Source organism: Sabethes cyaneus, chromosome 3, assembly GCF_943734655.1.
Source record: "Sabethes cyaneus chromosome 3, idSabCyanKW18_F2, whole genome shotgun sequence".
Classification (NCBI taxonomy): domain Eukaryota; kingdom Metazoa; phylum Arthropoda; class Insecta; order Diptera; family Culicidae; genus Sabethes; species Sabethes cyaneus.
This window is the reverse complement of record NC_071355.1, coordinates 104436287-104668544: the sequence shown is the minus strand read 5'-3', so window position 1 is coordinate 104668544 and position 232258 is coordinate 104436287. Positions and strand designations below refer to the sequence as shown.

The 232258-nt window shown below is 39.9% G+C and overlaps 3 protein-coding genes across 4 annotated transcripts; 1 reads left to right on the top strand and 2 right to left on the bottom strand.

The window, feature by feature from the left end:
- Nucleotides 1-2919: 2919 nt before the first annotated feature.
- On the bottom strand, nt 2920-3549 carry LOC128739971 (uncharacterized). The gene has a single exon (XM_053835478.1). It carries the CDS (start codon nt 3547-3549, stop codon nt 2920-2922), a length of 630 nt encoding a protein of 209 aa, XP_053691453.1.
- Nucleotides 3550-13510: 9961 nt separating this feature from the next.
- Nucleotides 13511-119331, bottom strand: LOC128739137 (putative fatty acyl-CoA reductase CG5065). Its single transcript, XM_053834533.1, has 11 exons — nt 119184-119331; nt 103492-103683; nt 69835-69951; nt 69668-69772; nt 69471-69614; nt 64459-64593; nt 32698-32818; nt 14312-14614; nt 14125-14257; nt 13787-14044; nt 13511-13732 (listed from the first exon to the last, which is right to left on the bottom strand). Exons 2-11 carry the CDS (start codon nt 103621-103623, stop codon nt 13585-13587), a joined length of 1596 nt encoding a protein of 531 aa, XP_053690508.1. The 5' UTR covers nt 103624-103683; nt 119184-119331; the 3' UTR covers nt 13511-13584.
- Nucleotides 119332-123384: 4053 nt separating this feature from the next.
- LOC128744557 (alpha-1,2-mannosyltransferase ALG9-like) lies at nt 123385-225577 on the top strand. Of its 2 annotated transcripts, XM_053841643.1 has the most exons (6): nt 123385-123628; nt 170897-171077; nt 184747-184848; nt 210796-210893; nt 222531-222966; nt 224768-225577. In XM_053841643.1, exons 1-6 carry the CDS (start codon nt 123493-123495, stop codon nt 225423-225425), a joined length of 1611 nt encoding a protein of 536 aa, XP_053697618.1. In that variant the 5' UTR covers nt 123385-123492; the 3' UTR covers nt 225426-225577. The 2 variants fall into 2 exon arrangements, with proteins under 2 accessions (XP_053697618.1, XP_053697619.1); XM_053841644.1 differs by lacking the exons at nt 170897-171077; nt 184747-184848; nt 210796-210893; nt 222531-222966; nt 224768-225577 and adding exons at nt 151923-153547; nt 153632-153856 and having other exon boundaries at nt 123521-123628.
- Nucleotides 225578-232258: the final 6681 nt, after the last annotated feature.

Sequence of the window (232258 nt, the reverse complement as noted above, 5' to 3'; positions counted from 1 at the left end):
CCAAACTACAATTCTCCAACAGTGAGCGAACTAGGGCGCAATACAGTGATTTTAGGTAATGGGGATCCTCAAAATTTCGTCCAATCTTAAAAATGAATTCAAGCTGCCTGTTATGGACTGATAACATAAAATCACTAAAATCAACATTTATTTCTAATTAATATGTACAAAGTATACAATCTAATGGTCAGGAACGAAAAGAGGCCGAGCGCATCAGCGCTGTGACTTATATAAGTAATGTATAAGTTGGTACCACAGATTTAGTGACAGTACAGGAAGTAGTTTAACGCAACAGTACGTGAACCCTGACATACACTACATAACACTCTCCGGGCTTTGAAAGAAACTTCGAATTGATAATGGCTTTTACAACTAGTTTCCAAATATTCTATAAAACGTTATAATTACAAGAAATATTCCTTTTGTATAATCAAAACACCGACTGACATTATTCCCTGTCGTCATGAAAACTGATTTTAAACCATTGAGGTTAACGAATTCGTCGACTTGTGTTGTGACTTCTCTTCTTTCTTAATTGCTTGTTTAATTTTTCACTATGCAACTCTGACTTAGATTTAAAAATTATTGTTGACTTGACTCTGACTTGTCTACTGACCTTGATTTTAGTTTGGCTTGACTTGATTTCACTCTGTTGGAATTAAGTTTGACTTGATTTGTCTCGACTCTGACTTCAACGTGTCTTTGACTTGACTTTGATTGGACTTCGACTTAATTTTGACTTTCACATGATATAGGCATGACTTTAGTTTGACTTTGAATTTTATGAAAGTATGAAAGGGACTCAGACTACAAACTTTACCTAAGTATGCTAATAGATGAAAATTTCAAACCCATTGAATTCCTCCATTTTGGTATAACACGTGGTGGTAGAATTTGTTTATTTGTTTATTCTATAAAAAATCATCTGATAGCATATGGTCTTAATGATCTAAAGTAACGTAATATATCACATGCTTTTAAAAATTCGCTGACGGAAGGTCTTTGTAGACACGTTAAAATCGAATAAATGATAAGCCTCTTGTAATCGTCCGCTCACACTCAACATTGGGTCATTATTGCCATATACAGTATTTCTAGAAGGTTGTCGTAGCCACTGTCTGGGCCTTAGAATGCGCTATGGTGCGTAGATGTGAAGTTGACCAAGCAGGGCGGCACTATCAATTTCACCTTGTAAAATTTTTGCACCAAAAACAGCTTGGTTGGCATTTCGTCGATCTTTCAATGTTTCGATGCCAATCAATGCACACCGGTCTTTATAAGGAGGCAGGTCTTGCGGATTCGTCCATGGAAGGTTACGTAGCGCGTATCGAACAAACCTATGCTGCACAGATTCGATTCGGGAAATCCATATCTCTTTATATGGCGACCATACAATTGACCCGAATTCGAGTATAGATCTAACTAAAGAACAGTACAATGCGCGTAGACACAGTGGATCAGTGAAATCAGCAGCAACTTTCGAAACAAAACCAATGTTGGCGATTAGCCTTGTCCACAGTAGCAGAGTAGTGCGCTTTGAAGGACAGTTGGTAATCTAACAGAACGCCTAAATCCTTAATTTGATCGACACGATTCAAAACAGTTCCGTCGATGGAGTAGTTGAACAGAATGGGATTCTTCAGACGCCGATAGGAAATCACACAGCATTTTGCTATACTAATCACGAGATGATTCAGCCGGCACCACCTGGTAAAGCTGTCAAGTATATCCTGTAGACGGAAACAATCATATAGCTTGCGGACGACGAGATAAATTTTCAAATCCGCGTAGATCAACACACAACTGTTCGGTTTAATCGAAGAGACATCATTGAAGAAAAGAGCGAATAGAAGTGGTCCTAAGCTACTTCCTTGAGGAACCCCGCACTGCGGACTGAATATTGTTGATTCAGCCGCAGGGATGGTTCCTCCTCAGAAGAAAAAAAGAGAAGAGAAAAATTCAAACTGTGCTCAGTCTTCAACACGATTTATTCTGCTCCGTTTCATTTTAACTTTTCTCTTTCTTGCTGAACACAGTTGTATGAGCAACCGCACACTGTGCTACTCATTGAGGAGAATGTTAATACACTTTGAATACGTTGATGCGATGCGCTGACGTATGACAACTACGGGTAGTTTTAACATGGGTAATGCGTTGAGAAAAAACGACGATTGTCAGTAGCGGTCATTGCCATCAAAAAAATATTAATCCATCAATGCAGTTGAATTATGATTCTTACATTTAGTATATTCAGTTGAATTTGGCTGCCCGTGAACGCAACTGCATCATATGGTTAGGCATGTCACAACGGCAACGGAATTCCCATGCATTTGCTTCTTGACGCGCACCTACAGGAAGTCCCATTATAAACAAAAGTAATTCTCCGCTAAGATTCAAAATTTAACATTTGATTGTCTTGACGCCTCTGAGTCTATAGTTGCTGTACGCGCACCGGTTGTTTTGTTTTCACGTTTACTGCTGTAGCTACCGAGAGGACCCGGAGCAAAACCGAAAGTTGCTCATTTAAAGAGCGCATTAAGAAGTTTTTCTGCGCGTCAGTTTTTCTCATTATGTTTAGTCTGTTTCTCATTGTGTGGATTTATTTCTCATTTCTGAAAGCAGTTCTGCTCATTGTGTTGAACAAAAAAAGTTGCACTTTTTGCACAATGAGTGAGGAAATAACAAGCCTGCATCAGACCAATCCATTTGGCAGAGCAATCCATTGAGGGCGTCAAAATTAGTTTTACGGAAGTTGTATTCGGATGCATCAACGTCATTGGTATGAGCAACAGCGGGCAGACCCTTGATGGTTAACAAAAGAGCAGGATGATCAGGATCCAGTCGCACAACAGGTTCGGGAGCTTCTTCGGCAGTACTACTACTAGTGATAGAGTCAGAATGAAAAGGATCCATTTGTCCTTATTCTTCGACGACTTTTGACATGAGATTCAATCTCCAGTCGTTCACAGCTTCTGACATTTCAGCAACGCGGCTTTGACTATTTGTAGACTCCTGGTAACTCTCCGATGACTTACACATAGTAGAAATATGGCCGGACTTTCCACATACATAGTATGTCCACTGCTTGGCTGGACACGTTTCCGGATTGTGACACGGTTTTTGATGCGATTGTTCTCCCAAAGTAGCTATTTTTGATGTTCCTTTCATCACTTTCGACTCCTGTTCGGCAGGTTCGTGACTGCAGGCCACAGTGCAGGCTTTCTCAAAGGTGAGATCAAATTCTCCAAAGAGCTTAGTCCGCAACTTGACGTCTCCGACTCCGGCGACAAATTGATCCCGTAAGGCTTCGGGCAGAAACGCGGCTAAATTACAACGATGAGACTCAGCTTTTAACTGAATGATGAATTCCGAAATAGACTGAGAACCGGACTGCTCGCATTGCCTAAATTTGTAGCGTTCGGCTACAACATTAACCGTTGGTTCTAAATACTTTTTCAGCAATACAATCAGGTCTTCATAAGATTTTATGCACGGATCCTCCGGTGAATATACTTTGGACGCAACGGAATAGAGGCTAGGACCAGCCATAGTCACCAATGTTGCGATTTTCTTATCCTCCGGCACGATATTGTCTAGGAAAAATTGCTCTAAACGACTGACATACTCTTGAAATTCTTCTCCGACAACTCCGAAAAAACTTTTTTTTCACTGATTTATTTTAAACCCAAATGTTATAATTTTCATGCTACATGATGGTTCCAACTGGACAAGCATTGATTAACCTCCCTAAAGCCACAAAATTCCTTTCTTATATCCCTTTTATCGGCGAAAAAAACAAAAACAAATCCTGCGTTGATTAAATCAATTTTTTTACTTAAAAATCATCATCACCATCATCATTATCATCATCATCGTATTCATCAGTAAAAAAAATTGTAAAAAAGGAATTTTATGACTTTAGGGGAGATTGATCAATAATAAAAAAACATTTATAATACCTAAATATTGAAAAACATAACATACAAAAAATTATATTGTACCAAAAAAAATCAGTGGAAAAAATCATAAGAAAGGATTTTTATGACTTTTGGGAAGATAGATCAATAATAAATAAAACATTTCTGATACCTAAAAGTCAAAAAACTTGATATACCAAAAAAATTTGTACCAAAAATGATGATTCGATTATCCGGGTGATTCGATTATCCGGGTTGAAAATAAAAATGAGCACCCGGATAATCAAGTCCGGGCTGTATATAGAATGCCAGTGTCGCTGCAGTGCGCGTAGTAAACATCACACATGTTCAGATAATGTATTTACATTATATATGCATATGTATGTGTGCCTGAGATTCATCAAAAGGGGAATCTCGTGACAGAAGGGGGACCTAACTGGAAAGGATCCGAAATGTAGACGGACAAGGAACGTAAGTATGAATGTATGTTCCGTCATAGCTCCGGAGCTTCTGGACTGTCCATCATCAAACGTCGTTTGTCACACACAAACACATAAAAATCAGCACCTGGGTTGATAAAAGAGGGAGACGGTCTCTTTCACGGGGAGAGAAAGGTTTAATGGGTAGAGGAGTGCGTTTCTCTTGCATTTGGAACGATAGTAGTTAATATTTTTTGAAACGATGGTTCTACAATTGATGGAGGACCGGTAGGGGAAAGTAATAATTTTTTGGGAAAGAATGGAAAGGAAGGGAGAGTGGGGTAATAGGTAGCTACGCTAAACAAGTTGTCGTGACTCCTACCTGGACAAACTACTACTACTACTACTACTACTACTACTACTACTACTACTACTACTACTACTACTACTACTACTACTACTACTACTACTACTACTACTACTACTACTACTACTACTACTACTACTACTACTACTACTACTACTACTACTACTACTACTACTACTACTACTACTACTACTACTACTACTACTACTACTACTACTACTACTACTACTACTACTACTACTACTACTACTACTACTACTACTACTACTACTACTACTACTACTACTACTACTACTACTACTACTACTACTACTACTACTACTACTACTACTACTACTACTACTACTACTACTACTACTACTACTACTACTACTACTACTACTACTACTACTACTACTACTACTACTACTACTACTACTACTACTACTACTACTACTACTACTACTACTACTACTACTACTACTACTACTACTACTACTACTACTACTACTACTACTACTACTACTACTACTACTACTACTACTACTACTACTACTACTACTACTACTACTACTACTACTACTACTACTACTACTACTACTACTACTACTACTACTACTACTACTACTACTACTACTACTACTACTACTACTACTACTACTACTACTACTACTACTACTACTACTACTACTACTACTACTACTACTACTACTACTACTACTACTACTACTACTACTACTACTACTACTACTACTACTACTACTACTACTACTACTACTACTACTACTACTACTACTACTACTACTACTACTACTACTACTACTACTACTACTACTACTACTACTACTACTACTACTACTACTACTACTACTACTACTACTACTACTACTACTACTACTACTACTACTACTACTACTACTACTACTACTACTACTACTACTACTACTACTACTACTACTACTACTACTACTACTACTACTACTACTACTACTACTACTACTACTACTACTACTACTACTACTACTACTACTACTACTACTACTACTACTACTACTACTACTACTACTACTACTACTACTACTACTACTACTACTACTACTACTACTACTACTACTACTACTACTACTACTACTACTACTACTACTACTACTACTACTACTACTACTACTACTACTACTACTACTACTACCACCACCACCACCACCACCACCACCACCACCACCACCACCACTACCACCACCACTACCACCACCACCACCACCACCACCACCACCACCACCACCACCACCACCACCACCACCACCACCACCACCACCACCACCACCACCACCACCACCACCACCACCACCACCACCACCACCACCACCACCACCACCACCACCACCACCACCACCACCACCACCACCACCACCACCACCACCACCACCACCACCACCACCACCACCACCACCACCACCACCACCACCACCACCACCACCACCACCACCACCACCACCACCAAAATTTCCGACTTGTACCTGGAAGGTATCAAACTAGATATTTCTCCAAAAGTCAAATATTTAGGAGTAACTCTTGATAGCAAACTAAATTGGAATTTACATTTAGATGAAGTAATAAATAAGGCTATGAATGCTTTATGGATAAGCAGGAAAACGTTTGGAAATAAATGGGGATTGAAACCTAAAATGATTCATTGGATCTATACGGCAATAGTAAGACCCAGAATAACATACGCAGCCTTAGTATGGTGGCCAAAAACTAAAATTAAACATGCACAGAAGAGACTGGAGAAGTTGCAAAGATTTGCTACAATCTCCATTTCTGGAGCAACCGGTAGTACACCATCAAAAGCACTAGATGCTATTTTAAGTTTACTGCCACTACACCTATTCGTGCAATTGGAAGCTGAGAAAAATGCACTAAGGCTAAGAAGAACAAAGTTTCTTGATGGAGACCTTAGGGGCCACCTCAGTATTTTAAGAGATTTCAAAATTAATCCTATATTAACCCAGGAAGACTGGATGGATAGGCAATATAACTTTGAACGACTATTCCAAGTGACCGAAACAAGTCGCACGGAGTGGGAATCAGGTGGGCCTAATATTCAACCAGGATTCATCATCTTCTACACTGACGGTTCTAAATTAAACAACAGAGTCGGAGCAGGGGTAACGGGTCCCGGAGTCAACATATCAATATCTATTGGTCAATGGCCGACTGTATTTCAGGCAGAAATACAGGCAATAATTGAATGTGCTACAGTTTGTCTGCGACGAAATGTCTATACATGCAAATATATGTATATTTTCTGACAGCCAGGCTGCATTAAAAGCACTAAAGTCAGTATCGTGTTCATCGAAGCTGGTTTGGGAATGCATTCAATTGCTACAGCAGGTGGCTAAAAAAAGTACAGTAAGTCTTTTTTGGGTACCTGGGCACTGTGGAATTGAAGGCAATGAAAAAGCGGATCAATTGGCAAAAGCTGGATCGACTAAACCTTTCATTGGACCAGAACCATTCTGTGGGGCCTCAACGTGAACCCTCAGAATGGAATTGAGTAACTGGGAAAAATCAATGATAAATGACATATGGAAAAATAATTTAACAGCTCGCCAATCAAAGCGATTTATATCACCTGACAAAACAGTAACTCAGAGACTTCTTAGTCTTAGTCAGCTCAAGTAACTATCACTTAAAACAGCTAGGCAAATTGGAAGATGACTCTTGTCGTTTTTGTAACTTAGATAGCGAAGATGCGGAACATCTGCTTTGTAACTGCGTAGCACTTTATCATAGAAGGAGCAAATTCTTTGGGGAGGGTTTCATACAACCCTCAGTTGTGTGGACAAGTTCTCCCAATAAGGCAATTAACTTTATTCGTGGTATTATACCTTATTGGGACAATGCCATTAGTCAACAAGTGGAAACCACTCCTATTAATAGTGATACGACACCTTGACGTGGCTTACAGTAAATAGGGGCCCGCCCACAATAGATCAAATTACTGGTCGCAGTGGAGAATGTACCCAAAAAAAAAAAAGTTAGAAAAATATTGCTTTGAATACGCTAAACATCTACCGTTTAATCTAGATTACCTATGTGACATAAGTGTGCATAAAATAACAACGATTGAGAAAAGAAAGCTTGAGCTGCTAAATAGGCTATTATATACACGTTGCGGAAAAGTGCAAAATGTGCATTGATTGACTTGAACATGCAACTACAATGGGTTTTCACTATTTTAAATAATTTTGCTGAAACCTACCAATTTTAACCATCCTGTTTAAGAACGCGACAATCTTTGCCCCATTGATTGGCACACTTTGCCCCAGAGTTTTTCTACTACCAGAAAAAGGGTCTTTTTTAAAGCTCTTGGAAAAATACATAATTATCTATCTTCAAAAAAAATTTTAACAATTTTTGAGATTCTGTGCACAGATTTCTGTGTCATTCTGTGCAAGCAAAGGTATCAAAATGGAGTTTACGGTGCTAATAGTCCCGAATAGAATGGGTTCTATTTTTGTCCATATATCTTCATATAATGTATATTCATATAACACATATTTTATTACATTGCCCTATACCATCATTATCGTAAAGGGGAAGGAGCATCAGGGTATCGAATGAATTGAAGACTGGATGAGGAATGTGGTAACCAGCCCAAGTCATACAAGGTCAGAGAGGACTTTGACGCGCCCTTCTAGCACACAAATCATCACGCAAGATAAGTTTGCACGGCGAAGTTATGTATCTAGAAACCGAAAGACTATGCTGGAAGGAGTGTCTTATATTCCCGCGGAATGATATAAGCGACATTGCTTATAGATCCACCCAACCCCTTTTGGTCCTTCACGAACAGCATGGAATGAAAGTTGCTAGGTAGATAAATTCGATTCAGCAGTAATTCTACTTGCATATAATGGAAAACCCTTGAGGTGATGGTGGCTGGGGGTAGCCACATACATGCACATACACATATAGTCCCGGACAGAATAGGATTTGTGAACGTATGAACAGAACTCTTGATGAAGCGATACAAACTGCAGCGTTTTTGTTCTTGATTCGAATGTGATGCCGTGTAAAGTGTGGGAAGGTAGAAAACCTGATGTTTCCAAGCTACGTGTCTTTGGAGCACTTGCTTATTGCCACATCCCAAAACAACAGCGAAAGAAACTTGATGAGAAGACATGGAAGGGAATGTTGGATGGATATTGTGTGAATGGGTATCGCGTGTGGAACCCCCGGGCGCGGCAAATCGTTGCTGTGCGCGACATCATTGTCGACGAGAATGCGAGATTTTCCGATGTGATTGCGGACAAAGAAAAGGTTCCTGAATTGAGCGTCTGGGATAAATTTCTGTCTGTCTGTCTGTCTGTCTGTCTGTCTGTCTGTCTGTCTGTCTGTCTGTCTGTCTGTCTGTCTGTCTGTCTGTCCTGTGTTCCTTATAGAATCAAAAACTACTGAACCAATCGGCGTGAAAATTTGCATGTAGAGGTTTTTGGGGCCAGGAAAGGTTTTAGTGATGGTTAGAGACCCCTCCCCCCACTAAGAGGGGGGGCTCCCATACAAATGAAACACAAATTTCTGCATAACTCGAGAACTAATCAAGCAAATAAAACCAAATTTGGCATGTGGGTGTTTTCGGTGACAAGAATTTATTCTAGGGTAATTTGAGACCCCTCCCCTCTTTATAAGGGGAATTATAACTCCTCTCCCCTTTAAGAGGGGGGGTTTCCATACAAATTTCCTCATAACTCGAGAACTAATCAAGCAAATGGAACCAAATTTGGCATGTGTGTGTTTTTGGAGACAAAATTTTTTTCTATGATGAATTGGGACCCCTCCCCACTTTAAGTGGGGGGCGGGGGCTCCTATACAAACGAAATACAAATTTCCTTATAACTCGAGAGCTAATCCAGCAAATGGAACCAAATTTGGCATGTAGGTGTTTTTGGAGGCAAAGAATTTTTTCTATGATGAATAAGAACCTCTCCCCACTTTAGGAGGGGGGGCTCCTATACAAATGAAATACAAATTTCCTCATAACTCGAGAACTAATCAAGCAAATAGAACAACATTTGGCATGTGGGTGTTTTTTTGGTGACAAGAATTTATTCTATGGTGAATTGAGACCCCTCCCCTCTTTATAAGAGGAATTATAACTCCTCTCCCCTTTAAGAGGGGGGGCTTCCATACAAATTTCTTCATAACTCGAGAACTAATCAAGCAAATGCAACCAAATTTGGCATGTGAAGGTTTTCGAGAGCAAGAAAATTTTCTATGGTGAATTAGGACCCCTCCCCACTTTAAGAGGAGGGGCTCCTGTACAAATGAAATACAAATTTCCTCATAACTCGAGAACTAATCAAGCGAATTGAACCAAATTTGGCATATGTGTGTTTTTGGAGACAATTTTTTTTCAATGATGAATTGGGACCCCTCCCCACTTTAGGAGGGGGGGTCCTATACAAACGAAATACAAATTTCCTTATAACTCGAGAACTAATCCAGCAAATGGAACCAAATTTGGCGTGTAGGTGTTTTTGGAGGCAAGAATTTTTTCTGTGATGAATTAGGACCTCTTCCCACATAAGGAGGGGGGGCTCCAATACAAATGAAATACAAATTTCCTCATAATTCGAGAACTAATCAAGCAAATGGAACCATATTTGGCATGTGGGTGTTTTTGGAGGCAACCATTTTTCCCATTATGAATTAGGACTTCTTACCTTTTTAGGAGGGGGGGGGGCTCCCATTCAAACGAAATACAAATTTGCTCATAACTTTAGAACTAATCAAGCAAATGGAACCAAATTTGGCATGTGAGAGTTTTAGATGGCAGAATTTTTTTTCTGTGGTGTATTACGACCCCTTTCCCTTTTAAGAGGGTGGGCTCCCATACAAATGAAATACAAATTTCCTTATAATTTGAGTACTAATCAAGCAAATGGAACCAAATTTAGCATGTAGGAGATTTTTGAGTCTTGAATTTATTTTATGATAGTTAGAGACCTCTCACCCCTGTGGTAGGGGGATATGGACTCTCATACAAATAAAACAGAAATTTTTGCGAAACTCAAAAACTAATCCAACTCGAGAAATTCGAGACTCATCCATAAAACATTAATCAATAACAAGACCACAAAAACTATCTATAGTAACACTAGATCATTCAGGACGAGCCGGTCGCGAGTGTTGCCGGTGACCTGCCGTCGGAAGCGCCGCCCACTGGGGGGCTTGCAAAACGAGATTCATGATTTATGTACAACACAGGTTAATTTGTGGCAATACGAAGTTTGTCGGGTCAGCTAGTCAATATATATAGAATGCCAGTGTCGCTGCAGTACGCGTGGCAAACATCACACATTTTCAGATAATGTATTTACATTATACTTGCATATGTGTGTGTGCCTGAGATTCAGCAAAAGGGGAATCTCATTGTCAAACTTTGACAACCAGTTTAAAATTTCGAATATGGCTGCCAAGTAATGTAATTGTAAACTTCGCTTGCTTCAAATTTCTGAAAAAATCGGTGCAAAAAGACTCAGTTGAGGGATTCAATTCATCCGGAAGAAAGAAAATGAGCGTTTAAAAACATTTCACTGGCATGAAAACACAGCGATGAGCGCACTGATGACAGCACCAACCAGCGCACAGATAAAGAACAGATAAATAACAATAAGCAACTTTGACAATGAAGTTCCCGATTCACAGACTTGATACAGATTGTTAGCATCATGTTTACCACAATGCGTCCTGCAGAAAACCACGCGCACTACAGCGACACTGGCATTCTATATATATATATTGATTAAACTGTTTTGCCACAGGTGATGACAGTGTTGCTGAAGAAAATTTAGCAGTGCAAAGTGATATTGCAGTACGTCCTTCCCAGGATAGGAGACCTCCGGCATGGCATGCAGATTATGACATGACCTTTGCCGGAGTTGCCCTCGGTGCGATGAATTACGTGAATAATTAATTGAAAAAACGAGTTGACTGGCCGAATTGGAGGTTGGCCATACAGGAAGAGCTGGATTCGTTGCAGAAAAATTGTACGTAAACTTTATGCAAACTTCCGGAGGGGCGGCAGGCGATAACATGCAAGTGGATTTTCCGTATCAAACCTGGCGAAGATTGACAGCCGGACCGCTTCAAAGCAAGGCTAGTAACCAGGGGATTTTACCAGAAGAAAGGGTTTGATTTTACGGAGACATATTCACCCGTCGCTAAATTGGATACCTTGCGCGTCATGCTACCGGTAGCAAATCAGGAGCGAATGCCGGTCCTCCAAATGGATGTGCGGACAGCGTTCCTAAATGATGAAATTTTCGAGGACATATTTATGACTCAACCGGAGGGTATGCGCCAAGAGCCCGGTTTAGTCGACAAGTTAAATAAGTCTCTATATGGCCACAAACAGGCATCCAAAGCATGGAACGATAAGTTTCACGACTTTGTGACGAAATTGGGATCGAATAGCGATCAATGCTTATATCTATGTGGCACTGTCAAGAAGAAGACATTTTTACTGCTTTACGTAGATGACATTCTTGTTATTGGGCATGATTTGAGCGAAATAGAAGCGGTTAAGAGGTGTCTTGAGAGCGGTTTTGACATGACAGACGGAGGAGAAATTTCAAGTTTCCTTGGGATAAAAATCGAACGGGATCTGCAACATCGAACGATGAGGATTAGTCAACGAAGGTACCTCGAAGCTTTACTTGATCGTTTCAACATGGCTGATTGCAAGGCAAGCTCTATACCGATGGAGTGTCGCCTTCGTTTGGAGAAGGGTGTCGAGGAAAATCGTACGGGTAAGCCCTACAGAGAACTAATAGAGTTGGCATTAAGGGTACACTGGATCTAGGTCTCCAGTACACGGGACGAGATGATTCACAGTTGATGACTGCCTTCTGTGACGCTGACTGGGCGAACGATATCAACGACATACGATCGATTACTGGATATCTTCTCAAGTTGTTTGATTGTACAGTGATTTGGACAACCCGAAAGCAGCGTGCAGTATCTCTATCTTCTACGGAAGCCGAACTGTGTGCTTTCTGTGAGGCTACCTGTGACGGAGTATGGGTAATGCGTTTACTGGTGGATATTGGCTACAAGATCAAGACACCGACACCGTATCATGAGGACAATCAGTCCACAATAAAGATTATCGAAGGACTTCGTGATCGAAGCCAACTCAAATATATCGATATCAAGGATTGCTTCATCAGGAGTTTGATTCAACAAGGGAGCATTGTGGTGAAGTACATATCAACAGAAAAACAGGAGGCCGACATCCTTACTAAAGGGTTGGCGGTTGGCTAATTCAAACGACTTCGGGCTGTTATAGGGTTGCGGGATTCCGCTAATTAAGGAGGGGTATTAAGGTATAATTTGCGTAACACCTTATAACAGTGTAGCTATCTCTCCAATGAGTTCTTTCCGAGCCTCTCACGCATTCCATGTTGTTTCATTATCATTATACATTATACTATATATCAGAACTTCGGATAGTAACAACGCGTTTATTATAACTATCGAGTTATTCGTCTTAATCCGAAACGTCCGGGTGTCCCTTGGTTGCCTCAAAAGATATATTCAGTAACTGTCTAGAACGTCCTTCGAAAATTTCTGCGTTGTTAGTGAAGCAGATAAATTGACTGGATTTAATGAGGATCTTGCCCCGAATAATCAAGTCCGTGCCTTTTAGCGCGATGTTGAGCACGAATCAGGAAATACCATCGCCTTGTCGAAGTCCCTGAGAAATCGAGAGTCGGACACAGTGATATCTTAAAAAGATAAATCTGCACTTGTTTGTTAGATTGGATTTATCCATGTGCTTTTAATAAATGGATTGTAGGGGCGCTGTAACTTTTACAAATAAATAAATATGTTATCAGAAAAAGGCTATAATTTTCATAATTCCTACTAGACTATTAAGAATTTTTTGCCAGACACTTCTCAGCCTGTACGATTTTTTTAAAAGGAAGCGCCAAATACATCCAATCAAAACTAGTTTCGTGAACTGATGAAGTAGATACATTCTAAAAAATGGATGGTTATTGTTAACATTATGAAAACATATCTACGGTACTTACTTATACATGTTGTTTCTGCATTTCTCTAGTGTTGAGGGACTCTGCTTAAACAGAAACTCACGAAAGCCAAGTACATATCTTTGGATATAATCTGTCCAGTCGATAGTTGCAACATCGAATTGAAAAATGTGTTTGTCTTCCGTGCTTAGAAAAGTTAGTAAATTTCGCACATTATCATTGCGAAAACGCCATTGTGCATTCGTAAAATACTGGAGGCATGTCGCAGCTTTTCCAAGCTTTGATTGAACGATTTTCATGCTACAAATTGAAAAGTTCAGTAGATATGTTTTATTGGAATATCGTTGCAGTTTTCTTTCTTTCAATAAGCGTTTACTTACATTGGTTTCCTTCCCATAACAATGGAAATGATGTCCAGGAATACTGCTGGAATAAAATGTGTCAGTAACCCATGAATGAAGTTTAATGCAAAATTTGTCCTCAAATTTCCAGTGGGATACCACAAAACTCCCTCTAAAAAAGAAATATGATTATTTTCTAATACATAAAACCTACTCAGCTACCAACCGACAGGATGTTCTCTCATGTTTTTAATACACATGTGTACGAATTTTCCCCAAGTAATAGGATTGTCGTTGCCACTAGTGCAATTATACACCGTAATATTGCTTACATTTCTTCTAGAAGCAGTATGCCAGGCAGCAACAATCATAAGGTTTATTACTAAATCCACTGGTATTAAATCAGCTACGTATGATTCCTCACATAAAATTGTTCTAAATAATCCTTTGCTAACTGCAGATACAATACCTGTTGGGCCATTGAAGTTATCAACCCAACCACTAATTGGTTCCTTAAAGCTCGATAAAACTAGAATAAAAGAAAACGTAATTAATAAAGTCATTAGGTTTTATATCAACTATATTTACATTTTTAAAGTAAATTTTTATTTTGTGCTCTCGCCTTTCTTAAGCCTACCATTATTTTTTTCACGCGAGCAATGCACAGTGGTATAAAATGCGAAAAACGCGAACATTAGCATTTTCAAATGTAAAACGTTAAAAAGCTACAAGTTCATAAGTAGGGGAAACAAGGGAGACTTGATCCCTATTTTGTTTTATGTATATTTCTCAAAAGTCCACTAGAAAAAAAACATGGGTTTTCAATTTTTCGGCAGTTTACAATACAGCTTACTACCTACAATTTACAATTATATTTTCCTAGCAATGTAAAAATTTGTTACATTTTTGTTTTGCAATTTTGTTAGTTGAATGAAATGTACAACTTTATTTTTTTCTGCATAAAAAACATTGTATTTACTGAGAAACAATGAATGGATCAAGTGTCGCAAGGGATCAAGCCTACCTGGTCTCCCCTGCAACGCTACAATCATTGAGTCATAGAGATTTCTTTGGGGACATAAACGACTGAAATTTTTGAAAATTCCCTTAGTTTTTTATTCCAGATTTTGATTCTGTGGTCTTTTTGGCCTTTTTTGATACTAATTTGTAATGATCCGATCACGGGAAGTGGCCGAAAAACGATCATACACATAAGCGTTCCAGTGCGGCGTGGAACAACCTCGATGGAATAAAACGTTACTCCTGAAAAACCACGATTTTTAAACTTTATGTACATTTTTCTCAGAAACTACACAGCGTATTGAAATAAACGTTTTTTTTTTGTTTTGTTGGTAATAGCTTGACAAAGATTTTTATTTCTTTTGAGTTTTGTAAACAAAACACAACCAGAGAAAAATAAAAAAGAAGACAAAATTTTATTTTTTTGGTCATCTTTTTTTCTTCTTTTTCGTTTTTCTCAAGTTGTATTTCGTTTTCAAACCTCAAAGGTTATAAGAATCTTAGCCAAGCCCCTACCATCAAAATAAAAAAAAGCTTTTATAAATAGATTTTTTGAAATGTATTTACATTCAAAACGTGTTTAACCTTCCTAATGCATTAGAAAAAAGTTACATATTATGCATTGGGGTCGAAAACGACCCAAGTTTTGAAATTGCTCTCATTCATCCATTTTCAATCCGAATTTCGTTTTCTTTACCACGTTTGAAAGCTATGGCCAAAACCTCGCACCTAAGGTATATTAGAGAATATTTGTTGACTAATGGCCACTTCTGTGTCGGTTCCGGAACACCCACTACCAGGTCCGGGAGACATTTTTATACTTTGAGATAATCCATTTTGCGGCACATCAAATCACATTGACTTGATAAAATAAGATTAATGGAAGTACAATGGAGACATTTTGGACCCATACGGCCATTTCCCCATTGGTTCCGGAACATGCTGTACCCGGTTTTTGAGGACAATTTTGAATTTTAGGATGATTTATCTTGCTACACGTCAAATTACATCAGCTTGATAACATAAGACTATTGAAAGTACAATAAAGGCATTTTAAAGGCAAATGGCCACATCAGCTTTGGTCTCGGAACATCCAGTACCCGGTTTTTGGGGCCATTTTTGTATTTTAGGATAACTCATCTTGCGACACATCAAATCACATCGGTTTGATTAAATAAGACTAATGGAAGTAAAATAAGGTCATTTAACAGCCAATGGTCACTTTACCATCGGTTCCGGAACATCCGGTACCTGGTTCCGCGGGACATTTTTGGATTTTAAAATAATTCATTTTGCGGCACAACGCTTTGATCATATAAGACAGTTACAAGAGGTTTGAGGACAATTTGAAAACAAATGGCCATTTCATCATCGGTTCCGGACTATCCGGTACCCGGTTTTGGGGATTGCAGGGTGATTCATCTGCCCCGAGTTATCCCGTTTTGCGGTTCATTATAAATACCGGGTACCGGATTATATGCGACTGATACCCCATTATACTTCCATTATTATTGTTATTTTATCAACGCGATGTGATTTGAGGTGCCGCATGGTGAATTATCTTAAAATCCAAAAATGTCCCCCGAAACTGGCACCGGATGTTCCAGAACCGATGCACATAGGAGTATTTGGCCCAAAAAGTTGGCCATAAGTCCGAAATATGAAATGCATGATTTTTATTTATATGTAGTATCTGTAATCTCAGCATAGTCTACTAGTCACGTTAGTATGATTTTGAACTGAATTTATGCTTTTCTTCGCTCAGCAAGCTGCCTATTTAGAACGCCATTCGGCAGTAAATTTTTTCGCTTTTAAAATGCGTTCTTCCGCTCGTTGGTGCAAAAACCTAAAAATCCGAGTGAAATAGTGTCTATTCACCATGGGTAAGTATTTATCAGCAAAGAAGGATGTTATTCAATAGTTTTCATGTATAATTGCATAAAATTAATGAATGTCTTCGATACGACTAGTGATTACGAAAATTACCCCAAAAATAGTGGTAAGATCTTAATACTTTAATCAATGTTTTGGTAACCTTCCGAGCATGTCCCGGCAAAATTTCAATCACCATCAGATAGGTCAAACATCACAGAATATAGTGGAATCGAAAAATCTTCCGCATGGTTCCGCTTTGTCGTTTTTTAGACATTTAATTATTTTAAGGTAGGAGTCGTGCGGGTAAGACCGGCACAGGGGATAAGACAAGCACGCATAGAGTTTTACTAGAATGCATTAATCAATTGTTTTATTAAAGACTCAACATATTTGTATTTATTATTTCAGATGTTTTAAAACAGATCGAGCTTACTATAAATCGTAAAATATCAAAATAATAAACAAAATAAACGCGAGTGTCGCTGATGCGCAGCCCGTTGTAACTTTTCGCGGAAGAAGTTTCAAACTAAATTTTAAGATTTTATATATTCTAGCTAGCATTGTTTTTCATAAGTGAGATTTAAGTAGAAATATGATTAATAAATGTATAAAAATCGTCTTCTTAAAAAACGTGCCTTGGGAGTAAGACCGGCACCTTTCGAACGGGGTAAGAAAGGCATATTTGCAGGTCGCCGGCAACAGTCACAGTCTGCGTTTGTCTCGCCCTGAATCATTTCACACACTCGTTCAAAGTCATTTATAGAGAAAAAGATGTTATTCAATGTTACGGAGAACCCTCATTATGGTTACCGTACATGTACCGTATTAATGACTATCGTCCGATGGTCAGTAAACTGACCACTTTCGCGGAGGTTAACGGAAGTTATTCGGCTCTGGTCATTAAGGTATATGATTTGACTTCTATTGGGTTTGCCATCGACTTCTAGAGTGATTCGAAAAAGTACATGATGGGCTTAGTTAATTTTAAATTCCTTTTATTCTCATAGTATGTATGTTTAAATTATTCTTAATAAAAAACAATATACTGTATTAAATAAAACTTTGGTAGGAAATTTTCAAGAATACAATGCAACAGAGATGTTTTGAATAGACTTCTGCTTAATTCGGATCCATTGCTTAGTAGCTCAAGGCCGATACCAAGAAAAAAAGCAAACCTTTTTCGACCGAAACGTTGAAGATGTTGGAGGCAAATCAATATCAAACTGAAGAATATGAGAAATGCAGCGACTATGAAACAGAAGACTAGAATGTGATGCTTCTATACGTATACGTACACACCTACAAATTTACATACATACATACACTTTTACATCACACATACACCTGTACTAGCTCACATAAATACTGACACACATACATACACACATCCCAACACCTAATAAATGGTTATGTTCTTAATCGGTTTTTTATAAATATAAGAGAAAGATACGAATTGAACTTTACAGGGGATTAGTTGGCAATTTCTTTAACTTCATATGCAGAGTTGGGAAATATTTAATTTCTGATCATGTTTTATCAATATCGACTGGAAAGAAGCAATTTAGAATTTTGGCCAGCTTTTTGGGGCAAATACTCCTATGTGCGATGGTAAAGTTGCCATTTGGCTTCTAAATGACACTGTTTTATTTCGATCTGTACTATTTTATTAAGTCAATGTGATTTGATAGGTCGCATTATGAGTTATCCTAAGGGGCCGTGCACTAATTACGTAAGGCATTATGGGGGGGAGGGGGGTTTCCGCGAAATCCTACAAAATCTTATTTGGGGGGGAGGGGGGCTTAATCATTTCTTACGTAAGATTTTCACACACGAAAAAATTATGAAAAAGTCACATTTTTAATAGCAACTTATGTTATTTGTTACAAAAATTTTTAAATTGATGAGGTAAGTTGTGAAGTGTCGAAATCTTTCATGCTGCAAGGAAATGCATAGCAACCTGCTGAGTATTTTAGCCTTGTCCACTCAAGGAAACAGCAGTTGGCCTACTTGTTCCAGAGTCTCTGATGTCATCGGTTTATGCTATTATTTATAATTTATAATTTATTCGTATAATTCATAGGACAATTTGGGTCTAAATGAATACTTAAAAGTTACTTAATTATCAGTATTTACATTGTCAAGTGCACGAATTCGTTAGCGGTAAATGCGTGATGGTTCGTCAAAAATAAAAAGGTCAGCAAAGCAGTTGAATTGTCTGATGATGGAAGCGATGGGAGAGTTGGCAGCATATTGCGTTGAATAGGAGTCTTCCTGTAGAATCATTCTGGGTCGTAAGACTCTTGAAGGTGCGTAGAGTCCGATTTGCGAAAGGATGTCCGGTGCATCATATTCGCCAGTTAAAAGCTTGCAGCCAAACAACGATTGCGAAACCTCTCTACGTCGACTTAGCGTGCTTAAACCCAACAGACGACAGCGGTCTTCGTACGGTGTTAAGTTGTGCTGATCCCTCCACGGAAGGCGACGAAGTGCATGTCGAACAAATTTTCGCTGTACGTTTTCCAGTCTGGCGGACCAGACAAACTCGTGCGGGTTCCAAACGATGCTCGCAAATTCCAGCGTTGACCGTACAATAGAGCAATAGAGAGCTTTGAAGCAGATCGGGTCATTGAATTCACCAGCAATCTTAAATATGAACCCAAGACTACGATTGGACTTGTCAACGATGGCAGAAATGTGGGACTTCATGGTGAGTTTCTCGTCAAGTAATACTCCAAGGTCCTTCACCTGTTCTAGCCTATTCAATTTTGACCCGGAAATTTCGTAATCGAACTCTATTGCGCTTCTAGTGCGATGGAAACTGATGACGCAACATTTCTCCACACTCAGTAACAATTGATTCCTTACGCATCAGTCACTCAACAAATCCAGAAGCTTCTGCAACATTCTGCAGTCCTCGATTCTTCTGACTTCAAGATAGATTTTCAGATCATCAACGAAGAAAAGCCTTCCATCTTCATTGAGTAGTAACGCTGCATCATTTATGTAGATACAGAATAGCAATGGTCCCAAATTGCTACCCTGTGGCACACCAGAACCATTTGTAAACGCGGCAGGCCGGCAGTTGCCAAGTTGTACGAAGAGTTGCCTATCCGTAAGGTAAGTTTCCAACCATCTGCACAATCTTGTGGTACACCCAAGTTTCTCCAACTTGCTTAAAAGAATAGTATGATTAACGGTATCAAAAGCGGCCTTCAAATCAGTATAAACTGTATCCACTTGCGCTTTGGCGCTCATACTATTTATGCAGAACGATGTAAAATTCACCAAATTCGTTTCTACAGATTGCCCGGGATCATTCCAACATATTTCGTTGCAATTTCCTATCTCAATCCCGCAAGGCAGCCGCAATCCCTTCCCAAGTAACAATTCAAAAGCAAATTGGTCTTATTCATTTCTTATAGTAGTTTTATCAGAGCATTGCTAAGTGTATCAGATTTTATAATGTTTTTCCCCAAGTGAATTTTATCTTATTTGATTAATATTTCTGAAGTATGACTGAAGGAGACTTGAAGAAACACTCATAAAACTGTATTATCAATAAGTGTAATTTACCTTATAAGCAGTTTTAAGGGATACTTGATTTATGCTTAAAAACGATGCTCCTTAAAGTTTAGCAATAGATTTGACAAAAATTTATAACATTCTTCTGCAAGATTGGTTTATCTCAACAATACTGCCATAAAACTCTCTTAGAACCGTGTATTCTTGAAAGAGAAATCATACTCTTAAGAAAGAACATTCTAGCGTAAACAACTGATCTGTCAAAACGGATGTCTAAACCTGGAGAAAATTGAAAAAATATGGATCTTTCAAACGGAAATTAAGCAAAAATATTTTGAAAACTCTTTCATATAAACAATCAGCGGAGTCACAAAATGAATGACGAGAACAACAGAGCTGGGGAATGACGGTGATGATTTATCAGTGGTAGATTTGTATGCAATGAGATAAATTTGGTTCAATTGTGTTTTGCCGGAGACAAAGTGTATTTTTTAAACTGAATGACCTCTATATCACTAGTTAGTATCTTTGTTTGGAAAATGATTGAAGGGATCAAAGCAATTGAAGCGTATTTTGTAGAAGCGATGGTAACGATAAAGTTTATAAAAAATTCTGTCGAATAAATTTTCCGCATGGAACTGTCGTGCAGTACTTTTTTAATTTTGAAAATCAATTTATATTGACAATCAACATGTCTGCTGTACTTTAAATTATCGCGCTAAGAGGGTGCGTTAAGCACAATAGTCCCTCCCTGAAGTAATAACGATAAGGTGGTGCCAGGATTCAGGCTGGAGACTAGAGTAGGGTTTTAGTGGGCCTGGATCCTCACACCCCGGGATACCAAACCCCACGTATGACCCACGGTCATACGCACTTGCTATAGGTTTCGTTCTCGAACCAGAGTATACAAAACAACGTTAAATATAAATTCGTATAGAACCGCTGTACTGTGGAAAATATTGGGACAAAACACACAAAATGGAGTTTAAGTTTTTGATGAAGTATTATTTTTCTGTGAAAGTAGACAGACTAAATAACTATACACTCAAGTCTTTTTTTACACGGTTTGTTTTTTTCGATTACTCGAAAACGGTGCAGCTAAGCAACTATTTACAATCTACGTGAGGAATGTCTTTTTTTTTTTTTTTTTAACGAGTGGGGAAATCTGCTATCAGACCTGAAAAGATGAAAAGACAGCTCAGGGAGTGGGGTTTGGTATCCCGTGCAGATCGTGAAGATCCAGACCCACTAAAACCCTACTCGAGTCTCCAGCCTCAATTCCCCCTGGAACCACCTTATCGGTATTACTTCAGGGAGGGGCTATTGTGCTTAACGCACGCTCTTAGATAACTACTGGACTATGGTAGCTAGGCTGTTTATTCGCCGTTGATCGGCTTTCCAGCGGCTTTGTAGCTTAAGTACGATCTGGGTAGCAGCCGCATTGACCGCACCCCAGACGTCCGAGCTAGAACACATCCTTTGGACTAAGTTATCCGGAGTAGTGTCCTGTCCGCTAACTGCCATCATGTTGCTTCTCACGCCCTCGAAACGAGGGCATATGAAGAAAGCATGTTCTGCAGTTTCCTCAACGTCCGCGCATTCGGGACACTCGGGGGACTCCGCATGCCCAAATTTGTGCAGATACTGTCTAAAACAACCATGCCCTGACAGAATCTGTGTCAGGTGGAAGTTGACTTCGCCATGACGCCTGTTGACCCATCCGGATAGTTCCGGGATAAGTCTATGTGTCCACCGGCCTTTTGTGGAATCAGACCATGCCCGCTGCCATGTGATCATCGAGGCCGATCTTGTGGTACTCCGTATGCCTCTAGTTCCACGTTGGTTGAAGCACTCTACGTCCTCGCTGATGATGATACCAATAGGCATCATACCCGCTAAGACGCAGATTGCGTCATGTGAAACTGTGCGATACGCACTCGCCACTCTTAAGCACATGAGACGATAGGTGCTTTCCAGCTTGGCTAGATAGCTTTTGGTACCTAACGCCGATGACCACACCGGCCCGCCATACCTGAGTATGGACTGGACCACGTTGGCTAAAAGCCTTCGCTTGCTGCCATATACCGCAGAGCTATTAGACATCATACGAGACAATGCCGAAATAGCTGTGGAAGCCTTCTTGCAGGCATAGTCGACGTGGCTCCCGAACTTGAGCTTGTCATCGACCATGACTCCAAGGAGTTTTAAGAACCGCATTGACGAAATAGTGCAGTCCCCGACACTGATACTTGCTTGCTGCACCGACTTGCGGTTGTTAACCACGATAACCTCCGTTTTATGATGCGCTAGGTCCAGTTTCCTAGATCGCATCCAATCTTCAACAATGCTTATAGAGTGGGCAGCCGTCAACTCAACCTCTCTGATAGATTCACCGTAGACTTCCAAGGTGATATCGTCAACACCTCGTCATACATGACGTTCCACAACACCGGGCCCAGTATGGAACCTTGCGGAACCCCTGAGGTGATTGGAACGCATTTCTGACCCTCCTCCGTGTTGTAGCATAGCACACGATTCTGGAAATAATTTTCCAGAATTCTGTACAGCGACACCGGCACTTGGACGTTCCGAAGCGAGCTGGCTATGGAGTCCCAGCTAGCGCTATTAAACGCATTTCTCACGTCGAGCGTGACAACTGCGCAATAACGAATACCTGTCCTCTTGGGCTGGATGGCCACCTCGGCTGTCTTAGTGACAGACAAGATGGCATCCACCGTAGATTTGCCTTTTCGGAAGCCGAATTGGTTCCTTGACAGACCGTTTGTACCCTCCGTGTACTGTACGAGTCTGTTAAGGATAACCCTCTCCAGCACCTTGCCGGCAGTATCGAGTAGACATATCGGCCTATATGACGAGGGGACACCCGGAGGTTTTCCCGGCTTCGGCAATAGGACCAGGTTCTGTCGCTTCCATCTGTCCGGGAAGTGGCCAGCTTCCAGGCAGCTATTCATTACTGCCCCGAATAATTCGGGAGCCTCTAAAATAGCCGCTTTAATGGCCATATTCGGGATACCGTCTGGCCCCGGTGCCTTGCTCACCTTTAGGGATTTAGCGATATCGATGAGTTCCTCGTTCGTAACCGTCACTTCGTCCCCGACCTCCAAACCGCCGTCGCCCACGTTACTTTGGATGTTCGGCTGGGAGGCCGACCATCCTACGCTATGGTCTGAGATACTGGAACGTCGGCCGTGGGACGACTCAGCGGCCTGGGGCCAGGGCCTTGGCTCGTGGCGCGGAAAGAGGCCCTCGATGATCCGCTCCAGCATCTCTGGCGATTGCTCAGCGGGCGCCATCACACCCTTGGTCTTTGCCATTACGACTCTGTAGGCATCACCCCACGGGTTCGCATTGGCACTAGCACATAACCTTTCAAAGCAGGCTCGTTTACTAGCTTTTATCCCGCTCTTAAGCGCTGCGCGTGCAGCAACAAGTGCTACTCGACATTCAGCCCTGCTTTCATCCGAACGAGCTCTTTGCATAATTCTCCTCGCACGAAAGCACGCTCCGCGGAGTTCCGCAATTTCATCTGTCCACCAGTAAGCCGGTGACCTGCCATACCTAGGACGACCTTTCCTAGGCATGGTAGCGTCACATGCTCGCGACAGTACCTCAACCAAATGATCAGCGTTCGGATCGGGCATACCGCGATCACCGCACTCTCTCCGGATCGCTTCCACAAATACTTCGGGATCGAAGTATGATGTCTTCCATCCACGGGTGGTTGGAGTGTTGGCCCTACTCGCCGCCTGCCGCCTCGTTATCTGACCGACACCATAGCGGACCGCCTGGTGGTCACTGTGAGTGTAGCCATTATCTACCCGCCAGTCTCCTATCAGACCAGGACTGCCGAAAGTCACGTCGATGATAGACTCCGCACCGTTCCTACTGAAGGTACGTGTGTTGCCGACGTTGGCCAGATCTACGTTGAGCTTTGCCAGAGCTTCAAGCAGAATCCGACCCCTATGGTTCGTGCGACGACTTCCCCACTCTACCGCCCAAGCGTTAAAGTCGCCCGCCACAACCACCGGCCTTAAACCAGTCAGCACAACTGATACTCGGTCTACCATCCGCGTAAACTGCTCGATAGACCAACTCGGCGGAGCATAACAACTGCAGTAGAACACTCCACCCACTTTGGCAACCGCAAATCCCTCGTCTGCAGTTGACACAACCTCCTGAACCGGGAACCTGCTTGTTGTCCATATAGCCGCCGTCGCAGACCTATCCGAGACCCAGTTGCCGTTTCCGGCAGGGACGCGATATGGATCCGAGACTATGGCAATGTCCATTGCTGACTCAGAAACTGCTTGGTGTAACAGCTGCTGAGCTGTGCTGCAGTGGTTCAGGTTGAGTTGTGTCACTTGCACTATGAACGTGGCTTAGTCGCCGGCACACCGGCCGGGCACCTTGGACCTCCTGTTACGTGCTTTGCGTCCCGTTTACCGGTACAGATCAGGCACTTAGGAGGCTCCGCGCAGTCCTTTGCTTTATGGCCAGCACTGCCACATCTCCTGCACAACTGGCTCCTATCTGGCCCCTTGCAGTTCCAGGCTTTATGTCCGTGCTCGAAACACCGGAAGCAAGCTTCCGACTGCTTGGACACGCTCAGTGGGCATACCGACCACCCCACTTTTAGCCTAGCAGCTTTCAGGGCTTTGTTTCCGTCAATCAGCGGAAGTCGTATGGTGGCTACCTGGGTCCCGGCCGGACCCTTGCGTAGACGAACCGCCTCGGTTGCCACCACCACTCCACTTTGCTCTTTGAGAGCTTGTACGACCTCACGCACTTCGGTGATCTCGTCCAGGTTCTTAAGCTGGAGAGTCACTTCTGGTGTGAGAGCACGTACCTTCACTCCGTCCCCGAGCACTCCTTCCGCTATGGGCTTGTATGCGGAACTCTTCTTTGTGGCGTCCTTCTTTAACTCGAGGATCATATCGCCCGTGCGTGAGCGGCGGATGCTCCGTACGTCCGCGCCCAGATCCTTGAGTAGGGCGTCTCCTCTCATGGCCTTCAGAACCTCCGAGTATTTCGACCCGTCGGTTTTCAGGATAAGAGCGTCGCCCTTCTTCGCTCGCTTTCTTGCCGGTTTAGGTGGAGTAGTTTTTTTACTGGAGCCTCCTCCGCCTTTTCTCTTGGCCCTAACCTCGGTCCACAGGCCACCTGTCTTGGAGCTTCCCGCTGGTTCATCGGTTAGCTCTGCCAACCCGCTAGCCTGAGGGCTTTTACCGATCAGGCGTTTTTTCGGTCCGCCAGGGGTGCTATCCCCCGGGGACTGTCTCGGGCGCTTGGCGGATGCCTTACCGCTGCTGGTAGCGCTTTCCGTAGCCTCCTGGGCCGCGTTACGACACTCCGTCAACGGGCAAGCGTCCGTTTGTACTGCCTTCGACGCCTTCACGGTCACCTTCTTAGCCTCTCCTGCACGCGCCACGAGGTCGTTGTGCGTTTTGGTCGCTGCATTCAAGGTTCTCCGAAGCATGAGCAAGCTCTGCTTCAGGTCCTTGGAGAAATTGCCGCGACCTGACGTAAACTCGATTATTACCTCGAGCTGCTGTGACGCTGCTACCACTTTAGGTACAGCGTCTCTATTTTTCTCCATCGCCCTGATAAGCGCTGGGCCGTTCATCGCTGTGTCCGGCGTGGTAGGCATACCGCTGCCTTTGCCACCCACACTAGCGCTCCTAGTTGCATCCTTCTCCACCCTTGGTGGAGAACGCTGGATGCCTCCTCTAGCGAACGGGTTTTCCACCGTATCCACACTTGTTGTATTTTTGATTTTGTCTTCCATAAGAATCCCACGAGTTGAGGGGAAAGAAAAGTCCGCCACATCAGAGCCCCTCATGATGCGGTAAGGGCTGATTACTGTGGAGGGCGCTCTGGTACTCCACAGGCTCCGTTTGAGGCTGAGTATTTATAGAACCCCCCCCCACCATTCATCCCTCGGCACGGGTCGCATGACACCTTGGATTAGGGGTTTATCCATTCATGTTTTTACTTTTAGCCATGGATAATAGCTATTAAAACCATCCTCCTTTGGGGGCTTTGGACCCTCTGCTCAGGTTCTCGGTATTTTCAGGTTCATCGAACATGCTTCTACCGAGATCCGTCATTTGCAGGCGGAGAGTTTACACTCAGCCTTCGCATGAGTGCCCCCTTCTCTGTCCGCATACGACCCTAGTTTCCACCGGTTGTCCGATTTCCACTAAGGAGCGTATCCCGGATGGTACCACGAGGAGGTAGAGATAGGAGTTGCTAAATAAGAGGCTGTGGAACTTCGTGATAGTTCTGGAGCGCATTATTCAACCATTTACCATCCCGAATGTCTAGCTACTCCCAAGTGTATTGAGAAATAAATGAAAGGTCTCTAAGTTACCCTGTTCTTAATACTCAAAAAACTAAACCATGTAAAAAAAGTACTTGAGTGTATTCCAAAATTTCAGAGCACTGAGAATGATACAGCCTTTTGGAGAATTTTTTGAATCTGAGGTTTATGTGACAACTTCCAATATTTTCCATTCAACGGAGATTTCGAAAAACTGTTTTTAATTGTATCCTGTCAGGTATTTGCATACAAAGAAAACGTGATTTGGTGTTGAAATGGTTATAGATTAGCACCTCATTTTTCAGACTGACGAAAATCAAGTACACTCTAAAATATATTTACTTCAAATCTGAAAATAGTGACGCATGTGTGACTTCGCATTTTCAAAGTTGAGCATCTTTTTTGGGAACGGAAGGTAACCGTCATTTTTACATATTTTATGTAGAATTTAGCCTACTGTTCAAAAATCATTACCACATTTTGCGCAAAGACTCAAAATATTGAATTTTATTGAACCATGAGTTTTAAGGCAATTTCGCTTTGTAACTACTTCTATCAATACTATTATAGATATATTTTCAAGTAAATCCTTGAGCATTTAGCAGCTAAACGTACGTACCAGATCAGTAGAAACGCAGTGATTTTAAAATTTTAGTGAATAAACATGATTATTCGCTGGGGAAAGTGCTTTTTTCTAAATTTCAAATTTATTTTTACATATGGCTCAACAGTATGGATTGCTGAGTGTTACAAGGTCAGTACTACTTCTAATTATCCCAATGTAAAAAAAAAAACACAAAATAAAATCAATAGTTCAAGTAGTTATAAAACTTTTCAAAGAAAATTATTTTAGAGACACCCCAATTATTGTTTTTTTTTTAATATTTGTAAACTTTTAGTTTTAGTAGTCGATATGGTTCGCAGTTATAAATAAAATATGTAAGTTCCACGCTACTTTACTAACTTTATTAGTTTTGTCTCAGTTTTGTTCTGACTGGCGCCACTGTGCGCTGTCCCGGTAGTCTGTCTCTTTTCGGCATAAAGAATTTATTGTAAAATTATTAAAACATCGACTATAAACATCAACATTTAATCAAGTATAAAAGAAACCCATTTGGCAATAAAGACAAGGATTCACGTTTTGACAACCAACTAACGACTATTCAATCGCGACCTCCTAGATCTTCTGACTCAAGGGCTGTCGCTAATTGAAATATCCTTGCCAAAGATCCCCTAAGTCTTTCGACCGATGGGTTATCTATGAGATAAGATTCAGTCTTGTTGGTTTCTACCTATCAACCAAGTATTCCAAGTATTTTTTGTGAACTATTCCAAAAGTGCGTATTGCGGAAAGTGAGATATTCCAAATGGCTACCGTGAAGGTTTCGATCCTAGTGCAATAATCCAAAGATCCACGAACAATTCATAGTGATAGTGAAATAAATCGAACAATTGAATCGAAGCGATGCCCCAGGTAACAGAAACCAAAAATGTTACTCGCTATGTGCAATCAAAAACAAACTAGGGTATGTTGCTGCTTCGTCGTAATTGCCTATGTCCGTCCTATCCAACAATTATTAAAAAATATCAGCGATTTTTATGACACATAATGCAAAATTAGTTACTCCCTAATATTTTAGTTTGTTGACTGTCATACACGATCAATTAAAGTGAGCTGAGATCTATTTGAATGATTTTTTTCATTTAAGAATTCCTAGCAGCCAAATTTCCTACGTTTTTTTCGTGCGACGAAGAAGCAAATGTCAACTAATTGTTTCAATTTCCGTCATTCATATAATGAAAATAACCCACGCAACGCATTGTCGTTATTCAGCAGAAATTTTGCAGAATAGCATTTGTCCTGCTGTCCTACACAAATACATGCGCGCTAGCTTCGTAAACATTATTGTGATTTTTAGTTCGGGCGATGAAAAATGTTGATGGACGGATTTCAAAACGGTACGACGAATTTAAGATATAAAGTCAGTTGCGTAATTTCAATAAAATGCTTTAATAATCGCTTTTTAGTGAATTCAAAGGGCACGGATCGGAAGGTAAATGTGTTTCAGTCAAATCAGCAGCAGAACTTTGGGAGTATTCTTTAAATCCACCTAATAAATGATGAAAATTAGAGTGACTTTCCTTACTACGACGGGAATTATAAATAAACCCTACCTACTTTACTGTGTGACGAATGAAGCTCTTAGCAGCACCTGCTCGCCGGTGCGACCCACTGCATTCAGGCTCGGTGTGTTTTATTAAGGGGTTATATACAGTTAGGAGGCTTGAAAAAGTGTATTTTTCCAGAATGTTTCTGGAGAAAACCCTTTAACTGATTAAAATGAAAATTTGTATACATCTTACAGTAGGTTTCGGCTGTATTTTAACTTATTTTTTTTAGAAAAAAGTTATTTGAATAGCTGATATATTACATCTCTCGGAACTCTTCTAAAATAAGGCTTATTGCGGTGGGCACGATATCTATGGACTGAATCATCGAAAATCGGAAAACCAACAATAAATCGGTGATAAAATATATTATCTATAGATTGATCGAAGGATTTAGCAATATAATAATTTTTGACGAAATGGCGGCTTGGTAAACATAAAAAATCGATTTTTGGCATAAATTTTGCTCTTAAATTGTCGATAAAATAAGAAATATAAATCGGTGGGGAAAAACCTTCGATTAATCTGTAGAATATATTATTAGAACACTTGTGTCGAAACTTGAAGTGATTCGGTTCAGCCGTTTTCGAGAAATCTTGCTCACCGACTTTGAAAACACAGTTTTGAGAAACACGCGTTCAAAGTTTCGCGTTCCTTCTTCAATCGCTCTGACCCGTCGTTACAAATATGCGTATAACTTCGTTGATCTCTAACGAATTGGCATGAAATTTTCTGTGTGCATACTTAAATATATGTACACTACGATTATGAAATAAACGGAAAATCGATTTTTCGAAAATTCTAACTGTATATAACCGCTTAAACACTTTATAGAGTAGGGTATCGGGAGGGTATTTCCAGCACGCTACTAAATTCGGCATACATTACCTTTTTTTGCTGCGCTTTCCCAAATAAAAACTACAAGGTATACAGCCCTAAGGGTTGCACGAAAGGATGACGTAGGACTTTGACAGATCATTACATCAAAGACTAATGTGAACTGCATTTCTGGTTTATAAGAATTCGTGAGTTCCATTGTTGAAGTGAATGCTTGAAAGAGAAGAGCGAAATATTGAGATTCAATTCGTCATTGAATGCAATGGTGGCTTTGAAAATACGTGGACGGGGGTTCATAATGTCCTCCTCTTTTGATATAAATGGCATAAATGTCCTTCTCTTTTGACCTAAACGGCAACAGGCACGTAAGTAAGCAGCGTCGATTCACTGTCTTTTGCTCCGAGAAGATTTTATTAGTTTATTTCACAGCTTACCGCTTGTTACATAGCAGAAACTATGGCACATACGCAAAAATTTGTATGATTGTTTTATTTGTATGAGAGGCCTTATCCACCTACCACAGGGGTGGGGGTCTCAAACCATCATAAAATAAATTCATGCCCCCTAAAACTCCCACATGCCAAATTTGGTTCCATTTGCTTGATTAGTTCTTGAGTTATGAGAAAATTTGTATTTCATTTGTATGGGAGCCTCCCCCCTCCCCTCCCTCTTAGAAGGGGAGGGGGTTTCAGTGCAACATAGAAAAAAATCTTACTTCCAAAACCGCCCACATGCCAAATTTGGTTCCTTTTGCTTGATTAGTTCTCGAGTTATGAAGAAATTTGCATATTATTTGTATGGGAGCGCCCCCCCTCCTGAAGAAGGGTGGGGCTCAATTCAAAAAATATTCTTGCCTTCTAAAACCCACACATGCCAAGTTTGGTTCCATTTGCTTGATTAGTTATGAGGAAATTTATGCTTCATTTGTATGGGAGCCCCCCTTTTATAAGGGAAAGGGGTCTCAGTGCACCATAGAAAAAAATCCAGCCTTCTGAAACCCCCACATACCAAATTTGGTTCCATTTGCTTGATTAGTTCCTGAGTTTTGAGGAAATTTGTGTTTCATTTGTATAGGGGCCCCCCCTCTTACGCTCACCTTAAAATTGCTCTTTTAGCCCTCCATAAAATTGCTGGTCATTTTATCTATCCATCGACATATAAATTGTTCAGTTTCGTTCAGTAGTTTAGTAGTTTTTAGCATTTGAAATCTTTCATGCAAACGTTACATTTCTATTTTCGTTTTCACAAAGTGCTACCCAGTCCCAGTATAGTAAACAAAGACGTAGTCCTACGTCAAAACTTTGCCGCTATATGACAATACGGAAACGAATGTAGCACTCATAAGCTTTAATGTGTTATAACTATTTTCATAAAAATGTAAGTAATTTGCTAAATTTTATTCAATAAACATCAAAACCACTGTTTTTCCACTGGCACGTAACCAGGCTGAAAAAACCAGCAGGAATCGCTTACGCGTATCCGCTCTTGATGATGGTTTGGAAAACACACAATAAGGATCACGTTCACTTATTCTAGCAACTAAGCAGCTGTGAATATGATGTCACAGAACAATTCTACTTCTTTTCATCACGGAAGAACACAAAAATTTCCCTCTGATATGAAAATATAAATCAATTTTCATTCACTAGCAATCTGCAGCATTTTGCTTTTAATTTCAGCACATGGTGCTTTATTTACACTACTACCAAGATGTGATGCAGTTGCGTCTGAAACTCTCGTGTTGACATAGCTAGTAGCTGTTGTCACTGCAAAACTAGTTATTTTTAATGAGCCGGTATCTAGGCAATACCGACCGATAGATAACGTATCGGTCTCTTTTTTGATCTGTTTTTGAAAAGCATCTAATCCCTGTGCAGGCTATTTCGGTCGGTCGGATTTAAAAAACACAGACACCACTATAGAAAATGGGCCCAATTCAGCCGCAGCGACTTCATTTCTCGTGATTATAACTCAAATTCAGTAGCGTTTCATTAAGACCAAAATACACGCCGATATTCAGTAAATATTATTCTAACAACTGGTATTAAAATCTTGTCTTCAATGAATATAGTTTCAACGAATTCCTGAATATTGTTTAGGCTACCGCTTAATGGGCTGAAAATACCCTCCCGTATCCTATGTATAAGAATACGCACGGTGAACGGTAGAGCATGAAGAATGCTAAGTGTCAGCAGAAGTGAACATCCACGAGCTGAATGGAAAAATGTGCCCTGCGCGTAAAACTGTAAAATGCGACGTAGGACTACGTGTCTTGCTGTCAAAAAATGCAAAGAACAATGTTGGCATATAGTGAAGTGCGAAAATTTTTCCAAAGAACAATTAACGAACCCAATAGTAAAAGTACAAGAACAAAGTGCAAAAATAATTACAACGGAAGAAAAGTGCAACACCAAACCAATGCTAAGACGGATTAATCTAGTCGGAGTTTCGGTCTGATATTTGGTTTCGGATAAACGAAGCAGTGAGATACGTACAACACCGCAGATGAGCCGTGATGTAACAACCAGCATCAATCTAGACAGAACTAGCAAAAACACGAAATACTTATCGACGATAAAACCGACCAACCCGAGCGAACATCAATTCACGTGAAGAAATCAACCACCAAAGCCGACTGATAAACTATATATCAGGTGAAACGAACCGAAGAGACAAAAAGCATGTTAAACAAATTTTACGTACAGATATAAGCCAGCAATAACAAGTATGATGTCAAAAGCGACTTGAGTGGTAATACATTATTGAATTGCTTTTTGTATGTATTTTACCTTTTTTTATCATAAGCTAATCATATACTAAAATATATTTCACAATGGCCTTATACATACCTATCGATGGTCTAACTATAGACACTGGCAGGCCCCTTGCTTCTTTCAATAGCATGTGTTCCGCCATAGCTTTCGTGAAAGTATAGTTATTTGGTCTGTTTCCAATTAGCGAGAAAGTGAGCTGGAAATTGAAGATAAAATTAACAAATAGATTCAATAATTCTTATTGCACCAAACTAGTAAAAAGATTGAATGCTTGTGAAAGTACTCAAACATACGCAAACAAATTGTCGCTTCTAAAATGTCCTCTCTGACTCTATACAAGCCCCAGGTGTTCCTAAGGATTGCTACCTAGGGCCATTTGTTTTCATTTTACACGTAAATGACATTTCCTTCATAATTCAGCACGCAAAAATACTTGTATAACGTATGCATTAAAAAAATTGACTTTTTTCGGATGGTGAAAAAAAACTAAGACAGCTAATTGGGTTTGATTAATTTCCCATGGAAGCTAATTATATTAGCTTACTTACAAAAGAATTCTGCAGCTCTATCAGTTGAAGTCTAACCGTGATGGCGAAAAGAACGGTACCATTGGACAACAATCAGAGCATCGAAAGAAATCCCGGTTCCGGACGACCGACCCTGAGCGCCAAGAAGCTCCAAAGGATGCTGAAAAGGAACACCGAGCGAAACGTAGCTACATCGCTGCGTGCGCTTGGCCGGGAGGTCGGGGGAACCGGCCAATCAATAAAAAAGTACCTGGCAAACATGGACATGGCAGTCCCGTCCATTGGTCTCGGAGCTGCAAGCAATGACGCAGCAGCAGCAACTGAATAAGCGACGGTGGTGATGGACGACGAGACCTATCTCGCCCTGGATGGCAACGACTGGCAGGGCACTTGGTATTTTACTTCTCCCACGAAGGAAGTGAGCTCCGAGGTGAAATCCATTTCACACACCAAGTTCCCCAAGAAAGCGCTACTGTGGCTGACAATCAGCGAGAAAAGGATGTCAAAGCCACTCGTCTTTCGCTCCGGACTGGCCGTGAACGGGGAAATTTATAGTACGAAGAGCCTGCCGGAAGTTGTTTCGTTCATCAAGAAATATCATAAGGATCTGGCGTCGGCCCACTGGTCGAAGCGATCGTTGCAGTAGATGGCGCGGCTGAATATCGAAGTCGGCAAACCCGCCCAACGGCCCCCAGCTGCGTCTCATCGAGAATTTCTAGGCAAACCTGAAGCGTAAGATCTCCCCAACTACTTTGTCGCGAAAACTGAAGAAGAATTGATAAATAAAACGAAGAAAGAACTCAAAAACATGCCTATACGCATGTTTCCGTCCGTCATGGCAAATGTTCCGGTTAACTGCCGGAAGGCCGCTCGCAAGGGCGTAGAATTTTTTTGCAAGTAAGCTAATATAATTACCTGCCAATTTGTTATACTACCTGTGTTATACTATAACAAAGGTTAAAAAATTGGTCAAAAAACACGAAATTGATCCGAGGCCCGGCACATATACCAATCGATAGGGTTCGACGATTTGAGCAATGTCTGTGTGTGTGTGTGTGTGTGTGTGTGTGTGTGTGTGTGTGTGTGTGTGTGTGTGTGTGTGTGTGTGTGTGTGTGTGTGTGTGTGTGTGTGTGTGTGTGTGCGTGTGTGTGTGCGTGTGTGTGTGTGTGTGTGCGTGTGTGTGTGCGTGCGTGTGTGTGTGTGTGTGCGTGCGTGTGTGTGTGCGTTATGAATTATGAGCAATCGTATAGAACACATTAAAATTTCCAATAATTTATAATTATCTTGGATGACAATTTATATAACTTAAATTATTTTAGCATCAAATTAGAGATTTTAACCCATTATGTCCTAGCGTATGAGATATCATACCCCGTCTTCAAAACCTGTTTACTGCTAAATTTCAATAGTTAGCATTGTTAAAATATTACTACAACAGAGATAAAACATCACTCTGATGTGTGTGAGATAATCTGTCAGTTTTTGTCATTGCATCAGTATTTGCAACAGTGCAAAGTTGTTATAAATGGCAGAAAAAAGTTGAAAAAATGACGAAAAAACTGTGTGTCCAAACGCATTAAAAAGTCTACATTTTGTGATGAAACATTACCTGAAATGTAAAATAATATTTATATGTAAAGTCCATCACAATCGATAAGAAATATGTAAACAACTTTGTAATTTGTTTGAAACTGAGCTTATGAAATATAAAACCTGCGATATGTTGGCCTTGAAACCATTCCAAATGACGTATTTGGGTTTTTCGACACATTCGAGCCATAATATAATGGATTACACAGTTTCTCTTCATTTGGTCCAAATTTAGGAATACCTGGGTCATAATGGGTTAATACTGTAAATATATCTGCAAAATTTCACAAGAATTGGTTTTGCCGGTCAAGAAATATTAACCCTCAAACACTCACTTAACTTTTGTTACGCGTTTACTCGCGCGCACAATTGTCCAAAGCCAAAAAAACGTGCGCATTATAGTTTTGACTGGAAAACTGAGTTTTAGATCTAAGCTCTACCGTCTGGTGGAATTTAAATTTTGATTACTACCCCTAAAAGTTAAATAAAAAAAATTTTTTTTTCAGTTTCAATAGGGTAGAGGATCCATATTTCGCCAGGAGCCATATTTCGCCAGTTTGATGAATCCAAATCTTTTTTTGTATATTTTTGGTCGACTTAAAAAATTATTTGACGAATTGGTAAAATTAAGGGCATATACTACCACAAATAATTATTGCCTTTCGCTTGTTATTAACTTATCATGTATTAATTACAATTTGAAAATACCATCTCATACTAAGTGTATATTTTTTTACAAAATCAAAACGAGAGGCGAAAATACTATTGGGGAAAAATGTACTCAAACTGTTTCATTATTCAATTATTCTTGACTAATATGATTCTATGTACAATATTTCAGCTAATTTTATACCGGTTTCACTTTAAACTTTGGATAATTTTGAAAAATTCACCAAAATTAAAGTGGCGAAATATGGTATCCATTTTTAGCCATGGATCCAAATTTCGCCACTTGATTTTTTTTAAAACCGTTTTCGTTGAATGGTCTCTAGTTATGTCATTTCTTTTATAAAATTGCAGAAATTAGAACAAAATCAATGAAAAAAAAGTTAGTTAACTAAATATCGAACATTTATATTGAATATTACAGTTTCCTTAACGGTACACCGTTTTAAAAGTGGATTAAGAGCAAGTGGATTTCGTGGATTGACTCCACGAAATTCCTTGCTATTCAATGCCAAAGGGACGACAAGTGAATTATTGTTGTGGAATCTTCGGGAATACAAAACACATTTTTAAAATTAAACGAAGTGTTTCAAAGGGAAATCGTGTTTCAATAAAGTGTAATTAAAGTCAGCGAAGTTTGTAACAGAAAATTTAATGGCGATTTTGTGTGATTAAAAAAGGAAGTGCTATTTGAGATTTTACAGAGTTTGCCGATCCCCGAAATTTGTAGTTTAATTGGAAATAACAAAAAGCAGAAGCTGTAATTTTGTGCGTATGCCATTCTTAACCAGAATCACTTGACACACTTTATGCTTCCCGCAAAATATAAAATAAAAACAAATTAATATTACCATTTAGTTAACATTTTTTCGAAGGATAATTAGGGGGAAGTCGGCCACTGGCAATTTCTCAAAAACAAGGAATGATAAAAATATTTGAAAAGAATGGAACAATAGTACTTAAACGGTAGTATTTTCCTATTCCTTTCAAATATTTTTATCATTCCTTGTTTTTGAGAAATCGCTTGTGTCCGGGTATAGAGGCCTGTCCGGCCATACAGGACTTCCCCTTAATACAATTTGACAATTTGACAGAAAATATTAGGAGAAAGTTATGCTTAAGTAGATTCAAGGTGCTTTGATTCTTGATATTTTTTAATTTATGAATTGTCTTAACCCCATAAGGTCTACATCATTTTTAGCATCGCAATATTCACTAAAATGGTACTTTTAAAAACTTTTATATCTTTCAATATTTTTTCACCAAATTTGGGGGATTTCCTGAAAATCTTTTCTATTTTCATAATATCTATAGATAATGGCCATATGTCCGGAATTATTCCGGATTCCGTGTTTTTTTTTTGTATGCCAGAAGGGCATTGGGTTAAAAGGCCACTGCGACAGTTTGACCTTAGAGGGGTTAATGCAAAAGAAAATATTTGTAATTCTTTTTAATTGTTTGAATAAAATGCAGTCGCTTTACTTAGAGTTTCCTAAGGCCTATATGATACAATTGCTATCTGACTAGAATTTCGATTCGCATATATTTACCGGAGACAGAGAAAATTAAGTTACTTTATGAGTGAATTTTAGTCAATATGTAAAAATATTTCTACTATTTTGGTGCTTTTCATTAGTTTATTTGTGGTTTTATTGGTATTTTATTGGTTTTCAAAAACGTTTCATGAACAATCACTTGAAAACGAAGCAAAATCTATTTACCAACTAGATTTATTAAGAATATAGAGTATTCATTTATACATTTGCAGCTATTTGAATCGGGTTTTTCTGAAGTGGCGAAATTTGGGTCCAGAGGCTGGCGAAATTTGGCAACCGGGTGGCGAGATTTGGGCTCAGAATACACATTTAAATAATCAATATAACGAGAAAAATACACAATTTAGTATGAATATGATGATTGAATCAGCAAAAGAAATGTCAGAAGTATAATTTTTTCATGTTATGAAATATCTGAGCTTATAGAACCTTGTTCTGTTTCGTTTCATGTAAATTTTTTGGATAAAGGTTGCGAAATATGGATCCGTCACCCTATAACACATTGATGTGTTCTGCGTGTCCTGTGTTCTAAGTTTTAGAGCATTATTATATTATTACAAGAAATTTTGCTGAAGACAGTAACCTTCTATCTCTGCAGCGAAGATAGAAAAATCTTATTTATTGTATAGGGTAAACGCACCATTAGTGGTGGTAGTACCAGTAGTGGTGGAAACTCGAATTATTCCATTATTTTTGCAGATTTTGGTACAAGTTTGATATTTATCAAATAATACTGTTACTGGTGGTTCGATACTTATCAAACTTGTACCAAAATCTGCAAAAACAAAGGAATAATTCAAGTTTCCACCACTACTGGTATCAAGTATTAGGTATCAGCATCTTTGGCTCGAGCAGCACGTTCCTCACAATCATGTGGAAGATTTGTGCCTTGCCCATCTTGCCCGTGTCATCATTTACCTGATGAGGACGGGAAGGAAAACAGGAGGAATAGGAAGGGGTGGATGAGGAAAACCACTACTGGTACTACCACCACTAATGGTGCGTCTACCCTATGAATTTGTAAAATCAGGTTTTCTATTTTTGCTCTTTTTGTAATTGTTATATGACTTTTTCATGTACTACAAAATTGTACAAATAGTAAAAATACACAACTTTGCTGAATATAGTATACCTCTATGGTTGCTTGTTTAGGAACTGTAGAACTTTGATCATAAAAATACCCTAATTTTGACTCTGAATTACTCGACTACCAGCAGACGGATACATTTTAAACACTTTACATTTGCTGATAGTTTTGCTGCATGCAGACACCATTTTTTCATATGAAGAAACAAGAGAAAATTCCAGTTGGGGCCAAATTCTGGTACACCTCACATAGATAGAATTACGCATGCCCCAGGTATTCAAAACCCCATATCTCCCTAACTACAAGTATTGTTTTTTCTAGTTGAGTGATTCTTATGTAGAATTTCTTGGCGAACATTTTAAGCATATTCAATTGAAAATAAAATTGGGGGTGTTTTGGGATATTCGCATTTTTCGTTTTAACTTGCAAAAAAATGTATGATGGTGACAAATTAAATAAAAACTGGTAACATCATTCGGTTGCGCGGCCATAAACCCATAGAAAAAGTATATTGGCATGTCTTCACATCAAACTGTTTCAGAGATATTTAAATCAGAAAATCTGTAAAAAAGGAAGTAGCGCCACTGCTATGGGGATAGATCAATCGGCATAAAACTTTGGGAAATTGGTTGTGGGGTCGGAATGAACAATTATGCCAACTTTGGTTAAAATCGATGATGTACGGAGTATCCGCCGCTCTCGGACAAGCGACATGGTCCTTGAACTCAAAAAGAATGCCACTGAAAAGGGTTCTGCTTAAAAAGTGCTGGCAGAAAAGGTCCTTGGCGATAGCGAACAGATCCGCACACTAACGTCCGAGATGATTCTCCAGCTTAAAAACTTGGACGAAATCACTCAAGTGGGCGAACTAGCACGAGCTCTCAAGGAGAAATGTAACGTTGTGGTGACTACCGAGGCAGTTCGTCTGCGCAAGGGACCGGCGGGAACCCAGATAGCAACTATAAGACTGGTAGACGAAAATGCAGCCCTGAACGTGCCTAAGCTGAAGGTGGGATGGTCAGTATGCCCATGAGTGTGTTCCAGCAGCCGGAGGCCTGCTTCCGGTGCTTTGAGAGAGTGCACAGGTCCTGGAGCTGTAAGGGGCCAGACCGAAGTCACTTTTGTAGAAGATGTGGCGATACGGGCCAAATAGCGAGGGACTGTACTGTGCCACCCAAGTGCCTGATATGTACCGGCCAACGGGACGCTAAGCACACAACAGGAGGCCCGGAGTGCCCGGCAGGCACGTCGTCGACTAAAACACGGGCGTAGTGCAGGAAACGCAACTAAACTTGAATCACTGCTATGCGGCCCAGCGGCCTTTGTACCAAGCAGTTACTTACTTACTTACTTACTTCCTTAGGTGGCTTGCCGTCCTAAGACAAAGCCTGTTGAACAAAATTTCTCCATGTAACTCGGATGAGGGCTAACGCTCTCCAATTCCTCGGACACCGAGTATTCTCCGCCAGATCTCGCTCCACCTGGTCTAACCATCTTGCTCGCTGCGCATCTTGCCTGGTCGTCTTGTTCCTACCGGATTTGAGGCGAACACCATCTTTGCAGGGTAGTTGTCCGGCATTCTTGCAACATGCCCTGCCCATCGCATCCGTCCAGCTTTAGCTACCTTCTGGATACTGGGTTCGCCATAGAGCTGTGCGAGTTCATGGTTCATCCTCCGCCTCCATACTCCGTTCTCCTGTACGCCGCCGAAGATCGTTCTTAGCACTCGTCGTTCGAAAACTCCGAGCACTCGCAGGTCCTCCTCGAGCATTGTCCATGTTTCATGCCCGTAGAGAACAACCGGTCTAATAAGCGTTTTGTACAGGGTGCACTTTGTACGGGGACTTAGTCTGCTCGACCGCAATTGCTTGTGGAGCCCATAGTAAGCACGACTTCCGCTGATAATACGCCTCCGAATCTCACGGCTGGTATCATTGTCCGCCGTTACCAGTGAGCCAAGGTAGACAAATTCATCGACTACCTCAAACTCATCGCCGTCGATCAATTACTACTGCCCAAGCGGTGTCGTTCGGTCTCGGTTCCGCAGGCCAGCATGTACTTTGTTTTAGACGTATTTACCTTTAACGCAATCTTTTCTGCTTCGCGCTTTAGTCTGGTGTACTGTTCAGCCACCGCCACAGATGTTCTGCCGATAATATCCATGTCATCGGCAAAGCAGACGAATTGACTAGATTTGTTGAATATCGTGCCCCGCGTGTTGATATCCGCTCGGTTCATAACACCTTGTAGCGCTATGTTGAACAGCAGGCATGAAAGACCATCACCTTGACGAAGCCCTCTGTGTGATTCGAATGAACTTGACAATCCACCCGAAATCCGAACACAGCACTGTGTACCATCCATCGTAGATTTAATCAGTTTGATGAGCTTCCTGGGGAAGCTGTTCTCGTCCATGATTTTCCATAGCTCTTTCCGGTCGATGGTATCATATGCGGCTTTGAAGTCAACGAATAAATGATGCGTGGGAACTCTGTATTCACGGCCCTTTTGGAGGATTTGCCGCAGTGTAAATATTTGATCCGTTGTAGACCGACCTTCGACGAAGCCGGCTTGATACGTTCCCACAAATCTATTCGCAATTGGTGATAGACGGCGGAAAATGATTTGGGACAGCACTTTATAAGCGGCATTGAGAACGGTGATCGCTCGATAGTTCTCACAGTCCAACTTGTCGCCCTTTTTGTAGATCGGGCAGATAACCCCATCTTTCCACTCCTCCGGTAGCTGTTCGGATCCCAAATTCTAACAATTAGTGGGTGCAGACAAACGGCCAGCTTTTCTGGTCCCATTTTAATAAGCTCCGCTCCGTGCCATCTTTTCCAGCTAACTTGTTCTTTAGCTGCATGATGGCCTCCTTAACTTCGCCTATCGTTGGGGCTGGCACCTCTTCCAAGCAGTTACTGAGTCGTTTACGGACATTGCAATCATCTCGGACCCATACCGCATTCCTGCCGGAAACGGTAACTGGGTGTCGGATAGGTCCGGGACGGCGGCTATATGGACGACAAGCAGGTTCCCGGTTCAAGAGGTTGTGTCAACTGCAGACGAGGGATTTGTGGTTGCCAAAGTGGGTGGAGTGTTTTACTGCAGCTGTTAAGCTACGCGTCTACGGATGGTAGACCGAGTATCAGTTGTGCTGACTGGTTTAAGGGCGTTGGTTGTAGTGGGCGACTTTAACGCTTGGGCGGTAGAGTGAGGAAGTCGTCGCACGAACCATTCTGCTTGAAGCTCTGGCAAAGCTCAACGTAGATCTGGCCAACGTCGGCACCACAAGTACCTTCAGTAGGAACGGTGCGGAGTCTATAATCGACGTGACATTCGGCAGTCCTGGTCTGATAGGAGACTGGAGGGTAGACAATGGCTACACTCACAGTGACCATTAGGCGGTCCGCTATGGTGCCGGTCAGATAACGAGGCGGCAGGCGGCGGGTAGAGCCAGCACTCCAACCACCCGTGGATGGAAGACATCATACTTCGATTCCGAAGTATTTGTAGAAGCGATCCGAAGAGAGTGCGGTGATCGCGATATGCCCGATCCGAACGCTGATCATTTGGTTGAGGTACTGTCGCGAGCGTGTGACGCCACCATGCCTAGGAAAAGCCGACCTAGGTATGGTAGGTAACCAGTTTACTGGTGGACAGAAGAAATTGCAAAACTCCGCGGAGCCCGCTTTCGTGCAAGGAGAAAAGAGCTCGTTCGGACGAGGGCAGGGCAGAATGTCGAGTAGCACTAGTTGCAGCACTTAAGCGCTTAAGAGTGGGATAAAAGCTAGTAAGCGAGCCTGCTTTGAAAGGTTATGTGCTAGAGGCCAATGCGAACCCGTGGGGTGATGCCTACAGGGTCGTAATGGCAGAGACCAAGGGCGTGATGGCGCCCGCAGAGCGATCGGCAAAGACGCTGGAGCGGATCATCGAGGGCCTCTTTCCGCGCCACGAGCCAACGCTCTGGCCTCAGGCCGATGAGTCGTGCCACGGCCGATGTTCCAGTATCTCAGATCATAGCGTAGGTCGGCCTCCATGCCGAACATCCAATGTAACGTAGGCGACGGCGGCTCACAGGTCGGGGAGAATGCGACGGTTACGAACGAGGAACTCATTGAGATCGCTAAATCCCTAAAGGTGAGCAAGGCATCGGGGCCAGACGGAATCCTGAATATGGCCATCAAGGCGGCTATTCTAGAGGCTCCCGAATTATTCGGGGCAGTAATGAGTAAATGCCAGGAAGCTGGTCACTTTCCGGACAGATGGAAGCGACAGAACCTGGTCCTATTGCTGAAGCAGGGAAAACGTCCGAGTGTCCCCTCGTCATATAGGCCGATCTGTCTGCTCGATACTGCCGGCAAGGTGCTGGAGAGGGTTATCCTTAACAGACTCGTACAGTACACTGAGGGTGCAAACGGTCTGTCAAGGAACCAATTCGGCTTCCGAAAAGGCAAATCTACGGTGGATGCTATCTTGTCTGTCACTAAGACAGCCGAGGTGGCGATCCAGCGCAAGAGGACAGGTATCCGCTATTGCACATTTGTTACGCTCGACGTGAGAAATGCGTTTAATAGCGCTAGCTGGGACTCCATAGCCAACTCACTTTGGAACGTCCAAGTGCCGGTGCCGCTGTACAGGATTCTGGAAAATTATTTCCTGAATCGTGTGCTATGCTACAACACGGAGGAGGGTCAAAAGTGCTGTTCAATCACCGCAGGGGTTCCGCAAGGTTCCATACTGGGCCCGGTGTTGTGGAACGTCATGTATGACGAGGTGTTGAGCCTAATCTAGCCAAGTTGGAAAGTACCTATCGTCTCATGTGCTTCAGAGAGGGGAGAGCGTATCGCACAGTTTCACATGACGCAATCTGCGTCTTAGCGGGTATGATGCCTGTTGGCATCATCATCAGCGAGGACGTAGAGTGCTTCAACCAACGTGGAACTAGAGGCATACGGAGTATCACAAGATCGGCCTCGATGACCACTTGGCAGCGGGCATCGTCTAATTCCAGAAAAGGCCGGTGGAAACATCGACTTATTTTTTGTTTTTACTGGTACTGACTTTATCGCGGTCAAACGCAAAACTTCTTTTTTGATATTCGCCATCATTACGAACCATTTTGCGGAACACCAATTCTCGGTTGTCCATAACGCGGAATATAGAGTTTCGCAGAACACCATATCGCAAAAAAACCTTACGCGGGATGTACCATTTCACGGAAAATCTTTCCGTAGAAAGTACCATTTCGCAGGGGTGACCCAACTGAAGGAAAGTAATAGAGGTCAGTAGATCTAGGAAAATAAATAAACCTAGATAGAGGTGATCTCTACGGGGGACTGCCCCCCGCAGTGGACGGCGCTGCCGACGGCAGGTCGCCGGCAACACTCGCGGCCTATGGCCGTCTCGCGCTGAACTATCTAATGTTACTATTGATAGTTTTTGGTGGTCTTGTTATTGATTAATGTTTTATGAGTCTAAAATTTCTCGAGTTTGAGTAGTTTTTGAGTTACGCAAAACTTTCTGTTTTATTTGTATGAGTCCTTATCCCCCTACCACAGGTGTAAGGGGTCTTAAACCATCATCTCAACCCCTTACCTTACTCCTAAAAAGGTAAGGGGTCCTAATTCATTATAGAAAAAATTCATGCCTCCAAAAACATCCACATGCCAAATATGGTTCCATTTGATTAATTAGTTCTCGAGTTATGAGGAAATTTGTATTTCATTTGTATAGGAGCCCCCCCCCCGCCTCCTAAAGTAGAGAGAGGGTTCAAATAATTCTTTTCTACAAAAACACCCACAGGTCAAACTTGGTTCCATTTGCTTGCTGCTGCTTGCTGTTCTCAAGTTATGAGGAAATTTGTATTTCACTTGTGTGGAAGCTCCCCCTCTTAAAAGGGAGAGGGGTCATAATTCCTCTCCTATAGAGTAGAAAGATCTCAATTCACCATAGAAAAAAAATTGCCTGCAAAAGCTAAATTTGGTTCCATTCGCTTGATTAGTTCTGGAGTTATGAGGAAATTTATTTTTCTTTTGTATTTGACATGTGAGTGTTTTTGGAGACAAGAATTTTTTCTATAGTGAATTGAAACCTCTCCCCACTTTAGGAAGGGGGGGGGCGCCTATACAAATGAAATACAAATTTCCTCATAACTCGAGAACTAAATAATCAAATGGAATCAAATTTGGCATGTGGGTGTTTTTGGAGGTATGAATTTTTTCTATGATGAATTAGGACCCCTTAACTTTTTAGGAAGGGGCCTCCCATACAAATGAAATATAAATTTCCTCATAACTCCAGAACTAATCAAGCAAATGGAACCAAATTTAGCATGTGGGTGTTTTTGTAGGCAATTTTTTTCTACGGTGAATTGAGACCCCTCCCCTCTTTAGGAGGAGAATAATGACCCCTCTCCCTTTTCAGAGGGGGGGGGGGGGCTTTCATACAAATAAAATAAAAATTTCTTCATAACTCGAGAACTACCGTCAAACGCGGTAACTTGCAACAGTTCTCAACCATGTGTGCAAGTGAAAATTTGTCTGTAGCACATTTGACGACATTTAATTAATACAAAGTTATTAGGTCTAGCATAGAACAATTTCACATATTGAGAAAAAATATGCGATCAATATTGGCTGTCGTAAAATTTTTCAACTAATAACCCCTTAAATGGGGTAACTTGCAACAAGCAATATTTTTTAGAAATTGAACGAATTTAAAGTTTTGTTTGAGTTTCTTTTGACTTGAATATGCAAATGATAATCCGACTTGCGATTTTTAATGCTTTTGCTATGAATATACGCATAAATGTCCTATGTCACGTTGGTATGATGAGCCCCGTAATGGAAATTACAGAAACAACTTTTTATATTATTCATGCAGTTGATCTTCCTTGTCTGGATCCGATAGAGCTTTAAGGACCATTCACATATTACGTAACGCACTTAGGGAAGCGGGAGTTGTGTAACAACGCATTACACGTCGTATATCCACTATGCAAAATCGCGGCATGGAGTGGAGCGGGAGTTAAAAAACATCGATATCTTGGTTACATAATATATGAATGTTCATTACGTTACGAGTGATCGTAATTAGACACTGTCATATTGCTGGTTGATTCTCTCAGTGAGGTTATTTTCTTTTTGGCCTCTTCTATGGCTATTTCCAGTATATCCAGAGAAAAACTGGCATATTTCCGAGTTACCGAAAGTATCTTACCCTCTTCAGGTGTGCTTTAGTATTGTTTAAGGGGGCATAGTACTTTTTACACCATATTTTTTGCCTTATTTCAAATATTTTTTTCTCGATAACGCGAAAAGCGAATCGATTCGGGTTTTTTGCATTCTAAACATTACATTTTATACTAATATTTACAATTTTGTTTGCATATGTGAACGTCTTTCCCTCTCCCCTACGGCTCCTTGAACATGATCATTCGAAAAAAACATGATTTGCGGTACCATGGATTGGCGTTGGGGGGCTTATCCGAATTGAAAAATTCCAAAACGACATGAAAGTATATTAAATTATCTGGTGTTTGACCCATCCTTTTTTTAAAATTCGAACGCATAACAAAATGGCGGACATTCAAACATAAAAGTAAGGATTTTAGTAGAAACAATTGACTTTAAACATTTCTAAAAAATACAAAAATTGCAATATCGAAAAAAGGATGGGTCAAACACTAGATAATTTTGTTGGCTTTGAAACAAAAAAAGAATCATGAGTATTGCTTGAGCCGTTCTTGAGATATTTATGGTACCGACTTTCAAAACCTGGTTTCGAGAAAAACGACGTTGAAGTTTTTATTCGCTGTGTAGTCGCTCCAGCCATGCGCGGTACAAATAGCTGTAACTTTGTCAATTTTTGGAATTCATCGAAATGACTTGAAACACATATGGTCAAAATGCCAATCTTTCGAAATAATCAATAAAAAAAATTTCGATTTTTTTAAGTTGAAAAAGTTGCCCCCTTAATGCAAAATTTAATGATAACTTGCTTCTTGAAGCTAACGGATCACAGCTTTTTATGTCTACCAGCTGTTGCAAGTTACCCCGTTTAAGCACTTGTTTCACGAATAATGTGGTAACAAGCAAGATAAACAAAACTGATCATCATAAATCAATTATTTTGTTTCCTTATTGTTCATTTTACTATAAAAAATGCATGTTAGGCTTCTTTTATTTGGAGTGCCTGTAGGCGACACAAACGTTTTACTGACGAAAAATTGACGATGAATTTGACACCATCTCGTGGGATTTTTTAAAAATCACCAAACAGCAGAAAATCAACATAACAGTATCTAAGGCTACTTTGAACTGCTAACAACAAGATTCAGTGACTGATATAGATTAAAAATTGAAGTACTGTTACTTATCAAAAAGTACAGTAAATGGGATCGATATAGCGTTGTTGCATGTTACCCCACTGTTGCAAGTGACCCCGTTTGACGGTAATCAAGCAAATGGAACCAAATTTGATATGTGGATCTTTTCGGAGACAAGAATGTTTTCTATGGTGAATTAAAACCTCTGCCCGCTTCAGGAGGGGGGGGGGGGGCACCTACACAAATGAAGAAATACAAATTTCCTCATAACTCGAGAACTAATTAATCAAATGGAAGCATATTTGGCATGTGGGTATTTTTGGAGGCATGAATTTTTTCTATGATGAATTAGGACCCCTCTCCCTTTTTAGGAGGGGGCTCCCATACAAATGAAATACAAATTTCCTCATAACTCGAGAAATAATCAAGCAAATGGAACCAAATTTGGCATGTGGGGGGTTTTGGAGGCAGGAATTCTTTAATGATGGTTTGACTCTCATACAAATAAAACAGAAATTTTTGCGTAACTCAAAAACTAATCGAACTCGAGAAATTTTAGACTCTTTCATAAAACATTAATCAATAACAAGACCAACAAAAACTATCAATAGTAATATTAGATAGTTCAGTGCGAGACGGCCGGCGCCGGCCACTGCGGGGGGCAGCCCGCATATATATATATATATATATATATATATATATATATATATATATATATATATATGTGCTATAAAGTTTCACGTTAGCATAAAAAAAATTTATTCACTATACTTTTAACACTTGATCGTTCCTAACTACACACAAGACTGAATTGAAAATTAATTCTATAAGGCTTATATCTACTGAATCTGCTGATGCGTCGTTTCCTCGGGTGGTTCGATTCTGATTCAACCTTTGTCCGCGTGGTTCGATCGGGTCTTGCAGTCGTCATCGGTTGTTGATCGATGGTTGCGTTGATGGTTTGGTTCCTCGGTTTGTTGCTATGGGTCCCGGCTGGGTTTTCGCTGACGTCTTGACTTCGGGTGAGCTTTGGTCGGGTAGTTGTGGTGTAACGCCTCCCCTCTTAGATTGTCGTCCGTCCTCGGGCGATTTACCGAAAAGGATGAGACTTGGTAATGGTGTCGGTTTAATTTGCTTGATAGGGTCTTTAGGTTCCGTGGTGGTTCCAGCATGGTTATGGATTTCTAGAAAGGATTCTTCCTTTGATTTGATTTTTCTGTTGATAATATAAATAGTAAGAGAGCAGATAATGATTAGTATGAGGAGGATTCCTCCTCCAATGGTTGTTCTTCTTTTAGAACGATGCAAATCCAGTTTTACGTCCTGGAGGCTGTTCAAATTTTCCAATTTGAGATGAGAGAACTCGTTTTGTTCTTCCGTGTAGTTTAGTTGTATCATCTTGCTTCCAAACACTGGAAGGAGGTATTCTTCGTTATTTTCCAGAGAGACTTGGCTATTGTATGTAATGTTCATCACTTTTATTGTGCAATTGTTTGCTTCTATGATTGTCGGAGTGTTGATCAATCTAGAGCTGTTGCATGAATCGGAAATCAGTACTTTTTCGTTTGTGTCAATAAGTATGATTCCTTTCTTGATTTCTTCTACACGGGTAGTTTGTCTTACGGGTTTTATGTCGCATTTTGGTGTGCGGTGATTTAAGAGGTTATAGATGCATTCGTCCTCGAGAAGAGTTGTCTTTTCACATATGTCGCAATGTTCAGTCTGTTTGTAAATGGAGTCTCCATGCTTTGCCACCAGCTTTATGTTTGTGTGGATTCGTGTGTTATTTATGTTGAGCGGTTGAATGTTGATCAGATCGAACTCGTTGTCGTCCAGAATGGGTATTTTCACCAGTATTAGAATTTCGCCTCGGCCTACAATTACGCTTCCTGAGCTATACTGAAATATTTGGTCTAAGTAATCTAATTTTAGTTTCTGTGCATTTAGTCTGTTAAAAATATATTTTTTCTCTTCGAATGAGAATAAATTCCTGTTTAAAACGCTAAATTTGGCAAATTCTATTTGTTCTTCTATATTACTAAGAATTTGGATTATTAGGTCAAGGTTTATGATCAGGTTGATGTATTCCAAATCGGCCCTAACAGTTAACGAACTGTTCCTTTGCTCTACGATGTGTTTGTTAATCTTTTTGAGAATATCCGTAATATTATTGATTTTGTTTTGTATTTTTTCATTGATGATTATTTGTCTTGATAGAGATTTCGAGATTGAATTTTCCTGTTTTGCTAGGGTACCTAAACTCTGATTTATGATTTCTAGATCGTCATTGTCTGGATTGCCTGCTAACAATTTTATCACTGATCCTAATGCATTGACTAGTGCTCTTCTGGTTCTGTGGGAATACAAACTCATCAATTTTCCTCTAGCATATTGGATTTTGAAATCTAGTGTGTTACGTAAATGGTCAATGATTTTCAGGTTTTCAGCTGTTCTTTCGATATAGTCTATGTTATTCTCGATAGATTGGATGTTAATTTTATGTATAATCCTCTCAAATCCTAACCTTATCCTGACTTGTTTTAGCCTTATGGCTATTATGCCATTGTTATGGGATACATCTTTAAATTTGGTACTGTTTATTAAGGCGATGAATGGTAAACTGTAACGAGAATTAAATGATTGGTTTATTGGTTAGTTTTTTATTCTGTTTTTATGTATTTTGATGTCGTTGACATCTTCAAATGTTAGTTCATTGTTGGTTTTAACGGTTGTAGTTTTAAATGGGTCTTTATCTTTTGTTAGGCGTTGTGAGTTTTTAATATACTTAATGTCGCCAGGGTAAAGATTTGTGGGTTTTTTGTTAGTTTCGTGCTGTTGTTCATATTCGTTTTTTCGCCTATTTAGTTCGATTTTTACCGCTGACTGTAATTTTTTTGCTGTTTCCGATATCTCTTCCATATTTGTTGTTCCTGAGTTATTGAATATTAAGTTTCGCGGTTGGTTTTTGATGGCTGAATGGAAGCTATTGTTGTAGATGTCTATTACGATGTTTATTTGTTCGTTTATCGTCAGATTGCTAAACTTCGCCTTATTCGTGCCGAAAATTTCTATTAGTGTCGGGTGGAACCGTTCCACTATACCGTTCGAGTTCGATCCACTCGCGAAGTGTATTTCGATTCCGAGATCGTTAAGGAATCCTACGAAGTCTATAGACCTAAAAGATGGCTCTTGGTCACATACTATAGTCTTCGGTCTTCCGAACTGTCGAATGTGCTCGGTAATCGCGGTTTTTATGTCAATGATAGTTCTAGTGGTTAATGGGATGATGTTTGCGAATTTGGAAAAGGAGTCGACTATAGTGAGCCATTTTTGCCCTTTTAAAAAGAAAATGTCTATATGAACTCGATCGAAAGGTTTTTCTCCAAATATACTCTTTCTTATTAGTTTCGGTGGTTTTCTGTCATATTTAGCTTTTTTGCAAATATCACATGAATTGATAAAAATTTTGAGTTTTCGGTCGAGTTGTGGGAAAAAATGGGTTTGCATTATTTGGTTCTTATTTTCCTTTATGCCACGATGCCCATAGTGGTGTATGTTTCTTATGGTTTCATCCTGCTCTTCTTCCATTCTTATGTCATCCAGTAAGGTTTCTGAAATGAAAACTTTGTATATATTATTACTTGAGAAGTGTTTTTTGTAAGTTTCTTGGACCAATTGTGCTAGTGACACGGGGACTTTTAAGCAATTTACACCCTTCGGGTTGAGGGTTCGTTTTAATATTTCTACCACGTTTTCTTCGGTGTATTCTTTTCTGACAATTGTGTGTCTATGGAATTTTGGAAAGACTTGCTCGTACGCTGATAACTCTATATTACCAATTTTAAATAAAACTTGCGTTCTGAAAACATTGATTGGCTTTTCGGTATATCTGATAAAATAATCGTCGCTTGTGTCTGCCGAGTGTACCGTCATTATGTCGCTTTCATCATCCGAATCTTCTGCTGCTCGCTCAGACGGTTCAACGTTTAAAGATAGCGATGATTGCGAATGCATGTTTAAATGGTTTTTCAAATCTACGCGAGACAATGCGTCGGCGACTACGTTTTGTTTGTCTGGTTTATAGATAAGTTCATAATCAAATTCTTCTAAAGCCAATTTTCCTCTAATAATTCTATGGTTTGCGTTACTAAGTGAGAAAGTTAGTGGTTGGTGGTCTGTGAACATTTTAAACTTCCTTCCATAAAGATAAGGTCTGAAGTGTTTCACTGCCCATACAATTGCCAGGAATTCTTTCTCTGTCGTTGAGTAGCGCTCTTCTGTTTGGTTTAATGTCCTTGAAGCATATGCGATAGGTCTGTCACGCCCTATCGGTCCTTGTGACAACACAGCGCCTATGGCATAGTCGCTTGCGTCTGTTGTCAGTAAAAATTCTTTATTGAAATCTGGGTAAGCTAATACCGGGTCAAGCATTAAAAGTTCTTTACATTTTTCAAAACACCTTTTTATTTCGGGTGTAATTTCAAATTCAGTTTCTTTCCTGAGGAGTGCTGTTAGTGGTTTAACGATTTTTGCGAAAACCTTGATAAATCGCCTGTAGTAACCGAGCATTCCTAAAAATTGCCTTATTTCTTTTTCACTTGAAGGTAGTGGCCATTGTTTAATAGCTTCTATTTTGTCGCTATTTGGTCGTACTCCGTCTTCAGAGACTGTATGACCTAAAAACTGAGTTTCTTTTCTAAAAAACTCGCATTTGTCAAGTTGAATTTTTAATCTCGCGTCCTTTAATTTTTCAAGCACTTGAGATAGATTTTTTGCGTGTTCTTGAAGGGAGCTGGAGAAGACAATTATATCGTCCATGTAGACGAAGCAGCATACTCCGATTAAGTCTCTTAGAATGCAGTCCATGACTCTTTGAAACGTCGCTGGGGCGTTCTTTAATCCGAATGGCATACGAGTGAATTCGTATTTGCCACCGTTTACCGAAAAAGCGGTTTTTTCTGTATCTTCCTTTGCCAACTGAATTTGGTGGAAGCCAGAAACCAAATCGATCGTTGAGAAGTATTTTGCTTTACCTAATTTATACAGAATATCCGTGATTTCTGGTATGGGATATTTATCATTGATTGTTTTTTCATTAAGTTTTCTATAATCAATGACTAAACGAAATTTCTTTTTGCCAGACGCATCAGGTTTCTTTGGGACTACCCATACAGGAGAGGTGTATGGTGATATAGATTCCTTGATTATTCCGTCCGCAAGCATTTTCTTTATTTGGTCTTGTACCTCACTTTCGTATACGTAAGGGTATTTGTACGATTTGGAGTGTACTGGCACATTGTCGACCGTTCTGACGTTGTGCTTTATTTTGTGGGTGAACGACAGTTTATCTGTCTCCACGTAAAGAACGTCTCTATAGTTGTTGATCACTTTCTTGAGGGCATGCTTCTCTTCATCATTCATATGATCGTCTCTAAATGTGTATTTCGCAGGGTCGACCGTTTTTGGTAAATCCGTCAGGTCGAACGGGTCATTTTCAATTTCTTTATCTAAGTCATTAGAAAGTTTGAGTTCGTTTGCGTTAATTTCGATCGATGTTTCTGAGTGATTTTGCACTGCTATAAAAGCTACGTTGTTTGTGCTTCTGTAGAGGCCTGGTAATATTGAAAAATTGTCGAAAGGTTTTTCTTCTTTTACGAGAAAATCTCCATCATTTTTTGTTCTGATTTTTACAAATTGAAATTTTTGTTTTGTTAAGTTTATTTTATGTTTTTCGGGGAATCTCTTTTTCATATGGAAGGTCTTTCTACCAATTTTCAAAATGTTTTTGCTAACATCGATTTTCGCATTAAGATCTCGTAGTGACTCGTATCCAATGAGTCCATCAAAAAATTTATGAAATTCGAAAATGAAAAATTTTAATTTTTTGTTAATTTGAAATGGGTCAAATGATGCCGATTTATCTATGATGTGTGTGCCTTTTATATTGGTCACTTTTGATGTTGGCTCTATCTTACAGTTTTCAATATTTACGTGTGCTGGCGATATGTAATTTTTGTTCGCTCCTGTGTCGATCAAAAATTTCATTTCACCTTTTGAAGTTTGGATAGTTATGTACGGAACGAAATTGTTGTCATTTTTTGTTATTTTTTTCTTTGTGGTGCTTCTTCCACGTGAAAATTTAATTCCTCGTCGACAAAGTAATCGTCGTCGTCCGAGTTAAGCACGTTTTCGTCTTGTTGCTGTGAGGTGTCAAATTCGTCCTCGCAGTTTTTGCGTTCGGTTTCATGGTTGTTAACCTCTGTATGAGACCTTGCCGTTCTCATCGAAACGTCGTCGTCCGGTGGGGCGGCTCTTGTTTTAAATTTTCCGGACCCATAAGATTTTGTATGTGGGTTATTGAAATTTGAGGTGGACGGTTTTGCGATGAATTGGTTACTATTGTTATTAAAATTTGTAGGCGGTTTTGAAATATTAACGAGAGGTACATTTGGATTATTAAAGTTAGAATTTGTTTGTCTAGCGTTTTTGTTGATATGGTCGGATGGCGGTCTTTTATTAAATTTTTGTCTGTATGCAGCATTCGCGTATTGGGTTGTGATGGCATAAGCCTCCTCCAGGCTTTTTGGCCTGTAGCTTCTGACATGCATTGGTAAATCATCCGTCAGTCCGTCTATAAATCTGGTGAGCGTTATTAAGCTCACTAGGCTATTTATTGCTTTTGTTGAGTTAACGTAGTCCTCCATCATTGCTGCTGTTGATTTGATAGCAGTATCGATGGTCTTTATTTTGTTATAATATTCAGTTAACGTCTTTTTTCCTTGGGTAATGTAGAACAAGGATTGAATATGCGACGTTAGATCGCGTCTGTCTCCGTAGGAGTTTAAAATTACTTCCTTGATTTCTGCCCAACCGTTCGGGTTACCAGCAGCAATCAAAATTTCTTTTGCTTCTCCCGTAATTTTATTTTTCACTGCCCTGACCAGTTGACTATACACCGGTTCGTCTTGATAGCTTTTAAAAAGATCAAGAGTATTTTCGGCGTCCTCTAGCCAAGCGTGGGTCTCTTTTTTATTACCCGCAAATGTTGCTAAGTTTTTAATGGGGTCTGGGGTCCTAAATTGTAAGAAGGGATCCTCAGCTTTTGCTTTCAAGTGTCTAATTTGACCGATTAGTTCGTTTTGGTTGTTGGTTAGACTCTTAATGTGCTGGAGCAAACTTTCAACTGTAATTTGTGGAATCGGAACTGGTTGAACATCGTCCAGTTCCGTATCCGAAAGGTCTGATTTAAATTCAGCCATGCTTGAGTACGAGTACGATATTCACTTTATTCACTTACACTGCGCTTTCGCGATTAGTGGTTAGTTAGTTTTATTTTTCTTTTGTGATATTTCAGGTGTCTGCTTACCGCTGGTGGGGGCTCGCACCTCTGAATTAGTATGGTTTTTGATTAAAAGTCGTGGATTACTTACAGGTAGATTATTCTCATCTCCTGGAGCCTGGGTAGATAGTGTCGGGTTCCAAGTGGCGGGATCAATCCTCCTTTGTAGACTTGGTGATTGTGCTACTAGATGTTCGCTCTGTTAACACTGTTCACTTCGTTTAACCACTTGCCTTAAGACTGCGCCAATTATGCTATAAAGTTTCACGTTAGCATAAAAAAATTTATTCACTATACTTTTAACACTTGATCGTTCCTAACTACACACAAGACTGAATTGAAAATTAATTCTATAAGGCTTATATCTACTGAATCTGCTGATGCGTCGTTTCCTCGGGTGGTTCGATTCTGATTCAACCTTTGTCCGCGTGGGTCGATCGGGTCTTGCAGTCGTCATCGGTTGTTGATCGATGGTTGCGTTGATGGTTTGGTTCCTCGGTTTGTTGCTATGGGTCCCGGCTGGGTTTTCGCTGACGTCTTGACTTCGGGTGCGCTTTGGTCGGGTAGTTGTGGTGTAACGTGTATATATATATATATATATATATATATATATATATAGAGTACGGAGGGGTAAAAGTGCGATGCGGGTAAAAGTGCGATTCCATGATTTATCGGTGTAGATTCCGAGTAAATTTTCTACATTGGCATGGATGGGTACCTACTTTGACAGTTTGAATCTAACGTAAACTTTGGTTGCTTACGAAGCATAGTTGCTGAGTTATGTGCAAATGTTATTTTACGAGAAAATTACTTGTTGAAAATTTGTAGCAGCGTTTTACATCACTCACATATCTGTTTTGAAAATACGGCGAAAATAATTCACAAAATATATTTCGCTTTTCCGTAATTTAATCTAACCCCGTCAAGCGCCTAGCGGGGTAAAAGTTCGATTCACGGACGGGGCAAAAGTGCGATTCATGGACGAGGCAAAAATGTATAGCTAATTATATACAGCTTTAGGCACTATATTACAGATACTAGAAATGAAAGATCTGCAGAAAACTGTGTACTCTACAGATGTTGGCCGAAGAAAAACAATGTGTTTCCGCTGATGAAACAAAAAACAAACGTTTGGAAAAGTTTCGATCTAACGGAGGCTGCAATACACCAGCGCAAAATAGAAAAGATGAAAATTGAGAATATTCCTTACCGAAACATAACGCAGATTGAAGATAACATTGTTTTGTTAGCTACTGCTGTGCTAATTTCGTGGATTTTAGTTTCGAACTTTTGCCCCGCGGTATTCGCACTTTTGCCCCGCTAGTGGGGTAAAAGAACGAATCTGCACTTGATCAGAAGAAAGAAGAATTTATTTTTCAAAACACTATTACCGCGGATGATTTATAGTTGAATGTGAAGACATTGAGTTACTGCATCACTATAAAATATATTAGGTTGTTGTTCTTCTTTATATCTCACGAAAATTGATGACAACTTAAAACATCGCACTTATGCCCCGCCCTACTCTATATATATATTTTTTTTTTACGAGTTGGGAAATCTGCTGAGCACCTTAGAAGATACGGTACTATCAGACACCTGAGAAGATAACTCAGGGAGTGGGGTTTAGGTATCCCGACCCCCCTAATGGGGCGTGAGGATCCCGACCCACTAAAACCCTACTCGAGTCTCCAGCCTCAATCCCCCCTGGCACCACCTTATCGGTATTACTTCAGGGAGGGGCTATTGTGCTTAATGCACTCGCTTAGATAACTACTGGACTATGGTAGTTAGGCTGTTTATTCGCCGTTGATCGGCTCTCCAGTGGTTTTGTAGCTCGAGTACAATCTGGGTAGCAGCCGCATTGACCGCTCCCCAGATGTCCGAGCTGGAACACATCTTTTGGACTAAGTTATCCGGAGTAGTGTCCTGTCCGCTCACTGCCATCATGCTGCTTCTCGCGCCCGCGAAACGAGGGCATATGAAGAAAGCATGTTCTGCCGTTTCCTCAACATCCACGCATTCGGGACACACGGGGGACTCCGCATGCCCAAACTTATGCAGATACTGTCTGAAGCAACCATGCCCTGACAGAATCTGTGTCAGGTGGAAGTTGACTTCGCCGTGGCGCCTGTTGACCCACCCAGATAGTTCCGGGATAAGTCGATGTGTCCACCGACCTTTTGTGGAATTAGACCATGCCCGCTGCCATGTGGTCATCGAGGCCGATCTTGTGGTACTCCGTATGCCTCTAGTTCCACGTTGGTTGAAGCACTCTACGTCTTCGCTGATGATAATGCCAATAGGCATCATACCTGCTAAGACGCAGATTGCGTCATGTGAAACTGTGCGATACGCACTCGCCACTCTCAAGCACATGAGACGATAGGTGCTTTCCAGCTTGGCTAGATAGCTTTTGGTACCTAACGCCGATGACCACACCGGTCCGCCATACCTAAGTATAGACTGGACCACGTTGGCTAATAGCCTTCGCTTGCTGCTATATACCGCAGAGCTATTAGACATCATACGGGACAATGCCGAAATAGCTGTGGAAGCCTTCTTGCAGGCATAGTCGACGTGGCTCCCGAACTTGAGCTTGTCGTCGACCATGACTCCCAGAAGTTTTAAGGACCGCGTTGACGAAATAGTGCAGTCCCCGACGCTGATCTTTGCTTGCTGTACCGACTTGCGGTTGTTCACCACGTTAACCTCCGTTTTATGATGCGCTAGCTCCAGTTTCCTAGATCGCATCCAATCTTCAACAATGCTTATAGAGTGGGCAGCCGTCAACTCAACCTCTCTGATAGATTCACCATAGACTTCCAGGGTGATATCATCCGCAAAGCCGACAATCACCACCCCTACCGGGAACTTTAGCTTCAACACCTCGTCATACATGACGTTCCACAACACCGGGCCCAGTATGGAACCTTGCGGAACCCCTGCGGTGATTGGAACGCACTTCTGACCCTCCTCCGTGTTGTAGCATAGCACACGATTCTGGAAATAATTTTCCAGGATCCTGTACAGCGACACCGGCATTTGGACGTTCCGAAGCGAGTTGGCTATGGAGTCCCAGCTAGCGCTATTAAACGCATTTCTCACGTCAAGCGTGACAACTGCGCAATAGCGGATACCTGTCCTCTTGCGCTGGATTGCCACCTCGGCTGTCTTAGTGACAGACAAGATTGCATCCACCGTAGATTTGCCTTTTCGGAAGCCGAATTGATTCCTTGACAGACCGTTTGTACCCTCCGTGTACTGTACGAGTCTGTTAAGGATAACCTTCTCCAGCACCTTACCGGCAGTATCGAGCAGACAGATCGGCCTATATGACGAGGGAACACCCGGAGGTTTTCCCGGCTTCGGCAACAGCACGAGGTTCTGTCGCTTCCATCTGTCCGGGAAGTGGCCAGCTTCCAGGCATCTCCTCATTACTGCTCCGAATAACTCGGGAGCCTCTAACATAGCCGCTTTAATGGCCATATTCGGGATTCCGTCTGGCCCCGGTGCCTTGCTCACCTTTAGGGATTTAGCGTTCTCAATGAGCTCCTCATTCGTAACCGTCACTTCGTCCCCGACCGCCAAACCGCCGTCGCCCACGTTATTTTGGATGTTCGGCTGGGAGGCCGACCATCCTACGCTATGGTCTGAGATACTGGAACGTCGGCCGTGGGACGACTCAGCGGCCTGGCGCCAGGGCCTTGGCTCGTGGCGCGGAAAGAGGTCCTCGATGATCCGCTCCAGCATCTCTGGCGATTGCTCTGAGGGCGCCATCACTCCCTTGGTCTTTGCCATTACGACCCTGTAGGCATCACCCGACGGGTTCGCATTGGCACTAGCACATAACCTTTCAAAGCAGGCTCGTTTACTAGCTTTTATCCCACTCTTAAGCGCTGCGCGTGCAGCAGCAAGTGCTACTCGACATTCAGCCCTGCCTTCGTCCGAACGAGCTCTTTGCATAATTCTCCTTGCACGAAAGCACGCTCCGCGGAGTTCCGCAATTTCATCTGTCCACCAGTAAGCCGGTGACCTGCCATACCTATGTCGACCTTTCCTAGGCATGGTAGCGTCACATGCTCGCGACAGTACCTCAACCAAATGATCAGCGTTCGGATCGGGCATACCACGATCACCGCACTCTCTTCGGATTGCTTCCACAAATACTTCGGGATCGAAGTATGAAGTCTTCCATCCACGGGTGGTTGGAGTGTCGGCTCTACTCGCCGCCTGCCGTCTCGTTATCTGACCGACACCATAGCGGACCGCCTGATGGTCGCTGTGAGTGTAGCCATTGTCTACCCTCCAGTCTCCTATCAGACCAGGACTGCCGAATGTCACGTCGATGATAGACTCCGCACCGCTCCTACTGAAGGTACTTGTGGTGCCGACGTTGACCAGATCTACGTTGAGCTTTGCCAGAGCTTCAAGCAGAATCCGGTCCCTGTGGTTCGTGCGACGACTTCCCCACTCTACCGCCCAAGCGTTAAAGTCGCCCGCCACAACCAACGGCCTTAGACTAGTCAGCACAACTGATACTCGGTCTACCATCCGCGTGAAATATATATACCTATAAAAAAGGATTTCTGTCTGACTGTCTGTCCGTATGTTCCTTATCTCTTTAAGTCCGAGCCCACACAATTGTGTAGGTGAGACATGACTACTTTTAAAAAATGTTCCTTTCCTTTCTAAACGTCGTACTTTTACATATATGGCACCAATCTCTTGTGTAAACATCGTAACTCGTAGAAAAAATAGAAAATAGCTGAAAAGAAGTTTTCTTTTGTGCTTGGATTAATTATTATCTAGTCTTCAAAATCTTGTGAAAACAGCAAAAAGTTTTATCTGTCGTATTTTCTTATTGCATCCGTATTTCGAAATTGCTTAGATAAAAAATTATTAGTAAGAAGTATTTCTAATTAATGTAATTAAAAATTTACGGGAAACAACTTTTACAACTTACTTATGCACATTGTTTCCCATACCTACACAATTGTGTAGGTTCAGCCTTATTGCATACCTACTTTAACCTTTACGTTCTCGCCGGGACTTCAAAAATTAGTGTACTTGCCGTTACACTTTTGGCTCTATCTTTACTATTTTTTGATCGATTTTTATACAACTTGTCTTCAAAGAACCACAGATTGACCTTCACTGAAAAAATATATTAGGAAATTTTGGATCCATTTTCCCGGAAATATTCCAGATCGCAGTGGGATTATTTTTTCACGTCATAAGTAACAGATGAAATAAAACGAAATCTGCTGCTGCCATCTCATTTTGAGTTAGTAGGAATGAATACATTATACTGTAGAGCATTCGTTCATGCTCCACACTACGGAACTTCAGTTTAGAGTATTACCAGAACCTAAAACTGGTCATTTTTAAATTGTAAAATAAAAAAGAAGTGTGCCAAATGATGTATTCAACTACGGGATTTTCTAAGACAAATTCTTGAATCAACATGTAAATGTTTTTAACCCAATCTGGACGTTCCGGTATATCTGTTGTATTAAGGTTAGTAAAAACTCAACTTGCAAAAAGTTGCGTGTATTTTCATAGCTACGCAACGACCGTTCCGCTGCTTCAGAAGCTGATGTTTATGAGCCTCGAAGCGATGATCTCGCTCTAAACTAAACGGGGTTAACGCTATTCAATTCTGTGGACTTCTTTACACAAAATAATTAGGTTTTCTTGTTTTGTTTTTTCAAAGCCTGGCTTGGTATAGTGCAAAAATGGTTAAAAATGTTAAAAATAGGGCAAAATGAGCAAAATGGGGCACTTCCCGATAACAAACAGGAAAGTGGTGGGCGCCATGCGATTCTCCGGAAATTTTTACATAAGATCACCTACATTTTATTAGGCTGCAGGCCATATCTTAATTGCGTCCGTTTTTTCGGCTCATTTTTGTCCATAGTGCAATGGTTAAGATAAGGCCGAACCCACACAATTGTGTAGGTTGCTAAATTTAGCAAACATTTATTGCAATGTATAGAAGACACCGGTTTTGGTATCTCGAGAGATAAAAAAAATTTATATTGATCCAAAAACCAAAAATATCGTAACTAAAACCCTCCGTGCTTAAAGGGTTATAGAATCGAAAACTACAGAACCGATCGGCGTGAAAATTTGCATATAGAGGTTTTTGGGGCCAGGAAAGGTTTTAGTGATGGTTAGATACCCCTCCCCCACTAAGAGGGGGGGCTCCCATACAAATGAAACACAAATTTCTCCATAACTCGAGAACTAATCAAGCAAATAGAACAAAATTATGCATGTGGGTGTTTTCGGTGACAAGAATTTATTCTATGATAAATTGAGACCCCTCCCCTCTTTATAAGGGGAATTATAACTCCTCTCCCCTTTAAGAGGGGGGCTTCCATACAAATTTCTTCATAACTCGAGAACTAATCAAGCAAATGGAACCAAATTGGGCATGTGAAGGTTTTCGAGGGCAAGAAAATTTTCTATGGTGAATTAGGACCCCTCTCCACTTTAAGAGGGTGGCTCCTGTACAAATGACATACAAATTTCATCATACTCGAGAACTAATAAAGCAAATAGAACCAAATTTGGCATGTGGAGGTTTTTGGAGGCAAAAATATTTTTATGGTGAATTAGGACCCCTCCCCACTTTAAGAGGGGGGGCTTCTACACAAATGAAATACAAATTTCCTCATAATTCGAGAACTAATCAAATGGAACCATATTTGGCATGTGGGTGTTTTTGGAGGCAACCATTTTTTCCATGATGAATTAGGACTTCTTACCTTTTTAGGAGGGGGGAGGCTCCTATACAAATGAAAAACAAATTTCCTCATAACTCGAGAACTAAACAAGCAAATGGAACCAAATTTGACATGTAAGTGGTTTTGGAGGCAAGTTTTTTTCTATGGTGAATTGAAGCCCCTCTCCTCTTTAGAAAGCGAGTTATGACCCATCTCCTCTTTAACCCATTATGACCCAGCGTATGATATATCATACCTCGTCTCCAAAACCTGTTTACTGCTGAATTTCAATAGTTAGCATTGTTAATATATCACTACAAGAGAGATAAGACATCAATCTGATGTGTGTGTGATATAATTTGTCAGTTTTTGTCATTTCATCTGAATTTTCAACAGTGCAAAGTTGTGACAAATGGCGGAAAAAAAGTTGAGAAAATGGCGAAAAAATTTTTGTCTCCAAAACGCATGAAAAAGTCTACATTTAGTGACGAAACATTACCTGACATGTAAATTAGTATTTATATGTAAAGTCTATCACAAAATTCGATAAGAAATCTGTAAAAAACTTTGTAATTTGTTTGTTTGAAACTGAGCCTATAAAATATTTAACCTGCGATATTTTGGCCTTGAAAGCATTCCAAATGACGATTTTGCGTTTCCCGACACATTCGAGCCATAATATAATAGATTACAGAGTTTCACTTCATTTGGTCCAAATTTAGGAATATCCGGGTCATAATGGGTTAGGAGGGTGGGCTTCCATACAAATGAAATGCAAATTTCCTAGAACTAATCAAGCAAATGGAACCAAATTTGGCAAGTGGGAGTTTTAGATGGCAGAATTTTTTTCTATGGTGAATTACGAACCCTTCCCCTTTTAAGAGGCGGGGGGGGGGGCTCCCATACAAATGAAATACAAATTTCCTTATAAGGCCATTGTAAATCATTTTCAAAGTTTTTGTCCCCCCCCCCTTGGAAATTGGCTTGAAAAATCGGGGGGCAAAAAAATAATTTGTAGGATTTGAGTTAAATTTTTTTATAAAACCAATTGTCTGTGGGCTCTACAGCCTGAAAAACTCGAAAAATGAGTGTACGAGTTGAATTAACGCTTCTAGCACGAAATAGAAATGGAAGTTCAAACAGTGGAATTTCCGAAACTCGACCAAAAAAATTTTCCTTCGTTTTTGTCTTTTTGTTCGTACACTCAAAAAAATCGACACGTCGCATCCACGTGAAAAATCATGTAAACTTCTGTACAGCAACTTACATGAACTTCATGTACTAGTTAATGGGAAAGTTAATAAATTTTACCGGGATCGCACGTAAACTAGTTAGTATGAGTGCGAGTTACCAATAATTCACGTGAATGTTACATGAAAAGTGTGATGGATGAGAATTGCGTATGTTTTTACGTAAACATGACGTGCCGATTTTTTTGAGTGTAGAGTTTTGCATAAAAAATAACAATGTATATATTAAAAGCAAGAATAGATTTGGTTTTCACGTTTAAAATTTAAGTAAAAATGCCTAAAATCCATATTTTTTTGCTCGATTAAAAAATTCTCTTTTTTTTCAAACCCCCCCCCCCCCCCACTCCCTTCAGTGGCCCAACACCGGAGGGACAAAAACTTTTCTAAATATTTGTAGTGGCCTAATTTGAGTACTAATCAAGCCAATGAAACCAAATTTGGCATGTGGGAGTTTTAGATGGCAGATTTTTTTCTGTGGTGTATTACGACCCCTTCGCCTTTTAAGAGGGGGGCTCCCATACAAATGAAATACAAATTTCCTAATCTAGTCCTAAAATACAAATTTCCTAATCTTATCAAGCCAATGGAACCAAATTTAGCATGTAGGAGATTTTTGAGTCTTGAATTTATTTTATGATAGTTAGAGACCTCTCACCCCTGTGGTAGGAGGATATGGACTCTCATACAAATAAAACAGAAATTTTTGCGAAACTCCAAAACTAATCGAACTCGAGAAATTCGAGACTCTTCCATAAAACATTAATCAATAACAAGACCACAAAAACTATCTATAGTAACACTATATCAGTCAGGACGAAACGGCCGCGAGTGTTGCCGGCGACCCGCCGTCGGAAGCGCCGCCCACGGGGGGAGTCAACTCCCAGCAGAAATCACTACTGTCTAGGTTTATTTGTTTTCCTAGGTCTACCTGGGTTTCCTGGAACGAGCGACAGCTAGTAAGGAGAGGATCGCAAAATGGTACTTTCCACGAAAAAGTTTTCCGTGAAATGGTACATTCCGCTTAAGGTTTTTCGCAAAACGATATTCGGCAAAATGTTGTACAATCATGGCGAATATTGCTATCCGCTTTCTGGCTATGCAATGAGGGGACAGGGGAGATGTTTTCTACTTTACTGTGAGGAAAATTGCAAATTTGTATATTAAATTACCCATTCCAGGTAACTGATAAGCCTTAACGTAAGCAGCAAATCAGCGTATCTGGCATTTTATACTGCACGGTATTTTATGTTAGCTTTTTGACTGCATAGGTATTGTAAATTGGCATCCAAAATTGTATTCAAATTCTTCGTGTCGGTAATTAGCTGTAAATTAGCATTGTCAGCACTATAAGAAGGTTATTAATAATTTAGCTGTATTCTCAGTTTTCCAAAGCTGGCCTTAAAATTAAAATCGGTTGGCGAACGAGGGGTCCACTATTTCGAGGTATTAAAAGTGTAATTCATATTTTTTAATCATTTTCAACCAATTAAGCGCAAAAGTTCCAATATTTGAAGATCTCGTGTCAGAAGTGGCCCCGTTTCAGCGAGAATTACTCACTATCAATAGTAAGAACTAGGGACTGAATAGGAAGAACTGATTTAAAAACTAATTGTAGTAATTTAAAAGGTTTACCTTACTCTGCAACAATTAAAGATAATAAATATATAAATAAATGGGAAATTTTATGACGAAGAAATTTTATAAGAACGTACCCAGTAAACATTTTCGTGCGTATATCGAAGTGAAAAATGAGATATATGTACCGATATATATCTTGAAAAATCGCACTAGATGCACGAATCCAACATATGCGTACTATTCTGGAGGCGATATACGCACTGCAGATTATTCGTAAACAATTCACATTCATGACTATTTGTATACGATGAGATCCGACTCAACATGATTAGTTCCATAATGCACTACAATTCTGTGATGAAAATCGTATGTAAATCAGTCGTCATCATTTTGTACGATTAGCATAAGCATAAGCATAAGCATAAGCATAGGATACCAGTCGTCATCATTTTGTACGATTGAATATAAACTGGGGTGCGATTTAATAAGCTTTGTGTACGATTTCGATTTTGTTTAGAGACATTTAAGATTATTTTCATATATTGATATACGGTTTGTGGTTTACTGGGTATGTTCAAATTTTACATATGTTCAAACTTATGTTCAAATATACGATTTTATGAAGGTGGAACACATTTCTGTAATTTTCAAATTCAACAGTTTTATGTGAAAGAGGTAAATGGCAACACTAGCAATATTGCAGATTTCAAGAAAATTGCTCACATTTATTTTTCAATACAAACACGCTACAAAACTGATATTTTGTCGTGCCACAAACATGCCACAAATTTTAATTTTGCGGTTGTATCGCGGTTATCTCCTGAGCGCGTTACCACCGCCGCAGCAGGAGGATTTATTAGAAGCGCATTTTAAATAGATATATAGATATAGAATGTAGTTTAACTGGAGATCAAGATTCAGTTTAACATTTTCTGCATGTTGATGTGCAGAAGAGGTTTTTGAAACTCATCCTCAATATTCTGCTTTGTCCTTTCGACTGCGGATCCTCAAGTTCCTTGCAATCTGGCCAATTCGCAGTTACTGTTCCTAATGACTCATACGGATGGAATGCGGTTAGCAACACTATAAGTCAGTTTACAAAGGACTTTGCTTGTTTTTAAATCAAACTTGTATGCATAATTTTTGAATATTCCTAATCCTAATTAAATCTATGTTACGTACCTTCTCCAGGATATCTTCCGGAAACCACCTAACCAATTGTATTATATCTTCAGGATTGTATGGAGGGGGATATATAATTTCACAAACGTCTTTTTTATCGCAATTGCAATATGCTGTGGATACATGCACCAGAGCCTACAAAAATGTTTATTGGTATTTATATCACTTTACTACTTATTAAATTCAAATTATCTCCGTAACGTGTTTCACGTTTGTGTCATCTACTTCTCTTCTACCTATAGTCGACGCTCTGCCAAAATGAACCAGCCGCCAATTTTTAAAAATTGGAGTTTTTTACCTATGTCACTATATGCAAAAAATGGTAATTATCGACCATTAAATGACCGTATTGTATTCTTTTTTTTCAGCGAGTTGAAGGACTGTAGCGTATTGCTGATTGGGTCTCGGTCCGGCTCGCGAGCAAGCTGAGGCCGGCCGGACTGACACATTTCGGTCGATTGAGCGCCGTTCCTCGGACCAAGAGGACCAATATCCCAGGACCCAGGATTGCTCAGTGAGGTCTTTTTGTCACAGTTCGTCATGTGTTGTGCTGTATTATATTCGTCTTTCATTTTCATTTTTCATTTTAGCGCATAAGGGGGTCCAGGAGACCAGGTCGCCAGTAGGAAATATCTGTAGCAAATGTAAATTAAAAACTTAATAAATCGTAGGCAAAAGGCAAACAGGTTTTCAAAGAACACGAAAGTGCAGATGTCAAGATAATTTGGAAAATTATTTGAATATATGCAACCAGCTTAAGCTGATTATAAATACCGCAATTAGGGAGTACAATCTTAAGATGGAAAAAGAAATCAAAGCTCGCCAATAAGAAATGTCTATATCCTCCATGCTACGCCAAGGCAGATAGAGAGAGATCCGGCATCTGAGAACAATCATCGTGTCGATTACCCGACTCCTGGTTCTCTGCTTTATCGTTATTAAGTAAACGATAAGCTTATATATTTTTTTTTATGCGTGCTTATGTATTGAGGGTTTTACCCATGCTTCGATGCATGTCCTACTATACCAAACCTGTTTCACCTCATTATAGTTAGCACTGGTGAGTCCTCCTGAGGTTCAAAACCATTACCTCATTAGGTCCTCATACCAGTATACTAACCATAAGAAGCGTCTTCGGGATAATGTAGAACTCAGCATGAAGGAAGGGTGATGAGGGGCCAGAGAATAAACCCCTGCTAAAGTCACTTTGACATCGAATGGCCTGATTCTACTAAGATTCGAACCCACGACCATTCGCTTGTCAAAGCAGACTCGGTAACCTTGCGGCTACAGAGCCCCCCTATTTTTAGTTAAACGGAAGTCCAAATCCAAATGGCCACAAAATTTCTTGTACGAAATGCAATATGATATTCAACCTCTGATGAAATACATACGTACTGCCTGTAAATCATAAATTCTACATGAAACCTGAGATGAGACGTGCCAACTGGCCTCTTTGTCTACTTTTCAGCATACTTTCGATATTTTTCACACATTGCTTTTCGTGTTTTTATTTTTTATTTGTCCTTTTTGTGTCTTTTCGTGCGTGCAAAGCAGTCCAATTCGGCCTATCAGCGGTTGGTCTAAAATGGTCTAAAAATCTGCTACGAGTTTACGTCTCGTCTTAGCAGGAAACCAGTCCCCGATTAGAGTGACTATATACATCTATATATAGTCACTCTTTCCCCGATGATCATACTATTTTTGATATTGATTACGACTTGATCAACGAGGAGGAATCATCAGTTTTTCTTAACCTGTTTAATGTTATTTTTGTAATAATGGCTTCAACTATAAATACATTCAACCATATTTATTGAACCATATAATTGAACTGAAAACTATATTCTTTGACTTTCATGTAACCGAAATGAAAGGGGGGCTCCGTAGCCGCAAGGTTACCGAGTCTGCTTTGACAAGCGAGTGGTCGTGGGTTCGAATCTTAATAGAATCAAACCATTCGATGTTCAGTGACTTTAGCATGGGTTTATTCTCAGGCCCCTACCTCATTTACTTTACCTTCATGCTGAATTCAAAATTTACCCACTCTTGACAGTGCAAAAATCCCTCCTATAGTTAAGTGTACTGGTCAGAGGAACGAATGAGTCCTCGGACGGCTATAATATGGGATAGTACTGGCAGTGAGGAATAAATGGGTAAAGTAGATCAAGCTTTGAAGGAAGGGTAAACCCCACAATACACACAAGCACGCATAAAATTTTATACGCATATCGCTCATTCAGTAGCGATTATAGCAAAAAGAAATGCAGTGCAGGTCATACAGCAAACACCCGGGCGATATCACAATAGATCAACCATACTGGTCGCAGTGAAGAGTCCACACAGGAAAAAAAAACGAAATGAACTGAGTACATAATAAAACTAAAAGCTGGTTATTTCTGTAATCTGTAATCTGTGGGGGATTGACTATCTGGACGCTGATGAGCGCATTACTTCTACACTAGGCCCGAGTGATCTTATATACCGAGGCCAAGAGTCGTTTCTGCCTGTCGAGACAGCTTACGATTGCCAATAAAACGCAGTTATGAATTGACTCTGGAGGTTCCAAGTTCAGACAACGTCAAGTTATGGTCATATAGTCATGTATCAGTCTAGTTATCAATGTTATATAAAATGGTGGACGTTTGAAGCTAAGAGATAAAGATATGCGTTTTTCATATCTGTTGTTCGGGTGCTCATACTCCGTTTCTCTTGCCCTTTTATGATGAATTTTACCTCAATTCAACAGAAGTTCCCATTCCCATTAGAGCCGTCATTGCCTCGTCTCCATCCAGTGATACCCATCTTTGCTTTGCTTTAGTGGTGGTTTCCCGAGCGAAGTCAGATCCTCTAGTAACACCTTGGTCCAGTGTAGGTAGTGTCCTGAGCTATTCAGCTGCAACTATCCTCGTTTGGGTGGTGGTCCTAGTTTCTCTCCCTGGCGTGCATGGTAGAGATGGTCGGGTAGCGGAAAATTTGCCCGATACCCGCACCCGTACCCGTACCCGCCGGATTCGGGTCGGATTCGGGTATTGAAAAAAAATAATTTGCGGGTTCGCGTCGGGTACGGGTTCTTAATTTTTGTTTTTGAAACCGGGTACGGGTCGAGTCGGGTATCTCTATTGACCACATTTAACACTAAAGATGGTCGGATACCCGGGCCCGTCCCGTACCCCACGGGTTGCGGTCAGGTTCGGGTATCAAAAATAATAAACTTGCGGGTTCGGGTCGGGTACGGGTTTTTAATTTTTTTCTTAATCGGGTACGGGTCGGGTTCGGGTATTCAAATTTTCATACCCGACCATCTCTAGTGCAAGGCATTGGATGGCGTGTATGTTCCGTGTAATTCTCACGTTATTTCTATTTTCGGGAGCTCATCTTCATCCGAAATTCTATCCTCTGTAATAACATGTAATACCATCGTTGCCTCTCAGACACATTAATGCATTGTGGAAGACGAGGTTGAGAAGAGAAAATAAGAAGAAATGGGATTTTTAGTCAGTGGTAATAAAAGGGTGGTCTGGTTGGCATGCGAGACAGAGTTCTCCAAAGCTAGAACCCAAGATTCACTAAAGTCATCTTGAGTGGATATAGAATTGTAAAAACTCCGCCCACATAAGAGACTAAATAAGAAGCAGGGTGGCTTTGACTCTTTTTAGACCCCACTCCCATCCACGAACCGGGAGTACGCCCCCAAAGGCTGACCGCCAAGCCCAGGGTATTCCATTACTTCCATTTTGTATTTTAATGGTATTTTTAGGTTGCTTACTGATTCCGATTGACCTTAACTAATAGAAGTTCGTAGATTGTTTAATTATGTAATTAGTTTATAAATAGTTTACCACAGAGTGATGCCATTGCAAATAATTTTTAAAGTTTTTCTCCCCCCCCCCCTTGAAAATTGGCTTGAAAAATCGGGGAGCAAAAAAATAATTTGCCGGATAAAGGTTAATTATTTTTCATAAAATCAAGTATCTGTGGGCTCTACAGCCTGAAAAAGTCGAAAAATGAGTGTACGAGTTGAGTTAACGTTTCTAGCACGAAACAGAAAAGGAAATTTGAACCAGGGAATTTCCGAAAAACGACCGAAAATTTTTGCTTTCGTTTTTGTAGATTTTTGCATGGAAAATAATAACGTACCTATATATTAAAAGCAAGAATAGATTTAAACTTTAGGTAAAAACGCCTAAAATCAATATTTTTTTGCTCGATTAAAAAAATCTCTTTTTTTTCGCCCCCCTTTCAGTGGCCCAGAAGGACAACAACTTTATAAAATATTTGTAATGGCCTGAAGAAAAAAAAAATCGTGGGAAGGAACCTACAGTATAAGTTAGTGGTACAGGTCTGTCATACTAAAAAGTATGTAGAAGAGCGAGAAAAAAAGGAATCCCCCGGGAGAGAACTTACTTGGCCCTCCCGGTGCCTTCAACCTCTGAATGGAGCTGATTTTAAATCGAATTCATTCAGTTCCGCGACACATACTACACCTAGAGCTAAATTATGCAACACTACATACTACACAGGAACTAAATCAAATTAAGCTAGATATCATTCTACACACCGACTAAGAACTAAGCGGCTGTTGTAGGACTCGACGAACCACCTACCCAAGGGGAAAACTAAAAGCTGGTTATTTCGATAATAAATATGGTTTTTAACGAATATTCATAGTCTCAGGGCATTGAAAGCATCCTGTTCATGATATGTGAGTGTTAAAATGATTTATTAAGTCAGCTGTAATCAGCTGGTGGGACGATAAAGTTTCAGTTTAAATTACACAAAATAATGTTTTTGGCGGTTGGTTCTTTTTGGCAATAACCCGAACATATGAGGTCGAATATCATTTCTCAAGTCTTCAAGTTTATAATTTTAATTTTTTTTAATGAAATGCTGCTTATTGCATAACAAGCCCATGTCCTATGGAATTTCTTATGGGATTGTTATGATATGAGCGGCAGTGATATTCTGATCTACTTAGATAAAATCAAGCTTTTCACACTACATGTACTTACGTCTAAGCAGAGCATCCTATGACATAACTCCATCAATTGTTTAGTTCCTATCATGTTTATCGTGACAGATTCTTTAATTTTTTCATCAAATTTGACAGTGGCTGCTGAGTGAAATACTATGGACACTTCTTGGCAAATTGTACTCTACAATAATATTTTACAATTAACATTTTTGCGAAAAACAGTACAATCTTTACCTGATCAATTTCAGAAATTCCTAGCTCATTTAAAGTTATATCTCCATTAATTGGAACAATTTTCTTCAGGTTAGCTGGATTTTCTTGACGAATTCTTTCGAAAAGCTAAAAATAAACATTAAAATTTATTATTTAAAATTTGTCGATACTAAGTTCCCGTTACTTACTGGGCTGCTAATCATCTCTAGCAATCGTTCCGATACATCTTGTCCTCGCTTGGGCCGAATTAGGATAAAGATATTTTTGATTCCTGGACATGAACGTAGCAGTTTTTCTATCAGAACCTGTAATAAACAAGGTATATTATAGAGAAAACACCATACATGACGCGGTTTAGAAATGTTTGAGAAATCGTCTGCGTAAGCACATGGTAAACACAATTTTACTGCTTCACACTTACATTTTACTGCTTGCTTAACATGTAACAATCTTTTTGCATTGGCTTTTTATGATTGTTTCAAACGGTAACTTTTACAATAGACGAAGGGTATAGTAGAGGGTCCACACTCTTAAATGATTCTACCTGGAATTAGGTCGGATTTAGTTAAAGCTAGGTTGAAACTACTCAAAATGCCCTTAAAGTGTACAAACTCAAACTTTGGGTAAAAATTTCAACCAATTTTGGCTACTTGGTACCGATAATTGAATTATTCTCTATGACAAATAACGCAATTTTAAGTTCCTACTACCAATTTTTTGGTTGAAAAACTACTCAAAATCTGAGTTTGTACACTTTAAGGGCATTTTGAGTAGGTTCAACCTAACTTTAACTAAATCCGGCCAATTTACGGGTAGATTAAGAGTGCAGCCTAGTGGCGCATGCTTAACGTAGGACTACGAATGTAAAGCACTTCATCTCCGTTTAGTATTTTTTGTTTGAAACATTAGAGTAAATGCAATATTTAAGCAACGTCATGAGTTAGACCTACGTAGTCACTAAACTATTTTCCGCCTGTTTTGTTTTAATTACGTGACCTTTAGAGAAATGTTCATTTAGCACGGTAAACAGAGTAAACGGCAATTGAAAAATTATCCAGGAAGTAAGTAAAGGAAATTTTCATCTCTTCATAAATTAATTCGTTCGTTCTTAAAAGCAAATAGCAATTTCTCAACTCATGCTTGCAAATATTCAGATACCGTGGACCCCCGTTCGTTTGACCGTTTTTAATCTGAACACTTTTTAATTTGAACCCCGTTGGTTTGCACGACGTGCAAATTAAAAATGGTTCAAACGTCATACTCAATATGACATCATTTGCTTATGCAGACAATGCACATAAACACGATTTATTTGTGCTGATCTCGCGTGTTTAATCTGTTTCAAATTGCGTTTTCCCAACGATAATGGTAGAAATCTGATCGGAGAATGAATATTCGCTGCTTGCAACTGCCAACTGAATCAAATCACCAAAACAATAACAAAGAGCAGGGCAGCCAGTTTACACAAGTTCCAGCATATTTAGGGTAGCCAGTTGTTCAAATTAAAAACTAACCCCGTTAGTTTGCATGAGGAATCGTTCAAACGAACGGGGGTCCACTGTATATCTGGCAGCACCGAATAGCTCATCCACCTTTTCGCGCGCTTAATGGCAGCTAGTGAGGCTGTGAACCATTTCGCGAAAGTTTTAACTTTTTGGTTAAAATTTGGCAGTATGATGGTTTTTCGAAAATAACCATGTTTTCGCCGCCAACATCTCGTGTGTGCGAAAATGAGATAGCATGTCAGCACTGCGTTTCACTGTACTGCCAGCAGTCTGATTTGGGCCCGCTGTCAAATTTTGAGCCCAGGACATGCTGTCGCTGACGTTCACTGCAGCTCGATGGGGTGATTTTAACCAAGTTCTGAGAGCCAATGAGATATGCCACAGGTGAGGAAAGAGCTTCGATGTGTTTCACTGATTTTTTCTGGAATTTTTTTCCACCAATGCACAGTGGTCCAGAAACGAAAGTTAAGTGGAAACTTACTTTTGCGGCTAAGCGTTTTATAATAGCTCCCTACAATGTTCAGCAAAGTTGTTCAACTCTAAAAGACAATTAATGCGAAATCAACGACAAAGTTTCAGTTTGGCTTGTAAACACATAATCCATAATAACTTTTTATAAGAAAGAGATAGAAGGATAATTTCTTCGACAAAGTTGTAGCTAAAGATTATATAAGTAACTTTGCCAAAGACATAGTAGGCGTATTTTTAGGCGTTTCTAACTTACAGGGTGTTTTATAAAAAGACCTCTCAAAAATCACTTTTTCGCTGATTTCTTCAAATGCAGTGGTTTTATTGCATCATAATGTTTTACAAAGTTGGTTATCTTATCAAAAGACATATTTTTGTAGAACATTGTATGTTAAAAACTCATTCGTATAACGAGTTCTAACGTTTTTCCTGTGTTTTTTAAGTCTTTTTTGGAATAGAATATCTCAAAAAGGGGCAAACGAAAAAAATCAAACTTGGCCGTTTCTGAAAGCTTGGAGTTTTATCTCAAGCATATGTGAAAATAAAAAACTGGTTTTTTCTCTAACTCGAGTAATTTCAATTTAATTATTTCATGTTTGACCATTTTCTACTATGCAGTATTTTCCAATATCTTCTTGAAGACGATTAAAGTCAACATGTCAATAGTAAAAAAGAAATTTGTCGTATCTTGACACGATTTCTTCTTATTGTCACGTAAAATAGTCTTCGAACTCCAGATATGACATCAGTTTTCTATCAGCGCCAGCTGTTTTTGATAAATATCTATCTTTCAATTTTCATTATTTTGCAAATATGCTCAATCTACCATCAATAATGTTTTAAAATTAATTTTCAATAAAAAAACAAAAAATATTAGGTATTTCATACGTAATATTGTTAACTGTTATTTTAGTTTTATGTCATTTTTGAATCGCAGGTAAGTATAGCAAAACAGGCAAAGAGGTAAAAGAGAAAAAAACCTATAGATCCTTTTCGAACTTCAACCACCTTATATCAGTAGGTATATCGTTGATTTGGAAAACAAAACGGGTAGTCATTTATTTGAGAGATTCAATAAATGTTTTGTTTTCGAAATATTTTATTATTGTTAGCAATATAATAATTTATTATATTAGTAATTGGTTTGCGCTTGGTGGAAGCTCCAGAGTACGTGTACAATACGAACAATTTTGTATTGCAATGACTGGATCGGACGACAGCAGGAGGCGTTTGAACACATCCTCCAAATTGGCGATCCGGTTAAATTTTCTGGCGTGAAATTCGCTGAACTTACAAATACATTTATTTCGCGTTTCCTGTACCTCTTCGCTTAATAACCCTATGGGTTGTACCGTGGCCTTAATAATATCTGCGCCGTGTACTAGCATTTTATTAACGGTTGGCGATATAGCTAATATGGAATTGAATGGGAAATAATCTTCTAAACTATCGAGTTACTTTCACGAACATTTTAGATACTAATTTAAAATAACAGTAACGGTACCCTCAAATCTGTTGACAAAAAACTCCAGGACTCTAATAGGATTTGCTTGAAAATGTTCCTCCGTTTTTACTACGATCATAGTCTTGTTCATGTTCCTGAATACGTATAAGACATCAATTTTGAAGACTTCTCAGCTTTCTGACACTAAAGTAATTTAAAAGATTACTTTAGACTAGAATCAGAAATATCAATATAAAATTTAATTTAATGTGCATATATCCATGTGAAGATTTCCATGACTATTTGTAAAATAATGAAAATTGTAAGATAGATATTTATCAAAAACAGCTGGTACTGGGCTCCATTTGCAGAGAGGACGATACGACAGTGATTATTTGAAATCCAGGATAACTGCTAACCAGAGTACAGTAGTTCTGTGGAGACCAAGGACCTTCACTCTAAACCACCGTCGAACTAACTACGCGCGCAATGAACCAGCCTGCCGCTGTATACAGCTAATGAACAATTTTAGAAACATACTAAACTTAAACATGTCGACTGATACTATTAAGAAAAAACTTTCTGACCATTTCTGAGAGGTCAATTACATGTACACTAATACCACTGCATTTTATATTATTTTGTATTTGGTATTATAATTTATATTTATACGTATAGATTGGATGACGGGCGAAGTCCATATATCTTGACAATAAACAATTGTAAAAACTACCGTTAAAAAAACTTATTTGATGAATATTTCAGCAGTGGTTCGAAAACTAGCACAAGGTCAAAAAACTAGATCTCTTAACTTATCCGGAGTTCGAAACTATTTTACGTGGCAATCAGAAGAAATTGTATCATGGTACGACAAATTTCGTTTTTACTATTTACATGTTGACTTTAATCGTCTTCAAGAAGACATTAGAAAATACTGCATAGTAGAAAATGGTCAAACATGAAATAATTAAATTGAAATTACTCGAATTAGGGAAAAAACCAGTTTTTTATTTTCACATATGTTTGAGATAAAACTCCAAGCTTTCAAAAACGGCCAGGTTAGATTTTTTTCGTTTGCCCCTTTTTGAGATATTCTATTCCAAAAAAGACTAAAAAACACAGGAAAAACGTTAGAACTCGTTATACGTATGAGTTTTCAACATATAATGTTCTACAAAAATATGTCTTTTGATAAGATAACCAACTTTGTAAGACATTATGATGCAATAAAACCATTGCATTTGAAGAAATCCGCGAAGAAGTGATTTTTGAGAGGTCTTTTTATAAAACACCATGTAAGTTAGAAACGCCTAAAAATACGCCTACTATGTCTTTGGCAAAGTTACTTATATAGTCTTTAGCTACAACTTTGTCTAAGAAGTTATCCTTCTATCTCTTTCTTATAAAAAGTTATTATGGATTATGTGTTCACAAGCCAAACTGGAACTTAGTCGTTGATTTCGCATTAATTGTCTTTTAGAGTTGTACAACTTTGCTGAACATTGTGGGGAGCTATTTTGAACCACAAAAAACTTTCCACTTAATTTTCGCTGTTGGACCACTATGCAATGTATGGATGTTTAACATATAACAAATTTGTTTATCCAACTCGAAATGAAATGAGATAAATTTTATCTATCAAATAGGAGCAAATGAACACCAAAAATTCATCCAATTCCAACCTGGACTGAATAAATAAATTCGCTGTTATAGAAACATATCTTCATCCTCACCTTATATATGCTCTCATTCAGTAAAACAACTATCAATCTGTCAAATATGAAATGGTTCGCATTCTGAACTGATTTTAACCACTCGAGGAGAAATAGCCATCGAGCTGTCAAATTTTAACTAAAAAGTTAAAAATTTCGCGAAATGGTTCACAGCCACTCAGCCAGTACACTTTTCGAACATGTTTTTTAGCTTTTGGCAACTCCGCTGACGTACGCTTGATATTGATAGTTCTACAACAACAATCAAGGGTGGAAATGTTAGCTTGACGTGAATAAAGTTACCAAAGGCATGCTAATATTTTTTGAAGCTTGTACCCACTAGCCGCCATTACGCACACGAAAAGGTGGATAGAGATGACTGACATTTATCTTACGCACACTTTGTCACGTTTACGTACATGCGATTTGTATTCATCGGGATTTTTTCCATAGCGAAATCGTTTTCCGATGCCAACAAACTACTAATACCATGACGTATCAGCAATTCTTATCCACCTTTTCGCGCGCTTGATGGCGGCTAGTGGTTATGGGTACACTTTTCGACAATGTTTATTTGCTTTTGGGAACTCCGCTTACGTGCGCTTGAAAGTTCTACAACAACAATCAATGCTACAAATATCAACTTGACGTGAATAAAGCTGCCAAAGGCATGCTAACCTTTTCCGAAAGTTGTACCCACTAGCCGCCATTATGCACGCGCAAAGGTGTACGATGTAAACAAACAGTGTTGAGTAAAAGGAAAGGACAGTGTACTATATAAAGAAAGCTTGGGAAAGTGATAAGCTACCGCCATCCGGGGTGAGATTGTGCCACGGGGGTGAGATTGTGCCAAAAACCAAAAATGTTAATTTGTGAAAATTTATTATATCTATAAAAACTGGTGACCTAAATTCAAAATGATGATGAACATAACATATTTATTCATAACTTAGAGTGGAACACATATAATATTAGCACACTATTTAGCCTAAACAGGGTTTCAAAGTTCGCGATCAAAAATACTCGGAAATAACGCTTGTAAACAATGTTCCGCATAAACCAACCCAAACAAGAAATCTCATCAACTTGCTATTTTAAAGGTATATAAACTAATCATTTACAATGTATTGAATGGTTATTATGCGTTGGATAAGTTTTGATTACGAAAATAATATTTTTCGAAACTTTGTACTTTTCGAGCTTCACGGGGGTGAGATTGTGCCAAGCCATAATGATCGATCCAATTTGTGAATTTCACATACACAACAAAAATACGTCAGTATACACCTGTACACTCACATTCTTTACTACTGAGCACAATATTTTGACAGATTAGATTGCATCATCCATTTTGGAGCAAATAGCATCATAGGTCTGCTAAGTAATTTAAACTAATTTTTGCTTCTGCTTTGGAATTTCAGATGCTTTGAATAAACACTCTAATATAAGACGAATATATTATACCGTGTATAAACTGCCAGTTTTAAGGAGGGGGGAGGGGGTGTCATAGGCCACATGTTCTGCGGCCGCGGGTTCTCGAACGAAGTAGTGGTTACTTTTGTTAAATGATCAAATGGATATGCCCCCTTACGATACACCCCTTCATATATCTCCCCCTTGTTAACCCTAGAAACGCTACTGGCTATATAAATGCTGTCCATAGAGTACGGACTCATTTTTAGTTATTTCAGACCTCCCCGGGTTATTTTCGTTCATACTTTTTGTATGATGCGTTGTTTTTGGACAACCCCCGGCCCCTAATAATCCACTTAGTTCATGGACGGCCCCATATGAACTACTTTATACTGATATTTATGTGTATTGTTTATAAACATGCTAATGTTCACTGTTTAGGTTTTTAGCTTAACTTTATGTTTTTGGCACAATGTCACCCCCTAGAAGGGCCAAAGTTCATGCACTTCTAGTAAAATTAGGTTTCATTGTAACTAAACCATCTCTACGGTAGTTTTTTTTTGAAACGATGGTTCTACAATTGATGAAGGGACGGTAGGGGAAAGAAATGGAAAATTTTTTGGTGAAGGAGGAGGGGGAAGAGCGGAAAGGAAAGGGGGGGGGGGGTATTGGTAGCTATGCTTGACAAGTAGTCATTTTGACTCCTACCTAGAACCTACCTACCTACCTAGAACCATCGTTTCAAAAAAAAATATTAATATATGTATGACCTCATTCCAAGGTCAAGACTAAAAACTTGAGATTAGTCTATGGTAGTTGTTAATTGAACAATTTAGTATATATTGATTGGTTTGAAATCAACTTAGTTCCTAAATTGCGTGTATACTGAGCTAAAGAACAAAAACATGTGCTTTTTTGGCACAATCTCGCCCCGGATGACGGTATCCTTCACATCTCTCGAAAGGCATACAAGTGCCGTTCCATTACCGCTGAACGGAACAGGGTCAAAAAAGTGGAAGCTCATATTGTGACGCTTTTGGTGGACGGATTTGGAAGTTCTTAGAGCCCACGTGTCGGAAATTTTGTTAGCTTCACCTATATATTTTTGACATTCCGCAAAACGACTGTATTTGTAACCACACAACATGGAAGCCGAAAGAAGGGAAAAAATTGTGCATAGTTATTTGAAAAATCTATTGTTATCTGCATCTAGACTATCTAAACAGCTGAAATCTAAACAGCGACACATATTGTGCCTCTTCCTACATCAATTGCAGATTACTACCGAGCGAGAAGCTTAAATCTAACTGGTTTTTACAGGCAGGACGACGACACTATGCCGGCCCTTACGACTTGCAAGGTACTGCACGTGACGTTGTTCGTCTGTCAGCGTGTATTAGCCGCGTTTCTCGGCGCGGGTTTTCTAGGGAAGGCCCCGTTCCTATGAAATAGACTAATCTCAAGTTTTTAGTCTTGACCTTGAAATGCGGTCATACATATATATTAATATTTTTTGAAACGATGGTTCTACAATTGATGAAGGGAGGATAGTTATAGCTTGGTTCGACTCATGCACCTTCCAGCATTGGACAAAAGGTAGGAGTCAAAATGACTATTTGTTAAGCGTAGCTACCAATATCCCCCCCCCCTTTCCTTTCCGCTCTTCCCCACCTTCACCAAAAAATTTTCATTTCTTTTCCCTACCGTCCCTTCATCAATTATAAAACAATCGTTTCAAAAAATATTAATATATATGTATGACCGCATTTCAAGGTCAAGACTAAAAACTTGAGATTAGTCTATGTTATATTTTAGGCTAAGAAAAACAATAATGTATACTAAAATAACAAACTATAAACTAAATTTGGTAAATTAGCAAAGACCTTCTTATTTTGTTGTTATGTCCAACTTTTAAAAACGTGACCAAAAGGACTAGACCTACAATAGAGTTATACAATACTTTGCGTGAAAAACCACAACGACGCGATGCTTCCATAGGGTATAACTTAAAAATTTGCCTTTTTACAATCGAAAGTAATATAAGTAGTGAAACAGGATCAAGAGAATGATAAAAATTTATATTCAATCAACTTTTATTTCGCCAAACTTCAAACAAAACAGGGTATACGAGCATGTAACATTATTGTAATAATCTGTAGTTTTATAGAGTTCTTACAGAAGAGAATGACTTTCCAGGAGAAATAAACGAAAGTTTGAAAATATTTTCTATTGACATAAATCTTACTCATTGGATTCTTCGTAATGCTACTGCTATATAAACCTCTTCAAAAAACTTGAAGTATTGTAAACATTATTTATTTTGCTAAAGAATTTTTGTAAAATTGCCTCTTTTCGATCTACTCAAAAGTATTTATAATTTCTACACCAAACTCTAAAATATTTGCTGTAAACTTTGAAATTAGAACGCCGCGTTCTTTTGAATTATCCTAAAATAGACAAAAAATTCAATGTTTCGCGTTTACATAATAACCTTTTGTTAATTTTAAAATCAAACGATAGGTTAATTTCTATACTCATTTTAAATAAATTAAAAATTAAGTTGATTCTATTATTTGAAGAAGTTTTTTCAACAAGTTGCCGGCTTAGTTTAAATTTCGAACTTTTGTTAAACAATCAATCTGATCGACGTAAATGACGTATTTATACATTTGAATATATGATTGAACTAGGTTTTTACACTTGGATGAAAAATTATGTAAAAATCTCTATATATGCGCTATATATATATATACTAAGGAGAGGTTGTTAGAGTCAATAGGATCGTAGCACTGACCCCGCACTGTCCTGTATTCTAACAGCTGGTTGCGAAGTCTGTCGTATAAAAACAGAAGGTCAAATTTCGATAACGGAATTAGCACCCAGGCTTTGGTTATATATATATACTATGCTAATGAAAACGAAAAGCATCCCAAGTATGTGCTAGTTACTTGATGCAAATGAAAATAAAAAGCCGAAAAAGTTAAAAAAATAAAACATTCCTAATTCTATGAAAACTGAATGGCAAGATGAACCTGAAAAATAATTGATCACATGTGATAACCTAATGACTAGTTTAAGAACTACCATCAGTTGCATCAGTTAAAATATATTCAAAATGAAAAACTTGTCCAATAATATTGAATCGAGTATTAAAATGAAAAGGAAATATGGGATATTTCTTGCAATCAAGGTTTTTACTTATATACTGGATAATTCTAGCCTCCTTCATAACTCAGAATTATACCGCTGACCGCTGTAATAATCAACTTATTTTTAAATTATTAATTATCACTTATAAAATTTTAAACCTATCAATTATTGGACCTGAACACATACTTTTTATGTTACTTAAAACATAAATTTTATATGCTTAAATATAAATATCAAATGAAATTTCTTATTTATTATAAGGCAGCCCATAAAAGGTATATGGCTTAGAAATTATATTTATGTGTGAGCTGCCATAAAAATAATGTTACATATATTCTATAGTCGAAAATTATGTGTTCTTGTACATACTTTTAATGGGCCATAAATGTTATTCATGGCGATACAAATGATTTTTATGTGCCTCACACATATATGTTATTTTTGTTGGGATTTGTCACCGTGAAATTCTATATGTTACTCTTGTTGACTTTTTCGGTGAGAAATAAGAACTAAAATGTTTTCAGCGGACGTTTCGACTTACTATGCTTTAGTCATTTACTACGCCTAAAACATGATCACGATTCACTATTGAAAAGAAGAAACGATAGCTTGGTTAGTAATAGTTATAAAGAACGAGGCAGTGAGAATAGATGTTCAATATTTACAATAGTAAATTGTGTAAATATTTAAATAAATGTGATCATGTTTTACCTTTGTTATACTATAACAAAGGTTTAAAAATTGGTCGAAAAACACGAAATTGATCCGAGGCCCGGAGGGCCAAGTCACATATACCAATTGATGGAGTTCGATGATTTGAGCAATGTGTGTGTGTGTGTGTGTGTGTGTGTGTGTGTGTGTGTGTGTGTGTGTGTGTGTGTGTGTGTGTGTGTGTGTGTGTGTGTGTGTGTGTGTGTGTGTGTGTGTGTGTGTGTGTGTGTGTGTGTGTGTGTGTGTGCGTGTGTGTGTGTGTGTGCGTGTGTGTGTGTGGGTGTGTGTGTGTGTATGTGTGTGTGTGGGTGTGTGTGTGTGTATGTGTGTGTGTGTATGTATGTAATGATTTTTTCTATCGCCTGTTTCTCAGAGATGGCTGAACCGAATCGTTCGCTATTACTTTTGTTTGAAAGGTATTATTGTCTGGTAGATCACTATTGAGTTGTTTCTTGATACGACGTTTCGTTTAAAAGTTATAAGCAAAAATGTTAAAACTACGTGACATGAGTTTCTCCGGAACTACGTGACCGATTTCAACGATCTTAGTGTCAAATGAAAGCTCTTATTAAATCTAAATTGTTCGGGAATTTTTTATTGAAAACAAAGAAGTAGTTTAAAAGTTATGCTTAAAAAATCTGTTTTGACAAGGTAATAATTATCACCTGTTTCTCAGAAATGGCCGAACCGATTTATGCGCTATTAGTCTCATTTGAAAGGTAATATATCCTAATAGATCACTATTGAATGATTTATTGATTGGACGTATAATTTGAAAGTTATGAGCAACCGCATACACTCCACCAAAACTAACAATAATTTATAACGGGTTTAACTACGATAATTTACCTAATTTCAATTATTTTAATATCAAATGAGAGGTTTTGACACTACAAATATATATGCAAAATTTCATAAGAATTGGTTTTACTGGTCAAAAGATATTACCCCTCGAATACTCGCGCCAACTTTTGTAGCACAGTTACACGCGCGCACAATAACCCCAAACCAAAGAAAACGTGCGCACTAGAGTTTTGATTGAGAAAACTTGGCTTTAGGTTTATCGAACCTTTGGAAGAGTTTCTTAAAATTGAAAGCTCTATCGTCTGGGGGGATTTAAATTTTGATTAATCCCCCTAAACGTGAAATAATTTTTTTTTCTTCAGTGTCAATATAACACATTGATGTGTTCTGCAAAGTTATAGAGCATATTATTACAAGAAATTTTGCTAAAGACACCTTCTATCTTTGCAGCGAAGATAGAAAAATCTATTTTATTGTACATGAATTTGTAAAATCAATTTTTCTATTTTTGCTCTTTTTGTAATTGTTGTATGACTTTTTCATGTACTACAAAATTGTACAAATAGTAAAAATACACAACTTTGCTGAATATAGTATACCTCTATGTTTGCTTGTTTAGGAACTGTGGAACTTTGATTATAAAAAATACCCTAATTTTGACTCCGAATTACCGTGAAAGCACCTAATTCCGATCACCTAAGGCATGATTCATCTTTGAGTCCCTACTGAAAAATAAAGGTTACACATTTATTTACATAGTATGTGTCTTTAGCAAGTATTTTCAATTATGTTTCATAGAAAAATGTTAAAAAGCCTAAATTATGAACCGAAAGTTACAAAAAATGCATCCAAGTATGCTGTATCAGTGCACCTAATTCCGATCATCAATTTTAAGGGGTGATTCTAATTCCGATCACAGGTGTATCTAATTCCGATCACGCCATGATTAGCTGCTAAAGTATAAAACTATTGTCGATTTGTACCAAATGGGTTCGAAAGTGAAAGTGGATCTGAAATGTTTTGCGTTTATAGAGTCTGATAATAATTCCCCTACCAGTCATCTTCTGCTTGCGTTAATGGTCATTATTATCATTAGAGTACGACAAGCGGATTATGGCAACCTTGCCTGTAACGCTTAAGTAACTGTTTTTGAGCTCCGGTTATTCATTCAATTTTCGTTGAATTCCCGTATTCTTTTTTCGCGTATGTTACTTTATCAGTTTATCGATTTCTACGTCGTCGTGAATTTGGTGAAGTTTTAGTGCACTCGACATCAATTGGCTGAATAATTGCCATTGTGATTTTGGTTGTATTCTACATCTATAACTATCATCACCGCTACGCTCATTTTTTTCAACTGAAGCGCCATCTGTGAACAACGAGTCTAAGTTCGTCATCTATTCGCTCAAATCGCCACCTGTGTTCAACCGTATCAAAGTGGTTTGATCTTGCATCAAAGCTTTGTTGCAACGATGGATAAAACATGCTGTGAATGCTCTCAACCCAATCCGAACCTAAACCTAGTAAAATGCTATTTATGTGAGCGTGTCGCGCATATGAATTGCTTAGGTTGGGTAAGATCAAGTTTGGATTTCTTTAATGAGCAAACGAATTTGCTATGGTTCTGCACTGAATGTATGAAATCGGTTGAAAATCTGAAGGCGCAAAACTCATCCAACTCTGCTGTTGATGCTTCAACAACGATCGCTGAATCAGTCAACAATTGTATGAAGGAAGTAAAAAACGAAATTGGCCAAATTGCAACAGTAATCGGATCGATTTCGGACAAACTAAATAATCCTGCTTCTGCAGTTGAGACTGCCACTCGTAGAACCAAGCGCCCCAGAATCATCTCGCCTAATGACACTCCCGTTAAACCTACTGAATTTCCAAGCTTAATTAGCGGAACAAGATCAATTGAAAATTTCCCTAAATTGGTCGATACTGTTCCGAAACCTGCCGCAAAATTCTGGTTTTACCTCTCGCGTATCGCCCCTCATGTGTCTGAGGATGAAATTTCAGCACTAGTGCAACAATGCGTTGCTGGCTCTCAACCGGTCGTTAAAAAACTAGTAAAAAGAGATGCTGATCTAAAGTCTTTAGCATTCATCTCATTTAAAATCGGAATTGATGCGCAGCTGAAAGATATCGCTTTGGATGCTGCTAACTGACCGGAAGGAATTTACTTTCGGCAGTTTGAAGAACGAAACAAATCTGCAAATTTTTGGGAACCGCTAGCAGCAAAATTTCAACGATCCGCTCTTTCGATTCCATCGCAGTCTTTGACGACCCCTTCCAACTAGTTGCCCGACCACCGTTGGATTCTGGGGGTCAACCGACCCCCAGTTCAGTTAAGTCATTGCAAGTTTCAAAATTTCAAAAAATTCATGCAGATTCCGTTCCCCATAGCCGTACCACCAGCTGCTGCGAAAGTATCACCCACCGCAACCAACTACTACCCGTTTCTTCGTCCGAGTCGGCGCTACCACATCTCACATTCTACTATCAGAACACACACGGATTGCGCAGCAAGATTTCAGATTTTGCACTGGAGGTTTGTGACTCGCCATACGACTGCATTGTTTTAACCGAGTCATGGCTTGACTCGCAAATCAATTCTGCTGAGCTGTTTGGGACTGAGTACACTGTGTATCGGTGCGACCGTACTTCAAAGAATAGCACCAAAGCAAGGGGCGGCGGAGTGGTCATCGCTGTTCGACGTTCATTGTCGTCTGCTTTGTTAGTCGAAGCAATGGATGAATCGCTAGAGCAGTTATGGGTAACAATGAATATCAATGATTCGAAAGTTGTAATCGGCGCTGTTTATATTCCACCTAATTTGCGAAACGAAGTGGATATATTAGATCGTCACATCTCGTCACTTGAAAGAGCTGTTAATTCGATGGATATCAACGACGATTTACTTTTATTCGGCGATTACAACCGTCCTGGTTTATCGTGGTCGGCTCATCCACAAGCTGGTTATCTCTTTGTCGACGCTCTACGCTCATCAATGAATGCAGGCAGTGCTTGTTTGTTGGATGGTATGGCTTTGCACAGCATGTATCAAATCAATAATGTATGCAACCAGAATGGACGATCTCTGGATTTGGTTTTTGCGAATCAGCAAACGTTATCAGCTTGCTCGGTCACGACTGCACTTGTTTCCCTCAGTAACATCGACATACATCATCCATCGTTGATAGTTACATTCAACAGGCCAATCAAAGCTCATTTCATTGATGAATTCGATTCTAACAGTTTTGACTTTCGGCGTGGCAACTATGATGCAATCAACTCAGCTCTGAGAGAATTCGATTGGGCGACTATCCATGCGTGCAGTGACGCAAATGAAGCTGTTTCAGAATTTAACGCCAAAATTCAAGAGTTAATTCTTCAACATGTCCCCAGAGTTCGTCCGCGTCCTAAGCCTATCTGGGGAAATAGACTACTTACTCGACTCAACCGTTCTCAGAAATCAGCACTTCGTGCCTACCAGAAAAATAGGAATCCTGCTACTCGTTGTCGTTTTATCACAGCTAGCAGAGCGTACAAAACACTAAACAGAAGACTCCATAGAGATTATGTACGTAAGACTGAACGCAACCTGCGCTCAAATCCAAAATGCTTTTGGAAGTTCATAAACTCGAAGCGCAAAGAAGACGGGCTTCCATCTAGTATGTATCTGCGGCATAATGAAGCTACTACCGATAGCAGCAAATGTGAGTTATTTGCTGAGCATTTAGCAAGCGTCTTCAATCCTGTATGTGCTTCGACAGACGAGATCGCTACAGCCCTCGTACATGTCCCTAGCAACATGTTTACTGCAGGCATCTTTACAATTTCGGACGAGGAAGTTGCTAATGCTATCGTCAATTTAAAACAGCCGTATTGTCCCGGACCCGATGGCATTCCCGCTGCACTTCTGAAAAATTGTTATGAGACTCTAAAATCACCGCTTGCCTCCATTTTCAACCTTTCTTTGCATTATCAACAGTTCCCTTGCAGCTGGAAAGAGTCTTTCATGTTTCCGGTGTTTAAGAAGGGCGACAAACGTAATGTTGAACAATATCGTGGGATTTCCTGTTTGTGCGCTTGCTCGAAAGTGTTCGAAGCTATTATTTACAACCATTTGATGTTCACCGTAAAAAACTATATTTCCACCGCACAACACGGATTCTTCCCCGGCAGGGCTGTAACTACAAATTTAATGGAATTTACCTCATTTTGCCTGCGTGGGATGGAACGGAGTTTCCAAATAGATGCTATCTATACAGACCTAAAAGCTGCTTTTGATCGTGTCGATCATGGATTACTTTGTGCAAAATGTGATAAACTCGGAGCTTCTGCGGCAATGGTAGCATGGTTTGAATCCTACCTACGCAATCGAAAAATTGCTGTAAAATTGGGTGCATCTCAATCTGGCTGGTTCAGCAACAATTCTGGGGTCCCTCAAGGCAGCATACTGGGACCCTTACTGTTTTCATTGTTTATTAACGATGTTACTAAACTATTACCTCGTGGCACACGATTGTTGTACGCAGATGACACGAAGATCTTTCAGCGTATCGAAACTCGCAATGATTGCAATAGTCTTCAAGCGCTGATTGATTCATTCGCAGACTGGTGCTCCAGAAATTACATGTCGCTAAGCATTTCTAAATGCACTGCAATCAGTTTTCATCGTAAAAAGCAGCCTATGGTGCATGACTATCGCATTGATGGAATACTTCTGCAACGCTGCGATGTAGTCACCGATCTCGGAGTAGTCTTGGATGCTCAACTTACATTTAGGCAACATTATTCCATGATTATCAGCAAGGCTAATCGACAACTCGGACTGATCATGAGAATTGGCAAGGAGTTCGAAGACCCCGGTACCTTGCGAACCTTGTATTGCTCGCTGGTGCGGTCAATTTTGGAGTCAGCCTGCGCTATTTGGGATCCTTATTACGATAATTGGATAAAACAAATCGAACGCGTACAGAAACACTTTGTTTTAAGGGTTTGCCGTACACTACCATGGAGAAATTCTGACAACCTACCGCCCTATACGGACCTGTGCCTCCTAATAGGAATTACACCCCTCGAAAGGCGACGTAAAGATATCGGCTCGAACTGCTCAAAAAATCCTCTGCGGTAGCTATGATTGTCCAACCATCCTGTCGATGCTTCAACTTTATTGCCCTCGTCGCCCACAACGCCATCAACAGCTTCTCCGGTTGAACGCGCACCGCACAAATTATAGCCAGCATGAACCAGTTCGTCGACTGGCTCTAGCGTATAACCAGGCTGATTTGAACTTTTAATTTTTTGATTTTCGGTAGTTTTTGTTAATGTTCGATATTTGTAACTTTGTGTTTAGTGTTCTGTATTGACCTTTGTTTCTCCAGACGAAAAGATATTGGGTTTTTATGCCGGCTTGAAAACTGCTGTGTATGCATTTCAAGGCGGCTTTTCCCAATCATGAATATATTCAAGACATTCCTGTCGGATGAAGTTCTCAATAATAAATAAATAAATAAATTAGAGTACGACAAGCGGATTATGAAACCTTGCCTTTCTTTTATCTTCGTTCAATTGTTACAATTATAATAGAACTGAGCCACATTCAGCCTTCAAATCAGAAAGGTTGTGTTCCAGATATGACCGCGTAGTTGGCGTAGAACTACGTTAGGCTGTATATAGCGAAGAAACCTCGAATATTAAAGAATTTTACACCATATTGATATATGTGTAGCGTAAAGTGAGAAAAAACAAACAGCATAATAATATTATCTTGCATAATAAATTGGAGTGTATTTTTGGTAGGAGAGGTATTTTGTGATACCAAAAAAGAAGATTTCTACCAGTGCCAAAATTGGAGTATATCAGTATAGAAATCTGCCACACGCATCCAGCTATCAACAAAGTTCTAAGAGAAAACTCAATGGCGTGTGTAATGGTCATCCGTCTGTCCGCAGCCTGGGAAGCAAGACTATCATACGGAAAATATCTGGAAAAATTTTAGCTTGAAAGTTTTCGTTAATTTTCACGAGTCGCGAATAGGTACTGCAAGAATTTTTTCGGAACTGTTGTCTTACAAGGAAACACGGCTGTGCATGTGAAGTAACGCAGCAATTCTCAAAGTGAGGAAAATCAGTGACTCTTTTATCCGAGAATAGTTTTGAATGTTTCAATTGCTGCTTTGCGTCAGTTAGTTGCCTGCAATTATTTACTACTCAATAGTCAAGCATTAATTTCTTTCGAAAATGATGGAGAAAACAAGGCAGAAGGGATCCGTAGTGGTGCTAATGTTTATTTGTCCGTCAACTCAGTATAAGGCATTAAGATCCTCTATTATACAAAAACGAACATGTTTCGAAGAAGCAATATAATGGCATCGATCTTACTTCAAAATCTGCTTAACCGGTAACTGATACCGAGGCCGTCAAAGCGGCAAGTTGAACTGGACTAGAACTAACACGTAAATGACAGAAAGGAAGGAAGTTTAAACGAAACCGATACAAAATACGAAAGAGGACCTGTAAACTGAGGTTGGTAACGACAATTTTAGCTATAGTAAATCATAAAATTCAAAGAATTTTATCTTTTTTTAAAAAAATAACACCTTCACCATTTTTTGCTAAAAACTTTATGCATATGTGTATATTAAATCGCCAAAGTTTCATCAAGATCCGTTTGCCGCTTTTTGAGTTATGCTTTAGTAAAATTGGTCTGTTTTTAACCTGAATTCGGCTATAACTTATTAACTCATAAAGATAAAGCAAAATAGTCTTCTGCAAAAATATTCTTCTCTTACGTATACAAATTTTTGTAGAACATCATATTGAGCTATCTGTTGAGATAAATGAGTTATAAGAGGAAATATGATTTTACGGGTCGTCCATAAACAAAGGTCCACTGCTGACAATACGTAAGAGTTAGAAATTTGGAATGTTTATAAAAGTTACGTGAAATTAATCTATCTTTAATGTTTTGAAACTAAAAAATGGAAAACAAATTTATTTAAAAAATTATTACTTGACTTGTTGTTACGGTATCATCTGAACATTGAACGACCCTTTCAAAAGATGCGTCATGTTTTCATTCAAAAAGTTGCCGAAGACTTCATTGAGCTAGAATATTTCGTTAAGGCGCAATCATTTTTGTCCGTATAAAATCGCTTTCTGGACCATAGTGCAATGCTGGAAGGTCCATGGGTCGAACCAAGCTATAATCTGAGATTATAACCGGATTCGAACCCACAACACCCGCCAGGGCATGTGGTTCGCTGGTACTTGTACCTTTGAACCATAGAGGCGCTGGACAAAAGGAGACCGCAAAATCCACTTCTCAAGAATAGCGACGCGTTTTTGGTTGGGTTATCGACACATATTGTGCCGCTTCCTTCATCAATTGCAGATTACCACCGAGCGAGAAGTTTAATCTAACTAGTTTTACTTTCAGGACGACGACACTATGCCGGCCCTTACGACTTGCAAGGTACTGCACGTGACGTTGTTCGTCTGTCAGCGTGTGTTAGCCGCGTTTCTCGGCGCGGGTTTTCGAGGGAAGGCCCCGTTCCTATGTAATAGACTAATCTCAAGTTTTTAGTCTTGACCTTGAAATGTGGTCATACATATATATATTAATATTTTTTGAAACGATGGTTCTACAATTGATGAAGGGACGGTAGGGAAAGAAATGAAAATTTTTTGGTGAAGGAGGGGAAGAGCGGAAAGGAAGGGGGGGGGGTACATTCCCTGGCGGGTGTTGTGGGTTCGAAGCCGGTTATAATCTCAGATTATAGCTTGGTTCGACCCATGCACCTTCCAGCATTGGATAAAAGGTAGGAGTCAAAATGACTACTTGTCAAGCATAGCTACCAATACCCCCCTGCTTCAGGCGTGCAACAGTGAGACAACAGGAACAGTGAGACATCGGGAATAGCTTCGCCATAAAACATACAAGATCCATGATATTTTCCTGCAAAGTAAAGTTTGTGAATCTATATCACATAATACAGTTTGAGAAAAATTTGTTAATTTTTTAGTATATTTATAGCAAAAGTCGTTTTTGGGGGGGGGGGGGGTCAAAGTAAATTTTATTGCGATCATTTTTAGGCGATTTTTAACGGCAAATCGCATAACTAATCCAAATTAAATTTACTACATGGCATTTCATAGGAATAAGAGATAAAAATAAAAAATATAAGACCATCGAATTGTTTGCTAACACCACTATTTCACTATTTCTTATAAAACATTCCTATTGGGAACAGGGAGACAAACAGATGTGGGTAATTTTCAAAAAAAAAAATTTGTGTTGAATTGTAACTCAATCCATATAAATTGATTGTAAATGAGTTCTGAAGTGTAAGTTGAAGGTCAGATAACCAGGATTTGACCTTTATATGCATATAAATGTAGATGTGAGAAAAATCGGAATTTTCAATAATGCACAACAATAATGTATCCTTTATGCACAAAATAAACAGTACGACCTCTAAACTATTCTTTGTAAACAAAAAATATGGTTTAAGTTTAATTCTAATATGTGTCTCAGTATTCAATACTCGTTGTCTCACTGTTCCCATCTACTGGGGAACAGTGAGCCAAAAAGACACCTTCACATTTGCGTTTGTAACTATTTTATCTTTTAATCAAAAGGGCTGAAACTTTTTTTCAGATAATTAGAAGGATATACCTTTCAAATGGATTGAAGACCTCGTTGGTAACTATCACCAAAAAAATTTTAAAATTTTTGGAAAAAAAGTATCTCACTGTAGACGTCTCTCCCCTATTCCCTGTAAAAGTAGCACTCACTACGTCAATTTTTCTCTGCCACTACATTATATTATATGTTGAGCAAATAGTTTTTGTCTTTGGATCCTAATTTGTAGAAAATAATAAAAACTTGAATAACAATAAAATTTGAAAATGGAACATACCAGCACTTAGATTGTTGAATCTTCATAATTATTCCATCCAACTGTTTACATCGATATGAGGCATAAAACTGACAATGGTTAATATAATAATTTCACACTTGGTCCAATATTCACGACAAATTTTTATATAAACCCAAAATGATGCTAATGTTGAGATGCAGGAATAAATCGGAGTTCACATGCCATACGTTTAATTGAAGTGGTTTAGTTGACATCAGACCTCTTTTGAAAGACCACGAACTTTGTAAGAAATGATTTAGTGATGACGAGTTTGAAAAACCCGAATTAATCCACCTAGCGGCGTGACCTAGCTTTGTTAGTTACCTAGATTGTTAGTCACACCTAGTACATCATAAAAACACATATGACATCATCCTAACACCCCCAAAATTTCCAGTTATTGCAAAAAAACGTTTTTTGGCTAGGTGTACACATACTATCATGAATAACTCAATAATTTTCCAAGCAATTTTAAGTTTTTTATACATTTTAGCAGTGTTGGGCACCGCTAATTCGCTAACCGACTAATCGAGAAACGCTAGTTATAGTTTATAATTTATACTCAGACTAGCCGCATTTTTGCTGGGCCATGATTGCAAATAAAGTGCTGCTGTTTATTTGAAAATTAACAAACTGTAAAGCATTTTATCCATTATAATAGGTTTTGATCTTAGGTAAATTAAGAAAAGTTATGTAATAAATGTAAATTACAAATAATTTGTACAGCGATAGATTACAATGCAAGTTGTTGCGATATGTTCAAAAATAAACAGTAACTGGTAATTTGCAGTTTGCGATTAGTGATTAGAGAAATTTCCACGATTATCGAGCAAATTGCATCGGTTAGCGAATTAGCGAATTAGCGGTGCCCAACACTGCATTTTAGAAAGCTTAGAGGATAAGCTTTCAGGATAAGCAAATTTAACTAAAAAATTAAAATTTTTCTCACTTTAGGGGTCCTTAAAGTGACCTTAAAAATGACCCACATTCCTAAGCTCAACATCACTTGTTTTATATTCAATCCTAAGACTTTGGTCAAAATTTCAGCCAAATCGGTCAACATTTGCAAATTTGAGACCATTTTTAAGAGTTGTAGAATTGGTTGCTTCCCATACATCACCCGCCTAAACTTACAACTGAGCATCTTGTACACGATGTAAGATTAGGCGGGTGATATATGAGAAGCAACAAATTCTACAATTCTAAAGTCTTAGGATTGAATATAAAACAAGTAATGTTGAGCTTAGGAATGTGGGTCACTATGCTACCACCACTATACACCTACATGCTTAAATTAACTGCTTTTCTTCGCTTTTTGCTTTTCTTGTACAATTGTGAGTAACAGCAAGTGAACAAAATGACAATTGAAATCTGAAATCAAAGAAAAGAAAAAGCTTTTCGATTGAGTCCCACTATTTAATATTTATTTGCAACAGATACGTAGTTCGCCTACGACATGCAGGCTTCATCAGCGTCTTATTTCAAAGCATATACGTATCTGTCGCGAATAAATATTAAATAGTGGAATTTAGTCGGTAAAAGTTTTTTCTTTTCTTTAATTTCAAATTTCGTATTCCACTAAGAGGCTTCAAAAACTTCAGACAATTGACATGTTTCTCACTTTTCTTGAATTTCAATGCAAATTTAAAAATTGCAAATTGTCATCCCATACACACACACATACATACATACATACATACATACATACATACATACATACATACATACATACATACATACATATATACATACATACATACATACATACATACATACATACACGCATACATCACACACATTGAATACAATCAACATTTGTTTTGATTTCACACGTTTTAACGGTTTAATATACGGTGCTTAAGTGTTAAAGTTTAAATAACTTTTGAATGAACCGTCCGATTTTAAATAACTCGGTTTCGTTTGATAGATCTCAGCAGTAATTTCAAATAATGATAAAATGTGTGATGTTTTTCATTGAATTAATGCTTATATGTTACAAAAATATTAAAACATATACTATACATAATACATACATACATAACACATACTATTTTTTCACATTTCTTTATGTAACTTTCAAACTACAAGTCCAATCGTCATGAAATTTGGAAGTTAAGGGTTTGCAAGGCTCCTCTTTCATATGCAATCAATTTTGTTCAAATAGGTTAAGGGACCTATGAGATAATGAAGTCCCATATTTGTCGTATTTTGATACATAACTTTTGAACTAAAAGTCCGATTAGTATGAAATTCAATAGCGACCTATGGGACACCTAGACCTTTCATTTGACACTAAGAACATTAAAATCGGTCCAGCCATCTCCGAGAAAAGTGAGTGAGATTAAAAGCGTCACATACACACACACACACACACACACACACACACACACACACACACACACACACACACACACACACACACACACACACACACACACACACACACACACACACACACACACACACACACACACACACACACACACACACACACACACACACACACACACACACACACACACACACACACACACACACACACACACACACACACACACACACACACACACACACACACACACACACACACACACACACACACACACACACACACACACACACACACACACACACACACACACACACACACACACACACACACACACACACACACACACACACACACACACACACACACACACACACACACACACACACACACACACACACACACACACACACACACACACACACACACACACACACACACACACACACACACACACACACACACACACACACACACACACACACACACACACACACACACACACACACACACACACACACACACACACACACACACACACACACACACACACACACACACACACACACACACACACACACACACACACACACACACACACACACACACACACACACACACACACACACACACACACACACACACACACACACACACACACACACACACACACACACACACACACACACACACACACACACACACACACACACACACACACACACACACACACACACACACACACACACACACACACACACACACACACACACACACACACACACACACACACACACACACACACACACACACACACACACACACACACACACACACACACACACACACACACACACACACACACACACACACACACACACACACACACACACACACACACACACACACACACACACACACACACACACACACACACACACACACACACACACACACACACACACACACACACACACACACACACACACACACACACACACACACACACACACACACACACACACACACACACACACACACACACACACACACACACACACACACACACACACACACACACACACACACACACACACACACACACACACACACACACACACACACACACACACACACACACACACACACACACACACACACACACACACACACACACACACACACACACACACACACACACAGAAAATGCTCAGGACCTTCTTTCCATTTCCGGTTTTCCAAGTGATTTCTATACCTTTATACTATATATTTATATAGTAGAAAGGCAAAACAACATTCAATGTGCATATAAATCTTTCTAAGGTTTACATCATTTTTAGCATCCGAAAATTTACTAAAATGAGCGGAACTTTTAAACTTGAATATTTTGTCACAAAATTTGGGAATGTTCCCGAAAATCTTTTCTATTTTCATAATATCTATAATCATGGTTCAATTTTCGTTCCGATGTCGAACACTAGTCGCGGTCCCCCAAGGAACACCAGAATAACTCCGGAACCATGTGACACATGGCTATGATTTGTAGATATTAGGAAAGTAGAAACGGTTTTCGGGAAGAATGATTTAATAAAAAAATAATGAAAGATAAAAAAGTTAGGGCCGTTTTAGAAATTATCAGAAGATAAAAATGATGTGAACCTTAGAAGGGTTAATATTAAGAATTCTAATTCAAGAACCTGTTGATAGCTACGACTTCACGAATTCTGAGGTGATACACAGGCAGTGTCTAACGGAAAATTTGTTCAATTGTGGATGTTTCTTTGTATGGATTGCAAACTGTAGGGAAAAGTGGCACTTACGTCAAAAGGTTTTTCCATTATGGCCGCAATTTTTTCAAACAAACCATGTTTATTTTTATGTGTATTTTGTGTATCATGTAGTAAAGTATGTGTTGCAACGAAAAAGTAGATTTTGGTGAAATTGGGTTTTACGTCAACTATGCATCCATGGGCAGTACAATAAGCATAATATTTTATCATATTAGCGAACTAAGAGCATTATATTCTGAAGTGTTCGAAGTTTGAAACTGTTCTAAGTTTTAATCAGAACGGTACGGAAATTGGCCTCAGTGTAGGATTCAAGATAATGCTTAGCATAAGAGGTTGGAGAAGGAGAATTCGCAAATTGAATATATACACCAAGCATCGACAAGCAACTTTGTCACGAGTATTGACCAAAATGAATGGTTCAATTCGCCACATCTAACACATCTAGTCTGTAGCAGACAACAAATCACAATACGTATGCAGTCGACCACCGCTCCGTAGATGGGGGTTTAACGAAACCGGTTAGCGAAAAAGGTAATTTTAATGTTTTGTAAGAACCATAAGTGATGTGTCTTGTTTGTTCGTGTTAAGTTGTTCTTACGTTAAGCAAAAAAGTCAATTTATAAGTTTAAATCTAACACTACTTTTAACTATTCTCTATTCACGGTAATACTATTTAGGACACTTTCTGGCATTCTTGGCTATATTATATCCATTAAATCGTCCGCGTCCAAAGTTCAATATTCAATTTTGAACGAACTTGCGATGTTCATGATGAGCTATACTCGTGATAAAGTCAAATGCCAATAAATGCATCATCGGCAACAGAAGCGAATAATGTATGTTCATGAGGGACTTTCATGGATTCAAATGTTCATTTTTTCGTGAAATCGCCAACCACTACTTAGCATTATCGGGACGGCTCAAAATGTAGAACCATCCCTTCCATGGTACCAGTTCCGAAATGATCAATCAGTTCTAAACTGGCCATATCAGTTCAAAATATCTAAAAGATCCGCTAAACCAATTCTAATATTGGCTTTAACACCCAGCTGGCCATCTATAACCCTACAGAAACCTGATTCTGGAATGGACAATGCCTAAAATGACCAGATAACATCAAATATAGGCCCACAATGTCAAGTTCAAAGCTGCTGATAAACACACAGCTGATATTCTTTCAAAACACGTGACTTCCCACCTTTTACCGGGCGCTGCTCCGGAATTACAAATTTCCGGGAACTATTTGTCATTTGATAGCCGAATGCTTTATCTTTAACTAGATACATGTACGAATCAAATGCCACTGATTTCATTCAACTCGGTTCAAAATAGTCGAAGTTATGAAGATTGTACATCATGGGTACACGGGTAGCCTTGTTGTCCTCCTATGTAATAAAAAACTACAAGGTATTCAGTCTTAAGGGTTGTATGAAAGGGTGACGTAGGACTATATCAGATCATTCAATCAAAGACTATCTGCCATATGTATGTTTATAAGAATTATTGTTTAAGCGAATATTTAAAAGAGGAGCGAAATAGTCAGATTCAATTTTTCATTGAATGCAATGGTGGTTTTGAAAATACGTGGAGGGGGGTTCATAAGTACAACGCTTCAACCATTGAGGTATAGAGATTTGTTTTAAAAATCACTTGTGTGCATCATAAAGGTTGAAATACTAATGAATGACCAGCCCACAGATTATTGTATTAAATATTATTATGCGTAGCATGACATGTTTCAATAATCTTGCTTTAACTCGCTTGTGGCCTTTAAGAGGATCATTGGTTACAAATAACATTAAAGCCAAAGCACGTTCATCGCAAATATGACGTGGCAATCGAATGTCCTTCTTTTTTGACATAAATGGCAACAGGCACGTCAGTTAGCGGCGTCGATTCACTGTCTCTTGTTCCGAGAGGGTTTTACCAGTTTACTTTTACAGCTCACCGCTTGTTACATAGCAGAAAATATGGCACATACGAAAAAATTTCTGTTTTATTTGTATGAGAGTCCTTATCATCGTAACACAGGGGTGAGGGGTCTCAAACCATCATAAAATAAATTCATGCTTCCAAAAACCCATACATGCCAATTATTTGTATGGGAGACCACCCCCCCCCCCGCCCCTCTTAGAAGGGGCAAAGGTTTCAATACACCACAGAAAAAATTCCTTCTTTCTGAAACCCCCACATGCCAAATTTGGTTCCAGTTGCATGATTAATTCTCGAGTTTTGAGGAAATTTTTGTTTCATTTGTATAGGAGCCCCCCCCCCCCTCTTACGCCCACCTTAAAATTGCTCTCTAATGTCCTCTATGGAATTGCTGGTCATCTTATCTATCCAACGACATATAAATTGTTCATTTTCGTTCAGTATCTAAGTAGTTATTACCATTTGAAATCTTTCATTCAAACGTTACACTTCTATTTTCGTTTTCACAAAGTGCTACCCAGTCCCAGTATAGTAAACAAAGACGTAGTCCTACGTCAAAAAATTCAAGTGGCTCTCATTGCTAATCCCCTTAAGGGGGCATAGTACTTTTTCAGTTTAAAAAAATCGAAATTTTTTTTATTGATTATTTCGAAAGATTAACATTTTGACCATACGTGCTTCAAGTCATTTCGATGAATTCCAAAAATTGACATAGTTACAGCTATTTGTACCGCGCATGTCTGGAGCGATTACACAGCGAATAAAAACTTCAACGTCGTTTTTCTCGAAACCAGGTTTTGAAAGTCGGTACCATAAATATCTCAAGAACGGCTCAAGCAATTCTCATGATTCTTTTTTTGTTTTAAAGCCAACAAAATTATCTAGTGTTTGACCCATCCTTTTTTTGATATTACAATTTTTGTATTTTTTAGAAATGTTTAAAGTCAATTTTTTCGACTAAAAACGTTACTTTTATGTTTGAATGTCCGCCATTTTGTTATGTGTTCGAATTTTAAAAAAAGGATGGGTCAAACACGAGATAATTTAATATAGTTTCATGTCGTTTTGGAATTTTTCAAATCGGATAAGCCCCCCAGCGCCAATCCATGGTACCGTAAATCATGTTTTTTTCGAATGATCATGTTCAAGGAGCCGTAGGGGAGAGGGGAAGAGGTTCACATATTCAAACAAAATTGTAAATATTAGTATAAAGTACAATGTTTTGAATGCAAAAAACCCGAACCGATTCGCTTTTCGCGTTATCGAGAAAAAAAATATTTGAAATAAGGCAAAAATATGGTGTAAAAAGTACTATGCCCCCTTAATGGGTATAGCTCCGAAGAAACTAAAGCTTACTTCAGATAGTATTGGAACAAAAACAATTTCGTGTATATCAGTTATTTATTATTGAATTCAAGATTTTTTCTTACACAAATGTAGCATTTTCTTCATATTTTTAAGAAAAAATATGGATAAAATTATTCGTCACGGTTTCGAAGGAATTCTCGAACTTTTCCTGTAATATGGCTCATTGAGCGGCGCACATTTTCTTTGTCCATCGTTTTGCCTATCTTATTCCACCAGGTCTTCATCTGATTGATGTCTTTGACAACTTTTGCCTTTGCCTGAGTCTCCTCTCCATGATTGCCCAGTATTTCTGAATAGGGCGGAACTGGGGGCGATTGGGTGGGTTAAAGTATTTCGGAACAAACTGGACCCCTTTGCAGACCATTCTTGAACGACTTTGCTGTAATTACAGCTTGCCAAATCTGGCCAAAACATCATGGGATGGTGGTGGGATCGAATGAACGGTAAAATTCGTTTTGGAGACACTCCTTTTGGTACAGTTCCGACGTCCAGGGATGGCACAATCACTTTGACTCAATTCACATTCATTTGACAGTACCGTCTCAGTCAAGCTGAATTTGAAAAAGTTGTATATGGAAGGATTGAAGAACTAGTTATTATCTGCAATTTTGCTGTATCTTTTGTAGCTATGGAGAACCAAAGGATGGTTCGATTTCGCCTCTCCGTCTGTTTATGCCAGATATGAGAAATGCATATTCAACTCCAAGCGATAAAGTCGAAGCAATTTTAGTTTAAGATGGATTGAATAATGTATTTCACAATCAGTCTGCTGAAGAACTGGCGATAGTTTTATAAACTTTAACATTTTTATTGTTGTTTTTTCTGTCAAATGTCACTCCCCCGTACCTGCAAAGTTTAAAACTATCTTCTCTCTGTTCCAAATTGAATCAGAAATAGGCCCAAAGTTATACGAGTTGTAAAAAATTTACAACTTCGCTCCGGTATAAAATTAGATTTACAACACCGGTGCGGAAACGTTTTTCTGTTTAGTCTAAAAATTTGGACCAAAATCAGTATTTGGTGGTCTATATTTAGATCAGAGTTAAGGTACCCTGGGGCAAGTGGAAATACGGGGTAACTGGGAGCGGAGCTCATAACTCTCTTCAACCTCATTTCTTTCTAGAAATGAAGGATACAACTCAAACTCATGTATTATAATTACAGATTATTTATAACTGGCATTCAAACACAAAAATTGGACTTTAAATTTGAGTGTTATTTTCAATTTGCGTAATAAGTTTGACGCACCTTTCTATACATTATATTTTGACCACAGGCTTTTTGTAAAAGTACCGCCATCCGGGGTGAGATTGTGCCACGGGGGTGAGATTGTGCCAAAAACCAAAAATGTTTATTTATGAAAATTTATTATATCTATAGAAGCTGGTAACCTAAATACAAAATGATGATGAACATAACATATTTATTCATAACTTAGAATGGAACACAGATAATATTAGCAAACCATTTAGCCTAATCAGGGTTTCAAAGTTAGCGATCAAAAATACTCGGAAATAACGCTTGTAAAAAATGTCCTGCATAAACCAACCCAAACAAGAAATCGCATCAACTTACTATTTTGAAGGTATATAAACTAATCATTTACAATGTATTGAAAGGTTATTATGCGTTGGACAAGTTTTGATTACGAAAATTATATTTTTCGAAACTTTGTACTTTTCGAGCTTTACGGGGTGAGATTGTGCCAAGCCATAATGATCGATCCAATTTAAGGATTTCGCATACACAACAAAGATACGTCAGTATACACTAGTACACTCACATTCTTTACTATTGAGCACAATATTTTGACAGATTGCAACATCCATTTTGGAGCAGACAGCATCATAGGTCTGCTAAATAATTTAAACTAATTTTTACTTTTTCTCTGGAAATTACAGATACTTTGAATAAATTCTTTGAATATAAGACAAATATATTATACCGTGTATAAACTGCCAATTTTAAGGAGAGGGGGGGGGGCGCGGGTTCTCGAACGAAGTAATGGTTACTTTTGTTAAATGATCAAATAGGTATGCCCCCTTAGGATACACCCCTTCATATATCTCTCCCTTTTTAACCCTAGAAACGCTACTGGCTATATAAAAGCTGTTCATTGATTATGAACTTATTTTTAGTTTTTTCAGACCTCTCCGGGTCATTTTCGTTCATACTTTTTGTATGATGCGTTGTTTTTGGCCGACCCCCTGCCCTTAATAGTCTACATAGTTCATGGACGGCCCCATATGAACTACTTTATACTGATATTTATGTGCATTGTTTATAAACATGCTAATGTTCACTGTTTAGGTTTTTAGCCTAACTTTATGTTTTTGGCACAATGTCACCCCCTAGAAGGGGTGAGATTATGCCAAAGTTCATACACTTCCAGTAAAATTAGGTTTCATTGTAACTAAACCATCTCTACGGTAGTTGTTAATTTAACAATCTAGTATGTATTTATTGACAGGTTTGAAATCAACTTAGTTCCTAAATTGTGTGTATACAAAGCTAAAGAACCCCGGATGGCGGTACATGTTTTTCTGGCAGTAAGTAAACATAATGAGTGTATTAAAAAAATAAACCCGTAAACTAGTTGTTTAATTTGACAAACGGCATTAAAAAGATGGGTCGGAATAAGATCGGCACTTGAAAGCACCCGTGACTATTAAAAATAAAGTGTTTCAGCACAAAACTTCTTGTCTTAATACATTTTTTAGATGTGCTACCGAACATTTTCTGTTCAATTAAATAATATTTATTTCAGGAAAGCTTTAAAATAAAACCGAAAAGGACTAAACCTAGGGCACCCAAAAAAGAAGATCATTCGCACAGCTTATGGGGAAACAAACAGTTTGGTCACATTTTGGTTACACCTAAACGATGTTAATTGAATCTGGAAAGGCAAATTTGATATAATTAAGTAAATTTGCAACTGGAATTGAAACAATAAAGTGTTGTGGTTATTATAGCGTAACTATCTCTTATGAGTAGCTCTACCGAATTGGGCATGGTAGAAGAAACAGATCATAATCGTATTTTCGAGCTATTAAACAATGGTTAATCCTAAATTATGTCTCGCAAGAATTGGATATAGCGACATATTCAAATACATCTCATTGCAATAATGCATTACAGCGTAATTGCTTACGATCTGTTTTATATAAATTATGAAGTCGCCCGTTGTGATCTGATTTTGTTACGCTATTTTTGGATGAACCATTCGTATAAATATTGTCTTTGATTGCTTCTTGCAATGCTTTAACATTGCTGTATATTAAGTAAGTAAATAAAGTAAATATATTAACTTACACAATTTTCTGTTATTCTATGCTTTTTAATCAAATTTGAATATAGGAACTATCGCCATGTTTTTGGAAATTCTCTTCCAGATTCATTTCATGTAAATTGATAGGTCCTTTTCGTAATTGAATCTTCGAAGTCATACCACTGAAGGGTTTCTGTGCTGAAAGAGTTTTGAAACAATCATAGGTATAGATAACACAGCGGAATAAACACTAACTATCCATTTTTAGGTCCCACTTGCCCCGGGGTAGCTTATACCAAATTTGACCAGCGAAATTGAAAATAGAACTGGCGAAAATGCTCTATTCAGATCAATCCGCAGCAGTGATCTAAATATTTCCTGTTGCGAATCGACAAAAGGGTGCATGATGTAAATAAACCAAAGGATGGTTTGATTTCGCCTTTTGGTCTATTTATGCCATATATGAGAAATGCATATGCAACTCCAAAGAATGAAATCAAAGCAGTTTTAGTTTAGGGTGGATTCATTAATGTATTTCGCAATCAGTCTGCTGAAGATGGCGATAGTTTTATATATAAACTTCACCATATTTATTGTTGTTTTTTCCTGTCAAATGTCACTCCCCCGTACCTGCAAAATTTAAAACAACCAAATTGTGTCAGAAATAGACCAAAACTTTACTTTAATAATAATGTCTGGGGTTCTGTATCGATGGAACCCAACGCCAGTTTTCCAAGTCGGTTATTGCCAGCAATTCCTTTATTTTGCAAGTTAGGAGTAATCGGTATCGGTTAGAAGGATTCGTCTGCGAGAAGGAATACAATGCACCCGCAAAGTTTTTGCCTGACTTGATAAGCTGTCACTACAGCGGAAAAGTACTATTGGAAGAAGTGAGTAGAGTACTACTAGAGAGTAGAGTGGATTTAATCGAATGAGACATCATTCCACCCAACTTCCCCTAAGTCCCTGAGAAATATTGGGCAGTTGTCAAACAGAAGTTGAAGAAGAGTGGTGTCTCGGTCTAAATTGGTCTACAAGTCTGTTGAGTTAACACGTCTCGTCTCAGCGTTTAAGTACGTTATTATCAGTGATCAAAATTGATATTTTTCGAAACTATTCGAACTTTGCTTTGAGCAAAAACATTCCATCAAGAAGACTGGCATTTCTTCCTCGCGCCCATATAAATAACTACGGGGTGAAGTGGCTGTCAAATTCATACATTTTCGATGTCCCACGCATAGGTACCAAAATGTTAATTTTGACAGGAACCAAAAAATTTGCTGGGAATTCCCCTTTACCGAGGACCATTTGAAAGTTGCTCTCTTCACTCCTACATGAGAAAGAGATAGCAACACACCATGCCCTTGATAAATAACAAGCAACCAAGTAACCGACAGCCATGTTTTCGACGCCAACATCTTAGCGTTCGCGTAAACGAGATATCATTTCACCGCTACTCTTTACACAAGTTAGCTCTTCGGCTGTCAGTGGGGCCCACGACTCTTGCTCTTGTCAACGCAAAGCAAATGAGATGAAGGTGCCAGTTAGTTGAAAGCAACAGCGCACCCTTCTCGACAAAAGTTGAAATTGTGTGTAAATGTATTGGTGGGTTAAAGATATGTGCGAGCGTGGCAATGCATTGCATACGTGTTTGTGTACATCCATATTCTAATTTACATACATTAGTATGGGTTCAACTGTAACTCGGCAGATAGCATCCCAAGGAACAATGTGACTTTTATTGTACTCTTATGGCGGTTTTCATGACCAATGTTGGTCATGCCATCATAAGAGCGTTATAAAACCCAAATTGTTACTTGGGATTACTGTTACTGTCTCTCGACTTTTCGCAGAGTTGCCAGTCTTCTTTTGAATCATCCCAACTCGATTCCGGACAGGAAGTCATGAGAATGGTTACATAACAAAACTATGAATACCAAAAAGGCGATTGCAAAACGAGGAAAAGGCGTGTTGCTGGTAGAAAACAGCGAATTGGTTTAGACAATGAAGGCACTATAACATACAGCCAAAATTGGTAATCTAATCTAATCTCACACTTACGCAGCCACATACAACCGAAATTGGTAATCGCTTCTAAAGTCCAAAAAACTCGACAAACCAAAATAAAAATTGGTGCATAGTAGCTCATTGTCCTTTTGATAAGGAGTTGTTATTGGTGGTACTGCTACTTTACTACTACTGCTACTAAAAGTTTTTAACGGAAATACTGTGAAAATGTGAAAAAATATAAATACTATAAAAATTGTATAACAATGAAAATCAAATCAAATACAAAACTACAGTTGGCAGCTGATGAAAACGGTCCTACTACGTTTCAAGTTACAGTGATACAAATCCGTATTCGTACGGCACCTTGCAGATTTCGTTTTCTACATTCGAAAGTTTAACAGAAGTTTTAGGGACATGTTATTCAAGTAAAATCATAGTGTCAGATGTTAATTTTAAGGTATGATATTTGGTTTTGGAAAAATGGTTTTTATTTATCTGATAAAAATATTATAAATTAGCGTATGAAAAAATCCACTCAAATCCATATTCATACGGGCTTCGAATTAATAGTTTTGATTTCGCAGATGTGGCTAAATTTCAAAGATTAGCATTTAGTATGGTATCCCTTGGTCATTGCAACTGCCTTTAATCGTTTTGGAATGCTATCTACCAGTTTTTTCGTGTATTTGGTGGGAATTTGGTAGGTAGAGTATCAATAAGTTTTGAGCAGTTGTAAAGTAACCATGTGGGTTTCTTAAGTGCTTTGTGCTTTGGGTCATTGCCTCGGTAAAACTTGAACCTCTGACTAAATCCCATTTTGTTGGCACTTTGCTTCAAATTTTGATTTAAAATGTTTAAATAGACATTTTGATCCATCGATGAAGCCGTGTTTAACCATCGCTTTCAGATTTTTTACATTTAGTTCATCGTTTGGCAAATGTGAAAGAAAAATAAAGTTTATTTCCTACTCTGTCTCATATTTTATATCTGTTTCTGAATGTTATCTTACCTTGCCCATGAAGCCTGTTCCTCCGGTTATAAATATACTTCTGCCATTATAAAACTCTGCGACAGAAATATATTTATTATCGGTAGAACCCTCTCGGGGTCTACTTTCAGCACTTAGTATGGAAGCCATCATTTATATTGCACTCAAGATTTAATTTCCACAATTAACCAACTGTTAGTCAGTAGTATTTGCCTAAAATTGAAAAAAAAAAAATTGGAAAGAAGGGTAAAGTAATTTCCACAATTAACCAACTGTTAGTCAGTAGTATTTGCCTAAAATTGAACAAAATAGGAAAGAACGGTAAAGTAAATCGATAAATAAATATATAACTAAATAACTCGATCAAATGAGAAATTGTAGATATGGTAGATGCGATACTACTCGCGACTTTATCAACTTTCCTCTTGTTAGCTCGAAAGTTAAAATGCTATTGATACTTTTACGATGTTATAGTTACTATATATAGGGTACGGGTGGGTATTTTCAGCCTACTTCTCTATTCAGTCTATTTTCGTTTTCTTTAGCTAAATAATAACTTTGCCGATATACAACTTAAATATCATAAAACTATTTTCTCAAAAATGTAAGTGACTGCAGTTTTTTATTGAAAGAATATCAAAACCACCTGTTTTTCCACTAAAAGTACGCTTAGGCTGAAGAAATAAGAGCAATCGCTTAGTAGGCTGAAAATACCCACCCGTATCCTATATTCTGCAGTGGTGGATACCGCTAAGCAAAAATTCAAATTACCTCATTTTTAAATAAGGTATATATAACGCAAATAAGGCCATTACAAATATTTTATAAAGTTTTGGTCCTTCCGATGTTGAGTTAACCCACTGAAGGGGAGGGGTGTAAAATCCAGGTAACTAATAAGCATTATCAATGTCATTCAAGCATTCAAGCAGGTTTTGGGCCCAAAAGCGGGTTTCTGTTTATAAAAATGTAAATACTGCATTCTTCTTGCCACAGCGAATATATTTTCATGAACAGAAATTTTGTTTCAAACAAAAAAAAACTGCTTTTGAAATTGGCAGAATCGATGACGACTATTTTCACCTTAATTGCATTAAAAAACGATTTTAGCAAAATATACGACAATGCTTCTTTTATTTATTCTAAACAACTACATGACATAAGACATAAGTCTTTTAATGGCTATTCACGATTAGATTATGCAGGACAGGTATACCTCGATAGTAGGGGAATGTCGTCGTGGTTGGGCCATATTTTAGTCCACAAATCTCATTTCAAAAGAAACTTTGGAAATTTAACAAAGGTCTTATTAATAGTTCGTATTTAGACCTTTGTTAAATTTCCAAAACTTCTTTTAAAATTGAATTCATGGACCAAAAGACGGCCCAACCACGACACATTCCCCAATCAGATTTCAATTATTTTAGGATCAAACGAGAGGTCTTAACGATCTTAACTTATCTGCCAAATTTGACGAGAAATGGTCTTACCGGTCAAAAATTATTTGATAAAAAATGGATGAAATTGCTTAAGAAAACTTTGCTGATATGAATCAAAGAGAATGCACTGCGGGGCCAAACCTCAAAAACACGAGCGTAAAAAATCATGATTTTTCAAGGGGTGTGTCTTTACAGAAGTTTACTAAGCATATCTTTTTACATCATTAGGGTGACCGAGAATTCACCTATTAGGGTGACACAAATTTTTTTTTAGTGCATCCAAAGCATCAAGTGTCTTAACAAAAGTTGTAGAACATGGTGAAATAAGCAACTTTGCTGAATATAGAAACTATCTATCTCTTAGTACTTGCGAAATATATTGATTGGTTTAAAAAAGCACTTAAAGACTCTACTCTGTAAAGTCGTCAAATAATGGAATTTCGTAATTTTCAGATGTTAATTAGGAATTAAAGTTAAGTGTTGCGTTTTGTATTTAAATATGTATTTTGTAATTTTTGGATGCAAAAATAGTGATTATTATACTTTTGGCAACTGAGCGCGTGAATCCTCACTACGTTTTTACCTGACTCTTAGCGAATATGCGTTGTGCTCGCGGGAGCTCAAAATCGGAAAAAAGTTGAAATAAGCGACGTTCCCTCGCTTAATTCGCATCCCTGAAAATAATTCACAAAAACGTTATTTTTAAAGTGACAGTAGTATGCAATGCTTTCTTTGTTAAACTAGAGTGTTATTCGTGCAGCTTTTTACATGTTTAAAGCAATAATAAAAACATAACTCACAAAAAACTTCTTGGTATGCGTATTAACTGAATAAAATGCATATACGCTATAAACCAGTGGTGCCCAGGCATAAGCATGGTGCGGGCCAAAGAGATCGCCCCATGATGCCGCGGGCCGCAAATTCCTCTGGCCATTCCTGCGCATAACAAAATGCAAAATATGCGGCAATAAAAACCATTTTCTGGGAATTACCACAAGATTTAAACCGGAAAGCATTCGGAACTACAAAATGCACGAGGCATTACGACTGATTTGAGTGACCCCTGTGTCATTAAAAAGTTGCTCATAAATCCACCATTTCTCAAATCAGTCCACGGGCCGCACAAAACATTTTGAAGGGCCGCAGTTTGGCCATCACTGCTATAAACGAATAAAACGGTATAGTATACATTTTATTTCAATAACACGTATATTCGTTGTGAGTCAGGTAAGACAATAGAAATCACTTATTTTGTGGAAACCACCGGAGCAGGGCTTGAAAAGGGATCGCAAGTTGAATGTGACTGCCGTGAATGCGAACTTTCCGCATTCAAACTCCGCTTTTTGACCGATCATTTGACTGTTTTTCTTATCCAGTCAATCTGCCGCTTGCGCTGCTGCCGTCTTACAATTCATGCAGCATCTCAGCAAAAGCAAACAGTCAATCTCCCGTTTTGCTTTGCGCTTTGAGAATATAAACTGCAAACTGACTGGAAGCATACGGTGACGTATTTTTTCGTTTCTCTTTTTGTCTCCAAATCGGCTGCTCACAGTAATAGTTTGTCACCCGGACGTCGGTCCGACGCAAGCAAAATATTCGTTTGTATTCGACGGAGTCCGACCGACTTCTTCCATGCACATGTAGTGGTTGTTTTTTTGTAGTATTGAATCATACGATTGTGCGGTTGCTTTTCGTTAGCGTGGTGATTGCCAGTCATTTGACTGTTTTGCAGTCATTCGCTGCTCCAAACGGTAAAGGCAACTTGATCGAAACGAAAATGTCAAAAAGCTTTAGAACACGTTCATTCTGTTGCGTGCATTCGGCGTTTGACTGAGCAAACTGCCAGTTGTGTTATGCATAGCGTTCGTATTCCACCTCTAAACGGACGGTGTGAACCTGAATGCGCGTTGGTGTGACTGCGGTAGAAAAAAAGGATCGGTCGAAGCCCTGCACCGGAGTATCGGAGAACGGATTTGAATGATGATTTAGAAACATAAGGTGAATACCTAAATTGCTTCCTAGCGATAATTAAAAACTCGAAAAATTGTCAAAATGGCGGCCTTTTTTAAAAATCGATTTTTTTTCTTTAACTTTCCAGAGCAGTGTTGGCTCCTCATATCTGAATAACGCTCAATAACTTTGCATACGATTTGTTATTGCTTTCGTTAGACACATTTTCCACCAAGCTATTCAGTATAAACGTAAAATAGTTGTACATTAAATACGTATTGATAATATCTGACACAACGTTAACAAGGGTTGAATTATGTTCCGAAGACTTGTCGATTTCTAACTCAAATGACAAATAAGATGATATAACAAAGGTTCCTTTCTCCAATAGGTGGATTTAATCGGGTGTTTTCTTTTTATATTTCAAACTAGCTGACTTCGTATTGCCACAAACTAAACTGTGTTGAACATAAATCATGAATCTCGGATGATCTTTATCACAATCTCGAGTTTTGCAAGTTTCAGAGGAGATCAACCTTAGATGATTCATTTTGGTAGTTACGTAACTATGAAAGCATGAGTAGTTTAATATACAAATTTGCAATTTTTCTCACAGTTAAGTAGAAAATAGCTCGCTTCATTGCACTATGGGCAAAAACGACCCAAAAACCAGACGCAATTAAGATACGGCCTACAGGCTGATAAAAAGTAGGTGATCTTATGTAAAATTTTCCGGAGAATTGCGAGGTGCCCACCCCTATCCTGTTTGTCATCGAGAAGTGCCCCAGCTTGCTCATTTTCGCCTATTTTTAACATATTTTTTTTTTCTTTTTTCGCCTCTACCAAGCAAGATTATGAGAAAACAAAACATAAAAACCCAATAACTTTTGTAAAGAAGTCTGCAGATTCAAACAGGGTTTACCCCATTTGATTTAGAACACATAATTTTTTTTTGGTTGAATTACAGTTATCAAACCGACTATACCAAACGGGACCTCGACCAAAAAAATTTGAAAGTTTGAAAACCATAGTTTTCCAGGAGTGGCGTTTTATTCCACCGAAGTTGTTCCACGCCGCACTGAAATGCTTGAGTGTATGATTGCTTTTCGGCCACTTCCCGTGGTCGGATCATTACAAATTTAATATCAAAATAAGCGGAAAAGACTGCAGAATCAAAATCTGAACCAAAAAATAATGATTTTTTTTTTAATTTTTAGTCGTTTGTGTCCCCTTAAAGAGAAGGGGGCCATAATTCCCTTTCTAAAAAACGGAGGTCTCAATTCACCATAGAAAAAAATCAGAGAGGTTGTGTACAAGACACGACCGCATATATAGGTGACGCAGGACTACGTAAGACTCTTTGTAGTGATAGTGGCATGTATTCATGCTTGTAATCATTCGATTCTTCATGTATACATGCTACATGTAACATTTATCAAAGTAGTAACTTTGCATACGTTCAATTCTCAAAAGATTGTGCATTTGAAAACAATTTAACAAAATCAAGAACACAAACTATTACTTTCCTGCTACCTTACTGAAATTAGAGATTGTTTTTATTATCCATGGTTTCCCACGTTGAAGGGATTTTACCAATTCAATCCTATTTTATCAACAGCACATCTTTGCACTACACTTCTAATGAAACGGCAAGCATGCGTGTTCATACAGAGCCGTATTATAACCGTACACTACAGCTGTAGCACATTTTTCCAACACAGATATCAAATTCGCCGAGGTTTAATAGTCACGCAGTAAAGAATTTGCGATCTGTTGGGACAACGAACTTGTGTCATTTTTTCTGGCACACTTCCCTAACACAGACATCAGGTTGGGCTAGGTTTAATCGCGTTCGTAAGAAATCTGTTGGCACGAGGGGCCTTTGTCACTCTCTCTGGCGTACTTCCCAAGCAAGGACATCAAAATGGTCTAGGTTGAACCGCGGTGTTAAGAAATCTTGTTGAAATGAGGAAACTTTGTCACTTGTTTTGCCTTACTTCCCAAGCACAGATATCAAATTGGTATAGGTTTAGATCATCGTAAAAAATATTCCAACCAATCACGAAGCGAGAATTCTGGTAAAACATAGGTTCATTATTTTCAATTTTTCAATAGTTCAACATCAAGAATCCATACTTTTCTTCATTTGGGTCAATTCTTAGAAGATTTTCCGATCGGTTGGTGTAAGAATATTGCAAATCGATCGAAAAACCGCTACGCAATTAGCGCTCAAAACCTTTCAATTTTCGTGACGCTCGCATTTTTCGATTTTTTGGAATGACACCCTATCTCAAAACTTGCCGTAAGACGTAGTCCTACGTCAAAATCTTGTCTCCAAAAACACCCTTGATTAGTTCTCTAGTTATGCAGAAATCTGTGTTTCATTTGTATGGGGCCCCTCTCTTAGGGGGAGGGGACTCTAACTATCATAGAAATGTACCACAAGGAATACTTGAAATGCGGGATATTTCCTTTTCCGAAACAGACGCAGCAGCTGCAATTGAGAAGCTAAAACCGTCTTTGCAACCGGGACCAGATGGTATACCATCAATCATCTTCAAGAACTGTGCAGATACGTTATGTGTACCCTTAACCGCAATTTGCAACTTGTCGCTGAGTCAATCGTCATTCCCAGATGATGTCTGGAAGGAATCATTTTTGTTTTCTGTGTTTAAGAAAGGCGATTGCACGGCCAAGGAAAACTATCGAGGAATTACCTCTTTGTGTGCAAGATCGAAGCTACTTGGGACTCTCGTAAATAAGCTTCTATTTCAGAAAGTAAAGCGTCATATCTCCCATGACCAGCATGGATTTTTTCCAGGACGGTCGACTACCACAAATCTCACAGAGTTCACATCATTCTGCATCCAGAACATGGAAAACGGTACTCAAATAGATACTATTGACACAGACCTGAAGGCGGCCTTTGACCGTGTGAACCATGATTTGCCTCTGGCCATAGTAAAACGGATGGATGCGGTACCGACCTTTGTAGACTGGCTTGACTTTGGTTGACCGGCGTCTTTCTGTGAGACTGGGCGGCGCACGTTAGAATCAATTTTCTAACCGATCTGGTGTCCCGCAAGGTAGCAATCTTGGGGCTTTGCTGTTTTCACTATTCTTTAATGATGTATGTGCTACCTCGAGGATGCAGACTTCTGTATGCAGATGATTTGAAAATCTTCCTCAGTGTGAAGTCTATTGAAGATTGTCGCGAGCTTCAAAGGATTTGGACTTTAGACGTATCGAATATGGCCAGAATGAATCATGTTATCCATTCGTGTTATGTGTTATTTGTTTAACAGTGTATACAATTATTTTGATGTCCATGTTTCAAATTCAAAGAACAACTGCTGCTCTCAAGAGCCTTTAATTAAGTTAGTTAGCAGTGTTTTTATTATTGTAGACAACAGCGTCAGATGAATTATTGAACAACATATAAATATAAGAGTATCAGCATCATTGGCTCGAGCAGCACGCGCGCGCGGCTCGAGCAGCAGCAGCGAGGACGTCTTATAAACTAGCAATGTGGCAAAATCTATGCTTGTCTCTGTTCGCTTCTTGGTTGTGCATCTGCTGTTCCTGTAGACACTCGGCTCAAACTTTTCAAGGCCTAGATGCTGCCTCACTTTCTTTTCGGAGATCTATTGCACGTCAACCCAAGTGCTAGCTCTATAAACCGGTTCCGTGTTGCACTAAACTGTTATGTTCGCTTTGTATATTGACTTGGAAGCCTCGCTCATGCTGGTCATCGCATAAAAACCTGATCGGCTGTCCATTGCAACATCTATGCTCTTACCGTTCCTGTTTGTTCGTGCTCTATCTCAAGAGTCAGTGATCGAATGTAGAAACTTGGACGAGATCACCACCCAGGGGGAGCTACAGAGCGCGCTTATAATCCAGTGCGGGTTGGAAGACGTCCCAATGACCATCCGGATGCGTAGAACGCATAGTGGTATGCAGACTGCATCGATACGATTGTCGACGGCTGTTGCAAACAAGCTGTTGGTGGTAGGCAGAATAAAAGTCGGTTGGTCCGTGTGCTCCCTGAGAGCCACCCCTCGAGTTACGAAGCAAATGGAGAGGTGCTTTAAATGCATGCCGTTCGGTCTTTTGGCGAGAAACTGCAAAGGCCCTGATAGAACTGTGCAGAAAATGCGGCGAAAAGGGGCACATTGCAAGAGACTGCACGAAGGAACCAAGGTGCCTGCTCTGCAGAAAAGAGGATGGGAACAACCACATGACGGGAGGCGTACAAGGCGGCGTTGGCTGGCAAGCAATGATGGAGGTAACCCAAATCAACCTCAACCATTGCGACAAAGGACACAGCACAGCAACTGTTGTGGCAGTCGACAACGGAAACTAAGTGCGACGTCGCAATAATCGCAGAGCCGTATCGAGCCCCACCAGACAATGGTAACTGGGTTGCGGATAGAGAGGCAATGGCTGCCATACATGTTATGGGAAGGTTTCCCATCCAGGAGGTGATTTCCGACGCGCATGAGGGTTTCGTGATCGCCAAAATCAATGGGATCTACATATGCAGTTGTTACGCGCCTCCTAGGTGGACAACGGAGCAGTTCCATCGCATGCTGGACACAGTTACGGAGCAGCTCATCGGAAGAAGGCCTGTAATTATCGGAGGGGATTTTAATGCCTGGGCAGTAGAATGGGGCAATAGATGGACAAATGCTAGAGGGTATAGCCTGTTAGAAGCCCTCGCAAAGTTGGATGTAGTGCTGTTGAATGTAGGTACGACTAGTACTTTCCGTAAGGACGGTCGTGAATCTATCATCAACGTTACTTTCGCTCAACGTTACTTTCGCTAGTAGCAAACTGGAGGGTGTGCGAGGAGTATACCCACAGCGATCATCAGGCGATCCGGTACAGCCAAGGGCAACAAGAGGCCATAGCTGTAAGGAGGGCAAAACGAGTTGGGCGGAAATGGAAAACGAAAAATTTCGACAAGAATCTTTTCGTCGAGGCACTTAGAACAGGCGGTGAGCCTCTGAGTCGAAATGCGGAAGGGGTAACGAACATGTTGGTAAGGGCATGTGACGCGACCATGCCAAGAAAGCTGGAACCCAAGAACCAACGTCGAGCAGTATATTGGTGGAATGAGCAACTCTGCAACCTTCGCAGTAGTTGCCTCAGAACCAGAAGACGAGTACAGAGAGCGAGGACTGCGTCAGACCGAAAAGAGCGTAGGTTGGTGTTCCAAACAGCAAGAGCAGCACTTTAGTGGAGCGATAAAAGTAAGCAAAAAGAACTGCTACAAAGAGCTGTGCCGTGACGCTGATGCTAATCCTTGGGGTACAACTTATCGTTATGTGATGGCGAAAGTGAAAGGACCAAAGATAACAATGGAGTTATCTCCAGAAAAGTTGAAGGTCATCGTAGAGAAACGTTTTCCGAGGTACAACTCAACGCTGTGGCCACCTACACCATACTTGGACGACGAAGACGCCGAGAGGGTACAGGTCTCCAACGAGGAACTTCTAGCTGTGGCAAGAGGACTAAAGGTAAATAAAGCGCCAGGCCCTGACGGGATTCCCAATGTAGCTCTAAAGACCGCGATCCAAGCATTCCCGCATACGGATGGAATTTGGTTTTCGGAAAGGCAGGTCAACGGTTGATGCTATTCGTACTGTAGTGGAGAAGGCCGAAAAATCGGCCAAACAGAAACGAAGGGGCGATCGATACTGCTCTATGATAACGACCGATGTCAAAAATACCTTCAATAGCGCTAACTGGGAGGCTATCGCCGCGTCACTGCACAAAATGAGAGTCCCTGGCTATCTGTGCAAAATCCTGAAGAGCTACTTTCAAAACAGAGTGCTAGTCTACGAGACTGCTAAGGAGCAGAGATCGGTGAACATTACGGCAGGAGTTCCTCAAGGTTACATCCTCGGACCAGCCCTCTGGAACGGAATGCATAATGGGGTGTTAACGCTGAAGCTACCCACAGGGGCAATGATCGTAGGTTTTGCGGACGACATAGTATTGTCGGTAGCAGGAGAGACGCTGGAAGAAGTTGGATTGCTGACCACTGAAACGATCGGAATGTTAGAGAATTGGATGCAGGGAGTGAAGCTGCAGATAGCGCATCACAAAACGGAAGTGCTGCTGGTCAGTAACAGCAAAGTGGTGCAGCGAGCGGAAAACACAGTACGAGAGTATGCCATAGTCTCGAAGCGAGCAATGAAGCACTAAGAGTGATGATCGACGATCGGCTGAACTTTAACATCCACGTGGACTATGCCTGGGACAAAGCAGCGAAGGCCATCAACGTAGTGGCTAGGATTATGCCAAACAGCTACGGACCTAGCAGTAGTAAACGTCGTCTTTTGGCCAATGTTTCCTTATCAATCCTGAGATACGGAGGTCCGGCATGGATTCCAGTGTTGAAAAACAAACGAAATGTTGCGAAGCTGAACAGCACATTCCGCACTTATGGCCATGCGAGTCGCGAGTGCATACAGAACTATATCATTCGAGGCAGTATTATCATTGCCGGGATGATTCCTATCAGTATCACTCTCAAGGAGGATAGTGAGTGCTATACGAGGAGGAAAACTAGAGGAGTTCGAAAACTAGCTCGAGTAGAGTCCTTGGTCAAATGGCAAGAGGAATGGGATGCGTCGTTAAACGGTTGGACGCACAGGCTCATACCGGTGCCTGGCTAAACAGGAAACATGGGGAAGTCAACTTTTACTTAACGCAATTTTTGTCAGGAAACGGCTACTTCAGGCAATGCCTGCATCGGTTCGGACATGTGTAGGATCGTAGCAATCATAGAAATGTATATAATGACAAGTTGGCAGAATAAAAGTTACTTCTACTCAGACTCCCGTTGTATCAAGACACTTTTCTACAAATTTGTCGACGAGGATAAAAAGAAAAACCAAAACTCGAAGCAGAAGTTAACAAGAAAATGGCATGGCCAATGGTAAATGAAAAAAAAAACAGGAAATAAATTTTTCAACAAAATAAAATTTCTGAGAAGCTTTAGAGTGCTTGACATAAAGTTAACATAAAAAGAAGAACTCCGAGGATCGGTAGCTATCCTGCGGTACATAAATCAAAATCTGTTCCTAAAGTGGAATGGCAGATGACAATGACAAATCCTTGGCGAACGTTGGATACTGAAAGTTCAGTTAATCCTTGGCGATCCTTGGATGTTAAAATATATCCTTAGCGATCTTTGGATATAAAGCGTAAAAAAGTCCCTGGCGATCCTTGGATGCGACAAACACAATAGGTCCTGGGCGACCTTCGGATCTTGTTACATATATCATTGGGCGGACTCAAGTTAAAATTAAAACATTTATGGAATGCACTCTAAGATTTAATTTCAGAAAATATTTTGAAAATAAAGGACCTTATTTAGAAAAGTAGTGTCTAAAATTCAGGCATGGTAAACCCGCTTGTCCCTCCATTTGTTGAGGACGCTGAGGGTTCGGTGTCCGTACGTTGGGAAAAATGGAGAGAACAATTTGAAGCTTACTTGGCATGGAAAGAAATCAACGATTACACATCCTCTAAACTTACTCACCCACAAAGGTGTTAAATTCCACTGGGAATCGATACATCAGAGAGCATTTGATGAAATTAGAGAGATTTTGCTTAGAGATGAAAGTCTTGAGTATTATAATCCAGAATATGAAACGTACGCGATAGCAGATGGAAGTCCAGTTAATCTTGGAGCAATATTAGTTCAAAGGAATACGGAAGGCCAATTCCGAATCATCTGTTACGCTTCTGCAAATTCCTCGAGGAAATCATTTACTAGTAATAACTGACCATTTTTCAAGATACATCGAGGTCATTATTCAAAGTTCAATGACAGCGAAACTCACAGTCAGCAAAATGAGGAAAGTATTTGCTCGTTTTAGTTATCCCGAAAAAATAGTATGCGATAATGGTCAACCTTTCTCATCAGAGGAGTAAAAATCACACATTCTGTACCTTATGCCACATTTCAAAATGGACAAGTTGAAAGGCAAAATCGAACATTCTAAGATCCATTCAAATTAGTGTTGGTATGGGACGCGATTGGAAAACGATATGCAATACTTTTTGCATTCCGAGCAACTCCGCACTCAGTGACGAATTTCTCGCCGTCTGAATTAATGTTTGGGTGGAATCTGCGTGATAAATTACCTCAATCTACCCGAAAAGTATGTCTGCAAAAAGCCAAACAAAACGATGCTAAATCTAAAGAAAAAGGAAGACAGTATATAGATGGAAAACGAAAGGCAAAGGAGTCTCACATCGACATAGGGGACTGTGCAGTAGCAGGAAATTTTATTAAGACAAATAAGCTTTCACCTAATTTCAGTCCACAACAATTCGTCGTGATCAAACGAAATGAAACGCGACTTCGTCGAAAGAATTTGAAAACTGGAGTTTCATCTGACCGACATGTTAACCACACAAAGCATATTGTGATTCGAAATCCTTTAACGAGTACAGCATTTGATCTTCCATTCCCTCAAGAATATAAAAGAGCTCTGTATGAAACTAAAAGAAGATCTAGCTCTTCCGTACTTGAAGATTCTACACCATCTACTGCATGTTCCCAACAAAATCAGAAAAGACAGAAGAGAATTCCCAACTATCTTAAAAATTACAAATTATACCCTGTTAATAACAACTAATTAAGTCTATTATTAAAATGTTAAAAACTTATGTGGAATTGATATTATTAGAAGGGAAGGATGTAGGATCCTAGAAATCAGAGAAATGTATATAATGACAAGTTGGCAGAATAAAAGTTACTTCTAGTCAGACTCCCGTTGTATCAATACACGTTTCTACAACATGCAGCGACACCCGTCTGTCCAGAATGCGATCAAACAGAAGAAACACCGGAGCATGTGGTTTTCGAATGCCCAAGGTTTGCCGCTGTGCGGAGTAAGATGCCACCTCTGACCGTGGAGAGCATTGTGGGTGAAATGTGTCGAGAGGAGAGCATTTGGAATGCTGTCAGTAGCGCGTTAGCACAGATTATGGTGCAGCTGCAACGAACGTGGAGGGACAATCAGCGAACAAGCAACGCCAACTAGACGTATTGGAAGTAGAAGAGGAGCGGATAGAGCAGTACTGAGCTTGATGTAAGCGCTGCGAGGATGGCCGTGAGGGGATGGAAGTCGGGACGGTCGCCATCCTTGCATCGGTACACGTCTCGACAGGCGTACTGTTAGCGTAGCATCCGGCGTGTTAAAAAAACCCTGCGAGGGTGGCCGTGAAAGGATGGAAGTCATGTTGGTCGCCATCTCTGGATCGGTGCACGTTTCGACAGGTTTACGGAGCAGTGTGATAACACAGCCTCCCCCCGAAGTAATACCTTGCGGTAGTTCCGGGGAGCTTGTTGGCCAGCAGCCCGTGAGGTTTTTAGTGGGTTAGAGTCCCACACCGTGCCATGTGATGTGTATCTTCATTAGTGTGTCAGACGTTGAGCGCTTCCTCACGATAAACACACACACACACACACACACACACACACACACACACACACACACACACACACACACACACACACACACACACACACACACACACACACACACACACACACACACACACACACACACACACACACACACACACACACACACACACACACACACACACACACACACACACACACACACACACACACACACACACACACACACACACACACACACACACACACACACACACACACACACACACACACACACACACACACACACACACACACACACACACACACACACACACACACACACACACACACACACACACACACACACACACACACACACACACACACACACACACACACACACACACACACACACACACACACACACACACACACACACACACACACACACACACACGCACACACACACACACACAGAGAAAATGGTCAGTTTTCGAAGTGAAGTAATGAAGCTTAATTAAATTTCAACTGATGCAGCGCCGCTTCGTTTCAAAACTGGTTTCAATCAGCGTTAATAAAACGGGTTTCACTTCATCATGACGACCGGATTAAAAACTTTCATTTGTATTTTTCTATCAAATATTCAGTAGAAGGCCAGTAACTTTAAATGCAATTAAATTGAATTGAATTTGAATAACATTTCCTACAACGCATATTGTAATTAACCTACTCAACATCGACAAATCGGGCCTGTCAGTCGTCTTCATTTAACAACTACTAACTTCAGCTGGAGGTCGCTTGAAACGTTCTGTTCAGCAGAACTCCATGTACCTATGAAGCAAAGATAAGAGAAAGTCAGCGTCATATTTGTTTCGACAATGCCGGGCCCTGATCAGAAATGGCAATCTTTGCGTTTTTTGAGCATTCTTGCCATCAAAGGATTTGTCAGGAAAGAATTTGGAACATTTACATTTTCCAAGTCTTTCGAGCAGAGGTGGCATAAACCGCAGCGCAGACCAAAAGACACACATTCTTAAACAACACAACACTCGCCATGCGGTGTGTGTTCGCCCACAAATTCCCTTCAGTGTCTCTTTTGCTAAACACGCTCTTTCGTGTTTTACGCGCACCAAGAAAAGGCAGCCGCAAACGCAGAGTGATAAATTTGCTGCGTGCTTTACCACACCAAGAGCCGCACTCTGCGCGGCTGGATTGTACACCCTGCGCTGGGTCAGTTGAAGTGGTGTGATTAAAAAAAAGCATTTTTACTGTTGCGGTGCCTGATCCGTACTAACTTAACATAGACCATATTAGTTGTTCAGTGCAGCGTGTATTTTCACTTTTAAAAGGGCAGAAAATTTGTAAATACAAAACAATTTTTTTGCGCAATTCCGCACGGAGTGTGGCAAAGGGCAGCACCAAGTGCTGTTTGTCACTCACTGGGCGATTTTCACCGAGTGCTGTCGTTCGCTCCCACTCCGCGTTCGCTCGTACGCTGTGTGCATATTAGCTGTAGAGGTGTGTTGCCGAATCGCTCTGTGCGACAAGGCATTATATTGGAACATTGGGCGCATAGTGTGAGCGAATGACAGCCCTGCTTTCGAGTGATACATTGAACAAACTCCAAGCCTCTATTTGCGAATAGTCGGATTAATAATAGAGAAGAGAAGGTATCTGTGAACGATACTGAAGAGGATACAAAGGTGTTTCGGTTTGGGGATGGAGAAAAAATTCATGAAGATACTGTAAGAGGCCGGGACGTTGATTATGCTGGAAGCTGCAATGCCGGAATTTTTGAAAATAGTTTTGAAAACAGGTTTCCCTACTATAAGCCCGAAGAAATGAAAAGAAAATTTCTGATGCGCTTAGAGCCGTTCGTCAGACTTCGATGAAAGCGGAAGTTTTTGATTTCGAATAATCTGCCAATACCGGTATTTTTTACGCCAATACCGAAATACCGGTTTTCACTAGAAGGGCCCAATACCGATACAGCTTGTGGCTTGAATATTACTGCGAATCCACTGTACATGCTTACAATGCATCTGCAGTGGGTCCAAGACAGACAACATGCAAATGCACACAACGATTTGAAGAAAATTTATTAAGCCCTCCCGGCCCCTTCATATTGATCCGGTCAAGCCTGCTCAATTCAGCTTTGACACATACTGCACATGAAGCAAAATTATACAGCTACATTTTACTCTAATCAGACTACATAAATGTTGTGAACAGTCAGAGTTATGAGACGATTTCGAACGATTGATAACTATAAACTATACAGAGCAGCAAACTTTGACGGCGTTTTTCTCGAAATCAGAGTTTTGTTACTTGTTTCAGTCTGACTTAACACCGACCAACATTACATTCAAAATTCAACACATGATAGAACAATAGTTTAAGCGGTTGTTGAAGGATTCGACAAACCACATAAAAGAGATTTATCATATTACATGAAGTTTTATAAAATTTTGTCCTAGAGGAGATTGGGAGGTAAGATGATTTTTCACATTGAAAGGCTAATAAATTATAGAATAATTCTGTATTATTCATTGTTTCGCACTCAACCGCTATCGTTTCGCTAAATGAATAAGCTGAAGATTTGCGAACGCAATAAATATTTTCTATGAGTGTGTTCCGCAAATTTCAAAATTTTTGCTACCCGCGATCGTGTAGCAGGTTGACAGGTTCTGCTCTTGGCAATTGTATCAAAAATATAGTTAAATACCTAACTTATACCTAATTGATTTATTTATTTTAGGATCACCTGGCCCTAGTTAAACTGACTTTAGTTGGTTTAAGGAGTAAAAATATGTGTAGGTACAAGAGCTCTAAATTTTTATAAACAAACTCACACATATTTAAACATTGGAAAACACAAAAATTAAAATATTTACCGGAAAGTTTCTCGTGGCAATAATTGAATAACGATAAATCATTATTCATTTCTTCTTCCAATACGATTAAAGAATATCCTCGAAACTAAACAACGCATTGTAAAATATTTCTGCTGGGAAAACCCAAAATTTTTGTATTTTTATTATACGTAACTAATTTGCTGAAAAAGGGATTTAATGATTTTGATTAACAATAGTTCATGTTATTACAGACACTATTAAAAAGGGCTTAATATTCACTCAAACACTTGCACTAAAAATTATTAACAAATTACGATTTGAAAAACATCGTACTAAAAACTTTTACATATTATTGATGTAGGTAGACGGTAGAAATGTAGGAATTAGAAATTAATTTTTCAATTTGCCAATTCGCTACTGACTGACGTTTTCTTAAATTTTGTGTGAGAAAAAACAAGAGTGATATTTTTGCTTTTCTCACAGCTCACACTCAACTCAGAGCTCACTAAGGGCATCTTCTACGGTGCTCCAAATCCTTAGATTGGTCCAAATTTTTAAACCAAACAGAAAAACGTTTCCGCGTAAATCTTATATCGTTTTCGTTTTTGCGGTGTAGCTACACCGAGGCTACACCGGTGTAGCTTTTTTGCACCAAAACTGTTCGTTTTCGATTTTTGTGCTACACCATTGCTATACACTTTTTCTGCACCAGCTACACCAGAAAAAAAGAGGGTGTAGCTGGTGCAGATAGGAAAACACTAACACACCCATACCACATCACTGCTGCTGCTGCACCGCAAGTGTTCGTTTATCCAGCGAAAAGTGTAACACCAAACGGTGTAGCTGCACCACAAAAACGAAAACGACATTAGAGTGACTATATATAGAGTGGCGACAATGTCAAAATTGGAATGATAATTATCTGTCAGTGTCATTCCAATCGAGCAGACGACCAATCCAACGCGTATGCAGGAAAGAGAAAGAAAATAAGCATTGCTACAGCATTGCGTACTTTTGGGATGACATGTCGCCACTCTGTATATAGTCACTGTAGTAAATCTAATTTTATATTGTGCTTCCCGAGAAAATATTTCGTTTTTCAGCTTTATATTGTGCATTGCAAGAAATCTTTTCATTCTCGGAAAGTTCATAGCAAGCTGTCAAAATAATTCTGTATTGAGCGAAGCTGACGAATTTTTAGTTAATTGAATATCGATATTTTTCACATATCGATACGTATACTCAGCTGAAAGCATAATCAGCAAAATTGCTCGCATCACGTGACGATCTGCATTTTACATTTATTTTTAACACTTCGTATAACGTGTTAACATTTACAAAGCTGTTATATGCATGCCGAAATTAACTATTTCGAAAAAAAAACTATATCGAGATTTCGTCCACGAATATCGATACCAGTTATATCGATACATTATCGCCCAATGCTGACCTCGCCAAATATTGAAGGATGTGCTTTTGTCCAGAGCTGCCATACAAATAGATTAATTTCTATTGTTTAGATATTTGCAACCGGAAAGGAAAGGACTTCTTAAATTGTGTTACTATTTACACATATTTTTATACTTATGATATTCAATGAATTTATATAATACATATTTTTGAATGTAAAAGGTTAAACACGTTTTTTTATGTATTTTTAGTTGCTAAAGTATCAGTAACAATTGCACATATAAACCAAAAAATATTTGGCCACCTTTCCTTGTTCTCTTTGCGGTGATTGACGATGCGGGTTACCGCCGCAACAGGATGAAAATTTATGTAAATAACCGCAATATATTGTCAATTGCAAGGAAAATTGTACCGTGGACCCCCGTTCGTTTGACCATTTTTAATCTGAACACTTTCTAATTTGAACCCCGCTGATTTGCACGACATGCAAATTAAAAATGGTTCAAATGTCATTCTCAACATGACATCATTTGTTTATGCAGACAATGCACGTAAACACGATTTGTTTGTACTGACCTAGCGTGTTTAATCAGTTTCACATTTCGCTTTCCTAACGATTACGATAGAAATCCGATCGGAAAACGCATTATTCGCACTTGCCGCACTGCCAACTAAAACAAACCACCAAAACAATAACAAAGAGCAGGGCGACCAGTTCACACAAGTTTCAGCATATTTCAGTTACCAGTTGTTCAAATTAAAAAGTAACCCCGTTAGTTTGCATGAGGAATCGTTCAAACGAACGGGGGTCCACTGTACCATCCAAAGTGCGATATCGCTTATAAAAGTGCTATTTTGCATTAAATCGTTTCGGTATCTTCGGTGCACTTTTTCGTTATCTTCCAAGCAATAAGTGCGCCAAAGATACCGAAACGATTTAATGCAAAATAGCACTTTTATGAGCGATATCGCACTTTGGATGGTACAATTTTCCTTGCAATTGACAATATTTAGTGCCAAAAGCAAGCTGTGGTAATTTAAAAACGAGCTATCTTTAATGATCCGTTCGAATTAAAATTATTACTACGCTTTAAAAATATCCGATTACTGATAATATATTCTTGCTGAAAAATCAGCAATATTTACAGTTCAGATCAGCACGTAATTTCAATAATTGCTGAGTCTCCGGTAATATATTCTTACTGAGAAATCAGTAATATCTACAGTTCAAATCGGCAACTAATTTCAATAATTGCTGAGTCTCGTTCAATAAATTAACGGTAATGTCAGCATATATTCACCGAAACTCCCAGCAATATTTGATAGTTCGATTATGTTTGCATTTACTGAATGCACGGTAATCGTAACTTTTACCGAGATGTTAACCGAGTGCTCGCCTGTCCAAATCTCGGCATTTTTTTTGCCGAGTTCGGAAAAAAAATAAGTGTGTAGAAGCAAAATAAAAATCAAAAGTTTAGCTCAACAATAGTGTCTTCCAATGGTAACAGCTTGAAGAACTAAAGATAGCAAGAAGATTGGTATGCTGATATCCCCCACTTAGTCAACCCATCGCTTGTAATAAGGTAAAACAATCAGTGACCCGCCTAGACTGCTTAAAACTGGTTCTTTACCCTATAATGATCTGCAAAACCGTTCCAAAAATCTGGAATTTGCAGACAAATCTGCAAGTCTGGTATCCCTGGCTCAAAATTTGACAGCGGGCCCAAATCCAGGGGCTTGCGATGGGTGCCATGTTTTTGTTGCCAACATCTCAGCACAAGGTTGGCAGCAAATCTACCTGTCAGACGGGCGCTATTTCTTGCATTTGTTGAAATAGCGCCCTTCGTTAAGTCGACTGTCAAACACCGTTCGTTAAGATAGGGATAGCACCCCGCTGCCCAAATCAGACTGCTGGCAGTTGAGTGAAACGCAGTGCTGACATGCTATCTCATTTTCGCACACACGAGATCAGAGCTGCCATAAATACAGATATTTGTGCATGGATAAACTTGGGACTCTACCGTTTTCTCCGGAGTATTTAATTTTCTCGATGTAATCTTTGAAATAACATAAATAGTTTATGGACTACTTTAAAATTCAGGAACATTACACTCAAAATATTCTGCACATAACTAATGGTAAATTTCCATATGAAATTCCAGATAATTATCATGTGTCACATATAAGCACAATCCGCCTAGAAATACACATAAAAACTATACGGATATAAATAGTATGTGCAATTATACACGTAAAAAATATGCGCATATGAATAGTATATGCAAAAGTTTCGCGTACTCATAAATTATAACTGTTTGGCATATAAAGTTCATTAATTGGGCACATTGCAAAAATTTATATGTGGGGCATAGAGTGACTATATACAGAGTGGCGCCAAGTCATCCCAAATGTATGCAATGCGGTTTATCCTAGGTTTTTCCTTCTCTTTCCTGCATACGCGTTGGATAGGTTGTCTGCTCGATTGGAATGACACTGACAGATAATTATCATTCCAATTTTGACATTGTCGCCACTCTGTATATAGTCACTCTAGTGGGGCACATAGAAACTATACGAAAAGTTTTCTCAGTGTAGTAGAGCCAGAAATCACAGCAACTAAAATAATTAATGGGTCCCAAATTTATGTATGCACAAATATCTGTATTTGTGGCAGCTCTGCACGGGATGTTGGCAGCGAAAATGACACTGACAGATAACATCATTCCAATTTTGACATTGTCGCCACTCTATATATAGTCACTCTAATAATATATGTTTGATGACGTTTGTCTGTTTGACGTTGTTTGTGATTGTTTTGATCAAAGACAGATCAGATCATAACTCGGTGTTTCGATGGTTTACGGGTTTAAAAGTTAGAATCTGGAAGTGGAAGCCTGCCGTTAAATAGTTTTTTTTTGGTAGTGGTAGTCACAAAAAAATGGTTTCGCCACAGTTTGCTGCCTTTACTTCTTTATTGTGTGCAAGAGCATTTTCGGCATTATATCTGCACATTACAGATTGCGATGAAACATTCAACTATTGGGAACCGATGCATTATTTACTGCAAGGAGAAGGTAAATAAAAATGCTTCGTATCAGAGCTGCCACATATACAGATATTTGTACATGCATAAATTTGGGACCCATAAATTATTTCAATTGTGATTTTTGGCTGTACTAATGTCCCTGAATTTTAAAGTACTCCATTAACTATTTATATTATTTAAAAGATTAGATCGAGAAAATAAAATACTCCGGAGAAAACGGTTGGGTCACCAATTTATGCCTGCACAAATATCTGTATTTATGGCAGCTCTTCTTCGTATAGACCCTATACATCACCGAAAAAATTATACACTGCGTTCAATGTGCAGATCACATATAGTTATTCTCCTGGTGCTAATCACTATACAGTATAGGTATAATGCAGATTACAAGAAAAATCCTCACATCGTGGTTATCTTGATTGTTGATCCAAACCACCCAGAGAACGCTGCAGAACTGATTTCAGTGATTAAATACATGAAAATTTACTAAACCAATTGTTTTTCATCAAAACCATACTACAAAACTGTTATTTTGTAGAATTGCAAACTATAAAATCCAAATTTTAATATTGAGCTTGCTGACGTTTATCGTACGCACACATCGACGCGCGATTTGTTGTTGCTGTTCGATTTTACATTGATTTTACACGTTTGTTTTTGTTTTCCCCCAGTTATACACCGGTAAAAAAACATACGTTTGAGTGATAAACGATAAGTTTTTGTAGCCTTTTGCACTGGGCTTAGCAAGCTCTATTGCGTTTATCTCCTGAGCGCGTTATCAATACCGCTGCAGGTGGATTTTTCATAAGCGCCGCAATAACACATGAATCATATAGAAATATTTACTCGCAGTTTTTGTCACGCACCTTGAATATTATACTCGGACACAGTATGTATAAAGCTTTGCAATGCATTTTACATTGATTAAGTCACCCCATCGACATCTCTATAACGAGCTGCAGTGAACGTCAGCGACAGGATGTCCTGCACGCTTAAAAAATTTAACCCGCGAATGAATAAGATTAACTCAGAAATGAGTGACTTTCAACTCAAAAATGAGTAAAAACCGACTCACTATGACAAAAAGTGGAACAGCACAAAAATTTGAGTAATGGCAATTTCTAAATTCTGAGTAGTTTAGGTCGACCTCATAACTGAGTTAAATTTACTCGTAACTTGTGTAAGTACTATTCAGTTTTGGGTGAAATGGCACTCATTTTTGAGTAAATATTGCTCATTAATGAGCTTCTACGATGGAACTCATAAAAGGAGTAAGAGTTACTCAAAATAGTGTGTAAAATGTACGCATGTTTTGAGCTGTTCCACTTTTCGTGAAAGTGGGTCAAATTTTTTAAGCGTGTGGGTTCAAAATTTGACAGCGGGCCCAAATCAGACTGCTGGCAGTTGAGTGAAACGCAGTGCTGACATGCTATCTCTTTTTCGCACACACGAGATGTTAGCGGCGAAAACATGGTTTTACCCACCCCATCGACATCTCTATATCGAGCTGCAGTAAACGTCAGCGACAGCATGTCCGGGGCTCAAAATTTGACAGCGGGCCCAAATCAGACTGCTGGCAGTTGAGTGAAACGCAGTGCTGAATTGCTATCTCATTTTCGCACACACGAGATGTTGGCGGCGAGAACATGGTTGTCTGCCATGGGCTTGGGTAAAACACTTTGAGATGACCTGATATTCACATCAACTCATCGTGAAAGCCACGTGAATTTCAAATACACTCTTAAATCGTTCTACCTGTAAATAGGTCGGATTTAGTTAAAGCTAGGTTGAAACTACTCAAAATGCCCTTAAAGTGTACAAACTCAGATTTTGAGTAGTTTTTCAACCAAAAAATTGGTAGTAGGAACTTTAAAGTACGTTATTTGTCATAGAGAATAATTCAATTATCGGTAACAAGTAGCCAAAATTGGTTGAAATTTTTACCCAAAGTTTGAGTTTGTACACTTTAAGAGCATTTTGAGTAGTTTCAACCTAGCTTTAATTAAATCCGACCTATTTACAGATAGAATCATTTAAGAGTGTAGAATAAAATTTCATAAGAGTTACCCTTTGATTAAACGTGTAAAACCAGTGAAATATTTATAAAAACTTACACTTTAATTTCATGTGGATTGCAACAGGATACGATCTAATGGTAAAACACGTGCATTTGCAGTGCGAAAGCAGTTACTACCATGTTGATTGAAGGTTTGTTGGAAAAACATGGTTGTTTAACGTGTTTCCCATATGAAATATTTCATTTCACGTCAAATCGAAGGGAAACGCTTTTGATACCCGAATGATTGACAAATGAAACAAGATTATCAATATTTGCACGTTTTAATTTCATGTGTAAGATCTCTTGGTAACGCCGTGTCTATTTTTATCAGTGTAGGCGGATTGTGTTTATATGCGGCACATGCACCCCATCGACATCTCTATAGACCAAATCAAGGTGACGTCATCTGGCAGATACTGGCGCCCTTGTTTACAAACAGACCGCAGAGTCCAAAAAAGTTTCAGCTATTAAACGGCAAGTTTGTTGTTTAAACAGCATTAGGACTAAATTTAAAACACCATTATGCCTGTAAAATGTTAAAACACACGCTACATTCGCTATAAACGAAAAGGAAAATTTTCCAAAATGTAAACAAGGGCACCAGTATCTGTCAATTGACGGTATGATGATTTGGTCTATTCCAGGGGCTTGCGATGGGTGCCATGTTTTTGTTGCCAACATCTCAGCACATCTCGACAAGGTTGGCAGCAAATCTACCTGTCAGACGGGCGCTATTTCTTGCATTTCTTGAAATAGCGCCCTTCGTTAAGGGTTATTTCTTTACTACATGACGAAAAAGCCACAATCTTAGTATTTTGTATGGTACCACTGGGTTACTACGAGAAGAGGCAAAAGAAAGAATACAAGAATCCCCCTGAAGCATGAAATAGATGCACTCTGAAAAATCGATACGTTCATTTACCGGAATGATTTTGGAAACATCTGGTTTGCAGTCGGTTGCGAGTGAGAGTTCATTTTCCTATGCTGCTCCAGCAAAAAATAACCCTCGCTCGATCTGTTTGACAGTTGGCTTATCCGCCCTTTTCAAATTTTGGTCTGTCGACCAAAATTTGTAAATTTTGTAAATTTTTGCCAACTGCGAGGATATATTGACCGAAAGTGAGCCAGATATTGATGTACTACAATTAAATGTTTGTAACTACTGCATTTCAAGTGAAGTGAAGGGCCAGTTTTGTGTGAAATATTGAAGTAAAATGCGATACGCGATGAGGTCAGTGCTGTGTGCGTGTTTTATGCTTTATATTTTATGCTGAGTGCTGAGATGATTTTGAAGTGCAAGTGCTCATAAGCAGTTTTTTCGTCAGAAAAGCATTTTTGTCGATGGAACTGAGTTGCCTACTGAAGATTATCGATAATGTGAGACCGAGGGGCAAGACACTGTTGAAAATATATTACTTTTCCTTATGGAAATATTTTTTCGACCTTAATATATTTACCGTTCCCACCAATTATCTAACCTAAAGCCCTATAAAGTTATACATTTATAGGGCCTAATACATTAATATATGATAATATTATGAAGTGTCTTGCCCCTCGTGTGAGACAAATAAACATTTATCCTAGCGAATCTATCGTACTACATATAAAAAATTGCAACTAAAGAGCCATTAAGACCTATTTACTAACACACTCAAAGCAATCATGGTAGTCATGAATACATGATGAGGGCTAATTTCTCGCTAAATAGTATTGCAGATTGCAAGGAAAATTTTACCATCCAAAGTGCGCAATCGTTCATAAAAGTGCTATTTTGGCTTAAATCGTTTCGGTCTCTTCAGCGCACTTATTGCTTGGAATGTAACGAAAAAGTGCGCCGAAGATACCGAAACGATTTAATGCTGGACCGCAGTTTTATGAGCGATTTCGCACTTTGGATGGCACAATTTTCCTTGCAATCAGCAATAATTCGATCACTCGCTTTACGACCGCTACCGATCGCTGCGTTCGGTTAGCAAGCGCATAACTTCGCACCATAGTAGTTTCACCTTTTTGGAACGTTTTTTATGCGTTAGGTGGAATAACTAGTATAGTACAAAAAACTAATTTTCAATATCTTGGGCTTGTTTGATAGGTCTAAACAGTGAAAGGAACTGTCGTCGGAATAGATTTTACATTGTTTACATTGTACATTGTTTTGCAATAAAATTACACTTTTATGAAACAAAAACAGATTTTTGGCGCTCTTCATTGCACATTTCTTTACGTAACTTTCAAACTACTAAGTCCTATCACTATCATCAAATTTGAAAGTCAAGTGTGTAAAAGGCTCTTCTTTAATTTGCAATGAATTTCGTTCAAATTGGATAAGGAACCTTTGAGAAAATGAAGTTTCTTTTTTATCATACTTTTGTGTGTAACTTTTGAACTAAAATTCGTATCAACATGAAATTAACCCTTGTGTCACACACCTGGGTGACGTGTCCCCATCCATTAGTACTATACTATACGGCACTTCCTGCTGTCATAATCAGAGCAAAAGCGATGGTAAAAAGTGCCGCGAATGTGAATAGTGTTGGGATCAAAATTTATGCCAAGTTAAACTTATAATAATACCTATATATATCTTTGCCTACTATATTTAGTGATAAACTATAGCTATTGGTCACTACAGTTAATATTATTACCTTCAACTATCTAAATTCACCCTGATCGAAAAAAGTGTCAGAAGTAAGTGTAGCTCAAATTCTAACCTAAACCAAACGAGTTTAACGAATTATTATACATAATTACAGCCTAAAGCTAAACAGAGCTAAACGCTTCAAAATACTAAAAAATTGAACAACAATTACTAAACGTAAGTGAACTTTTCTTACACATAAATTGTATTTATAATCACCCCGATATGTTTCTCCCAAAGAACTCCAGTCATCATAAAATCGGAAAATTGGTCTTGTTTTAATAACAATTAAAAAATTCGTTTATGCGATCGGGTGGTAAAGTAACAGAGATGTCAAAAACCGTGATCAATTAAATATCACTCTAACTATGGAACCTTTAGTTGAGGTTAGTTGTACGGTTTGCAACTCTCCAGACAATAGTCGAATGGTGGTTTGTGACAATTGTGGTCAGTGGTCTCACTACAGGTGTGTCGGTGTAGATAAAAGCATTCAAGATCGAGATTGGAGCTGTAAATGCTACTTAGCAGAAAAGCCTACGACTTATTTGCGAGTAACACCGGAGGAGTGACGGTAACTTCTTGATGAGCAGCTGCAAGAACAATTCAATTTGATGCAGAAGAGATTCGACGAGCAACAAAACACCTTGAACATTTGAATGTTGATGGAGGAAAAAGATAGGCAGCATAAAGAAGCACTTGAGCATCAGAGGCAGGAGCTGCAATCAATTTCGTTATCCAGAGAGCAGCGGGGTCAGCAGAAACCAAATATACAGCTCCACGAAGCAGGCCTGGGTGCTATCCCGAAAGCTAGCTCGACGGCAATTGAAAGCAAACAACTCAACGAAGGTATAAATCTATTAAAGGAAATGCGCGTGTTGGATAAAAAATACCAAGAAGAATATTCAAAATTGCTTAAGAGATACGGTTTGCAGAGTAAAGTAATAAATATAAACAGTGGCTACAATAATGACTCCCAGGACTACAATACAGACGAGGAGAATGAAGTAAACTCTATTTGTGAATTGAGTAGAAGTCAATTGGCAGCTCGTCAAGCTGTATCGCGATATTTACCAGTGTTTTCCGTAATCCAGCGGAGAGCGGACTGGCCAATCTTCATTTCGAGTTATGAGGGCTCTAGAAGGACAAACCTCCTACGCCTCCAACGATGTCTTAAAGCGAAAGCCCTTGATGCAGTTCACTGTCGGCTTTTACATCCTTCTAATGTCGGTGGAGTGATCGCTACGCTGCGCACGCTATTTGGACGTCCTGAAGCCATCGTCAACTCTTTAATTGTTTAAATTCGTGAAATGCCGGAACCAAAAGAAGAGAAACTTAAAACTTTGATAGATTTTGGGGTAGCGGTGCAAAACGTTTGTGCTACTATTAAAGCTAGCTGTCTAGACGATTATTTATGCAACGTGGCGCTACTTCAGGGCTGCCACTGACAATTAAGTTAAATTGGGCGATGCACAGAATGGGCCTATCGCGTGTTACGCGTGTTGTTGAAGCTGCGTGTTCAGTGTCAACACCTGCTATTGGTTCTAGCGTCAGAACAGATAAGCGAGAATATCGATCGAATGATTTTCTCAAGGTTCATGACGAGAACAAGCTAGATGGTGAACCGACCGATGCAACGTTACAACAATGCACACCAACGAACAATTGTGAAGCTTGCGAATCCAGTTGCACCTCCTTAGAAAGCTGCAGAAGATTTCAATCGTTTGATGTAAATCAACGCTGGACTTTGGTGAAGGAACTGAAACTATGCAGAAAATGCTTACGGAAACATTTTAACGCTTGTTGCATCAGAACACCGCGCGGAAAGAACGGAAGTGACTATATGCATCACCGGTTGCTACATAATGATGGTAGATATATGACTTCAACCAGGAATAGAGGGGCTCAACGTGCTAGATGGCTCGACCAGGTTGAAACTGACTTGCGTGTGTCGAGACGCGCAACGAATTGGCGACGAGTAGCCCATGACCGAGTACAATGGAGAGGAATTCTTGATACGGCAAGAGCCACCCCGGCTCTTGGCTGAATAATGTGTGTATGACTTCAATCATACCCAGAGAAAGGATGCAAGAGAGACCGGCCACACACAATTGTAATACACATACAAACTTGCCAGTAAAAATCCTTTTTAGGTATATTCCCATAACATACATTATGGCTTTCGTCTGTATGCCAATCGTACGTATGGCAACCGTCCGTATGGCAAACGTATATATGGCTGATGGGGTGTCGTCGCTTGAACTGGACCGCTGGCGCTGGACAGATACGAAATGAAAACAAGTCCGTTAAGCTATCTTTGAAAATTTCCGGACTCAATAAACGTACCGCGTATACGCTTTCGAAAGGTCATACAGTTGATCATCTTTCATTATCACCTCAGTCAGTCTGTTTCACTTCCAGAGCTGACGAAACATTACAGACATTTGAATGGGCTTCCATTTGACTCATATGAAAAGATATCTCCAAGGATTCTAATTGGAATGGACAATTGTCACCTGAGTTACCCGTTAAAAGGTGTAGAGGGCAACGAAAACCAACCCGTTGCAGCTAAAACTCGGCTCGGTTGGCTCTTATATGGACCATATGCTAGTTCATTTGGAATATCGAGCTCAAATTACACAGCCCATCATAGTGCGCACATTTGTCAGTATGCTGAAAAGGAGGAAGAAAACTTGCATGCATTGGTGAAGGATTACTTTTCTATCGAAAGCCTTGGGGTATCTGCACCCGCCAAACCTTGTGTACTAAACCTCTATACAGGACGAAAGAGCTCTTGAAATTCTCGCTTCAAAAACTACACTGAAGGAAGATCGTTACTATGGCGGTGTGACGTTTCGCGACTACCAGACAGTCGCAATATGGCATATAGACGACTAGTCTGTCTAGAAAAAGGAATGAATCGCGATCCGGACCTGGCGAAAACATTACGGGCCAAAATTGCTGAGTATAAGCAAAAAGGATACGTACGTGCCAATATTTTCCGTGTTCAATGCCAATAAGCCCGGAACGATTCGTATCGTCTGGGATGCTGCTGCCACCGTGAGCGGGATATCGCTCAATTCGACACTGCTAGCAGGATCGGATCAGGTCACATACTTACCATCCGTGCTATATGGGTTCCGAGAGTTTAAGGTGGCGCTTACTGGAGACATACGTCAAATGTTTCACCAGATCTTAATAAATGAAGCGGACCAACAAATCCAAGCGTCAACAAAACCAGGAGTCAAGCGGACACAGCGAGTGAGGCGGATGAATATGTCATGTTCTCCTAGTTGCGCACAGTATATAACGAATTCTAACGGCGAACGATTCCGATCGCAGTTTCCCCGGGCAGCGGAGTGCATAATCAAAGAACGCTATGTCGATGATATGTTGGCAAGCGTGGAGACCAAACAGGAGGCGGTAAAATTAGCCGAGAACGTCCACTTTGTGCATTCGAAGCGTGGCTTTAAAATACGCAATTGGTTTTCCAATTCAAAATGGGTCCTGCAGAGTTTGGACGGCAAACAGAAAAAAGCATGAACGCTTTATCGGAAACGGCAACTGAAAAGATTCTGGGTATGTGGTGGGGCACCGCGACTGACCGCGACCGAAACATGATCGAAATATTCTCTCCGCAAGCAAAATTCCCACCAAAAGAGAAGTGCAAAACTGATGACAATTTACGATCCGTTAGGTTTAATTTCACACTTTCTAATGTATCTGAAAGTTTTGCTGCAAACAATTTGGCGGTCGGGAACAGGCTGGGATGAAGAAATTTCGTTGCCGCTGTTTGAAAAATGGAAGCTCTGGTTGAAGATTCTCGCTCAAGTAGAAAGTGCTCAAGTCCCACGCTGTTGTCGCCAAAATACATCATGTGAAGGAAATAATTTAATTCAGTTGCACGTTTTCGCCGATGCAAGCGAGCAAGGAGTTGCTGCGGTCGCTTACCTTAGATTCGTTCAGAAGGAGAAGATCGAGTGCGCTCTGGTGGGGTCAAAGACGCGCGCAGCACCGTTGAAATACATATCTATCCCTCGACTGGAATTATAAGCCGCCGTAATTGCAGCCCGTCTACCAAGCAGCGTAAGGAAATCGCATCGCATGAAAATCGCCGAGTAATATCTATAGACAGATTCTCGAGACGTTGTTTGCTGGCGAATGGTCATCCCGGATCATTTAAGCTATCGCAAAAACAAGCGCTGAAAAAACGATCATATTTTCCATCCTCAAGCATGTTTATGGCGTTTTTGTACTATTTCTTTAATCTCATCTCGTTTCCTTAACCCTCTAACGGACAACATCGTAAAAACGATACGATAAAGCTAATGACTATCTTTTCGTGAAAGTACATTCAAAAGAAGCTCAATTTTTATTTTCATACGTATTGATTATTAACATGAGGGCCAGGTAAGAAAAAGTTCAATTTATATTTTTTGTTTTTCATATCTAACGTTCTACCAAGTTGTTTTTTCATTTAAGATATATTACAAAATTGAAATCAAATGTGTAAATTACTCATTGAAAATTTGTCATTTTGTTCGAGGTATCCTTTTCCTTCCTTTTTAAAGTGAAAAAGGGAATTTTATTTCACATATATGTTTCTGTTTTGTTTTTGTCCTTCCGGTGCTGGGTAACTGAAAGGGGAGTGGGGGAGGGGGAGTTCGTTCGAAAAAAAAAAATAATTTTTTTAATCGACCAAAAAAATATTCGTTTTAAAAATTTTTACTTAAAGTTTAAACGTAAAAACCAGATCTATTGTTGCTTTTTATATGTACGTTCTTATTTTCCATGCAAAAATCTACGAAATGAAACACAAAAATTTGTTTTTGCTGATTTTCGGAAATTCCATGTTCGAATTTCCATTTCTGTTCCCTGTTAGAGGCTGTAGGCTGTAGATCACACAGACAAAAGACAATTGATTTTTTTTAAATTGACTTATATCCCACATATTATTTTATTACTCCTCGATTTTTCGAGCCAATTTCAAAGATTGTGGGGGAGGGGAGGTGACCCTGCCCTGAATAAAATAAAAACTAAGGTGTTGATAAAATTAAATGTCGTCTACAAATATTTACACACCCTAGGAAAGAAAATATAATTATTGCACGCAGTACGTCCTTATGAATTTTACTGCTAAATGATAATTTTGAAGAATAAGCAACTAATATTTAAAAATATAGTCAACTTAATTATAGATGGTACTAAGAAATTAAATTATTGTTGTAGTAGAAAGGCTAGGTCACACCGTTAGGTGGATTAATTCGGGTTTTTATCCTATACATCACTGTACTTATATACTTAAATCAACTGCTATTCTTCGCTTTTCTTGTCTGATTGCAAGTAACAGCAAGTGAAGAAAATGACAATTGAAACGTTTCTCTTTTTTTTTGTATTTCAATGCAAATTATACACACATGCATAGACGCATGCACACATACATACATAAACACATACAAACATACGCGCATGCCCATGGATGGTAAATGGTTGAATAATGCGCTCCAGAACTACCACGAAGTTCCACAGCCTCTTATTTAGCAACTCCTCTCTCTACCTCCTCGTGGTACCATCCGGGATACGTTCCTTAGTGGAAATCGGACAACCGGTGGAAACTAGGGTCGTATGCGGACAGAGAAGGGGGCACTCACGCGAAGGCTGAGTGTAAACTCTCCGCCTGCAAATGACGGATCTCGGTAGAAGCATGTTCGATGAACCTGAAAATACTGAGAACCTGAGCAGAGGGTCCAAAGCCCCCAAAGGAGGATGGTTTTAATAGCTGTTATCCATGGCTAAAAGTAAAAACAAGAATGGATAAACCCCTAATCCAAGGTGTCATGCGACCCGTGCCGAGGGATGAATGGTGGGGGGGGTTTCATAAATACTCAGCCTCAAACGGAGCCTGTGGAGTACCAGAGCGCCCTCCACAGTAAACAGCCCTTACCGCATCATGAGGGGCTCTGATGCGGTGGACTCTTCTTTCCCCTCAACTCGTGGGATTCTATATGAGCAATCAAAATAAAATAATAACTTCAGTGAGCGCGGACGGATTAGACAATCCGTTCGCAAGAAGTGGTATCCAGAGGTCTCCGCCAATGGATACCAGTAGAAGCGCCAGCGTAAGCGGAAAAGGAAACGGCACACCTGTCGCTCCAACTGCATCTACGCCGGACGCAGCAATGAACGGCCCGTCGCTAATAAAAGCAGTGGCAGGCAAGAGAGACATGCTACCAAGAGTGGTAGCGGCGTCTCATCAACTCGATGCCATTATCGAGTTCGTGGCAGGTCGCAGCACCTTAGAGAAGGACCTGAAACAAAGTCTGCTCATGCTTCGGAGCACCATGCGTGCTGCGACGAAGGAGCACAGCGAACTCGAAGCGCGAGTTAAAGTTGCAGAGAAAGAGAAGACGCTTGTATCAAGGTCTGCACAAACAGATGCCTGCCCATCAATGACTGACCATTCCGTGGCACTCGCGACTACGGAGCAGTCTAACGACAAGGCATCCGCCAAACGCGCAAGGCAGTCCCCAGGGGAAGAAACCCCCACGGGTCCAAAGAAGCGCATGATAGCAGAGGGTCGTAAGCCAACTGAAGAACCTACTGAGGGTAACAAGACGCTGTTAGCGTCCGACAACCAGTGGGAGTTGGTCAGAAAGAAGAAGGCCAGGAAGAAAGAGGAGGATCGAGCTCCACCGAAAGTGGCTAGGAAAAAAAGGAGCAAAGGCGATGCCCTTATCCTCAAAACTGAGGGGTCGAAATATGCGGAAGTTTTAAAGGCCATGAGAGGGCATGATCAGTTGAAGGGTCTTGGCGCGGATGTGCGGAGTATCCGCCGCTCTCGCACAGGCGACATGATTCTTGAACTCAAAAAGAACGCCACTGAAAAGGGTTCCGCTTACAAAGTGCTGGCAGAAAAGGTCCTTGGCGATAGCGTGCAGATCCGCGCATTAACGCCCGAGATGACTCTCCAGCTTAAAAACCTGGACGAGATCACCCAAGCGGGCGAACTAGCACGAGCTCTCAACGAGCAATGCAAAGTGGTGGTGACTACCGAGGCAGTTTGTCTGCGTAAGGGACCGGCGGGAACCCAGGTAGCAACTATAAGACTTCCACTGGAAGACGGAAATGCAGCCCTGAAAGTGGCTAAGCTGAAGGTGGGATGGTCCGTGTGCCCACTGAGCGTGTTCCAGCAGCCGGAGGCCTGCTTCCGGAGGGTACAGAGAGGGCACAGGTCCTGGAGCTGTAAGGGGCCAGACCGAAGCCACTTGTGTAGGAGATGTGGCGGTACGGGTCATATAGCGAGGGACTGTACTGCGCCACCCAAGTGCCTGATATGTACCGGCCAACGGGACGCTAAGCACACAACAGGAGGCCCGAAGTGCCCGGCAGGCGCGCTGGCGACTAAAACCCGGGCGTAGTGCAGGTAACGCAACTGAACTTGAACCACTGCCACGCGGCTCAGCAGCTGTTGTACCAAGCAGTTACTGAGTCGTTGACGGACATTGCAATCATCTCGGACCCATACCGCATCCCTGCCGGAAACGGTAACTGGGTGTCGGACAGGTCCGGGACGGCGGCTATATGGACGACAAGCAGGTTCCCGGTTCAAGATGTTGTGTCAACTGCAGACGAGGGATTCGCGGTTGCCAAAGTGGGTGGAGTGTTCTACTGCAGCTGCTATGCTCCGCCGAGTTGGTCTATCGAGCAGCTCACGCGGATGGTAGACCGAGTATCAGTTGTGCTGACTGGTCTAAGGCCGTTGGTTGTGGCGGGCGACTTTAACGCTTGGGCGGTAGAGTGGGGAAGTCGTCGCACGAACCACAGGGGCCGGATTCTGCTTGAAGCTCTGGCAAAGCTCAACGTAGATCTGGTCAACGTCGGCACCACAAGTACCTTCAGTAGGAGCGGTGCGGAGTCTATCATCGACGTGACATTCGGCAGTCCTGGTCTGATAGGAGACTGGAGGGTAGACAATGGCTACACTCACAGCGACCATCAGGCGGTCCGCTATGGTGTCGGTCAGATAACGAGACGGCAGGCGGCGAGTAGAGCCGACACTCCAATCACCCGTGGATGGAAGACTTCATACTTCGATCCCGAAGTATTTGTGGAAGCAATCCGAAGAGAGTGCGGTGATCGTGGTATGCCCGATCCGAACGCTGATCATTTGGTTGAGGTACTGTCGCGAGCATGTGACGCTACCATGCCTAGGAAAGGTCGACATAGGTATGGCAGGTCACCGGCTTACTGGTGGACAGATGAAATTGCGGAACTCCGCGGAGCGTGCTTTCGTGCGAGGAGAATTATGCAAAGAGCTCGTTCGGACGAAGGCAGGGCTGAATGTCGAGTAGCACTTGCTGCTGCACGCGCAGCGCTTAAGAGTGGGATAAAAGCTAGTAAACGAGCCTGCTTTGAAAGGTTATGTGCTAGTGCCAATGCGAACCCGTCGGATGATGCCTACAGGGTCGTAATGGCAAAGACCAAGGGAGTGATGGCGCCCTCAGAGCAATCGCCAGAGATGCTGGAGCGGATCATCGAGGGCCTCTTTCCGCGCCACGAGCCAAGGCCCTGGCCCCAGGCGTCCCACGGCCGACGTTCCAGTATCTCAGACCATAGCGTAGGATGGTCGGCCTCCCAGCCGAACATCCAAAGTAACGTGGGCGACGGCGGTTTGGCGGTCGGGGACGAAGTGACGGTTACGAATGAGGAGCTCATTGAGATCGCTAAATCCCTAAAGGTGAGCAAGGCACCGGGGCCAGACGGAATCCCGAATATGGCCATTAAAGCGGCTATGTTAGAGGCTCCCGAGTTATTCGGAGCAGTAATGAGGAGATGCCTGGAAGCTGGCCACTTCCCGGACAGATGGAAGCGACAGAACCTCGTGCTGTTGCCGAAGCCGGGAAAACCTCCGGGTGTTCCCTCGTCATATAGGCCGATCTGTCTGCTCGATACTGCCGGTAAGGTGCTGGAGAAGGTTATCCTTAACAGACTCGTACAGTACACGGAGGGTACAAACGGTCTGTCAAGGAATCAATTCGGCTTCCGAAAAGGCAAATCTACGGTGGATGCAATCTTGTCTGTCACTAAGACAGCCGAGGTGGCAATCCAGCGCAAGAGGACAGGTATCCGCTATTGCGCAGTTGTCACGCTTGACGTGAGAAATGCGTTTAATAGCGCTAGCTGGGACTCCATAGCCAACTCGCTTCGGAACGTCCAAGTGCCGGTGTCGCTGTACAGGATCCTGGAAAATTATTTCCAGAATCGTGTGCTATGCTACAACACGGAGGAGGGTCAGAAGTGCGTTCCAATCACCGCAGGGGTTCCGCAAGGTTCCATACTGGGCCCGGTGTTGTGGAACGTCATGTATGACGAGGTGTTGAAGCTAAAGTTCCCGGTAGGGGTGGTGATTGTCGGCTTTGCGGATGATATCACCCTAGAAGTCTATGGTGAATCTATCAGAGAGGTTGAGTTGACGGCTGCCCACTCTATAAGCATTGTTGAAGATTGGATGCGATCCAGGAAACTGGAGCTAGCGCATCATAAAACGGAGGTTATCGTGATGAACAACCGCAAGTCGGTACAGCAAGCAAAGATCAGCGTCGGGGACTGCACTATTTCGTCAACGCGGTCCTTAAAACTTCTGGGAGTCATGGTCGACGACAAGCTCAAGTTCGGGAGCCACGTCGACTATGCCTGCAAGAAGGCTTCCACAGCTATTTCGGCATTGTCTCGTATGATGTCTAATAGCTCTGCGGTATATGGCAGCAAGCGAAGGCTATTAGCCAACGTGGTCCAGTCTATACTTAGGTATGGCGGACCGGTGTGGTCATCGGCGTTAGGTACCAAAAGCTATCTAGCCAAGCTGGAAAGCACCTATCGTCTCATGTGCTTGAGAGTTGCGAGTGCGTATCGCACAGTTTCACATGACGCAATCTGCGTCTTAGCAGGTATGATGCCTATTGGCATTATCATCAGCGAAGACGTAGAGTGCTTCAACCAACGTGGAACTAGAGGCATACGGAGTACCACAAGATCGGCCTCGATGACCACATGGCAGCGGGCATGGTCTAATTCCACAAAAGGTCGGTGGACACATCGACTTATCCCGGAACTATCTGGGTGGGTCAACAGGCGCCAAGGCAAAGTCAACTTCCACCTGACACAGATTCTGTCAGGGCATGGTTGCTTCAGACAGTATCTGCATAAGTTTGGGCATGCGGAGTCCCCCGCGTGTCCCGAATGCGTGGATGTTGAGGAAACGGCAGAACATGCTTTCTTCATATGCCCTCGTTTCGCGGGCGCGAGAAGCAGCATAATGGCAGTGAGCGGACAGGACACTACCCCGGATAAATTAGTCCAAAAGATGTGTTCCAGCTCGGACATCTGGGGAGCGGTCAATGCGGCTGCTACCCAGATTGTACTCGAGCTACAAAACCACTGGAGAGCCGATCAACGGCGAATAAACAGCCTAACTACCATAGTCCAGTAGTTATCTAAGCGAGTGCATTAAGCACAATAGCCCCTCCCTGAAGTAATACCGATAAGGTGGTGCCAGGGGGGATTGAGGCTGGAGACTCGAGTAGGGTTTTAGTGGGTCGGGATCCTCACGCCCCATTAGGGGGGTCGGGATACCTAAACCCCACTCCCTGAGTTATCTTCTCAGGTATCTGATAGTACCGTATCTTCTAAGGTGCTCAGCAGATTTCCCAACTCGTAAAAAAAACGCGCATGCATACACACACACTCACATCATATATATATATATATATATATATATATATATATATATATATATATATATATATATATATATATATATATATATATATATTGAATACAATCAACGCTTGATTGATATAATTTGGTTTTACACGTTTTGAAAAGTTTAATATACGGTGTTCAAGTGATAAAGTTTGAATAGCTTTTGAATGAATCGTCCGATTTTCAAAAACTTGGTTTCGTTTGAAAGATCAACGGTAATTTTCAAATAAAAATAGATTTAAAAATATTTTTTGTTGAATTAATGCTTATATGTGGCAAAAATATGTTTTAAATACTTTTTTTTTTTAATATTTCTTTATGTAACATTCAAACTGCAAGCCAAATCATCATGAAAATTGGAGGTTTTGGCTTTTAAAAGCTCTCCTTTCATTTGAAATCAATTTTGTTCAAATCGATTGAGGGACCCCTGACAGAATAAAGTCACGTATTTTTCGTATTTTTATACTTATCTTTTGAACCAAAAGTCCGATCAGTGTGGATTTCAATAGCGACCTATGGAACAACTAGACCTGTCATTTGACACTAAGAACATCAAAATCGGTACAGCCATCTCTGAGAAAAGTGAGCCGCAAAAAAAAACGTTACACACACACACACACACACACACACACACACACACACACACACGCACACGCACACAGAAAATGCTCAGTTTTCGAAACTGACTCGAATGGTATATGATATTCGGCCTGATGGGCCTTTTTTCCATTTTTAGTTTTCCGGGTGATTTCTATACCTTCATACTATATTTTCATATAGTAGAAAGGCAAAAAGAAAGAGTTTCAGCAAAAAAATTTATTCTCTTCTCTTGTGGCAACTAAAACAAGCTGGGACGAAAGTGTAAAAAGCGAAGAAGTATTTGGAAATAATTTTAATGTATTTCGGCGCGACCGCAACTTGTCATTATCCAATAAAAAATCAAGAGGAGGTGTCCTCATAGCCTTCAAACTTTACTTCTGAAGAAATTATAACTAACTAGCTGACCCGACAAACTTCGTATTGCTACAAAATAAACTGTGTTGTACATAAATCGTGAATCTCGGATGACCTTTGTCACAATCTCAAGTTTTGCAAGTTTCTGAGGAGTTCATGGGTGTTTTAATATACAAATTTTCCTCACAGTAAAGTAGAAAACAACTCCCCCCATTGCTTAACCTGATAAAATAAAGCAGATTGCAATGAAATATTCGCCATGATTATATAACATTTCGTCGAATACCATTTTGCGGAACACCACTTCTCGGTTGACCATAACGCGAAATATAGAGTTTCGCGGAATACCATTTCACAAAAAACCTTACACGGAATGTACCATTTCACGGGAAATCCTTTCGTGGAAATTACCATTTCGCAGGGGTGATCCTCTCCTTACTCGCTGTCGCTCGTTCGGACCCAACTGAAAGAAAGTAATAGAGGTCAGTAGACCTAGGAAAATAAACAAACCTAGATATAGGTGGAATCTGCGGGCTGACTACCCCCTCGCAGTGACAGGCGCTTCCGACGGCGGGTCGCCGGCCGCCTCGCCCTGAATCATCTAGTGTTACTATTGATAGTTTTTGGTGGTCTTGTTATTGACTAATGTTTTATGGAAGAGTCTAAAATTTCTTGAGTTCGATTAGTTTTTGAGTTAAGCAATAATTTCTGTTTTATTTATATGAGAGTCCTTATCCCCCTACCACCATGGGCCGGACAAAAATGCTAAAATCGATTTTCGATTTTTATTGTTCTCATATTTTTTCTTAAATGTACTATCATTGAATATATATATGCCAAATTTTTAAGTAAATCGAGTAAAAACTAAAGCTTGTAGAATTTTTTGAAGATACCAAAGGCAGTGAAATTTGTTGAAATTCGCAATGCGAAAACTTTACACCCTGTGATATTCAATTCGTTTTAGTTAGTTTAAAATATTGAACACCAGTCTATGCAAAGATGTGTTGTGATAGGAAATTTTCTTGGAAATCCAATGGAATTTTTAGATTTCACAAAACATCATTGTTATAAAAGTTACAATATGAAATACACGTTATTATTTGATTTTTAAACAGTGTTTCGGTCTGTAGGACGCCATCTACTTAGGAGTGCATACTAGTGCATCGACCGCTTATATTTCATTTTACAGGAAATTTTGTCTAGTTTTCAAAAATCATAGTGGCATCTTGCGCCGTTCTGCGCCAAGGTCTCAAATTTGATGAATTCTGAACAGGGTTGGCACGATCACTTTGACTCAATTCATATTCATTTGACACTTCCGTCCCAATTAAGCAAAATTTGAAGAAGTTGTGTATGTCGCATTTGTAGAGCTAGTTATTATCTACAATTTTGCTGAATAAAGCAGGGTTGTATCTTTTGTATTCACTGTGCTACAATGCTGCTGCCCCGTTGGTAGTCAAGTGAACGCTCATTTGGTTACCAACGGGGTAGCAACCATATGGTACCTTAAATACAAAAGATACAGCCTAGCTTTATTCAGCAAATTTGAAGATAATAACTAGCTCTACAAATGCCACAACATAACTTTTTCAGATTCTGCTTGATTGAGACGGTACTGTCAAATGAATGTGAATTGAATCAAAATGATTGTGCCATGCATGATTCTTTATTATTTCTTTATCATCTTAAATATCTGAAATCGAACGAAATCTTTCTCTGATTCATATGTCGATTCCATATTAGGTCATTACTTTTGTTATCCATCAATATCTTTCAAATTGCTTTAAAATTTCAAGGATAGCAAGAAACACTATAAGCAAAAAAAAAACAGTTTTAATCTATTTCAAAACATACGTGAATATGAAATAATACTTCAAATTTAAACACAGCTATGTATTGGAAACATGAGCTTGCCCAATTTATTTTAACACTAAGAATACATAAAAGGTATTTGCAGAAAAATAAAGTATACGATTTACAGTATTAATATTTTTTTAATCAACCATAGACGTTCATATGATAATTTTAGAACATTTTAGATGCAAAAATCAGATTCAGCGACCCAAAATTACCCTTAGGTGGCATTTTCAGCATCTTTGGACAACTTTTTTATTTTTGTCCAGCTTTTGTATGGAGAGAATCCACTGTGCATTGGGGTGAGGGGTCTCAAACCATCATAAAAAAAAATTCCTGCCGCCATAACCCCTCCACATGCCAAATTCAGTTCCATTTGCTTGATTAGTTCTCGAGTTATGAGGAAATTTGTATTTCATTTGTGGTCGTGTCTTGTGCACAACCCCTTTCATTTTTTTTTGCTTTTTGCATTCCTTATTTTATTTTATTTCCCTTAAGAATTAAACATATACAAATTCTAGACTAACCTTCTGCGGCTGAGGTGGATGTCTGGCAGACACCAAAAAGCAGACAAATCCAAGAGAAACGTTATGTATCGTGTTTTGATTCTGAAGTTTGCAGTGTCTTCCCGACACATACCTGCGGTTTGATTACATCCAATAGGTTACAAGACATATGATCTCAATTCTAAAATAATTAAAATTTGAATGTACATAATTCAATAATAAGAATTATTAAGTCAAGTTTGAGTGTCCAGCAGACTACCACGTCAGCATAATCGTTAAAATTAGGGCACCTCAGCCGCAAAAGGCTAAATAAGTATATTTCACTGACTACTCTACTATCCTGCTAAAGAGGACATGTAATAGTTTCAAATACAGGCATACCTCGATAGTACGCACACCCGCGCATCGTTTAGCGTACGTATTATCGAAACGTACGTACTATCGAATCACAATTTTTAATGTAATACCCTAGACAGACATACAATTGTACCAGCGTTGTACGTGTACAGCGTTGTACATGTACAACGGAAGGGTGACAGACATACTGCTGTACGTTCTACGTGGTTGTGCTCATCACTGATATTCTCTAATCGCATGGTCTAAGCGTTGGTTTTCGTTTCTATTCGCGAAATATAAACTTCTAAGATAAAATTCTAAGATGCCGAGCGCTTAGCGCTAAATCTTTGCCAAAATCTTCCAAAATAATAACCATTTTAAAACTCTGCTTAGTGTTTGTTATCACAACTACCAGTCAATGGCGCTGCGCGCAGTAAAAATCGAGCAGTTGTACCTTCGTACAACGGTAAAGGAGGTAGGTACGGAAACCACCGTTGTACCACTTTGCTTGCGTGATTCTATCGTTGTACGCGGTGACAGACATACAATTGTACAGGTACAACGCTGGTACAATTGTATGTCTGTCTCTGGTATAAAGTATCATTTTTATTATGCTAAATAAGTATGTATGTATGTATGTATGTATGTATGTATGTATGTATGTATGTATGTATGTATGTATGTATGTATGTATGTATGTATGTATGTATGTATGTATGTATGTATGTATGTATGTATGTATGTATGTATGTATGTATGTATGTATGTATGTATGTATGTATGTATGTATGTATGTATGTATGCATGTATGTATGTATGTATGTATGTATGTATGTATGTATGTATGTATGTATGTATGTATGTATGTATGTATGTATGTATGTATGTATGTATGTATGTATGTATGTATGTATGTATGTATGTATGTATGTATGTATGTATGTATGTATGTATGTATGTATGTATGTATGTATGTATGGGAATAGCCACCATCACCTCAAGGGTTTCCCATTGTATGCAAGTAGAATTACTGCACAATCGAATTTATCTACCCAGCAACTTTCATGCCAATGCTGTTCGTGAAGGACTAAAAGGGATTTAGGTGGATCTGTAATCAAAGTCGCTTACAGGATTCCACGGGAATATAAAACACTCCTTCCAGCATAGACATCCGGCCACACGATAGATAACTTCGCCGTGCAAACTGAACTTACGTGATGATTTGTGTGTTTGAAAGGCGCGTCAATATCCTCTCCGACCTTATATGACTTGGGCTGGTTACCACATCCCTCATCCAGTCTTTGATTCATTCGATACCCTGATGCTCCCTCCCCTCCCTTTTACAATTGGCATATAGATTTATATGAATATAGTTATATGAATATGAATATAGCACTATGAAAAAATAGTATAACGTATATATAATATTGTATAATAATATAATAGTCATATAATAAATATTATATTAGATGTATTAAATAATACAATGTATTATAACTAAAGTCAAGTTTGTTGCACTGCAGTTGGAATTTCCGTTCAAACGTTTTGAAAGTTGTAATTTTGAGGTTCACTGTTAATCCATGGTTCATTTATCTTTCACAGTCATTGTCACTACACCACTTCATGCATGTCCACTTCATCCGAACCTGCTAGCGCTCATTTGCTCCTAACCCTAATTCACATCACACCCAGCATGCACTGCTGCTAAACATAAACGAAAACGCATACATTGGTTACCGGCAAAGGCTTATTGCAAAAGTCATCATCGTCATCGCTCTACGTCAATGCGCATTCCACACAGGGGGCTGATATGACGTCACATTTTCGTTGCTCACATGAAAAAGGCGGCAAACGTAAAGCGATTTCACAAAACGAATTTAACTAACCATTTTCACAGCTTCTTTTGTTTCGCATCAATTGCCTGCCTGGCATCAGCCATGTGACGCTAAAACCTTGGCTAAAATCAAACTAAAACTAACAAAATTTAACAATTTACACATCCGACTCGGTTGTCAGCTTGAGCCCATCTATGAAGCTGTCAGCTTGGGCCCGCTCTATGTTGGCTACGTTTTTTTTGTACAGGTTGGTATTGGAAGTGTCATTCCCGTGATTCCACACGATTCACGAAAAGAAACAAATAAAAAAATGTCATCACCAACATCCGAGGTAGAATCAGAAAAAGCCTTGCACTAACACTGTTTCCTTTTTTCTTCAGCGTAGCAAACGAATACTAGCGCTATGCAAACCTCACGAAACAATTTCTTTATGTAAGCATTCACTTTGCAAAATCGAGCAACCACCAAAATTTGGTCATTTAATGACAATACTAGTGTTCTGAGACAACAACTTAGCTGATATTTTCCGCTTCAATACCAGACGCCTATCGATCTAAAACAACCGACGCCATTTTTGGTGAACAGCACCGTTTCATCACTTCTCTTAATAACCGAATAAAAAGCACATACTTACTTACTTTAGTGGCAACGGTCCGTTACCGATCCTGCGCCGAACGAATTATAGTCCTCCAGTACCGTCGGTCCTGGGCTGCCGTTCTCCAATCCCCACGAACACCAGCTGAACGTGCATCGTCTTCGACAGCACACACCCACCGGGTGCGGGGTCTGCCTCGGAGTCTACGGCCTCTTCCTGGTTCTCTGCTGAAAATAGTTTTGGCTACTCTTTCATCGGGCATTCTGGCCACGTGTCCAGCCCACCGCAGCCTGCCACATTGCACTACCTTCACTATATCAGCATATTTGTATACTTGGTACAGCTCGTGATTCATGCGTCTGCGCCACACTCCATTTTCCATTTTGCCACCAAGTATAGATCGCAGAATTTTACGCTCAAAAACCCCAAGCACTCGCCGATCAGCTTCCTTTAGCGTCCATGATTCGTGTCCGTAAAGGGCCACCGGGAGGATTAGTGTTCTGTAGAGCGCCAGTTTTGTGCGAATTTGCAAACTACGGGACTTCAGCTGGCTACGTAATCCGTAGAAAGCCCGATTCGCGGCTGCAACTCGTCGTTTCACTTCGCGGCTTACATCGTTGTCACATGTCACGAGTGTACCAAGGTATATAAATTCCTCCACTACTTCATATCGTTCCCCATCTAACTCCACCACGGCACCAACACCACTTGAGCTCCCACGTTCCCTACCAGCAACCATGTACTTCGTTTTGGCGGTATTAATGGTAAGTCCCAATCTCGCTGCTTCCCTTTTAAAGGGCCTAAAGGCCTCTTCTACTGCTCTACGGTTGATTCCGATGATATCGACGTCATCCGCAAAACCAAGAAGCATGTGAGATTTCGTGATGATAGTTCCATTCCTTTCCACGTTTGCTCTTCGTAATGCACCTTCCAAGGCAATGTTGAATAGCAAGTTAGAGAGTGCGTCCCCTTGCTTCAGTCCATCCAACGTCACGAAAGCAGCTGAGGTCTCACCCGCTATTCTAACGCATGATTTGGATCCATCCAGCGTCGCACGAATCAGCGTAACTAGTTTCGTCGGAAAACCATGTTCTAGCATTATCTGCCACAGCTCATTTCGTTTAACTGAATCGTACGCCGCTTTAAAATCCACAAACAGATGGTGTGTCTGCAAGTTGTACTCCCGGAACTTGTCTAGCAACTGGCGCAGGGTAAACATCTGATCCGTCGTGGAGCGACCCTCACGAAAACCCGCTTGGTACTCGCCGACGAAGGACTCCGCTAACGGTCTCAGTCTGCAGAACAGGATACGGGAAAGCACCTTGTAGGCAGAATTGAGCAATGTAATTCCTCGATAGTTTTTACACTCCATTCGATGTCCCTTTTTGAAAATTGGGCAAATGAGGCCATCCAACCACTCCTCCGGCATTTGTTCTTCCTCCCAGATCCTGACAATGATCCGGTGGATTGCTTCGTACAGCCGCTCGCTCCCCGCTTTTAGAAGTTCAGCCGGGATACCGTCCTTCCCAGCAGCCTTACCGTTTTTCAGCTCACTGATTGCCTTCTTGACCTCTTCCTGTGTTGGTGGCTCCACAGCTTGACCATCGCTTACAATTTCTATCCTGTCCCTGCTGATCTCCTCATTTACCTCTCCATTCAATAGTGTCTGGAAGTGCTCCTTCCACCTGGCTGCTACCGCCGTTTTGTCGGTAAGCGGTAAAAAGCACATATATTTTTTAAATTTCTTAATCATCTTAAAATCACTTTCTACCAATTAGCCCACCACAATTACTTAATACACGACTTAATTCAACCAGGATAAATTCCACAACTTGTGCTATCAAATAAAATAAAATCAAATAAACACGACTGCACCGGCTCACTCTTATGTAGCGAACTGATCATTTTTATTATGCTAAATATTGTCTAAAACTTCCAAATTTTCATTCATTATAAAATAAATAATTATCTTAGTAAAATTATTTTACAAAAAAAAACCACAAATGTTAAAAAATAGTAGAAAATTAAAGCAAAAGGAATCGAAAAGCACAAAATTTTAATCGAATAAATCTAGGTAAAGATTTGATTCGCCCTATGCTTAAATACTCCGCCATTGTTTGGTCACCTTTTTACCAAAATGCAATTCATCGGATTGAAGCATTTCAGCGCAAATTTATTAGGTTTGCTCTGCGACACCTACGCTGACGTGACCCACGTAACCTGCCGAGTTACGAAAGCCGTTGCAAGCTGATTAATTTAGAACGGCTGGAAGGAAAGCGCAATGTGGCTTCGTTTCGTTTCATCGGCGATCTCCTTCAAGGAAATATCGATTGTCCTGAATTGCTTAGTCGCCTAGATATCAACACTAGAAGACTTAATCTTCGTTCGCACGCCTTTCTCGTCAATCCACATTATAGAACTAACTATGGGTTACACGAACCAGTGCTTAGTATGTGCCGGGTTTTTAATAGCTGCTATGAAGTGTTTGATTTTAATGTGTCTCGTGAAAACAATAAGCGTTATTTTAAAAAATGTTTGTGCTAGGTTAGTTCATATATGTTTTAAATAGATATTTGTCATTAAGATTACACTTTATCTGTTGACTATAATAAATGTAAATGTAAATGTGGATAAATATAAGCTGAAATGAGGAAGCATGAAAAGAGGAGCTCAATAGCCGTCATAAGGGATATTTTATTCCAATTCCGCTAATATCGATTGAGTGAGCTTCCAGTATCTATGTGCTGGCACAATGAGCTGAGTAAGTGTTATGAACAGAAGATAGTTAACTACAATAATCGGAGCTTCAGCTGTAGGCTGCGTAAATTGGAGTTCCTATGAGGCTGCTTATCTGCCCATAAAAGCATAACTGTCCTGTATGATTTTTTATCGATTTTGAGAAAAAACACGGAAGTAGCTTATTTATATCCTAATTTGCCTAAAAAAACTGTAATTTAGACGGACTTTGTTAAAAAAAATTTTCCAAAAAGTATCAAACTTGAACAGTTCCACATGCAAAATAAAAGCATTACTGTCCCATAGTAATATTGTGCATTATAAACATTTTGTTTTTGCCAGTTGAGGTAACAATATTCTTTTAATTTACACCTCTATTGAGTGTAATAATACTTAACAAAAAAGTAATACCTATGACAATAATATTTGTTTCTAAGTTTATATTAAAGTTCGGCCGCGATTTTTTCTTAAGGGGGGACCCTACTCTGGAAAGTCGGAAAAATCGAATTTTAGTTTTTTGCATTTTCGAGACGCTTATACCTTCAGAAATGTTATGCCAAAAGGATTTTTTTCTATCTAATCTCGTTGAAAACTTACGGCAAATAATGTGAAGTCTCCTCAAGGAAAGTCCATTGCTGTACGAAACTTTGAACGCGTTTTCCCCGAAACCATGTTTCTTTAGCTGGCGGTACGTGTATCTCAGAATCTAGTGAACCGATTCGGCTGAAATTTTTTCCTAAAAATAGAAAAATAAGAAAACTTATCCAATTTAATTCTATGTGTATTTTATTCACGACAGATACGTATTTCGCCTACGACTTGCAGGCTTCCTCAGTGTCTGTTTTCGAACTGAGGAAGCGAAATTTTTTTTCAGCATGTTAAAATGAATTATCTAAATTGTTACGTAGCCGTTTTTTGATATCTCAATTTTTCAATTTTTTTATGAGCTCTTAATTGGCGATTTTTGATGAAAGAACACCTTTCTCTCGGAAAAATTGCCGCCATTTTGGTAATTTTTCGAGTTTTCGAAAACCGCTACGTAACAATTTAGGTATTGACATGAAGCTTCAAAATCATCCTTGAAATCTACGTTACTCCGTAGGTTCCCGGCACGTACCGCCAGCAAGGAACTATTTTCTAGAGGGCATTCACGCGCCCACCTGCCACCAGCATAATAATCACCTGAGAGAGAGTCGCGAAGACGGTTTTCTTTTTCTCATTCTTTGACAGTTTTTATTCTTCTTATTATGTTTGTGTTCATTTTCGGGCTGACTGTTGAAGCGCGTGCATGAACTCGACATTGGACGTGAAAAGTGCGTGTCTTGCAGTGACATTTTTTGGTGCTAGTTGGTCTATGGCGCATCAGCTTTTGCAAAAATACTGTATGCAACATACGATAAATCGGAAGCGCATAGTTTATTGCATGTAAAATGACACGTTATGAGTACTTTTGTGAGTAATTCGTAAGTATGCTTAGCGTAAAATATTATCAAACGTGTTTTAGCTAATTTACAACGAAAAAAATAAGACAAATTTAATTTCTTATTTGTGTTTTCCTAAAGAACTACCAAACGAAAACTTCTATGAGTTACCAACACTTTTCCATTTCTGACCAATAATAACAACTGGCTGCATTTGACAGTTCGAACTGGCTGCATTTGACGTACGATTTTTTCCTATCCGCGAATCTCTCTCAGATAATCACTATTCTGGTATCCAAAAAATACAAAACATATCTTCAAATATACCCTAACCAATAAGCAAAATAACCAACACTTAACTATAATTCGAGCATCTGAAAAAAATTCACGAAAATCTATTATTTTTCGGTCTTGTAGAGTAGGGTCCCCCCTTAATCGGCAAAGATTTCACACAGGCACAATTTTCTTTCAGCGATGACAGAGAGAAGATTGTTTAATAGAGCAGCTTTTCTCTACGATTCAATTCCACAATGTCCTTTATGGTATTTTTTTTATTTCATTTGAGAAGTTTTCAAAAAAATAGCTCGTGTTGTTTTTTCGGCAGTAGAGCATACTTGAAGTTCAAAATTCATACTTCATCAAGTTTTCTGCTATATTTACGAGCGAAGCTGTCATCTTTTGAATATAATCTTTCGAATGCCTTCGAGATATTGTAATTTATAAATTACAAGCTGACCCGACAAATTTCGTATTACCACAAATTAAACTGTGTTGCACATAAATCGTGAATTTCGGATGACCTTTGTCACAATCTCGAATTTTGCAAGTTTCTGAGGAGTTCATAGGTGGTTTAATATACAAATTTTCCTCACAGAAGATAACTCCCCACATTACTTAGTCTGATAAAATAAAGCGGATAGCATTAATATATTCGCCATGATTATATAACATTTCGCCGAATACCATTTTGCGGAACACCACTTCTCGGTTGACCATAATGCGGAATATAGAGTTTCGCGGAATACCATTTCGCGAAAACCCTTACGCGAGATGTACCATTTTACGGAAAATACGGCGGGTTGCATGCAACATTCGCGGCATGCGGCCGTCTCGCCCTGCATCAGCTAGTGTTACTATTGATAGTTTTTGGTGATCTTGTTATTGACTATTATTTTATTTAATTTAATTTATTTTTTACTAATGTTTTATGGAAGAGTTTAAAATTTCTCGAGTTCGATTAGTTTTTAAGTTACGCAAAAATTTCTGTTTTATTTGTATGAGAGTCCTTATCCCCCTACCACAGGGGTGAGGGGACTAAAACCATCATAAAAAAAATTTCTGCTTTCAAACCATAATTCCTTCAAGTCATAATTCCCCTCCTAAAGAGGGGAGGGGTCTCAATGCTCCGTAGAAAAAAAATGCCTCCCAAAACACCCACATGCCAAATTTGGTTCCATTTGCTTGTTTTGTTCTAGAGTTAGGTGGAAATTTGTATTTTGGTTGTATGGGAGCCCCCATACAAATGGCTAGAAAAAATTCTTGCCTCCAAAAACCTTCACATGCTGAATTTGGTTCCATTTGCTTAATTAGTTCTCGAGTTATGAGGAAATTTGTATTTCATTTGTATGGAAGCCCCCCACCCTAAAGCGGAGAGGGGTCATAATTCCCCTCCCAAAGAGGGGAGGGGTCTCAATGCACCATAGAAAAGAAGGCTGGCAAATGAGTGAACATGTGCAAATATATCACCTCTGTTTTCTAACTCCTATCTCTACCTCCACGAGGTGCCGGCTGGGGTACGGTCAGCGTTGCCAACCGGTTTTTACGAAAATCTGGTAAACGAGAATAGGAGTGTCTGAAAAAAGTCTGGCTGCCATTTGGTCTAATGGAAGACAACGTTTGAAAAACGTCTTTTTTTTGTCTGATTAGGCATCGAAAAGTCTGGAGAATCCAGACAAATCTGGAAGGTTGGTAACGCTGGGTACGGTAGCCAAAGTTGCGCACCTGGTGGTACGCAACTTTGGTTGTCGTATGCAGACAGAGAAGGTGGAACACTCGCCGTGTGGTTTCCGGCTACCTAATCATGCAGACACAAGCAAACGATGCAACGTTCATTGATATTGTTTCAGTTACGGTACCATGGTGTATACTCGTATAGGCTTACTCACATAGCAAACAACACCGGTCCACAAAATTTAATTATTATTCGATCTGATTTAATTATCATTATTATTGGAACTATTATTATTTTATTTTATTATTATTACTATTATTATTACTATTACAGACATTCTTATTATTATCATTATTTTTATTATTATTATTATATTATTATTATTATTATTATTTTATTATTATTAGTATTTTTTTTTTTTTTTTTTTTTTATTATTATTACTCTTAATTTTATTTATTTATTTATTTATTTATTTTTTTTTTTTTTTTTTTTTTTGTTTTCTTCTTTTCTTCTTTCTATTTATTTATTTATTTTATAGATATATATATATTTTTTTTTTGTCATTAAATAATACAAATCTTCAACAAAATGTCATTTCATGCTTTCGCGATATTAATAAACGAAAACAACACAACAGTCAATAAAACAGTTACATATATATTTTTGTGCGACTTATAGCTAAACCAAACTACAATATCAATTTTCCGGATTTCCACGATGAGCGAGTCACGGATGAGCGTCGAGCAGATAACGGATGATGAGGATCTGAAACTACAAAGCAATTCAGTCGAAGATGCTCGTTCCTGCTCATCTTCAATCTTGAACACTCCGGAAAAAGCGGACGATGGTAGAGATGATTACGGTGATGACGACGACATCAACGTAACATTAATATCAACGCCATTCTCGAGAGTGCCAAAACAGCTCCAGGAACATGCAATGGAGCAATCTTGCGGCCCACTTAACGATAAAAGGAAAAGGTTAAGTGGAGCAGGCCAAAAGCGTCTCAAGAGACTAGTCGATAGTGGGTACAGCCGCCAGGAGGCATTCCGAATGGCTCAAACCCCACAAGAACAATCCGACGTAACCAAACGTCCCAGGAATTCCGACTTAAATGGGTCAAACACTAGTGGCAATCCTCGTCCACAAAAAATACGACGTCAGAATTGGAAAGCTAACATTCCCTCAGCATCCACTTCTGTACAGCGGCGCATCGATATGATTAGACACTCAGGGCAATCAAGAGGAACTGAGGGTAAGATGCAACCATTATACCGAGATGTTGTCAGTGGTGTAAAGTTAGGTATTCTACCAAGAAGCTATCCTAACATAGAACTCACCACACAACAATTAATAGCTACGCAAAATGAAATTTTGATCAGAGTAGAAAAGCAAAGAAAAGACACTCTAAAACCTAAGTTTGGACACTGTGCGTTCAAATCGGGCTATCTGGTGATCTTTTGCAAAAACCAGGAAACAGCAACCTGGCTAAAAACTATCGTTCCGTCCCTTAAACCTTGGGAGGGAGCAGAACTAGTAGCAGTAGACGAGAAAGATATTCCTCGTCCAGAAATACTGATTGGGTTCTTCCCATGGAGTGCAGAAGACAGTAATGAGAGAATTCTTACACTTCTAGAGAGCCAGAATGATGGATTAGCGGTTGATGCGTGGAGAATACTCCAACGCAACATCGTAAATCAACATCTGGAATTAATTTTTACTGTCGATGGAGTCTCCATGAACTCGATCAAGAGCAGTGAGTTTGTGCTCGACTTCAAATTCGGGAATGCACAAATCAGAAAAAAGTTTCATAAAAGAAATCAAACAGAAACGAAGCCAGGCGAAGGAAAAAAACAATTAAGTGGGGTGTCAGCGCTCAGGAGTAACCCTAGCGTCATTGAGACCCACGAAGAAACTGGTGATACTGAAATGATCAGTGACATCCCAGGATCAAGTGGTGTCCAAGATGCGGGGCTAAACCCGGAGCAATCTGCTCGTACCACAAAAGTCGAACTGGCAAATCAGGGATCAGCACCGGAGTATAGAGAAATAAATCTCCATGCTAATCCAAATATTGGCAACCGCGGAGCTAACGTTGGGAAGCAAAGTCTACCACGCCAACGCGGCAACCCAAACAAAATAATTCAATAAAAATATAAAATTTGTTCAAGTGAATCTTCATCATGCAAAGGGGGCAACTGCTGTACTTTGGAGAAGATTCACAGAAAGCAAACTGGATGTAGCACTGATCCAGGAGCCATGGACTAATAAAAGTAGGATACAAGGAATCCCTACAAATTCATGTAAGTTGATTTACGCTGAGAGCCAGCTCTCGCCCAGAGCTGCAATTTTGGTAAACGAAAGGGCAAATTTCTTTCCTATTACAGAATTAATTACAAAAGATACCGTAGCAATCATGATGGAGGTGCCAACGACCCATGGCACAACTGAAATTTGTATTGCATCAGCGTACTTTCCAGGAGACATGGGAGAAGTACCTCCACCGGAGGTTGTAAATCTGGTCTCTTATTGTAAGAGACATAACAAGGCATTTATCATTGGATGTGATGCAAACGCGCATCATACAGTGTGGAGCAGCACAGATACCAACCAGAGAGGTGAGTACCTTTTAGATTTTATATCATCGCATGAAATCGATATATGTAATAAAGGGGACAAACCAACTTTCGTAAATAGAATAAGACAAGAGGTTCTTGATCTGACAGTATGCAGTCCAACGGTGACTGATAGAATAAAGAACTGGCATGTTTCGGACGAAGAATCCCTGTCCGATCACAAGCAAATTATATTTGATTACGAAGCTAATCAACAACTGAATGAAATTATAAGAGATCCTAGGAAAACAAACTGGGAGCAATATGATTTGAATCTTAAAGTAGGAGTCAATAGCTTGAAAGGTTGCTCAAAAACGTATGAAGAGCTAGAAAACAACACAACGCAACTTTCAAGCCTGATCCTACAAGCGTATCATAAAAGCTGTTCTACAAAGGAACGCTCTACTAATAGAGATGTACCTTGGTGGAACAAAACCTTAGATAAATTTCGGAAGAAAACCCGGAAACTGTTCAACCAGGCCAAACGGACACAACAGTGGGAAGCATATAAGCAAACCCTCACTGCCTATAATAAAGAAATAAGGAGATCAAAGAGGATACACTGGAGGCATACATGTGAGAACATTGAAAATACTCCAGCAACAGCAAGATTGCAGAAAATCCTCGCTAAAGATCATTCAAATGGGTTAGGTACCTTGAAAAAAGAGGATGGCTCTTTTACTAAATCTACTAAAGAAACATTAGAGCTAATGATGAAAGCACATTTTCCATGCTCAGTCATTAACTCATACGAAGACCAAAGTACACCGGCATCGAGAACTGTAACTCTTGAAACCAGGACAGACATTCATGAAATAGTGAATGAAATAACTGGGCTAGACAGAAACAGGAATGATGCATGCACTTTGGCCAAAAAAATTTTTACGAGAAGCAAAGTGGAATGGGCAATTGACTCCTTTGAACCCTTCAAATCACCGGGTAGGGATGGAATCTTTCCTGTACTACTACAGAAGGGCAAGGCGTTTTTAACACCTACTCTGACAAACCTTTATCAGTCCAGCCTGATACTAGGCCATATTCCAGCAGCATGGCGACAAGTGCGGGTCACTTTTATCCCGAAGGCCAATAAAAAGGACAAGACTTCACCAAAGTCCTTTAGGCCGATAAGCCTTTCGTCTGTTCTGCTGAAAATAATGGAAAAAATACTTGATGAGCATATAAAATCATCATATTTAGTTAAAAACCCTCTGAGCAAATATCAATTTGCATATCTAGAAGGTAAATCTTCAGTAACAGCATTACATACGGTTGTAAGGAAACTGGAAAAGTCTTTTGAAGCGAAAGAAATATCACTAGCAGCCTTCCTAGATATAGAAGGCGCATTTGATAACTCATCCCATAGTTCAATGATTGCGGCTATGATGAAACGTGGTTTCGATGTATCCGTTATCCACTGGATTGGCGAAATGTTATCAAAACGAGATATATCAGCAAAACTTGGAAGTACATCCATTAGCGTTAGAGCAATGAAAGGGTGCCCACAAGGAGGCGTAATATCACCTCTATTGTGGTCTTTAATAGTTGATGATCTTCTTCAAGAGATGACAGCCTTAGGCTTTGAAATAATTGGCTACGCAGATGATATAGTCGTAATTGTTCGTGGGAAATTTGACTCTATCATCGCTGACCGGATGCAAATTGCTTTGAATTTTATTTCATCATGGTGTGATAGGCAGGGCCTCAACATTAATGCCAATAAAACTACTATCATACCATTTACGAGAAGAAAAAAAGTTACATTGAGTAACATAAGTTTGAAAGGAACACTCTTGAAACTTTCAGACACTGTCAAATATCTTGGAGTATTTCTTGACAGAAAACTCAATTGGAACACACATCTAGAGCAAGCAGTAAACAAAGCTACAAATGCTCTATGGATATGTAAAAGAACTTTTGGTAAGCAATGGGGACTGAAACCGAAGATGATCCAGTGGATCTATTCGGCTATTGTGAAACCCAGGATTACCTATGCCTCGTTGGTCTGGTGGCCAAAAACAAAAGAGAAAGCTTCTCAGAAAAAGCTAGAAAGACTTCAAAGGCTAGCCACTCTCTCAATAACAGGTGCAATGAGAAGTACACCGTCGAAGGCATTGGATGCTTTACTTTATATGCTTCCACTGCATCAGTTCATACAATTAGAAGCTGAAAAGAGTGCTCTGAGGATCAAAAGATCTATGAACCTCTTTGATGGTGATCTTACAGGTCATCTCAGTATTCTAAAGACTATTAGTATTAATCCTCTGGTAATCAATAATGAAGACTGGATGGCGAAAAAATACAACTTTGACCGAATTTTTCGTGTATTTGAGCCTAGGCGTGATTCCTGGGAAGACGGTGGTCCCGATCTTCGCCAAGGCTCGACGGTTTTTTACACAGATGGTTCAAAAATGGACAACCAAGTGGGAGCAGGAGTAACTGGCCCAGGAATAGACATGTCAATTTCTATGGGTAGATGGCCAACTGTGTTCCAAGCTGAAATTCAAGCAATTCTAGAGTGTTCTACTGTGTGCTTGCGCAGAAACTATAGACATTCAAATATATGCATCATGTCCGATAGTCAAGCAGCTCTAAATGCTTTAAAGTCGGCGACATGCACATCAAAACACGTCTGGGAATGTATTCAATCACTCCAAAAATTATCTTGCCGTAACCAAGTCAACTTATATTGGGTCCCAGGTCACTGTGGAATTGATGGAAATGAAAGGGCTGATGCGCTTGCAAGATTCGGATCTTCTCATCAATTTATAGGACCTGAGCCCTTTTGCGGCCTATCTGCTTCTGTTTTAAAAATGGAGCTGAAGGCATGGGAATGTAGGAAAGTGGAATCAAATTGGAATAACACCTTCAATGCTAGGCAGTCGAAACGATTTATCTCTCCAAACATTTCTATGACTCGCAAAATACTGGAGCTTTCAAAGAAAGATCTAAGCATCTATACTGGTCTAATAACAGGACATTGTCCGAGCCGCTATCATCTGAAGCAAATGGGAAAACTTCAAGATGATATATGTCGCTTCTGTGGCATAGAAAAGGAAGACTCGGAACACCTGTTATGCCGATGTCCGGCAATTTTTAATAAAAGATTAAGGTTCTTCAACAGAGGGCTGTTAGAACCCTTTGATATTTGGAGAACAATTCCCAGTACGGTAGTGCACTTTATCCGAAATGTATCACCGGACTGGACAAATGCTATTAGTCAAACAATGACGGTCGCTTCTAATAGTGGTGCGTCATCTTGACAACATAGCTATAGTAAAATGGGGGATATATCACAATAGATCAAACAAATGGTCGCAGTGATAAAAATACCCAACATGGAAAAAAAAAAAAAAAAAAATCATGCAGTTCGGCGCAGGATTTTCGGAGGGCGCGGCTGCGGGGTGTGAGCACACCGGGAGAGAGTTATTTTCTCAGCTGGCTTAGCACAGAGAGAGAGAGACTCTTAATCGGTCTTTTTTTTTTTTTTTTTTTTAACGAGTAGGGACATCTGCTATCAGACACCTGAGAAGACAGCTCAGGGAGTGGGGTTTGGTATCCCGTGAAGATCGTGAAGATCCAGACCCACTAAAACCCTACTCGAGTCTCCAGCCTCAATCCCCCCTGGAACCACCTTATCGGTATTACTTCAGGGAGGGGCTATTGTGCTTAACGCACACTCTTAGATAACTACTGGACTATGGTAGTTAGGCTGTTTATTCGCCGTTGATCGGCTTTCCAGCAGTTTTGTAGCTCAAGTACGATCTGAGTAGCAGCCGCATTGACCGCACCCCAGACGTCCGAGCTAGAACACATCCTTTGGACTAAGTTATCCGGAGTAGTGTCCTGTCCGCTAACTGCCATCATGTTGCTTCTCACGCCCGCGAAACGAGGGCACATGAAGAAAGCATGTTCTGCAGTTTCCTCGACGTCCGCGCATTCCGGACACTCGGGGGACTCCGCATGCCCAAACTTGTGCAGATACTGTCTAAAACAACCATGCCCTGACAGAATCTGTGTCTGGTGGAAGTTGACTTCGCCATGGCGCCTGTTGACCCACCCGGATAGTTCCGGGATAAGTCGATGTGTCCACCGGCCTTTTGTGGAATCAGACCATGCCCGCTGCCATGTGATCATCGAGGCCGATCTTGTGGTACTCCGTATGCCTCTAGTTCCACGTTGGTTGAAGCACTCTACGTCCTCGCTGATGATGATACCAATAGGCATCATACCCGCTAAGACGCAGATTGCGTCATGTGAAACTGTGCGATACGCACTCGCCACTCTTAACCACATGAGACGATAGGTGCTTTCCAGCTTGGCTAGATAGCTTTTGGTACCTAACGCCGATGACCACACCGGCCCGCCATACCTGAGTATGGACTGGACCACGTTGGCTAAAAGCCTTCGCTTGCTGCCATATACCGCAGAGCTATTAGACATCATACGAGACAATGCCGAAATAGCTGTGGAAGCCTTCTTGCAGGCATAGTCGACGTGGCTCCCGAACTTGAGCTTGTCGTCGACCATGACTCCCAGAAGTTTTAAGGACCGCGTTGACGAAATAGTGCAGTCCCCGACGCTGATATTTGCTTGCTGCACCGACTTGCGGTTGTTCACCACAATAACCTCCGTTTTATGATGCGCTAGGTCCAGTTTCCTGGATCGCATCCAATCTTCAACAATGCTTATAGAGTGGGCAGCCGTCAACTCAACCTCTCTGATAGATTCGCCGTAGACTTCCAAGGTGATATCGTCCGCAAAGCCGACAATCACCACCCCTACCGGGAGCTTTAGCCTCAACACCTCGTCATACATGACGTTCCACAACACCGGGCCCAGTATGGAACCTTGCGGAACCCCTGAGGTGATTGGAACGCATTTCTGACCCTCCTCCGTGTTGTAGCATAGCACACGATTCTGGAAATAATTATCCAGAATTCTGTACAGCGACACCGGCACTTGGACGCTCCGAAGCGAGCTGGCTATGGAGTCCCAGCTAGCGCTATTAAACGCATTTCTCACGTCGAGCGTGACAACTGCGCAATAACGAATACCTGTCCTCTTGGGCTGGATTGCCACCTCAGCTGTCTTAGTGACAGACAAGATGGCATCCACCGTAGATTTGCCTTTTCGGAAGCCGAATTGGTTCCTTGACAGCTGGTTTGTACCCTCCGTGTACTGTACGAGTCTGTTAAGGATAACCCTCTCCAGCACCTTGCCGGCAGTATCGAGTAGACAGATCGGCCTATATGACGAGGGGACACCCGGAGGTTTTCCCGGCTTCGGCAATAGGACCAGGTTCTGTCGCTTCCATCTGTCCGGGAAGTGGCCAGCTTCCAGGCATCTATTCATTACTGCCCCGAATAATTCGGGAGCCTCCAGAATAGCCGCTTTAATGGCCATATTCGGGATACCGTCTGGCCCCGGTGCCTTGCTCACCTTTAGGGATTTAGCGATATCGATGAGTTCCTCGTTCGTAACCGTCACTTCCTCCCCGACTTCCAAACCGCCGTCGCCCACGTTACTTTGGATGTTCGGCTGGGAGGCCGACCATCCTACGCTATGGGCTGAGATACTGGAACGTCGGCCGTGGGACGACTCAGCGGCCTGGGGCCAGGGCCTTGGCTCGTGGCGCGGAAAGAGGCCCTCGATGATTCGCTCCAGCATCTCTGGTGATTGCTCAGCGGGCGCCATTACGCCCTTGGTCTTTGCCATTACGACCCTGTAGGCATCACCCCACGGGTTCGCATTGGCACTAGCACATAACCTTTCAAAGCAGTCTCGTTTACTAGCTTTTATCCCACTCTTAAGCGCTGCGCGTGCAGCAACAAGTGCTACTCGACATTCAACCCTGCCTTCGTCTGAACGAGCTCTTTGCATAATTCTCCTCGCACGAAAGCAGGCTCCGCGGAGTTCCGCAATTTCATCTGTCCACCAGTAAGCCGGTGACCTGCCATACCTAGGTCGACCTTTCCTAGGCATGGAAGCGTCACACGATCGCGACAGTACCTCAACCAAATGATCAGCGTTCGGATCGGGCATACCGCGATCACCGCACTCTCTCCGGATCGCTTTCACAAATACTTCGGGATCGAAGTATGATGTCTTCCATCCACGGGTGGTTGGAGTGTTGGCTCTACTCGCCACCTGCCGCCTCGTTATCTGACCGACACCATAGCGGACCGCCTGATGGTCACTGTGAGTGTAGCCATTATCTACCCTCCAGTCTCCTATCAGACCAGGACTGCCAAATGTCACGTCGATGATAGACTCCGCACCGTTCCTACTGAAGGTACTTGTGGTGCCGACGTTGGCCAAATCTACGTTGAGCTTTGCCAGAGCCTCAAGCAGAATCCGACCCCTATGGTTCGTGCGACGACTTCCCCACTCTACCGCCCAAGCGTTAAAGTCTCCCGCCACAACCACCGGCCTTAGACCAGTCAGCACAACTGATACTCGGTCTACCATCCGCGTAAACTGCTCGATAGACCATCTCGGCGGAGCATAACAGCTGCAGTAGAACACTCCACCCACTTTGGCAACCGCAAATCCCTCGTATGCGGTTGACACAACCTCTTGAACCGGAAACCTGCTTGTCCATATAGCCGCCGTCCCGGACCCATCCGACACCCAGTTGCCGTTTCCGGCAGGGACGCGATATGGGTCCGAGATGATGGCAACGTCCGTTGCCGACTCGGAAACTGCTTGGTGTAACAGCTGCTGAGCCGTGCTGCAGTGGTTCAGGTTGAGTTGTGTCACTTGCACTATGATCGTGGCTTGGTCGCCGGCACACCAGCCGGGCACCTTGGACCTCCCGTTACGTGCTTTGCGTCCCTTTTACCGGTACAGATCAAGCACTGGAGAGGCTCCGCGCAGTCCCTTGCTTTATGGCCAGCACTGCCACATCTCCTGCACAATTGGCTCCTATCTGGCCCTTTGCAGTTCCAGGCCTTATGCCCGTGCTCGAAGCATCGGAAGCAAGCCTCCGATTGCTTCAGCACGCTTAGTGGGCATACCGACCACCCCACTTTTAGCCTAGCAGCTTTCAGGGCTTCATTTCCGTCCGCCAGCGGAAGTCGTATGGTGGCTACCTGGGTCCCGACAGGACCCTTACGCAGGCGAACCGCCTCGGTTGCCACCACCACTCCACTTTGCTCTTTGAGGGCCTGTACGACCTCACACACATCGGTGATCTCATCCAGGTTTTTAAGCTGGAGAGTCATTTCTGGTGTGAGAGCACGTACCTGCACTCCCTCCCCGAGCACTCCTTCCGCTATCGACTTATATGCGGAACTCTTCTTGGTGGCGTCCTTCTTCAACTCAAGGATCATTTCGCCCGTGCGTGAGCGGCGGATGCTCCGCACGTCCGCGCCCAGGTCCTTGAGTAGGGCATCTCCTCTCATGGCCTTCAGAACCTCCGAGTATTTCGACCCGTCGGTTTTCAGGATAAGAGCGTCGCCCTTCTTCGCTCGCTTCCCTGTCGGTTTAGGTGAAGCTTTCTTTTTGGTGGAGCTTCTTCTTTTCTTCCGCTTGGCCGTGACCTCGATCCACGGGCCACCCGTCTTGGTGTTTCCCGCTGCTTGGTCGTTTGGCTCCACCAACTCGCTAGCCTAAGGGCTTTTACCGATCAGGCGTTTTTTTGGTCCACCAGGGGTGCCATCCCCCGGGGACTGTCTCAGACGCTTAGCAGATGCCTTACCGCTGTTGGTAGCGCTCTCCGTGGCTTCCAGGGCCACGTTGCGACACGCCGTCAACGAGCAGGCATCCGTTTGTACCGACTTCGACGCCTTCACGGTCTTCACCTCTCCTATATGCGCCACGAGGTCGTTATGCACTTTGGTCGCAGCACACAAGGTTCTCCGAAGCATGAGCAAGCTCTGCTTCAGGTCCTTGGAGAAATTGCCGCGACCTGACGTGAACTCGATGATTAAATTGAGCTGCTGTGACGCAGCTACCACTTTGGGTAGTTCCTCTCTATTCTTTCCCATCGCCTTGATTAGCGATGGGCCGTTCATCGCTGTGTCTGGCGTGGCAGGCGTACCGCTGCCCTTGCCACCCACACTAGCACTTCGGGTTGCATCCTTCTCCACCCTTGGTGGAGAACGTTGGATGCCTCCCCTCGCGAACGGGTTTTCCACCGTATCCGCACTTGCTGTAAATTTGTTTAGAAGACTCATTCTGATTCTAAAGGGTCCCCCTTCAAGCCGCTATCCAAACCCATTTGAAGTAGTCGCTTTAATGATCCCATGGCGATCTATGGAACAGGGAGAACCATGCGAGGGTTGGGGCAGCGCCTTATGGGCAACTGCACCTCAGAGCCAGATCGGCGTAAATCAGGAAAAAGCATCTGAACCTACTCCCGCCCGGCGGTCGCCGGTCGATAGATTTGGAACGTACTTGAAGGCCTGCCAGGTTTTTCGGGACGGAGACACATGCACCGTTTGCCACCTCGCCGTTTCAAGTCGCTATCACGTGACTTTACTAGGGGAGCTCGTCGCAAATGCTAGCCCTAAGTCGTGTTGTATATCGTGTCCGAATCATGTCCAATAACATAGCCGCCAGTTTACCGAAGTTGAAACCTTACTGGCATCGGCCCCAATGGGTCCCAACAGACTCTTAATCGGTCTGTTTTACACAATCTGCACTTACGCCCTTTGGCGGTTGGTGCCGAATTGTACGTTTGGGCAAAAATTGAGCCACGGGACCTGATCCTGCCGGGAGTCGGCAAATCAGGTGCCCCTAAGTCAAGGTCTATCTCCGTGCCGATGACTCAATGGCTGGAGGGGTGAAAACATGCCAGTCGCGAACGGAGTGCTTTGGGCATCTTGCCCCTACTGTGCCATGCGGGGCTCTGGTACGGTCGATCTTTGTTGTCCCTTGCGTTTCGTGGGAACAGCATAGTAGTCCTGCCCAATTTCCCTTATGGGTTTTACGCCAAGTGCGTTCTGGCTTAATTGGCTTCGCTTACAATTTGCTGTCTGATCTGTGTTGGAGATTGTTTGTGCATATACTCCGCTAGTCAAATAGTTAGAGTCGCACAAATAAATCTTCAACACAAACGGGCAGCAAATTTGTATTTATGCGAAAAACTTTTTAATGGCTCTGTCACCATCGCATTGGTTCAGGAGCCATATTTTCGCAAGGGGTACTTTCATTCGACGGATATTGGAAACCAGAACTTTGCTGTTTTCAGCAAAACTGGTATGACAAATCCTCGTTTGATGCATGCCCTGGGCATCAAACGAGGATTTGTCATACCAGTTTTGCTGAAAACAGCAAAGTTCTGGTTTCCAATATCCGTCGAATGAAAGTATAGCATATGAAAGCATATTGTTGCATAGGTCAATTAGTGCATGCCTTATCTCTGAGTTGACTACTCGAGATATTTCTGCAGTCACAGTAGAACTCGTCGTGGATGATGTCCATAGGCGCTATGTCTACTGTTCTGCATACTTACCACACGATGAACCGTCTCCCAGCGACGATTTCAGAAATGTGGTGAGATACTGCCAATCTAGTGGGCTTCCGCTCATTGTAGGCAGTGATGCCAATGCCCATCACATCATTTGGGGCAGCTCGGATATCAATCTGAGAGGCTCTAATTTGATGGAATATTTGAGTGGTACCAACCTTGGAATACTCAACATTGGCAATTGTCCAACTTTCATACGAGCTGGTAGAGAGGAAGTGTTAGATATAACACTCTGCTCTAACAGGATCAGTCATGAGTTGGCACAATGGCATGTTTCAAATGAGACACCAATATCTGATCATTGCTTTATATATTTTTATATTATATTATTTTATTATTATTTTATTATATTATTTTATATTATTATATATTTTATATATCATTTGGGTGTCTCCTTGAACGCTGCAACATTTCGCAATCCGAGATTTTCTGACTGGGAACTCTTTGAGGAGGAACTGGCGACGAAATTTCAAGGATTCGAACCGACGATTGAGTCATCGATCGACTTGGATGTGGCTGTAGATGTCACAACATCTTTTATTGCGGAAGCTTTTGAAGTAGCTTGCCCGCTAAAAACTATTAAAACGACTAGAGGAACACCATGGTGGAACTCTCATCTCGCGGAACTAAAGAAACGATGCAGGAGAGCCTGGAATAGACGTCGGAGGGATGGCGTGGAGCCTTTCAAGCAGGCCCGGAAAGCCTATGCAAAGGCTTTACGATCTTCAGCACGCACGAGCTGGCACAGGTTCTGTAGCAACGTTTCCAGTTTCGGCGAGGCAAGTCGACTTAATAAAATACTGTCAAAATCGAAAGATTATCAGGTTAATAACATTCGAAGTTCGAACGGTGAATACTGTTCGAATGACAATGAAATCCTGGAATGTCTCTTTTATAGTCACTTTCCGGGCTGTGTGGAACCTGAAGTTCGAAACGATCCAGAAATCGTTTTAGGTGGCTTAGACTCATGGGCTTTTGCTCGGAGACTTGTCACAACTGAAGCGATTGAGTGGGCCGTGAACAGCTTCTCTCCATACAAATCTCCTGGAACAGATGGAATATACCCTATTCTACTGCAAAAAGGATTCAAGTACTTCAAACACATTCTGAGAAGGATGTTTGTGTGTAGTATTGCTATTGGGTACATCCCAACTCAATGGCGTGAAATAACCATTAAGTTTATTCCTAAAGGTGGACGCGCGACATACGAGCAAGCCAAAAGTTTTAGACCAATCAGTCTAACGTCTTTCTTGCTTAAATCACTTGAGCGGATTGTTGATCACCACATCCGCGAAACAAGCTTAGTAGAAGTTCCTCTTCATTCAGCACAGCATACTTATCAAAGTGGCAAGTCTACAACCACTTTATTACATGATGTGGTGGATAAAATTGAGGTTGCTTTTTCACAAAAGGAATCTTGCTTAGGAACTTTTTTGGATATTGAAGGCGCGTTTGATAACGTATCTTTCGCTTCCATTTTGGAGGCTGCTCGTTATCATAATGCGCCTTCAATAATCATAAAGTAGATAGAACAAATGCTTAGTAACCGATTGCTTTTTTCGTCCTTACGGCAAGCAAGCATTTGGAAGCAAAGTGTTTGTGGATGTCCACAAGGTGGCGTTCTCTCGCCTCTTTTATGGAACCTTGTGGCGGACGGCCTATTGAGGAAACTCAATGGTCTAGGCTATCCGTCATATGGTTTTGCGGATGACTATCTCATCCTAGTAGTTGGAAAGTGCATAAGCACATTATTTGACTTAATGTAGCAGGCACTACGTGTCGAAGAAACGTGGTGCCGAGAAACTGCACTTTCGGTAAATCCGAGCAAAACATCTATCGTCTTATTTTCAAGACGTAGAAATACCAATGGAGCTCGCGCTCAGCGCTTTTACGATTCGGATGTTGATGTTGTGAGCGAAGTGAAGTACGTGGGGTTGATTCTCAACTCCAAGCTTGACTGGTCCACAAATATTGATTTCCGAATTAAAAAAGCGTGCATGGCCTTTGGGCAATGTAGACGAGCAATTGGCAACTCTTGGGGGCTTAAACCCAAATACATACACTGGTTATACACGGTCGTTGTCAGACCAATACTGGCGTATGGTTGTCTTGTATGGTGGCAGAGAGGGGAAGTTGTGACTGTCCAGACAAAGCTAAACCATCTTCAAAGGATGTGTTTAATGGCAATGTCTGGTGCATTTACTACAACTCCTACTGCCGCCCTAGAAGCTATTTTCAATATTAAACCTCTACACTTCCACCTGAAGCAAGAGGCACTAATATGTGCTTATCGACTACACGCGATTGGCCTTTGGCAGTCTGTGGACGGTTCCACTGGTCATACTCGACTGTGGTCGCAAATTGTTGCTGAGGACAAGTTTGCCCTTGCTCCTAGCGATGTAACGCTCATGCGTACTTTCCCGTATAGGACTTTCTCAAGTGACTTTCCTCCTAGAGAGGATTGGATGTCAGGCTACATGGAAAGGAAAATTTCCGACTATGTGGTCTGTTATACCGATGGTTCCTTGTACGAAGGTCGCGCGGATGCTGGTGTTTACTGCCGTGAGCTGGAATTGGAGGAATCCTATTCGTTGGGTAGTTACTGCACCGTTTTTCAAGCTGAAATCTTTGCAATTATGTGCGGAGCTCAGTTTGCACTTCAGAAAGAACTGATAGGCAAGATTATCTACTTCTGTTCTGACAGTCAAGCCGCTATAAAAGCCCTTTGTGCGGCTAATTCTAAATCTAAAACAGTCATCGCCTGCCACACCCAATTAGAAGAACTAAGCATTCTAAATGCCGTTCATCTGGTTTGGGTTCCTGGCCATTCTGGTATAACCGGAAATGAATGGGCTGATGAACTAGCAAGATCTGGAGCAGAAAAGTCGGTTTTCGGACCGGAACCTGCTTTACCAATTGCGGCATGTTGGATAAAACAAAAGATTCGATCTTGGTTTTCATCTGAACATGAACGTTATTGGGAAAATCTTGAAACTTGTCGTCAAACGAAAAGTTTCATTGTTAAGCCTTGTGAGAAGGTTGTGAAATTTCTTTTGCAACACTCAAAGGTAAATTGCAGTATTCTTGTCAGATCACTGACTGGTCACTGCAGACCAAATTATCATATGGCTACGATTGTAATTTATGTGAATCCGACTACGGTACACCATATCACGTAATTTGCAACTGTCCTGCAGTAGCACAATTGCGTCATAGGATCTTTGGATCCTACGTCTTAAATGAATCGGATTTTAGGAAACTAAAATTACGAGACATTTTGATGTTCCTTACCGAAAGCGGTATTGAGCTATAAGCTCTTATTTATCATGAGTATACCCCCCAGGGGGTGTACTTTTGATAAGTTAACTACCAAGGATTGCAGTATCCCCTCGGGGGTACAAAAATCTCTCGGTATATATATGTTTGTGTTTGTTCAAATTCCTCATCCACCCCTTCCTATTCCTCCTGTTTTCCTTCCCGTTCTCATCAGGTAAATGATAACACGGGCAAGATGGACAAGGCACAAATCTTCCACATGATTGTGAGGAACGTGCTGCTCGAGCCAAAGATGCTGATACCTGATATACCTGATAGGTGGAAATTTGTATTTTGGTTGTATGGGAGCCCCCATACAAATGGCTAGAAAAAATTCTTGCCTCCAAAAACCTTCACATGCTGAATTTGGTTCCATTTGCTTAATTAGTTCTCGAGTTATGAGGAAATTTGTATTTCATTTGTATGGAAGCCCCCCACCCTAAAGCGGAGAGGGGTCATAATTCCCCTCCCAAAGTGGGGAGGGGTCTCAATGCACCATAGAAAAGAATCTTGTCTCCTAAAACACCCACATTCCAAATTTTATTCCATTTGCTTGATTAGTTCTTGAGTTATGCAGGAATTTGTATTTCATTTGTATGGGAGCCCCCCCTCTTAGTGGGGTGGCAGGTTTCTAACCATCATAAGAACCTTCCCCGGCCGCAAAAACTCCTACATGCAAATTTTCACGCCGATCGGTTCAGTAGTTTTCGATTCTATAAGGAACATACGGACAGACAGACAGAAATTTGTGTTTCATTTGTATGGCAGGCCTTCCCAAGTAACACTTGCAACATGTTTTTTAGAAAAATATTCAGAAAACAGTTGCATTTAAATGATAAATAAGTTTCATGGAAAACAAGATGTTATAAAAATGTTTTATTTCTAACGCCGATGTTTTCAGCCAGAATGACAGGTTAAAGTTGCATTTCGGTTGTAAAGCTAAGTTTTTATTGAACATTTACAACTGAGTATTCGTGACTACGAAAGTAAAAGAGATTTCTAAGCCTGTTCGCACTCACACGAAACTCCAAGTCGAATTGTCAAAACTTACGTGAAAACAAAAGCAAAAATATTTCCTTCTCTTTTTTTCTCACACAAAAATCAAACCAATATCAGCAACTTCGTAGTGGCGAATTGAACAGCGGTGAAGCGATGACAATGAGTACAGCACAGATCCATAACTTTTACACATTTTCGCAACATTGCAATATTTTATTGAGCTTAAATGCTCCAATTTATGAGTATTCTGGGTATTTTTTGATCGCAATTTAAGTTCTTTCACAAATAAAAATTAACTGTGAATCAGTTGTAAGTTAACGCGAAACAAAATGCATACAGTAAAGCTTTTGATTGGTTTCGAATTTTTCGGTTATCGGTGTGCTCATTTGAATGCAATCTTGTATAAACATGGCCGATGACTGCGCCAAAATATAATGTAATAGATCATTATTTTTGTGTTGTAGAATGATTTTATATATACAAGGGACATATAACATAATTAATATAAAATATCCCACCGGTTTTCAAAGAGATTAGCATGTTTTGTGAGATTGTCAAAAAATGATATTTATTTCAATTCCACTCAACTTTTGCTTATAAAAGTAAATCTTGAGCGCATCAATTTTTCGGAAGTAGAATGGCAAAGTTCACGATAAATTTAAAATTGCACTTTAGTATGGGTTATTTGAAGGCTACAATGTTGCTTTGAGTGATTGATGAATTACCGAAATATAACTTTAGCCATTTTATCTTGCGAAAAATGTCTGTCATTATTTGCTTGTAAATGTAAATATAACTTCAGGGAAATATCAGGAAAAAAAATTTCTGTCAACAGCGCGATTAAGCTTTTCAGTTGGTAGTACAAAAACCATGCAACGCATAGGCGTCACTTTGAAATATTTCACAAACATGTTATATTTTAGCTCGTTTCAGGCGCTGTTTCAGTGTTAATCCGGTCGTAATTAAGTATGTGGAAACGAAATGTTAGCAATTCGATTTGTTTTAAATCCGTTGTCAATTCTTATTTAAAACCAAGTGTGTTACTTGGGTTAGTAGGGGAGGGGTCTCTAAACATCATAAGAACCTTCCCCGGCCCCAAGGCAAGGCCCTACATGCAAATTTTCACGCCGATCGGTTCAGTAGTTTTTGATTCTAAAAGGAACATGCGGGCAGACAGACAGAAATCCTTTTTTATAGATATAGAATTGTATGGGAGCTTCCCCTCTTAGTGGGGGGGGGGGTCTCTAAGCATTATAAGAACCTTCCCCAGCCCCAAAAATCCCTGCATGCAAATTTTCACGCCGATCGGTTCAGTAGTTTTCGATTCTATAAGGAACATACGGACAGACAGACAGAAATCCATTTTTATAGGTATAGATGTAAGATGTATTTCGAATCCAGACCGATGACTCTAAGTCCAAGACCGCGATGTCTTTTTTGGCTTCTTTAATCACGATTTTAAAATCCTGAAATATTATAGGAGCATTCTGGTTGTGCATACATTGGCATAGGAACTATCTTCCGCCATGTACTGTTAAAAATTTAAAAAGATTATATAGGACATACATGTTTTATTTTGCAACTTGCGCTTGTAAATAAAAGCATAACTGTCCAATCTTCGAAATTTTGAAAAAAAAATGCATTTGTGTTTAACTTTACAACAAAATTAATGTGGATAGTTTAATTACTAGAGTAACGTGATTTTTCCTCCGAAGAAAGTAAAATAATTCGTATATAATGACGCATAACATCAACATACAGTCACTCCACAATCGTGGGTCACACACAGTTATGGGTCATTTTAGCTTTATCTGCCAATTAATGCGTGAATATTATACTACATGATTGATAAAATTGTTACTCATAAGTAACTCTAATAATTTGAACAATCATTAGGTAATATTTAGACGGAAATTAGCAGAAAAAACTATTGCACCAGGCAGCAATAGTTGTGTGTAGTATTGTAGTATTTACGAGTCCTACGTAAATTTGTTTTTTAATAATAATTATCCTGTACTTACTAAATACATTGAAAATACGCTTGTCAAGCAAGGAGGGGTGCAGTGGGGAGGCAATAACGAAAAACTGATGATTCAAACTGCTAAATTGCAACCATGTGTGGTAAACGCAGAAAATAACCACGCTAATATTTTTCGCGTGAGACTCTAAATATGTGGAAACTCCGCAATAAAATGACCCACAATTGTGTGTGACCCATGATTGTGGACTGAGTGTATATATTTATAAATAGTCAGTTGCTTACAGTTTCATTTTTCCACACTTCCCTTTTTTCCATATGGGACAGTTATGCTTCTATGAGTAGTAATCATATTACACGTATTTGACGAACATCAGTATCTCTGCAAACGAACGAATATAACATTGCCTGCTGATCCCCCCGTCGCAGTTGGGAAGATTGCCAATCGCAGAAAAGGTGAATTCTCTGAGCAAAAATCTACAATATCTAGTGCTGATATGTGTAATCCTCTGTCCGGAATGCTAAAATAACTGTCATTTAGAACGTACCATCCCGCTAATCCGACAAATTTATAGCCGGATTACCGAATTTTGACTCGAGAATCCGGCAGTCAAATTAACGTTAGTGTGAATTTAAAGTTGTTTTTGTTTGAACCATATATGAACAAATTCGCAAGTTTTTGAAAATATTTGTCGTAATTACGCAGCAAGTTTGCTTTTTATTCAGTTTCAGTAATTCTGAGTTTCATCAAAAGAATACTGTAAAATTCTTAGTCACTTTCGAAATAAGCGCAAGCACATCAGTCTATTGAGAATAGTGATGAAAAAAGTGAGTTCATGGCAAAATTGAACGTAGCTAGAAAGAGCACCATTTACCATCTCCATTTAGTTAGGAGTACCATCCTGACTGACGGAGATGCTTAACGAAGGTAATAGGCCGTATGAATGAAAGAGTTAGAGCAAATGCTCCCATACGATTTAAACGGGAAAAGCAAACTGTTTTATTCACACGGCCTAATCGATTGAAAGAAATTAAGTACAATGCTTTTTAATTCGGAATTTAACGAATTAATAAGATTCAGACTATTGTATCGTCGGATTAGCGGGGAATACTGTATGTATACTATTAATGCATTACCGTTTCAATAAAATTAGCATAATTTCTCAATCTCATTTATCAGGTACCAGTGAAAAAAGAGCTCTATTCATTCGTTACAGTAAATTAATGGACAAGCATAGTTGTTATAGTTTTTGTTTGTATTTCATGTTTCCAGGTCTTCAAACATGGGAGTATAGTCCGGAATATGGTCTACGTTCTTATTTATATTTGATAATACATTCAATTCCCGCTTGGATTTGTAAACACGTTACGGAAGCCAATACTGCAACAATGTTTTATGCCACACGTTGTGTGTTTGCAATAATATGTGCTGTTCTAGAAACTGTTTTATTTAGGTAAGGTTATTCTTTAAATTTATATCACAGATAAACAGATGCGACTCTTGCATTTATTCCATCATCCTTGCAAAAACCACTAATTTTTTAAACAAGCATGTTTCGAAGCATGGTCACATAACGGCGCAAGATGACGGTGATGGTGACACATAGGTTCACAAATTTCACTTTTTAGGAAAATGTCATGGATCTTGAATGCTTTATGGCGAAGTATGAGACAACGGGAATGTCTCACTGTTGACTACTTTCCCCTACTTCACTTCACACAATAAGATTTCAAACTGTTTAGCAAGTGGCGCTCGTAAACTGGTATACAATGCGATCGTTAATTTTTTTTGTAGCATTTGTGCATCATGATCAGTTTGATCCATGATGACAATTTTGATAGGTTGATCTACATACTTTTAAATAGTAGGCGGATTTTTGACGTAATTCTTGAATGGTCTTCATATCCGATTCATTCTCCTGGCACGGGATACTCTGTAGTTTTTGAACAAAATTGTGCGTACACCGCTAATTTGTGCGGTTGAATTTTTATGCGAATTTCGGAATATATGCGGAACGCTTCCCATAGCATAGCATAGCATAGCATAGACAACCATACACATCATGGGTGGCTGATATGATGTACCCGTTAGTACACCATACACCTGGCCATGTCCTTACGATTGTAGAAATGGGTACGTTAGTTGACCACCTACTTTAAGAGAATGCGCAAAAACTCACGCAATCTTCATAGGTGTTCTTGTACCCAGTATATACGATATGAATAAACTATTAAAAATAAAATGAAATGAAGCATATATGAGAAAAATAGAACAATCTCACCATCAATCGAATGAAAAAAATACTGCGTCAGTTTCCATCATCTAATATCCAATAATTAATTTAATTTTTCCTTACGATATCCATGTGCATTATTTAAGCTTGTTACGGTTAGAGTCTTAATTGTACAATAGTAGATGCTTGAGCTAAAACGAAACAAATAATTAAAATAACATATTATACTTACCTGCTACCAGGGCCGTGTGGCTCAGCCGTCTGCATCTGGGAACCACGCGGTATCACACCTCCTAGCTTAGCTACTCAATAGAGTATTACCGGATATGGCAACGTGGAGGCGCTAGGTGGGAGCTTGGGCTGGCAAAAGCTATATTGGTCGCTTTCTCGTCTGCCTTCCCAATTTCATACCCGGAATATATGCGGAACGCTTCTCATGCGTAAAAAACGACTTGAGTGTTCTTTGAACTTTAGCAAAGCAAAGCCTAAGCCGTTCTAGAAATTTTACCTCCAGTCTTTGACGTAGGACTACTATTTGCCAACTATTTGCAAGGAAATTGACGAAAGACAACCGGTGATAAATGATAACCCAGATTATTTATTTATTTTTCGATTCAAGCATAAGTTGTGCAAATATTTTATGTTTTGAGCAAGATCCTTAAACCAGTTAACATTCCTTTCAAGCCAGTTACCAACAGTTGACTAGTGCTACAAGCCACACAGAAATGTTCAAAATGCGATATCGTCACCAGAAGTGTGATATTGGCCTGATGAAACTTATAGTGGAACTACAAACTCTAAGAAACAGATATACAGAACACAAGCGTGTAGCAAATTTAAACTTGGCTTCTTGTATCAAATTTATTGGAATATGTTCCATTTATTACAATACGGTAAATTAAAAATTTGCGGGACAAACATTAGCAAAATGTCAAGCTTTGTCGCATTGAACCGGCATTCGTAGTCCTACATGACCCCACCATGACAAGTTTTAGAAAAAGTTTTGTACTTTTTTAATTGAAATTTTTATCATGGTTTGCATTTACCTATTAAAATATAAAAGGTAAATGGAATAATGGCGGTTTTTGAATTGCATAAATGGACCAGAGTAACACGAATTCACATCGAATAGAATAGCTTGATACTTTGCTAGTATATTATAACCAGAAAATAAACATGTTAAATCTTGGATAACAACCGTATTATTGATGGGTATTGGGACTATTATTGGGACGGTATCATCCCTTCATCAATTGCAGAACCATCGTTTCAAAAAATATTAATAGGTATATATATGACCGCATTTCAAGGTCAAGACTAAAAACCTGAGATTAGTCTAACCGTATTATGATTATGGAGCAGAATCTGAGAGTAAGGGTCTGTTCTCAAATTACGTAATACCAAAAAGAAATGGAGATACGTGAACAGCACCTTAAATACTTCGAACGCATAAACTATTGATTTTACAGTTACTCGGGAGTGCTCAACGGATTACTCACATTAGGAAAAGCAACAAGTTAACAAAAAAGATAAATAGAAGATTAAACCTTTTATTTATATGCTGTGCTATTAACATTGTATAGTAAATGGTGGCGAGTTACTGTTTTTGTGACAAACGCATGGATAGTTTAGTCTGTCGATTTCCGGAACGAGATTGCTACAGTTTTTACCGGATTCTGATTTCACGGGTAGTAATAGCGTAGGTAGCATTGAACCTCCATATACAAAATATGGACCACTAGCTCTTGTTCTACAGCGAGAGCGAACACAGTTTTGAAGGAATCAATTTGGTCCACCTCCTGCCCCAAGATTGCATTTCGTATAGCCTCACATACCGAGCTAACGTCTGCCGCAGAATGCCGTGGTACTGGGCGACTTGTTTTGTGGATATTCCGGCTCCCCTTATAGTGGTCAAGGCCACTTGCAAGGCCTTTTTTGACCAATTATTTCTTCCGGATTCTCTTAATATTCATACCATCACTGTTAACAAGCATTGACGCGCTAAACAAAGAAACTGACAGGTTAGTTAATGCGACATAGTGCTCGTTTCACCCCACCTAAGGGTGCTCATTTCGCCCCCAGTCAAGTAGATAAAGTAAAAATGGGTTTTTACACTAATTATAGTATAAAATCAAAACTTCAATGAAGGTGAAATTCGAGATACAATGTATACATCATGTTGCAGTGTGCACTTAATAGTTTAAGATATTTAAATGATCGTAAAAGCTTATTTGGTAGTGCACCAAAATTATAATTTTTTCAGCGTCTGAGAACCAAGTTGAGTTTTCTAATATAATTCCGTGTTTTAAAAGTAAAAATCACTCATTTTTTGATAAATGGATACTGTAGTACTAGAGCAGAGTTTCGCATGCCATATGATATTACAAAACCTGATTTAATCCACCTAGTGGTGAAAGGAACCTTTGTTATACGATCTTACTTGCTATTTGAGATAGAAATCGACACGTTTGGCTTACATGAAATTTTTGGAAATTGGATAAGTTTACAAAATTTGAACCAAATAGAAGCACTTATAAATTTTGATAGTTCCTTTTCTCATGAAATTGCTGAGTAAGTTGTTACTAATGAGGGTAAGTCCAAGTAAAAGTGAGTTGTAAGATGAAATATTATTCTTTAACATATGCATTGCGTAGTAAAGGTCTAGTTTATAAGTTTTGAACTATGCATAATTTCCTGTAATGCCATTCTATTTGATTCACAACAATAAAGTTTTCTTGAATAAATTTCATCAATTTCTATTAACTTTCGGTTACTCACGCTGTTGTATTTTGTACAACATGTGTAGGTTTTTGAATGCCATATTGTTATAAAGTTACAAATCGTATATTACGTATATACTAACGTATATTCTTCAGTAAACTTGTTATGAGCAAAATGTCAGAATTATTCAATGCATTAATACTTTAAATTGTTAGGAAACAAGATTAGCATAAACCGACATCACAGAAACGAAGCAAGTAGCATGTGAGGTGTACCGCAATTGACCCCAACTGGAATTTTCTCTCGTTTCTTCATATGGAAAAATGGTGTCTGTATGCAGCAAAACTTCCAGCAAATGTAAAATGTTTAAGATGTATCCGTCTGTTGGTAATCGAGTAATTCGGGGTCAAAATCAGGTTATTTTTTACATTTAAAGTTCTACAGTTCCTAAACAAGCAAACATAGAGGTATACTAAATTCAGCAAAGTTGTATATTTTTATTATTTGTACAACTTTGTAATACATGAAAAAGTCATACAACAATTACAAGAAGAGTTAGAATAGAAAAACTGACTTTACAAATTCATATACATTAAATAAGATTTTTCTACCTTCACTGAAGAGATAGATGGTTGCTGTCTTCAGCAAAATTTCTTGTAATAATATGCTCTAAAAGTTTGCAGAACACATAAATGTGTTGTATTGAAACTGAAAGAAAATAATTTTTTTATTTCACTTTTAAGGGGATTATTCAAAATTCAAATTCTACCAGACGATAGAGCTTTCAATTTTAAGAAACTCTTCCCTATATGACCTGCCAAACGAAACTAATAGCGTGTAAATCGGTTTGGCCATCTCTGAGAAACAGGCGTTCATTTGTACCTAGTCAAAACAAGTTTTTCAAGGCTAACTTTTAAAATGCTTGTCCGTTTTCAATAAAACTTAGCAAAATGTTTAGTAATAGTAAGAGCTTTCGTTTGGTACTAATATCGTTAAAATTAGTTGCGTGGTTCCGGAGAAAACCGTGTCACGTAGTTTTCACATTTTTGCTTATAACTTTCAAACGAAAAGTCAGACCAAGAAACCATTTAATAGTGATATACTAGGCAATAATACCTTTCAAACAAAAGTAATAGCGGCCGAATCGGTTCAGCCATCGCCGAGTAACAGGCGATAGAAAATTCAGAGCGAACACACATACACACATACGTACACACACACACACACACACACACACACACACACACACACACACACACACACACACACACACACACACACACACACACACACACACACACACACACACACACACACACACACACACACACACACACACACACACACACACACACACACACACACACACACACACACACACACACACACACACACACACACACACACACACACACACACACACACACACACACACACACACACACACACACACACACACACACACACACACACACACACACACACACACACACACACACACACACACACACACACACACACACACACACACACACACACACACACACACACACACACACACACACACACACACACACACACACACACACACACACACAGACATTGCTCAGTTCGTCGAACCCTATCGATTGGTACATGTGACTCGGCCCTCCGGGCCTTGGATCAATTTCGTGTTTTTCGACCAATTTCTAAACCTTTGTTATATAGTATAACAAAGGTAAAAATGCGTACTTCTGTAGAAAAGTGGGGTGCCCATTTCGCCCCGTGTGCTCTTTATGGTCCTAATCCCCCTATGTGACATCGTTGCTCACTGCAAGCATAGCTACACTCAAAAAAATCGGCACGTCAAGTTTACGTGAAAACATAGGTAATTCTCATCCATCACCCTTTTCATGTAGCATTCACGTGAATTATTGGTAACTCGCACTCATACTAACCAGTTTGCATGCGATTCCAGTAAATTTTTGATATTAACCAGTCTTTCGCATTAACTAGTACATGAAGTTCATGTAAGTTGCTGTACAGAAGTTCACATAATTTTTCACGTGGATGCGACGTCACGATTTTTTGGAGTGTACGTTTAAGAGGAACCCGAAATGGCTCAAACATGGCTGGATAAATGGCTACCCTTCGATGCATGTATTGTTTTGATCTGTATTGGTAGTGCACGCTTTCGCCACGTAATCAGTGCTTCCAGTGCTGTTTCTTGTCATTCCATTTATCGATCCGCTATATATCAACAAACGCTTAGCAAAACATAATTGTTAATGAAAAATAATTTTAACTGATCATATAGATCATAACGTGTTCATAAAACGTATGATCTGGAATTACTTAATAGATATTTGGTTGCGCACATATTTCGTTGCACTAGCGATTTCCGAAAATACAGCACCACGGTCTCAAAGTTTCGCCACATCAATGAGCTTTCAACTTTTGCCGCATCGATAAGCTTAGAGTGAAGTAAACAAACGATTAGCTGACCAGGAATCAAAAACTGCCCTTCAATGCAAACGGATTAATTAACCATCCTATTGATCCTATGCATTATTCAGTTGCTGCTGCAAATCCTAAAGGCATCGGAATGTCTTGACAAAGAAAACAAACTATATTTCGGGATGTTCGTAGTCGGTGCGGTTGGCTGCGGATCAGCTGTGTTTATGTTTGCAAGCTCCGCTATTTGACATGTATTACCAATACTTATGCAACATTCAAATAAACTACAAAAAAATTTTTTATGTCAACGTTAGAACCGATAACTCAATATTTAGTTAGAACGTTAGAACCGATAACTCAATATTTAGTGAACGGGAAACAACACTATAGTTCTTACAAAACGGATAGTTTACCTTTTAAACCGACCGGTTTCGGGAAACATGTTTCCCATCAACGGGGTGATGTCCAACAGGTTATCTTGAAGAGATAGAGCATCTACATCCTTAACTTGGTCAAACTGAAGAGCGGCGATATTATTGGAGCATCGTCCTCATTCATTAGCGGTTGTTCAGCTGTAGATATCTGCATAGCATAGCATTAAATGCCTGAGAGTCTATAGTCTAATAGTCGGAAAATTATTTCCTTATTTAAATTGAGTGGGTCAGAAGGAAAGGGGTGTAAGTGACAAAAAGTAAATTTCGAGAAAATCAGATCCAAAGTTGACATCGTCTAAAAAATTCGTCAGTGTACTGGAGTCATCTGCGAGATATAACACACCTTGCACCGTTAGATACAATACATTGGATTAGGTGCGGTGTATCTCTTATGTGATGGTTATCGAGAGAGAAAGAGCGTTTGACAGCCGAGCAGAGAATCGGCAGTTTACGGATAGACACGCGAGGGATCAGATCGGTACAAATGGCGACGAGAATAAAAATGGGTAAGTTAAGTGAAAACAGGTCAAGTAATTCAACATGGAATGTGAATTACTGATACGGATCAGTGCGAGCTTTTGCTTTCGTATAGGAAAGCTTGGTTTCTGTTCGAAGTGGTCTGCTGCGACGCACTTCGTGTTTGATTTCAGCTTCAGTTGAAGTTTATATTGATATTTTTTTTGTTCTTTCGACAACCATTGTTCAGGCTGCGGCTTGCTTGCCTGTTGGGGATGGAGTGCACTTGTAGTGTTTTTGTTTTTTTTGACATGATGGGTTGGTGCCAGTCCAACCACCGAATGAACAGGCATTTTCGGAAGAGTAAACAAACGTCGTCGAGTGCATCCCAGAGCGAAACTAAGTTCAGCTGGAGTGGAAAAAGAAACGAAAGTTTTGACAGCCGCTTGATTGGAACTAGTGCGAACCTAGGTTGGACCTTGCCAAAAATAAAAACGGTTTAGATTGTTGCCGTGTGATGTTGAGGTGTAGGGATTGTCCGGATGTAAATGATGTAATCCTGTGTAGTGTCTAATTTTTGAGTGGTGTGATATATGGGCAGCATATATCAAGTCATCAGATACCTAAATTAGATGGTGCAAGAACTGATAATGGAATAGTTTATGTGAGTAGTACGTTTAGACATGTGAGGTGTATGTGGGTAGCACATACAGGTAAGGCATGTGGGTAGCACATGGCCGGTGTATGTGGGTAGCACATACAGATAAGGCATGTGGGGAGCACATGGCCGGTGTATGTGAGTAGCACTGCATTTGTGAGAAGCACATACAGATAAACTACCGTGTGGTTGTAGAGCGACATGTGGGAAATAAAAAGATTTATTTATAACATTTTGCGACGTTTTAGGAACGTCAGTATTTGACTTTTCGGACCAGGCCATGGCGCCCGATGGTTGGATCAAGTGGAGACGCATTTAGGAATATTGTTTGAGTTTGAGCTGGAAAACAGAAAAGGAGGATAGTGGAAGATCCTCCCGGAATGGTGGAGATTGGTTCTAGGACGTATCGATTTGCAAGACCAGTATGAGTAGTAGGTTCACTACTAGGTTGTCGGGTAAAGATGGAAGCGGGAGCCACTGAGTGGACGAGTACGCTTTAATCACATTTTAGGTTAATAATTGTTATGCCCCAAAAACGGGCATGTGAAGGACACTTGAACAGCATTAGACCAGACAAGAATGAACTGTTTGACGATTTTGATAACCGGTTACGAGAACAAGTTTGTTGACTAGAATGATGCTGGGGTTGTTGCAGGTTGTTCACCCCGAACAAAAGCTGAATAAAAGACCTTTGAAATAGATAATATACTTGTTCAGAGTGGGGTTTATACGAGTTCGAAACGTATAACAATAAACTCCGTGCGACGTGTACAAGCGGTCACGAAGTCGAGTGAACGTTTCAAATGCGTTCGGATAGGTTACATATCCCATGACAAACAATGCCTGTATTGCATACGTGCTATACTACTCTACCCTAGTGGGTTCGCAGAGGATGGATCGTTTCAAGATTTGTTGTCCAAGCGTTGAGGAACCTCTGAAGGGGCCGAACCTGACATCCGGAAGGCGGTTGTGTTGTATGGGCGCCGGAGAGAGTGATCCAGTGTCATGGTGTGATTTGGAGGCTCTCTGATTGACCACCAAGTTGAGTGGGAGCGCTGCAACGGTCGGACGCCAGGATCGTTTGCTAAGGAGCGGCTATTCAATGGGGTGGACGGTCCCAGGGCGATGACTCGTCAGACATTATTCTATTTAGCAGAGCTTTTGAAGTAGATGCAAATAGCAGGAGGGGATCACGGAGTTTTCGCTTGCGTCTTCGTGTCGCCGGGCGGACGGACAAATCATGGTCTACTGTATCCGCCCTTGGTATCCTTGGGATTGATTGTGGAATCAGGGCGATTTCGGGTCCTGAGCCGGATACGTCTGCTCCATTTCCAACGGAATCGGAAGTTTAACTAGGGATGTACATTGATCTATTAGATAGAGTCAATAGGATCACAGTAACTGGCCCTGCACTCTAACAGCTGGTTGCGAAGTCTGTCGTATAAAAACAGAAGGTCAAGTTTCGATAACGGAATGTAGCACCTAGGCTTTGCTTTGCTTTGTATATTGATCTTTTCGTCTCGTAGACGTGGAATGGCAGATATAAAGGGGGTTTGCTGGGAAGGTCATAAAGATGGTCAGGGACGCGACCGGTTGGGTGTCCACGACTGGTGTCTGTTCGAAGGGGTGATTCAGGGCTCGGGTTTTTGCGTTTATGTAAGAGCTGCGAATGAACTGGTACTCTTGTCTACAGACAAAGCGAGGAGGGAAATGTGCGTAAGCCGAGAAAGATGGTCGAAAGTCGAAATTGTCGAATCATCCATCAAAGACTGTAAATCTCTTGTCTACCTATTCGAGCGAGTGTGATCGGGGCACTTCGGTCGATTAAAAAGGTGAATGCTGCATCTCCAGAGTTTTCTTTTTGAGACACGCTATACACCGTGAAGACGCGGACTGGTTTTCGACACTGTTCATTTGAAGGCGATTCGTGAGGCGGTGTCGTCGTGTGACTGAACTAATGTTCCGGCTTAGTACAGGCTGATGATTAAAGAGCGGCTTTCCCAATACAGGTAAATAATCCTAAGAGGCGATCGAGTCGTCCGGCTTCGCAACTGAGAGTCACACATATAGCACATTTGTCACCAAGGGTGGCTGTTATGAGACACATAAAGATCGAGATTGTGGTTTTCTGGTTTGACGACTCAACCGAGAAGGTCCTAAAAATGTAAAGAATATGGAATTGATGTCAAAACCTGATCCACCATACCCTGTGACGCGAGTATTATCAGCACTGCCATGGTAAGATTTGGTAGTGTATTTTATTGAAGGTTTACCTATCGACTACTCGATGTTAGTTGTGGTTTACTGTGCAACCCGATATACCATGCTCAAACCAATGAAACATCCTACATGTTTAATGGTAATAGTGGCATTTCCACACCATGGAGCTCAGGAAGTTCTGATTCCTACAGTATCCATTTTAACCTGACAGCACCGTACTGTCCGTACTGTACACCGAATGTTTCATGAAGGGGCTGTAGAGGTAACTCCTTAGGCAAGGAGCGAAGAAAGCTACACGCAAGTGCAAGAAATGCAAAAGATGGTAACTTTTATGTTGGCGACACGGTATTAATGCGAAGCTTATAGCTGGGATCAACACAACCAAACTTTCGAGGGAAAGAGTTGGAAGTTGCCAGTATGCTGGCGAGTGAGATTGCTGCCAACTCAATGGAAACTAGGAGGGAGTATGCATGGAATGGAACGCACGCCAAAAGGTTTGTTCCGAACATGCTACGTGGTACAGATGTTCGACTTTAAAGCAACTGGCGAATCACAGCTTGCTCCCCAGCGCTGACATGGCCGAGGATCGAAAGGGGACAGATTTAGAGCCAGAGTTCGCTCATGTTCAAGGAGTTTCTGCAGGAAACGTAAATCGCCCCGAAGACAGCGGAGCGCTCCGGGAAAATATAAAGATTCCGAACTGAATCAATAATTACTTTCTTGGTGCAATAACAATACTATGGAGAATGCTCTTCAAGTATATAGTATCGAATGTTATCGAAGACTGAGTACAGTTCTTAATTTGGGGAGGGATGTACTGGAGTCATCTGCGAGATATAACACACCTTGCACCGTTAGATACAATACATTGGATTAGGTGCGGTGTATCTCTTAAGTGATGGTTATCGAGAGAGAAAGAGCGTTTGACAGCCGAGCAGAGAATCGGCAGTTTACGGATAGACACGCGAGGGATCAGATCGGTACAGTCAGGTTATATAATAGAAAACTAATGACGCACTATGGTTGAGTTAGCTTTACTTTATTAAATTCTATTGAAATCTTGGGAAACTTCTTTGATTTTCGGGATTTTTAAGATAGTTTTGAAAATGTTATTTGCACTTACACCCCTTTCCTTCTCAGTTATGCACTTGTATCCCTTTCATTCCAAGCGATTATAGGAAATTACTACTTGGAGTGAAAAGGGTGCAAGTGCAAATCTTGGAATCATATTACAATCGTCTTCATTGAAAGGTAGGTTAGCGGGCAGGCAGCAGTTGTTCGGGATTTTCTCGCTACGTGACGCTAGTGCAGATGCAATGCTCTTGTATAGGCTGTATCTTACGCTACTGACTATTTAGAAAGTTGCAGTCTTCGGGAAGGTTGTTCAAATGATTGTCATCTCGGAAATGACACTGAAAATAGTTCAGAATATTCCCAACGTGCAGCACTAGTATATATGCGAACTCGTTTTATTTGCTATAGCTTATAATTCATGTAACCTAAGGTATTACTTTCTTAGGCGAAGTTGTTTGAGTAATAGTCTCCTTGCAGATGGTATAGAAAATAGTGCAGAATTGCCTCACTACGTGGCGCTACCGTATATGTAATATTATAGTATACGCTGTAACTTACGCTACTGATTACCTAGAAAGTAGTGGTCTTCGAAAAGTTTATACAAGTGATTGTCACCTTCAAGATGGTATGAAAAATAGTTCAGAATTTTGTCATCTGCGGGGCTAGCGTATATGCGTATACGTTATATATCATGATATGAGTAACTAAAAATATTACTTTCTTCGGGAAAACGGTTTTAGTAATAGCAGCCTTGCTGATAGGAGAGAAAATAGTACAGAAGCGGCAACAGCGTACATGTAATTATGTACTTGTGTGGGCTTTATTTTGCGCTACTCATAACTCATGATATTAGTAATCTAAGAAATCGCTTTTTTCGGAAATGGAAACCTCGTTAGACATCGATTTTCCTAGAATTATAATTGTATGTAATCCTTGATTTGCCTGACTAAAAAAATCTCATTGTTTGTTTCTCGCTACCCCTTCCCCCGCCCCCCATCCCCTTCAGTGGCCTGACATCTTAAAATCCAACTCTTCATAAAATATTTGTAATGGCCTAACTTCAGAACGGCTGAACCTAAGAAATAAATTTATATTACGTAATTTGTTCAATTATTCTCGGCCATAGTGGTAGCCTGCTTAGAGCACTCTAATTTGTTCAATTTGTTGTGCGATGAATTTGATCTTTTTTTTAATTTTACAAAAATTTGTAAAAAAATTTTTTACAAAAAAGTAAAATTTGGAAATTTTTTTAAAAATTTGTCAGAATAAAACAAAAAATTTGAAAGAGTGCCCATTAGTATCTCTTCGCCAGATTTTAGAACATGTTTGACCTAATCATTAATAAAGATGAGACGAATCTGAGGGGACATGTTTTGAGATAATTCACGTTTTATGCTTTTTATTTTGCAAAGTTTTTTCTTTCAGCGTATTTTTTTCGAAAATAGCGATTTTTGGCCAAAATTATTTTTTAGTTTCAAATTGATTCTAGATTATATTTGTTACAAAAGAAATGATTTAAACTTATAAGAACTCATATTTAGGGTAATTTGGGGAAAATGATCAAATGTTTGCGATATAAATATTTGCTTGAAAAAAAAATTTCTTTTTCGCGGGGATTCTCCCATTTTCTCATTGAAACTCTCTTCAGGTACTAAATAAATTTAGTAACAAAGATAATCAAATTTGTTGAAAGAATACTTAAAATTTTAAAAACTTGCTAAAAATATGACAATTTTAAAATTATTTTTTTTCGGAAAACATCAAATTATAGCAAACTTTTCATTCATGTTTTGATACAACATACTTCGAGCTTTCAGACACACTGTAAGAAACTGCGGCGACAAAATACGACAAGAGTTATTTTTTTGATTAAAGTTTATGAGAATTTCATTGTTATTATAACTGGCGCACCTCATTGAGTTTGAATTTGTTTTCATTTCATTTTTTAATAGGCTAAGATATCAGTTTTACAATTATATATAACAATAATATTTACATCCGCGATAACTATTTCATTTTTTGATGTTTTTAAAATGACTTATTTTTCAAACTTTTGACATGGGCAACTATGCCGTCAATTATTTCTACATGATGTTTTTTTTATCTAAATTTTATTCGCGAATCATAAAAATATAGACAATTTACTACAAAACCGCGTTTAAGCATGTGCTAAAATGCGAAATTTTACATTCGGCAATTTTGGCCGCTACTTTATATGGAGCCCTTGTTATGTGCGTTGATGGGAAACATATTTCCCGAAACCGGTCGGTTTAAAAGGTAAACTATCCGTTTTGTAAGAACTATCAGTGTTGTGTCCCGTTCACTAAATACAGAGGGGAATTCAAATAAACGTTTAGGTTTTTAACGAACACATGAGATGTATAGTACAGTGTTTGTCGCACTAACACAATAACGTTAGCCACTTTCGGTTTCTCCTTAGATACATAATATAACATTCTGCTACCAACGTCTTCGTACGAGACTTTATTTTGATTAATTTTAGTAATCGATCAACAAAATTGATGGACAAGAATAGGTGGTTGTGCATTTGTTCGAAACAGTTTACTTTCAGGACATCGACTTAGTCTAGGCTCAGTAGAAATAAATAATCGGGATGAGATGGTTTGGTCACTCTTTTCTGTGATCGAAGTGAACAAAAGCGCAGGTGTATAAAGACGTCGTCAGGGGCAAGACAAGCAGAGTGTGTACTGTGTAGTTTGTTTGGAAGTTTGAAAATAAAATGATTGAAATATAAATTCTGTTAAAGTTAGAAAATAAATGTGCATGTCACCCTTTCTTCAATGAGATGCGCAACTTCACATGCTCATTAGATCATATTTTAAATGCACTCCAACCAAAAACGAATATACATTATAGATAATATTTTCAGCGCAATACGTTATCTTTTCGGAACCCATGCTAGCACCATATGGATAATATTTCAAGCAGTGAGTCCCGGAATGTATATCTCTAGTACTGCATTTCTTCCTAGGTAAGTAGTAATTGCTAATATCAGTGATGACTCGTGATTTTGTATTACATTTGTACTGCCGGTAGAAGCATAACTGTCCCATGTTACATTTTGTCATTTTCGACATGTTGTTTTCTAACGTTATAATTCGATATGTATTTTTTAAATATTAATTGAAAACTCGAAAAAATTTGAAAACAATTTGAAACAATCAAAACAATTTCCTACTGAAAAAATGGACGCAAGTTTGTTTCACTGCATGTATCATTTCAAATAAAATGGTTTCAAGTTGTATACAGAATTGATAGAAGTTTTTCAACATTTTCTCAAAGAGGGACAAATAATAACATCAAATTTGAATAATTTTAGAAAAATCAGTTTTTCAACTTTGAGTGCACTTTTCTCATTTTCGTGTTTTGTAACATGAGACACATGGGCGTAGCGACGGGGGGGGGAGGGGGAGGGGTTTGAACCCCCAACCTCCCTCCCCCCGGAGAAAATTTGTTACACTTTCAAGTTTGAAATTTCACAGCCAGCTGTTGTTTAGTGCATAGGAAAATGTACGGGGCTGATTGTACGATCCCCGTCGGCGTCGTCAACTTAGAGCCGGGGTGTTTCGTGCTGTTTTAAGCTCCATTCATTTCGACCTTGGATTACTCGTCGCCCATTTCCAAGACATCTCTGAAGTCGCAGTTTTTTTGCATAAAAGATAAAAAATGTCGGTTTAGAACTTGACGAGTTATGTCGCACGTTGAGTCGCTCTGTGGCGGTGGGGTTGTTGTACCGTTTCCTTACCGTTCCTAGATCCGTTTTCTTTACGACGTGACCGGTTCACTGTTGCCGACTTCCGCCAAATGTACGTTGTTAATCTTCCAAGCAGTGTATGTTGCTTTTGATTCATGCACCTCCGCTACTCTACGCTTTCAGCTTGTACTCCGTCAAATGTCGTCCGCAAAGTCCTCCATGAGCATGGTCTGTCGGTCTATTAGGGAGTTTGAGCATTGTTAGGTTCGTGAAGTGGCTTATGCCTCTTAATCGCAGTGTTTGGCGAAGGCCAAAGTAGGTCCGTTGTCCTGCTTGAATATGCCGCTAGATCTCCTTATTTGTGTTGTTGTCTGCGGCTACCCGTGATCTCACATACACGAGCTCATCTACCACGTCCACGTCTGGTTCGTAGCCGTCAACGATTACCGTCTGGAAAAAGCTACGTTCGTCTCATTTGGTAGGTATTAAATCAGACCGGACCAAGTCACAAAATTTAAAAAAATGAGTTGAATGAGAAGAATGACAGCAAACGAGCACAAATTTTCTAAGCTACATTTTACTCTAATCAGAATTCCTAATGTTGCAAACAACCAGTTATGTGATGATTTCGAACAATTGATAGCTATAAACCATACAGAGCAGCAAACTTTGAACACGTTTTTCTCGAAATAAGAATTTTGTCAGTTAGAGGCTTAGAGGCTCAGACGGTCGCTGTTAAGTCAGACCGAGCCGTCTATCATTCATGTATTTGGTCTTTGACGCATTGGTTTTAAGCCCAATCCAGGCTCCGCTTTCAGTCTAGTACAGATGACCTTCGTCGTGGCAAAGTTTCTGGCTCCAAGTCACCTGCTCAGCCACCTAGCAAAGTCACCTGCTTAGTCAAGAACTTTGCTACCTTTACTGAGAATCAAACCTCTTGTTTCGATATCTGATCCTCGGATCACTTTAAAAGCGATGTTGAGAATCATACAGGATAAGTTGTTCTGCAGCACTCTCGCCGAGACTCAGTTCTATGGACATTAACAGCTTCTCCCAGCTGAGATTCGAACATATAACGTACCTCAATGCCGGCTGCGAGGCCAAAATTTTAACTCTATTATTTCAATTTGATTTTTTTGTCTGACGAAGAACACTCAATTTGAACCAAAATAGCTTTCAACTGAAAATAATTCCCCATTTCCTGAATAAACTCCTTACGGTTAGGCTATATCAGATTTTTTCTTGTAAAACGACAGACATAGGTGACAGACGACTAGACAGAGGTGATCTCTACGGGGGACTGGACCCCCCCCCCCTCCAGGGTCCGGCGCTTCCGACGGCAGGTCGCCGGCAACACTCGCGGCCTGTGTCCGTCGCGCCTCATCTTCTCGTCTCATCTAATGTTACTATTGATAGTTTCTGGTGGTCTTGTTATTGACTAATGTTTTATGGAATAGTCTAAAATTTCTCTAAATAGATAATCATATTAACTCCATCGGCTCTATTATGTCTCGTCTGCAGCCGAATGATCTCTCAATGCTGTTTGGAGACTACAATCTGTCTGGATTACGGTGGATTCGCTTAAACAACAATTCCCCTTCCACTGACTACCTCCATTCAAACATTTCTACTACCAGTTTTGATTTGTTGGATGGGTTCAACTTACATAGTCTTTCACAAATTAATTACGTGACTAATAGTAACGATCGTCTTCTTGACTTGATACTGACTAACAATGAGAGTATGTGCGAGTTGTTCGAAGCTGCTGAGCCACTAGTCCCGCTCGACCCTAATCATCCAGCACTGACTATTACGGTTCACCAAAGCTTACCCGTCCAGTTCGAAGATACTCCAGTGGAACCGAGTTTGGACTTTCGCAGAGCCGACTTCGATGCTTTGAGTAATGCTATATCACAAATCGATTGGCGGTTTTTAGAACTTAACCCGCCACTTGATGATGCTATTGAATATTTCAATGATGCTGTTAACAATGTACTGGCTCATTATGTCCCTCCCTGCAGACCGTTGCGTAAACCACCGTGGTCAAACTCTCGCTTACTACAACTCAAGCGATCCCTGGCGCTACGTAAATACTGCACACTGCGTGATGCTTTATTGAAGCAGAATTTTAATCGTATCAGCAATCAGTATCGCAAATATAAACGCAGGGGCGGACTGGCCCACCGGGCAACCGGACAAATGCCCGATGGGCCCCAGTAAAAATTTTGTCGTTACACAAAATGAGATTTTCTAGAATTTTTATTTTAGTTAAACTCTTTCAGCGACTCACGAATGTTCAATTGCTGAGGCCCCATGATTCATGAAATCAACCGACTTGATGATTGAAAATTCAGCTTCAAATGGGACTGTTGGGGCCCCGAACTTTAAACCAAAATTTCTCTTTCAATTAAACTTTTTCTATGACTCACGAATGTTCGATTACTGGGGCGCCATGATTTATGAAATCAATCGATTTGATGATTGAAAATTCAGCTTCAAATGGGACTGTTGGGCCTTGAACTTTAAACCAAAGTTTCTCTTTCAAGTAAATGTTTTCTATGACTGACGAATGTTCGATTGCTGGGGCCCCATGATTCATGAAATCAACCGATTTGATGATTTAAAATTCAGCTTCAAATGGGACTATTGGGGCCCCGAACTTTAAACCAAAATTTCTCTTTCAATTAAACTTTTGCCATGACCTACGAATGTTCGATTGCTGGGGCCCCATGATTCATGAAACCAACCGAGTTCATGATTGAAAATTCAGCTTCAAATGGGACTGTTAGGGCCCCGAACTTTAAACCAAAATTTCTCTTTCAATTAAACTTTTTCAATGACTCTCGAATGTTCGATTGTTGGGGTCCCATGATTTATGAAATCAACCGATTTGATGATTGAAAATTCAGCTTCAAATGGGACTGTTGGGGCCCCGAACTTTAAACCACTGACGAACTGACATGACACTTAGAAGAAAATTCTTTAAAAACCATCGTCCTGCACATTTTGCTTGCATACTAGCACCCTCTGTTATGCATGCATGCGAAGTAGCTTGCATTTGCAGGGTTTTATGCTGTAGGGTTTTGTACATTTGAATGGTTTTATACTGAAAACTCAAAGCAACACTTGCACGCCGCGGTGTGGCCATGTTGCGAAACATGCTTTTTTGAAAAATGAGTGGTTTTTGATTGGACGATGGAATTATCGCGAGTGTCTCGTCTGTTTGTCTGTGTTTAAACCAAAATTTCTCTTTCAATTAAACTTTTTCTATGACTCACGAATGTTCGATTGCTGGGGCCTCATGATTCATGAAATCAACCGATTTGATGATTTAAAATTCAGCATCAAATGGGACTATTGGGGTCCCGAATTTTAAACCAAAATTTCTCTTTTAATTAAACTTTTTCTATGACTCACGAATGTTTGATTGCTGGGGCCCCATGATTCATGAAATCAACCGATTTGATGATTGAAAATTCAGCTTCAAATGGGACTATTGGGGCCCCGAACTTTAAACCAAAATTTCTCTTTCAATTAAACTTTTTCTATGACTCACGAATGTTCGATTGCTGGGGCCCCATGATTCATGAAATCAATCGATTTGATGATTGAAAATTCAGCTTCAAATGGGACTATTGGGGCCCCGAACTTTAAACCAAAGTTTCTCTTTCCATTTAACATTTTTTCTATGACTACCGAATGTTCGATTGCTGGGGCCCCGTGATTCATGAAATCATTTAAGTTGAGATGTTGGGGTCCGAGGTCCGAAAATATTACCAGCTTCAATTCTGAGTATTTAAAAGTAAAATTATATTTCATCCGCACTTAATTTGACTACTTACAAATTTCGAACTGTCGGCTTAAGCTCCATACTTAGTTTACTTCAGTGGCGACGGGCCGTTATCGATCCTGCTCCGAATGAATTATAGTCCTCCAGTACTCAATCCTGGACTACCTTTCTTCAAACCCCTCGAACACCAGCTGAACGTGCATCATCCTCGATAGCGCACATCTATCAGTGCGATGTCTACTCCGAAGTCTACTGCCTCTTCTTGATTCTCTGCTTAAAATAATTTTGGCTACTCTTTCGTCGGGCATTCTAGAAACGTAACCAGCCCAGCGCAAACTGCCACACTGTACTATCTTATTATAACAGCATATTTACATTCTTAATATAGCTCGTGGTTCGTGCGTCTGCGCTACACGCCATTTTGGATTTTGCAAAATTTTACGCTAAACCCCCAAGCATACGTCGATCAGCTTCTTTTAGCGTCCATGATTCATGTCCGTAAAGGGCCACCGAGAGGATTAGTGTTCTCTAGAGCGTCAGTTTATGCGAATTTGCAGGATACGGGACTTCAGCTACAAAATGTAATGCCTGCGTAAAGGCCAATTCGCAGCTACAATTGGTTAATGAGTTGATGAACGCAAACGATCAAGAAATTTCTAAGCAACATTTTACTCCAATCAGACTACATAAATATTGCAAACAGTCATAGTTATGAGATGATTTCTAACGATTGGTAGCATATAAACCATACAGAGCTGCACACTTTGAACGCGTTTTTCTCGAAATCAGAGTTTTCTCACTTGGTTCGGTCTGATTTAATACCGGCCAATTAGTCGTTTTATTTTGCGATTTACATCGTTGTCACATGTCACGAGCATACCAAAATATATTCAGTTCCTCTTCGACACCAACACCATTTGGATTTCCACGCCGGTGGCGGTGTTAATGGTAAGTCCCAATTTCTCAATAAATGACTTAAAGGCTTCTTTCACTGCTCTACTTTTGATTTCGGTGATATCGACGTCATCCGCAAAATCAAGAAGCACATGAGGTTTCATCTGCTATTCTGACTCATAATTTTTACTCATCCAGCGTCACACGAATCAACGTAACTAGTTCTGTGGGAAAACCATGTCCTAGCGTTAAATGTCACAGCTCATTTCGTTTGACTGAATCGTATGTCGCCTTGAAATCCATAAAAATATGACGAGTCTGCAAGCTGTACTCCCGGAACTCGTCAGTTACTAGACGCAGGGTAAATATCTGATCCATCGTAAAGCGACCCTCATGAAAACCAGCTTGATACTCACCGACGAAGAACTCAGCTAACGGACTCAGTCTAAAACACACGATAGGCAGAGCACCTTATAGGTAAAATTGAGCAACGTATTGTCTCGATAGTTTTTACTCTCAAGTCGATGTCTGTTTTTAAAATTATGGGAAATGAGGCCAATCAACCACTCCTCCAATATTTATTTTCCTCCCATATTCTGTTCCTGACAATGAGGTGGCGAATTGTTTCGTACAGCTGCTCGCTCCTCGCTTTTAGAAGTTCAGACAGGATACCATCCTTTACAGCAACCTTACCGTTTTTCAGCTCACTGATTGCTCTTTTGACTTCCTCCTGTGTTGATGGCTCCACAGTTTGGCCGTCGCTCAAAATTCTTATCCTGTACCTGCTGATCTTCGTGTTTACTTCTCTATTCAACAGCGTCTGGAAATACTCTTCCACCTGGCTACTACCGTTGTTTTGTCAGTAAGTAGGTTGCCAGCACTACCATTGCACATCACAGGCATGGCAAAATTCTTGCACCTGACCGTTTTGTAGAAACTTTGTGTGTCGTTGCTGGCGAACCTCTCCTCTGGACTGGCGAGCACGTGCTCTTCGTACTGACGTTTTTAGACGGTGGGTTCTTTTTTCCGCAGCTCTACCAGGACGAACCAAAAAGATTCGCGCAGAGTCTCGGGCATTCCTCACATTGGAATCGTGTGAAGAAATTCTGCAGAGGATTCGCATAGAATACCTTGCTTATAGAAGCAGAATTCTTATAGGAGAATCCAAGAGTTTAATCCCAGGGATAGCTATAACTTGGCTCGGGAATCGCCTGCACTATGAACTGTTCTGTTCTGACGTGAAGATGCAGTAAGCTACTCATATATATTGAACTGTTGACATCCTATCATTTATAAAATCAGCTTATTTGATACTTGCAATTTTGCATGTCATTAACCCTATAACATAAAATCGGCAGAAATATAAATGGGTGATAGATGAGGAAAACGTTGCATTGCTGGCCAATATGCGCAGTGGCACTCATCAGAATGTGGAAAGTTCTCTTCCGGATTCGCTGAAGGACGGTCAGTAAAGAATCAATTATTCACGCTGCGGCAGATCTTCCAAAAAGTCCATGAATAGAGAATTCAACGCACAATTATTTCATTGATTTCAAAGTTACGTATGATACCGTCGACCGTAAAATCATGGCCATTCTAACCTCGCAGGGGACTTTATCAACGTGATGGTCTCTCATGTGGGCTGTTCAACATGCCGTTACAGGATGTTATGAAAGGAGCAACACACAGGCACAATCTTCAGCAAATCTAGTTAGATCGCCTGCTTTGCCAATGAAATGGATATTGTCGATAGAATAACAACTGTGGTGGTGGCTGAACAAACTAAAACTCAAAGTAGCGAAGATTGGGTTGAAGAAAAATGCGTCCAAACTAAAGTACCGTGAACTGCTAATATGACGCACACGCTAAAAGCTGGTAACTCGGTCCTAATAACGACTGAGTTTGTTTTGTTTCGAGCATCGAGCCGCTATGCTGCCCGTTCTCCCGGAACTCGACACTCGACAGTGCCTGAGTCGAGTCAAGTTGCACGACATGACTTACAAAATAGAGCCCATAATCATTCGATTTATTGTCCTTGTAACGATGATGTCTTTTGAGTAGATGTCGTTTTTTGTTTTAATTTACTATCATGAGAATATTGCAAGCTGGGGCCTCTAATCTCAAAGGCCCGGTGGGCCCTTTGGCTCCCAGTCCACCCCTGTATAAACGCTACTTGTACAAACGATATACGCATCGAATGCAGCGTAATATTAGATTGAATCCAAAGATCTTTTGGTCATTCGTTAACAGTAAGAGGAAGGAGGAAGGATTGCCTAAAGACATGTTCTTAGATGATTGTCATGGTAGCACGATGTTGGAAAAATGTACGTTGTTCGCTGAACACTTTCAGCATATTTTTCGTAGCTCAGTTGCTACAATTGCGCAAACCAGTACGGCAATGAGTAGCACTCCTAGCAACGTGTTGGATTTTAATCTACCTGCAATAACTGATCGTCACATCGAAGCTGCAATCAATAAAGTTAAATGTTCGTTTGCAGCTGGTCCTGATGGAATTCCTTCATGTGTTTTGAAAAGGCGCGCAGCTAGCTTTATGCGTCCGTTGCGGCTGCTATGTAACTTGTCGCTTTAACAGTGCTTATTTCCTACGACATGGAATATTTCTGTAATGTTTCCTGTATATAAAAAAGGTGACAAACGCAATATAATTAACTACAGAGGTATAACATCCCTTTGCGCTTGCTCAAAGGTGTTCGAAATCATTATACACGACGTTCTTTTCGCAAGCTGTAAACAATACGTATCAACAGATCAACATGGATTTTTCCCAAAACGCAATACCGCAACGAACCTCATGCAATTCACAGCAACTTACTTACAAAACATGAGCATAGGTGCACAGATAGACGCAGTTTATACTGGCTTGAAAGCTGCATTCGATCGGGTTGACCATAATATACTACTGGCCAAATTGGAAAAAATTGGAGTTAATTCTGCACTTGTACGATGGTTTCGATCCTATCTATTGAATCGAATGCTCTGCGTGAGGATAGGAAACCAACAGTATTCGTATTTCACGAATCTCTCCGGCATACCACAAGACAGTAACCTCGGGCCTTTGCTCTTTATGCTATTTATTAACGACTTAACATCTTTACCGTGTACCCCCGTTGGTATGACCTTCTTTAATCTGAACATTTTTAATCTGTACCCCGATGGTATGAATGCGTTCACATTAAAAACCGATCAAGCGTCACGCACAATTGACGTTAAAGTTGACCGGTAAATTAAAAAAAGCAAAAAATCTTAATGCGTTTCCTCTTGCTCAGGAGCTTTGGCAATATAGCTCATATGCAACTTACCTCTCTCCAGCACTCAAAATAGACCATTTTAGTCGAAACTGCCGAGCCAATTTCGGCTTCTACAAACCGAACGTTTAGAATTCACGCATGTTTGAAATGTTTTCAAAACGTTTGTTTTCGTCAAATCAAAACAATAAGTTCATAGGGTGCGCGTCTTCCGCGTATGTGAAAATGAATAGAGTTACCAAATATTCAGATTAAAAATCATAGGGGTTGTGTACAAGACACGACCGCATATATAGGTGACGCAGAACTACGTAAGTCTCTTTGTAGTGATAGTAGCATGCATTCATGCTTGTAATCATTCGATTCTTCATGTATACATGCTATATGCAACATATATACATGCTACATGCATTGTATGTAACATTTATCAAAGTAGTAACATTGCATACGTTCAATTCTCAAAAGATTGTGCATTTGAAAACAATTTAACAAAATCAAGAACACAAACTATTGCTTTCCTGCTGCCTTACTGAAATTAAAGATTGTTTTTATTATCCATGGTTCCCCACGTTGAAGGGATTTTACCAATTCAATCCTATTTTATCAACAGCACATCTTTTCACTACACTTCTAATGAAACGGCAAGCATGCGTATTCATACAGAGTCGTATTATAACCGAACACTACAGCTGTAGCACATTTTTCCAACACAGATATCAAATTCGCCGAGGTTTAATCGTCTCGCGGTTAAGAATTTGCGATCTGTTGGGACAATGAACTTGTGTCATTTTTTTCTGGCACACTTCCCGAACACAGACATCAAATTGGACTAGGTTTAATCGCGTTCGTAAGAAATCTGTTGGCACGAGGGGGCTTTGTCACTCTCTCTGGCGTACTTCCCAAGCAAGGACATCAAAATGGTCTAGGTTGAACCGCGGTGTTAAGAAATCTTGTTGAAATGGGGAAACTTTGTCACTTGTTTTGGCTTACTTCCCAAGCACAGATATCAAATTGGTATAGGTTTAGATCATCGTAAAGAATCTTTCAACCAATCACGAAGCGAGAATTCTGGTAAAACATAGGTTCATTATTTTCAATTTTACAATAGTTCAACATCAAGAATCCATAGTTTTCTTCATTTGGGTCAATTCTTAGAAGATTTTCCGATCGATTGGTGTAAGAATATTGAAAATCGATCGGAAAACCGCTGAGCTATTAGCGCTCAAAACCTTTCATTTTTCGTGACGCTCGCATTTTTCGATTTTTTGGAATGACACCCTATCTCAAAACTTGCCGTAAGACGTAGTCCTACGTCAAAATGAACTCGCCCAATCTGAACGAGCTGTTTTTCATATTAACGGGGGTTGAGTGTACTTCCGGATGATTGCTGCATGTTGTTTGCAGATGATATCAAATTATACAAGATTGTCAGAAATACTGCTGACTGTTTGGAACTCCAACGTTTGATTGACATTTTTCTGCAGTGGTGTTCCAGTAATCTTCTAATCGTCTGTATCGAGAAGTGTTGTGCGACTTCATTTCATCGTAAATCCAGCCCGATCACTTTTAACTATACAATGTGTGGTCAGAGCATAGCTAGAGTAAACCTGGTTCGTGACTTGGGTGTTACATTGGATACTCCGCTTACATTTGGCCCACATTACAACGAAATAATTGCCTAGGCTAATAGGCAGCTTGGATTCATGTTCAAGGTGGCAGATGAATTTCGCGATCCTATGTGCCTACGATCGCTTTACTGTTGCCTAGTGCGATCTCTTCTTGAGACCAACTCGATTGTTTGGTGTCCATTCAACGCGAACTGGATAGCAAGAATAGAAGCCGTGCATCGGAAGTTCGTGCGATATGCTCTACGTTTCCTGCCATGGCGTAATCGATTCCAGCTTCCTGCATACACCGAGCGCTGTCAGCTTCTCGGAATTCAGACTTTGGAGCGCAGACGGTTCGAAGCACAAGCTGTGTTTGCGGCAAAATTTTTGCGTGGTGAAATTGACGCTCCAAGTATTTTGCTGCAACTGAATTTGTACGCTCCGGAAAGATATTTGAGGCCCAGGAATCTTCTGTTTCTACCCCATCGAAGTGTTTCGTATGGGCAACATGATCTCATTCGCTATATGTAGGCAAGCTTCAACGCGGTGGTAGATTTGTTCGATTTCAACATCACCACATCGTCATTTAAAGAACGGCTTCGTAGATGACTGTATTCTCGTTTGTTTTTATATTGCCTGTATTTATTGTACCGTTAGTTATGTTAATTTAGTTTTATCATTCAGACAAACACTATGTCAGATGATTTTTATACACCAAATAAACAAATAATTCCCCTTCTAAAGAGGGAAGGGGTCTCAATTCACCATAGAAAAAAATCTTGTCTCCAAAAACACCCACTTGCCAAGTTTTGTTCCATTTGCTTGATTAGATCTCGAGTTATGCAGAAATTTGTGTTTCATTTGTATGGAAGCCCCCCTTCTTAGTGAAGAGAGGGGTCTCTAACCATCATAAGAACCTTCCCTGGCCCCAAAAACCTCTCCATACAAATTTTCACGCCGATTATTTCAGTAGTTTTCGATTCTATAAGGAACATCCCGACAGACAGACAGCCAGACAGAAATCCATTTTTATAGATATAGATTCATACAAAAGTCACCAGCTTTGGCATTGGGAGCCGAATTGCTCACATTCGTAGTCCTACGTCAAGCCTGCGCCCGTGCCACTAGGCATGAACCCTTATACTTTTTATTAAACAATTTAAAATTAATTTTTTTTTTTGAGATTTCAATCTATACCTATAAAAATGGATTTCCGTCTGTCTATCGGTATGTTCCTTATAGAATCAAAAACTACTACACCGATTGGCGTGAAAATTTGCATGTGGAGGTTTCTGGGGCCAGGGAAGGTTCTTTTTTTTGAATTTGAATTTATTTATTTCGTTCTTTTTTTTGTGGAGAAGGGAAAAGCCCATTGGAGTTAACCCCTTTCAGGTTTCTTCTCCAACAGGAATAAAACCTCCTCATCTTTTTAATTTACGTTACGTTGGTATACCTTTTACAATTTGTAATAGTAACCTCCAGTGAGCATTAGCTCTTTTAAGGAGGTATGTTTGCGGCATTATGCGATTAGCTCAGCCATCATAGGCATTTTTTCGGTATCAGTTCGATGTTACGTTGTAGGTGGGTGGTAAAGTTGAATGATTGGTGGGCAGCGGGTGGCAGTTGACGATTGGTGGTGGCGATGAGGTGTTGTGGAGCGGTGTGGCGGTAGGCATCGGAAAATAAAGAAAACGTTGAATTGTTTCAAATTAGTGGCATCACGGAAGATATTGTTGGATCTTGTGTTTCAGCATTTGCTTCACAGCAAGCGTGAATTTTGCAATACTGGAAGCAGTTCTGCAGTTAACTGGGAGTTCATTGTATAATTTATAGCCGACTAGCTGACCCGACAAACTTCGTATTGCCACAAATTAACCTGTGTTGTACATAAATCATGAATCTCGGATGATCTTTGTCACAATCTCGAGTTTTGCAAGCCCCCAGTGGGCGGCGCTTCCGACGGCGGGTCACCGGCAACACTCGCGACCGTCTCGTCCTGAATGATCTAGTGTTACTATAGATAGTTTTTGTGGTCTTGTATTGACTAATGTTTTATGGAAGAGTCTCGAATTTCTCGAGTTCGATTAGTTTTTGAGTCCATATCCCCCTACCACAGGGGTGAGAGGTCTCTAACTATCGTAAAATAAATTCAAGACTCCAAAATCTCCCACATGCCAAATTTGGTTCCATTTGCTTGATTAGTTCTCAAGTTATAAGGAAATTTGAATTTCATTTGTATGGGAGCTCCCCTCTTAAAAGGGGAAGGGGTCGTAATTCACCATAGAAAAAATTTCTGCCATCCAAAACTCCCACATGCCAAATTTGGTTTCATTTGATTGATTAATTCTCGAGATAAGAGGAAATTTGCATTTCATTTGTATGGAAGCCCACCCTCTTAAAGGGGAGATGGGCCATAACTCGCTTTCTAAAGAAGAGAGGGGTCTCAATTCACCATAGAAAAAAATCTTGCGTCCAAAACCACTTACATGTCAAATTTGGTTCCATTTGCTTGATTAGCTCTAGAGTTATGAGGAAATTTGTATTTCGTTTGTATGAGAGCCCCCCTCTTAAAAAGGTAAGGGGTCCTAATTCATCATAGAAAAAATGGTTGCCTCCAAAAACACCCACATGCCAAATATGGTTCCATTTGCTTCATTAGTTCTCGAATTATGAGGAAATTTGTATTTCATTTGTGTAGAAGCACTCCCTCTTAAAGTTGGGAGGGGTCTTAATTCACCATAGAAAATATTTTTGCCTCCAGAAACCTCCACATGCCAAATTTGGTTCTATTTGCTTAATTAGTTCTCGAGTTATGAGGAAATTTGAATTTCATTTGTATAGGAGCCCCCCCCCCTCCTAAAGTGGGTAGGGGTCCCAATTCATCATAGAAAAAATGTTTTGTCTCCAAAAATACCCACGTGCCAAATTTGGTTCCATTTGCTTGATTAGTTCTCGAGTTATGAGGAAATTTGTATTTCGTTTGTATAGGAGCCCCCCCTCTTAAAGTGGGGAGGGGTTCTAATTCACCATAGAAAATATTCATGCCCTAGAAAACTTTCACATGCCAAATTTGGTTCCATTTGCTTGATTAATTTTCGAGTTATGAGGAAATTTGCATTTCATTTGTATAGGAGCCCCCCTTCCTAAAGTGGGGAGGGGTCCCATTTCATCATAGAAAAAAATTTTGTCTTCAAAAACACCCACGTGCCAAATTTTGTTCCATATGCTTGATTAGTTCTCGAGTTATGAGGAAATTTGTATTTCGTTTGTATAGGAGCCCCCCCTCTTAAAGTGGGGAGGGGTCCTTATTTACCATAGAAAATATTCTTGCCCTCGAAAACTTTCACATGCCAAATTTTGTTCCATTTGCTTGATTAGTTCTTCAGTTATGAGGAAATTTGTATTTCATGAGTATAGGATCCCCCCCTCCTAAAACGGGGAGGGATCCCAATTCATCATAGAAAAAATTTTTGTCTCCAAAAACACCCACATGCCAAATTTGGTTCCATTTGCTTAATTACTTCTCGAGTTATAAGGAAAATTGTGTTTCTTTGGTACAGGAGCCCCCCCTCTTAAAGTGGGGAGGGGTCCTAATTTACTATAGAAAATATTCTTGCCCTCGAAAACCTTCACATACCAAATTTGGTTCCATTTGCTTGATTAGTTCTCGAGTTATGAGGAAATTTGTATGGAAGCCCCCCCTTTTAAAGAGGAGAGGAGTTATAATTCCCCTTATAAAGAGGGGAGGGGTCTCAGTTTACTATAGAATAAATTCTTGTCACCGAAAACACCCACATGCCAAATTTTGTTCTATTTGCTTGATTAGTTGTCAAGTTATGCAGAAATTTGTGTTTCATTTGTATGGGAGCCCCCCCTCTTAGTGGGGAGAGGAGTTTCTAACCATCACTAAAACCTTTCCTGGCCCCAAAAAACCTCTACATGCATATTTTCATGCCGATTGGTTCAGTAGTTTTCGATTCTATAAGGAACATACGGACAGACAGACAGACAGAAATCCTTCTTTATAGGTATAGATATGTGTAAGCTTTTTTCGTCCAAATTCGGTGTTGGGCGTTATTAGTGAGAAAGGACCAGTTTGCCGAGAAGCGCGATTCCTTTGGATTGTTGTAACTGTTGTGTTATGATGCACTGAATTCGTCGCAATTCTGTGCATGTGAACCAAAGTTTGAAGTTCGCATAGAGCACTAACAGGTAATATGGAATCACTTGCAGAGTATAATGAGATAGTTGGGTGGAAGTATGGCTTATTTAGTACGGCTTTCAGGCATCTATTTCGGATGGTTTGCAGCTCACGTATGTTGGATCGGCCAGCGCTGCCGCAATTCACAGTGAGATATTGGAGTGTGGAGTGAATCATCGAGAAATATAACTGTTTCATCCAATTTTGTGGCACAAAAGAAGAAATTTTCCTCAGAATTCCACAGCAAGCTGCCAATTTCTTTTGCAGATTGCGAATATGTGGCAACCAGCTCATGGTGGAATCGATAGTCAATCCTAGGAAGGTGTATTCGTTGACTTCCTCAATGACATGTCCTCTAATTTGTATAGTATCATGTGATGGGACACGTTTCCTTGGAGAATGTATCACCATAAACTTCGTTTTACCGAGATTCAACGAAAGCATATTCGTTTCGAAATAGCAATTTAATAATTCCAAGTCGTATTTGGCTTGACGTTGAATCAATTCGCATGTACTGGCTCTGTAAAATACTGAAGTATCATCCGCGAAAAGTCTAACTTTACCGTATAAAGGCAATCTGGAGAGATCGTTAACAGACAAAAGGAACAGTACCGGTCCCCAAGCAGCACTTGCAACATCTTCCATGTTGCTATTTAGTCTTGTTAAATTGCAAAAAACTTCACCGGTTACAGTATTGAAACACGCAACAAATAAGCAACTTCATGTTATTAATACGTTAAATTTAGGTTATCCAATACTTATACTGGCTGTCACAAATATATTAGTCTATATCTAGTAACATAAAACTTCATCGCAACATCGTGTTATTATAATGTCATTGCTAAAGAATAATTTCACATGATGTTGCATCATGTTGATTACGGCATATTTTTAAATAAAATGTAACCAAACAAATACAATCAATGTAACATCATATTCCGCCATATTTTTATGAAAAAATATTTTTCAACGAAGAAATGTTTTTATTTTAACAATAATTACACGAACATTCATCAGGAATCCATGGCATTTACTAAAATATTATTTGATTATAGTATCTAGTTCGATTTTTCACCGCTTTTTTCCATCGTAAACGAATTCTTAATCTGGCTGGTTTAATTCTTTAAACTTGAAAATTAACAAATTAATAACTTTCACGAGGCGCATCAAATAATACAAAGCAAAATTATATTTTGCACGATAAATTTTGAATGGCATGAAGGTTAGCTCATAATAGGCCCAAAAAACTAGTTTTGTTTCGCATTAAGGATATTAATGTAAATAATTTTCGTCTTGGAGACCAGAGAGGAAATTTGCTTCCCGCTAAACATAATTCGCGATTACAAAGTTGCTCATAATTGTTTGGTTTTTGTCCGAGGAAAAAAGAGAAGAAAGTATTTTTGTTTTTGTTTTCACGCAAGTTTTGACAACGCGACATATAGGATTTCGTGTGAGTGTGAACAGACTTAAAATCTCTTTTAGTATCGTAGTCGCAAGCTTTGATAACGCGACATAGGATTTCGTGTGAGTGCGAACAGGCTTAAAATCTTTTAGTATCGTAGTTGCGAATACTTGCTTGTATGTAGATAACGCGCATTGGTTTTTGTGCGAGAAAAAACGAGAAGGAAGTATTTTAGTTTTTGTTTTCACGCAAGTTTTGACAACGCGGCATAGGATTTCGTGGGAGTGCGAACAGGCTTAAAATCTCTTTTAGTATCGTAGTCGCGAATGGATAGATAATGCGCATTGATGTTTCATAAAACATCTGTGTAACAATTGGTTGCATATAGGCTCCTCCTCTTGCGCTTTTTCAATAACATAACAGTTCAATAAAGGTAACTGATGCGAACTTTTACCAGACTTGAATGTTTCAATTATAGTTGCGTAACCCTTCATACAACAAATGGTGCTGCTTGGGTCCCAGGTTGCTACCCTGGGGAACACCTGTTGTTATAGTTGTCGTGGAGCTTTTGCATTTTTCGATTGATATATATTGTGATCGATTAGACAAGTAGGTTCTAATTAGTTGTAATGCTGTTCCCCTTATTCCATATGCTTGAATTTTCTCTAGAAGCAACTCGTGGTCAATGGAGGAGTGGAGGAGTACTGGCTAACATGCATTCCATTTCTGCAAGAAACCTTCTTGCTTCGAAAGATGGAGGCCTATATATTGCATTGCATATTCTTATGCAGTGGCGACTCGTGGGGGTTTAGCTTACCTGTTCAACCAGCGAAAAATATAAATTAATACGCAACTTTTTTTATTATTGCATTTCTATATTTTAATCATGAAACAAACATTAGGGGTTTTCACCGTAGCGCTTGCCATGTTGCGTAAACGGTGTATTTCGTGTATATACTGCCGCAATTCGCATTGCAGTTCCAGTTTCTATGGAGATGGAACTGTTATGCGAGTAGCGGCAGCATAAGTATGCAATACTCCGTATTCGCAACATAGCAAGCGCTACGTGAATATCCCTATTTATTTAAATAGCAACGGAATATGACGGTTTACTTTACCAGCAAACTGGTCTCTGAATTTTAATTACGAACCGAAAACTTTTGGTTCAATTTACCTATTGAACGAAATTCAAGAATTACCACCTTACTGCGATGCGCGCACATCACACGCACCACAAGCAATATGCGTAAGTTGTTCAATGCTAAAACTGAACGAGTTAATGAGAAAATTTTGCGAATAATGCATGCCAAATCGCCAACCGCGCTCTATTTTCAAATCCCCTTCGTACCAACACATTATTCCTGGTGCTAATCTCTAAAGTAACGTTCAAACGTCGTGTTGAACGTTTTGTTCTATAGCTTCCTAACTAAATAAAATATGGAATCAAAGCGCGTGCCATAGGGATATGTGGTAGTAAGTTGTTCAATGCTGAAGATGAACGAGACAATAAAGCGCCCGCGCTTTCGAGTAAAAGCTGTGTCACATTCTCTTTTTATCTCCTTCGTACCAACACATTGTTCCTGGTACTAATTCAGTATCAAGAATCAATACCAGAGGAATAATGCGTTGGTATGCTTGTGCATTGAGATCTCGAAAGAAACGTTCAAATGTCGTGTTGAACTGTTTGCTAATCAGCTTCGTAACTAAACTAAATTCGTATTGCATTGCACATGCGTCGGTGCAAACAAAATTTGGTCGGGCTGAATTTTGTTTGCCTGTCCTATGAACAGGTTGAACATGCGGACGAGTCGCCACTGTTCTTATGATAGTTAGAGACCCCTCCCCCCACTAAGATGGGGGGCTCCCATACAAATGAAACAAATTTCTGCATCAGTTCTTTAGTGATGCAATCAAGCAATTGGAACCAAATTAGGCATGTGGGGGTTTTTGGAGGCAAGAATTTTTTCTATGGAGAATTAAGATCCCTCTCCTTTTTAGGAAGGGAATTATGACCCCTCTCTCCTTTAAGAAAGGGGGCTTCCATACAAATGAAATACAAATTTCCTCCTTATCTCGGAAACTAATCAAGCAAATGGAACCAAATTTGGCATGTGGGGATTTTAGGAGCAAGAATTTTTTCTTATGAATTAGGACTCCTCCCCTGTTTAGAAGGAGGCTCCCATACAAATGAAATACAAATTTCCTCATAACTCGAGAACTAATCAAGCAAATGTAACCAAATTTGGCATTTGGGGATTTTCGGAGGCAAGAATTTTTTTTGCTGAATTAGAATCCCTCCCCTGCTTAGGAGGGGGGCTCCCATATAAATGAAATACAAATTTCCTCATAAGTCCAAAACTAATCAAGCAAATGGAACAAATTTTGCATGTGGGGGTCGACGACGTTGCGATCCTTTAGGACATGCTTTGTAATGTCGTCAGGAGTGACACCTTCACCAGGAACAACCTTTAGTTTCTTCTTTCGTTTGTTCTGTTTATCATGACCGGATATATTTTCACGTTGTTGAACCAGGAATGCTTTAAAATCTTAAATAAATCACCGACGAGCCTTGTGTCAACCTTTATTGAGGGTAGACGACTGAGAACTTGACTTTTATCCAACGGATGAATAGGTACCACAATTACAATTTCCCGTAAGTCGTCAGTTCCAACAGGGAATCCCCATTCTGATCCACGAACGACTGCTCTTCTTCAGAAGAAAATACTTTCTGTCTGCCGGGTGACTTATTATGAACATTATGCAGCTTGTTGTAAATTGTTTGACGACTTATACGGTACACTTTCGATGCCTCTGCTATCGTTTTCTGTCCGGTTTTAATCTCGTTCAGACATTTTTGTATTATGTCATTAGACAGAAGAGCATAATCCCGTGATCCAGCCGATTTTCGATATGTGCGTTTCATGTTTACTAACCATAACCTGCAAATGACAGAATGTAATTTTCAAAATTAGTTCATTTCATATTTAATAACTTTATTAACGCGCTATTTTTTATAAATGTTTACACTGAACCTCATGGATTATACTATTTTCAAAGAATGTATCGTAAACTGCATACATTCTTTGAAAATAGTATAATCCATGAGGTAAATAAATTCTTAATAAAACACCTGTTTTCAGCATAATTTATCTTGTGCGCAAAAAACGCAGCACAGGCAACACCGTATATATCCACTATTTGACAGCTGTTCGAGAACTATATTTCAAAACGGCCTATGAAGAATATAAGCTAAGGTCATGATGATGATTGTCTATCTTTAAAAATTAGTAATTATCAATTGTTTTCGTAAAATAACTATAATTGAAAAATGTCCAAAGTAGCCCCTCGAATCAAAAGTAACCCCGCACGACGGTATTACGAATATTTTATAAAGTTTTTGTCCTTCCAGTGTTGGGCAACTGAAGGGAAAAAAGAATTTTTTAATCGAGCAAAAAAATGCATGTTTACCTAAAGTTTAAATGTGAAAATCAAATCTATTCTTGCTTTTCATATGTGGGGTCATTCGGAAAAATTGGATCCGACCATCAGCGATTTCAACCAAAGCTGGCATAATTGTTCATTCCGACCCCACAACAAATTTCCCAAAGTTGTGCACCGATTGATCAATCTCCCTAGCAGTGGCGCTACTTCCTTACAGATTTTCCAAAAAAAAAATCATTTTTCGGGTTTAAATATCTCTGAAACAGTTTGATGTTAAGACATGCCAATATACTATTTCTATGAGTTTTTGGCCGCGAAATCGAATGATGTTATCAGTTTTTATCTAATTTGTCAACATCATACATTTTTTTGCAATTTAAAACGAAAAATGCGAATATCTCAAAACACCCCCAATTTTATTTTCAAATAAATATGCTTAAAATGTTCGCCAGAAAATTCAACATAAGAATCACTTAACTAGAAAAAACAATATTGGTAGTTTGGGAGATATGGCGTTTTAAATATCTGGGGCATGCGTAATTCTATCTGAATTGTTCGTTAAAGTATGTTTAAACACGTCTACCTAAAACTTCCGGACAATTTCATGATTAAATAATATATTTGGATGAAAAAGATGCATTTTCAACATAGAATCAGCATAACAAATTTTCATGTTCTGGATACCTTTGAACATATTTAAATAAAAGTAGCAATTTCGTTCAAATTTTTATAGCTTTATTATTTAACTAGTTGAGCCCGAATCTTACGATCCGGAAAATATAAATGTCTGTTCAGAATACCGAAAACTGTGGATACATTTCATTGGCCAGTGTTTGCGAAGATGTTTAATCTTTGTATTAGTTCTTTGAGTTCTTATATTGCATAATATAGCTCTAAGAAGTTGTACCTAAAAGAGTCATAGCCGGAAACTGAAACAAATAGTTTTTAAGGTCGTATTGGATTTTATTCAACTGAATAAAAACTTCTGGCTGTTTTCAACATTTATGTAGTCTGATTAGAGTAAAATGCTGCCCAGAAAATTCTTGATCGTTTGCTATCATTAACTCATTTTTTAAAAATTTGCGATTTTGCAATCGAGTTGAGCAGACGAGTCTAGCAGTCGAATCAAGCAGTTGGGCCGAGCAGTCGAATCGAACAGTCAAGTCGAGCAGTTAAATCAAGCTGTTCAGTCAAACAGGGCTTCAAATGGTGAGTTGACAACCTGGAAGGAGCGTCAAACACAGCTCTGGTCCTCACAAGCTCCCGCCTCACGCCTCCACGAGTCATATGATACCAAATGCGGCGTAGCCTGGGCAATGTTGTCAATCTGACAATAGCGAAGTGAGGAGGTGCGACGCGAATACTGGCGCGGTAACCATAGCATGGCGGTAGAGGAAATGCTTCGTCAAACACGAGCGTCTGTTCACCAAGGAGGTGCGGCTCAAACAGCGTCTGTTCTCCATGTTAGGGGCGGCTGATTATTATACTCGTCCTTATGCCAGCAGGGACTCTAAACAGTGCTGTGCACGATGGTCCTCCGGCGAGACAGGGGGTTAGGGGCAGGCCCAACAAGCCGCCCTGGAAAACTAAAAGTTACCAACAACGAAGAAGAAAATAGGGATCGGAACAATCGGCGTCGACCCACGCGACGAAATAAGGACTACGATTGGAAACTCGGGACATGGAATTGCAAATCGCTCGGCTTCCCGGGTTGCGATAGGATAATATATGATGAATTACATCCCCGAAACTTCGAAGTCGTAGCACTGCAGGAACTTTGCTGGACAGGACAGAAGGTATGGAAAAGCGGGCATCGAGCGGCTACTTTCTACCAGAGCTGTGGCACCACCAACGAGCTGGGAACCGGCTTTATAGTACTGGGAAAGATGCGCCAGCGTGTGATTGGTTGGCAACCGATCAACGCAAGGATGTGCAAGTTAAGGATTAAGGGCCGTTTCTTCAATTACAGTATCATCAATGTGCATTGCCCACACGAAGGGAGACCCGATGACGAGAAGGAGGCGTTCTACGCGCAGCTGGAGCAGGTGTATGATGGCTGTCCGCGACGGGACGTGAAAATCGTCATCGGTGACATGAACGCGCAGGTAGGACGGGAAGCTATATATAGACCGGTAATCGGGCCAAACAGCCTGCATGCCGCAACGAACGACAACGGCCAACGATGCGTAAATTTTGCAGCTTCCCGCGGAATGGTAGTCCGAAGTACCTTCTTCCCCCGCAAAGATATCCACAAGGCCACCTGGAGATCACCAGACCAACGAATAGAAAACCAAATTGACCATATTCTAATCGACGGTAAATTCTTCTCTGATGTTATAAACGTTCGCACCTACCGCAGTGCGAATATAGATTCGGATCATTTCCTAGTTGCAGTTTGCATGCGCTCAAAACTCTCGACGGTGCATAACACGCGTCGAAGTCGTACGCCGCGACCCAACATCGAGCAGCTACGAGTCACCGGAGTTGCCCAGGAATACGCGCGGCAGCTGGAAGCAGCGCTACCAACGGAAGAGCAACTTGGCGCAGCAACTCTTGAAGATGGTTGGAAAGGCATTAAGACCGCCATCGGTAGCACTGCACTAGCGGCACTAGGTACAATGAATCCGAACCGAAGGAACGATTGGTTCGACGGCGAATGCGAGCAATTAGTGCAGGAGAAGAATGCAGCACGTGCGAGGATGCTGCAACACCGTACGAGGGCGAATGTGGATCGATATAAACAAGCACGGAACAGGCAAAGCTCGGTCTTCCGGAGGAAAAAGCGCCAACAGGAAGATCGGGATCGCGAGGCGATGGAAGAACTGTACCGTGCTAACGATAAACGGAGGTTCTACGAGAAGTTAAACCGCTCGCGCAAAGGCCATGTGCCGCAGGCCGATATGTGTCGAGACTCAGACGGTAATCTTCTCACGAACGAACGTGAGGTGATCGAGAGGTGGAAGCAGTATTATGACGAGCACCTTAACAGCGATGTAGCTGAACATGGAGGTGACGATATGGCAATAGATCTTGGAGCACGTGCAGAAGACGACAGAATACCAGCCCCTGACCTCCAGGAGGTAGCAGAAGAGATCGGTCGGCTGAAGAACAATAAAGCGGCTGGGGCTGATCAGCTACCCGGCGAGCTGCTGAAATACGGTGGTGACGCACTGGCTAGAGCGCTGCACTGGGTCATTGTCAAGATTTGGGAGGATGAGCTACTACCGGAGGAGTGGACGGAAGGCATCGTGTGTCCGATCTACAAAAAGGGCGACAAGTTGGATTGTTGCAATTACCGCGCAATCACACTGTTGAACGCCGCCTACAAGGTACTCTCCCAACTTTTATGTCGTCGACTATCACCATTTGCAAAGGAGTTCGTGGGGCAATATCAAGCGGGATTCATGGGTGCCCGTGCCACCACGGACCAGATTTTCGCGCTTCGGCAAGTGTTGCAGAAATGTCGCGAATACAACGTGCCCACGCATCATTTATTCATCGACTTCAAATCGGCGTACGACACGATCGATCGAGATCAGCTATGGCAGATTATGCACTACTACGGATTTCCGGATAAACTAACGCGATTGGTCAAGGCGACGATGGATCGAGTAATGTGTGTTGTTCGAGTATCAGGGGCAGTCTCGAGTCCCTTTGGATCTCGAAGAGGGTTACGGCAAGGTGATGGGCTTTCATGTTTGCTGTTTAACATCGCTTTGGAGGGTGTGATAAGAAGAGCGGGTATAGACACGAGTGGCACGATATTCACGAAGTCCGTCCAGCTTCTTGGTTTCGCTGACGACGTTGACATCATTACACGTACCTTTGAGAGGATGGCGGAAACGTACATCGGACTGAAAGCTGAAGCCAAACGGATAGGACTTGTCATTAATGTATCGAAAACAAAATACATGAAAGGAAGAGGTTCTAAAGAAGTGAATGCTGACCTCCCTCCCCGAATTCATTTAGACGGTGATGAAATCGAGGTGGTAGAAGAGTTCGTGTATCTGGGCTCACTGGTTACCGCAGACAACGACACCAGCAGAGAAATACAAAGACGCATTATGGCAGGAAATCGTGCCTACTTTGGACTCCGTAGGACGCTGCGATCGAACAAAATTCGCCACCGCACGAAGTTAACAATCTACAAGACGCTGATTAGACCGGTAGTCCTTTACGGCCATGAGACATGGACTATGCTCGTGGAGGACCAACGCGCCCTTAGTGTTTTCGAACGGAAGGTGTTGCGCACCATCTACGGCGGAGTGCAGATGGAAGACGGAACGTGGAGGAGGCGAATGAACCATGAATTGCATCAGCTGCTTAGGGAACCACCCATCGCTGCCACTGCAAAAATCGGTCGCCTGCGATGGGCTGGGCATGTCGTGAGGATGTCGGACGACTGCCCGGTTAAAAAAGTTCTCAATAACGATCCGACTGGAACGAGACGGCGGGGCGCGCAGCGAGCAAGATGGATCGATCAAGTGGAAGGCGACCTGCGGACCCTACGTAGACTACGTGGCTGGCGAATTGCGGCCATGGACCGAGTAGAATGGAGACGACTTCTTCGTACAGCAGAGGAAACCACGGCCTGGAGCTGATTAAGCCTAAGCTCAGTCAAACAGTTCGGACGAGCAGTTGAGTCGAGCAGCTCAGTCGAGCAGTTTAATCGAGCAATTAAGTCAAGTAGTCTAGTCGAGCAGTCGAATCGAATGGTTTAGTCAAGCAGTCGGGTCAAGCGGTCGAGTGGAACAGTTGAGTCGAGCAGTTCATTCGAGCAGTCGAGTCGAGCAGTTCATTCAAGCTGCCGAGTCGAACGGTTTATTCGAGCAGTTGAGTCGAGTAGTCCAGTTAAGCAGCTGAGTTGAGTAGTCGAGTCGAGTAGTCCAGTCGAGCAGTTGTATCGAGCAGTTGAATCGAGCAGTTAAGTCGAGCTGTCGAATCAAACAGAAGTCAAGCAATTGAATCGAGCAGTCAAATCAAGCTGTTCAGTCAAGCAGTTCAGCCGAGCAGTTGAGCCGACCAGTCAAGATGGCCAGTTGAACCGAGTAGTCGTGTCGAGCAGTTTAACGAGAAATCCAGTCAAGCAGTTTAATCGAGCAGTTAAGTCGAGTAGTCCCGTCGAGCAGTTGAATCGAGTAGTCTAGTCGAGCAGTTGAGTTAAGCAGTCTAGTCGAGCAGTTGGGTCAAGCGGTTCAGTCGAGCAGTTAAGTCGAACAGTTGAGTCGAGCAGTTGAGTCGAGCAGTTCAGTTGAGTAGTTCAGTCAAGCAGTTGAATCGAGTAGTTAAGTCGAGCTGTCGAATCAAACAGTTAAGTCAAGCAGTCGGGTTGAGTGGCTAAGTCGAGCAGTCTAGTCGAACTATAGAATCAAGCTGTCAGTTGAGTCGAGCAATCAAATCGTGTAGTCTAGTCGAGCAGTTGAATCGAGCAATCAGCTTGAGCAGTTGAGTCGAGCAGCCGATTCGAATAATCCATTGAGAGCAAATTGGAGGTACGCTATGTAACGCTAACGCTATGTAACTCTATGAGGTGCAACTACATTACTTTTGCTCGTCTTGAATATAATCTGATATGATCGGTTTGCTTAATGTGGGCGATTATTACCACGAAAATACATATCACGCCCCTCGTTTTGGCGACAGACATAAGCCTCTTATATAAATAGATTGTGCTAGTTATTTGTGCAATATAATGCCTTGCTCTATGTCAACTAAAGTGGTATTTCTCTCCTGAGATTATTCGAAACTTCGAAATAATTTCGAAACTTGAAAACAGATTGGGAGTAACAGCAAGTGAAGAAAATGACTATGAAATAATAAAATGTTTCTCACTTTTTCTTGTATTTCAAGCAAGTTGCAAAATTGCAAATACATAGACACACGCATACACACATACATACATACATACAACACACATACATAAATACATATATACATACATACACAGGTACATTATACATACATTGAATACAATCGACCCTTCACTGATATATTTTGGTTTTACACATTTTGAACGGTTAAATATATACGGTACTTAAATGTTTTAGTTTGAATAACTTTTGAATGAATCGTCCGATTCTCAACAACTCGGTCGGCCAAGTCGCAAAAGGCCTTATCGATTCAGAAAAAAAATTGGCTTTATCGCTTTTCATTTTATAGAAGTTATCTCGATGCGAGGACTAGGAAAAACTAACTAGGTCAGTAAACCTAGGAAAATGAATAGACCTAGACTGATGTGGCCGGCGCTTCCGACGATGGGTTACCGACGAACACTTGCCGTTGCCTACGGCCGGCTCGCCCTGAATCATCTTGGAAACATTTAATATATGGATTATGGCAAACGTACATTATGGCTCCCGTCCATTATGGCCAACATACATTATGGCATGCGTCTTTATGGCATTCGTACGTATGGTAACCGTCCGTATGGCAATCGTATTTATGGCTTTCGTCCGGTCATCGAATTGAATGAATGCTTAAATTCGTTCGAGCATAAAATATAAAAAGGATACTGGTGTACTTGGTTGATTAATTGAGGGTTAAACTATTAAAATCTTAAAGAAGGTTTCCAATTCCTATATGTAAGAAATCCGTATTAACAGCGTATCTACGATTTTTTTCAGCACGTTCTCCATGTACATGACTATGGCATTCCTGACCGCGTGGTGGTATAAGAAATATAAATTGGCAATTTTGAGTATTGTCATTACATCATTCGTAGGTAAGATTCTATCATTGTCGTTTTTTATATTATCAAATAGCAATTGCACAATTCAGTCAGGGATAGTTCCATTACGTTGACTCCATTTTGATTCATTTGTCAGTATCGTCTCAGGCGAGCAAAATTTGACAAATTTGTATATGGGACATTTTTAGAACTAGTTATTATCTACAATTTTGCAGAATGAAGTTTTGCTGTATCTCTTGTAGTTACGATGCTGCAATGCTAGTAACTCATTAGCAGCGGAACTGGACACAATTTCGCTAACAGCTAATTAGCTCAGCTAAAGGGTGTCTCACATGAAATTGTACCACAGAAGAAGCGCTGTAGAAAATTACCTAATTGACCGATCCTTTTCAAACTTTCAGACAACAAAATATAACTCATTAGTAAGCTTTTGGCATATTTGTTCCATTTAACTTCAATACCATAACCGTATGCTCGCACCTTACGCTTAACTCCACTCGAAAAGTTTTGTACAACCTGGCTGCAGCTTCATCTGTACGGAAACTCACTTTTTCTTCATGTCTTCCTCAGGTTTGACCTCCTTGGAATGTTTCCGTATTGTTTGCTTGATAATAGCCTAGTATTTTTCGATGGGGCTTAGTTCCGGTGCGTTGGGTTCATGTCCCTGGGTACGAAAGTGACCTCGTTGGCTTCGTACCACTCCAGGACATCTTTTGAACAGTGGCACGGAGCTAGATCCGGTCAGGACCCTCGTGTTGCATCAACAGAGGAAGCAGACGCTTCTGTAGATACTCCTTGAGGTAGATCTGCCCGTTTACAGTCCCGGTAGTCATGAACGGCGCCACATGAGCAAATCGTTTGCCAAATTATGTATTTCTTGGCAAACTTTGAACATTTCTACATCCTTACTTCTTCCGGAATATCAAACTTGTGCTAGTGGGTAAAGTACAGTAGGCCAGGAAGCTGCCGGAAATCCGCTTTGACGTAAGTCTCATAATTCGTGATGAGAGAGTTGAGGATTTTCCAGGTGCTTGCGCAAAATAAATTTGCCACGTTGCTTTTCGGGTGATGCCCTTTTTTCCAATTTTCGAAAAACCAAACACTTTAAACAATACACTCTAAACTACATAATTTTCTACAGCGTTTCTTCCGTGGTGCAATTTGATGTGGGACACCCTTTAACATTTTGGTTTTCGGTTAGCGTTTTCGCTAATTTTTAATACCGTTAGCGTTTTTGTTAGATTCCGCTAAACTTATGTACCGCTAAATTTTTTTGGCAAGCGAAAATTCCTGAGAAATTTGAAATTTTCAGTTAATTCTGCTAGGGTGATTTATGTATTTTGGACAAGCGTTACGCCTCCTCTATTTTGGACATTTTCCATTTGATTTTGCCGTAAAAGTGCAATATAGAGTATGCGTAACGCCTGTCCAAAATATATAAATCACCCTGTTTAGCTACTACCTAACAATGGGCACAGATTTGGGTTAAAAGATCCAAAAATTTCACAAACTTTTGTACGCGGGCACAGTTGATGGACTGAAATAAATCAATATTTAAAAAATGCAAGGTCACTTATATTCTCAGAAAATACCAAGAGATATTTTTTGATTTGTTCATTTCATTTAAATCAACTACTTCAATTTATAATATTTCATTTGAAAAAAATATGAAAATGTAATGAAGCTAAACTATTATCTGGAAAACAATTTTCACAAAACTTTCTATGGCAGCAGAAAACTCCAAAGCAAACTTAGAAAAACTGTGCTCTATCTTATGGAAAATTTTCAAAATTTTGTGTGTTTGATAGTGATGAAAATTTCACGATAGTGTTATTTTTTATTTCTGAGTGATGACCGAAAACGTCGAATTCCTAAAATACTGCTTTAAACTAACATATCTTAGGAACCAAACATGTAGTAAAGCTAATATTTTTTAATGAAAATGTAAGTAAAATTTTTAATATTATTTGGAAAAATCTTTCACAATTTACTACAGTGATGGAACACTCCATAGAAAACCCTAATAAACTATGTCCTGCCTCTTGGAAATATTTTCCATTTCACCCATTTTCAATGTAATAAAGCTCTTCAAAACATTTTTTGTGAATACCTACATTTTTTTCACGAAACGGTTTTACCAGATATATACTTTATCTTGAACCTTTGCAGCGAAGATTTTCTTTTTTGCCAAAATTGGCACTTATAAAAGTATTGCCAAATTTGCGCTCCCAACCAATTTAGCGGATAGCATTAGCTTCCGCTAAATTTTTAGTTAATTTAGCGGTTATCGGTTATTGAAGCTAACTTTTTGAATTAGCGAATTAGCTGTTAGCGAAACTAAAATTGCAGTTAGCAATGCCCACCTCTAATTAGCAGCTAAGTAAACACTCTTTAAAACTCTACAAATGTCCCACTTTGTTTGTTGTTTCTCAGACAAGCGAGGGGAGTCAAACCATTATAGAAAAAACTCCTACCTCCAAAAAACCCCATATGCTAAATTTGGTTCCATTTGCTTGATTAGTTCTCGAGTTCTGCAGAAATTTGTGTTTCATTTGTAACGGGTTACAACTAAAATTTTGGAATTTTTTCGAGGCCCATATACTCAACAACAAACGAGCTCAGAGAGAAATGAGTGTATGTGTATGTTAGCTCTCTTTATCTTCTTTTTGTCAATATTTTTTGTTTTGTCCAGGGGTGTGAAATTGTCAAAATTTTACGGACTAAACATCCATGGATAGCAACAATTTGGAACCAGCCAACATATCGAAAATACCCCTCCCCCCTAATGGCCGCCACTTCCGACAGCGGATAACCGGCAACGCCCTGAATCATTTAGTGTTACTATAGATAGTTTTTGGTGGTCTTGTTATTGACTAATGTTTTATGGAAGATTCTAAAATTTCTCGAGTTCGATTAGTTTTTGAGTTACACAAAAATTTCTGTTTGAGTCCTTAACCCCCTACTACAGGGGTGATCATAAAACCCCCCACATGGCAAATTTGGTTCCATTTGCTTGATTAGTTCTTCAGTTACGCAGAAATTTGTGTTTCATTTGTATGGGAGCTCCCCCTCTTGGGAGGAAGGGGTGTCTAACTATCATAAGAACCTTCCCCGGCCCCAAAGACCCCTGTATGCAAATTTTCCCTCCGATCGGTTCGTTAGTTTCCGAGTCTATAAGGAACATACGGACAGACAGACAAAAATTCATTTTTATAGGTCTTCAATTATAGCTTAATCAATACCCAAAATATCCCAATAACCAAAATCTATTATTTTTCGACCTGGGGTGACATTGCGATTCTCGTTTCGAGTGATTTTGGTTCGTTTCGCCCATTTGTTTAACGTGGTCGAAACGAACCAAAATCACTCGAAACGAGAATCGCAATGTCACCCCTGAATAGGGTCCCCTCTTAACTGCTTTATTAAGCAAATCATTATATTTCGCAACCAGTAAGAGATAGATAGTTACTATGTGCAGCAAAGTTGTTTATTTTAATATGTTCTACAACTTTTGTGAACACATTACATTTTTGTGCGCATTTGAAAAAACTAAAAATTGTACCGCCCAAAAACTTCAGGCGATAATTATTACCTTGTATAAACACAATTTTTAAGCTTAACTTTTAAACTGTTTTCAATAAAACTTTCTTAAAGTTTTACCTTTGTTATACTACATAACAAAGGTTTAGGAATTGGTCGAAAAACACGGTGTTGATCCGAGGCCCGGAGGGCCGAATCACTTATACATACCAATCGATCAGGTTCGACAAATTAGCAATGTCTGTGTGTGCGTGTGTGCTTTGATTTTCTATCGCCTATTCCTCGGATATGGCAGAACCGATTCGCCTACTCTTACTTTCATCTGAAAAGTATTATTGCCTAGTAGGGTATGTTGCTGCTTCGTCGTAATTGACTATTCCCGTTCTATTCAATACAAATTATTAAAAATATCAGCATTTTCTATGACACAAAATGCAAAATTAGTTATTCCCTGATATTTTAGTTTGTTGACTATCATACGCGATCAATAAAAGTGAGCTAAGATCTATTTAAATATTTTTTTCATTAAAAAATTCCAACCAGTCAAACTTCCTACGTTTTTTCATGCGACGAAGAAGAGAATGTCGACTAATCGTTTCAGTTTCCGTCATTCATAAAATGAAATTGATTCACGCAACTCATTGTTATTCTGCAGCCGAGAAAACTTGCATGACCTGCAGACATTTTTGTAGAATAACATTTGTCATGCCCTCCTATGCGCGCTAATTTCACAATCATTGTTGTGACTTTTAGTTCGGTCGATGAAAAATTTTGATGGACGTATTTTAAAACGGGGCGACGAATTTAAGAAATAAAGTCAGTTGCATAATTTCAATAAAGTGCTTTGATAATCGCTTTTTAGTGAGTACAAAGTGCACGTATGGGAAGGTAAATGTGCTTGAGTCAAATCAGCACATGAACTTTTGGAGAATTCATTAAATCCATCCAAGAAATGATGAAAATTAGAGTGGCTTTACTTACTACGACGGGAATGAATTAAAAATAAACCCTATATTGTGCCATGCAGCATTTATACGAGTCCAACGCAAATTCATATTCGAGTAATAATAATCCCGTACCTACTAATAAATTGAAAATAAACTTGTGAAACAAGGAGGGATACGGAGATGAGGCAATGACGAAAAACTGGTGGTTCAAATTGCTAAATTACAGCCGCGGGTGGGAAACGCAGGAAAAACCCACGCTAATAATTTTCGGGTGGAAGTCTAAATATCTCCGCAATATCACCATTGAATTGTTTCGTGGTCCGACTTTTCGTATAAAAGTTATAAGCAAAGATGTAAAAACTTTGTGACACGATTTTCTCCGAAACTACACAACCAATTTCAGCGATCTTAGTATCAAATAAAAGCTCTTTAACCAAGTTTGATTGAAAACAAACAAGCAGTTTAAAAGTTAGCCCTTAAAAACCTATTTTGATTAGGTACAAATGATCGCCTGTTTCCCAGAGATTGCCAAACCTATTTATGCATTATTTGTCTCCTTTGATAGGTAATATAGCCTGGTAGATTAATATTAATGTTTTTTTAAAATAAATAAATAAATAAATAAACAATATTTTATAGAGACTAAGATCATTTCAATTATTTTAGTATCAAACGAGAGGTTTTAACACTGCAAATATATCAGCAAAATTTCATAAGAATTGGTTTTACCGGTCAAAAGATATCAACACGTGTTTCTTTGGAGCAGTATATTAATGAAATATATCACGTTTTCTTACACTTTTAGGGTAATCGTGAATCGGCCTAATAGGGTGACACATTGTTTTTCGCCAAAAAAATATAGTGTCTTCGCGAAAATTGTAGAACACATTGCAGTGTTGCATTGTTGCATATAGTACTTGCGAAATATAATGATTTCTGGCTTTAGTTTTCAGAAGGTCGCATAATCAACCCTTTTGCCTGCATTATGCGACTTTTTGAAAACTAATGCCAGATTTGTTTGAAGAAACCACTTTAAAAACGATTCTGCTCCAAAACTTAGCACACGATTTTTTTGCTTCCAAATGTTCTCAAATGTAAATAAAATTATCCAGTATGGTAAAATACACTCTAAAATTTGTTTATCTTTGAGATGCATATGGAAGATAACTAACATAGCGTAAACAAACAGTTGAATTTAGTTCCGAAGACGTGTCGATTTTTATATGAGCATTTTCAGCTTATAACGCCGAAAAAACCATTTTTGACTAGATTATTTCTTATTGGAATTTGAATGTGGATATGTGAAAATAGTTTCTTGCTGAACCTAATATTTCCATATTTAGGGGTATTAGGGGCATAATGAGCACCCTAACTTGTTGGCTGATTTAAGCACCTAAAATGACTGAATTTTTAAAGTGTCATTGCAAAACATACATTCACTATCGATAATTAAAGGCATACTGTTAACAAATTGAAAAATAATTAATATGATGACGAAAATTGCAATTTAAACTTATGCTTCAAAAACTAAAAATCAGTTAGTGTGTGGGGTACAATGAGCACCCCCTGGGGCATAAAGAGCACCCTTGTAAACACATGCTTGAAGGGTGGGTTGTATAACATTTCGCCGAAGACCATATCGCGGAATACCGTTTCGCGGAATACCATTTCGCGGGAAGTACTATTTCGCGGAAAGTACCAAAACGCCGAAAACCCTTTCGCGGAAAGGACTATTCCGCGGAAACCCGTTTGACGGAAAGAACCATTTCGCGGAAAACCATTTGGCGAAAAATATTGTTTCGCAGAAAACCATATCAGTAGCAAATATTTCCTAGATGATTCAGGGCGAGCCGGCCGCAGGCAACGGCGAGTGTTCGCCGGTGACCCGCCGTCGGAAGCGCCGGCCACTGCGGGGGGCAGCCCCCCCGCAGAAATCACATCTATCTAGGTCTGTTCGTTTTCCTAGGTCTACTGACCTCTAGTTAGTTTTCCCTAGTCCTCGCATCGATTTAAATTTCGTTGAATACAAAGCGGCGAAGCCGCTTTTTGCGGCTTCCAAATTGAATGCGTGGTGGTTCTCCGCCAAATAGTACTTTCGGCGAAAATTTTCTCCGCTAAATAGTACTTTCCGCAAAAATGTTTTCCGCGAAACAGTATATTCCGCGTTATGGTCATCCGCGTATTGGTTTTCCTCGAAATGGTATTCGGCGAAATGTTATACAATCTGAAGGGTGTATAAAAGTACAACAACCACTCACACACATACACTCACATTGAAACACCTGCATATACACATACATACATATATACACATACACATACACAAACATAAAACGTGTCAAAACATCGAAAAAACTATTGACCGCAAGCCGCTTAAAGCCAATTGAGCCGCGGAGGTTACCTCTGGAGCACACAAGGAAAGTTTCGGATGACGCTTAAGCTGTGTTTTAGTGTTGAAGACATATGCTTTTCCGTTTCCCTCTGCCAGCTGGTATACGAGGGTTCTGATTTCACGGGTAGTAATATCGTAGCATCGAACCTCCATATACAAAATATGGACCACCAGTTCTTGTTCTGCAGCGGGAGCGAAAACAATTTTGAAGGAACCAATTTGGTCCACCTGCATATTCATACCATCACTGTAAACAAGCATTGACGCGATAAACAAAGAAACTGACAGGTTAGTTAATGCGAAATAGTGCTCTTTTCACCCCACCTAAGGGTGCCCATTTCGCCTCCAGTCAAGTAGTTAAAGTAAAAATGGGTTTTTACACTAATTATAGTATAAAATCAAAACTTCAATGAAGGTGAAATTTGAGATACAATGTATACATGTTGCAGTGTCCACTTGATAGTTTGAGATATTTAAATGATCGCAAAAGCTTATTTGGTAGTGCACCAAAATTATAATTTTTCAGCGTCTGAGAACCAAGTTGACTTTTTTAATATAACTCCGTGTTTTAAAAGTAGAGATGACTCATTTGCTGATAAATAGATACTGTAGTACCTACAGCAATGTTTCGCATGCCATTTGATGTTACAAAATGCGTACTTTCGTAGAAAAGACGGGTGCCCATTTCGCCCCGTGTGCTCATTATGCCTCTAATCCCCCTATCTATGAGAAAATGAAAATAAAAACTACAATGTATTCAGCCCTAAGGGTTGTACGAATGGGTGACGAAGGACTATATAAGATCATTAGATCAAAGACTAATGTAAGCTACATTTCTGGCATATGTATGTTTATAGTAAGCTGAGAGTGCCGTTGTTTAAGCGATTCAATTCTACATTGAATGCAATGGTGGCTTTGAAAATACGTGGACGGGGGTTCATAAGTACAACGCCTGCAACCGTTGAGACATAGAAGATTTCTTTTAAAAATCACTTGTGTGCATCATAAAGGTTGAAATAGTAATGAATGACCAGCCCACAGATTCTTGTATTAAATATGATTATGCGTAGCTTGACATGTTTCAACAATCTTACTTTTACTCGCTGTGACCTTTAAAAAGGTCATTGGTTACAAATAACATTAAAGCCAAAGCACGTTAACCGCAAATATGACGTGCCATTCGAATGTCCTTCTCTTTTGACATGAATGGCAACAGGCAGGTGAGTTAACGGCGTCGAATAACTGTCTTTTACTCCGAGAAGGTTTTACTAGTATACTTTCACAGCTTACCGCTTGTTACATAGCAGAAAATATGACACATACGCAAAAATTTCTGTTTTAGTTGTATGAGAGTCCTTATCCTCCTACCACATGGGTGAGGGGTCTCAAACCATCATAAAATAAATTCATGCCTCCATAAACCTGCACATGCCGAATTTGGTTCCATTGGCTTGATTAGTTCTCGAGTTATGAGGAAATATGTATTTTTTTTTGTATGGGACCGCCCTTCTTAAAGAAGGCAAAGATTCTAATTCACCATAGAAAAAATCGTGCCTCCAAAAACCCCCACGTGCCAAATTTGGTTCCATTTGCTTAATTAGTTCTCGAGTTATGAGAAAATTTGTGTTTCATTTGTATAGGAGCCCCCCCCCACCCCTCTCTTAGAAGGGGAAGAGGTCTCAGTACATCATAGAAAAAATTCTTAGCTCCAAAAACCTCTACATGCCAAATTTGGTTCCTTTTGATTGATTAGTTCTAGAGTTATTTATTTATTTATTTATTCAGGATAACGTGTAACGTGAAACTTCTATCTCTTTTAACTGTTACATTTAAGTTTATACAGAACAGAGCATCACTGAAGCTATCTATCTCGAAATTAGTACTTATCCAATTATCTAAACATTTGATACATTTAACATTTCCTCTTAAATATTAATTTTGAATTTTCTAACGTAAGATTATTAGGTAATGAATTCCAAATCGAAATGCCTCTCACGAAAAATCATTGCGTAATTAAAATAAAATAAAACTCTACATTTTCGCAGGCGTCCAAAGATGGCCGAAAGAATGCAGTAGGCTGAAACGCGTCACGCATAAAACAAACGTAGTATCATTTCACCGAAAAGATTCAAGCAATCTCAAATCACTATAGCAGTTATACAAGTTGCTGGATTTCTGAAAGAGGGGATAGGGTGACCATTAACAAAGAGAAGGTCCAAAAACGGGTTTTTGTTGATTTATAAGGATTGCCGGGAATAAATCAGATATACAAGTGGCTCGGGAACAACATGAGGGAAACTGACAAAGATAGAGTAGACACATTAAAATGAAAAAAAGGGTTTGGTTTTTAGCACTATGAGAATTTTCGTTTTAATATAAAAGATGTACAAGTGACTGAGAGGCAAAGGAGCCCCGAGTAATATCGGGTAATCAGCTAGTTGGTATACATATATGATTCGGCCTCGGATCAACTTCGTATTTTTCGACCAATTTCTGAAAAATTGCCAATTTCTATAGTAAAATTTACAGGAATTTTTAAAATTACCTAATCTTTCCAAAATTATGAGTATAGGGTAGGAAGGGGCAAGATGCCCACCCGGGGCAAGATGACCACCCTTTCAAAAATCGTTATAGACGCTATAAAGGTATATAATTAGTAACCGTACGCGTAAATAAACACTACATCTAACAATAATTCAAACAATTACAAAAATAAAATCATTGTACTCTTCGATAACATAAAAAATAGATCGATGATTAAAACTACTGCATTTATTATAAGATTGCGCAGCCATAAAATAAGGTTTTATTCAAGATTTAAAAAAAATTTTCATCTAACGAATGAGTTATCGTGGCATTGATTTTAGTAATGAATCAGATGTTGATATTGCAGCAATTATGCAGATAATGTATTTATCACAAATTGCTTTTAAAAATACATAAAATATTTGTAACTTCTTATTCTTATTCTTATTCTTATTAATACCATCACAGCCACAATTAAGGATTCCTGGAAATAATTTTAATTATTTCTATTTATAGAAATATTTCAAATTATTTTCTTGTCTGTATTAACATTTGCATAATATCAGTGATATATTGCAAATGTTTAATCGGCCAGGCCAACTGTGAAGTATTGCCGCGAAGACAATTTACGAAATGAATCTTGTGTGAATAAGTTATTCAAACATAGATGCATTTCAAAATCAACAGGGGAAGAAGAAACGGGACGTCTCGTACCAACCGTTTCTGATTAATTGTAGCTTTGTTTCGTTGGGAGTATCTTTGCTAATAAAGGTTAAGTGATACTCCGGACCCTCGGGGATGAACTTATGGTTTTTAGACCAAAAGCCAGGCTACAATAGGCCAAGGTTATAGCGCCTTATTTCGCTCTCTGAAAATAGATTAAACTAACCAACTACCAACAGTATTAACATAAATTATTTTATAAAAAGGTCAAATTTTCAAAAATAACCAAATAAACAAGAGGAAATGATTTACTTCCCGGTTTGTGCTGTGATTTGAACCGCCAGATAGATTACTTCTGGATGGCACTGATCCCAGTTCCTCTTGGGCTCGATATTAAACATTTTTCTGCTGCTTCGAATTACCCCGTAGCAGTCGCACCATCAGTCTTCAATGAGGTCTTGTTGCCTTTCTACTGCCACCGTTGGATGAACTCGGCACCTGCCGCTTGAGCAAGAGATTCAAATTCAACCAATTCGACAGCGACGGCTTCTTCAAATTTTTCGATTTGTTCTGAGTTGGCTCCAATTCTAGATTGTTGCATCCTGCCAAACACCGGCTTTGACCGCCGGAGATATTTAACTTGCACAGCTCTATCCATAGTTACAAAAGTCAAAGCACATCGGACTCTCATCCTCCGACTTCCGGTCCTTCTCACTTGCTCCATGATTCAATCGGGAATTATCAACCGGAACTGACGAAATGGTTGGAAATCTTAGCTTACAAGTATCGACAGAATCCACATTACACTATTTTTCACTTCAAATGGTCCAGCCACGCAAAACTTGAAACTAAATTACACATCGACAGCCAATTAGCAGAAAGTTTTCCAGATTTCAAAAGGAAAAATGCACTGTACTTCTACTTTTTTTCGATGGGCTGATTTCACAAGGTTTCTGACGAATTCGTTAGTTAAATTTTATGTTGAAATCGAAGTTAAATGTTTTAATTTAAAAACGAAAAATTCGCAACGTAAAAATTTTTCTAAAAAAAAAAAAAAAATACATAAAATATTTGTAACGGAATAAACATGCATATTTATTTGTTTTCGATAAAAATACATTGTTTAACATGTTTCTGTCTAATAATGACCACAGAAGAATACGTACATTCAAGGAACATTTTATGGTTAACTAAACACTCCAAATTCTTCAAATAATGTTTAAAATAGTTTATGACCAGCTTGAATCCATAATATTTATTATTTAGATTATACGTGAAATACAAAGAAGGTTTAATAGCTTTTAGGAAGGATGGTCATCTTGTCCCACAGGTTGGAAAAATTCCCAAAAATCGATGAATTTTTGCTCGTGAATATTTGATATGCGTTATAACTTTTAGCACCCAATATGCATACATGTTATAGAAAAAACTGTAAAAGATAACGTAGCGAGGGTTTTGAGCCCTTTGCTGTAGATTTCTTAGGATATACTGATAGTGGGCATCTTGCCCCGTGCTACCCTACATTCATTTTACCGAACGTGGATACGCATTAATTGGAAAATTTAACCATGTGCCCTTTCTACATTTTTCTATTTGTTTTAGGTTGGCCGTTTGCAGCATTGATATGTTTTCCGTTTCTATATGAAGTACTAATTCAACGACGAATGTTCAAATTCTTCATCAAGTGGAGCATTTTCTTTGCAGTGCTAGTGGGTTTGCCAATATTGATGGTTGACTCGTACTTTTACGGAAAAACTACGTTCGCACCACTGAATCTTATTTTATACAACGTGTTTTCTTCTCATGGACCAAACTTATTCGGAATTGAGTCCAAATATTTTTACTTTATTAATTTGTTTCTGAATTTCAACATTGCGTGGTGTTTTGCCTTAAGCTTTCCAATCACAGCAATAGTAGTTACTTTAAAAAAACCTCCAAAGTTACCAACAACTTCTTTTGGATCTGCTTCTCTTTGGAAAACACTGTCGCTATACATATGGATTCTTGTATTTTTCGTACAGCCGCATAAGGAAGAAAGGTAAGTTACCGCAGTTTTATTTAGCTCAGTTTTATTTTTTTACTAGATATACCTAGTCACTTTAACAGCTTGGGTCATTCGAGACTTCTGCGGGGCTGGGATTTGAACTCTGGTCCTCGGCGTGAGAGGCGGGAATGCTATCCACTGGACTGGGACTGACCCCTAACTCAGTTTAAAAAAAAATACGATTTACGCAAAATTAGCAGTCATTAACTTTTCGTGGGAGAGCCCAATTTCGGAAGCAGTTTTTTGGGCCAATAACGGGGTTCTGTTTGTAAAAATGTAAATACTGCATTCTTCTTGCCAATCTGAAGACAGCGAATATATTTTCATGAACAGAATTTCTGTTTCAAACAAAAAAAACTGCTTTTGAAATTGGCAGAATCGGTGACGACTAATTGCACCTTAAAAGATTACCGTGTGTTAAGCCGGGAGCTTATTAGCTTATTACATTAACAGCCACACTCATTATTAAAGGGCTTTATTTTGTAAGTCACGTCGAGTGTCACTTTGCTCGACTGCGACTGGTTTATTTTGATATAATATAAGTCGATCGCGACAGGATTTTTTCTAGTAACTCGACTGACACGACCGGTCAGCGAAGAGAAATATACTCGACTTATATTATACTGCGGCCATTTCGCTTGAACCGACAATGACTAAGTCGAGTGGAGTTGGAACTATCAACTTCAAAAGGAAATAGTGTACTGTTCCGTCCAACGTGTACTTCGATGGTAATGAATCCAGCTCAATTTCAAACTCTTGTGAGTTGTTTTCGAAGTTTTTTGCTTCTATTTTCGCATTGGCAGCATTGCTATTTTCGTTTGGCAGCATTGCACAACAGTTTTTGACATATGTGTATCAGCGGTTGAGTGAAAAGGACAAAACGAATGAAAAGCTAATGATTACCTTCTTTTTCGTTTCGTGTGTTGCTACCCACAAGAGTAAAGAGTGGCACAAATGGTTTCGAAGTGGTGAAAATAGAGGACACTGGTACAAAAAGGCATGTATTACAGCCGAGAAGTGACGGGTTGAAATATACATATTTTAGTTATTCATTTTTACAGTAGTTAGAGGCTTTAATAAAGAAAGTTTTAGGGTATCATTTCTAAGAGTCAAAACCGAACATTTAGTAAAAAAAACTTTAACGGAAAACCTCTATTAGCTGCAAATTAGCATTTTCAGCACTATAAGAAGGTTAACAGTGAAGAAGCCGTATATTTTGCCAAAATGGTATTTAAGTAAGCATTAAGTAGCATATGCTTATTGGCTTGCATTTGAGTAGCATTGGTGATGCTTCTTGGTTACCTGGGTAGTCTCTCTGCTGCATCAAAATTGTTTGTGATAATTGTGTGTGGTGTAATACTGTCGTAGTGAATACGTACGTAGTGAAACTACGTATTCACTACTCAACACTGATCCGTCTGTACTAATCTGTTAAAGTTTACTACGACGTGTATTTTGCAAATGGAAGAGAAGAAACAGGTTCATGTCATATAAGCCAACCTGAAAGCGGCTTTCAATTGGATTGACCATGATATAGTTTTCTGAAAACTTCAACGACTTGGTGCATCCCAAAAAATGATCGATTGGCTGTATTCATATCTTAGAGATAGAGTACTGCACGTAAAACTAGGATCCAGTACATCCTCAGTGTTTAGCAACAAATCTGGAGTTCCTCAAGGTAACAACTTGGGGCCTTTTCCGAAATTAGGCTCTCCGACGAAAAGTTAATGACTGCCTGTAACTGTTGTAAATTATGTATACTAATAAATGAATGTTCTATTTTATGTTTTTCCAGGTTCATATTTCCAGTTTATCCACTAGTATCACTCTGTGCAGCTTTGGGTGCTTTAAATTGTATAAACTGGTTAAGCCGAAGAATTAACATATCGTTTCAGACTGTTGTTATCGGAGTTATTAGCTGTTACGCTGCTTTAAGTGTATCACGGATTGCTGCATTATATTTAAACTATTACGCGCCAATGGATATAACATCATCCCTTGAAGAATCATCGATAGCAAAAAATATCTGCTATGGGAAAGAATGGCACAGATCTCCAGGAAATTTTCTTCTCCCACCAAATTATCGACTAAGATTTATCAAATCAAGTTTTAATGGAATTCTTCCAGCATATTATCAAGAAAGTAATAACGCCACAAGTGTGGTGCATGAATATTTTAACGATGAAAATTTAGCTAGTGCTTATATGCTCTTCAATTATTCTATGTGTGATTACTTAGTTGATTTAGATCTAGGTGACGAATATAACCCCAATGATCTCGAACCAAATCACTCGTCAGACAGTCAGAATTGGGAAATTATAAAAACTATCAGATTTTTAGATAGCAACCGGTCGTGCCAATTGTTCAGAGCGTTCTATATTCCCTTCATAAGTTCATCGAGAATTCGATTCGGCAACTATAACTTGTTAAAACGCAAACCTCAGACGTTATGAACAGTGAAATTTCCCGAAACATGGAAGTAATTACTGTAAACTAATGTTGTGATCTAAAGATGGTGCATGATTTTGGTTTTAAAAAATTTACCTTTCATCTTATTCGAAACTTTTAGGAAATAAAGCAATATTTTATAATTATGTTTTTATCATTTTATATTACTAGTAGAGTGACTATATAGAGTGGCGGCACTGTCAAAATTTGGATGACAATTATCTGGCAGTGTTCATTGGAATGTTATTAGAAATAATCCAGAGCCAGCGTTTAGATCGGCAAACCGTCGCGTTTCAAGGGGGGAGGGGAATGGCGGGCTCGCGCTTGGTGGTGACTAGAGATAAATGTTAAAATGGGGCTGTATACAACACAATTGGCTGTTCAGAAATATTTGCATAATTTCCAATGTTTCTTTTCTCTTTCATTTAAATGCTGTTATTTCTGTTTCTGTTGTTATTATAGTTGTTATTGTTATAGCGGTTGTTGTTCATGTTGTTGTTGTTGGTATTGTTGATGTTGTTGTTATAGATGCTGTTGTTGGCATTTATATTGCGCCGGTGACGCTTATTAGTTACGTTATCGTGATGATCCCAATTTTCTTTCCACCTTTTCCCCATTGTATTCCGGCCAGTAAATTACCTCCATCCCGAGTTTGATGATGGTCGCGATTTTCATTTTGATCTAGGGTACGGGAGGGTATTTCCAGCACGCTGCTAAATTCGGGATTCCCTTATTTTGCTGCGTTTTCGTAAATAAAAACTTTACTGCCATATAACAATACTGAAACGAATGTAGCACTCATAGGCTTTAATGTGTTACAACTATTTTCAATTATTGTACTTCTTTTTATCACGGAGAAACACAAAATTTCGCCTCTGATATAAAAATATGAATCAATGTTCATTCTTTAGCCATTTGCAGCATTTGGCTTTTAATTTTAGCATATGGTGCTCGATTTACACTGCTACAAATATGCGCGAAGATGTGCCTGAAACTCTTCTATCGTGTTGACATAGCTAGTTTTTGAGTGACAACTACTCGCTTCTGGTGCTAACGTATATGAACGATTTAATGTACACTAGCGCCAGAAGCAAGCTGTTGTCACTGCAAAACTAGTTATCATCAATGAGCCGGTATGTAGGCAATAGAGATGGTCGGGTAGCGGAAAATTTGCCCGAAACCCGCACCCGTACCCGTACCCGCCGGGTTCGGGTCGGGTACGGGTACTTAATTTTTGTTTTTGAAACCGGGTACGGGTCGGGTCGGGTATCTCTATTGACCACATTTAACACTAAAGATGGTCGGGTACCCGGGCCCGTCCCGTACCCGTCGGGTTGCGGTCGGGTTCGGGCATCAAAAATAATAAACTTGCGGGTTCGGGTCGGGTACGGGTTTTTAATTCTTTTCTTGATCGGGTACGGGTCGGGTTCGGGTATTCAAATTTTGATACCCGACCATCTCTAGTAGGCAATACCGACACGTTATCCGTTATCCATCTGATTCGCTTTTGATCTGTTTTTAAACAACAGTAATCCTCCAAATAGGATCTAGGATCAGGTTTTTGTCGTGCTCTGCAAAAAATCTCAACTTCGGCGTTTATTGGCAAAGCGCAGAAGACGAAACGATTTTCACTCTCTCGGTCGGATGTTACCTTCTCCGACACGACGAGTTTTCTGTTGCTTTTACTGTGCTTTGTTGCTTTGCTCTGCCGCCAAGTGAGCATCAGTTTGGTTTCATCTTTCTTTTTCTGTCGGAGCGCTACCGAACGCTTGCTCTCAAGGTCATGAAGCAAATCGTTCCTGTCCATATAATTGCCTATCGCATATTCTCTTTGGGATAGTCTCCTGTCTCCCGTGTGCGAAGAAAAGATTAGCTCTGCTTATAGTTGTCAGTATTCAGTAGTCGAACCAAGCTGTAATTTAAGATTATAACCGGATTCGAACCCACAACCCAGGGTGTTGTGGTTTCGAATCCGGTTATAATCTTAGATTACAGCTTGGTTCGACTCATGCACCCTCTAGCATTACACAAAAAGTAGGAGTCAAAATGACTATTTGTCAAGCATAGCTACCAATACTCCCCCCCCCCCTTCCTTTCCGCTCTTCCCCACCTTCACCAAAATTTTCATTTCTTTCCCTTACCGTCCCTTCATCAATTGTAGAACCATCGTTTCAACAAAAAAAATATTAATATATATGTATGACCGCATTTCAAGGTCAAGACTAAAAACTTGAGATTAGTCTATTGTTAACATAACCATTTGTAGTCAATGGGATTTTAAAGAAGCGACGTTTACCTATTGTTTAGTTAAAAATTTATTCCATTATATCTTTGATATGCTTGTTTTTATACGACTGGAAAGTAATTTCATTTTCAGAGTACGAAAAATGGATGCGCAAAGTTGCGTCAGCGCATTGACATGTAATTATTTTTTATCGTTTGGTTCCTGTACACAATTAGTAAATCATATAAGCTAACAAATAGCAACTTTGAGCTTTATTTATATATTGAACTTGGGGAAGTAACGACGAATTCGTGTTGTTACTTCCAATATGGCGCGGCTTGCAGCACTTGTAAAATTAGAGTAATAGACAGTATGTAAACAATATGTTTGCATCTGTACGATGTTATTTTGTCTACTGCCATCTCCAGAAAAATGAAAATTGTGAAAAATTCCACGTGCCTTGAAACGGCAATTTGAAGTTCGCCGACATGCTGCATTTTCACCGAATATCTTTAAAAAAGCGATAGTCAAAATTGGGAAACAAAACATGCCTCCAGTATCACTTGTTTTACTAGAAATATACTCAAAATATCTAAAAATGCTCATTCGTGGTTTGAAATCAAATTTAAAATCATAAGAAACGCAAAATCAGAAAAGTGTTGCAAGTAACCCCGTTTACTGGGTAACTTGCAACAACCCTATTTTCAGTTCATTCTACAGGCTCATTTAGTTGATAATTTTTCTCATAATCATAAATCAAAAGTACTGACCACTCTACAAGTTTTGGCTACTTACACTTGGATCTAAACGGTACACTTCGAAAGTTATACCAAATCAAAGTTCAAAAGTGTTGCAAGTATACCCGGATGACGGTACTTGATAATCCAGGGTAGCTGCGATGTCTTGTGTCAAACCGCCAATAATTGGTTCTATTTGATTAGAAAAGTCGACCAATGTCGCTTTCAGCGATTCTGTTACGCTTTTTTTAAATGTAAACATCATATCGTCAAACAGTGACGAATAAGTAGGTGGTTTGGCTATATTAGTTTTCCTCAAATTGAACTTGTTGGAAAGTAATAAATTTAGTATTGTTTAGGTGTATAGGTGTACAGTGATACTATTCAATTTGATCGGAAGGTTTACCATTTGAAAGCGATGCTCATTTTACGATTCCTTCGATATTTTATTATCTTTAGTTTCTGAACAGCAGCTTCGCATTGAAGCCGTCCGTTTCAATCATTTAAACAGTGGCCAACAATGACGTTTCACTCTGCTACTGCTCGGGTGGCAACTAAAATTTTGGAATTTTGTACTCAAGCTGTCAAAAAAAGACAAAGATACATTAAGAAGATCTGATTTACCGAAATTAAAGATACATTATCCATGGTTGAAAAAAAATTATTGTACGTTTGAAAACGGTTCGTAATCGGCTGTTCCGCGAAGCTTTCGTTTGACGTCGAAACAGGAACGTTGTACGACAGTCATGTCAACTTTGCAATTATGCATCTCTTGATTCTACCAATCAACTGTTTGCAATTCGTGGCTCTCCAGTTATTTTTGTACTCCAAGGAACTCAGACTCCCGAAGAAATCTTCGATTGGGCGCACTGAGAAAGATTTTTTGGGTCGTGGTTTTTGGGTAAAAATGAGATCGAATGGGTATTCAGGAACGATTGTGTTTTTTTTTTGGCGGAAAGCGATGGTGCTCTATCCGTCCAAAACACGTATTGCCCCATCTGCATGATGTTTTTGTAGAAACGGGATCAAAATTTTCTTCAAATATTCGTCTGGTGCATCTTAATTGATAGCCAACCAGAGGGCTTGTTGTTGAAGAATCGAGAAAGAGAACGATGTCTTTCTGCGTCCATAATTTTGGCTGGTCTTCCACTATCTTGCTTGCGAATAGTTGCTGGGCATCTTAGGATCTTAGGAAACAGTCGTCGCTTTTTAAAAGTTGTACCGTATACTTTTTACCGAGATTATTGTTGCATTTCGTAGAAATGTACAACGTGCTCCCGAAATGCTTCTTGTTTCGACGCCATTTTTAGCAAAACTGGGCAAGCATAAACAAAACCAAAAATATTAACAAAAAAGGAGAGAGAGAGAGAGAGCTAACACATACATACTCTCATTTCTCTCTGAACTTGTTTGTTGTTGAGCATAAGGGCCGCGAAAAAATTCCAAAATTTTAGTTGCCACCCGTTATCAATGTGGAGAATTGTAATTTCCGTGATTGTTCGCTTGTATTTGCCAACCGTTGTTAACTGATTTTAAAAGTACACGAACATGGCCATCAGCCACCGGCGACGGCTTCCGTAATACGGCCTTACGGCTACTCCAGAAGTGGCACATTATCGTGTATCAACAGCATCAATTATTCTTAGATCTTGGACTAATGGATTGGTATTGTAATTGGCGTAAATTGTCCTTTGACCATCGATGCTACCGACCGTCGCTACCGCTACCTTATACCGACCTCTTCATTTCTTGTAAGCGAGATTGCTGGTTAATATTGTCACATAAGCTTGGTTCTGGGATTGAGAACAAAGATTCTCCAAAAAGGATATATCCTGGGGTTAGAGTCGGAATATCGACAGGAGAATGAGATAAAGTAGCCAATGGGCGGGAGTTAGGAATGGACTCGATTTGCGCTACTACTGTCAAGAGATGAATCACAGTGAATATCATGCATCTAAATGACTTCCCACAAAGTGTGAACAACCCGCAAGAATAAATCGAAACTCGATGTCGCTCTTCAGACAATAGTTACCGTTAGCATAATTTTAGCTTCCGACTACGGTGAGCGACAAAATGCTTAATGACGTTGGCGACGAATTCGAGATGTACGGCCTTTACGACGACGAGGCAGCCGAATAACGCGACATTATTCCGACGTTTCCCTCACATTTAACGGCCGAACGAAGAACGGTTTACGATAGTCCATACCAGAATAATAGCAAGCGGTAGAGCTGGTATGTGTTTGTGGCAATGACGCCATTTGTTGATTTGAGGGAATTGCACCGCAAACATGTAACATATTTTCTCAAAATCTTTCGGACAAGCCGTCTACCCCGGAGTAGCCAGAATCGCTATAAACGCGTTGCTGGTAGTAATGTTAAGCATTTGTGGCATGTTTCTTCTTAACAGTAATGTAGTTGGTCTTGCATGAAATATTTGAATGTGAACAGATCAGACGAACAATCACTTTCAATAATTATAGTAATTTATAGTTACTTAGATTAAGTTTACTACTGTTTTCATAAATCTAGCTAGATCCAAAACTCTGTCAAAAATGATAGTACACTAATTTGATACGCCATGACTTCGATACCCGGCTGCAATATCACACTCGATGGCCATTACTCAACGGAATCGGTTACAAAATTTGGGCCATGCCAGTATAACCTATCGCCCATCAAATCACCAGCTAGAGTTCCTCATAAGATCTTGACTGCAGAATTTTCTTTAGGTCGAACGTGTCTACATTGTACCCTTCCGTTAGATGCTGGATTTCAACTACTTCTCGGTTCCAGACGAAAACTTTCCATGAAGCATTATGGCGCTCAAATTGAATTGTAATCACGGAATTGTTTGGCCGCATAATGGACCGTTCCGACTTTTTGCAGACACCAGTCTTGGATAGCATCTTCCAGTCTCGTATACGGAGATGACGTAAATGCTGATGCGTCAACAAAAGAATGCAGATCATACTGCGGCATGGAGCTTATAAGCATCCTTCAAAGAACCTTTTGCGATTTGAGACGGAGAATGATAGTTCTTCCGTTGGTTAGGGACAGTATGGCTATGGACTAGTAGAGAGAGGCGAAAGCCGACATTGAGTGAGCGCGATGCAGACCGGCTCAGATAGCTGCCCGTCAATAGTACTCCGAAAGTCTGAACTGAGCAGAGCTGTTAAACAAGCTTGGTGGCGGGACAAGAGAGCCTGGATGAATTCCCTGGTTAAAAAAGGAGAAACCATCACCATGAATGGTGACATCCGTTTGTTGTACGATATTTCTCGCCACTTTTTTTTGTATGCCAGAAAAGCATTGAGTTAAAAGGCCGTTGGGACAATCCAAATGATCGCCTTCAGTGATCAGTCCCCGATTGCTGCACTTCTCGCCACCTTAAGGCGCCAGGATTATTGCTAAGATACCAATAATAAACATAGAGCTAATCGGCCACTCTAAATGATTTTTTGATTTCTCTATGAAATTTGTTTGATTTTCCCGGTTTTTAAACTTACAGCACGGACTTAAAGAAGATAGAAGAAGACTAAACGTGAGTAGTCACATGCAATTTTAAACTCAAATCTAATGCTAAATGTTAGATCGTAATATTAATTACTTGAACTAAAAATCGATAGCGTAATTGATTATAAATTATGTTCTACCCTCAAAGGGATTTTATAGCACATTTCACATCGTCATCAAATATACATCGTGTTATGAAACCGAAAACAACCTCTTTCTATCCGTCCAGTTGCTACTGCAACATAAAAGAAAGCTGTAGTCTACTCAGGCTAGTACAACAACTGTCTATGGTGGTTTTCTCCATTGCAAAATATTATCGGCTACATGAAAGTCCATGTTAGCAAGACCTTCGCTTCTCGATT

Coding starts and splice junctions, on each gene's coding strand:
- LOC128739971 (XM_053835478.1), bottom strand. CDS start 3,549: ATGGCTGGTCCTAGCCTCTATTCCGTTGCGTCCAAAGTATATTCACCG.
- LOC128739137 (XM_053834533.1), bottom strand. CDS start 103,623: ATGATGGCTTCCATACTAAGTGCTGAAAGTAGACCCCGAGAGGGTTCT. Junction 69,615..69,667: donor GAATTTCTGAAATTGATCAG/GTAAAGATTGTA, acceptor ATATTATTGTAG/AGTACAATTTGCCAAGAAGT. Junction 13,733..13,786: donor TGCAGAAACAACATGTATAA/GTAAGTACCGTA, acceptor TCCATTTTTTAG/AATGTATCTACTTCATCAGT.
- LOC128744557 (XM_053841643.1), top strand. CDS start 123,493: ATGGTTTCGCCACAGTTTGCTGCCTTTACTTCTTTATTGTGTGCAAGA. Junction 123,629..170,896: donor TTATTTACTGCAAGGAGAAG/GTAAATAAAAAT, acceptor TCATGTTTCCAG/GTCTTCAAACATGGGAGTAT. Junction 210,894..222,530: donor TGTCATTACATCATTCGTAG/GTAAGATTCTAT, acceptor TATTTGTTTTAG/GTTGGCCGTTTGCAGCATTG.